Source organism: Sus scrofa, chromosome 9, assembly GCF_054392235.1.
Source record: "Sus scrofa isolate SSC_HxYL_T2T_F1_AM1 chromosome 9, Sscrofa_HxYL_maternal_Yorkshire_Landrace_v2.0, whole genome shotgun sequence".
NCBI lineage: Eukaryota > Metazoa > Chordata > Mammalia > Artiodactyla > Suidae > Sus > Sus scrofa.
Genome location: NC_139391.1, coordinates 104,436,732 through 104,680,550, shown reverse-complemented (window position 1 = coordinate 104,680,550; position 243,819 = coordinate 104,436,732). Strand labels below are relative to the sequence as shown.

Sequence of the window (243,819 nt, the reverse complement as noted above, 5' to 3'; positions counted from 1 at the left end):
GAATGTGGTCTACCTTGGTGAATGTTTTATGCAAATATGAGAAGGTTGTATATTCTGCTGTTGTTAGATGAAGTAGCCTACAGATGTTTATTATATCCAGTTGATTGGTGGTATTGTTGGTACAACTAGGTCCTTAATGATTTTCTGCCTGATGGATCTCTCCATTTATGATAGAAGAGTGTTAAAGTTTCCAACTATGATAGTGGATTCATCTATTTGTTCTTGCAGATTTATTAATTTGTTGCTAGGTAAATATACTTTAAGTTTTGTTATGTGTTTTGGATAGTAGCACCTTTTATAATTATGTAATATCCCTCATTATTATTTCTCCTTCAATATTTAAGAATAATTTTTCAGAGTACAAAATTTCAGATTGGTGTGTTTTATTCTCTCAGCAATTTAAATATCTCACTCTATTCTCTCTTTGTCTGCATAGTTTCTGAGGAGAGGTCAGAGGTAATTCTTACCTTTGCTCCTGTATAGGTAAGGTGGTTTATCCCTCCAACTTTTTTCAGGATCTGTCCTTTATCTCTGATTTTCTATAATTATAATATGGCTATGAATAATTTTGTTTTGTTTTTTGTTTTTGTTTTTTGTGTGTTTTTTTGTTTTTGTTTTTTGTTTTTTGCATTTATCCTGTCTGAGCTTTCTGGATCTGCGTTTGGTGTCAGACATTAATTTGGGGGAAATTCTCAGTCATTATTTTTTTCAAATATTTTTTCTGTTACTTTTTTCTCCTTCTGATATTTCCATTACACATATGCTATACTTTCTGTACTTGTTCCACTATTCTTGAATATTCTGTTATACTTTTATTCATTCTTTTTCCTCTTTTTTAAGTTTTTTAAGTTTCTGTTTAGATATCCTCAAGCTCAGAAATTCTTTGCCTCAGCTGTGTCTAGTCTCCTAAGTCTATCAAATAAATGCCTCATTTCTGTTAGTGTTTTTGAACTCTGGCACTTCTTTTTGGTTCTTATTAGATTGAATATATCTCTGTGTTGCCCATCTGCTCTTGCATACTTTCTACTTTATTCATCAGACCCTCTTAGCATCTGAATCATAATTTCTAATATTCCCAGTGTGATAATTCTAATAACCCTGCCTTATTTGAGTCTGGTTCTGATGCTTGCTCTATCTCTTAAAACAGTATTTCTTGGCTTTTAGTATACCTTGTAATTTTACTGAGTAAAAGAACTGCTGTATTTCAGTAATGTGGTGGGGAAGTGAAGCATTCTGCAGTTAAATCCCAGTTAAGTGAGTCTGTGCCTCTAGACTGTGAACTTCACAAGTGTTTCTCAGTTCTCCTTCACCCATTGGGATGAAACAGGATGTCTTAACTGGGTTGGAGTTGAGTATTTCCCTTCCCCCAGTTCAGTTAGGCTCTGATTTATTCCCAGCAGGATAGGCTCTGGTTAAATGGTTCTGCTGAACATAGACTTTGTTAAGTAGAGTGTTCTGGCATGTTTCAAAATGATTCCCTTTCTCCTCCCTCTGCTAGAAGTATGAGGGGATTTTTTTCTGATCTTCACTGTGAGAACCTGGTTGAGCTCCAGGAGTGAAATGTGTCAAAGTGTGGGAGCCCTCCTGTGACTGGGTCCCCTTGGAATTTTAAACTCTCAGCCTTAAGGAGGTGGAGCAAGATGGCAGAGAAGTAAGACGTCATGCACACATTCTCCCACAAATACATCAAGAAAACACATCTACATGTAAAACTACTCACACAGAACATCAACTGAATCCTAGCAGAAGAACTTAAACCTCCAAAAAGGGCCAGAAACTCTTGACGTAACTGGGTAGAACAAAATAAAAAGAGAGAAAAGGAATCAGGACAGGACTAGCATTCCTGAGAGGGAGCTGTGAAGGAGAAAAGGAACCCACCTCCTGGGAAGCCACTTAACTGACAAAAGATTGGCTGAGTTGGAGGAACCTCAAAGTCACTGAGAAAAGTGAAGCAGCTGGACTGAGAACAGAAAAGCAGAGTGAGAGCCACACAGACCATCTGAACCACTGTCCTGGACACTACAGACCGAGACCCTCAGGTGGGGACTGGGTGCTGAGACTCAAGCTCTGGAGGTCAGTCCCAGGGAGAGAACTGGGGATGGTATGAGGGGCTAAAGAGCAGTGTGCCATGGGTGAAGGAGGGGAACACCACAGCAGAAAGAACCTGGGAGAAGGTTTGGACCCAAGGGAGGGGCAAAGTGCCATTGTTGGAGAGGGGCAAGGAACAGGAGGGGTGGGGAAACTCCCTGCACTGGAGTGTGCGCATGCCTGCAGACTTAGAAGGCAGGGCAGCTCTGCAGAGGCTACAGGGTGGCAAAAACCCTCTTGCTTGTTTAGGGGAGATTAGGTGCTTCTTGTGAAGGCTACTGGTGGCCAGACACCTATTGTGTGGGCTAAGAGCATAAGGGGACTAAGTGCAACATGGTGCCTCTTGTACGATCTACAGGTGGCAGGGACAGACTGTGGCAGTTGTCTCAGAAGCCAGAGGGAGGCATGGCTTTCCACCACTGGGGGCCTGTGAGTGGGCTCCACCAGTGACCCCAGTCAATTCAGGGGCTGGCAAAAAAGAAAAAAAGAACATTGCAACCAAGCACCATACGCTATTGCTCTCCCTCCCCTGGGAACACACCCACCCTGCAGCTGCCACTGCCAAATGCTCTGGGTGACCCCCAGACACTTGGTCACTGTCCTTTCCCCAAACCCTACAACTGGGGGCAACTGCTGTTAACACCTCCTGCATGGGCTAAGTGGGACAGGGTGCTTCTTGTGTGGTCTGCTGGCAGCAGGAGCAAACCACCACAGTTATCCCTGATTCCAGAGGTGGGCGTGGCCCACTACCATTGGAGATATCTGAACAAAAATCATTTGCAGCCGCATTCACCTAAAGGGCACCACAGAGGAGGGCATTGTGACTGAACACTACTTGTTGGTGCTCTCGTACCCTTGGGAACACACCCGCCATGCTGTTGCCACTGCCAAATATTCTGGGCAGTACCCACATGCCTGATCTCTGTCACTTCCCAGGATCCTGCAACTAGGAGAACCCTTTACAAAGCCTCATATGTGGGCTAAGTGATACAGGTTGCTTCATGCATGGCCTACAGGTGGCAGGGGCAAACCACCGCAGTTACCACTGACCCTAGAGATGGTCATGGCCTGCTCCCAAAAGGGGTCCCTGAACAGGTACCACCTGCAGTTGCAATCACCTCGAAGAGGGCATTGCAATCAAACAAAAGCTGTTTTTGCTCTCACTCCCCTGGGAACTCACACACCCTTCTATTCCTACTGCCAAATGCTCTGATCACCTTGAAGATCTCCCTAGAGCTCACTATCACTTCCCAGGGCCCTGCAACTAGGGGTAGCCTGTGCCACCTTCCTGTATGTCCTTGCTGCTATTGAGAGCCCAATGACCAGGCACTGACTGCTGGCCCTACCCATTGCCTCCTTCTCCTTGAAAAAACACTGAGCATCCTGGGAACAACAGCTTGCTCACACCAAAGAAAAAGATAGAAAATAGTCAAACCCCTAAACCAAAAATAAATAGTAACCCCCCAAAAATTCAAAGGAGTATTCTTGCATAGAAGTAGCTTTACAAGACTACAGTTTGGCTTCCCCAGATTCAGAGAAAAAGAAAAACACAAGCAAGATGAAGAAGCAAAGAAACCATTCCCAGTTAAAGGAACAGGAAAATTCACCTAAAGCAGACAACAATGAAACAGACCTCTGTAGTCTGACAGACACTGAGTTCAAAAGGGAGGTACTGAAAATACTGAAGGAATTAATAGAAGATAGTAACGGTAATGCAGATTCCTTTAGAAAGGAACTAGAAAATATAAGGCAGAGCCAAGAAAACTAGAAAATTCATTTTCAGAGATAAAAACTGAGCTTAAGGCAATAAAGAGTAAAATGAATAATGTAGAGGAATGAATTAGTGACGTAGAAGATAAAAAAAAAATGGAAATCACCGAATCAAGACAGCAGACAGAAAAACAAATGAAACACCATGAAAGTAATATAAGAAAACTATGGGATAATATAAAGTGGGCCAATCTATGCAAAATAAGAATTCCAGAAGGAAAAGGAAAAGAAAAGGGGATTGAAAATATATTTGAAGAAATTATGGCTGAAAACTTACCAAATCTAAAGCATACTGATCTCAAGATACAGGAAGCACAGAGGGCCCCAGACAAACTGAACCCAAACAGGCCCACACCAAGACATATTATAATAAAAATGGCAAAAGTTAAACAGAGGATTCTAAAGTCAGCAAGAGAAAAGCAAAGCATTAGTTATAAGGGAACCCGCATAAGTCTATCAGCTGATTTATCTACAGAAACACTACAGGCCAAAAGGGAGTGGCAATATATATTTGAAGTGCTGAAAGGAAAAAACTTACAACCTAGAAACTATCCAGCAAGAATATTTAAATTAGAAGGGGAAATAAAGAATTTCTCCAACAAAAAAAAAAGCTAAAAGAGTACAGCAACACTAAACCCATTCTAAGAGAAATACTGAAAGGACTTCTTTAAAAAAAAAGAGAGAGAGAGAAAAAAGAGAAAAAGAAGAATTTAGGATGGAGGAAACCACAATTGGAAAGCAATCAAATAAGACAGCATAAAGATCTAAACATGAAGATGTCAAAAAAAAAAAAAAAAAAAAAAGACATCACAATCATACAATGTGGGGAAGGAAAGTAAGAAAATATAGATTTTTTTTTTATTTTAGCGATGTGTCTGAGCCTATAGGACTACTATCATGGAAAAGCAAGCAGATATAGGAAGGGCTTAATGTGCTTAAAAAACAGGACAAGCACAAATCAAAACCAAACATTACATTCATGAAAACTGAAAAGAAAAATACTCAAGCAGAAAATAAATGGAGACCATCCAACCAATAAAAGAAAAGAAGAATGGAGAATCATAGAATCAACTGGAAAAAAAGGTTTAAAATGGCAGTAAATACATACCTGTCAATAATCACCTAAAATGTCAATAGATTAAATGTTCCAATAGATTAAATGATTCTACAAGCTTTTTTTTAGATTTTTACTTGTTATGATCCAGTGGTGACTTCCAAGCTCCTTACATTTGAAGGAATTTGAGTCTGCATTTTTAACTCTGAAACGCTTTCAAATCTACAGCTCCTTTTCATTCATGTTTCCACTGCTTTTTTTCACTTATTTCTTCTGATTTGTTGTAGTAGCATACTAATTGGTGCCATGGTTTTCTCCTTGTTCCTCTTCAATATATTTTAAATATATTAGTATAGATTCATGTGTAGAATTTAAAAATTCAGGAATTTCCATGGGTTCCAAAAGATACACTTGTGATTTATAATAATTTTGAAGACAGAAGAGTCTTAGATTGTTTCCTCAAAAGATTATACTTCCTCCACAAAACGTAAAGTTACCCAGAAATATAAAACTTGTAAATAACTTTAGATAGATGTTTGAAGGGATATTATATTACCATAAACCAAAGTTATTTAAGTTGCTATTAGTCTTTCTGATTTTCTGTGAATGAGCTGAAGATTTCTTCCTTAACCCAGTTCTTGCTAGGAATCAGGGCAGAAGCCCATAAGGATTTAGAATCATGGAAATGGTGTGGAAAGGATAACGACAAATGGGAGAAATTGGACAGAATTAATAAACTGGAGGCCCAAATGACAAGAGTAAATTTCCAGCTTACTGAAGAGTGGACTTCCTATAGCTCATCTGTTCCTGAACATAATTGACCTTACTAATATTATCCCTCTTCTCATTGTCTTCCTTCACCTTTAACACTCTGAGTTTTCTTTGAGAACAATAAACACATGATTTTTCCTGGGATAACAATTATTCTAAGAAGATGATTGGTGGATAAATTAACTGTAACATGTTCAACATATATTACTTCTGGGGAAAAAGAAACTTACACACACACACATATATACATACACACATTTACAAACTCACTCATTCACTTGGGCTGCCAGATAGAGAGCTTGCTTGACTTGGCTACTCAGTTCAACAAGCAGCAGTCAGCCTTCTACAGTGTAAAGGGTCCTTCATGACCCAGGTTTTCCTTAACTCCCAGGCACTTTTCTTGTCACCACACCACACCACCGCCCTCGTCATATTAAGCCCCCACAGTCGTGACATTTTTTCTCTGGTCTCCAGAGATTTTGCACAAATTGCTTCCTCTTTCTTGAATTTCTTTACTACTTTAAACTCTTCCAATTTGGATAGCTCCTTCCTCTATTTTCACATTTTACTTCTCAGAGTTTTAAAGAGTAATCTTAAATTGGTCAGTTATTTTAGAAATGTAAATAAAAAGTAAAGGAAGAGAGAGAGGCTTCATCCACAGGCCAGAAGCTGTGAGTGTAACTTAATAATTTTCTTTCTTGTTCCATAAGAATTAGTCATCAAGGGACCATCTCTCTCTAATTAAGTTGAAAGGCAACCACCCAATTCCCTTATAATCCCATCCAATTTGTATTGGTAAGGATATATGCCTCCTGAATGGCCTTGAGGACTTCCTGGGTAGAGTGATACCATTTCTTTTCTTTTAATTTCAATAGTACCCAACACAGCCAGGCCTTCATTAATCCTATTAGAGTAATGAATGAATAAATGAATTGATGGATATACTTTAAAACATCATTCAATTATTAAAGAGATTTCTGGACTAAAAGTCTAGGAAAACTATTCTTTTGAGTAGTTTTAAAGCAGATTTAAAATTGATTTTCCAATAAGCAGATAGTTCAAAATACTCAGGTGAATTTACAACATTGGTGTGAGTAATAAATAATGTTGATTGATTATCCCTTTGTGAAAGACAAAATGTGCTCAGTAAATGAGTCACCTTTTTCTAAAAACGTGTTTCCCAATGTGCTTTTCTCAAGTAAAACATAATGTACCAACCATAACTGATATGTTAACCCGCTGACTAATTTCATCAAGCAAACTATATTCATATCAGTCCAAGTAGGCAATGATCGAGGTACCCAGTATCTCACTGGGGATATTAATTGCATTACTTATGGGAAGTTCTTGATATTAAAGTTAATTTGAGGCTTCTTTTATGAAGGAGATCATGGTAGCCTTGAAATCCCATAATCTCTCTAGTGAATGCACCTTCTGCTGTGTTATTTAATTTGCATCTATGCCCTTATTTCTTTTCTTTTCTTTTTAAAATGATTTTTTCCAGTATAGTTGGTTTATAGTGTTCTTTCAATTAATACTGTATACCAAAATGACCCAGTCACACGCACACACACATCTATATCTATATATAGATATATATATATAGATATATGCATTTTTTTCTAACATTATCCTCTATCATATTCCATCACAAGTGACTTGATATAGTTCCTGTGCTATATGGCAGGATCTCATTGCTTTTCCATTCCAAATGCAATAGTTTACATTTTAGTAATCCCAGACTCCCAGTCCCTCCCAGTCCCTCCCCCTCCCCCTTAACATAACTATACATAGTATTAGTTGTACTGGATTCCTCAACTTTGAGGGACTTAAACATGGCTGAAATTATCTTTGTAAACAAATGTACAGATATTTATGAAATATTTTTTAGCTTTTCTTCAAAAGAATTAAAAAATCCTTTCATGAAAACTAAAATTTCCTTCCTATACAGACAAGTCTCAGGCAGATGTAAGAAAAATGCAAAGGGATCACATGGTAGGGCACATTAAAAGTTCAGAATTCAGATTTAGGAAATTAGAGGAATCCAGTGCCTTACATTAATTCAACTTCAGTCATTCTCTCCTTATTATACATGTTGTCATAGACAGAAGAGAATTAAAATGTTTCCATTTTTTTCTATTATTTGTATGTTATGCTATTCCATAATAATATAAGTACTTTTGGAATTTTGGCAAAGAAATTCTAAGCTGTTCATTTATATCCTTTAGAATATTCTTATATCCTTTAGAATATTCCTTGAAATAAACTTTCTTGCATTTTACTCTCTTGGAGGGCATGTAAATGCTGAGGAGGATACTGTGAATGCCATTGGATTGATAAGAATCTCTAAAAGTTTCTTTTTCCTTGACTCCATGTGCAACTTGCCTATAGCCTGATTTTTAAGGCTTTCTATTTATTGACTCATCTTGACAACCAGCCAAAAGGGATTTCAAGGTAAACACAGAGTGAAAAGCCTAATTCAGCTTTTTCTGCACTCCTGGGAAAGCATTTCCATGCACAGTTGTTCTTGTTTTATTATAGTTAAAAGTCCCAACTAGAAAAATATGGAGTAGAAAATTGGGGAAATTGTAAGATTTTGGATTTTTGGAAACTCATTAAGTTGTGCTGAAGCTCTAATTCTTATTAGAAATGTCCCAGCTCCCCCCTTCCCCACAGAACCCAAAAGTTTACTGCTTCCTCCTCAGTTTTCTGGAAAATAAACTGTAGACATTGAAACTTAACTGGAAGATCTTTCTGAGACAGGTACATGTTTTATTTATATTTTTTATTTTTGTTTCCCCTGGAGTCCCTGAGGCATAGAAGACCCCTAAAATATACTTACTGGTTTCTCCAATTACTTTAGTGACAAAATGTCTATGTAAATGAAAGAATAACTGATGAATTATCACAGTTATTATTACAGATACTTTTCTACCTTGCCCATTATGTTATTCTTTTAAGTTATTTTAAGATGACAGTAGTTAACTTATTCTTTACTGTATTTTGAATTAAAAAAAATAATTCTTAACATTATTTTGGTTTATAGCTTACTATACTTGTTATTTTAAAAGCCTCAAATTTAAGTGTGTAGTGTGCTCTTATAAATATTTGAAAACATTGTTTTTCTCCTTTTGTTTGTATCTTAGCCCAAAGAAAGCACAATTTGTGCGGGTCAAGGGGTATTTCTCAGAGGGAATATAGTCTGATTTCTTGTTCTTCCTTATAATTTCCTGTAATGCTTTCAAGAAGTGATGTTATCTTTAAGGACAATTGGGCAAACGCTTTATTTTGCCTGCTCATACCTGTTCTATGACTCTGTGGATAATAAAATAGAAATTGAAGAAATGAAAATATAGCTATAAGTGGTAGGAGAAAAAGAAATGGAAAAGGAAGAAAGAGACAAAATGGAATTCTAACTATAAAGAGGGTAAGAAAAATGCAAATAAAACTATTATGAAGTAAGGTATTAATAAATTATTGACATAAAAATCTGAGAAAAGCATGGAGGTTTATAAAATCTAGCAGAAAACAGATGCTTGGAATTTTATGACCACATAATATATATAAAGTACCCAATTAAAAAGTTTCTGTGTTATGAATTAGGGACTTAGATATTTTTCTCAAAGTAATTCAGTCAGTTTAGGGGCCAAGACAAAATTAGAATTTAGGTTTTTCTATTTGAAGCCTTAAAAAAAATTGTTCATTTTATTAATAAATCTCTCTGAGAACAAATATTTTTGCCTTGTTCACTGTGTTGTCCCTAGGGGCAAAAACAGTATTAGCCATATTAGATACTCAACTAGTAATTGTGGAACACATGAATATACACTGAATACACTGATTCATTGAGACAGCTTTTGAAGGGTTTGTGACAAATCTTCTATGTTCAGAATAAGGTCGAAAATATAAAAGCCCTAAAGTATTTGATATTATTTTGTTGAAATACTCTGGAAATTTTTGTAAATCAGTTGAATTATATGAAACTCTTCACATTTGAATATTTTTCACCCATTAAGACGGCAATTTCTTGTTTTAATTGAAAAATCACTGACATGCATTCAGTAATGTATCATTCTAAGAATGTGAAAAAATAATATGTAATGTTTGAAAAGTAATTGATCAGCTATGGCAGTAATCTCTGATAATGACAAGAAGGTTATTTTATCTGATTAGGCTGGATGATTTCCAGGAAGCTTGTTAAAATAACATTTCTGAATCCATACCAGTCAAGTTTCTGGATTAGAAAATCAAATCTAAAGTCCTCAGCTTGGCATTTAAGGCCAGTTGTATCAGGTTGTAGCTTTGGTGTGGCTTCCACCACCATCTCTTCACCAGACCTTTTCTATCCCTGCACCCAACTCTCAGTCACACGTCTTTGCTGTCTATCTCTATCTAAATGCTGCTCTAGTTATTCAAATTAATACATTTCTTAGTCATTTCATTGTCTACTTATCATCTGCCTCCATCAGACGCTTATAAAATCCCCAGAAAAAGGACCATTCATCAGCATTTACTAAGACCCTGGAAAATTTTTCTTGTAAACAGAATGTGATCAATACATATTTGTAATATCCACAGTTGAATGGCACTTTCCTAGAGTATAAAGCATAATGACATAAACATGAAATACACACACATGTGTATTCCATACAGTAGGACTGCCATGGATAGGTTTATTCATTCTCCTAGGGTTGGTGGGTAGTTTTGGGAATGGCTTCAACAAATTAATGGCAAATCAGGGTTGAGTTTATGATTGAAGACTAGGATTTTTTTTTTTCACTGGCAAGGACTGACTGAGTCTTTGCTTTTGTTCTCTTTCTTTAGCTCTCACTCTTATTTTTGTTCTCCCCAAAAATGTCACATTTCATAAGTACTTTTTCATTAATTTCTCACCTGTTGTTTGTTATTATCTGCTTCTTATTATAGTTTGAGAGCTAAGTCTTATCTTAATTGTTATGCCTATTTAATATAACTAGTTTATTGTTATGAGTGTTTTCCTCTTTTATAGTGAATTCATATTAGTTCTCTATAATTCTCTTGGTATTTGTGCTCAGTGTAAAAGGGAGTTGGCTTTTGGAAGCATTCCAGAACTTTGACCTATGATTTACAACATTTACTTAATGACACAAAAGAAAACAAACAAAAGAACATTTTTGAACATCCCCAGAGACTTTCCTCATTAACATCTAATTTTAGATGGTCTCAGTTCCTGCTTTTTGTGGGTTTAGGAGCTGACCTTTCACACAGTGCTTTCAAATTTACATGAGAAGGCAATGAGAACATATGGGAACAAACTTCTGTTTTTCATATTCCCATATTAACCTTTCCCTTTAAAATTAAGTCAGCATAAAAGGAAATAAACACTTTTTGTCTCCATTGTACAATGGGAGTGATATCCTCTTTCATTTCCCCAATGATAGTCAGGTTCCAGATGGTTGCCTTAAATTTTGCAAATTTTAAGTCTGGTTGACTCCAAAGAGCAATTTGGCAAATGTTTTGACCAAGTGGAGGCCAAGTGTTTCTAAGATGGAATTCCAAGGGCCAAATACTAATCCAAAACTAGTCACAGGACTTACAACTCAAGTTTGGAATAATATAGCTAGTATTCAATAACAATTTGATATTTCACCTGAGATGTAACCCAGAAGGGAAAAACCATTATGATAAGATACAGAATCCATGGAGCATTATGGAACTGTCAAAAAAAGAAATGGGACTCGTACTATAAAATATTTCCTGAATAATTATCAAAATGTAAAATTTTAAGAGGAAATAAACAGAATTATTAAAACCCCAATTCTTGGAGTTCCTGTCATGGCACAACAGAAACGAATCTGACTAGGAATCATGAGGTTGCAGGTGTGATCCCTGGCCTCACTCAGTGGGTTAAGAATCTGGCATTGCCATGAGCTGTGGTGTAGATTGCAGATGTGGCTCAGATATGGCTGTGGTGTAGGCAGGCAGCTGTAGCTCTGATTAGACTCCTAGCCTGGGAACCTCCATATGCCACAGGTGTGGCCCTGAAAAAGCAAAAAGACAACAACAAAAAACAATTCTTTTTCAGAGCTACTTCTCCTGCCTCATGGGAAAAGAAAAGAAAGAAAGAAGTGCATGTGAAACTCCATAGATACTGAGAATTTTACTCATTGTTTTTATAAAAGGAAAATCAAAAAGCATTAAATATCAGTTCCTTCATCCTGGTAATATATGAAATGGAATTGTCTAGGTAGATATTTATTCCCTGTAGTGTTCACAATTAATGATTTTACATTTTATTGATATCAGAATTAAAAACCCAAATTCCCAATTTTAAATATTAGAAAATTAGATTTAGAAGGAAAAAATATTCTAAATCTAAAAGACAAAAGTTTTATCTTTAAACAATAATTACAGTATGTTGATGAATTTTTGAGTTTCTCTTTCTCTCTCTCTTAAAGCAAACTTGACAAATGTTTATCAGCTCCATCCTCAGGTAGAAATTGTTATCATTTTCTTTAATTATTTGTTGAGATATTTCCTTTCTATCCAGATATTTTCGTTACTAGCTACCTTCTCTTTCTAGATAATTACTGCAATTAGATAACTTCATCATTTAAGATTTTTCCCTCACATTATAAATCACACAAGTGATGTCTTTAAGTAGCAGTGATTTTTGTTTATTGCGCTCCATTGGTATACAGGGGATTGTGGCAAGAATTTTGTACATTCTATCTGTAATTTATTAGAGTTTTCTCAGGTATAAAGGGGGATTTTAGTTGTATATACCTCTTTGTGCTGTTGTGCTAAATAGAGAGTTGGTGAATGAAGCACTTAGGACCATCCTACCCACATGGTAATCCCTCTATACATTAAGAATTATTTAATATAATACTTAAATATAATGTTTATATATTACTTAAAAGAATTGTCCCTTAAAGTTAATATGTAAATATTGAGAAAACCGAAACTTAGGAAGTTAACTGGCTCAATTTTATGAAGTAGAGAAGCCATAATCTTGAACTCCAAAGTCCAAGTTTGTAAGCTGCCTCACCTGAAATTTCTCCAGTATTCCCCAGTGATATGGAGTATTCCAGTACAGAGAGTATAAATATGAGGAAGGATTGAGCCTCTAAACATGTGTGCAGCTGTAGATATGTTTATCATGCTTATGGAAGAAGCACTTGCCTGAGTTATGCTCTACACATGGACTCTTTCTTTCCATTTTGTATTTACTTGATACTACTCCTTTTTTCAAGTCCTATTTTTGTCTTATGTTCGCTGCCTTCTGGCTCTCTTAGCCATTCTGCCTTTGATTCCATTTTTCATCTCCATGCTAAGAGGGGGAAGGTCACTCTAAATCTATCCAACTTTACCTTATGAAAATCAGAAAGTTTTCCCTCTACATCTTCTCAGTAATCAGTAGGCATGGCTCTACACTAGCCTCAATGCGACCCAGAGACTTTATTAATTTTGGTTTACAGTTTTTAAAGGTGGTTAGGAATACTTCAAATTATTCTTAAAAGATTAAGGTAGGCTTTCTTAAGCAACACTGTGAATTTTATATTGAATAAATGAAAGATGAATGCATTTTTTGGTAAATATGATGCTCTTAATCAAACAAAATGATTGCTGTGAGGAAGGAAGGATGATCCCTCCATATAAAAAGGGGGTGACAGAAAAGAAATTCATTTCACTTCTTGATTTATTACGTAATCTTTATAAAAGTAAAGCTGTTTAAAAGAAGTGAATGTTTTAGGTAGGAATCAACAAATCAGGAAGACATTTGGGGAGAAAGTATTTGGAGATTTTATTTTCATCTTTGATAGCATAGAAACCTACTTATTCTTACCATTCTGCCTCTTTAATTAACTTATAAACATGTAATTAAAGAGATAAAAATCAAGAGGAAATGTCGTCCAGTTATTTCCTGCCTTTTAGTCAGGAATATAGGCAGAGCTTCCGTGATTGTTCCTGTCTCTCAGTGTTAGCCTTCGTCCTAATGACCTAGAGATAACTTTTCCTGACAGTAAGTTTTTCCAGCAAGAATAAATCAGTTGTAATTTCTCCTGCAAAATTGTTGTGGAAATTGGGGCTAATACTGATTTCTCAAAATACTATTCTAAAATTGTTACTTCTAATAGTTTCATGCATTAAATCTGCTATGTAATTTATCAAACATAGTAAAATTTATAAGGCATCCAGAAATTCAGACTCCTCCATAATATAGTAAAGTTTCTGTTTTTCTCATTCTTTCTCTGGGCTACACATCCTTGAATGAATGGACAAGGTAGCTGATGTAGAATGTCTACCTTGGAAATAAGTGATGGAGTCAAAATTATTTGTTGAGAATGACTAAACACTTAGTATAAAGTCAGGCATTTGAGAACCAACTTAGGAATACTTGTCATGCATACTGAAAATTTTTCTGGAAAGTTCTAACAACTTCCAGGTGCTTATCTCTCAATGATACAATATATTTATGACCAAATATATTCTAATAAGTTAATTTCTTATGAATCAATATCTCCGATGTTTAGCCAATTTCCATGCCCCTAATTAACATTTTTTTAAATTTTGCTCAATTTAACCAGTTTATGACCTTTAATTCTCCTTGTCTAAGTCAGAATCCAATGACATACACAAGTTTGAACATGTAATATACATGGCTATGGAGTTTGGGGATAATAAGTGGTGATTCACTTGGCTGAAACTCAAATTCAAATCTTAATAGCTACTTTTTGAATGTAAAAAATAATCTCTTTGGAATGACCCTGAACACCAGAATTTTTTCAATCATCTAGGAAATTGTCAGTAATTTATGGGAAATTTTAATTTTCTTTTCCAAATTTTTTACTAGCTTCTCATGTTGAAAATTTTATTTGTAGTATTTTATTGTTGCTTTTTCTATTGTCTCTTTGTTTTATTTTTCTTCACTATTTGTTTATAAAGCCATTTCTACTCACAAAATATATGTACTGGATAGGTATCTCTTTTTACAATTCAATTAAATATGTAAGATTAGGTGCTATGGACTGAATATGTCCTCCCCAAATTTCTATACTGAAGCATTAATACCTGATGTGATGTTATTTAGATATGAGACCTTGGGGAGGTAATTAGTTTTAGGTGAGGTCTTGAGGGCAGAGCCCCCATGATGGGATTAATATACTGATAAGAAGATGGAGGGACCAGAGCTTGCTTTCTCTGCAAGAAAGGAGCTGTCTATAAACCAGGAAGAGAGGCCTCAGCAAGAACCTGACCAAGCTGACCCCCTGATCTTGACTTCTAGCCTCCAAAACTGTGAGAAATAACAGTTGTTTAAACAACCTAGCCTATGATTTTTTTAAATAGTATTCTGAACTAAGATATTAGGGTTTATTGTCTGAGTGTTCTTTTTGTGAGTTATGTATGTTGTATGCATAGATGAGTGAGACATGCACTAAGCCCACACAGAGTTTACAATCTCGGGCAGAAATCAGAATATATATACCAAATGGCTAAAACACAAACTGTAAATTAAGAAGTGGTATGACAGTCACATCTTATCTGCCATGTAAAAAAGAAAAGGAAAGAAAAGAAAAAGAACATTTCTAGCTGGAGGATGTGCTTTACCCTTGAGGGATTTCTTTAAAAAATATTTTTAGTATTTATTATAATTTCAAAAATATGGAAATCATAAAGAGCAGTATAGTGAAACCCATATACCAGTCCCTTAGATTCAACTGTTATTAACATTTTGCCACATTTGCTTCAAAATTAGATTTTGATGGTTGAAAAGCCAGGGTATACATCTCAGTTAAAAGAAATTTTGTAAAGAAAAACCCTGGAGTAAACTCATCTAGGAATTGCTTAAAAATAAGACATTTATGAGGATAAGGGACAAAAGGGAAACCAAGGTTATCATATAAATGGCTATAATATGAACATCAAGCTCAAGAATATGTGTATGAAAAGGGATGGTGAGGATGGAAGGGATCAAACATCTTTTGTGTAAAGTTCTATGCTGCATATCCTCATCTGTATCATTTCATATAATATGTTCTGAATTTTTTTCTATAGATAACAGATTTTTTTTTCCCTTCAGAGTTGGTATTTGAAAATAATTTCTAGCATGTTGAGTTGAATGGCTCTCAGGGAAGAAAAAAATGAAAGCATGGGGGTCAGGTAAGGGGTTAGGTATGAGAGCTATCTGAGTGCTAGTAAAATAAAGCTGAGCACAAGGCATGGAAAGGGACAAGGACTACCTTTACTAGCACAAATTTAGGTTAACTTTCAAGGATGTGACAGCTGATTTGGTGTGGATCATGAAAGGAAGGAAGAGACAAAAGGAGGAAAGGAATGATAATAAGCTAACATTTGGAGTTCCCATCGTGGCACAGTGGAAACGAATCTGACTAGGAACCATGAGATTGGAGGTTCGACCCCTGGCCTCACTTGTGGGTTAAGGATCCAGTATTGCCATGAGCTGTGGTGTAGGTCACAGAGGTGGCTCAGATCTGGCATTGCTGTGGCTCTGGTATAGGCCAGCAGCTGTAGCTCCAATTGGATCCCTAGCCTTGGAACCTCCATATGCTGCAAGTGTGGCCCTAAAAGACAAAAAGACAAAAAAACAGCTAACACTCAAAGAAAACAGCCTCTGTGTCAAGCACAACTAAATATTTTGCTTAAATTATTTTATATGTTGGTTACTCTCCAAATCAAATGCCATTGGTTTTCCAATTTTTTAAAAAAAGAAATTGAGGGAGAAATTAGAACATTTTTATGGATAAAAAGAACTTGCAAGTAGAAGACTATCTTGCAAATCCGGTCTTGTAGTTTGATTCTACAATCCCCCATTTTTCTATATTACCTCTATAAAATGCACTTACAAGATTGTGAGTCTTAGTGAAGGAAAAAGGGATGCTGCTATTAGTAATGGCAAGATGAAAAACTAGCCATGGAGAAGGATGAGTTCTCTTTGGTTACTGAAGCAGAAACTCTAGCTGTCATGCCCATTTTCCTCCTCTTCCATGTTTCCTTCCAATTTTTAACTGTTACTTGGCTGTCTATAATGGAGAATACATTTTCCATATTCTCTTGCAAAGAGGTGTTGACGTGACAAAATTCTGGCAAGTTGGGAATAGGTGAAATGCTAAGTTCAGTGTCCAGGGATTTTCATTAAGGAACAAAGTAATGTTACTCTTCCACCTCTTCACCCTTGGAAGGCAAGGGCCATGGCTGAAGCTTCAGCAGGAATTCTGAAAGATTTGTTGTTCATATCATGAGACAGGGAGCAAGCCATAACAAAACAATAATAAGATAGAAGTAGCCTGGATCCCTGCCACTGTGGAATGAGAGGGAGAATAAACTTGTTTGAATTATGGTTGCTCTAGAATTTTTCCCATGTGAAAAAGCATATAATCTTGTCCTATGAGATACAAATATACTGATTTTTGATTTCTCTTACATTGCTTCCTCATTCATTTTTCTATTGTGTAAAGTACATTAATGTATAAATGCCTGTACTTTTATTTACATGTTATTCTTATTCACCATCTTGGGCACATGGAATTATGAGTTTTAGCAGTATATTTATGGTTGATATCCTTTTCTTTTTTAAAACATTTTGTGTGGCTGGAAAGAACATTGAAGTCAGATATGACTTAGGACTAAATCTCATCCATGCCATATATTAGCTATATATCCACAGAAATTTCCACAATCTCTCTAAAAATAACTTTTCTCATCTGTAAAAATATAAGAATATCTGCCTTAAAATTTGCTGGGTAGAATAAATGAGCTAATATATAGAAAATTATAAGTAAAACTTAAGTTGTCCTTTAGTTCATGAGTAGTGCCTGACACACAATGGGTAATATTTGTTGAGGAAACTCCAGTTTTAAAGATGGAAACCTCCAAATAAATGTGATTCAAGTAATGAACTCAAGACTATATTGTGACAACTCTGGTCAGGAAAGGCTGAGGTGATATTACCATATTTTTCCCTGAGTTGACAATTACTTAATGCTTTATGTATCTTTTGATTGAAATTTTTATAGAAGGGGAATTCCATTGCTGCTCAGCGGAATAAATCCAACTGGTATTCATGAGGTTGTAGGTTCCATCACTGGCCTTACTCAGTGGGTTAAGGATCCAGTGTTGCCATGAGCTGTGGTGTAGGTCACAAACTTGGCTCAGATCCTATATTGCTGTGGCTGTGGCATAGGCTGGCAGATGTACCTCCACTTCCACCCCTACCCTGGGAACTGCAATATGCCGTGGGTGTGGCCCTAAAGAGCACCCCCACACCAAAAAAAAATTATGAAAGAAAACGTATCACAGGAAAGTAAGCTCCTGAATGAAGAAGGACTTAAATTTGCATTTAAATTTTTCAAAATTTACAGAGTTCTTAGGTAATACAAAAATAATGTGAATATTTGATTTTCGTAACATACAGAATCATTTAATTCTGATTCTTGGTGGACTTTTGGGAGTTAGTCATACATATTTATCATAGTGTATCATGTAAAATGCAGTAGACATTTAGCTAAAGATGCTAGTATTAGAATTGTTTATATTAAGTATTATCAATTTAAACAATACTAATAAATGCATGAATATGATGATATTTGGAAAACGTTCAATGAAAAAGGACTGTTTCTGGAATCAGTAATGAGTTGGAATATCTTTGGTATCAAATGACAATGTTTGATTTCCAAGAAAATTGTGGGATTTTAAGGACATATGTATCTCTTTAGAATGAACTACTAAGCATCTCTCTAATCCTAATGGGGCTTTGGCTGTTCAAGTTTACTTCTCTAAATAATATATGTATAATACATAATAAATACTTGAAGAAGGGTATATGTAGTCCGGAATTTGAGGAGAATTTTACTGTGGGAAAGAAGAGTTGGAGTTCAAAAACAGGAAAGGGCGATTTATTAAGGAATGGTACTTCAATGCCAGGACTCATGGATTGAAGCTACTTTTGATGTTTTGGGAGATACATCAAAAATTAAAGATACACGTTGCTTTAAATTATTACTGGATGATTTTGCTTTGAATGTTGCACTTGGTGGACTTGGAGATAGTGCTTTGCCTGGGTTATTTATAGGTGTAATATGAAAAGTTTTCCAGTTTTTTTCCTCATAAGGATTTTAATCATATATTAAAGAGATAACAGAGATACAAAAACTTGTTGATTCTTTGGCTCAGATATGTATCTGAAAGTGTGGAGCAGTCATTCCAGGTGATACACATTTTTGGTATATTAGATGCAAGAACACTGGAGCTACTAAGCAGAAAATAATGATTGAATCTTTAGATACTAACCTCAAACTAGGGCTTCAACATTTTTTACGCATTCTTAGTATCCTTTGAAAGAGGAAAAGCCAAAGTACTTATAATAAAAGATGAAATCATGAGTATGCTTTTAGGTATAGGTATGATTTTTCCTTATTCCAAAATAAATGTAGGCTTAAGATGGAGACCAGGTCTGCTTTATTCCTAGCCTTAGGTCAGAACTTAATGTAGAATTCACTCAGCAATTATTTATTAAAGGAATAAAAGTACCAATGGCAAAGGTAAATGTCCATCCCACATTATACTAAAAGAATATCTCCTTTTGTGTGTGTATTTATATACAAATATAAGATCATATGTAAAATATATGTTAATGTGAATACATATGTGCAAGATAAAACAATAATAGTAATGTTAACTGTGGTTAATATATATTGAACTTTTATTATGTTCTAAACACTGTTAGTACAATTTTCTGTTTAATAATAACATAATTCCATAAACATAATTCTATAATTCCATAAATAATAGCATAATTCCATAAATTCCAAAATTTCTATAAACATTGTACTATTAGGAAAACGAATATGAATGCAATATCACATAGTTGGCAGGAGCACCAAATTTGAACCTGCACGTATTTGATTTGGAGGCAATGCTCTTAAGCAGTGTGCATACATTTATAAATATGCTTACAAGACTAGATGGACAACAACAATGTTTTTACTGACTCTTTTTTTGATCTAATAGATAGTTCACCTCTAATGAAATGTTTTAAAACGTTTTCACTGCTGTATGAAGTCCCATATACAAACACAGAATAAAGAAAATGCTAGGAGTTCCCATAGTGGCTCAGTGAGGATAAGACCCGACATTTCTATGAGGAGGCATCTTCAATCTCTTGCCTTGCTCATTGGGTTAAGGATACAGCATTGCCACAAACTGCAGCATAGGTCACAGATGCAGCTCAGATCTGGTGTTGCTGTGGATGTGACATAGGCTGTGGTTTTAGCTCCCTGTAAAAAGAAAAAAAAAAAGAAAATGCTATCCCAGTTATATCATTCTCTTATTTTTAATATAATAGTCTAAAGGTGATAAATGCATCAGGAAATAAGCTAACTATGAACATGTTCAGGGTAAGCTATATTAGTCCTTGGTCTTTTTGAATAAAGCAGGAATCTGATTTCTAGTGTATTTATTACCTCCATCTATACAAGCACAAAACAGAATACTGTAAAGAATGCAAAGGTACATTATACAAATTAGGAAATCAGAATTATCTTTAGATCTACTCTTTTTATTGGTTTGGTATCATAGATGTGACTTGTGCATAAGCCTTTGGACTGTGAACCTCCTAGCAGGTTTTCTTAGCCTGGACATCGACCAGGATTCTCTCATGTTGTGGACTCTACTCCACATTGGCAGCTTTCTGAGTCACTGGATAACTTAGATGGAGCAGTATTCTCGGATGTTACATATGATGCTTCCACAATTCAAATAGACTAAACAAACTGTGTACATCTTTCTTAGAGGTATCAAATACAAAGTATAATAAGGTGTCCTTTGACTTAAAGGGAATATCCTAAAAATAAGCATACTACCAGGGTCCTGATACCCTCTCTGATGAGCTGGCCCAGGAATCTTTGTAGGTTTAGCCCTAACTTTCTAGTTCAAAATTGTCTAACAAGGCCATCCAGAGTATAATTGGTTTTATACTCACCAATTCCAATTTGTATGTCATATTCTTTCCATATATAGAACCAGAATGACATTCTGCAGAATATGGAGGTGAACAAGCATCCTAAATACTATATTATGACAATTAATTTAACAAAGCCTCAAACCATGACTGTAAATGCTTATTGCTGCTGTTTTCATGTAATGGCAGACTGATTTTTTTTTAAATTTTCTCTATTGACAGGGGTGGAAAAAATATATTTGCCAGATCAATAGATACATACTAGTTGCCATATGTTGTGTTGATGTGTTTGAGTAAAATTATACAACCACAATTCAGCTGTAAATGGAACCCCTCAGTTAAGTCTATAGTATTCCATAGTCATCCACATTGTAAATGCAAGGACAATTCAAAATAATCACATGGGAATATCATGGAAACCAATATACCTACCTTCTTAAATCTTTAAGAATAGCATGCAACACTACAGTTCTACCCAGAATATGGTGTTACATCTGAAGATTCAGGAGAAAGAAATTCCAAGGGCTTTCACAGGGTTTTTATGTTCTTGCAATGGCTTTTAGTCCACAGGTCAAGGATCTAATAAAGGCACTTAAATGTATCCATCTCATTTAGGCACATGGGAATCAAGGAAACAATCACAGAGGGGGTCTTTGGATTTGGGCCCTGGATTCTTTTTATTACATGGTTCATTTTAACCCATAGTCTAACTGAGGAGCCATGTTTGCCTTTATGTTTCTGATATCAATTTTAGATTATGTCTTGAGGTACTGAAAAGGTCTCACTATTCTTCCTTCTCTTTGTACAATTATTTTAGAAAATGGCTTGATCTCATCTTGGGGAATGATTTGTGGGGTATTTTATTCTATATGTTTGCTGAAGTGATAAAACATCCTCCTTCACACACCATTCCCTCTAGAAACATGTCACCAAGTCCAGCTGCCACATTCAAAAGGAAGAAAAGCAAGGTCTACCTCTTGAAGGGAGGACTATCAAATATTTTGAGGGTAAATTTTAAAACATAATCTGAGATCATGTTAACCACATATTTACTTATTTTCATTTGTTTGAGAGAATATCCTAAAGACACTTTTTTATTATTTATTTTTTTAAAGCATAATGGATTTACAGTGTTGTGTCAATTTCTGCTGCACAGCATAGTGACCTAGTCATACATACATATACATTATATTTCTCATACCCTCTTCCATCATGTTCTATTGCAATAGACTGGATATAGTTTCTTGTTCTGCACTTATACATGTAATCTAAAATGTGGCACAAACAAACCTATCTACAAAATAGAAACAGACTCACAGACATAAAGAACAGACTTGTGGTTGCCAAGAGGAGGGGGGAAGAAGTGGGATGGATGGGGACTTGGGGTTGGTAGATGCAAACTATTTTGTTTGGAATGGATAGTCAGTGAGGTCCAAAGATAGTTTTTAATGTGTATTCCATTTGTCTTTGTTTCATTATTTCTCTTAGAATCAATGGGAACAACAAAAATAAAGTGAATTCCTGACCCCTTTATTTTTAACATTTATCTTTAACCTTTTTTGGGCTGGATAGTACATTTTTTTCTATGTTTATGATAGATTATTTCTTGGTGAATCACAGGATTATTTCAAATGGAAATATTCTATCCTAAACACAGATATTCTATTAACTAGCTCAGGGCTTTTAAAATCTGTCTGTGGAAATGCTTTTTTTTAAATTATTTTTTCCCAGTATCTCATTTGCACATTTACCCAAGTAAATAGAATTTCCAAGTATTGGTCCAGCCATCTGAATTTTTAACAAAGCCACAGCTGATTTTTATTTTATTGAGTTGAAAACTGCTAGAGACAATTAAGTTTTTCTTTGTCTTAAACTATCACTTTCAGAATTCTATTTTGATTATATCTTCCTGTTTCACTCATGCTCATAAGATATATAGTGAAATGATGGCCTAAGGCCTAAGAAAATAATATACATATCAAATAATTGTTCTTATAATTATGTAATTATAGTCTCTCTTTCTAGGACACTGTGGCATTCATTCAGTAAGATCATTAATTCCTGGCATTGATTGGTTATCTTAAAGGAATTATTTCTGAATTTCATACTTAGAATCTGATTTCATAGGGGAAAAGAGAAAAATTTTACTGAGGGTTTGGATTATATCAACTCTGTGATTTTTAAATTATGGCTATTTAGGCTTAGGCCTCTTCTTCTATGTATACTTTTAAATATTACAGGGGAGGTCACAGAAATTTTTTTTTTTCCTTTTTGCCTTTTCTAGGGCTGCTCCTGTGGCACATGGAGGTTCCCAGGCTAGGGGTCTAATCGGAGCTGTAGCTGCCAGCCTACACCACAGCATTGGCAGATCTGAGCCACATCTGTGACCCGCACCATAGCTCATGGCAATGCTGGATCCTTTACCCACTGAGTGAGGCCAGGGATTGAACCTGCAACCTCATGGTTCCTAGTCAGATTCGTTAACCACTGAGTCAGAACGGGAACTCCCACAGAACTATTTGAAGTTTGCAATTATAAGTCTCTTGATATGTGAAGTTTTTGTTGTTGTTGTTGTGTTTAATCTTTAAGATCCCAGCATGGAAACCAAAAAACAGAAAACTCTCTGTGTGCTCTGTGTGAGGCCAATCTGAATATATTCACATTACTGAATACCATTCAATGCTTTTAGGACTCTCAGTTTTACTGCTTTTTTAAAATTTTTGTTTGTTTAATTTTAAGTAACATTTGAAAATGCTTAAAAAATATAGAACATCTGGAAGTTCCCACCGTGGCTCAGTGGTTAACGAATCTGACTAGGAATCATGAGGTTGCAGCTTCTATCCCTGGCCTCGCTCAGTGGGTTAAGGATCTGGCATTGGCCTGAGCTGTGGTTTAGGTCACAGACATGGCTCAGATCTGGTATTGCTGTAGGCCGGCAGCTACAGCTCCAATTAGACCTCTAGCCTGGGAACCTCCATATGCCGCTAGCATGGCCTTAGAAAGACAAGATATATATAGATATATATCTGTATAGATATATACACATACAACATCTAAAAGGAAAAAGTGTAATCTCTGTCTCATTCTTGTCTATTCCTGGTCCCACTTCTCTGAAATAACCTCTCTTAATTATATCTTGTTTCAATTTTTTTTTTTTAAGGGCTGCACCTATGGCATTTGGAGGTCCCCAGGCTAGGGGTCAAAGCTTGCAACAATATCGTATCCCTAACCCACTGAGTGAGGCCAGGGATCAAACCCACATCCTCATGGATACTAGTCAGGTTCTTAACCTGCTGAGCTACAACAGGAACTGCTAGTTTCAATTCTTATTGTAGTTCCTTCACAGTTGTATGTACAGTTAATATAATGTGATGGCTAAATGTATGGGGTCTGGCTTCAAAGCCCGGCTTCACCACTTATTAGCTGAATGACCTTATGCTTACTCACATTCTATGCTTCTGTAAAATAGAGATGAAGTGTCAACTTTATAATTTGAAATATATTATTTTAGAATAGTGTTTGTCATGTAATATTAGCTATTCTTAATATCTCCAAATTTCTAAGTACTCTAGTTATTTCAAGTCATCAATTTTAAATATTATCTATTGATGAGATGAAGAGCTGACTCACATAAACCAGGTTATCTGGCTACTCCTCTGCAACCATTTCTGTAGGTATGTTAGACTATGACTTCCTTGCTTTAACTTCACCTTTCATTAATTTTTAAAATTCCTTTAGACCTTTCCAGAAATGTGGTCAATTTCTCCTGTACACTGAAGATTCTCCTCTGAATCATTTTATTAGGTTTATATATTTATTATGTGTATGCTATCATTTGAATGACGTTTTGGAGGAAAGGAGATAAACAATATGAGTTTGTCATGGTGTAAGATTAGACAGCTTCTTGAGTTCAGTAACTGTACATATTTTCTCAAAAAATCAGACGGGAGATAGAAGAAGGCCAAATGATATGTACTTTCATATAGGTAGGAAAGAGAAATTTGTGCAGAATTAATTTGAGTTACTTAATATTTCTGATACTTAATTTTCCATCTAGAGAAAAAAAAAGTTGAATAAGATAACTCCTGAGTTCCTTCCCACTTGAAAATTTTATCCCTATATTGGTTTTATTTTCCCTACAAATCTCTACCTCATTTTCACTGAACTGTGGTGGCCTAAAGTATTTCAATAGAACATAATCTAGGCATACTGCCTTTCTCTTTGTATCCCCAAAGAGGATATGTTTGTGACTGAATATGAAATATGAAAGATATCATAGAAACATTCTGCCACCCTTCCCTAATGATCATCTTCTTTTTATTTTTTTAAATTTTTTACAGAATAAAATACATACATTTAAACACAATTACATTCACACAGATTATTATATCATGGATCTGAAGAAACAGATTAAGTGACTCCCACTGGAGAAGTGGAATGGAAAATATGCTGAGACAAACAGGAAATTTATTCTATATTTTATCCCTTTTTCATGGCTTTCATCTTTACTACTTAGTTTTATCTATTACATTTCAATTTTTCTTTAAAAATTAGCATTATATTAAAATTGTGTCTATTATGCAACTAAAATTTATAAAGAAGAAAGCCTTATATACCATTAAATATTTTATATAGCATCATAAAAAGAATAACTTAACTGGTAAGAATAACAAAAATAATATACCCTCTGAAAATAAGTAAAATATAAAATGCATAAGTTGGTTAAAAAACAATGTAACTATATAAATATGTCCTCACAATTTGTTACATCTTACAGTAACAGATTCTTCAGTATAGGCATTACACATTCTAGGTAATGTGATAAACAAAACATTATAGACCTTACATTGTACCATGGAGAGAAATGGTTATTAATAATACAATTGTAGAACTGTATTATTTAATTGTACAGTGGCATTGTTTAATTATAATTATCATAAATTCTTTGATGGAGAGGAAATCAGAATCAGATGTAAGAAGACTTCAGGATTCCAAGAATGATGTCAAATGACCCCCTTCATTGTGGATTATGCACTTATTTACTATGAGATATATTTCTTCTCCAGAGATTCCTCGTTTGTGTATCAATTGTAGATTTTTGGTTTGCAGTTATTCTGAAGTTTTGATGTAAGAGTCGATAATTATATGAGATTGTTTTAAGTTGTTGTTCTCTTAATTGCAAGTTCATCTCCAGTGTCCTGCATTTGTACCCACCTCTTGTCATGATTTCTGATTTTGATGGTATAATTGTGCATGGATGATTTCGTATCTTTACTGTATATATATCTTTACTGGTGAGCCTTGTCATTTGTGGCATTTTTGTTTCCTGTTGCTGTCTTATCTTTCCTGCCTAGAGAAGTTCCTTTAGTATTTGTTGTAAGGCTGGTTTAGTGTTGCTGAATTCTCTCAACTTTTGCTTATCTGAGAAGGTTTTTATTTCTCCTTCAAATCTGAATGAGAGCCTTGCTGGGTAGAGTAATCTTGGTTGGAGGTTTTTTCCTTTCATCCCGTTAAGTATATCATGCCACTCCCTTCTGGCCTGCAGAGTTTCTGCTGAAAAATCTGCCAATAACCTTATTGGGGTTCCCTTGTATGTTACTTGTTTCTTTTCCCTAGCTGCTTTCAAGATTTTCTCTTTGTCTTTAATTTTGGTCAGTTTGATTAATATGTGTCGGTGTCTTCCTCCTTGGGTTTATTTTATATGGTACTCATTGTGCTTCCTGGATTTGAGTGATTCCTTTCCCATGTTAGGGAAATTTTTGGCTATTATCTCTTGGCATATTTTTTCTGTCCCCTTCTATCTCTCTTCTCCTTCTGGCACCCCTATAATACGGATGTTGGTGCCTTTCATGTTGTCCCAGAGTTCTCTGAGACTCTCTTCATTTGTTTTCAATCTTTTTTCTCTTTTCTGTTCTGCATCTGTAATTTCTTCTAATCTGTCCTCCACCTTGCTTATTTATTCTTCTGCCTCCTGTATTCTACTGTTAGCTGCCTCTAGTGTATTTTTTATTTCCGTTATTGTATTTTGCATCTCTTCTTGTTTAAGTTTTATATCTTGTATCTCTTTGGTCAGTGTTTCCTGTAAGTTATCCATCTATGCCTCCAGTTTATTTCCAATGTCTTGCATCATCTTCAGCATCAACAGTCTAAAGTCTTTTTCCTGGAGGCTGAGAATCTCCTCATTGCTTAGCTGATTTTCTGGGGTTTTTCCTTTCTCCCTCATCTGAGTTATAGTTCTCTGTCTTTTCATTTTTATAGGTTTTTGGTGTGGTGACCTTTTTACCGATAATAGAGTTGTAGCCTCTCTTACTTCTGGTGTCTGCCCCCCTTGTGGCTGAAGTCGGTATGGGGGCTTGCTGTAGGCTTCCTGATGGGAGGGGCTGATGCCTGCCCACTGGTAGGTGGAGCCGATTCTAATCCCTCTGGTGGGTGGGGCTTAGTCTCTGGATGGGATTAGGGGCAGCTGTGTGCCTGAGGCTCTTTAGGTAGCCTGTTTCCTGAGGGGTGGGGCTGTGATCCCACCTGGATTATTGTTTTCCCTGGGGCTTCTCAGCACTGACTGATGGGTGGGGCCAGATTTTCCCAAAATGGCCACCTCCAGAGAAAGGCAACTGCTGAATATTCCCAAGAGCTTTGCGTTCAATGTCCTTCCCTCACAACAAGCCACATTCACCCCTGTTTTCCCAGGATGTCCTCCAAGAACTGCAGTCACATTTGACCTAGGTTCCTGTGGAGACCTCGCTCTGCCCTGGGACCTAGTGCACGTGAAAGTCTGTGTGAGCCTTTTAAGAATGGGGTCTCCATTTCCCCCAGGCCTGTGGAGCTCCTGCACACAAGCCCCGCTGGCCTTCAATGTCAGATGCTCCAGGGGCTCTTTCTCCCAGTGCTAGATTGCAGCATGTGAGGGTTTGATGTGGGGCTCAGAACTCTCACTCCTGTAGTTGAGTCTCTATGAACCTGTTAGTTTTCAGTCTGTGGAGCTTCCCACCCGGGAGGTATGGGGTTGTTTATATCACAAAATCGCCCCACCTACCTCCTGATGTGGTCTCCTCTTTTTCTTCTGGAGTAGGGTATGGGTTTCTGGTCCATTTGGGTAGAGATTGCTCAGTCTTTAGTTGTGAATTTTGTTGTTTTTAGGAGAGAAGTGGACCTCCAGTCCATCATGATGTTGATGTCAGAGAGTATTTTGCCTATGTTCTCTTCTAGGAGTTTGATTGTGTCCTGTCGTATATTTAAGTCTTTCAGCCATTTTGAGTTTATTTTTGTGCATGGTGTGAGGGTGTGTTCTAGTTTCATTGCTTTGCATGCAGCTGTCCAGGTTTCCTAGCAATGCTTGCTGAATAGACTTTCTTTTCCCCATTTTATGTTCTTGCCTCCCTTGTCAAAGATTAATTGACCATAGGTGTCAGGGTTTATTTCCGGATTCTCTATTCTGTTCCATTGGTCTGTCTGTCTGTTTTGATACCAATACCACACTGTTTTGATGACTGTGGCTTTGTAGTATTTCTTGAAGTCTGGGAGAGTTATGCCTCCTGCTTGGTTTTTGTTTCTCAGGATTGCTTTGGCAATTCTGGGTCTTTTGTGGTTCCATATAAATGTTTGGATTGTTTGTTCTAGTTCTGTGAAAAATGTCATGGGTAATTTGACAGGGATTGCATTGAATCTGTAGATTGCTTTGGGTAGTATGGCCATTTTTACAATATTGATTTTCCCAATCCAGGAACATGGAATATCTTTCCATTTATTTACATCTTCTTTGATTTCTTTGATGAAAGTTTTATAGTTCTCGGCATATAAGTCCTTTACCTCCTTGGTCAGGTGTATTCCAAGGTATTTTATTTTTTGAGGTGCAATTTTAAAAGGTATTTTTGTATTCCTTTTCTAATGTTTCATTGCTGGTATACAGAAATGCAACTGACTTCTGAATGTTAATCTTATATCCTGCTACTTTGTTGAATTTATTAATCAGTTCAAGTAGTTTTTGGGTTGAGTCCTTAGGGTTTTCTAGGTATAGTATCATGTTGTCTGCCTACAGTGACAGTTTTATCTCTTCTCTTCCTATATGGATGTCTTTTATTTCTTTTGTTTGTCTAATTGCTGTGACTAGGACTTCCAAAACTATGTTGAAGAGCAGTGGTAAGAGTAGGCATCTCTGTCTTGTTCCAGATTTCAGTGAGCAGGCTTTCAGTTTTTCTCTTTTGAGTATTATATTTGCTGTGGATTTGTCATAAATGGCTTTGATTTTGTTCAGGAATGTTCCCTCTATATCCACTTTGGTGAGGGTCTTGATCATGAATGGATGTTGGACTTTGTCAATTGCTTTTTCTGCATCTATTGAGATGATCATATGGTTTTTGACTTTTCTTTTGTTAATGTGGTATATGACATTGATTGATTTGCATATGTTGAACCATCCTTGTGAACCTGGGATGAACCCTTCCTGGTCATGGTATATGATTTTTTTGATATGTTGTTGGATTCGGTTGGCTAAGATTTTGTTGAGAATTTTTGCATCTATATTCATCAATGACATTGGGCAATAGTTTTCTTTTTTGGTGGTATCTCTGTCTGGTTTTGGAATGAGGGTGATGGTGGCATCATAGAATGTCTTTGGGAGTATTCCTTCTTCTTCAACCTTTTGAAAAAGTTTAAGGAGGATGGGCACCAGATCCTCTTTATATGTTTGATAGAATTTGCCTGTGAAGCCATCTGGTCCTGGACTTTTACTTGTAGGGAGTGTTTTTATGACTTCTTCCATTTCATTTCTAGTGATGGGTCTGTTCAGTTTGTCTGTTTCTTCTTGATTCAGTTTTGGCAGGCTGTAAGATTCTAGAAAATTATCCACTTCTTCCAGATTGTCAAATTTATTGGCATATAGTTGTTCATAGTGTTCTCTTATGGTTTTTTGTATTTCTGCAGTATCCATTGTGATTTCTCCTTTTTCCTTTCTAATTTTGGTTATTTGGGTTCTTTCTCTCCTCTTTTTAATGAGTCTGGCCAGGGGTTTGTCAATTTGTTTACCTTTTCAAAGAACCAGCTCTTAGTTTTATTAATTTTCTCTATTGTTTTTTGAATCTCTATTTTATTGATTTCTTCTTTGATCTTTATAATTTCCTTCCTTCTGCTGACTTTAGGTCTTTTTTGTTCTTTTTCTAATTCGTTTAGGTGGAGGGTTAAGTGGTCAATTTGGGATCTTTCTTCTTTTTTGAGAAAGGCCTGTATTGCTATAAATTTCCCTCTGAGCACTGCTTTTGCAGCATCCCATAGATTTTGAGAGGTTCTGTCTTCATTATCATTTGTTTCAAGGTATTTTTTAATTTCCTTCTTGATTTACTCATTGACCCATTGGTTTTTTAGTAGCATGTTGTTTAGTGCCCGTGTAGTAGGTTTTTTCCTCGTTTCTTTTCCCATGGTTGATTTCTAGTTTCATGGCATTGTGGTCAGAGAAGATACATGAAATAATTTCTGTGTTCCTAAATTTGTTGAAGTTAGCTTTGTGTCCCAATATGTGGTTGATTCTTGAGAATGTTCCATGTGCACTCAAGAAGAATGTGTATTCTGCTTTTTTTGGATGTAGTGTCCTGAAGATATCAATTAAGTCTAACTTTTCTATTGTTTCCTTTAGGATCTCTGTTGCTTTATTGGTTTTCTGTCTAGAGGATCTGTCCATTGATGTGAGGGGGGTATTTAGGTCTCCTACTATGATTGTATTCTCATCAATATCTCCCTTTATGTCTGTTAATATTTGTTGTATGTATCTGGGTGCTCCTATATTTGGGGCATATATGTTGATGATAGTAACATCCTCTCCTTGGATGGATCCCTTAATGATTAAATAGTGTCCTTCTTTGTCTTTCTTTCTGTCTTTTGTTTTAAACTCTATTTTGTCTGATATGAGCATTGCGACTCCTGCTTTTCTGTCATGTCTATTGGCGTGAAATATTTTTCCCCACCCTTTCACTTTCAATCTATATGTATCTTTTGTCCTAAGGTGAGTTTCTTGTAGGCAGCATATTGAAGGTTTTTGCCTTTTTATCCACTCAGCCACTCTGTGTCTTTTGATTGGGGCATTCAGTCCATTGACATTTAAGGTGATAATTGATAGATGATTATTTATTGCCATTTGAACCTCGTGTTCCAGTTGATTCTATGGTTCTCCATTCTTCCTTTCTTTTTTTGGTTGGATGGTCTCTGGTTATTATCTGCTTGAGTGGTTTTTTTTTTTTTTATTTTTTGTGAAAGCAATGTTTGGTTTTGGCTAGTGGTTGCCCTGTTTTTTAAGTATGCTAACCTCTTCCTATAATTGTGTGTTTTAGCCTGATGGTCCTGTAGGTTCAAACACTTCATTACTATACTAAAATTAAGAAGAGAAACAAACAAACAAAAAAAAGGGTCTATTTATTTCCTAACACCCCTTGCCCACATTTTATGATTTTGATGACTCTTTTTTTCTTTTTAAGTTTATTTTGTTTGAAACATGTTCATGATTAAATCTGTATGCTGGCTTATTTGAGTGACTGCTCTCTGATTGTGGTTTCCTCAATCCTAGTTCTTCTTCTTCCTTTTTTTTTTTTTTTCCTTTTTCCTCCCTTTCTTTCCTTCCTTTCTTTTTGGTTTAGAGAAGCCCTTTCAGTATTTCTTTTAGCCTGGGCTTTGTGTTGCTGTATTCTTTTAGCTTTTATTTGTTGGAAAAAAAATTTATTTCTCCTTCTATTTTAAATGATATTCTTGCTGGATAGAGTATTCTAGGATGCATATTTTTTCCTTTTAGCACTTTAAATATCTCTTGCCATTCCCTCCTGGCCTGTAGTGTTTCTGTAGAGAAATCAGCTGATAACCTTATGGGGGTTCCCTTGTAGGTAACATTCTGCTTTTCTCTTGCTGCCTTTAGGATCCTCTCTTTATCACTAACTTTTGCCATTTTTATTATAATTTGTCTTGGTGTGGGCCTATTTGGGTTCAACTTGTTTGGGGCCCTCTGTGCTTCCTGTATCTTGAACTCAGTATCCTTTAGATTTAGGAAGTTTCCAGTGATAATTTCTTCAAATATATTTTCCATCCCCTTATCTTTTTCTACTCTTTCTGGAATTCCTATTATGTGTAGATTGGCCCACTTTATATTATCCCATAGGTCTCTTATATTGCTTTCATGTTTTTTTGTTTGGTTTTCTGTCTGCTGACCTGACTGGGTGATTTCCATTGTTCTATCTTCCAAATCACTAATTCATTCTTCTGCATTATTCATTCTGGTTTTACTGCCCTTAGTTCAGTTCGTATCTCTGCAAATGAATTTTCTAGTTTTTCTTGCTCCTCCTTATATTTTCTAGTTCCTTTCTGAGGGTGTCTGAATTACTGTTCATATCTTCTCTTAATTCCTTCAGTATTTTCACTATTTCTCTTTTGAACTCCAGGTCTGTCAGACTGCAGAGATCTGTTTAATTGTTGACTGTTTTAGGTGAGTTCTCCTGTTGGTTTAACTGCGGGTGGTTTCTCAGCTTCTTCATCTTGCTTGTTGTTTTCTTTTTCCTGGTGGAGTTGTACTCTCCGTGGCCAAGCAGTGTTTGCCTTGTCACTGCCGTGGAATGTTTCCTGAGGGCTGACATTGTTGGTCAGTCTTCTTTGAGGCAGTGTGGCTTTTCCGGAGGGTGGGCAGGGCTGACAGGGTCTCTCTGAAGCAAATGAGGACTTCCTGAGGGCAGATAGAACTGGGAGGTATGCACCACGATGGAAGCAGATTTCACTCAGCCGGGCAGAGGTTGCTCTGGTGTTTTTGGGCTGTGGGACTCTTGCAGGGGGCTGGTGGTGTTGGGCAGCTGTACCTTGGGAGTGTGGCACCCCCCCGAGGGCTGGAGTGGCTAGCTGGGCTGCTGCAAACCCAAGAGGCTCTTCCCCAGGGCAGCCTGACTTGGAAGGACGGCCTGAGAATGTAGGCAGATCTTTTCACGGCCTAGCTGATCTTGTTCTATCTTTTCTAGGCTGTAGACCTTTTCCTGGGGGCTTTCGGTGTTTGGTGCTGCTCCACAGGGGTATAGCCCCTCCAAAGGGCAAGCAGGCCAGGGCAGGGACAGCCCCTGCGGTGGTAGGCTTCTGGCAATTGTTGAGGCCAGCCCTCCTGGATGGCAGGCAGCCCCAGGTCTGGCGCGTGCTTAAGGGGTGGGGTGGGGGGGATGCACTGGGAAGCACAGCTTTCTGATAGCTAGCAGGCCAGTGAGCTCACTGTGCCATGGGGACCCACCCCTTCTTCTCTCCCCTCCCCAACACTGGCGCAGACCCAGCTCTTCTCCCAGGTTCCCTCTGATATGGCTTTCCATTTCTCCGCCCTTAGTGTATTGCTCCCTCCCCCTGTGACTCTCTGCTTTCTAGTCTCCCAGGCAGTCTCTGCCCTGTCAAACTTGACAGACTGGTTCCTCGACCCCCCCAAGCAGTCTCCGCTCCACCCACCCCAGCCCTTTCCTGGGTACTAACTTCTGGAGCTGAGGTCTCGGTGCCCAGCCCCCACCCAAGCATCTCAGTTTTTGGTGACTGTGCCAGTAGTTCAAATGATCTGTTCAGTCTTTGCTTTTCAGAACTCCAACTTACTGCTATACTCTTTGCATCTGGAGATTCCTCCAATTCGGTTGATCTTTCCATCTAGTAGGTGACTTTCCAGGGTGTGGAATCCCTTTCTCCTCCACAGTTCCCTTTTGGGAGAGCCCGGCCAGTTCAGATTCACCATCTGTCACTCTCCTCTTTTCTCTTGTTTTACCTGGTAATGTCACGAGATTTTGCCATTATTGGAGTTTAGGTTCTTCTGCCAGCGATTTGTTGCTGTTCTGTGTGAGTTGTTTAACCTGTATATGTGTTTTTTTTTGTGTGCTTGTGGGAGAGGGCGAGCGTGTCCCCCTACTCTTCCACCGTCTTGCCTCCTAAGCTTTTTATTTTAATTTTTGCTGAGGATTAGGCTCAGAAATGGCCATTTTAGCTAGTGTAGTTGTGGAATATTTAGTTATGTATTTGGGGAATATTTACACAATTTGACCTAATAAAACTGGCAGAATATTACTCTATTCAGGAATACTTACTTGTTCCCCAAGGCTGAGCTTGATAGTTCTTCAAAGGCAAGCATATAGGATTCATCATAATTTTTCCTCTTCCTCCATATTCTATATCCAGTCACTTCATCAGCAACTATACTTTACTTCTAATACAAATTCATCTAGACTTCTATTAATTACATCACTATCCATACCTCTTTAGCCTCCTGCCCTGGTCTCCTAACTGGTTCCCTTTCTTCTACTCTTTCCCTACAATCCTCTATTTTGAAATGGTTTCCCAAGACACATAGAATCAAATTAGAACTCCTACCATGACCTACAAACCTTAAACCTTTCCAAATCTGAGATGTCCTCCTTCCACCTCCTCTTCCATTCATCTCTCTCCCTCTTCTTTACTCTGTTTCATCAACACTGGATCTGGTGTTTCTCTAATGTGCCAAACCCTTTCTATTTTTTTGCCCTTTGAACTTGTGGTATCCTCAGCCTAGAATCCTCTCCCACATCTTTCTATGGCTGATCTGCTTGCCTTTACTTTCTTGCTCCAATGTATCACTTCAGAGAGGACTTCCAAAAGAGCCATGCTTGTTGTTCATCTCCAGACACTCTGATCCCTTTGCTCTAATTTATTTTCTTCATAGAACTTATTTTTTGGTGTCACATTTTATGAATATATATTTATATATTTTATTTTTCTTGTCTACATCCTTCTGTCTCTTCATCTCTCTCTCTCTCTTTTTCTTCTTCCCTTCCAAAGAAGTGTAAGAAAGAAATTTTGCCTGCCTCCTTTGCTGATGTACTGTTTTTATAGCACCTGAGATAGTGCCTGAAAAATAATAAGACCTTAAAAATTTTTTTATATTTATGAGGGCAAGGACATGATGGCAGACTAGGAAGACCCCCCCCCCAAAATGAATACATCAAGGCTATAACTACATATAGAACAATGCTCATTGAGAATGACCTGAACTAGCAGAATCACTCTTCTATAAACAAAGCTGCAAAGAAAGAATCAAAAGGAGTCTGGTAGGAGGTGAGAAAATATATAGTTTTATATGCATATATATGTGTATGTAGCAAATATATAGTAAATGCAGTGGATCATCCACTAAATAAGCTAGTATAAAGAATAAAAGGCAGAAATTATAAAAGCAACTGTAAGAACAATAAACAGTTAAGAGACAGAGATGAATATGTAAAATGACCTCAAAAACAAAAAACAGGAGTTCCCGTTGTGGCTCAGTGGTTGACAAACCCAACCAGGATCCATAAGGACCCAGGTTCAATCCCTGGCCTCACTCAGTGGGTTAAGAGTCACGGCGTTGCTGTGAACTGTAGGTCACAGATAAGGCTGGGATCCTGCGTTGCTGTGGCTGTGGCATAGGCCAGCAGCTACAGCTCCGATTGGCCCCCTAGCCTGGGAACCTCTGTATGCCTTGAGTGCAGCCCTAAAAAAAAAAAAAAAAAAAAAAAAAAAAAAGACAAAAGACAAAAAAAAAAAAAAAAAAAACATGGGAAAGAGGTTAATAAAAAATGTAGATCTTTTTTAGAATGTGTTTGAACTTATATGACTATCAATTTAAAACATGAAAATATAGTTATGGATAAACATATATGAACTTTATGGTAACCACAAATCCAAAATCTACAATAGATACATAAACATTAAAAAGAAAGGAGCCTAAACATCACATTAAAGAAAATCATTAAACCATAGTGGAAAAGACTGAAAGAAGAAAAGAACAGAGAAAACTACAAGAACACCCAGAAAACAAGTAACAAAATTGCAATAAGTATATAACTATTAATAATCACTTTAAATGTCAATGGAATAAATGCCTCAATCAAAAGAAAAAGAGTGGCTGATTGGGTAATAAAACCAGACACAGCTATATGCTGCTCACAAGAGACTCACTTCAGAGCTAAAGATACACACAGGCTTAAAGTGAGGAGATGGAAAAAGATGTCCTATGGAAGTGAAAACAAAAAGAAAAGTGCTATAGTAATACTAATATCAGACTAAGTAGAATTTAAAACATAGTCCATTATAAAAGACAAAGAAGGGCATTATTTAATGATAAAGGTGTCAATCCCAGAGAGAATATAACATTCATAAACATATAAGCACCAAATATAAGAATACCTGACTATATAGAGCAAATATTAACAGACATAAAGGGAGAAATTTACAGTAAAACAATAATAGCAAGGGGCTTCAACATTCTACTCACATCAATGGATAGTCCATTCAGAAAGAAAATTAATAATGAAAATGTGGCCTCAATAATGACACACTAACCAGATGGACTTAATAGATATCTATAAAACATTTCATTGAGCATTCAAGAGAGGCAGCCCAGCACAGTGGTTAAGAATTTGGAGTGACAGGGGAGTTCCCGTCATGGTGCAGTGGTTAACGAATCTGACTAGGAACCATGAGGTTGCGGGTTCAGTCCCTGCCCTTGCTCAGTGGGTTAACGATCCGGCATTGCCGTGAGCTGTGGTGTAGATTGCAGACGTGGCTCGGATCCCGCGTTGCTGTGGCTCTGGCGTAGGCCGGTGGCTACAGCTCCTATTCGACCCTTAGCCTGGGAACCCCCATATGCCGCAGGAGCGGCCCAAGAAATAGCAAAAAGACAAAAAAAAAAAAAAAAAAAAAAAAAGAATTTGGAGTGACAGAGCCTCCCAAAACAGCAGAATACACATTCTTTTCATGTGTATATGGAACGTTCTGCAGGATAGGTCTCATGCTAGGACACAAAAGAAGTTGCGGTAAATTTAAGAAGATTGAAATTATATCAGGCATATTTTCTGACCACCATAGTATGAAACTAGAAATCAATGACAGGAATAAAATTGGGGAAAAAAAAAAACATTGCGAATAAACATTTGTTACTAAAGTATCAATGGGCCAATGAAATGTCAAAGAACAAATGAAAAAAATACTTTGAAACAAATGAAAATAAAAAACAGTCTTCCAAAATCTATGTGATTCAGCAAAAGCAGTCCCAAGAGGGAAGATTATAATGATACAGTCCTACCTCAAAAAATAAGAAAAACCTTTAATAAAACACCCAATTTTCCATGTAACGTAATTGGAAAAGAAGAAAAAACAAACCCAAGTCAGCAAAAGGAAGGAATTAATGAATAATAGAGCATAAACAAATGAGACCAAAAAATAGAAAAAAATTAATGAAACAAAGAACTGATGCTTTGAAAAGATTAAAAAACCTGACACTTTTAGCAAAGCCCACTAAGATAGAAAAAGTTACAACCAATATCACAGAAATATAAACATCATAATATATTACTAATAGTTACATGGCAACAAACTGGACAATCTGAATGAAATGGATAAATTCCTAGAAACACACAATCTTGTACATTGTATTAGGAAGAAAAAGATAAACATAGCAGACAAGATACTAGTTTTGAAAGTGTATCAAATAATCAAAAGACTCCCAACAAACAAAAGTCCAGGGGTGGATGGCTTCACAGAGGAATTCTACCAAATATATAAAAGACAATGAATAGCTATCCTTCTCAAACTATTCCAAAAAACTGAGGAGTAGGGAACACTTCAAATTCATTTTATCAGGTCAGTATTACCATGATCCAAAACCAGACAAAGAGATTCCTTCCCCCAATAAAAGGAAATTACAGGCTGTTATCACTGATGAACATAGATACAAAAATCAACATAGTAGCAAACAAGTTCATCAGTCATAAAAAGAATTTAATATCATGAGATCAGGAATAGGGCAAGGATCCCCACTCTCATAATTTCTATTTAGCATAGTATTGGAAGTCATAGCCACAGCAATCAGAGAAGATAAAGAAAAGGCACCCAAACTGGAAAAGAAGAAATCAAAATGTCACCATTTGCAGGTGATGTGATACTGTTCATAGAAAACTCTGAAGACTTCCCTGGGCCAAAAAAACAAAAAAGTATTAGAACTAATAAATGAAGTCAGTAAAGTTGCAGAATATAAAATTAAAATACAGAAATCAGTTACATTTCTACTAAAAATAAATTTTTGGAAAGATAAAGAAAAAAAATCCTATTTATGATCACATCAAAAAGAATAAAATACCTAAGAGTAAATTTAACCAAGCAGGTAAAAAGCCTATACTTTGCAAGCTATAAGACACTGATAAAGGAAATTGAAGATGATTGAGGGAAATTGAACAAGTAAATGGAAAGATAGCCATGTTCATGGATTGGAAGAATTAATATCATTAAAATCCATACTACCACAAACAGATTTAATATAATTCCTATCAAAATACCCATAATACTTTTCACAAAACTAGAACAAATAATCCTAAAATCTGTGTGGTAACACAAAAGACCTTGAAAAGCCAAAACAATCCTGAGGGGGGAAAAAAGAACAAAGCTGGAGGTATCATATTCCTTGACTTCAGACTACATGACAAAGTTACAATATTCAAAACAGTATGGTGCTAGCACAAAAACAGACATATAGGCATATAGATCAATGGAACTGAATAGAAAACTCCCAAATAAACCCAAATATTTATGGTCAATCTACAACAAAGGATATAAGAATATTCGATTTGGAAAAGACAGTGTCTTCAATAACTGGGGTTGGGAAAACTGGACAGCTACATATGAAAAAATGAAGTTAGAATATTTTTCCAAAACAAATACAAAAATCAACTCAAGATGGTTAAAAGACCTAAATATAAGACTAGAAACCATAAACTTCCTGGAAGAAGACATAGGCAGTATGCTCTTTGAAAAAGTTCTCAGTTACATACACTTCTTTAGATTAGTCTCCTTAGGCAAAGGAAACAAACCAAAATATAAGTGAGATCTAAATAAATTTAAAAGCTTTGCACAGAAAAGGAAACCATGAAACAAATGAAAAGGTAGCCTACTGAATGGGATAAAATATTTGCAAATATGTCTAACAAGGGGTTAATATACAAAATACATTAACACACATAATTAACTACCAATAAAACCAAATAATTAAAAAATTACATTGTAAACCAACTATAATGGAAAAAAAAATCATTAAAAAAAAAATAGAGGGCCTGAATAGGCATTTTGCCAAAGACATACAGATGGCAAATAGGCACATGAAAAGATATTCAATTTCACTAATCAGGGAAATGCAAATCAAAACCAAAATGAAATATCGCCTTGTGCCTGTCAGAATGACTATTGTCAAAAAAACAAGAAATAACAAGTGTTGGCAAGGATACAGAGAAAAAGGAACCCTAGTACATGGTTGGTGGTAGTATAAATCGGTATGACCACTCTCAAAATCAGTATGGAGGTTCATCAAAGTGTAGTACACAAGAAAATCTTTCCCATAATTATCACCCTTAAAAATAATCTGTTCTTTCCACATTTTTTCCAGTTAATTATCATCTCTTCTTCAATGATCATTAGCTTTCATAGAAGTCAGCAAGAAGAGTTGGCTTCAAGCAGCTTTTATCTTATCCTTTAAAAATAAGTATTAGCAACAAAGAAATGCAAGGGCCTCAGTATCCATTTTGAAGACATATGGGAGGAGATACAGAAAGAATAAATACAAATTTTTATTTTGGCAAAATCATATGCCATAAAATTTAGAATAACTTATAGGCAAGGAAAGGAGAGAATGTCTTATTTTCTGGCCTGTGGGAAGGCTCATCAGACAAGAATCCAGCTTCTCAGGTCTGAAAGGACAGTTCAGAGTTATAAGAGTATCTTTTATATCACCATGCCTGGTGCCAGAGGGCAAATATCAGAAAATAAGCCAAGATATTATAGTGTGTCTGAGTCTAAATAGTAAGGTTAATTTTCTTTTCTTTTCTTTCTTTCTTTCTTTCTTTCTTTCTTTTTCTTTCTTTCTTTCTTTCTTTCTTTCTTTCTTTCTTTCTTTCTTTCTTTCTTTTTCTTTTCTTTTCTTTTCTTTTCTTTTCTTTTCTTTTCTTTTCTTTTCTTTTCTTCCTTCCTTCCTTTTCTTCCTTCCTTCCTTCCTTCCTTCCTTTCTTCCTGTCTTTCTTTCTGTCTTTCTTTCTGTCTTTCTTTCTGTCTTTCTTTCTGTCTTTCTTTCTGTCTTTCTTTCTGTCTTTCTTTGTCTTTTTCCTCTTCTAGGGACGCTCCCACAGCATATGGAGGTTCCCAGGCTAGGGGTTGAATCGGAGCTATAGCTGCCAGCCTACGCCAGAGCCACAGCAACGCGGGATCCGAGCCGTGTCTGCAACCTACACCACAGCCGGATCCTTAACCCACTGATTAAGGCCGGGGATCAAACCTACAACCTCATGGTTCCTAGTCAGATTCGTTAACCACTGCACCACAATGGGAACTCCCAAGGTTAATTTTCTTAAGAAAATTAAGAAAATCTTAATTATCTTAAGAAAATAATTTGAAATTGAGGAACTAGGTCCCAACCAGGTTAAAATATGGACAGTATGTTGTGCTTGGGAGCTGTGGTATAGGTCACAGACAAGGCTTGGATTTGGCATTGCTGTGGCTGTGGTATAGGCCAGAGGCTACAGCTCCGATTCAACCCCTAGCCTGTAAACACCCATATGTCACAGGTGCGGCCCTAAAAAGACAAGAAAAAAAAAAAGAATAAGAATGCTGTAGATATACTCAGTCCTCTTGACATAATTCAAGTTGAAATAATATAAACCATTAGATGCCAACGAAGCTATGAGTTCCTAGATGGGACATATCAAACATAAGGGAGGTGTGATTGGTAAGCTTTGGTCTATGCTTGCTGTCTCATGTGTGAGTCTAACACTGACCCTCCACCATCAAATGCCATGGAAAACACTCTTTTGAGCTTTGAATGGTATTAAGTGGATTATATCAAGTTTTCTAAATGAAGTGGCCTAGGTAAGCACCTTCATGTCTGGCACAGATAGATAATCAATATTCTTATATTAGGCACAAGAATGTATTAGAGGATATCCATAGCAGCTGCCTAAGGCCCAACTAGTAGCAAATAAGTAACTTATGTTTTAACAATTGGAATTTGGAACACTTAAAACATTATTTATTAGGCTTTAATACACATAATGACCACCAATGAATATTTGCTGCATGAAGAGACTTGAATTTAATAATGTCACAAAAAAGAATGTTATGTTGCTTGCTAGCTTGGTATTCTCTATAAATAATGTTTTAACATGAAAGGAATCTTCAGTTTCCTGGCTTTAATCCTATTTACGCTGTTAGACACAACTCATGTTACTTCCTAAAATTAGCCTTCCTGGGATCCTGAAAACAGGAATATTCCTATCCTTGGCATGCCCTATGCACATATCTGTTCCAGCACTTGCCATGCTTTCATCTATTAATGCTGCCCTATCTCTGTGCTTGTCTTCCTTATCAGACTATGAACTTCTTTAGGCCAAGAATAGATGTATTACATCTTCCATGCCTGGAATATAAAATGTCCTAAATAAGTTCTAGAATAATGTACCCATTTCTTTTTCATTTCACATATTGCAGTATTGTTCTCCATTCTCTTTTGTCTTTTCCTCTATTTCCTAAGCACCTTTTGCCCTTTGGTCTCATACCGAATATGTTTCATCATATCCTAAATAGCCTAGTCAGAGGTTCCCGTAATAATCTCTTCTGTAAGCATGTTGGCCAAGGTGCCAGGGTGGCAGGAGGCATTGCCAGCATGTTGCATAAGGGCCTGGATCATGTAATCAGACACTGTGACACAGGACAAAGTGAGCAGGCGGAGCCAAAGAAATGACATAGTAAAAGGGGAGAAGAGAAAACATGGAGTTGCTACCATAATGTAGTATAAGCCAAGGAGACTGTCAGGTTCTTCTGTATCATGCTGTCGGAGAGTTTAAAATGACAAGTTCCAAATTGTAATTGTTAAAACATAAGTTACTTCCTGGAAAACAAAGCCTCTAGGAGCTCAATTAAATAACTTAGTCATAATTACATAAATTGCACAATGGAGTTGTAGAATATTTGACATTTAAAGGGACATAGCAGAAGTAGCAGTAAAATGCACTCAAAGCAATTTAAATCCACCTTCTGGATTTTAAATTCTTTGTTTAATAAACCCTATCTCAGCTGTTTCTTTTGTATTATGCTGTTTTTTAACCTTTTATATGTAACTATATAGACCTCTTTTTGGCTTCAGGAGTAGTATTTTTTTCCCGGATTCTGAAAACAAACAAATCTCCTCTTCACTAGTTCGGTGTCTCAGTGTTCAAAATTCTCACCCTAATCGATATTTTGTAGGAAGTTATTTTGATATTATGGATCAATCCTCATTCTAACTCCTTACATTAGAAAGAAAGAGCAATAACAGGAAAACATAATCTTTCAAATTTTCCAAAAAAAAAATACATTCAAAAACAGTTGTACAAGCACCATAAATTTAGCAATAATAACAAATGTTATAAAAGATTTAACCTGAATGTAATGAAATGAATGAGACCGTCCCTCTGTTGGGATTATGATGAGCTTTTACTTGAAAATTGTAATTACCAATAGAAAGAGATTTAAATAAAACCCAGAATTTTATTGTAAGAAGAGTTGTTAGACCACTTGGTCAATGATCAAGGACAATAAATAGATGTTTCCTTTGTGGCACAGACCTTGTACCTGCCTAGTAAAGCTGGGACATGCAAAGCTGTGGTGGAAGCCCGGTTTGCTCACTGTATTTTACTCTGAAATTTGTTACAGATTTTACTCCAAAGGATTACAGAAGACTTAGGGAAAGTTTTATTATTTTTAATTTTTTTAATCTTTTTAGGGCCACACCCATGGCACATAGAAGTTCCCAGGCTTGGGTCAAATCAGAGCCGTAACTGCTAGCCTACCTACAGCCACAGCAATGCCAGATCCCAGCCACATCTGTCATCTATGCTGCAGCTTGTGGCAACAGCAGATCCTTAACCCACTTAATGAGTCCAGAGAATGAACCCATATCCTCATGAATACTAGTTGGGTTCTTAACCCACTGAGATGCAGCGGGATCCACTGGGAAAAAAAGTTTTAGAATGTACTTTTCTGCAATCTCTGAAATATGGTTTGTTTTAAAAAAAAAAAATTGAAATGAAGGAGTTTCTGTTGTGGCTCAGCAGGTTAAGGACCCAGCATTGTCTCTGTGAGGATGCAGGTTCTATGCCTTGGCTTGCTCAGTGGGGTAAGGATTTGGCTTTGCTTCAAGCTGCAGTGTAGGTCGCAGATGTGGTTTAGATCTGGCATTGCTGTGGTTGTGGTGAAGCCCTCAGCAGAAGCTCCAATTTAACCCCTAGCCTGGAAACTTCCATATGCTGTAGATGTAGACTTAAAAAAAAGAAAAAAAATTAAAAGGAAAGGGGTTTCACTTTATAGTGCATTTCCCCCATTTTAGGTACCATAATTTTCTGCTTACCCTCAAATGAATATCTTTTAGTATTTTTGTATATTTGACCAAAAAAAAAATGGGTAACAAGTACAGCAGGGGTTAAAAAATTATTGCAGTGATTCTTGGGGATAACACATCTCCGCCTGTTCCTATAAAAGAGATTTAAGAGGATATTTTTTCAAGCCATTTTGTTCAACTGAAAAGAAACATTCTTTCTGTAATAGAGATATATAAGAGATGTCTAGATGCCACATAATTTAGGATCTGAGCTCATTCTGTTTATTTACAGCTTGATTTCTCTAAGGAGGAAATGTATTCCTTTGTTGATTACAGAATCTCTCAGGTAGAAGACAATTGTTCTTAAGTCATTCTGCCTGCTCTTTCAGTCAAAGTTCTTAGATTTAAAACTGATTTTTTTTTCCCCAAGACTGTATAGATCTTGAAGGAGGTAGATGATTTCAGGGAAGATGCAAGATAGAAAAAAGGGTTCACAGGCTATGAAGGCAATGATTTGACAAGCTTTTTTTGTAAGTCTTTAGGGAATCTTCAACTGCATGATCAACTTCCCCAAACTGAGTGAATGCTAATTTTACACTGAATTAATACTCTTAAGTTTGTTGTTAAAAAGCATATAAAGAAAAAAATTATTTATGGGATAATGTTGGTTCTATTTCTTATTCTAATATAAGTAAATAAACTATATTTTTATAAGTCAGCTAAGTGTATTTTATCTCTTAAACTCTTACATAAAATAAGAATACAAGTGTAATTCTGGCAGATAGCATAAAGTGACATCTCCTTGGAAAAATGTTAAACCATAGCTTTCATGTTATCTCTTTCTTATTGCTTAAGATTAGCACTTACTGGAGTTCCCATCATGGCTTAACTGACATGAATCCGACTAGGAATCACAAGGTTGTGGGTTAGATCCCTGGTCTTGCTCAGCTGGTTAAGGATCTGGCGCTGCAGTGAGCTGTGGTATTTGGCTTTCCTCGTCTGCCATATGTATGGCCTCATGAGTGTACACAATTTGCATTCACCATTAATAAATCATTTTATGTATACATGTCAGCCAGGCTGGTTTTTACAGTCACAAGTCATCAGAAGAGTTTTTTTTCCTCTAAAATCAGCCTTACTCTAGAAAGTACAAACCTAAGAAGACACTAAGAATGGCTTGACCTGGAAGAGAAGTCTTTGAGATCCAAAGGGAAAGATAATTCCACTTGATTTTAAAGCTAAACTTTAAAATTTCTCGAAGGTGCAATAGAAAATTCTTATACATGCTGGAGACTGTTCATGATTCTGATAGTACAGAGGATCAGAATTCAATCAAACTTTTGATTGATACTTGATTATTCCCTTAAAATATAGATGACTCTATGCATTCAAAAAAAAAATATTGAGGAGTTGCCGTTCTGGCTCCGTGGAAACAAATCTGTCATCCAAAAGGATGTTGGTTTGATCCCTGTTCCCACTGTGAGCTGTAGTGTAGTTCACAGCACAACTTAGATCTGGTGTGGCTATGGCTCTGGTGTGGCTATGGCTCTGGTGTGGCTATGGCTCTGGTGTAGACCAGCAGCTGTAGCTCTGATTCAGCCCCTAGCCTGGGAACTTCCAGATGCCATAACTGCGGGCCTGAAAATGATGATGATGATGATATTGAGCACCCACTATGTTCTAGACAGTGATGGCTGTAAAGCCAGAGAGGCTTCTAATTGAGTGATTAATGATAAATTATTACACAAAGCAGCATTTATTATTTTTTCAAGTTAGTATCACTGACAGTAAATTCTCTGGGAATACATAAGGAAAAAAAAATCTCTTTGGATAGAGGAGCCCATAAAGTTTCTGTGCTTCCTGACAGTATTTTGTCCAGCTTCATGGGAAGAAATGTTAATTCTTCCCCAAGGAGAACCAGCTAGTGTTTATATAGAATTCCTTTTGGCTTTATTATCATCAAAATCAACTTATTCTTTATTCGTTTTGTAACATGGGAAGCAGCAACAAACAAATGAAGCCATCAGTAATATTTTATGAACACATTTTATTTATGCCTTTTAAAAAATTTTAAACTCATAATGCAAAATTATTAGAATTTTCTATAATATGATTGTAAATGTGAAATTTTTCCTTAAAAATGAAATTCCTACATATCATGAGAAATATAGAAAAACTTCAATCTTACTGAGCAGCTAAATCAAGTGAATGTTTATCTAGGACCTAGGTTCTTGGAAAAAAAAAATTTGCTTTAGTAATATATTGATCTTTCTCTTACATTACAGTTGTATGAACATATTAAAATTTTTTTCAAGCCACCAAAATAGTTAACCTAACTGCCCCTTCCTGAGGGAAACTGATAGAAAATCATATGCTGTCATGCTGTTTGTCAGTAATTATTCAAAGGACTGTAAAAGAAAGTTTGTGAAATCATAGCATGATCAATGGAAAGTTCTTAAGAGCTTCTCAGAACTCAGTGGAGTATGAGAAGATTTGCTAAGGTCATTGAGTGAGCGCAGCTAGTTTGCTCATAGGGCCAGTACTGACATGGCTCAAAAATGTAAAATTGATGTCTTTTCTGCAGAGTATGACCAGCCCTCCCTTCAATGGTTCTTGCTACCATGGCAGCATATTAATCTCTCAATTGCCTATTCTGGTATCTAGGAAGACATTTCTCATACAGCTCACTGAAATAATTAGTCTGTAAATTTCCATAGAAAGCTTTCACTGTGACAGGCACTGTGCTAAACAAGGGTAAATTCACTAATGCTGGCAAGAAATGGAGCCAAATGTACAAGGGAATTTATACTATGATGTGGCAAGCACTTGAGTGGCATTAAGGCAATGGAATAGAATTACCATTTGAGATATCAACGAGAAAAATAGAGTTGAAATTTTTACACTGGTGATTTGTATTGTCTCTTTGATCCTACACATTTCTTAACCCTATAGCTAGCCTACTATAGTGTACTAAATCCAATCAGTTTCTTCTGGCTTGGGAATTGACATGCCTGCAAAAAAAACATATAATTCATAACTGTTTTGTCCTGGTAATTTCAGACCTTGATCTTTGTGATTTTAATATAATTTCTGATTTAGCTTCCAACTCCCAATATTTACATACCCATTTATTTTGCACATTTCTTCCATTTTTCCCTTGCTATTCATCAAGGCCTTTTGGATAGAAAATCTAAAAGCTATTTGCTGTCCAAATGGCAAAATGTTGATAAACACTAAAGCTGGAGAATGATCCTTCGAGGTCATTATACCATTATTTCCACTTTTGAAAAATTCAAGAGGAAGTCAAAAGATGAATAAAACCATAGTAAAAGTGATTTTCAGATATTGTGCATGTGAACAAGATGAGTACGAAATTGGCATCTACATTATAGGAATAGAGAAGTTTAGACAAATGCTCCCTTGCCAAACTGGGCTACCTCTGTCCATCAAAAAAGCACAAGTATTTTTCTACTTTAAGAATTTGGTGCACAATTAAGTCTTTATATGAAAGACTATTAGTCTTCTATAGCTTCTAAATTTCCTTGATGGTGTGCCATCATGAAATTCTTAATCAACTGGCCTTGAAATTTGAACTAAATTCACCCAGTCCTATGTTGTGGTTATTGTTAACTTACATTTCAAGTTCCACAGTCTTGTGTTTCTTTTTTAACATGTCACTAACATTAGGGACCAGATGTTTCCTTTAGATCAGAGTAGGACTTCTTAGTCACTTCCCTTGTTTCTCTTATACATCTTCCATGTGGTAGTTGTTTGAGGGACACTGAAGTGTAAGTCCTTGAGCTGGAAGCTTGGAATAATGTCTCAGGGACAAAGAAGGAAGCTCTAAGTGAAAAATGTAGTGCAAAGGGGAAAAAAAAGGAAACAAGCACAATGTATGGATATACCAGATGAGGCTCTGAAAAAAGTAGACAGTAATCTCATACCTTGTTTAACTGTGATCTTAACATAGAAGGAACAAAAAAATCTTATGTGGAAGCATTCCAATTTGAATTCTTAGTTTAATAATCAGATAAACTTTAAATAATTTTAAGGATATGAAAAAGAATGTCCATGGCTCAAAATTTTTAGTGTATCATTAAATTTTCTATTATATATCATATAGTAGGAAAAGCAAAAATACTGACAATGTTATTCACTTTGCTTTTGATGTCACTTTTGTTCTCTATGATCTAATAGGATAGATGCACCATCGAAAGGCATTCAGGATTGTCCTGGCTACTATAAAAAACAAGTTTCTTTGCTCCTATAATTCATCATCTTTCTGCTGTATTTTGCAATTGATAAAATTAAAGTTTTGATAGGTTAAGTGGGAGAATTAGCACTCCCATCATAAGCACTACCAGATCTTCTGATTTAGAACTTTAATTTTTCAAGTGCTCTCATTACATGAAAACCACTTTGGTTTCCTTTGACAATAAAAGAAAAATAGTATTTAAAAATATATACTCTGGATTTTCTTTCCCCAGCTTTACAAAATCTTCTACAGAAGACATAAATGAATCTCAACCAGGTTGTCATTTAATTTTCAAATGTGTCTAATTGTTCAGTCCTGTGTCTTATCTAAATCTCATTGCAAATGAGTACATAATGTTTTTGCCTAAAGTATGACTAGGTCACTTTGCAGTATAGTAGAAATTGACAGAACACTGTAAATCAACTATAATGGAAAAAATAAAAATCATAAATAAAAAAAGAAAACTATATTATTTCTCAAGAACCCATTTTAGAACCAGGATATTTTCAAAAGAAAAAACAAGACAGTATTTTTTTAAAAAGCAGAATCTCTATTTTAAGGATGAAAGCCAACTTCTTTGAAGTCTCATTAAAATTATGCCGAGGAATTTTTCACCAGGATAAAAACGGTCATTAAATTTTGTTTTTCATACATGCCAATTCAAAATCCAGAGAACACTAATTTGATTTATTTTGCACTAAGTAACTTTATAAACATATACACAGCATATAAGTAAATTCCTAAAATACATTTAAATACTCAAATATCTCTTTATTTATTCATTCTTATTATAGTTGATTTACCATGCTGTGTCAGTTTCTGCTACACAGCATAGTGACCCAGTCATGCATATATATACATTCTTTTTCTCATACTATCTTCATCATGTTCTATCGCAAGACATTAGATATAGTTCCCTGTGCTCTACAGTAGGATCTTATTTTTGTTTTACTTATTTTTTTAGCTGTGCCCACAGCATGTGGAAATTCCCAGGCCAGGGATTGAATCTGCCCTACAGCATTGACCCTAGCCACAGCAATGACAATGCCAGATCCTTAACCCACTGAGCCACCAGGGAACTTTCAAATATCTCTTTTGAAATGTATTTTAATAAGTGAGAAATGAATTCAGAAGACATATATAGACTTTATTTTTAAACCCCAGAGTATACACAAGCTAGTCATTTGAAGCATCTGAGTGTTGAGGAAGTTTGATTTTTTCCAAGGTTTAAGACTTCACTGAAAATATACCACTCAAAAAATTAGGAAACTGTATTTGCTGATGGCGTGAGTCTAAGAAAAGGCCATAGATAAAGCTGAGATCAATATTCCAGGCAGAGCCACCTATGAACACCACATCCAGGGATGAAGCTTGAGGTTAAAATCAGAGACGTATTCAGAGCTGGGTGAGAGAGTCAGAAATGTCATAAACACAGATTGGAAATGAACAAGCAGGTCTGAGTGTCACAGGCTGTCTGAGCTGAGCGGCAGAGTTCACATGCCAGTGATACAGACTAATTTCTCATATATTCTGAATGGAAATCTGTGCTCATAATTAGATACAGTGATTTAGGAAAATTCTCCTTCATTCTGCTGGGCTTTTAAAAAAAAAGCAGGAATAATAATCTATATTCTCAATGAAAGCCTTTGACTCCCTAATTGTTCCTCCACTCCGCCACACATATCAGACTGTTGAAACTAGAAGTAAAAGGAAAGAAATTACATTATTGCACATTCAACAATTTCTTGGCATCTGCTTGCTGGCAGGTTTGTGGCACTTCTGTCTTCCATCACTGAAAAATGCATTGAGGGTTCCTACTGAGTGTATTGCTATTGCCTGTGGCAGCTGTTGAAGTATTGGGGAAAACATTAAAGAAAAAAATATCCTCAAGTTGAATAGTCACAATGTTCTCAGAACAAAAATCACCCAACGATAGGTTGCAGGGATGCAGGGTTAAAAACCATACTAGTGACTCACATCAAATGCACAGTTGAATGACTCATCATAGAAAGGCATCCATTAAAACACTTGTGGAATAAATAAAGTTTCCACAAGTTCATGGCTAGCATGGATCCATAACAGTTTTCAGAACTTTGTCATTTGCTCAAATAATGACCTAGTTTGTTTTCTGTGCTTTTGCCCTTTATATTTTACTTCTTTGGACTAACAGATATGTAGTAGTAAATCTACAACCATTCCTTAAAATTTTCCATTTCTATCTCTGCATTTTTTTTTTTTTTGTCTCTTTTAGGGCCACATTAGAGGCATATGGAAGTTCTCAGAATAGGGGTCGAATTTGAGCTGTTGCTGCCGGCCTACGCCAGAGCCACAGCAACGCGTGATCCAAGCTGTGTCTGTAACCTACACCACAGCTCAGGACAATGCCTTAACCCACTGAGTGAGGCCAAGGATAGAACTTGCAACCTCATGGTTTCTAGTCAGATTCGTTTCCACTGCACCACGTCAGGAACTCCCTGTCTCTGCACTTTTAAGAAGAATTTGATATGGCCTGCATTCAGGCAAAATGATCACTGCTTCATTATGCCATTTTAACCACATCATCAACTGTAGTCAGAAATTTCTTTGTAGTACTATGTGTGAATTAGTCAATCTACTTATTTCCACTTAAAAAGGAAAAATTTAAGACACAACAAACCATATCACTTACAGTAAAAAGCAAAATAAAAACTTCAACAAAGATAAAAATTCTGACGTAAAGTAAATAACTGAGAGCTATTACTGGTGTCATCTGCCCTGAAATGTAACTTATCTACAAATGAGAAGGGAAGAGTTTTAAAAATCACTGAACTTAGTCCACATTTTTCAGTAACCTATTACTGGCATGTTGAAATTCAATAATTAATTCAAATAAATATGAATAGCAAACATACAGGATTTTTTATCATCTAATAAAAGAAACTATTGTGATATGTAATTATTAAACAGTTATTTGAATTTCACCTCATACAAAAATATAAAAAACATCCTCTTATATATTATTATTAAGTCTTTAGGCTTTATTGCAAAATTGTTTTTCACGCTTGTACCCTCATATTTATGACTGATTTCTGGTTACATGTTGAGTCACCAGTAGGACCAGAGATTATGATCTGAACTCAGTAATAAAGTACATGAAACTGGCATGGCTGTCCCTTATCTCCCTCTAAGAGTAAGTTGTTATAAACTATTTACTAAAATAAAAATACCTCTCATATGTATCTAGATGATACTCAGAAAATGGTGTAGCATAGAATATTCAATTTGCATGCTTAGAATTCTAAGGAGCAAAATACAGAAATCTGGTAATTTATGCCAGTAAGCGATTAAGGAAATAGAAGATCATTGACGGTAATGGATTACAAAAGCTTAAGATAAAAACAATAGTATTAGGGCAAAAAGTAGTACAGGCATCTTGAATATCATTCTAATGTTCATTATTACAATCCTGAGATACTTATATATTTCAAGGAGAATAAGAGCAGTTAAAAATAGCAAAGCAAATGGAAAGTATAAGCCAAGATAATGCAGAGATTAAATTAAACCACCCTCTTTCATAGATCTTCAAAGTCTTCACAGTCCCTGCTGAATGGATACTTTGGCCAAACATTCACCTCCTTCCGTGATCAGCAAACATACATTTATTTTACCTTTTTCCCCATTTAAAAATTATTTCCTACTTCCTGAGTTGGCAGAACGTTAGGCAATTTGATTGCCCATCTGTTCTTACCCCACACTTTTAAGGGCCTCAGTTTTTAACATTGTTTGTTCTACCTAGAAGCCCTTCTACCCCCTTTTACACTTGTTCTAATCCTACTCATTTTAAAAGCTTAACATAATATCATGCTATCTCTGCATTTCCTCATCTCTCTCTGATGTCTCAAAGCAAATTATTTATGCATATCTTGAAGTTTTATAACTAGCTACCTATCTGTTATTGTAAAACAGTTTTCCCAACCACTGATTTAAAATATTCACAGATTAACAACAATAAAGATGGTAATTGTGTCCATTTCAATTTCAGTTTTAAAATCAATTTAAAGTATAATTGCTTAAAAGTGAAAAATCAGTTTAAGATCTTTAATAAGCCCAGCAAACTAATATAAATTCAATTTATCAAAATTGAACACTGCCAGTTAGAGAAAAGGCTTTAAACTCTATTCAGTTTTAAACTGTCATTATTCTTATTTTTAAAAGTATTTGTATAAATCACTAAGTAAAGATACTGTGAAGCCTAAGCATATTGAAAACCACAGGTGAAAGCAAAAGTAAAAACATTGCATATCTGCAAATTTGCACCAACATCTTCTTTATCAGATTTGAAAATTGCATTAGTTGAGTCACATGCCAATAAAGCAGAAAGAGTTCTGTCTAGCAACTCCAGATCAATAACCAAAGATGAAATATAGTGTCATATATATTAAATTTAATCTTTTATTTGTTAGATACAAAAACATTTCACATCTGAACGGTGTTGTTGATGGAGAAAGTGGTTTCATAAATCAACCTCTAACCTTCTTTCTTATCCTATAATTAAGAAATTAAACACTAGAAATATAAAAATTAATCCAAAATATTTCAAAAGTATGAAGGACAAAAGTTCAAATATCAATTAAAGAAAGTTTCTGCCATATCTAATGACAGAAAAATTACTTAAATTTCAGCTTACCCTTTACTATATATTTGCTACTCAAACACAATACATTTAAATTGTAATTTATGTGTTAAGAAAATAAGCTTTTTATTACTTGATTACCTGAATGTAAAATTTCCTTGTTAATAGGAAAAATTCAAAGTTCTTTTACTATTATGGCTATATTAAAAGTATACAAACCTTAATAATTTCATAATATAATTAAATTTCTGACTCTACCTCATATTATTAAAAATGAATAATATGGATTTCCTGTTATGGTTCAGTGGTTAACAAACCCGACTAGTATCCATGAGGACATGGGTTGGATCCCTGGCCTTACTCAATATGTTAAGGATCCAGAGTTGCCGTGAGTTGTGGTGTAGGTCGCAGAAATGGCTTGAATCCCCTCTTGCCGGCGGCTATAGCTCTGATTTGACTCATAGCCTGGGAGTCCCCATGTGCTACAGGTGCAACCCTAAAAAACCAAAAAGGCAAAAAATAGAGAAAAGAAAGAAAAAATGAATAATACTTTTAACATGAGAAGATGTAGGTATAACCAAAAAAATAGGCCACAGGTTTGAAAGGTTTGGAAGTGTTAATGTTGATGAATAAAAATTAAAAATGGAATATAATAATATTTTACCTTCACTCAGAAATTTGATATTTAAGAAAAATAATAGGTAAATACATTAATTAAAAGGAGGTGGGAAAGAGCAAGATTTGTTAGAGAAGAAACTGACTATAAAGCCAGACATGCATGGTTTGAATTTTTTTGGAGATTCTTATATATTTATTACTTTGATAAATACAGTTTTTTTAATTAAGGTACAGTTGAGTTACAGTGTTGTGTCAATTTCTGATGTACAACATAGTGACATATATATACACACACACACACACACATTATTTTTCTCATCCTATCTTCCATCATGTTCTATCCCAAAAGATTGGATATAGTTCCCTGTGTTGTTCAGTAGGACTTCATCTCTTATTCTTTCTAAATGTAATATTTTGCATCCACCAACACCAAATTCCACATCTATCCCACTTCCTCCCCCTCCTTCTTGGCAATCAAGTCTGTTCTCTATGACTGTAAGTTTGTTTCTGTTTTTCAGATAGGTTCATTTGTGCCATATTTTAGATTTCACATATAAATAATATCATATGGCATTTGTCTTTTCCTTTTAGAGTTACTTCACTAAGTATGAGAATCTCTAGTTGCATCCATATTGCTAAAAATGGCATTATTTTGTTCTTTTTATGGCTTAGTAGTATTCCATTGTATATATGTATCATATCTTAATCTATTCATCTGTAAATGGACATTTAGGTTGTTTACATGTCTTGGTTATCATGAATAGTGCTACAGCGAACATAGGGGTGCATATATCTTTTTGAATTACAGTTTTCTCCAGACGTATGCACAGGAATGGGATTGCTAGATCACATGATAGTTCTATATTTAGTTTTCTGAGCAATTTGCATACTGTTTTCCATAATTGGTTGTACCAATTTACATTCCCACCAACAGTGAAGAAGGGTTCACTTTTCTCCACACCCTGTCAAGCATTTGTTGTTTCGAGACTTGTTAATGATGGCCGTTCTGACCAGTGTGAGGTGGTACCTCTTTGTAGTTTTAATTTGCATTTATCTAATAATTAATGGTGTTGAACATCTTTTTATGTACGTATTGCCTATCTTTATGTCTTCTCTGAGAATTTTTAACACTGGCACTTATTAGCTATAAGTCCTTAGAAAAGATATCCCACCAAAATCTTTGAGCACAAGTTAATTATAAAATAATAGATATGTCAATGCCGCTAATATACCTAGCTATGTAATAGTCTCTATGCAAAGTTTTGTCCCATTTTATACTTGTTCTACTTTGAATGTAGCTACATCCTGCACATGGCATATATGTGGCTTAAACCTGTGTTGAAGTGTTTAGAAAGAAGACATAAATCCTAGAAGTTAGTATTTCTTCCCAGCTTTCCTCTGTGTAATTGTGATTTATCCAAATCCAACTGCACTTTTCTCCACTGTCCTTTGACATCATCTACTACCTTCCTAGATGAGATGGAAGACAAAGAGACTAAGACTAACCCTTTAGTCTTTCTATTTCACCTATCTTTTCTAATATGTTATACCAACTTTTTTAAAGAGAAAAAACATATCTTTTTAAAATTCAATCTAATAATTAATAATCATTATCTAATTAAGGGAGGGAATTATATATTATCACAGATATTTTTCACAAGCTCAGAAAATCCAATTTTCTCATGCCTAAACCCCAAATTCACCAGCACCATTCTAGTTTCTTCTATTACATTTGGCTAGATAGATCTATGGGTTGGCCAAGAGATAGTGGAGGTCTCAGTTCTCTCTGTGCTTCCATGTTATTTCCCACAAACAGGCCTGAGAATGCTGTTCTAAAATGAGGAAATGAGTTGGAATTACATTGAAATATTGACTATTACATAATAAAATATACCTATAATGGCACTGGAATTTGGGGATCAAAAGTTCATTAAGAACCTGTGAGATTTCCCTCTGTACTGCCAGAGAATCTGCTTCCTGGCAATGCAGAGACACTGCAGATTCTGTGAGTGTTGTGAGTGATAGCTAGGATATGAGGGGAGCAAGCCTCTAGGAGCTCAGGACAACCCCTAGCCAACAGCAAGCAAAAGTAGGAAACTCAGTCCTACAACCATAAAGAACTCATTTTATACAAAAACCCACGAGTGTTGCAGATGACTTCAATACTCAAATGAAAATGAAGCCCAGCAGAAACTGTGAGACCCAGAAAAGATAATTCATCCACTCTGTGCCTGATCTGTTGGCATACAGAACTGTGAGATAATAAATGGTATTGCTTTAAACCACTAAGATTGGGGTAATCTGTTATGAAGCAATAAAAAACTAATACAGTAGTTTTTGTTTTGTTCTTTTTTTGTTTGTTTTTTGCATTAATGCCCATTATATCCTATATCAACACAAGTAACCTGAATGCTATTTCTTGGACTATAGATTTTCATTCCCCACATAAAATCTTTCATGGAACTAAGGTTCAGAGTTAAATCTTAAACATTTCATCATAGGTTAATGCCATAAATAAATATATATAAATGGTTTAATCAACAAATATTTATGGTATGCTTTCTATAAGTCAGGTGCTCTTCTAAGAAATGTGGAATAAGGCACCGAATAAAACAGCAAAATTCCCTGGCCTCTAAGACTTTACATCTTCGCATGCTGTATATGAAATATTTAAAAAATACCAAACAGGAATTTCTGTTATGACTCAGAAGGTTAAGAACCTGGCTAGTATCCAAGAGGATGTGTGTTTGACCCCTGGACTTGCTCGGTGGATTAAGGATCAGGCATTGCCACAAGCTGTGGCACAGGTTGCAGATGCGGCCCAGATCTGATGTTGCTGTGGCTGTGGCATAGGCCATCAGTTGCAGCTCTGATTTGACCCCTAGCCTGGGAACTTCCATATGCTACAGGTGTGACCTTAAAAATGTATATTTATGTATGATATATTATATATTATATATTATATGATATATATATTATATATATGTAATAAAATCAGGTAGTATTAACAAATGCAATAAAGTAGAATTAGAAGACAGAGTATGATGAAAGATCGTTGTTTTAAGTATGTTGGCCCCTAGAGAGAACATATGAGCAGAGAAGCTGAATGAAGAGGAGGAATAGAAGTAGCACACAAATATCTGGGAGAAGAGAGATTTAGGTAAAAGAAACAGCCAGTGGAAGGTCCAGAGGTAGGATGTAATTTGGTATGTTCCAAGAAGGCCAGTTTTTATTTATTTATTTATTTATTTAGTCTCTTTAGGGCCACACCTGCAGCATATGGTGGTTCCCAAGCTAGGGGACTAATCAGAGCTACAGTTGCCTGCCTGCATCATAGCCACAGCAAGGGGAAGGCCAGTATGTTTTGAGCAGAATGCATGAAGTATAACAGCAAAAGCTGAAAATGGAGAAGAAGTCAATGGCCGACCAATGAGATCTTTTAGATTCTGAATATTTGAAGATAACTTCTACTTCTGAACATTTTGTTAGAACTCTTTGAAAACACTGTCCATTGTAATGCCTATCTCTTTTAAAGATGTAGTAATCAAGTTATCTTAAAGTTTGGTGTATGAAGAAATTTGATGCTTTTAGAAGGGCTGCTCAGTTTTCTTTTACGGTAAAAGCTTTGAAAATAAGGACAGTTGCTTTGTGGTTCTGGCTGTGAGGAGACACCAAGCTTGGGCTTGAGTTAACAAATATTCCTCAGCTAAAGTTTTAGGATAAGTCAATCTCTTCTCTTTTTTCCCTTTGTTTCACATCTTCTCTGATTTTCTGTTGTTTACTGTTGTTTGAAATACCTTTTAGAAATAGGTATAATTTTTTTAAAAAATCAATAAAACCACCACACTTGCCAGAGATCTTTCTTTCTATAACTATGATTCAGATGAAATCCATTTATTAAACAATTGGTTATTATCTAGATATTGCAGATTAAATTAAATGAATAAGCCCCAAATTCCATCATGAGATGAAATATGTATGCTCAGGGTGATTTAAAACAAGATTTAAATTTATAGAGAAGTAAAACCTCAAATATAATACTATGACAGGTCAATTCAGGATGAGTATTTGCTGAATAATGGGAATTGAAGAAGAAATCTCAGGTAGGAGATGCTTTCATTGAATCTTGAAGACTACTGCTAAATATGGTAATACTTATACACTGAACAATACTAAAGGTGCCACTCACATTATATATATGATTATATATATGATAATATAAAATATTATCTATATAATGACAGTTTTCTTGCAGAGCACAGCAACATATTTTGAAGATGTGGTTTCTTTCATTTGCACAAAGTAATCACATAGTCTAAATAGTAGCATTACCAGTAATTTTTAAACATGAAAGTACCCATTAATTCCATTCAATTTGTCTGGAATAAAGAATGAATATATTATGTTTTTAAAGCTTTTAGTGTTCACACCATGTTAAGGATCGTTCAATCTGAAGAGTAACATTTAAGTAGATAATTGAAAATTTTAGATAGAGGAAATATTAGAAGCAGTGGAAAATATAAGGTCAGAATGCAGAGATCATTTCATTGAAGAATAGACTTTATGTAGGAATACAAATAATTGTTGAGAACTTTCGATACTGGTCTAAAGAGTTTAAAGTCCATTATCTAGGCAAAGGGTACTATTAATATTTTATTTTAAATAAATGATAAAATCAAATTTATGTTTAGAAGGATTACTCTGAAAGCAGTGGGAAGGATAAATGAGAGGGGAGTAATTCTGCATCCTGGAAAATCAATTAGGAGACCATGGAAATAGTTAAAGGTAGGTGGTGACTGAAAAATGACTTAGGTAGAAGCAGTGAAAATGAAACACAGGAGATAAATGGAAAATATATAATGGAATTCCCTTGTGGAGCAGCATGTTAAGGATCCAGCATTAACACTGAAGCAGCTCAGGTTGCTGCTGTGGTGACAGTTTGATCACTGTGCCAGGAACGGTGCAGCAAAAAATAAATAAATAAATAAATAATAAATTAATACAGACATTTTACTAGTGTATAGAGAGTTCTCAAAAATTGCTAACTAGATTTCATATTATGATAGAATTTAAGTGTAAAAAATAGACTTGAAGATTAACTGTGCAGAGGTGGTAAATTGAGCTCATACAGTAGAATACACTGCTAAGGAAGAGAGGATATAGGAAGAAAAGAGAATGGATAGGACTAGAACATGGTAGATACCTATTTTTAGAATTCAGACAGAGCAAGGGAAACCCAGAGATGGACAAGGAAAGGACAATCGAGAATGTGGATATCTGATCTTTAATGAAAAAAATGCAGAAACAGAGGAATCATATTTGAAGCATGATCTAAGGGCTGAGAGTCTTGATTCCAGTGCTTTGTTAGAAATTTTTGATTGGCCTCAGGATTGTCCCACTTAAACTTCCCCCTGGCTCTCCTGAAGAAAACAGAGCTATAATGCACCAGACCCTGCTTTCTGCAATTGCTCACCGAGAAAGTGCATAAGAATTGTCTGATTATTAGCTGATTATCATATGATAATATCAAAGCAGAATTTTAAAAACAGAAAGTACTACAGCATGTAAGTAATAATTAAAACAAACCAAACTGTGTCTGATTTAAAAACCTGTGGGACATCTGCTTGGCTGCTACCATAATTGGCTACCAGCCTGTTGTTTTCTTGGGCTAAAAGGACTTTATGTCCTCTGGATATTATTTGCTCTTGGTCCAGAGGGACTCAAGTTTCCATTAGATTACAAACCCTGTACACATAGCCAGATGTGTGCAAGACTCTTACACAATTTGTCTAAGTCACTTTAACTTTTTTTTCCTTTTAGTATTGGGTTCATCTAGTTTCCTTTTGACCCTCACCTTGATGGTGAAAATCAACCATCTCCCTGGACTTCAGGTCTCTAAGCTATCACTTGGTGTGTTGTGACTCCCCCTGACACAGCCTTGTGCAAGCTTTGTATGATGACCGAAACAAACAAAAAAAATTTTGACTTTGCAATGTGTTTACTCCTGTTCACATGGTGCTCAACTCTACTCACTCACTTATTAATTTATCAAAGCTGTCTTTCAAGAAATGTTGTTTCAGTACCAGCTGAAATATCTAATCACTGAGCTAGATGCATTCTCATATGTTGTTTGAAGGATAAGTGTTCATGGTAGTATGTAATGTCTAGAATAGCTTCAATGTAAATATTTCCTCAATTATTCCTCTTTCCTTGTCCTTATATAGCACCACCTCCAAAAGCTGTTGATTTTATTTTCCAAGTATTTCTTAAATCCATGTTTTTTTTCTCCATTTTTTTCATCCATTTTAGGATGGTACCGTACCATTAAAGTTAGTTACAGTTGCCTAGCTCACTTCCCCATGTTCATCCTTACTTCTCTTCAATCCATTAACCATGAAGCTATCAGAGAGCTTGTTATTAAATTTGAGATCCAATCATGTATCTCTCGATTAAAAGTTTTAAAAGGCTTCCCATCATCCTTAGGAAAATTTCTACAAATCCCTCTGACATCTGGCTCTTCCCCAATCCTCTACCTCATCTCATATTACTCTTGCCTATACTCTGTCATCCATCTGCATTGGTCTAATGCTTTTGATTACTTGAATTCACCATGCTCCTCCTGTCCATGGCAGGCTCCTTACGGTAGTTGGACCCATACTTTTGAATGCTTTCCTAATTCTTTGCCACTTAAAAGCTACTCATGTTTCAATCTCTCTCTCTCTCTGTAGGATTATATATATAGTATATACCATATTTTTATTTGAACTAAATGATATGAAGCCAAAGTTAGTGCTTTGAAGTATCTTATTATTCAGTGAAGGAGATAAGCATTACTTAAGAAGGGTTGATGTAGTATCATAAACAGATAAATGAGGATAAATTTTGAAGGAATGTTACACTGTGATAAGCTAGAGGTTAAAGAGGCTTCCCTAATACATAAGCAAATGCATACAATATATATATGGTATGCAAACACATGTATTATATATACATATAACTGTATGTACATATTAGGGAAATCTCACTTACTTTTCAGCTTATTTTATGATAAAACTTTCATTCATTATTTATCCCATTTTATGAAAATACATTATGATTTGTTAAATAGGGCTTGTCTCCCATAGCTAAACAATAAGCTATTGGAGAGTGCAAGCTTTGGCTTTTTAGTCACCATTTTTTCCCAAGGGATTAGCAAAATACCATTCACATAATCGGAATCTCAATATGTTGTGCTGTTGGCTGAACAAATGATTAAATGGTCACCCATCCACCTTAAAGGAGGAGAATGCAGCTTTGGAGCTATAACATTTCATTGCAAATTATTTATAAGGCTTTTACAACTAATGAAGATGTAAACTGGAAGGGAAGAAAAATAAGGATACAAAATTTATCAATAATTTTTTATTTCAAAGATGTAAGAGTACTACTCCATCAGATCATTTCTAATAGTATAGACTTCCATCATTCCTTGTTACTTTTGAATAAAAAACACATAGGCGGAACGGCCCTCTGAAGTCAGCTTTTAGAGGAAATGGTGGTAAAAAGTTTACCTCAAACAGATATTTGGAATAAAGGTATCTCACAGATTACAGGAGATTAGAGAAGAGTAAATTAAGAGGAGAAAACTAATAATAAACCTTTGTCACAGCTTTCCTAGAGGAAAATGCTCCTTATGAAGCATACGTGAATGAAATTATTTATTCTATGCTAATATGGAAAGCAAATAGACAAACAGAAAAAGAAGGGTGGGAGGGAAAAGAAGCCTGGAAAGAAGGATGTGCTAATAGAATCAGTTACAAATCAGCCCTAAATGTCCTTCACATCCTGAATATACACTTAAACACACTGATAATAATCCAAGGGTGTTTTCCTAATGTGTTTTTCATAAAAACAAGTTAGCAAGGTTAACGTGTTAAAGTATCTTGGTGAATATTCTCATTGTTTTCAAGTGTGTACAGAGGTTTATGCCAAAGTTTCCTCACAAGGTCACAAACTATTCCTTCCCTGTTATGTTACAGAGCCAGGGATTCAAGGATAGCTTACTGTTAACACTTAGACAATGGACAGGAATATAAACAAAGGGGTGATTTTTTTATTTAAAATTTGATTTTTCTGAAATGAATTTTTAAAAAGTATATTATTCACTGAGGACTAAACACATTCAGCTTGACATAGTACTTAAGAATGAAGTCAGTGTTGTTAATTATACCTGACAAAGTACCCTTGATGGTGTTGGTGGGATGCAGAAGTGATATGCCCTGAGGGCATCAGGGAAACAGGATTTGGGAGGGGCTGCGAAGGACAAAGAATTAGAGTAGGACTGTCCCTGTATCCATGATGCTATGCATATGGACAGTTAATTGCTGTTCTGAGAAAAGATTTTCACATAGAAATGGGACATTTCACAATAATGCCTTGTGAAGAACATTCTATCAACAGCTGGCAACAGTTGCTGCTAGCAGCAGGATTGTTGGTTCAATTTGAGTGCCTTAAAGTTTGTGGCACTCATTGTGCAACAAAAACTGGGTGAGGTTTTGATTTTTCCCAGTTTACTACTTTAGGTTCATAAACACTTGAAAGACAGACAATGTTGGGTGAACATTTTTAATTAAGTTCCTGGGATGAAATGTCTAATTTTGAAGATAGTTGTTGAAGAAAATATCTGAGGATCCTTTGGTGGAAGGGGGTCAGAGGTTTTGTCCCGGTTAGTTACCCCAGAGCCCAGTTGTTTTTTAGCTTACCCACCACTATTCTTCCCCCTCTCTCACCATCCACTTTTCACAACTCTGTGTCCAGCAAGGAATGAAAAGTTTAATGATAATGAATATTTAACTCATAGAAAGGGCATTCCAGATTTATTCTTATTTATAGGACATAATCCATATTCAAAGATATGGGTGCATAGCGTGTGGGCATTCTATGACCCTCATTGTGATTCATAGAAAATATGTATGATCCTGAGTTCACTGAATTTGTAGTTTGTCTTCTTACTTCTTTGATAAAACACTTTAACAACTTCCTAGTTCAAGTAATAGAAAAACTTTGCATACACAGAGAATTTTTTTCCTATAATGAAAAGTGTCATATTCTATGAAAGTTGAGGATGTGGCTTTCCTTCCCATGCAAAAATTTCTCTGGAATTTACCACTTGACCTCACTAGCTGACTCCTTACCACTTGGATGTCACTCCCCTATGCCAGTTTTCCAACCTCTGACTGCCAAACATGATATTTATGGCTAAGTGGCAATCAGAACCGGTCCTCCAGGCTCTGGTAGGTCAAACTCTGCTCATGCAAAACAACAAGGAAAAGTTGAAAAAAGTAAATGAAAGAAATGAGAAATATCTCTGGCTAGAGCTGTGCCTTACACATCTTCTATCTTTTTCTTGTTTTAGGGACATAATGCTTCTGGGGATTTCCTGGTAACATAGCAATTCTCCGTAGGGACCATTTATGTACTGTCCCTAACTGAAAAAAATTTAAAGAAGCCTTGTAATCACTCACAGGATGGCTAATCTGACACAGATAAAGTATGGATTAAATTCATTTTTAACTATACTTTAGGATAGGAAAGCATGCTATCAGTCAAAATTTTGTGAGTTAGACTATATTACAAACCACTTATTCACCATGAGTCCATTGTCAATATTTATCCTTTTGAATTTCAGTTTTCTTTTTTGTAAACTTTGGGCCTAAAAATACTAACTTGATTTGAAAAGATATTTTGGGACTGGGAAAAGAACGAGACTATACAATACCTACTTAGCAAAGTGCCAACTCATAGATAGTACCCCTTACATGGGACCTTTATCAAGATACAAAAATGCTAGTTTTGGTAATTTTAAAAAAGAGTCATCCTCCTTCCTGGGATGATAATTATCCTGGGAAATAATTAAAACCTCAAAAATCTCAGAAAAGCAGCATGATTTCCTAGTTCCTTTGTTCACTTCTTAAAAATATAGTATTACAGATCCTATAATGTGATTTATTGTTAGAAATCTTGACTCTAGTTTCAGAGTAATAACTTTAATCATAGAGTCTGCTCAGACTGAGGGTAGAGCCTCATTCATATGCGCTTACCAACAGCACTAAGCAAAATTCAATTTAAATCAACTACATTATAAAACTATACCAAAAGATTAACTTCAACCCAAGCACCCTGGCAATGCACGACACTTTCTGCCTCATTAATTGTGGCAAACAAAAATGACCAAACAACTACTTAAACCAAATAGTAGAAAAAAATAAGTACTAAATAGGTATTCATATTTCAAGAACTCACTTGCAAATTATCCAAAAAAGTTTTTGAGTAAATATTTAACATTCACTATTATGTGTCTTTCATAATCAGGCAAGGAAAACTGAACCTATTTCTATATAATCAAAACAAATGCTAATCACAAAGGGAAGCAAATTGATTGCTTATGATTGATTATCTGAATTCCCATGTTTCATAAGCAAAACAGCTGTCTGTTAAGGGGCATAACAGGTTTTTAACAGGAAAAGGATTAAGGGTTTTATTTTCCTCAACTGAGGCATAAAATGAGCAAGATTTTTCAAGTTAACTTTCATTTCATCTGGCTCAGGTGTCAGGGATCTATATTTATCTCGGTTTTCGGCATGCCTCCCGTATGAAGCGCTGGAAGTCAAGGCATGTCAATGGCTTTCAGATGTCAGGATAACCTTAAAGACTGATGAGTGGTCAAGACCCCATGCCTCATTTCTGAGTTCTCAGCTGCTGTGCCTTGGAGATCATGTGTTTATTTTCTCAGTCTCTTCCTGCAACAGTCCCAGTTTTACGATCCTACATCTGGGCAAGCAAGCTCCTCTTGAAGTTGGTGAGCACAATTATTTTTTGTATAGGAGTGTGGCTATAAATGTCTTTGCAGTTAATGGATGATCATCTAGTAAAGGTTAATCATTATTATTTCTAACTCCTTAAAAAGATAAATACTAACTGGTTTGATAGTCTATGATGCTTCTGTTAACAGATTTATAAGCATTCATTAAAAGGATAAATCAACTTTTAACGCTTAAATTTTTCCTTCCACTAGTCTCTCATTTCATCCTATAAAATTTCCATGTGCACATTTTCATAACTTTTATTTTAAAAGTATCAGAAAACTTTCATTATTTCATAATTTTCACGGAAATTTTTTATTCCTTCAGATATTCTAGGTTGATCTGGCATGACCTAATCAAAATTGATTCCTTATTTAAATTTTGATGTACTTTCTGATCAATTTGATTTTTTGCTTCCAAATTGAAAAAAAATGCCTAAAATGAGACTAGAAGTTGAATGACCTTTGTTCATGGGACCTAAAAAAGATCTAGTCATTGATCACCAGCGATCATAGAAATTGCATTGACTGTGGGCACTACTGAGAGGAGGGGATTTTGTTACTGAGCCGAATTTTTCTTACGTGATATGTTTCATACTATGACTATATAAAACCAGGAAACACTTCAAAGAATCTAGAGTAATGACTTATCCAGACAGGAAATTTACGGATATACTTATTTAGAGTCAAACTAAGTGCTCCATACAAAACAAAAACCAAAAAGAAAAAAGAAAACAAAACAACAACAATGACAACAAACAGTTCCGTTTGACATTCCATGCTATGCTACAAAGTCTGGGAATGAACTGGGTAGTTTTCTTTACCTTTAAAGAAGATCATTTCCCTTTATTCTTTGGAGATTGGTTGCTTTAAGCTGTGCTGAATTCATGAAAAAACATTCTGATACTTATAAAAGTGTTAACTTTTTGTTCACTTCCTATGAGAGAACACAGACCTCAGGTAGGATCTGGATCAGATGAAGAGACTAGGCAATCTGTCTTTTTCTCAGGCATATGCCTCAGTAATACAAGCGGGATTTGTGGGGCAATATGTGAGACTCCTGCAATCCTGACAAGGGGAAGGGAGAAATATTTTCAAATGATGTACAACACAAACAGTAATTATTTGGAATTGGATCCTTTTGTAAAGGACAATGACGACTTTGCAATAAACTGTTCTGAGAGTTTCAGAAAGAAAGCAAACACCTGATGATAATAAAACAATTTTCACCTGGGAAAAAAGGTAAGCTCCCAAACTCAGAAGAATCACTGGTAAGCAGGAAAAAAAAAGAGAAGGCTTTGAAGTGCTAACAAATCAGTGGGAAAGACCATGTAAGACTGCAGAGTGAACCAATCGAATGGAAGAATATTTTTTTTAAAGCAAAGAAATAATAATAATTTTGCTTTTAGCAGAGGATGCTTATTAAGATAACTAATTAAGGAATTTAATATTCTTACAATCTATAAACTAAGGTTCACAGTTGAATTACTTGAAAAAACTCACAAAATTTTGGAACTGAAAATAAGTGCTTTGAAATGAATGGGAAAAAAGCGTTTTTTATTAGTCACTTGTTAAATGTCTTTGATCACTTTTTGGATGAAAATTGTAAAGAGTGTTCCCACTTTACTGCAATTTAAAAGCAGAGATCTGGAGTGAGGAGCAGGCAGTTGCTGATGGAGGAAAGATGCTCTTTCCATATCAGGTTACTGGAATCCGAAATAATACCTAATCCAAAATAATTCTCTCAATCACAAATAAGGAATTGTTTATCAGGGAAAGGAAGTAGTTGAAAATTAGCTTAAGTGCACAGAGAATATAAAAAGAAATATAATTTAGTAAATAGTTTTATTATTCTGTGTGTTTAATGTTGAAGTACAGACATTGGCTAAGTCACTGGAAAATTGTTTCTTTTACAAAGGGCAGTTAGTATGTCTGCCATTGGTTCCACAATAAGCCCTCTAGCCGTTTCCTTATGGAGAAGGGAGGTGAATTCTGTTTGTGTCTTCTGACAAATTTAGCGTGTGGAGAATAAAAAAATGCTTTTAAATAGGTGTTTGGTGGTATTCTGTTAGGTAGATTAGGATGTTTTAAAATATACCTTTGTCACACAAACACTATCAAGTGAAGGAGGAAATGACAGAAAATTGGCAAACATTCTGGAGGGGACATAGCAGACAGCTTGGCTACATTTACCAAGGACTCCAAAGTGTGCTCAAATAGAAAAACATTGTTCACCCTTCAGTGCTTGTGAAACTTAAAAGAAGAATAAGGACAGTTTAAAAAAATGAATAGTTTTATCTCTTAATGTTACCTCTTTTTCTTATTAGACCTTTTGAATTTAAAACTTCCTCTTATTTTAATTTTTAGGAAATTAAGAGGGATATTAGTAGTCATGATATGGTTTTAAAAACTGAGAACACAGTCTAATTGAAATTCATTTGGAGGCTCACTATGTTCTATGTAGAAATCCATTATTACTCTATTGGAAATGTAACAGATGTCATTGTAAGGAGTCTTTCTTATATCTTATTTAGGAACTTTTAGAAATAAAATAATAAAAGTTTATTCAGTAGTCCCATAGCATGGTTCCTAAACACAGTATCTCTCAGTGCAAGCGTACATTTTTTTTTTCTTCTTCTTTATTTGGCTGTGGCTTGAAGCAGTTTAATGTGTGATCTCAGTTCCCAGACCAGGGATTGCACCTGGGCCATAGCAATGAAAGCACTGAATCCTAACCACTAGACTACCAGGGAACATCCAGGCATACTTTTTAGCAAGAGGGATCCTGTCAACAAGCATTCTTACTTTTAAGACGGAACCCCCAGATACCAAAAACCTATTTTGGTTGAATATATAATGGAGTCACTGTGTTTCTGATATACTTATTCATTGATGCATTTGTTGATAAACATTTATGAGCACTTACTGTACTTACTCTGTGCCAGGAACTGTTGTAGGCTACAGAAAATTATTAGAAACCATATTGTGATGGACATTTATACAGATCCAGGATTTTTTTTTTTTTTTTTTTTTTTTTTGGTGGTAGTTCTAAGGTTTGTTTATATGGAATGAAATCATCTGATAAAAGTTAAAAAGGAAATACTTAAGTTAGTAAATGATGAGCCATAAGCTGAATTTTGTGGATATTTTCCCCACCACTGCACATAAACAGACCCCTTAATGAGGCATCAATCTCCTGAAGAAAATAGGCCAAACAATTGAATTAAAATAATGCTATATTTACAGGAGATGTAAAAAGACGACACTGGGCAGACTCAGCTTCTTGCTGTTGCCTTTCTGCAAAAGTTACTCTTAAAATTCTAAGTAACTAACATACAGCATGTGGAAATGCCTCCAGAATAAAATAACTTCACTGTACTCTTTAAGCCTTAGGTTTCATAGACTGTGATATTTGACCTTTCTTTTCTTTTCTTTTTTTTTTTTTTTTTTTTTCCTTTTTAGGGCTGCATTCAGGGAATATGGAGGTTCCCAGGTTAGCGGTCCAATCAGAGCTGTAGCCGCTGGCCTACACCACAGTCACAGCAACACAGGATCCTTAACCCACTGATCTAGGCCAGGGATCAAACCACAACCTCATGGTTACTAGTCGGATTTGTTTCCACTGAACCACAGTGGGAACTCCTGAGATTTATTCCTTATTGAAATATTTTTATCTGAAGTGGGGAATAAATATCTAAATTTTGGCTTGATCTCTTGAGTGGAAAACCTCTAGTTTGCATGGAAACTTCTAGTTTCTATGAGGCCCATTCTTTTCAGAGCTGCTCAGTCAAAAGTTACATTCAAGCAGACACATAGGCAGTTATAATGCAGAACATGAGCTGTGATAAGGGCCCTATTTATAGACCTTTGCTATTAAGTAGAGTCTACACCTCCAGCTGGGCTGTAAACCCCAACAAGGCAAGGATCATTGGTAGCTTAGTATCAGCACTACTGAGTGCCTGACACAAAGTAAGAATTTAGTAGATAGATTGTATCCATTTATTCAAAAATATGCTTAAGTCTTATCTACCCCCAAATGCTCACCTTCTAGTGAATTCTATGACAAAAATTTTAAGAAATTTTAGCCATTTAAAACAATTTAAAATCTCTTTTTTCCCATCTTTTAGGCTTAGCACTTTTAAAAATATCCAAATTGACATAAATCTCTACCATAAAATAATATATACATGTGTGCAGTTTTTTGAGTAGGAAATTCTCAGGTAGTTGCATGAAATATTACCATCATCAGCACTACCCCTGCCTTTTCCAGCGTATCTGTCTGTTTTTTTGTTTTGTTTAATTGAGGAGAGGAGGGGTATAAGGCAGATGAGCTATTAAAAATGAGAGGGAAGATCATCTATTAAAAGTTATAAAATTCAACAGAAAAATATTCTAGATTTCATATTACACTAAGTATGTAAATTCAGACACTGATGATTTGCCAGTTAATTAAGTCTATGAAGCTCATTCATCTCACCTAATGACAATGAAGTCAATCCCTTTCCGCAATCTACATACAAAACTTAGATGCACTTGCTTCTGTGTTCAGTCTCTTAGATGTCTGCTCTGCATGTACCAAGTTTTTGGATAAAGCTAGAGGAAAACTTTTGGTTCAGTCCTTGCACTCTGCGTCCAACGGTCGTCTGTCAGATTTGCTACCTGAGGCTAATAACAGAATTTGATTTCTCCACTTCTCATTTGATGGGGAAGAAGAGTAGGTATAGTAATTGTTCTTTGCTGGTCTAATCACGCATATCTGCAAAATCCTCCCTGGGGGTGGACATAAAGGCCAGCAGGTGGTAGAGGTGTGGTCATTATTATCTATTCTTTTCCTCAATTCATTGGTCAAATTTCCTTCATGATCTCAGGGAGAGCCTCATGAAAGTTTTTTTGCCTTCCTTTATCCAAACTTCTATGTTTTACATCCTTATACTGTAGACCTATTAATACAGTTCAACAAAATTCTCTTTTTTTTAACCAGATGAAGACAAAAACAAAAAACAGGATTAGGCAAGAAAAAAAGTTAATTTTAGCATCGATAGAAACAGAAAGGAAACTTACTCTAACAGTTCCCATTATCTTCTCCACTCCATTAATATTCCTCTTGAGTATAAAAGATACCATTTTGCTTTCTCTCTTGAGTATAAAAGATGCCATTTTGTTTTCTCTCTCAAATTTCCCATGCAGAACTCTGTACATAGTAACAGCAAGAGCATGTCTGAAACTGAAATCCTGTAGAATAAATAAAAGCAGTTGAAACAATCTGAATGGCCTTTTGTGAGAAGACAACTTAGGTAATAATTATTTACCATGGCAGAGCAGCAGCAATGAAGCTAGGCTTTTTTTCTGAGGTTTAAGCCTGGAAGTCAACTTTCAGCAGGTCTCTCAATATTCACATTTGTCCCTACCAAAAGCTGCAAACATTAGAAGTAAGAACAGTTCTTGGCACATTTTTTTAAAACAAGATCCACTAATTTTTACAAGTGAGGACTCCGAGGCCCCTAGAAGTTGAGATTTTATGCCCTGGTCTAGCCATTGGATTATCATTCTCCAGTTTCCCTTTCTGCCGTTTCTCTGTGATCCCCTATTCCATCAACACCAACATCAATTTTTATGTACTAGAAGTTGAAGAGACCCAAATCTACTTTTAATGAGCCCATGCCCTTCTCTAGGCTTTAGATTCATCTAACTGCCTGCTGGTCAAGTTCTAAATGATGTTCCACATCTTGAGTTGTAAGTATCCAACCTCTTTCAACACACAAACTTGTCATTGTGATCTGGTTCACGATGTGCCCTTTATGCTCAAACTTATATTGTAAACAACCCCAAGAGAGATGTGCCTCTTACTATGCTTGAAGCTATCCTAATAGTCAATAAAATGTGTACATATACATGTACTCTGCAAATACTTTGGAAATAGGATGGATTAAATTATAAGTTAATTATAACTTATTGGTGCCATCAAGGCCCTCTGATAATAATTATGCAAAATACCTAATATTTAATGAGAGGCACTGTAAATTATTGGTTGAGATGTACTCACTGAAGTTAGATTGAAAATGTTTGAAACTTGGGACCTGCCACTTTCAAGCCCTATAACCTTGAGCAAAATAGTAAACCTCTTTGTGCTTCTGTTTCCTTGTCTATTAAATAGGGGTAATAAAAGTAACTTCCTCATAATAAGAAATAATATTACAACAAGCAATGATAATACTACTTTCACCATTAATATTAATAATATATTATCAATTATTAGATTATAAAATTACATTATTATTAACCTATTAATATTAGCAGTATTACTCATAATAAGCAATGTTACAATATTATCAATAATATTAGTAATAATATTACAGTAAGCAATAATAATACAACAAGCAAGTGATTATTTGGAAAATACTCAAGTGCTTTCTACGTAAGTGCTATAGAAAGACTATTATTATTTAATTCTCACAGTAATTTTTTTTTTTTTTTCTTTTTAGGGCCGCACCCATGGCATGTGGAAGTTCCCAGGCTAGGGGTCAAATCAGAGCTACCGCTGTCAGCCTTTGCCCCAGCCACCCAGGATCTGAGCTGCATTTGCAACCTACACCACATTCACTGCAGCACCGGATCCCCATCCACTGAGCAAGGCCTCATCTTCACAGATGTTTGTCAGATTTGTTTCCTCTGAGCCACAAGGGGAACACCCTCTCACAGTAATTTTTAAATGGACCGTGTTACCCACATTCATATAAGAATACGTAAACAGACTTAAAGAGATTAAGAAACTGGCCTATGGTCTTGAAGCTAGTTAATGAAAATGCTATATATAATTATCCTCTCCCACCCCAAATCTAGTCCTATTATTTCCTCTCCATTCTTTCATCTTGCTCCTCTGAGCCTAAAACCTAGAACTCATTCTTGATTTGCACCCCCTCTATGAAGGTAATTACTCACCAAGGTGTAGCTTTTCATGCTACCTTCTAAACGTCTCCTCTTCTCAAAATATCTCTGAAATCTTTCCCAACTTCTTCTTCGACCACTGCATCAATTTAAAGACCATTAAAATTATACGGACTTCTGAATTAGACCATATAATATTCTGCCTCGATTATTTCAAAAAACTTTCTCTTGCCTTCCCTTTAATCTGCTCTCCATGTTATATCAGAGCCATCTTGCCAAATCCAAATTTTATCATGCACTCCTTCCCTAAAGCCCCTGAGTAGCTCTATATTGCTTTCAAGAGAAATTCCTAGGAATTGCTTTCAAGAGAAATTCCTGGGTATTCAGGCACAACCTTCAGTCTTGCATATTAGGAATTATATGAGGGCTTTGTGATATTATTTGTACCCACATACTGAGTGTCCCTTTTTGTCTTTCCAAACTCATATACTATACCAAAACCTTACCAAATTATTTTTCCCCAGTTGTCCATTTTCTTATGCATCTATATTTTGGGGGAATGCCTTCAATCCCTTTGTTCTAGTCCACCTTCTTCACCTGGTCCTGTGTTCTATATCAGTTAAGCCATCACTTCCTCTACCAGCTATCCTTTCATGTCTTTCCATGACCCACCATTCTTCTCCCCACCTGGGTATAAGTTTCATAATGTATTATAATTGTCCATTTACAAATCTGTCTTCCTAGCTCATACTGAAAACTGCTTGAGGCAAAATAGCAGGTTTTTGTTCTGTTGATTCTCTCATTTTATCCCAATTAAAATTTCACATTAGGAGTGCCTAAGGAATTTATTGTACTCCTCTTGCAAGTGCTACAGCTTAATGCAACATCTGCCAGTGTCATTGGAGGGATAAAAGCATAAGCAAATGAAAAACAAAATTAATGATTCAAACCATAACTGAAAACTATCTTCAAAAGTAATCTTGAATTTTCAAAAATGAGAAAGAGTTTGATGGGGTGATTGATCCAATATTAGAACCAGTAAAAATAATTACAAACAGACTGGTACGAGAATTTGCATATCTTTCTGGGTTGCGATCTAGTGGCGAAGGGAGCCAGATGAGGTATTGGTTCATGTTGCAGGCATGACTGCCCAGCAGGTGCTTGCTATATAGGCAAGAGGTAGAGGGCAAGATAAGATTAGGGAAGGACATGCACCATGATAGGAGAGTCTGATCTAGTTTTAAATTCTTCCTTCTTTTGGAAAACAAGGACTGGCGAGTAAGTGCTGGAAACTAGAGAGTAAGAAGTATCATAACACTCAGCTCAGTTTTAACAGCTGTTTAAATAAGATTGGATTTAATACAGTAGATCTCAAAAAATTGGTGTATATGAGAATAACCAGGAATGTTTGATAATCAGGACACTCAAGATGGCTGTTCTTCTGCTCTCAGTACATCCCCTGTTCAACCAGTCCCTGCCTTACCTACACCCTGACTAAACATCCCTCTTAATCATAGACCCTACCCAGTTAAATGCCTACATACTTGCTCCTGGCCCTAGTTAGTGATTATTCTAATCTTCAGATCAGAACCTACCAAAATAACTTATCAAAGGGCAGGGAGGAATGTGCTCCTCTGCTGTTTGCCTTGGTAACTGATGAATCATCCTGACATCATTTGGTAACCACTGTCTCCATCTGTCTGTCTCCACACTGTCCCATCCCCACTGCCAGCAAAGACTACTGACATGGCCTGCCCTATTTTCTGCCACACATGAGCCAGGTGTTACTCCAGGACTTTGCTTCAGACATGTAAAGTCCCCCATCATTAAACCATTGATGTCTCCATCACTGACTCTGGGCTTTTTTTTTTTTTTTTTGTCTTGAGGCTGGGCACAAATAGGGCTTGCAGGCCTATGGGGTGCGGAACAGCAGTGCTTAACTCAGTACTTATAATGCCTTAACTCAGTACTCTTTTAAGAAACTCATTGTTAATCATATTGTTGTTACAATTATCTTCATCATTATTGTCAACATAACTCTTATGGTTTTCCCAATTTACATTTGTACCTTTTTCTTCCCACCCCACTGATTACGTAAAATTTTAATCCTTTCTAAATACAGACTTTGTTTTAATCCCTTCTAAGAAGTTATTTAAAATTTATCTACTCTTATCCTGATGACTGGGAGGGTCACTAGTTCCCTAATGATATTATTCTGTTTTTATGTACTCTTTTAGATATATAAGAATAGTAGACTATCTTCAATGTAGTGGCTGACATTTTCTGATTCAGACTTAAAGTTCTCCTCTAGATACTTTTGAAATAGGGTTATAAAGCTCTTAAATGTTTCATGGTCCTTCAGCTGATCAATTTCCTCTCCCTGCCCTGCCTTGGATTCTAACTTCAAAATTGTTCAGTGTTTTTTTGTGAATCTTCTGTTTTGTAAAAAAAATTTAAATTTTTTTTTTTTTTTTTTTTTTTTGCTTTTTAGGGCCACACTTACAGCATATGGAAGTTTCCAGGCCAGGGGTTGAGTTGGAGTTACAGTTACTGGCCTATGGACAGCAACAGGGGATTCGAGCTGCATCTGTGACCTATACCATAGCTCACAGAAACACTGGATCCTTAATTCACTGAGTGAGGCCAGGGATCAAACCAGCATCCTCATGGTTACTAGTCTGATTCATTTCCAAAGAGCCATGACGGGAACTCCTGCACCTTCTAATAATGTCATCTATTCCTTGTCACTACATCATCTAATTTTTCTTCTTTGAAGTTTGAATTACTCTTCTTTAAAATTCTGGGGAATTATGCTATCAAATATGTCAGTTTCTCCGGACAACACTGGAATGAGGAGTCAAGCTTTTTAGTTGCCTTCTTACTGTCCATGTCCTTTAGCCAAAGACCACCAGGAAGTCATCTGTGGTTGAAAAGTTGAGTTCATTATTTATTACAACGAGGGAGGTATGTGGCATAGGGAACCAAGAGTGACTTGTTCAGTAAGTGTTAAAAAGAATCTCTTAGAGAATTTGAACTTTGGTTGAGTGATTTGAGGAGAAGGTTTAAGAAAGTAGAACTTGTCCTGAACTGAATGTTGTCAGGAAGTAGGATAATATTACAATTTAGTGCCTTAATAAACGATACCTAGAAAGAGGGGAGATGAAACTGGCTTGATAATGAAGCAGGAGTAGCCCATGTTAGCTGGAAAAGAGGGGCATGTGGTATCTGTGGCCTAGACAACACTCATAATTGGTCTGTTTTCAGACACAATTACAGAGACTCTTATTTTTATCTTGATTCCTTGTTATCATAGAGTGCCCTGGTCTAGAGCTGATGTTCTATGAAATTGTTTATGCTCAACAAGAGGATACCAAGGCCAGGCCGTGAGGGCCAGGCCGTGAGTGCCAGGCCAGTGTTCAGAGAAAACAAGGCCTAAACAGATAGCACTCAGCCAGGTCCTGGATATCAGGGGATGTTTCCTCTTTCTCATGATAAAATTCTTTGTTTCTTCAGTAATTAAACCTACTTCCATGAAATCCTCTTTGCATAATTTTGGTGATAAAATCCTAATAGAGTTTCTTTGTAATTTCCTCCCTAAGGCCTGTGCTATGTTCAACACATGGAGTATTTTAACACAAGATTTCACTCCTCTTACGTTAGCAATATGATGATCAATAAGAATCACACAAGGAAGAGATTAATCTATAGTAACTATAATGCGCATAAATTGTTTAGGAAATTTATTAGCTTCTTTTTACTTATGTGATTATGATAGACTATTATTAACATAAGTCTTGCTTAAAGAAAAGAACATCTAGTAAATGATTCAAGTTCATGATTGAATAACGTTCAACATTTAAGTAACATGTGGACTTAAAATGAGTAGAAATATTGACAAATGTCCTATGCTAATCATTTTCTTTGTAGGTTATTATAAGTCTGTAGAAATGTTCCAGGGTGGGGCTCTGGGAAAAGGCAGAGATGTAATAAGGCTGTATAAATTATGCTCAATTCTGAAAGTCACACATGATAAAAATTATCTTTCTATAATGTACTATTTAAGATATTTGAAATATTGTTAAATATACCACTTTCTTCAACTTACACATGTATGCCTTTTTTTTTTGGTCTTTCTCTCTTTTTAGGGCCACACCTGTGGCATACAGAGGTTCCCAAGCTAGGGGTCCAATCGGAGCTATAACTGCCAGCCTATACCAAGGCCATAGCAACGCGGGATCCGAGCCATGTCTGCGACCTACACCATGGCTCACAGCAATGCCGGATCCTTAACCCACTGAGCAAGGCCAGGGATCGAACCTGCGTCCTCATGGATGCCAGTCAGGTTCATTAACCACTGAGCCACGATGGGAACTCCATACATATGTGCTTTTTAAACAACAGCCATATAATAAAGTCAAGGTTTCTGTCCTACACATAAGATTAACCTTTTTCATCTTTTTTTGATTGGTTTTAAAATAGAATAATGGCAATACAAAAGAAAGAGTTATTTATTTTCCAACTCTGTTTTATTTATCCTATTGTCTTGTTAATAACAGAAGCTGTTTTGATTGAACTTCATAGAGTTTTCCTGTTAGTTACCTTTGAAGAAATGCTCTAAATAAAGACGCTAATTTTTAACTTTCTTCATAATGTTTACCCTTTTGCATGATCCTTATTTCATCTTTCCTATTTTCAAGCAAAATTTGTAGCTATATTTTATGTGAGACAGAAATAATAATTTACTGAACAGGAAAATGAAATTGAGAATGTGAAGTTCCAGTTAAACATTTTAACTTTTAATTAGACAAGGCTTAAATCTTTTCAAAGATTACAGATGCCCATCACAGGCCTAGATTTGGTTTAATTCAAGCCTCTTAGAACCACTTTGGATTCTTAAATATGAATGGTTCAATAATTAAATTATAGTAGAATCCTAGTAACAGGTTTAGTTCTTTGTTAACACTAATAAAAGGGGAATAATATCAATCAATATCCATTGGTTACTTGGAAAATTAATATTTTCGGGAGTTGGTTCTTCTGTTTTATGCAGGGCTTAAATTTGCATAATGTCCTTTTGGATTGTTTCTTCTTTAATATTATTGTCTGGAGGTTGGCTGCAGATGAACATTTATTACTGTTCTTTGTGTTGGTAAAAGGGAGTATTTTGTGTGCCTATTTGAATAGCTTGAATCTATTTGAAAATGAAAATAAAAGAGGGTTAGAGTCAATCAGTTTTCTTACCAAAATATTTCTGCAGTTGGTGTGTTTTTGCACTCTCGTTACACATTACAGATACCCTTAAAAGAGCTCTTGTGTGACTTAATACCCAAATAAAACGGCAGCTTTCTCTTTTTTTGCTTACATCTAATCCTTGTTTCTCCAGAGCATGTCAGCCTTGGGGGCAAACAATAGTAAAGGTTTTAAAGTACTCAGAACATTTGTTTCCCACTGGCTTTAGGCTTAGATTCTCTTCTCTCTTTATCCTATACTTCCTTAAACTGCCCCAATGCATTTATATTTAACGTACTTACTGGCCAAACAATTTAAATTATAAACATGTTCAACAGAAAGCAGCTTCATATAATCACTTTCTTCATTGCCTCTTCCTGACAAGGTCCAATTACTGACCAGACTAAGGAAATCAAATGATTGATGTATCCTGCTTATTGCTCCATGGCCATTTGTAGCAGAGCCCTCCATCTCTCGACCTTTGTTCCCCTCCTTTATCCCCGTTCATATTTCTCTCAACTCCCATGATGCTGAGTGCTGCCCTGATTCCACAAATCCCAGCCTGGAATGTGAAGTGGAGAAAATGAGAAATGAGAAGATTAAATACTTCCTAATATCAATGAAGTATGTGAGTGCCATTGTTATCTGCTCTGCTGTTTGCAAAGCAAATACTATGTTTGTCGCTTCACCCAGAGCCAATATAAAACAGGTGCTGTGTTCCTCAGTTCCTTTGGCCTTTAGCATTTTGACTCTCCTTTTCCTGGGACTGCTACTTCAGTTCTTAGCCAGTTTCTATTACTTCCCCTCTTTCTACCCTGTGTCATGCTCTAAAGCACCATCACAAACACACACAAAAACCCACAGAAACAAACAAACAAAAATAAGGCCTGGCAAGTGTATTTCTCTCACTCTTGATGATGGCTGTTAGGACTTTCTTTGCAGTTTTACAGACTTCTTTGCCATGGCTGCCACCTCGAACTCAACCCATGTATCAACTAATCCAAACTCTATTTAAAATGAGTCCACCTGCTCTTCGTTTGACTGCATACAAGTCTTAATTCAGATCCTATGTGTTTCCAGTGTTATTTTATTACTCTTGTATGTGGAATCTCATTCCAACTTACTGCTTTTAGTAATGAATGCTCTGGGAGTTCCCATTGTGGCTTAGTAGGTTACAAATCTGACTAGTATACATGAAGATGCAGGTGTGATCCCTGGCCCCTCTCAGTGGGTTAAGGATCCTGCATTGCAGCAAGCTGCAGTGTAGGTCACAGATAAGGCTTGGATTTTGTGTTGCTGTGGCTGTGGCACAGGCCAGCAGCTGCAGCTATTATTCAACCCCTGACTCATAACTTCCATATGCCACATGTGTAGCCCTAAAAAGGAAAAAATAAAATAAAAATTTAAAAAAATTATAAGTGAACACTCTGGAGTTCCCATTGTCTCTCCACAAGTTAAGAACCCAAGATAGTGTCTGTGAGGATGTGGGTTCAATCCTTGGCCTTGCTCAGTAGGTTAGGGATCAGGCATTGACATAAGTTGTGATGTAGGCTGGGAGCTGCAGATTTGACTCAAACCTTAGTCTGGAAATTTCAATGTGCCCAAACATGGCCCTAAAACAAAAGAAAGAAAGAAAAAAAAAACAAAACACTCTTAAGCTATCACTTCCCCTATTTATAATTACTTAAGGATTCTCTTTTCCTCGTGAAATAAAATTCCTTAGAATACTGTGCAAGGGACTCTACCATCTGGTCTCCATCCATTTTTCTCGCTTATTGCTACTGCGCTAAAGGCCAATCTTGTGGTATTCCAAATACATCATTCCCTCATGCCTCTGAACTTATGCATGCTGTTCTTTTTGCTCATACCAGCCTTTCTCCTAGCTGTGTGATTAGAAAAAAATTTTTATCCATTGAAGCCCTTCCATTATTTTATAGTTTATCTCCTCTCAATAAAACCATAATCTATTAAAGACCCTATGTTATTCATCTTAGTATCCCAGTACCAATTTCAAAGTCTTTAAGTGTTCAAATGAATAAATGACTTCTTGCACATCTTTCCCCTTTTAACCCAAAGCTTGGCATCGTCTCTACTTTTTATAATTTCTCCAAAAAATGCTGAGTGAGGATGCATCATGAAAGGTTCCTCTTTTTCTTTTTTTAATTACTCAATGAATTTATTACCTTTATAGTTGTATAATGATCATTACAATCCAATTTTATAGGATTTCCATCCCACAAACCCAGTACATCCCACCATCCCCGAACTGTCTCCTTTGGAAACCGTAAGTTTTTCAAAGTCTGTGAGTCAGTATCTGTTCTGCAAAGAAGTTCAGTCTGTCCTTTTTTCAGATTCCACATGTCAGTGAAAGCATTGATGTTGATGTCTCATTGTATTGCTGACTTCACTTAGCATGATAGTTTCTAGGTCCATCCATGTTGCTAAAAATGCCAGTATTTCGTTCCTTTTAATGGCTAAGTAATATTCCGTTGTGTATATGTACCACATCTTGATCCATTCCTCTGTTGATGGACATTTAGGTTGTTTCCATGTCTTGGCTATTATATATACTGCTGCAATGAACATCAGAGTATATGTGTCTTTGCAAGTCATGGTTTTCTCTGGATAGATGCCCAGGAGTGGGATTGCTGGATCAAATGGTAGTTCTATGTTTAGTTTTCTGAGGACTCTACATACGGCTTTCCACAGTGGTTGCACCAATTTACATTCCCATCAACAGTGTACTAGGGTTCCTTTTTCTCCACACCCTCTCCAGCACTTATTATTTGTAGACTTTTGGATGATGGCCATTCGGGTTAGTGTAAGGTGGTACCTCATAGAGGTTTTGATTTGCATTTCTCTAAAAATGAGTGATGTTGAACATCTTTTCATGTGTATTTTGGCTATCTGTGTGTCTTCTTTGGAGAATTGTCTGTTTAGATCTTCTGCCCATTTTTTTATGGAGTTGTTTGTTTTTTTTGGTATTGAGCAGTAGGAGGTGTTTATAAATTTTGGAGATTAATCCCTTGTCAGTTGATTCATTTGCAAAGATTTTCTCCCATTCTGTGGGTTGTCTTTTCATTTTGTTTAGGGTTTTCTTTACTTTGCAGAAACTTTTCAGTTTGATTAGGTCCCACTTGTTTATTTTTGTGCTTTTATTGTCATTACTCTAAGAGGTGGATCTGAGAAGATGTTGCCGTCATTTATGTCAGAGAGGGTTTGGCCTATATTTTCCTCTAAGAGTTTTATAGTGTCTGGTCTTATATCTAGGTCTTTAATCCATTTGGAGTTTATTTTTGTGTATGGTGTTAGGGAGTGTTCTAATTTAATTCTTTTCCATGAGGCTGTCCAGTTTTCCCAGCACCACTTATTGAACAGACTGTCCTTTCTCCATTGTATATTCTAGACTCCTTTGTCATAGACTTGTTGGCTATGGGTGTGTGGGTTTAATTCTGGGCTTTCTATCCTGTACCACTGATCTATATGTCTGTCTTTGTGCCAGTACCATACAGTTTTGATGACTGTTGCTTTGTAGTGTAGTCTGAAGCTCGGGAGCCTGATTCCTCCAGCTCTGTTTTTCCTTTTCAGGATGTCTTTGGCTTTCTGGGTCTTTTGTGCTTTCAAACAAACTTTAAAATATTTTGTTCAAGTTCTGTGGAAAATGTCCTTGGTAATTTGATAGGGATTGCATTGAATCTGTATATTGCTTTAGGTAGTATAGTCATTTTGATAATATTGACTCTTCCAATCCAAGGGCATGGTATGTCTTTCCATGTATTTGTGTCATCTTTGATTTCTTTCATCAGGGGCTTATAGTTTTCAGAGTACAGGTCTTTTGTCTCTTTAGGTAGGTTTATTCCTAGTTATTTTATTCTTTTGGATGTGATGGTAAATGGAATTGCTTCCCTAATTTCTCTTTCTGCTCTTTCATTGTTAGTGTATAGAAATGCCATCAATTTCTGTGTATTAATTTTGTATCCTGCTACTTTGCCAAATTTGTGGATGAGCTCTAACAGTTTTCTGGTAGAGTCTTTAATATTCTCTAGGTATAGTATCATGTCATCTGCAAAGAGTGATGGTTTTACTTCTTCCTTTCCAATTTGGATTCCTTTTATTTCTTTTACTTCTCTGATTGCTGTGGCTAGGGCTTCAAAAACTATGTTGAAGAGTAGTAGCAAGAGAGGACATCCTTGTCTTGTTCCTGATCTCAGTGGAAATTCTTTCAGCTTTTCACCGTTGAGAATGATGTAAGCTGGGTTTGTCATATATGGCCTTTATTATGTTGAGGTAGGTTCCTGCCATGCCCACTTTCTGAAGGGTTTTTATCTGAAATGTGTGTTGTATTTTGTCAAAGGCTTTTTCTGCATCTATTGAGAGGATGGTATGGTTTTTATCCTTCAGTTTGTTAATGTGGTGTATCATACTGATGGATTTGTGGATATTGAAGAACCCTTGCATCCCTGGGATAAATCCCACTTGATCATGATATACAATCCTTTTAATGTATTGTTGGATGCAGTTTGCTAGTATTTTGTGGAGGATTTTTATATCAATGTTCATCAGTGAAACTGGCCTGTAGTTTTCTTTTTTTTTGTGGTATCTTTGCCTGGTTTTGGTATCAGGGTGATGGTGGCCTCATAGAATGAGTTTGGGGATATCTCTTCCTCTGCAATTTTTTGGAATAGTTTCATAAGGAGAAGTGTTAGCTCTTCTCTAAATGTTTAGTAGAATTTGACTGTGAAGCCATCTGGTCCTGGACTTTGGTTTGTTGAAAGTTTTTTAATCACAGTTTCAATTTCAGTTCTTGTGAATGGTCCATTCATCTTTTCTATTTCATCTTGGTTTAGTCTTGGAAGATTGTACTTTTCTAAGAATTTGTCCATTTCTTCTAGGTTTTCCATTTTATTGGCCTATAGTTGCATATAGTAGTCTCTTATGGTCCTTTGTATTTCTGTGATGTCCCTTGTTATGTCTCCTTTTTCATTTCTAATTTTATTGATTTGAGTATTCTCTCTTTTTTTCTTGATACATCTGGCTATGGGTTTATCAATTTTGTTGATCTTTTCAAAGAACCAGCTTTTTGTTTCATTGATATTTTCTATGGTTTTCTTTGTTTCTATTTCATTGATTTCTGCTCTGATCTTTATGATTTCTTTCCTTCTACTAACTTTATGTCTTGTCTGTTCCTCTCTATCTAGCTGCTTTAGATGTAAAGTTAGCTTGTTGCTTTGAGCTTTTTCTTGTTTCCTGAGGTGGGCTTGTATTGCTATAAACTTTCCTTTTAGAATAGCTTTTGCTTCATCCCATAGGTTTTGGAGTGTTGTTTCTTTGTTGTCATTTGCTGCTGGGTATTTTTTAATTTCCTCTTTGATTTCTTCAGTGATCTATTGGTTTTTTAGTAGCATGTTGTTAAGTCTCCACGTGTTTCTGTTTTTTGCAGTTTTTTTTTTCTTCTTGTTGATTTCCAGCTGTATAGCATTGTGGTCAGAAAAGATGCTTGATATGTTTTCACTTTTCTTAAAGTTACTGAGGTTGGATTTGTAGCCCAGGATGTGATCAATCTTAGAGAATGTTCCATGTGCACTTGAGAAGAATGTGTATTCTGTTGCTTTTGGATGGAATGTCCTATAAATATCTATTAAGTCCATCTGTTTTAATGCTTCATTCAGGGCCTGTGTTTCCTTATTGATTTTTTGTCTGGTTGATCTGTCCATTGCTGTAAGTGGGGTGTTAAAATCCCCCAGTATTATTGTGTTATTGTTGATTTCTCCTTTTAAGGTTTTTAGCAGTTGCCTTATGTATTGTGGTGAACCTATGTTGGGTGCATAGATATTTAAAATTGTTATATTTTTTTCTTGGATTGATCCTTGGATCATTAAGTACTGACCTTCCTTGTCCCTTAAAATATTCTTCATTTTAAAGTCTATTTTGTCTGTTATGAGTATTACTACTCCAGCTTTCTTTTGATTCCCGTTCACATGGAATATTTTCTTCCATCCTCTCACCTTCAATTTGTATGTGTCCCTAGAAGTGAAGTAGGTGTATTGAAGACAGCATAGATATGGGTCTTATTTTTGGATCCATTCAGCCAGTTTATGTCTTTTGGTTGGGGCGTTTATTCCATTAACATTTAAGGTAATTATTTTTTTTTGTCTTTTTTGTCTTTGTTGTTGTTGTTGTTGTTGTTGTTGTTGTTGCTATTTCTTGGGCCGCTCCCATGGCATATGGAGGTTCCCAAGCTAGGGGTTGAATCGGAGCTGTAGCCACCAGCCTATGCCAGAGCCACATCAACGTGGGATCCGAGCCGCATCTGCAACTACACCACAGCTCACGGCAACGCCGGATCGTTAACCCACTGAGCAAGGGCAGGGACCGAACCCTCAACCTCATGGTTCCTAGTCGGATTCGTTAACTACTGCGCCACGACGGGAACTCCTAAGGTAATTATTGATGTGTTTTTTCTTATTGCCATTTTGTTAATTGTTTTGATTTGTTTTTGTTGCTCTTTTTTCTTCCCTTCTTCTCTCATTCTCTCCTCTTGTGGTTTGATGACTATCTTTAGTGTTGTATTTGAGTTTTATATATATGACATTGTTTTAAGTTGTTGGTCTCTTAATAGCAAGTGCATCTCCACTGTCCTGCATTTATACTCTCCTCTTCTCAAGGTTTCTGATTTTGGTGGCATAATTGTGCATGGATGATTTCGTGTCTTTACTGTATATATACCATTACTGGTGAGCCTTGTCATTTGTGGTATTTTCATTTCTGGTTGTGGCCTTTTCTTTTCTGTGTAGCGAATTTCCTTTAATATTTTTTGTAAAGCTGGTTAAGTGTTGCTGAATTCTCTTCTCTTTTGCTTATTTGTGAAGCTTTTGATTCTCCTTCAAATCTGAATGAGATCCTTGCTGGGTAAAGTAATCTTGGTTGGAGGTTTTTTCCTTTCATCATGTTAAGTATATCATGCCACTCCTTTCTGGCCTGCAGAGTTTCTGCTGAAAAATCTGCCGATAACTTTACTGGGGTTCCCTTATATGTTATTTGTTTCTTTTCCCTAGCTGCTTTCAAGATTTTCTCTTTGTATTTAATTTTGGTCAGTTTGATTAATATGTGTCGGTGTCTTCCTCCTTGGGTTTATTTTATATGGTACTCATTGTGCTTCCTGGATTTGAGTGAGTGTTTCCTTTCCCATATTAGAGAAGTTTTTGGCTATTATCTCTTCAAATATATTTTCTGTCCATTTCTCTCTCTCTTCTCCTTCGGGCATCCCTATAGTGCAGATGTTGACTCTCTTCATTTGTTTTCAATCTTTTTTCTCTTTTCTGCTCCACATCCATGATTTCCACTACTCTGTCCTCCACCTTGCTTATTCGTTCTTCTTCCTCCTGTATTCTGCTGTTGGTTGCTTCTAGTGAATTTTTTATTTCAGTTATTGTATTTTGCATCTCTTCTTGTTTAAGTTTTATATCTTGTATCCCTTTGCTGTGTTTCATGTAAATTATTCATCGTTGCCTCCAGTTTGTTTCCAATGTCTTGCATCATCTTCAGCATCAACAGCCCAAAGTCTTTTTCCTGGAGGCTGAGAATCTCCTGATCACTTAGCTACTTTTCTGGGGTTTTTTCTTTCTCCCTGTCTGAGTTACAGTTCTCTGTCTTTTCATTTTTATAGGTTTTTGATGTGGTGACCTTTTTATAGATAATAGAGCTATAGCCTCTCTTACTTCTGGTATCTGCCCCCCTTGTGGCTGAAGTTGGTACAGGGGCTTGCTGTAGGCTTCGTGATGGGAGGGAGTGATGCCTGCCCACTGGTAGGTGGAGCTGATTCCTATCCCTCTGGTGGGTGAGATTAGAGGAGGCCATGTGCCTGGGGGGTCTTTAGTCAGCCTCCAAAAGGCAGCTGATTCCTATCCCTCTGATGGGCGGGTTGTGATCCCACCTGGATTTTTGTTTGGCCTGGGGCTTCTCAGTGCTGATGGGTGGGGCCAGATTTTCCCAAAATGGCCACCTCCAGAGAAAGGCACACTGATGAATATTCCCAAGAGCTTTGCTTCCAGTGTCCATCCCCACAACAAGCCACATTCACCCCTGTTTTCCCAGGAGGTCCTCCAAGAATTACAGTCAGGTTTGCCCCAGATTCCTATGGAGAATTTGCTTTGCCCTGGGACCCAGTGCATGTGAATGTCTATGTCCACCTTTTAAGAATGGGATCTCTGTTTCCCCAAGTCCCATGGAGCTCCTGTGTGCAAGACCCACTGGCTTTCAATGCCAGATGCTCTGGGGGCTCTTTCTCCCAGTGCCAGATCCCCACACATGGGAGTTTGATGTGGGTCTCAGAACTCTCACTTCTGTAGGTGAGTCGCTGTGAAGCAGTTACATTCCAGTCTGTGGGGCTTCCCAGCCGGTAGGTATGGGGTTGCTTATATCTTGTAATCACTCCTCCTACCTCTTGATGTGGCCTTCTCTTTGTCTTATGGAGTAGGATATCTTTTTGAAAGTTTCCAGTCCATTTGGTTGAAGATTGCTTAGCATTTGGTTGTAAATTTTGTTGTTTTTAGGAGAGAAGTTGAGCTCCAGTCCTTCTATTCTGCCATCTTAATCCCATCTCATGAAAGGTTTTTCTTTTGTTTTCTTTTCTTTTTTTTATTACTCAAATGAATTTATTACATCTGTAGTTGTACAATGATCATAACAATCTAATTTCACAGGATTTCCATCCCACAGCCCAAGCACATCCCTCCACCCCCCAAACTGTCTCCTCCAGAGACCATAAGTTTTTCAAAGTCTGTGAGTCAGTATCTGTTCTGCAAAGAAGTTCAGTCTGTCCTTTTTTCAGATTCCACATGTCAGTGAAAGCATTGATGTTGATGTCTCATTGTATTGCTGACTTCACTTAGCATGATAGTTTCTAGGTCCATCCATGTTGCTAAAAATGCCAGTATTTCGTTCCTTTTAATGGCTAAGTAATATTCCGTTGTGTATATGTACCACATCTTCTTGATCCATTCCTCTGTTGATGGACATTTAGGTTGTTTCCATGTCTTGGCTATTATATATACTGCTGCAATGAACATCAGAGTATATGTGTCTTTGCAAGTCATGGTTTTCTCTGGATAGATGCCCAGGAGTGGGATTGCTGGATCAAATGGTAGTTCTATGTTTAGTTTTCTGAGGACTCTACATACGGCTTTCCACAGTGGTTGCACCAATTTACATTCCCATCAACAGTGTACTAGGGTTCCTTTTTCTCCACACCCTCTCCAGCACTTATTGTTTAGACTTAGAAATGCTGTCAATTTCTGTGTATTAATTTTGTATTCTACGACTTTGCCAAATTCATGGATGAGCTCTAACAGTTTTCTGGTAGAGTCTTTAGGATTCTCTAGGTATAGTATCATGTCATCTGCAAATAGCGATAGTTTTACTGAAAGGTTTTTCTTGATAGTAGTTCCCGCATGTAGAAACCAGAGGTTATATAGCATTGGATAGATTCAAGTACAAGTTTTAACTGCTACATATTAGTTTTGTGACCCTGAATAAATTACATAACTTCTCAGTGAATCAGATTCCCCAACTGTAAAATGGGTGCAAAATTATCTTATGGTTAAGATTTTAAAGTTAATCTATATTTGACCCATTTGGAACATTCTTACTTCTTCATAAGAAAAATCATTTAAATTATTCTTAATATCCCTTTTGGATTTCAAGCCTGAGAGAGATGAACTTGGTGTCTGTTTTCTTACTCTCTGTGATAGTGAAAAATTAATTTCAAACATCACATCTCTGCTCCTCAGTCAAAATGAGGAAGTTGTACCAGCTGATCTATAAAGAATTTTCCAGCACTAGGTTTATTTGATCACCTATTATCTGAATCTATGCTTTTTGTTTCCTGCATTTTGGGGTATATATTATTACACTAACATTTCCCAATTATTTTTTATATATTATTACACTAAAGTTTCCCAAGTATTTTTGTTTCCTGCTTTTTTGGGTATATATTATTACACTAAAGTTTCCCAAGTATATTTTTTTTATGATTGACAAATGAAGATAATTTCAATAGGAGAAAAATTTTCTAGATTTACAGGGTAGGTGACTAGGAGCTGGTAAGCTACTGGCTATGATACCTTGGTCAAATTTCAAACAAAGAATTACACTTTTTGTGTTGACTCTCTGATTATGGAATTATATAAAAACTAATTATAAAGACTTCAATAAATTCTTAGACTACACAGAAGTGATTTAAGAAAAATGAAAGTTATAGAAATTTCTACATCTATCCCTCTCCCAGAAACATGAATTTAAACAAATATCCACACCTGAAAAAACCTTTCACAAGAGCTAAGGATTCCAAGTAGGTTTTTATGTTTATTTATTTATTTATTTTTGTCTTTTCTAGGGCCACACCTGTGGCATATGGAGGTTCCCAGGCTAGGGGTCTAATCAGAGCTGTAGCCACTGGCCTATGCCACAGCCCCAGCAATGCAGGATCTGAGCCACATCTGCAACTTACACTACAGCTCACAGCAATGCTGGATCCTTAACCCACTGAGCAAGGCCAGGGATCAAACCTGCAACCTCATGTTTCCTAGTCAGATCTGTTAACCACTGAGCCATTATGGGAACTCCAAAGCAGGCTTTTATGGTACCTGGATGAAGTGCGAGCTGTATTTTGGAGAAATGTTAAGAGATATACAGTACACGGCCTCATTTTTTCAGTAAAGTATAAAATAAAGTTGGATCCTGAGAAATGTTTCCAGGGAAGTTCTTAGGGAAATGAAGAAAGTAAAACAAAACAAAAAGAGTAAAGGAGTCACAAGGTAGGAGAAAAAAGAGTAAAATGTTGGTAAGCAGTAATTGAGCACAGCTCAATTCAAGTCTAATCTTGTTTAAAAATATATTTAGTTATCCAAAAAATATTTGTTATTACGTAAAAAAGATAAATAGTGTTTTAAAGCTTAAAAATAAAGAACAGTTGCCCTATTTTTCCCACCTTCTCCCACTCCCCATGTTTCTTTGCAGGAGAAGACTGAACTATTTCTATATTACATACCTAAAGTGCTACTCCTTGATTTTTTTTTTTTTTAAAGTATTTCTTTTACATAATTTCCTCATGTGCAGGAGGAGGATCTTTTACAGTGTCACATACAATACCATTCTACCCACCATATTCACATACATACTTCAAACATTCCAACCCAATTGATGTGTTTTTTTTTTTCTTTTTTTCTTTTTACAGCTGCTGCACTTGTGGCATATGGAAGTTCCCAAGCTAAGGGTCAAATTGGAGCTGCAGCTGTCGGCCTGCAGTATAGCCATGGTAACATCAGATGGGAGCCACATCTGCAACCTATCTCAGCTTGCAGCAATTCCGAATCAGGCCAGGTATCAAACCCAAAACCATACAAAGACTATCTAAGGTTCTTAACATGCTGAGCCGCAATGGGTATTCCTTTTTTTCGCTGACAGTTTACATTATTATTATACATTTTTTGAGCAGCAGAGCCAAGAAATATACAGTGAGTGCTTGCTTTCTGTTATAATTTATGTTTTCCTGATGATAACTGCCTCCTTAAATTCTCTGTCCTACTGGTCTTATACTAACTATTGCGGGATTTTTTCCCCTTGACCTATGACATATTTCTTGCCTTTAAACTTCCTTCTGGCTCTTCCTAGAAATTCCCTGTGTCCCTCATTTGCCATATCAGTTATTTCCTTAATCCTCTATCTTCTGATTTCTTGGTTTACTTCCTTATTTTGGTGAACTTTATATTCTGGGGGTTCCTGGGCTCCTTAAGAAAGAGAGAAAGAGAAATACAATTTAGGTATATATATTAAAATGTCTTTATCCTCATTCTTGAAATTTTGTTTGCCCATAGATGAGTAGCTAGAAATCATTTTTGAAGACTTTTGAAGAGATTGCTCATTTGACTTCTGAATTCTCAGTGCTGCAATCAAAGTCTTGTCTTTCTAATTTGTGTGTGACAAGCCCACCAGAAGCTTTTATGATCTTCTGTTTATTCTTTTTTTTTTTTTTTTTGTCTTTTTGCCTTTTCCAGGGCTGCTCCCACGGCATATGGAGGTTCCCAGGCTAGGGGTTGAGTCAGAGCTGCAGCTGCCGGCCTATGCTAGAGCTTCAGCAACGTGGAATCCAAGCCGCATCTGCAACCTACACCACAGCTCACAGCAACGCCGGATCCTTAACCCTCTGAGCGAGGCCAGGGATCAAACCCGCAACCTCATGGTTCCTAGTTGGATTCGTTAACCACTGAGCCATGACAGGAACTCCTTCTGTTTATTCTTAATACCTGTAAAGACAGTCAGGTAGATCGTACCTGTGACCCTTTTTATCCAATGTGTTATAGTTGAGTGGCTTCCTGTCCTTTGGAAACTTATGTCTTTTGATTCTGGAAAATATTCATGCATTCTATCCTATTTCCCACTTTGTGTCTGATTTTATTTTGTTTTCTGTAGAAATCCCATCCTTTGAATGTTGAATCTGTTCAATGGCTACTCTAACACTGCTCTAATGGCTCCTCTGTACTCTGATGCTGTTCCTTTGATATTTCCAACCATTTGTGTTATTTTTATGATCATAGTTTAAATTTTCCAGATTGCTCTCTTTCACTTGTCTGCTTTTTATGATTTTCATGGTTTTCTGATTCACTAGTTTCATGATGCAATATTGTCTCTTGGTTGTCAGAGGATATTCATCACAAAATATTTAATGTTTTTCTTCAATTTTCTTATATTCACTCTTACTGTTTGCTTATATGTTTTTAAATGTCTTCATGCAAGTTGGAGGTATTCCTCAAATGTTGGTGATTTTCATGATTTTAAATCTTAAAATCATCTTGTCATTCCCTTCACCAATCTCTTCTGTCAGATTATGCTCAGGCATTTAAATCTCCTATAGCCTTTTTTAATATACTTCCCTCTACCTGTAGATATAAACCTTCACAACAAACCAGGCTTAGCTTCCGTGCATGTGCATTTTTTCAACCATAGCAATTACATTTCTAAATGCTTTATGTGATTATCTAATTTCATTTGCCGAGAATCCCACTTCCTTCTACTTATTTATATTTAACTAATATTCTAGGGAAGATTAAGGATCCAAGAGTTCCGTGAACATATTCTTAGGAATTCAGTCCTCAGCTAAAATTCTCTCCTATGTTTGTTCCCCATCCTTTATTGTTCTTATAATATGATAAAATGATATTGGAGGTATTAATCCACGTGGTTTCTTCTCTCCCATACCCTTCATCCTCTTTTCGGACTGCAAGATATGAAGCTGCAAATTGAAGCAGGACTTTTAGTGGAGATAAGGAACTGATGTTATATTACCATTCAGTTTTAATAGAGACTTGGAATAGTTATGATCGACTTGAAACAGTTATCCTAAATACCATCCAAAAAATGATAAAAGGGCTATAAGCTTGGATAGAAGTAGGCAAGCAGAAGCTTAGATGTGAATGAATCCCAGAGAGCTTCTGTGATTGGCCCTGATGCAGACTCTCTCCTGAATGTAAGTTCTTTCTCCCCTTCCACTTCACAGGCAAGTGTGCTGCTCTCAGAGTGGAGGTATCACTCAGGGAGAAATAGCCTCAGAAAACACTGTAATGATCATGGCACCAGAGCTGTGGAGTTTCATGGGCTGTGTGTTGTATGTAGGTAGCTATGTTTAGAAGCAGACTCTGGAGGGCCCCTTGGACCCTGCCCTGTGCTCAGGCCCTTGAAAGTTGTATAAGAAAGCTAAGAAAAAGAGAGCTATCACCTGCAAAGTGCTCAAGGACAAAGGAAAACCATAGCCCCAAGTTGAGAAGGGGGTATGTTCTGTGTTCTCATTTGCTCTGAAAATAACATCTATTGAGGAAAAGGTAACTGAATTTTAAACTTGAAATTACAGAAATACCAAAGGTGGAAAGTTTCTTAAAAGTGACTGTAGTAGGAGTTGCCGTCCTGGCTCTGAGGTTGATGAGTCCGACTGGGGTTGCGGGTTTGGTCCCTGGCCTTCCTCAGTTGGTTGGGGATCCGGCATTGCCATGGGCTGTGGTGTAGGTTGCAGATGAGGCTCGGATCCTGTGTTGCTGTGGTTCCGGCGTAGGCTGGTGTCTGCAGCTCCAATTGGACCCCTGGCCTGGGAACCTCCATGTGCCGTGGGAGCGGCCCTAGAAAAAAGACAAAAAGACAAAAGACCAAAAAAAAAAAAAAAAAAAAAAAAGTGACTGTAGTAAATATTGGTGGATCAGACAAAATGGAGTCTGGAGAAAAATTAAATTCAGTAAAAGATAATTTCATTTTTGCACACCTGAGCTTGTGACTATAAAGCTCATTTCTATTTCAGTAATATACAGACATTCCCAAAGTTTCCACCTATGATGGTTCTTTCTTGCCAAAAAAAATGGAAAGTCCTTTCCAAGTTACCATAGTAGCTTTTCTTTGTTTTAGATAGTTAACTTAATATTTCAAATTACCTTTGTCAGCATAGACAGTTCTGTTTCCCAGGATTAGAGAAACTTGGTCTTGATTTTTACTTTGAACTTTGATTTTGAAACTTTAACATGTAATATATTCTCCCTTTAAAGAAATGTACCCTTCTAGGTGACAGGAGATCTTGTGGTATTTCAGTGGTCTTTATTTTGAGCTGATTGAATACATACACACACATGCATATGCAATTTGAGCAAATAATTGTATTACCAAGATGACAAGTTAGCCAATATTTTAAAAAGGCTGCTTTGGAAAAAAGCTAGCATTTTGGAAGCTGATAATTATTTCCTAATGTGTACTGTTTGATCAGTACATAAATGTCCTCATATACATTGTCCTACGTTCCTTGGCTTATTCTGTTACTTGTAGACAAAAGCATCCCAACTGATAGAGCCATACCTCAGCACTCTTTGACCTTGAACAATTTAAACTCTCTGTCCTTTGCCTCTCAGTACTTCAGCCATTTGTAATATTAGGAAAAACAATAATTCTTACTTCGAAACATTGTTATGAAGATTAATTTAGATAATACATATACAGTTCTTGGAATGGTGTTCAGCTTACATTAAGCACTCAGTGTTAGCCTTTAGTATGTCATTAAGTACCAAGTGGTATTCTAAGGAATAAAAACGGTAATGCAATCATTTTAAAAGTCAGGCAGCTCACAACAAGACTATGTCACCTGCCCTCCAGATAGATTCTGGAGATAATTTCAATGACTTTTAAATGTACTCACCAGAAATAGCTTTGGTCATACTTAGCCTAAAGGAGGAAAGGGCACACACACCATTCAGGAGATATTTACAATAAGACAATTATTTGCTCAGTTATCTCATTCTAGAAAGTTGTCCCTGTACCTGAACATGTACTTGTGGGTTTCAACATTGAAGCTTAATGAATTTCAAGGCATGAAGTGTCCAGCCCCTGCCCCCAGGGACTTTGAGAATTACCTATTGGATAGAGGACAGAAGACTCGCCTTCTTATTACCTAATCCAGTTGAGCAATAGAGAAGCGAGAGACTCCAGAACAAACTGCCTGACAGAGGCCAGAGTGAGGGTTACATATTGGAAGGAGTGTGAGGTCCTCACGTTGCCTATGAATCTGATAAGGTTAGTAGAGCTTGGAAGTGAATATGATCAGAAAGCATTGTAATTGGGTGGCACCTGTAGAGTAGCTTTTAAAATGAGTATTCTGATCGCTTCTCGGCCTTTTGGCTAAGATCAAGTGTAGTATCTGTTTTACCAGTTTAATAAAATGAGTATTCTGAGATTGTGAAAAAAATTTTAAACAGAGGGGAATTAAGGAGATTAAAGGGAAATTGGTACTTCTAAAAAGCTAGCTTTGATGACATAAGTGCTACAATACAGGCTATCCATACTTTAAGAATATTTTATGGTAAGAAATAGAAGAACCAGGAAATTTTCATTTGAAAATATTTTTCCTCTGTGCTTTCAAATGGAACTAAATTTCCCCCATGTTTATTTATTTTTTTTAAATAAGAATGTGGTACTTAAGTTTCCATCTTATTGTGAATTAGTATTTATACATCCTCAGTTTTCTTGTTTCCTTCGGCCTGGATATGAATATTTGCTTTCTCTAAACCCTAACATTTACAGTAAAATGATATGCTTTATCCATGGTAAGAGGCATATAAATATACTAATATCTTTTGAAAATTTATATTATTTAATACAGAAAAGAAATATGAACTGTCTTAAACACTTACCTTTTGATATATTTAATCTGACTAGTTTTTGATTTTAAAAAATTATTGGAATGCTTCCAAAGTTATATATATACCTTTACTTTTAATCTTCATCATCTTCAATTTATAGTTTTATGTTTTTATAACATTCAGCATATTTGCCTTCATTTTCTAAATTTAAATGAGCTTTTCTTTATCTGTAACATAACAGAGATTTGTGAAATGCATCTAGTATGTTTTTCCTTTTTTTTTCACATTAAAATTTTTGTGCTTTGAAGAAGAATTTTTGGTTCCTACTTGTACTTTTTTATGTAAGAAAAGCTAGGACTTTCGTCAGTTTAATTGAAATTTCTTTTGAGTTCTAAGGTGAAATTACATTTTTCTTTCCCAAATAGTGCCCAAATATAGCAGATACATAATTAATTTGAAATGAATTTCTCTAATCTTAAATATTTTGATGTTTCCAGAACAACTTTTTATATTTTGTTACTTGAAGCCACTGGCTTCTGGTAGAAATTTCTATACATTCTAAAGACGAAGAAATATCCTTTGCCTTTATGTTAGCCAATATGCTTTTTTTGTGTTGGTCAATGCATGGTAATTGTTTGCTGACTCTAGCTTGAGGAAGAAGCTTGGAATATCTGTTCCTCTGTGACACTTGTCATCTCTCCTTCCAATTTACAGCCACCCCCACCCCTAGCCCAGTAGGTTCCACTGTACCAGAAGCCTTCCATTTATAATACCATCCTTTATATGAATTTTTACTTTTTCTATGTATCTGTCATTCTGTGAAGCTAGAGGGTTTTGTTTATTTGTTTGTTTTCATAATTTCTGAACCCAAAAATATCTGGTGCCAAGGAAGAATAGGTTATTAAATTAAGAAATTCTGTTAACTAGTTGTTTTACCTACAAGGTGTATATGAAAATTATGAAAATAATTCTGAAACATCAAAGTAGCAAAGCAAAATGAATCTACTGAGTGATTTATATTCACAAAAGTTAAGGATTTACATAGGAGCAAGAAAATGCTTTATATAATCATGCATTCTTACGTCTTCCTACTAATCTTTGATGTTGTCATCTGGATGCATAAACTCAAGGTGATATATTTCATACTAATATTGGAAATCTTAGCATTTATCTAATTTTCTCTGTCAGTTATCTCCTCTATAAAAATGTGGTTAACACTACCTTCTTATAGAATATTTTGTAGACTTGAATAATGACATGGACACATTTAGCATGGCACCTGATCCATGTAATATGTTAACAAATATTTATCCTTTCCCTTATGCTTTCCTACAACTTTTCAACTTGTCCTTAAAGGGGGAAGGAATAGACTAAATTAAATATAATATTCCATTTTTATATTTAATAATTTAATTAAGTATTTTTTAAAATATTTAAAATAATAAAATTTTTAAAAGTTGAAATAGGGAGTTCCTGTCGTGGCTCAGAGGTTAATGAATCCGACTAGGAACCATGAGGTTGCAGGTTCGATCCCTGGCCTTGCTCAGTGGGTTAAGGATCCTGTCGTTGCTGTGAGCTGTGGTGTAGGTTGCAGATGCGGCTCAGATTCCGCATTGCTGTGCCTCTGGCATAGGCTGGCGGCTACAGCTCCAATTCGACCCCTAGCCTGGGAACCTCTATATGCCACGGGAACGACCCAAGAAAATGGCAAAAAAGACAAAAAAAAAAAAAAGGTGAAATAGCACTGGAATCAGAGTAATTTTTGAAACCATATAACACTCTAGTAACAAGGTACAGCTTATGTGAATCAAAGAGGTGTAAATTGTTCCAATTATCCAGGAACTTAATAGTAAACTGACTTGCATTGCTGAAGAACAAAGTATAATGACATACACCAAAAAATTAAAGTAAACCTTTAGAAAATAACAGGCCAGAACCTGGGAAAATATATGTGAAAAGCGGAAAAATAAGAGAAAAAAAATCGGGAGAAAGATCAATAATCCAGTTGAGGGTTTTTTTTTTTACTACCATTAGGGCACTGTAAAACAATAATTTCTGGCTTCCCAAACCTTTGAAACTTCATCTGTCAAATGATCAAGACTAGATGACTCTTAATATTCCTTCAAATTTTGTAATATAAAGGTCATGAACAAGAGAGAAAAAAATGTGTCATGCATGGAAGTGGGCGAAAGGTCTTTGAAATAAGAGTCAAAGCTATTTATATCTGAAAACATGTGAATGTCCTGTGAGCCCAGAGACTTGTAGTTGTCTGCTCTAGAATCTTTATTCAGAAGTATTCTCTGTGTCTGAGCTACACCTCTAGAATATGAGCTCCTTGAAGGTAAGTGTTGATAAACTATCCAAGTCAATTTGGGTACACATGATTATTGGGTTATCTTGACAAATATTGGTAGGCTTCAGTAAATAGGAGTAGGAAGAGCTGCAGATCTCCTTCTCAAAGCAGGGAAAGTCCTCTCAGAATGGGCTTCTTCTGATGGAAACAGTTAAGTATCAAGAACCCAAACTGCTCCATGGGCTCTGTGGAGTCCCCATATTCAAGTCCTTTTAAGTGTCCCAAGTGTACCAGGATCTTTCATGGGAGATTCATCAGAGACAAAGACTTAACATGCTAACTGCAGAATTCAGCTAACCATCCTGTCCTAGCCAGGCAATCAGTAATACCCTGAACTCAAGAGATAGGCGATGGACCATTTCTGAACTGGACTTGATGGGTTTTAATAGCCTGTGTTATAAGGGTAGAGAGTTAGCTAGTAATATTTCTAGCCAATTTATATATCTTTGAAACTACTAATTTCACCAGTGAAAACCTCAATATTATATTTATTATGAATATTTTCAGATCTTAGGAAATAAAGATAACTAAGTTATAGCTAAATTACAGATATCAATTACATGCTAAGTAAACAGCTCTAGAATGAATGTTCACAGCTAGGGTAGTTGTCAACTTTGAAAAAGGTAAATTAAAATCTTCAATACTCCCATATTATGTCTTATTTGGAAGTATTTAAATTACATTACACTGTAGGGATCATGCTTTCTTTGTGACAGAATTCTAGGCACATAGTGGCCACATGACCCATCTTCATTGAGTATAGTGTATATGAGGATGCATGTTATCAACATTAATCCCTACAGAATTATTGCCTTAAATGATAAAGGAAAAACTCATATAGTTTTGTGTAATTTAGCATATACTGTAATGGCTTAATTTGTTTTTAGAATACCTTTATTTTTGTCTTCTTTTTTGTTCTTCCAAGTTGCCTATATAATAGTATACCCACCGAATTTTGCTAATCTTATGTTCTCTTAAATGGCAAAAGAATGTCATAACTGTTATAAATCTGAACTTGTTCATTTTGCAAGGCCCTGCCGCATCTGTTATTGACACTTTGTTTCTTATCCTAAAGACCAGTGTGCATGTTGTTATGTGGTTCCTAGGAAGACTGTAAAGTCCTAAACTGAGACGAGGATGTAAAGAGTCAAGGGAATTTCTCTGAGAAAATAAGTAGGGATATCCCTGGAGAAGGAGCTGCTTCTGTGTTCTTTTAAACGTCACACAGTAATTGTTTCTTTTTTTAAGGAAAGAACAGGGGGAAGAGCAGATCATTTTCTAGTTGGAGAGCTTGGTAAACACAGGCTGCGGGGTTTACTTTGGTTTAGGAATCCCACTGCCTCACTGGAGTGTTAATCAAAATTCCACAGCCATTTGTGGATACTTGGAGGTGGGGCGGACTGATGCACAGCAATATTTTGACCCAGCACTTGAAGCAAATACAACCAGAGTCATCAGTGTTAATTCCACTGTATTCCAACCAGCATTTTGAAAGTGTGTTGATATTGGTGACCTTGCTCTTTTTCATCGGACTCCTAACTGGTAATTGTGCCTATGTAATTGCTGTGAAGTTATCTAGCCTAACAATGTAGGACTCAATACTGGTGCCTGAAATACTTAAATCTCTGACTTTGATCTAATTTTTGCTTTGTTCTTGTCTAGTTTAAGCTATACTCGCATTTTTCTCTTCTCTTGAGAGGTAAAGTGTGCCTGTCCTAAGCTTTTAGTTAAGAACTTGTGTCTAAAAGAAAGTGGAAGGAGTCAGTCAGGTGTTGTAACTTTACTATGATCTTGTCAGGAATAATAACAGTACTAAGTGATAAGAGGACATTCAAAAAATACTTGAAATTGTTCAAGCCCTCCAACATACTTCTTTTTGTATACATGCAACAACGGAGGAATAACTTAATAGAGCAATGTCTTGAAAGGAAAAACTCATGTGCAGCTATTTTCTTTTATTCTTAAAAATGTATCTGCCCAGGAAGACTGTTAAATTATACACGGTTGCTTTTACCTGAAGAAGCAATTATAATGAATATCATTATAGACATTTTTAGACTCTCGCAGATTAAGATTGTAAACAGAGTGGTGGTCTTCCCAGTCTTGGTGAAAGAAGAATCTACCCTCCTCCACTTCTTATAATCAACAGTAACCAGGAGAGATCACAAGCAGTTTCTACCAGGGCATGCCTGGAATGGATCTAATCAACAAGGGGGTTACCATGACTTAATAGAGAGGTGACTTGGAGATTTTATTTTAGGTTAGGGAACCCAGGCATCATATTTTAAACTTGACTTGAGCTACTGAATCTTTGGTACAACAGCTAACAGGATATAGGAAGTAACGTTAAAAAAAAAAAAAAAGCTTTTAAATTAAAGCCAGTTTTCTATTCGCAGATCATCCCTATGAGGTTTTACATGGCAGGAGCTAGCTACATAGAATGATAATGGGAGACAGAAAAAAACAGGTATAAGAATTAGGTAACATTTTACAGATTCCAGACATAAAACCATTTCTATTAATGATACTTATTTCAACCTGTATTGTGATATAATTTTATGTAGAAACAAACACTGTTTGTACACTTTAACTCCATTTCATTGTGATTATCTTAAATAGCTGGAAACTTAAATAGATAGAAACTGAATTAAAAGAGCACACTGGAGGCAATAGTTTGCCACAGTGGCTGTCATGTGAATATAGACGACTAGAGAAAGTGTTTAACGTAGACAAGGGCAGGTAACGTTAATAAAAAGGAAAAATTCATAACCTAGCTTTTACCTCAGACTCACACAATTCAGTTTAATGTTTTGGTAGTTAATATTGTTATTTTTGCATTCCAGACAACCTATAATTAAATATTTTGATTCAACATCACAATTACTGATTTATAATTATGTACATTACCTAAATGTACATAATTAGAAAACAAAAAATTGAAATGACATGCTGAATAGGAATGCTACCATCAGATGTATTTTTATATGAAAAGGCAAGGATTTTAAGAATGTCAGCATTTGGAGGGTCGGATTAAGTGTTGAATCTTGTTTATTCATTCAACAAATATTTGTCTGCACATCCAATACTAGGCACTGACCATTTTCTGTACCTAAGTTAATCCACTTAGCACTCTGAGTAATCAGTTGTGTACTACAAATAAAATTATTTAATAAGTTAAATCCATCAATATAGAGGATGGTTTATATGGGTCAGTTCTTGACTGGGTAATTACAGAATTCTCCACTGAGTTTGGTACCACAAGTTCTCGTATTTTTCCTTTAGGAATGATGAAAGATCAGTGGACTCCTAAGTATCTGAAGTCTGTGGAGTCTTAGGTTGCTTAGAAACTCAGTGACTATGGGCTTGCTATGGCAACCCTATTTATCACTGAATGCAAAATTAACTTAGCTGGCATTTTGCCAAATCTCCATATTTTGCTGGTAAAAATATTCAGATCAGTTCTTCTATCACATCAGTACTTATTATTTACACAATAAAACTAAATAATGCTATAATTAACCACATTTTGAAAAGAATAATTTACAGTATATAATAGATATATAATTAAGCTTAAATTCATTATGTAATTTTACTTATATCAAATTTATTGTGTCAGCTGGTTATTATCCCATTGCCTAAATTTGCTTATGTACATACAAAATTTGCATTAAATTAGAATCACGAGAAAGTTAGACCAGTACAGTATGTAATCTATGTGATAATAAAAAGGCTCTGTAAATTTGACTTCTATTAATCTATACAAATCCATCTATAAATTTATCATTACATGTATATGTAGTATATTTTAATGATTTTTTTATTTTGCATTATTGACTCTTCATTCACATATAACAAATTTCTTTGAAAAATTTTTACCATATTTTTTCTCTTTAAACTCTTAAACACCATATAATTTGTACACACAAATGTGTTAAAAACTAATTTATTTGAAACACATATTTTTGTAGTAATGGAAAAGACATTAGGGGATGTATTCTCACCTTCAGTCTAGGTGTTTGTTCCTTGAAGTACATTTTCAACTGTTCTGCCTTTTTTGATTTAAGGCATTTTTTTTTTTAGATTTTAATAATACTTTATATTAGTTTTTTGCATATTCATGCTATATATTATCTGTAGTCTTCTTTGTACCTCTTCATACGTGGGCATTGTCTTTATCTTATCTCCCTACTGATTCCACCTTTCATGTTTATCATGGCAAATAGCAGCGGTAGAGCCTGAAGTCTCTCCTGAGATTAGACCGCTGCTACAAGGTTCTAGTTACTGTCCTTTTCTCCTGGGTTTTGGCATTTATGCATTCTGTTTTGACATTTAAGAGTTTGTCATATTAAAGGTTCTCTTGAGGATAATAGAATCAGTGCGACTCAGGTTTTTAAGGGACAAGGACATACTTGGTGATATTTTCAATTTTTTCTTTATACTTTATTCATTTCTATAGAATTCTGCAATTCATCAATTTTCTGAATCTTCTAGCATGTCAGTTCAACTGGGCAGTGCTCATGTTAATGACAGTTCAAAAGCTACCTCCATATTCAGACTGACAAAACATGCACTAAAGGATAATGACATGGTATTGCCTCTAAAAATATGAATGTTCTATTTAATATTTTCCTTTAATTAAACTATTTAATTGATATAAGTTAACGTATTATAAGAATTTTAGTTTTATAAGAACATTCATCTCCTCAGCTATGTGCTTTTGTTCAATATGGATGGGAATTCATCTTTCTACTATCATCTGTCCCCATCTGCAGTTAAGGGTTTGCAGTTAAGGTATTCTAGATATATATATATATAAGTAAAATAGAGTCACAGTATTTTGTATGTGCTAAATATTATATTAATATCTCTGTTTATTGCATATGGTAAAGAAAATCATGTGTCAGGAATTTTTTCCTCCTTTACTTTTTTTTAGGGGCCTACATATTAAATCATGTTTCTTGATCACACTTACTGAGCTAGAAGTTTGTTTAGATGTTTAGTTTTAAAATGTATGTTATCTAGAGTCCACATTTTACACAGAATCTCAGGGCATCAGTTTGAGTGCTTTCAACTCAAACAAGCTGAATCAATACATGGATTTGGGGGGCCCATTTAACTGCAAACCCCAGAGTTAGCACTCTACAGGAACAGTTGGATCCAGCTCTTGGCTCTTCTGAACTTAACCCTGGTTGACCTTCTTTGAAGTTCCTGGTAGCTAAACTATTGTTTCCTTACTCTTACACAAAGAGTATGCAGATGGGGACAGATGATAGTAGAAAGATGAATTCCCATCCATACTGAATAAAGCACATAGCTGAGGAGATGAATGTTCTTCTAAAACTAAAATTCTTATAATACGTTAACTTATGTCAATTAAATAGTTTAATTAAAAGAAAATATTAAATAGAACATTCATATTTTTAGAGGCAATACCATGTCAGTATCCTTTAGTGCATGTTTTATAAGTCTAAATATGGAGGTAGCTTTTGAATTGTCTCCTCTCTGATCAACACTGAGGGGCATCTCTGAAAGCAAAGTCAGCTGCTTGTGGCTTCTCACATCACAGGATGCACTAAGGGTTTGAAGGTAAGTTCTGGAGGAAATATTCCTGTCTTCCTTTCCTCTGGGAAGTTCTTAAGTATATGGAAATATCCCTTAAGAATTATGATTTAGTCAATCAAAATGACTGAATTTAGTTTTATTTACCCATCTTTAAAAATTGAAGCTAAGCCCCTAAAGCATGTCTCAAAATTCACATATTAGAATTTTTCAAAAATCAGATATGGTCTATTTTTAATTTTAATTTTATTCATCTAAGATTGGATGAAGGTTGTCAGAAAGGGTGACAGTCAGTGGTAGAATATTTTATCATAGAAAGATTTTCCATGTAGTCAATTTGCATTGAAGGACTAAAAAAGAAAATTGCCCCAGTACTTTTTTCCCTAACCTAAATAACATGGCAGATAAGCCAGAGAAAGTTTAGTAAATAGCAAAAATTTAATTTCATCTTCATTTTTAAAAAATTTCATAAGAATTTACATATTTTCTACATAGGATGGTAAATATGAGCTTAAAAGAGTAAGTGATAGAATAAGCTTCAGTTATGATGAAAATATTTTTGGTACAATTTGGAAACGTGTGATTGTGTATTGAACTGCCATTGGAAGCTAGGTGTCTTTCAAAATAGAAACACCTGTTATGTGGATAATGTGAGCATATCAAAAAAAGGAGTAGGGGAGTTCCCGTCGTGGCGCAGTGGTTAACGAATCCGACTAGGAACCATGAGGTTGAGGGTTCGGTCCCTGCCCTTGCTCAGTGGGTTAACGATCCGGCGTTGCCGTGAGCTGTGGTATAGGTTGCAGACGCGGCTGGGATCTCGCGTTGCTGTGGCTCTGGCACAGGCCAGTGGCTACAGCTCTGATTTGACCCCTAGCCTGGGAACCTCCATATGCCGCGGGAGCGGCCCAAAGAAATAGCAAAAAAAAAAAAAAAAAAAAAAAAAAAAAAAGGAGTAAAGGATCACATGAATTCACATGAATTCATGGTTTCTGCTAATTTAGGAAGAGCTGTGATTTTGTAAGTGCAGTTGCAATTAATTATTTTGGCTGCAATTCCAAATTTATATACCTAAAACCACATATCATTCTGAAAAAAATATTAGAAATAAGATACCAAATTAAAATCAGCTACAACAGATAAATGCAGGATAACTACGTAAGAAATGGAAAAATCAGAACAGAGAAACTTGTGAAGTTAAAACTGAAATTTGTTATAAAAATAATAGTTTGGGCCAGTCTTCTTTATAACATGGGAAATATTTAGCAGATTTTAAGTTTGTGTTGCAAGAAATGGTATGGTTTCTATGTTTTTATGGACTTATTTTATCTACAAATTATTCTTATTGTAGCCCTCTTTCCTCCAACCTATTGTGATTATCCTGTTTTCCCTGAGGAGTTGTAGAAAATGAGAGGAAAAACAGGCCTGCAACAGTCTTGGATTAGGTCCAGCAAATGTTTTTAGTCCTTGGAAAACAGGGAGGATGCTGCTCCAAGCCTTGTAAATGCATCTTGTAAAAACAATAATAATCTTAGCTTATTTACTCTGAATTGGGAAAGTACTGTGTTGTTAACCAAAGGATTATTACAGAGTACACCGAAACTCACTCACACCATGTAAATAGCTCAATTCACCTTTGCATATTTGCCCATGAACAAGAGGTGCTGTAGAGCAGGACATTTTGCTTACTAAATACCACAACCGAAAACCCTGGGCCCTGAAAGCCAAGAAACAGTTGTCCTAGCAGTCTCTGAAGATAGATATACTAATCAAACCATGTAAAACTAGCAGGACTAGTAAATCTTTAAGGGTAACATTGCACAGCCATTCAGATTACATAGACTGCTACTGTTTACTTAAATCACAAGCTCAGAACAAAAGAGAGGAATGACATAGGGGAATCTGAAAGGGGATGGTCAGAATTAATATGATTCGAGTCCTTGGTTGTTTATTGAAGAACGAGGATAACTGACACTTGCATACAGACAGAGCTGATGTTACCTAAAACTACATAAACCTACCTAGCACAGTTACAAGGATGGAAGATTTCTTTCTGCTTAACTACAAGGTTAATACGTCTATCAAATCCATTGTCACCACTGCCCCTTAATGCAAAGCAAATTTTAATGCTGTTACTGAAATGTCAGGGCTAAAATGAAATTTAATAGGTGAGCCGAACTTCTCTATTATTCAAAATTTAAATGTGAAGTTCGAAGGGGAAAGTTTTACTTTAACCCTGACTAATCATCATTGCTTTCATTCAAGCAGATAACCAGCTGTCACAGAGAAACATGCAGAACAGTTGCAGGATTCTGATATTTTAGAATTCTGAATTTTTATGATAACTGTCTTATCATGGAGTAGTAGTAGTAGTCTGATACTTTTTATTTTGTTTGGATTTTAATGTGTATGATTTATAGAATATACTCATGGAAATAAGGTATATAGAAAAGAACTTATGTGATTTATAACATTTCAATGAAAATACTTGCTTTCAGAAGTTTTATCAGTTTTGTGTGAGTGTGTGTGTGTATGTGTGTGTGTACAGTCTATTTGTGGGTATGTATGTGTGTTATACCTGCTTTTTGTTTGTTTTTTATAAACTATTGCATGAGCAAGATGTTCCCACTTTGAAACCTTATGCATTCTTGGAACTCTTAAGACTATATTTCCAGTTCTTCAAAGGAGTTCATCTGAGAAGTAGCACTCTAAACCAAACCGTTTGGTCTCTTTCAAGACAGAAAACCCACGTTTGCCACAAACAAATCTTCCCTTAAGCGCACTGAGTACCAATCTGGAAAATGATGAACTGATTTCACTACAAGGTTTGATAGACTATATTCCTTTAAAAAATTTCTAGTCACTTCTTGCACTCAAATGCAAGGTTTGTGTCAAATGTTTCTTCAAAGTGTCAGGGTAGAAGGATCAAACTTCTCCATTTCAATCAAACAAACAGAGGCATCAGAAACATTTTTTCCTGAGTGGTGATTTCTAAAATAAATTATTATATAATATGCTTCTTAGAAAGTTTTTTTTTTTTTTTCAGCTTTAAAAGGGAATTTAATGAGGTATGCTTCCATGTCCCTGGAAAAGTGTATGTAATGTGCCTGTTGCACGCATGTATCTTTCAGGAATCTGGCACCTAAGTGTTTTGTCTTTCTCTTAGTAGATTGTCAGATGGCATAGATGTCACTATACTTAAGAGTTTAAAGAAGGACTAGCCATTGTGGTTAGTACGTCTCTTTATTTACTAAGTGGAACAAAACCACTTGAAGTTTCATTATCCACCTTATTTCTTTGTATAAAGTTTTCTGTGTTTATACATTCATCATGCTCTCCAACTTTTTTTTTAAAGTAGTGTTTAAACAGAATAATTTTTTTTTCTCATTTTGATCAAGTCATCAGCCAATGTGAATGTAAATTGATTTCTCTAAACTTTCTTAAAGTCATTTTATTTATTCAATTTTTAAGACTCCACTTCAGGGACTATTTATAGTCTAGATGACATTTATCAGCACAAAATTTTGTTTTACCCTCAATTCAATGAATTTTATATTTCTGCCATGTAAAATTTCAAATGAACTGCTCACATAATGTTTTTTCTTGAACTTTTGGGGGGTCATTTGTTTAACTAAATGCTTATTTTTGTTGCTGATTATTTACTGATTTTTTTCCCATTATTTCACAACATCATGCTTTGAGGCCTAGTTATCTGTTTACCTGAAATTTTCTCTTTTTCCCCTAATAATTTCCCTTCTAATGTATGAATACAAATTGCTCTGACAATTACACTGATCTTAACATTTCCTTAAGTCTCTTAGTATTTAAATGTTGACTTTCTCCCCCTCTCCTTAGAGAGATAAGTCAATTGCAAACAGGTCAAGCTAAGATTAGGTCTGCCAATATTTTTCAGAGGTGTATGAGATTTACCTACTGATTTGGCCCTGCCCACATGAGAACAATCCATATTTACAGAGGTGCTCTCACTTTCATCTCTTTTACACACATCTCCTACCACCGCTTCTATGAAACATATAAATAAGTTTATCTTATGTCTTTAATACAGTAGATTTACTTTCATCGTGTGCTTGGATTCATTAGACTACATGGCTTAAGTCTAAACTTTAATGACTCTGATATTCTGCCTTTTATCTTCAATGATGTCCTTGAAATTTTCTTTTAAAGGTAATATTAGAAACCTTCATTTTAAACTCTCATGCTTTCCCTGGCATTACTGTATACTGTTCTGCCTTATGCATTTAATATTCTCTTTTAAAATTACATACATGTATATTTACTTTTATTCCTGCATTTGAAGTACTTCCTTGCCAAATAAAGCATGTAGAACCTGCCATTACTAATATAAGTGAAGAAACCAGCAAAAAAATAGTTCTTTATGTATATATACACACACACAATCATATGTGTTATGCATGTGCATAAATAATGTGTGTGTACATCTCCACACTCAGTTACCCCAAGGATTAAAGTGATAAAAAAAATTTTACCTTAGCGTTTAACAATGGTAAACAATGTTTTGAGAAACTTTACAGTGTAGGTGTGCAATGTATGTGCTATAGGTCTTTAGAATGAATTTTGTTTTATTTAATCTCAAAATAATTCTCTTACTTGCCACTTACAGAATGTATTCATTGTTCATCCCCTGTTTGTTGTATTTAGATATTTTCTTATCTAATATCAGGTTATTTAAAGTTGTTTATTCAATTTTCCCAAATGTCTTGAAAAGAATATGTAAAGTAAGTATTGATCAAGACCTCATATATGTGTACATATATATACTTTTTTCTTCTTCAGAAAAAAGTACAAGCTCTTCATTCAGTCTTTCTGGGTTTTAATCCTTGTTTTGGCACATATTAGCTGTGTGACCTCAACTAGTAGTCTAAAGAACATAGTAAGTTGGTATAATAGGTAAGCAAAATAATATGTGAAATATATTTCTACAACTGGCAGATAGTAAGCCCCAGATACATGTTAACTCTGTTATTATCCTCATAGTTTATAGGTCTTCGCTTATCCATACAACCTAGAGCTATAATGTATATGATACTAAAATTCTACTTTTCATTTGCTGTACTCTAAAAAAAAGAAATGAATCACTTAAAATATTTTATCTATTACATAGAATCTGCATACAGTTTACATTTAAAATTTAAATCTACCATATGATTTGATCTTCAGGTTGAGACTCTTATCTCTTTGACCAGAAAGGAAATCAGGAACATGGTGACTATCTGCTTGCTCCCAATTCACAAAACCTTCCATCACTAACAAAACTGTTAACTTGGGCCATGTGACTCCTCTTCTAGAAATTTTAGTATTGGCTTCTCAAATATGTTGCAATATTTATAATTACTCAACTTACTTTATTCTTCCTCTTTTACTCCACAAGTGTCACATTCCATGAATGAGCTTATCTAGAAATACTGTTCTAAGGATCTTTTTTTTGTTGTTGTTATCTTTGGACCGCATCCATGGCATATGGAAGTTTCCAGACTAGGGGTTGAATCAGAGCTATAGCCTCAGGTCTATGCCACAGCCACAGCAACCCCAGATCTGAGCTGCATCTGTGACATACAACAGCTCACAGCAATACTGGATCTTTTAGCCCACTGAGTGAGGCCAGTGATCAAACATGCGTTGTCATCATGGATACTAGTCAGGTTTGTACATCAGCATATAAACAAATCTATGAGTACATGAATTTTTAGCATTGTTTTTATAAGATCAGAGGATCAGAAAAAACAGAAGTTCTGTTAAATCTAAGACTGGTCATTTAAAAGACAATACTACATTTATTATGGAATTATTTTATTAAAGAAAAAAGAGAACATTAACACTTTCCATGACATGAGAATATCTTCAAGGCACCTAATATCGGAAGAGGCATGTTGAAGATTGATTCAATATATGCATTAGTCACTGTGCATATATATGTTATATGTGTGTGTGTGTCTATAACTTTAAATTTTATATGTATATATGGGTTTACTGGGGAATGGGCATATACTTAACATTAGTCATTTCTAAGGAATAGAATTGGTGGTCTTATTTTATGCCTTTCCGTAAATTTCTTTTTTTTAAATTTTTTTAACTCAGTGAATTTTATTACATTTATAGTTGTACAATGATCATCACAACCCAGTTTTATAACATTTCCATCCCAAACCCCCAGCCCATCCCTCCACACTGCAACCTGTCTCCTTTTGAAGCCATAAGTTTTTCAAAGTCTGCGAGTCAGTGTCTGCTCTGCAAAGTTCATTGTGTCCTTTTTGTTTTTTTAGTTTCCACATGCAAGTGATGTTGGTGTCTCACTGTTTAACTTCACTTTGCATGACAATTTCTAGGTCCATCCATCTTGCTCCAAATTCCATTATTTATTTGCTTTTAATGGTTGAGTAATATTCCATTGTGTATATGTATGCCTTTCTGTAATTTTCAATATTATCATCCATATTATTCTAATAAATTCCCTGAAATAAAAATTTGTTTAGGAGCCAATATCACCATAACACTTATTTATTATACAAACACTATATGTCAGTTTCTGTACTAAGTCCTTCATATTATCATTCTTGATCTTTGTAACAGTTCTGAGAAGGAGCTATTTCCACTAAGACTAAGAGAGGTAAGGTAGTCAATAATATGTCATACACTGAGGGAAGGGTTGGATTCCTAATTCCTATTTAGGCCCATTCCCTTCCACAGTGGATGCTCTTCATTTCAAAGCATTGTATATCTGTGGTATGAACAAACAGTATAATAACTTCTCCTTACTGGTCAATCTTGCACCTTTCAAAATATTATTGTGGTTACAATAGTCATGAGTGAGCACACTCATTCAGCTGATTACCAGCTATGTGTCTGCTCTGTGCTCTGGGGATTCAGCAATGAACTAAACAGATAAGGGTCTCCCTTCCTATTAAGTCAAAATTCTAGCAAATGCAGAGACAGGACAAAAAAAAAAAAAAAGTCAAATGCATTTCTGATGGTGCCATGTAATCTCAGTAACCAAAGCAGAAAAGGGGGAAAAGGGTAGGGGCCTCATGGGAAGAGACACACTTTGATGTCTTGTAATCAGATCTCTGCCACATGTGGCACACAGCTCACCACACTTAGCTATCAAGATTATCTTATTTAGGTTTCTCCATGTTTTTGATTAAGAAAATAAGTAGTTATTTAACTCCTAATCCCCACTCAATGTAGTTAGGTCCTGCTCACATCAAGATTCACTTGGATTCTGTTGGATTCCAAACCCTATATGGTCTTTTAGAAAAAAAAGAGCTGGGCCTAGTTGACGTTAGTATATTAACAGTTATATCTTTCATTCTACTAAAATCTGTTTAGTACTATAGCACATTTTCATAAGGCAAGATATACCCTCCTCTAAAACATATCCCTTCAAAATACTGCACATAACATAATCTTTTTAAAATGAAAACCCCAACATTCATTACTCAGAAATGGGTACAGCATTTTTCTGTCTTATTCTTCCAGGAGAATGTTTTGAGCAAAATATAAATATGTGGTTGCAGATTTTATTTAGCTGTGTGTTTTCTGGGTCTCGTGAGCTAAGCTACTCAGGAACTGTTGTCTATAGGAATGAATATTTAACAGCTACCTCTGGGAATGTTCATTTGATTCCTTGGGCTGCTCATGGGAGGGTGTGGCACTGTCCTCTCCAGACAGAGGATTTAGATGACATTAGGCCACTGATTAATAATGATCCAAGTAAGTTCAGTGTCAACTTAGGTATCTATTTTGCATGTATTTTTTTCTGAAACATCCTTCTTTAACAGTGTACATATTTTCATTATAACTTAAGTATCCTTTTAAAATATTTAAGATATGTGGTTTAAAATAGGTCCTATCTGAACTCCTGTGTTGGTGAGCTATTTCTGAATTGTCACATTGGAGGGTGTGTATTTTGGTGTACATATGTGAGAATTAAAGGCTGAGAAGAAAATATATCAAAGCATCTTAACTACAATACAAGAGATATCCTTAATCAAAATATTAATTGAATTAGCTTTTATACTACCTTACTAATGGAACAAAGATAAATGGTTTACAACTATAAGGAAATCATCCTTTAAAATTAACTGAAATCTTTGTAAATTCTTCTTAATTGAAAAGCGTAAATCAGGAGTTCCAGTCGTGGCTCAGCGGAAATAAATCTGACTGGCATTCATGAGGATGTAGGTTTGATCTCTGGCCTTGCTTAGTGGGTTGAGGATCTGGTGTTGCTGTGGTTGTGGTATAGGCTGGCAGCCGTAGCTCTGATTCAACCCCTAGCCTGGGATCCCCATATGCCGTGGGTATGGCCCTAAAAGGCAAAAAAAAAAAAAAAAAAAGTAATAAAAAAAACCCATAAATCATAATGACATTACTGGTCTATTTCTACTTTATCGTAATTCAGTGCTCTGACATTAGAAAAAAAATATATATACCCCAAAGCTTTATAACATTATTAATTTCTAAATAAATGTCTCAGTCAAAATATACTAGAAAAAGAGCAATACTGGGAAAAAAGTATTTGCCTTTCCTTCCTGTTGTGTAGAACAGCCTGCAAATAAAAAGATTCAATACATGCCCAGAAGGGACAGCACAAGCAATCCATGAGCACTGGTTTAAATACAATCTAATGAATGGAATGTATTTCTGCCTATTATTGTTAGGTTGTTGTCTTTCAAGTTTGACTTAGAGGCATTTATTCAGTTAGTCTGTCTGAGAGATAGTTTACTTTCTGAAATTTTTTATTTTGCCTATATGATTCTGAGAATTTCTTTATAAGAATGGATTTTTAATATTGAGGAAAATTTTTCCCCTCAAAATGCAAGGCATTTTATTTGGTTATATTGTGAAATAATGACTTTCTTTTAAAGTAACTGAAGTGGAGTTCCCGTCGTGGCACAGTGGTTAACGAATCCGACTAGGAACCATGCAGTTGAGGGTTTGATCCCTGGCCTTGCGCAGTGGGTTAAGGATCCTGGCGTTGCCGGGAGCTGTGGTGTTGCAGACGTGGCTCGGATCCCGTGTTGCTGCGGCTCTGGTGTAGGCCGGCAGCTACAGCTCTGATTCGACCCCTAGCCTGGGAACCTCCATATGCTGTGGGAGCTGCCCAAGAAATGGCAGAAAAGACAAAAAATAAATAAATAAAGTAACTGAAGTATGTACTTTTTAATAATAAAGTGTCATCTAAATAGCAATTTGGTTTAAATGTTACTTAATAGTTGTATTTTTATTTGAAAAAATTGAAGATAAATTTAACTTTTTGGTTTTCATAGAAAGATTTTTCTGTGCTTATGATACTTCTGCAAAACTAACAGAAGATGATAAATAGTGAAGAACTTCCAGTTAGAACAATAGGCTATTTCCCTTTTTAAAAGTCTGTTTGTCATCCTTGTTGATTGACAAAAACGCTAATTGTTTTTGCAGTTATTAATCTAAACATACCATAGATTAATGCTGTACAGAAAAGTTTATTTTATTTAAACTTCATGAAATGAGTTTTTCTAGTAGGAGAGTGAGACTCTGACAATTCTCCCCAGTCTACACTTCCTACACCTGCCCAGACCCAGGTTATCATCTGGAATAATAACTGCATAGTGAAACAGTATATTAGAAGCTGCTCTGAAAGTTAGATCCTTTAGTCTCTCTGGCCTCTGACTTACTTGCACGGGAAAATGGCCAAAAAAGAAAAAAAAAAAAAGGAGAAAAGCCTGCCGAGGATCTCAGATGTAGGCAATGGGTCCTCACCAGAACATAAAAATAGACCCTTAAGAGCCATATCAGTAGTGGGATGTGTGTGGGTTTCTTCTTATTTTTTTTTTTTAATTCCTTTTGCAACAAACCACGTACTAGGATCTGACGTTGTCTCTCTCTCTCTCTGTCTCTCTCCCTTTTTAAAAAAGCATATTTAAACTCACACACTTTACATAATGAGGATTTCAGTGTAGGGTTTTTCTTCAGGATGTCATTTGTTCCTACTAAGAATTGTCTGTTCCAATGTTGGAGCATTTGATTGAAAAATCCTTCTTAGCCTTGTTAAAGGTAAGTCATAATAATTTTTTTAAATAAAAAGATTTGTCTCCCAAATGATAGGAGATGATACTACTATATACTCTTAAGAATTTATAGAACAGTAACAACTAGCAAGAACTATTTTCTTGAAGTCATTATGCTTTATTTAAAAAACAGTTTTGTGTGGTTTTCAAAGTTACCAATATCTCTACCTTTTCTGATTAAAAAAAAAAAAAAAAAAAAAACCTTGTCCAGTATTCAATGGCATTTTGCTGCTTCTTTAAAATTTTATGCTTATCTGTAAACATTTATTTGCTCATATTTAAAATGATTTATAATCCAATTTGATTACTGCAGAATTTTAATGGTGCAGTAGGCTATTTATACATGATTTTCAATGTAAATTATGAATGAAAATCAATATAAATTAGTATAGTGGGACTAGTTCTTATAAATGACTTGCTGTTCTATGCCAACATGTTTTCTAATATACAGTTGTTAATTACTTACTAATTTAGAGAGTCATTAGTTGGTTTAATCTTCCATCTTAGTTGAGTGATTTCTGGGGAAACTGACTTTGTCTATATGGTTAAATGTAATGTATACTTTGGATATGTTTTTATTAAGCAGTTTTTTTTCAATGAACAAAGATAATGTAATTACTACTGGGATTGGTAAATTATATGACTTCCAAATAATGACTCTGATTATATAAATTTGTATAAATTATATAAAATTTGGTAGCAGAAAAAAATTAAACAAAATTAATGGTTTTGGCTATTCAGGAAGCTTATTACAAAGATCAGCTAATTATTTTCTGGAATTATAATACCAAACTTAAATAAGAATAAATCATCCTGGAAAAAGTAAGAGTTTTAATTACAGTAATTAACTAATACATAACTGTGAATGGCATAAATTCTCTAGAGTAAATATCAAATAATTTCTGGAATTATTAAATAACATATTGAAAGATGTTTTAAAATCTTTGCATGCACTTTTCAGTCATTTACTATGCAGTTTTAAATTAGTAAAAGAAACATTGCTTTTAATATTTGTTTAAATAAAATTAAAATTAGTTAAAAATTCTGTTACAGTATATAACTAGTCCAGTGATCCAATATTTCATGAGAAAAAAAAAAACATAAAATTTTTTTTCATTTACCAGAATCATTGTTTGATTGAATAACAAATAAAATACACAATCATCAGATAGCAGGTTAACCTGGGATAAATATTATAATTATAATTGGAGAGGTATTTAACAGAGTATATTAAACTGTAGCTATTTTATGATTTAATCACATAGTGTTAATTCACTGGTCCAAATCATAGCTGGATGTTTTAAGGAACATTGTTCTAAGCTAGAAGCTGTCTTTTCATTTTCATGATACTCTAAATTCCTGTATACATAAAAATTGTTTTCATCAAATTTTATTATAATCAAAGTTTTGCAAATAATCATTCTTATTTGTATAAACTATATACATTTATTAGATTTTTAATTTTTTAAAAATTATTTCTTGCTTTTTTTTTTTAGGGCTGCACCTGCAGCATATGGAAGTTCCCAGGCCAGGGGTCCAAATAGATGTTTAGCTGCCAGCCTATGCCACAGCAATGCAGGATCCAAGCCACATCTGTGACTCACACCACAGCTCACAGCAACACCCCATATCCTTAACCCACTGAGCGAGGCCTTGGATCAAACCCGCATCCCCATGGTTTAATAGTCAAATTCGTTACCACTGAGCCACAATAGGAACTCCCTATTAGATTTTTTTTAAAGTAATACTTGGAATATTTGGAATAATATTTAACTGTTATCTTTGGTTGTTCAAAATAATACTTCATAATTACATATCAAATAATATGTGCATTAATAGTAATTTTTATTTACTATATCACTTAATTTTGACATTTGTAACTGGACATGGTGTATTTATGCCCATTTTAGAGAAAACTAAGCTACAGAGAAGCTTTATAAGACCCAGAATTGAACCTAGACCATTTGAATTCAAAGCCCAGAATCATAACTATTGGAAATCCTAGAGTATTTTATTATTAATAGTAAAACTTGGGTTGGGAAAAAAGATAGTAGCATTTCTTTCTAGGACTCAAAATTCAAGAATGGCTCTAGAAATCCTCTTTAAACCAATAAGACTCCTAGAGAATCATTTCAAATGTATAATAATTTTGATAACCAAGTACTCTAAAAACTAAATGATACATTTATTTCTAGAAGAATATTTGGTGTAATGTAAAAAGTCAATGTCATTATTTTTAAGAGTAGCACCAGAACAAGTTTTAAGTTGTTATACTTGAAAAGCATAATTTAGTGGTGTATTATTTCTTCGTATTAAAGACATCTATATTTTTTCTATTACATATAGTTTACTTCTGTATATTCTGATATAATTGAAATACCCATATAAATTTAGAGGAGTATGGTGATTTCCGTAAGAAAAAATGTTGGAGATTTCCTCATCTAGTTATTTAAGCATTTTCCACAGAGCTCTTATGTTCTATGGGGATGATTCAGAGCCTAAATAAGATGGACAAGAAGGGGAAAGGGCAACAGTTCCTGCCCTGGTTCACTATAATAGCTATTCTTTTAACCATCATTATAGATTGTGTAAAATAAAACCTAGTCTAATGACCTTCTGTTTCTACGTAGTGAAACATAAATAGATTTAAATGATTGATTTAACTAGCTTGGATTGGAATCTTCATCTTACTCATGTCTAGGGAATCATGGCTTTGTAAACACATTGAGATATCATGCAAAATAAGTGTGTGAAAAAGAACTCAATTTGGAAAGCTAATTTTCATAATTCATATTCAACCTTTTATTGCATTAGTCATGCCCAAAACTCCAAAACTGGGTTTTGTGGGCAAATGCTGTATTTATTAGATGAGGAAGATTGTGTATCAAAAGAACAGTATGTGTCTAGTGGAAAACAGAGTTGTATGGTGTGGTTTCCTACTCTAAGGATATGTGGAAGGAAGGCTTAAGGATAGCACAGGAAATGTGTGATATTCATGAGTTAGAAAATGTCATCTAGCTCCACAGCATTCATTTATAATAGAAAACTGTACTCTTATGATCTGAAAGTGTTTTAAAGTTTTGTAGTTCACATCCCAGAAAATTTTACCTCTGGACCAAGCCTTTTCCAGGTGAAGTTTCCTAGGGATCACAGCTTCAACCACATGTGGGGAATTACAGATTCTCTGGGTATTGTCTCTGATTTTCTGTGCTGCTTAACGGAGACACTTCTTAGGGCTCAGTCTCAGTTCTTGCCACAAGGTTTCCAACATAGTGGAAAGGCATAATGCTCATAAGTTCATCTACGAACTCCATTCATTCGATAGCACCCCCCCCAGAAAAAGAGAGAGAGAAAGAAACAGATGCCCCACATGTAGATATACTCATGAATTCTACAAAAGGATTAAGATTTATGGTCTATGAATTGATAGAATACCGCTGATCTCCATATAGACTTAAGCAATTTAAGGATCAGTGATATCTTAAAATATTCCTTTTGCTTTTCTCTTCCTTCTTTTCATTAGTCTCAAAAATAAGTTTTTTTTCCTGTTCCTGTGATTATTTTTGTTTTCTAAATATAGTTTAACCAAGCAATATTTTATTATTTAATATCAATGTCACATCTTCTTGTGAAGAAGAAATAATAAAATTTACCCTAAAATGAGCAAGTAAAATAAATTTTATTAAGAAGCTACATTATTGAGCTTTAAACCAAATGTGCAAGACACAAAGATTATATGCTCTAAAGAGCTGCATTTGAGAGAAAAGTGGGGACAAATAACACTTGTTTCTGAAGATAAACATAAGTGGAAAAGCTGATGAGTAGGTGCTGAGTGACCGTAACTTTGATGTATTCAGTGCATCTTACATAATGTGTTTTCCCCTCCTTTGCTTCAGGTGAATAAAACTCCAGGTTTGAATTTCGTGGGTTGACCTTTATTCAGGATACTACAGTACTGTGAACTATACAATGTGTAGTTGGTTGAATCCATGGATGCAAACCACAGATTAGGAGGGCTGACTGAATGGTTATACATGGATTTTCCACTCAGTGCAGGGTACATGCCTATAATTCCTCTGTGTTGTTCAAGGGTCAACTGCACTTGTAATTTTGTAGTATGAAGCATAAGGTTAAAGTATGATTATAATAGCAATTATTTACTCTTGGCGACAAGGCACTGAAGCATAATAAAGGATCCCAAATATAGCAGTCCCCCCTATACCCACAGATGTGGGGGATACCTTCCAGGACCTCAGTGTATCCCTGAAACCACATATGGCACCAAACCCTAAGTAGTATCCCTTTATCTGCAATTTTGCTTTCTACAGTTTCAGTTACATTCAGTTGACCACTTTTTGGATAAGTGAATCTACGGAAAGCAAAGCAAAGCCATTGATAAAGGAGGACTACACTCGTATGAAATATCTTACCTATTCTTGGAAAAAAAATGGGAAAAATGTAAAAGTAATCCAAGTGAAATCAGTTGTTTGAAAATTTGAAAAATTAGATAAACTCAATATCTTTCTGTTGAAAATATCACTATATGTATGAAAGAATGTTAGAATGACACTTGTATTTCTGTTTATTATCATCCAGACCAGTGTTAGACTAATAACTGTCTAACCATGCAATTCCATGGAATAAATGACACTTCTGTTTTCTGATGAGCTTAACTCAGCAGCAGTGGACTCTATGCACCATCTCACTTCATTTTAAGTTCAAAGCAGACAGAGCCTAGGAAGTACCCAGGTCCACCCCTGAGTTAACAGCTCTAGGTTCAAGGTTAATGAAAAGTCATAATAATGAGTTTTCAGATTTAGAGAAGGAGGCATTGGAGACCCGTTTTTGATCCTCTGGGACTTCCAGTAGATTTTTTTTGAGACACATTGTCCCTTGCATGAACTCCTCTGTAGTCCATGGGGCTGCTTGAATAAAGGAGAATGATTCTGGCAAAAGTCAGATAGATTCCCAACTAGGTGATGGCATAGAATTTGGAAAGGGGCAAATAGACACAAATATATCCATTTTAACAACAAAAGTTTTGTAATTTTTAGAAAAAATTATATTCCACTTGTCAGAATTGCAAGGGATATTAATATTGAATAAATTTTAGTGGTGTTTACATAGAACAAAATATCTTACTGAAAGAGATGATTTTATTATTGACTGTATTTTTTTAAATGGATTAATGAAGTTATATAAACAAAACCAGAAACTGACACTGGGGTTTGCTGTCCTGATTTTTCAATGAGTTTGTAAACCATAGGTTTCTATAGAGATTCTCCTCGAGTTTTCTAAATATGGTACCAGACAGCGTTAGGTGGCAGAGGGAAGATCAAGTTTGGAATTGGCGTCTCGGGGTTCTCAGCACTGGAGTAATCACGATCACTCTCCCTGGTCTTCCATGTGAGAATGTGAGTAAAGAACAAGTTCTTTACTTAAACTAAAAACTTCAGACTTCATCTTAGCATCATATTTTACACATGAGGATATTGAGGTATAGAGTGATTAAGTGGCTTACCTATGGTCACCTTGCAAGAGAGTGGCCAATCAGAATTTCATTTAATCTCCAGTCTATCAGTCTCCATTACATCAGCTGGAATCCTTGTATTTTTATAACCACCTCAGGTACAACTTGCAGATGAGAACTGAGGAATGGTCTATGAAATGGGTATTCATATGACTTAAAAATCTCCCCTGAATATGGTCACTTTTAGACAGTACAGAACACCTGGATGATGTTTTCTACTTAGCAGTTACAATGATTGTTTAAAAGATTACATTTTGTGAAAATTTAAGGTGCTCTACAATGGCACTTTGCCAAAGAGAGTCTACTTGATAATATCTAGTCCTTATTATCAGTTTAAATAACTTCTATTGTGTTATGACAACCCTGGCCAAAGGCAGAGGGAGGGAGCAGGATATTCTTCACCCTCCACCCTCAAGCAATTAATAGAAAGCCATCCCTACTTGTGCAGTGACACGTAAAATTTTACAGGAAAAATAAATCACTTGTTTTGGCTTTTGTATTTTTGTTTACATTGGAAAAAAACATGTGACATAAATGACTATTCAAGCTTCTTAGCTACCAGGACATCAGAGTGAATCAGTTTGCTCATCCTGATTTACAGTGGAAGAATCCTAGGTATAAGACATAGGTAAAGGGAAACCCTAAAACATGGAAAAGAGGAAAAATATAAAAATTGTCATGAGAAAGTTTTATAACATTTGCGTTTCTCCATATTGGAAAAAGTCTGATTTCCCTTATTTTCTTATCATTATTTACTTATCTATGCAGGTAATACTTTTAAAAAAACCAAATGGTTCCTCAAGTGGAAAGAAATACCCATAAAATCACAAAGCTAAGGAAAGAAAATCTGAGACCATAAAAAATACAATGTTTATTAGTCTACTTACAATGTTGAGAAAATATTGTGTGTGTCTCTATTTTGTCTGTAGCCTCCATTATGTTGGCATTTACATTTTCCTTGGCAGGGGACAATTTGAAGTAGGGAATATTTGTTTATAAACTACAAAGGACATTCTGTTTAACAATGTCAGGTGACTCACATTTATAAAAATGCTGTTGCAAACAAAATAGTTCAAATTAGCATGTTTTCAATATCAGAATAATAAATTCTTAGCAACTTTGTTATTATAGGCTCTACTCATTCCACTAAGAACTTTCTTCTAATCTTTATGAAATAACCATGTATTATATAAAGATAACACATATTGACTAGGTGAAATATATGCTGTGTATACTGAAACAGTCTAGTTGATTTTTACAGAATTCCCATGAATCAGTTGCCCATGGCAAAGTGAACAATACTTCTATTGAACATATTGAAACATGTATGTGTATACACACACACACAGAAGGAGAGAGACTAGTAAGGAAGCAATGCCTATCACAGAAACTAGGTACTTTTTACCTTACATATCCTCTTTTCAATGTTAGACTATCTAAATGTTATTAAAATTAAATTGAAAATATAGTACTCTTTTTAAAAATATTTCAGTGTTTTCAACACTGTTTATAAGAAAGAATTCAGACACGAATTAAATATTCATGAAAATGGAATTTTCTTTAAATAGTGATTATAATTTTTATATTAGAGAGTAGTATTGCTTTTCTGAGACTGTATTTTCCCAATTTATTCATGTTTTTCTGTTTTCATAGATATCTTACAAATGATTAGAAGAATCGATTCCTTCTGAGACTCATCAGATCATTTCCTGCAAAATCCTCATCTTGCTGTCTACTTGTGGAAAAGGTATAGTAAAGAAAACATCTGTCACCTTCTTAGAGCTTCACATTTAGAAGGAAAAAACATCCATCAACATTCAGTTTGTAGAAGAATTCCAGACAGGGTGCATATGGTTGTGTTTGGATGGAGAAGCCAGAGAGAGGGTGAAGATGCCTGTAAGTGTCCCAGGCTGAGGGAAGGTAGACAGTGAGAGTACAGTTAGCATGTTCTTCTTCAATAAGGTTTCAATTTGTTAGCGATCACTAGGAAGAAAATTTTATAAAGATGGATTTTGAAGAAATGAAAAATGAACATGACAATATTTAATATTTCTACCACTGCTAGGTAGTTCAAAGCCCGAAAGGGGAAAACCTAGAAAGTTTTGTAAAGCAGAAAGAAAAGCATCTGTTTATTTATAACTGGCAAACTGATATGCTTCAGTTGCGTGTTTTCCTTGTACTTTGATCTTTTCGTACTGATATTTAAGCTTCTGTTTTATGATCTCCTTCTAATAACAGAAGCATACCTCTTGGAAACTACCTTCCTTAGACCTCAGAGTTTGAAAGAAGCAGGTGCTGAATCTTAGTTTTTCGTGAACAAGAAAAATGGGCTGCAATAGAGACTGTGGACTCATTGCTGGTGCTGTCATTGGAGCAGTCCTGGCCGTGTTTGGAGGTATTCTAATGCCAGTTGGAGACATGATTATTCAGAAGACAATTAAAAAGGTACAAGTAGTATCAAGAAAATTTCTGGTCATTCTGACTCATTCTTTTTTTTTTTTTTTTTTTTTTTTTTTTTTTTTTTTTTTTTTTTTTTTTTTTATTAAATTTTATTTTATTTTCCCACTGTACAGCAAGGGGGTCAGGTTATCCTTACATGTATACATTACAATTACAGTTTTTCCCCCCACCATTTCTTCTGTTGCAACATGAGTATCTAGACATAGTTCTCAATGCTATTCAGCGGGATCTCCTTGTAAATCTATTCTACGTTGTGACTGATAAGCCCAAGCTCCCGATCCCTCCCACTCCCTCCCCCTCCCATCAGGCAACCACAAGTCTCTTCTCCAAGTCCATGATTGATTTTCTTTTCTGAGGAGATGTTCATTTGTGCTGGATATTAGATTCCAGTTATAAGTGATGTCATATGGTATTTGTCTTTGTCTTTCTGGCTCATTTCACTCAGGATGAGATTCTCTAGTTCCATCCATGTTGCTGCAAATGGCATGATGTCATCCTTTTTAATGGCTGAGTAGTATTCCATCGTGTATATATACCACATCTTCCGAATCCAATCCTCTGTCGATGGACATTTGGATTGTTTCCATGTCCTGGCTATTGTGAATAGTGCTGCAATGAACATGCGGGTGCATGTGTCTCTTTTAAGTAGAGCTTTGTCCGGATAGATGCCCAAGAGTGGGATTGCAGGGTCATATGGAAGTTCTATGTATAGATTTCTAAGGTATCTCCAAACTGTTCTCCATAGTGGCTGTACCAGTTTACATTCCCACCAACAGTGCAGGAGGGTTCCCTTTTCTCCACAGCCCCTCCAGCACTTGTTATTTGTGGATTTATTAATGATGGCCATTCTGACTGGTGTGAGGTGGTATCTCATGGTAGTTTTGATTTGCATTTCTCTTATAATCAGCGATGTTGAGCATTTTTTCATGTGTTTGTTGGCCATCTGTATATCTTCTTTGGAGAAATGTCTATTCAGGTCTTTTGCCCATTTTTCCATTGATTGATTGGTTTTTTTGCTGTTGAGTTGTATAAGTTGCTTGTATATTCTAGAGATTAAGCCCTTGTCAGTTGCATCATTTGAAACTATTTTCTCCCATTCTGTAAGTTGTCTTTTTGTTTTCTTTTGGGTTTCCTTTGCTGTGCAAAAGCTTTTCAGTTTGATGAGGTCCCATGGGTTTATTTTTGCTCTAGTTTCTATTGCTTTGGGAGACTGACCTGAGAAAATATTCATGATGTTGATGTCAGAGAGTGTTTTGCCTATGTTTTCTTCTAGGAGTTTGATGGTGTCCTGTCGTATATTTAAGTCTTTCAGCCATTTGGAGTTTATTTTTGTGCATGGTGTGAGGGTGTGTTCTAGTTTCATTGCTTTGCATACAGCTGTCCAGGTTTCCCAGCAATGCTTGCTGAATAGACTTTCCTTTTCCCATTTGATGTTCTTGCCTCCCTTGTCAAAGATTAATTGACCATAGGTGTCAGGGTTAATTTCCAGATTCTCTATTCTGTTCCATTGGTCTGTCTGTCTGTTTTGATACCAGTACCACACTGTTTTGATGACTGTGGCTTTGTAGTATTTCTTGAAGTCTGGGAGAGTTATGCCTCCTGCTTGGTTTTTGTTTCTCAGGATTGCTTTGGCGATTCTGGGTCTTTTGTTGTTCCATATAAATGTTTGGATTGTTTGTTCTAGTTCTGTGAAAAATGTCATGGGTAATTTGATAGGGATTGCATTGAATCTGTAGATTGCTTTGGGTAGGATGGCCATTTTCACAATATTGATTTTTCCAATCCAGGAACATGGAATATCTTTCCATTTTTTTACATCTTCTTTGATTTCTTTGATTAAGGTTTTATAGTTCTCGGCATATAGGTCCTTTACCTCTTTGGTTAGGTGTATTCCGAGGTATTTGATTTTGTGAGGTACAATTTTAAAAGGTATCGTATTTTTGTATTCCTTTTCTAATGCTTCATTGCTGGTATACAGAAATGCAATTGACTTCTGAATGTTAATCTTATATCCTGCCACTTTGCTGAATTTATTAATCAGTTCAAGGAGTTTTGGGTTTGAGTCCTTAGGGTTTTCTAGGTATAGAATCATGTCATCTGCATACAGTGACAGTTTGATCTCTTCTCTTCCTATATGGATGCCTTTGATTTCTTTTGTTTGTCTAATTGCTGTGGCTAAGACTTCCAAAACTATGTTGAAGAGCAGTGGTGAGAGTGGGCATCCCTGTCTTGTTCCAGATTTGAGTGAGAAGGCTTTCAGTTTTTCCCCATTGAGGATTATATTTGCTGTGGGTTTATCATAAATGGCTTTGATTATATTCAGGAATGTTCCCTCTATACCCACTTTGGCGAGGGTCTTGATCATGAATGGATGTTGAACTTTGTCAAATGCTTTTTCTGCATCTATTGAGATGATCATATGATTTTTGACTTTTTTTTTGTTAATGTGGTGTATGATGTTGATTGATTTGCGTATGTTGAACCATCCTTGTGAACCTGGGATGAACCCAACCTGGTCATGGTGTATGATCTTTTTGGTATGTTGTTGGATTCGGTTGGCTAAGATTTTGTTGAGAATTTTTGCATCTATATTCATCAATGATATTGGGCGATAGTTTTCTTTTTTGGTGGTATCTCTGCCTGGTTTTGGAATGAGGGTGATGGTGGCCTCATAGAATGTCTTTGGGAGTATTCCTTCTTCTTCAACCTTTTGAAAGAGTTTAAGGAGGATGGGCACCAATTCCTCTTTATATGTTTGATAAAATTCACCTGTGAAGCCATCTGGTCCTGGGCTTTTATTTGTAGGGAGTGATTTTATGACCTCTTCAATTTCATTTCTAGTGATTGGTCTGTTCAGTTGGTCTGTTTCTGCTTGATTCAGTTTTGGCAGGCTGTAAGATTCTAGAAAATTGTCCATTTCTTCCAGATTGTCAAACTTATTGCCATATAGTTGTTCATAGTATTCTCTTATGGTTTTTTGTATTTCTGCTGTATCCGTTGTGATTTCTCCTTTTTCATTTATAATTTTGGTGATTTGGGTTCTTTCTCTCCTCTTTTTAGTGAGTCTGGCCAGGGGTTTATCAATTTTGTTCACCTTTTCAAAGAACCAGCTCTTGGTTTTATTAATTTTCTCTATTGTTTTTTGAGTCTCTATTTTATTGATTTCTTCTTTGATCTTTACAATTTCCTTCCTTCTGCTGACTTTAGGACTTCTTTGTTCTTCTTTTTCTAATTCATTTAGGTGGAGGGTTAAGTTGTCAATTTGGGATCTTTCTTCTTTTTTGAGAAAGGCCTGGATTGCTATAAATTTCCCTCTGAGCACTGCTTTCGCAGCATCCCATAGATTTTGAGAGGTTATGTCTTCATTATCATTTGTTTCAAGATAGTTTTTAATTTCCTTCTTGATTTCCTCATTGACCCATTGGTTTTTTAGTAGCATGTTGTTTAGTCTCCATGGAGTAGGTTTTTTCTCTTTCCTTTTCCCATGGTTGATTTCTAATTTCATGGCATTGTGGTCAGAGAAGATACTTGAGATAATTTCTATGCTCCTAAATTTATTGAGATTCGCTTTATGTCCCAATATGTGGTCGATTCTTGAGAATGTTCCATGAGCATTTGAGAAGAATGTGTATTCTGATTTTTTTGGATGTAGTGTCCTGAAGATATCAATTAAGTCTAACTTTTCTATTGTTTCCTTTAGGATCTCTGTTGCTTTATTGGTTTTCTGTCTAGAGGATCTGTCCATTGATGTGAGGGGGGTATTTAGGTCTCCTACTATGATTGTATTCTCATCAATATCTCCCTTTATGTCTGTTAATATTTGTTGTATGTATCTGGGTGCTCCTATGTTTGGGGCATATATGTTGATGATAGTAACATCCTCTCCTTGGATGGATCCCTTAATCATTAAATAGTGTCCTTCTTTGTCTTTCTTTATGTCTTTTGTTTTAAAGTCTATTTTGTCTGATATGAGCGTTGCAACTCCTGCTTTTCTGTCATGTCTATTGGCATGAAATACTTTTCCCCAGCCTTTCACTTTCAATCTATATGTATCTTTTGTCCTAAGGTGAGTTTCTTGTAGGCAGCATATTGAAGGTTTTTGCCGTTTTATCCACTCAGCCATTCTGTGTCTTTTGATTGGGGCATTCAGTCCATTGACATTTAAGGTGATAATTGATAGATGATTATTTATTGCCATTTGATCCTCGTGTTCCAGTTGATTCTATGGTTCTCCATTCTTCTTTTTTTTTTTTTTTTTGGTTGGATGGTCTCCTGTTATTATCTGCTTGAGTGTATTTTTTTTTTTTCATTTTTTGCAAATGCAATATTTGGTTTTGGCTTGTGGTTGCCCTGTTTTTTAAGTATGCTAACCCCTTCCCATAATTGTGTGTTTTAGCCTGATGGTCCTGTAAGTTCAAACACTTCATTATTATATTAAAATTAAGAAGAGAGACATACATACAAACAAAAAGGATTATTTACCTCCTAACATCCCTTGCCCACATTTTATGGTTTTGATGACTCTTTTATTTTTTTCTTTTTAATTTTATTTTGTTTGAAGCATGTTCATGATTAAATCTGTATGCTGGCTTATTTGAGTGACTGCTCTCTGATTGTATCTTCCTCAGTCCTAGTTCTTCCTCTTCTTCTTCTTCTTCTTTTTTTTTTTTTTTTCTTTTCTTTTTTCTTCCCTTTCCTTCCTTTCTTTTTGGTTTAGAGAAGCCCTTTCAATATTTCCTTTAACCTGGGTTTTGTGTTGCTGTATTCTTTAAGTTTTTGTTTGTTGGGAAAAATTTTTATTTCCCCTTCTATTTTAAATGATATTCTTGCTGGATAAAGTATTCTAGGTTGCATATTTTTTCCTTTGAGCACTTTAAATATCTCTTGCCATTCCCTCCTGGCCTGTAGTGTTTCTGTAGAGAAATCAGCTGATATTCTTATGGGGGTTCCCTTGTAGGTAACATTCTGTTTTTCTCTTGCTGCCTTTAGGATCCTCTCTTTATCACTAACTTTTGCCATTTTTATTATGATGTGTCTTGGTGTGGGTCTGTTTGGGTTCAGTTTGTTTGGGGCCCTCTGTGCTTCTTGTATCTTGAATCCAGTATCCTTTAGATTTGGGAAGTTTCCAGCGATAATTTCTTCAAATATATTTTCCATTCCTTTATCTTTTTCTACTCCTTCTGGAATTCCTATTATGCGTAGATTGGCCCGTTTTATATTATCCCATAGGTCTCTTATATTGCTTTCCAGTTTTTTGATTCGGTTTTCTGTCTGTTGACCAGATTGAGTGATTTCCATTATTCTATCTTCCATATCACTGATTCGTTCTTCTGCATTATTCATTCTGGTTTTTACTGCCCCTAGTTCAGTTTGCATCTCTGCAAATGAATGTTCTAGTTTTTCTTGGCTCCTCCTTATATTTTCTAGCTCCTTTCTGAGGGTATCTGCATTGCTGTTCATATCTTCTCTTAATTCCTTCAGTATTTTCACTATTTCTCTTTTGAACTCCAGGTCTGTCAGACTGCAGAGATCAGTTTCATTGTTGACTGTTTTAGGTGAGTTCTCCTGTTGGTTTGACTGGGGGTGGTTTCTCAGCTTCTTCATCTTGCTTGTTGTCTTCTTTCTCCTGAGGGAGTTGTACTCTCTGTTATCGGGTAGTGTTTGCCTTGTCACTGCCCTGGAATATTTCCTGAGGGCTGTCGTTGTTGGTCAATCTTTTTTTGAGGCAGTGTGGCTTTTCTGGAGTGTTGATGGGACTAACAGTGTTTCTTTGAAGCAAAGGAGGGCTTCCTGAGGGCAGACAGGACTGGGAGGTCCACCCCACGATGGTAGCAGATTTCACTTGGTTCTCAGCACCCCCTGGGGTCTTGGGTGGGTAGCAGGGCCCTTGGAGACTCAAGAGGTTCCTCCCCAGGGCAGCCCGACTCAGAAAGACCGTCTGAGATCTTTTCCCGATTCCGCCAGGCTTGTTGCAGCTTTTCTGGGCTGCAGGGGGTCCTGCCTGGAGCTGGCAGTCCTATGCAGCTGGTCCACTAGGTCTCAGCACCCCTTGGGGTCTTGGGCGGGTAGCAGAGCCTTTGGAGACTCAAGAGGCTCCTCCCCAGAACAGCCCGACTCAGAAAGACCGTCTGAGATCTTTTCCCAAGTCGGCCAGGCTTGTTGCAGCTTTTCTGGGCTGCAGGGGGTCCTGCCTGGAGCTGGCAGTCCTATGCAGCTGGTCCACTAGGTCTCAGCACCCCCTGGGGTCTTGGGCGGGTAGCAGGGCCCTTGGAGGCTCAAGAGGCTCCTCCCCAGGACAGCCCGACTCAGAAAGACCGTCTGGGATCTTTTCCCAAGTCGGCCAGGCTTGTTGCAGCTTTTCTGGGCTGCAGGGGGTCCTGCCTGGAGCTGGCAGTCCTATGCAGCTGGTCCACTAGGTCTCAGCACCCCCTGGGGTCTTGGGCGGGTAGCAGGGCCCTTGGAGGCTCAAGAGGCTCCTCCCCAGGACAGCCCGACTCAGAAAGACCGTCTGAGATCTTTTCCCGATTCGGCCAGGCTTGTTGCAGCTTTTCTGGGCTGCAGGGGGTCCTGCCTGGAGCTGGCAGTCCTATGCAGCTGGTCCACTAGGTCTCAGCACCCCCTGGGGTCTTGGGCGGGTAGCAGGGCCCTTGGAGGCTCAAGAGGCTCCTCCCCAGGACAGCCCGACTCAGAAAGACCGTCTGAGATCTTTTCCCGATTCGGCCAGGCTTGTTGCAGCTTTTCTGGGCTGCAGGGGGTCCTGCCTGGAGCTGGCAGTCCTATGCAGCTGGTCCACTAGGTCTCAGCACCCCCTGGGGTCTTGGGCGGGTAGCAGGGCCCTTGGAGGCTCAAGAGGCTCCTCCCCAGGACAGCCCGACTCAGAAAGACCGTCTGAGATCTTTTCCCGATTCGGCCAGGCTTGTTGCAGCTTTTCTGGGCTGCAGGGGGTCCTGCCTGGAGCTGGCAGTCCTATGCAGCTGGTCCACTAGGTCTCAGCACCCCCTGGGGTCTTGGGCGGGTAGCAGGGCCCTTGGAGACTCAAGAGGCTCCTCCCCAGGACAGCCCGACTCCGAAAGACCGTCTGAGATCTTTTCCCGATTCGGCCAGGCTTGTTGCAGCTTTTCTGGGCTGCAGGGGGTCCTGCCTGGAGCTGGCAGTCCTATGCAGCTGGTCCACTAGGTCTTAGCACCCCCTAGGGTTTTGGGCGTGTAGCAAGGCCCTTGGAGACTCAAGAGGCTCCTCCCCGGGGGAGCCCGTCTCAGAAAAACCGTCAGAGAATTAGGTCGATCTATTCACGGCCTGGCTAGGCTTGTTCTAGCTTTTCTGGGCTGCAGGCCTTTTTTAGGGGGCTGGTGGTGTTTGGTGCTGCTCTGTGGAAGTGTAGCCCCTCCAAAGGGCAAGCAGGCCTGTGCAGGGAGAGCCCCTGCGGTGGTAGGCTTCAGGCAATTGTTGAGGCCAGCCCTCCTGGATGGCAGGCAGCCCCAGGTTCGGCGAGAGCGTAGGGGGTGGTGGGGGTGGGGGGAGGGAATGCACTGGGAAGCACAGCTTTCTGCTAGCTAGCGGGCCTGTAAGCTTGTTGTGGCGTGGGGGGTATTCTATGGGGACCCACCCCTTCTTCTCTCCCCTCCCCAGCACTGGCGCAGACCAGGCTCTTCTCCCAGGTTCCCTCTGAGGCGGCTTTCCACTTCCCCGCCCCTAGAGTATTGCTCCCTTCCTCTGCGACAGCTTTGTTTTCTAGTCTCCCAGGCAGTCTCTGCCCCGTCAAATGGTTTAGAGACCTCCCAAGCAGTTTCCGCTCTTCCCCGCCCCCCTAGCCCGGGGACTAATCTCTGGAGCCGAGGTCTCGGTGCCCAGCCCCCCCCCCAGGCGTCCCCCGGCCCTTTCTTGGGGACTAACCTTCGGAGGCGAGGTCTCGGTGCCCAGCCCCAACCCAGGCGTCCCCGGCCCCCTCTCGGGGACCAACCTTCAGAGCTGAGGTCTCGGTGCCCAGCCCCCACCCAGGCGTCCCCCGGCCCTTTCCCGGGGACTAACCTCTGGAGCCGAGGATTCGGTGCCCAGCCCCCACCCAGGCGTCTCAATTTTTGGTGACTGTGCCCGTAGTTCAGATGGTCCGTTGGGTTCTTGATCGTTTTTCCGTACTCCAACTTACTGCTACACTCTTCTCTGCATCTGGAGATTCCTCCGGTTCGTTTGATCTTTCGCCCGGTAGGTGACTTTCCAGGGTGCGGGATCCCTTTCCCCTCCGCAGTTCCCTTTCGGGAGCGCCCGTCCCGCTCGGATTCACCTTCTCTCACTCTCCTCTTTTCTCCCGTTCTGCCCAATAATGTCACGAATTTCTTGCCGTTATTGGAGATTAGGTTCCTCTGCCAGCGATTGGTTGTTGTTCTGTGCGAGTCATTTCTTCTGTAGATGTGCTTTTTTTGTTGTGTTTGTGGGAGAGGGCGAGCGTGTCCCCCTACTCCTCCGCCATCTTGTCCTCTCTCCCTGACTCATTCTATTTTCTGTCCTTTTTTGGCTTGGTGTGCCTCTTTCATATTTCATGGTAATTCACATTTTTGTGTCTCAAACATAAGGGTTGTTATGAATCACTGAAACTTCATAATAGAGAAATGTTCAAAGTATGATGTATATTCTGTATGAATGCACTGTCATCTTAAATTTAATATCCAAGTTCTTATTAAAAAAACTATTGTAGGTATGCAAATTAGTAGAAATAATTGCTTTTAATTGTATTCAAAGTGTATATTGATATGCTATTGGATGAGAAAAAAGTAAGTGTATCAGGGTACCGCTTTCAAAGAAGTTGCACTTTGGTTAATACTGATAAAAGTAAAATCACATTTCATATATATATATAAAACTTAAATATAATTGTGTTTAATATTCATGCAGATACATGGGCAAACTATTTTTTTGTCTGGTAAAATGCTTTTTATAATATGCACAATAGTATGATTGCCTTATAAATATTTCCCATTGATGAAGTTTTATATTTGAATCTTAGAAACTACTTTGAGAAATGTTAGGTATATATGTTACAAGTTGACTCTAGTTTTACCTTTAAAAAAGTGACAATATATAGACTTTGCACAACAAACTAGAATATAGTTTTCACCCCAGTTCCTTCCAGTTCAGCTTCACATTCACCAAACTTAATTGATAGAACACTAGAATAAGGAGAAGCAGATTTGCTCAAGGCCTAAACCAGGGATGGCAAGTTCAAATGCCTTCAGAGGTTTTAAGTTCTTAAAAAACAGTAAGTGTTGCTATGAAGAATAAGATGAAGTGAAGTCTGGGACTACTGTGAACTTAAAAGTGTATATCCTGCCCAAAGACATATATGTTCATTTTTTAAAACATAATGCTGGCCAATTAATAACATAGCTGAGTGCTGGCCTCAGCTCTTGGCCTGGTTCACATGCCAATGGTCTAGATGTTAGTAAGCACAGCACACAATGGAGAACAACAAGAACTAAGTCATAAGGTGGGCTAGACCACCAATTCATTCCACAATTTCTGTTTTTGCCAAAACTGTTATCTGTCTCATCCATCTGATCATGTTTGACATCTTTTCTTACTAGGAATATAAACTAATACTATACATTATGCCCTAAATATTATCTCCTTCCTTGGAATTCCCAGCTAGCTTATTATTTTTAATATAGTTCAATAGAGACAGATGGGTGATTGTAAGGTGGGGGTTGTCTAACAGTGTGAAGAGGAATCAGCATTGTTCAACACCCTTTCTTCTCTATAAACTGTGTTTCTGTTCTGTATCTTCTGTGAAGATAAAACAGGGTCTAACAGACAGACTATAACTTATCTTTTGGAAAAATCTTCAGAATAGGGATGTACAATAATCTTCCAGTGCACAGGATTTTAGACAAAGATATTTTTTCTGATGCATAATTTATGATAAGTAGCTGTACATTGATCATCATTATGCAACAATATTAGTGCATATAGACTCTCTTTTAGGTTGCACAGGAGAGTTAGCATCTATTTTAACTGTTGAATATTTATCTCCAAGTTCATTATGATTAATATTAAGGAAATAAGAGTTTTGAGGCATCACCAGCTTGCTTTTGTGTAGAGGCTAAGAGAGAATAAAATAAAATTTTTCATCAACAAACACAAGGTTTAACTAGGGAAAAAGCATATTGAAAAACACACAAACTTGTGAAACTCTAGAATTGAATTCTAAAATGTAGAATATGAAACATAAATGTCATTTAGAAAGAGAATTTCTCAGAGTATTCAATAACATCACGAAGAAGGTGAGACAAGTTGAATTTTGAAAGTCTAAAGAGGGCTACAATAAAAGTGCCAAAGGACTCTTAAATACTACAGAAATGGGGTGGAAATGCAACTAAATGTTGTGAAGAGGGAAGGAAAAATATAGAAAATGTGAGAAAAAAATAATATTAACAAGAGAGATGATTAGTAAAACAAAAATGTGTTTAGATTTAGGAAATTTTGGGCATCAGGCAGAATAATATTTAATTAAATATTATTTAATTGGTATAATAGGCAAGAGTAGATGGTGTAAGTTCTCAGGTAGGTGTCAGATATAACAAAATCTACTTTTAAAGACTAATACCAGTAAGGATAACCTGACCCCCTTGCTGTACAGTGGGAAAATAAAATTTAAAAAAAAAAATAAAAAAAAATAAAGACTAATACCAAATATACTATGTACTAATATACTACATAACAATATCCTAATATACCATATCTTACATTAACATGCTAAATAATAAAGCATCTATTTAGTGTTGCTAAGAGATTCATATATACTAATCATTTAATCTTTACAAACATCTATGAGAAAATTCTATTATTTTGCCCATTTTACAGTCACAAGACTGTCAATCAAATTGCCAATTCACCTGGCCAAAAGGAAGAAGAGTCAGTTTCCAAACCTAGGCAACCTGAAAGCAGAGAGTGAATGAGGTGCACAGTCTTGTACTCTGTAATTCTACAACACAAAGTATTGGAAAGTAAGGAGACCAAACCAGGAAACCCAGGAAAAAGCTCTGTAGGACATAACCACTTTCAAGGAGAATTTAAAATCCTGTTGTAGTTTGCACATAACAAAAGGCACTCTGGCCTGGTGTGGTGGAGCACACAGAATTGAAGGGTGATGGGGTGCAGAATTGAAGGGACTGAATATAGAGAGAGGAATAAAAATAACAAACTGCAAGATGTGTACCTGAGTTATTGATAGGAATCTGTATCTTAGGAGAAAAGGAGAGAGGTTTCATAAGTGTGTATTTCAAAGGTCAGAGCTCAGAGAAATTTGATGATTACTATGGAGATTACAGATAAAAGCAAATAGACTTGCTTTCTAGCGAGTCTGAAGGTAGGAATAAAAGAGCAGAGAAAATACTAAAGGATTTGTGCATTCAGAGGTAGGTAGGAAGACAAAAACAGGAAAAGGAGAGCAATGATTTTATATAATGAAATGAAAACAAGGGTAATTTTTTGGAAGTTAGTGAGAGGCAGAACTCAAGGAAAAAGAGAATAAGATGATTTCAGGCAGATGAAAATTAAGGAAATAATGGTTAGGACATAGCCACTAATGATTTTGAAAATATAATTTCAGTAGGGTAATAAGCAGGAATGAAGTAGAATGCTTTCTCTTCTTGTTTTTGAAATGAGGGTTATCTGCAGTCTTTGCACTGCATTGTAATCCAGCTGAATATCCACAGACTAAGACATTATTAGAATTCCTTCAATGGTCAGTGGCTGTGGGTACATTTAATACTAAGCCTGATTTTGCTTTCAGATTTCCATATAGACATTGTTGACTTTGGCCATTTCAATCATGTAAAGATGCTGGGATTTTTTTTTATTAAATCAATGTGTTTCTTTTTCATTTAGTTAACAAAATTATTTTTTAAATGATACTGGCATAGATGTGTGTGTGTGTGTGTGTGTGTGTGTGTGTACATATATATATTGCATACAGTAGAAGTGAAATCTCTGAATTATGTATAAACACAGAGAGCCAAGTCAAATCTCTGCTTCAGGAGCATTTAGGTTATGCTAAAATAAATTTTGTTAATTTACAAGTGTATACAAGTTCTACCATGGGTCAGTATTTGTTTACTATTGAAACTCATTGTAGATTGCTCACTTTATTTAATGGATTAATAGCAAATTAGAAAGTTATTACATGTATTCAAACACCATAAAAAATTAAAGTGCTTAATTTTAAAAGATCAGAAAATCATCTCGTGTTGTTATCTAATTTTTATTTTATTTTATTTTATTTTTTTGTCTTTTTGCCTTTTCTAGGGCTGCTCCCATGGCATATGGAGGTTCCCATGCTAGGGGTTGAATCAGAGCTGTAGCCGCCAGCCTATGCCAGAGCCACAGGAACGCCGGATCCGAGCCATATCTGGGACCTACACCGTAGCTCATAGCAACGCCGGATCCTTAACCCACTGAGCAAGGCCAGGGATCAAACCTGCAACTTCATGGTTCTTAGTCAGATTCGCTAACCACTGAGAGATGACGAGAACTCCCTGTTATATAATTTTTAAAGAATAGAATCGAGACTCTATGATACCTCCTGGTTCTAAAAGATGGTGCCCTGATACCAGCATTTGAAATGGACTAAAATACCATACATTTTACTTCATATACATTTGTATGGATACATATATATACATGTATATATATGTATGTGTATGTATGTATTTTTTCCTCATCATTTTCAAAGGGTGTTTTCTAGGGATTTTATGCCTTTTAAATATTATAGCTGAAAACATTCTTTCCAGTACTTTAGACTATGATTCGTAGTAGATTTGTTAGAGCTAGCAGGCTTATATAATCTCGCTAGACAGACTAAAAGTCAATGGCATGAACTGCTACAAATGTGCAATGGAGAATTATCAAAGGACTTCAGAAACAGGTCAAAGTTCAGCCACCATTTACAAAGGATAATTTACTTCTTAACACTGTTAATATCACTTGATAAATATTTCATGAATATGGTATAATGCAGGCCATTTTAAATAGATATTTAATTTCCCTGTGATATTAGATGTAGAATGCCAAGAAGGGATTTGAAGATTTTTTTTTCCAATTAAAAGACTAATGTTCAAACATGCCAACACTTCCTTTCCCCATTCTTGAAAAAGTGACCCTTTAATAGCAAAATAAAAGCTTTCTGATTAAATTAAATGTATTTTATTAAAATTACTAGAATTTCAAATTAACAGTCTATATTTGATAATAAAATTAATTTATATTCGTGTAAATTTTAAAATATATGCTTAGAATTTTACAGAATGATAAAATAATTTATATATTCTTACAGTATCTAAAAAGCTCTAAAAGAAACACTTGAAGTGTAGGCTGTTAAAAAATTGTAGTATTCTAAATTTAATGGCAATCTATGAGAACATGACACTATCTAAATCAAATTATAAATTTAAATAGCAGTATAACATGAATTAAACACTCATATACTTGTGTATTAATTCCCGTAATAAAATTATTCAAAACGTCTTAAGAACCGGCAGGTCAGCATATGTAATTTTCTTCCTCCAGTCCAACTTAATATTAACATAATTTACTTTTCATGCCAAATAAAAGATCTGCCACTTTAGGTTCTTAAACTCTTGGAAGCTGATTTCCTGAGTTTCAGAAACAAATCTAATCTATTTCACCAAATTTTATTCTGGGGTAATTGATGACTTGATAACCTGAAACTAAAACCACTTTTTGACTGTCAGGGCAACTGGCACTGATACTCGAATTCATCCTCTTTCTATTATGCACACATATATATGTGCATAATGCTCATATATAGGAGAAAATTTTTTGAACATGGGAAAACTGCTTGTAACTGATCCTAAGCATAACAAATTGTGGTAGTGAGTGGAGAGGACTATTTTCAGTATGTTTCTGATTTTTAGGGGACTTTTGATTTCACTGGATGGAGAATAAATATAAAAATGATGAAATAGCAGAAAAAAGTGTCAGGATTTTACATGAGTTATTGCCACATGACTGGTTTAGACAATTATCCTAGGAGAGAAGTAGTTAAAGAAATCTGGGAAATAAATGAGATTAGAGTCTTTCTCTAAAGGGTGGATAGAATTTGTATTTTAATAATAACCAACATTTATTGAACGCTTCCTATGTGCTAACACTGTTCTAAGTGCTTACATTTAGTAATTCCTATAACACCCCTAAGAGATAAATATGTAACTAAATGATGTTCCACTTTGATTTTCAAAAATACTAATGTCATATATTTCAACCTAATAATATTATTCTTATTATCCCCATATTATAGATACGGAAACTGAGGTACAAAGAAATTACATAACCTGCCCAAGTTTAAATGGTTAAAACATGACCAGACCCAGACTGGAGATCAAACTCACAGCCTCTAGTTTCATTGTTAACCACTGCATTCTAGGTTCTGAGTGAAGAAGACAATGTACTTGGTCAGGCTGGGAGTAGGTTGAGGAAATCTACTCAGAGATTAAGATATGCTATACATGATCCTGTCCCTTGGGCCTCTGCAAGATTCTTGAGACATGGGACAATGTATTTTCTATATACGTACCCTTCATAGTCCACACATAGGAGGATATCAAGGACATTTTAATAGTTAAAGTGAAGTTGCCCATCATGTTGATGAAGTACTACCATTCTGTAGCAGCAGTAATCAAGTGATCATGTGACTACATAGAAGATATTACTGCCCCAAACATGTGCTTTCAAATGAATGTAGCAAAGTTTCCATGCTTTTAGCACAGCTGGAGACCATGTCCTGTGAGAGTCATCAGGCTGGAATCCAATCATTACCAGGGGTAGATAGTCTGAATAATTAAAGGCAGGGATAAACACTGCTGTTTGTATCAGCCAAGTGAGAGAATCTTAAATTATATTACCTTTTCTGAACACATAATTATCAAATATGTACTTCACATTTAGTGAAAGTTTTGTAAAATAGGCCAGACAGTCCAAAGTCAATTTAAAATCAAAGCCTCCTAAATTCACAGTGGCATAAATACTTTGGTTTTAAAATTAGAGGAACTTATGATATTCTTTTTTTTTTTTTTTTTTTTTTTTGGTCTTTTTGCCATTTCTTGGGCCGCTCCCACGGCATATGGAGGTTGCCAGGCTAGAGGTCTAATCGGAGTTGTATCCACTGGCCTATGCCAGAGCCACAGCAATGCGGGATCCAAGCCACGTATGTGACTTACACCACAGCTCATGGCACCACCGGATCGTTAACCCACTGAGCAAGGGCAGGGATCGAACCCGCAACCTCATGTTTCCTAGTCGGATTTGTTAACCACTGTGCCACGACGGGAACTCCTGATATACTTATTCCTGGTACTCAAAAAGGCCTGTACAATTTTTTAGTGCACGTGGAAGTGTTATCGTCTGAGGAAATGCTTCAATCTTTTTCTGTTTGTCTATGAACAATTCATGGTGTTATGGAAACTACACAAGATTTTGCTACTACAAGAGAAAAGGCCTGATTATCCATTATCTATCTACTGCTAAATTGCCATACAACATAAAATCAGACATCTGATTCTCTAGGACCTTAAAAAATGGATGGGATTAGATGGCCTTAACTCTACCAGCTGAGAGTTTAGTGCCTTCATTGCAAAAGTGTTTCTTTTCTTTTCTTTTTCTTTTTTTGTCTTTTTAGGGCCGTACCCTCGGCATATGAGGGTTCCCAGGCTAGGGGTCTAATCCGAGCTACAGCTCCTGGCCTATGCCACAGCCATAGCCATACCAGATCTGAGCCGTGTCTGCTGTCTACACCACAGCTCACAGCAACACCAGATCCTTAACCCACTGAGCAAGGCCAGGTATCAAACCCGCAACCTCATGGTTCCTAGTTGGATTCATTTCCGCTGCACCACAATGGGAACTCCTCAAAAGTTTTTCAACTTTCCCATTTAAAATAAAAAAAAAAAAAAGATTGGACTTCCTGTCGTGGATCAGCAGTGACAAAACTGACCAATATCCATGAGGACATGTGTTGGATCCCTAGCCTTGCTATGGCGGTGGTGTAGACCAAAAACTACATCTCTGATTCAACCCCAGCCTGGGAACTTCCATATGCCATTCTGTTGTAGCCCTAAAAATGACAAAATATCCTGCTGAGGAGCATCGAGAACTATGTCTAGATACTTATAATGCAACAGAACAAAGGGTGGGAAAAAAAAATGTATACATGTAAGAGTAACTTTGTCCCCACACTGTACAGTGGGAAAAAAATTAAAATTAAAAAAATACAAAATAAATATAAATGAATAAAAGTAAAAAAAAAATCTCAGAATCGACAAATAAGACAAAGTGATTCATGGCCTTTATAAGAAACACGTGATAGGCTTACAAGGTCTGTTTATATGAGATGCACAAGCATTAGAGTTAGGGAGTTTTCTGTTCTGTCACATATATTCTATCACCGTCCCTTTTCAATTCCATAAACATTTGAGTTCTACTCATTAAGAACTGAAAATATATGCCTTGAGAGTCACATGATAAATAATTGATATTGTATTTGTCCTTAAGATTCTTATAGTATGAGAGTAACCATGTATATGTGTGTATATTCCTGTGAGTTTTCTCCTCAAGTCTCTTGTAATGGGTAAACTAACATAGTTTTCAGCTTCTATATATATTTCAACTATAATATCCTTATCATTTTAGGGTAAAAATTTTTACAAGAATAGCCATATTACTTTACATGCAATTTTGTCTTAATTTTGACCTTGCTACATAAATAAGACTTTTGAAGAGCAAATAAAAGTTTTTCAAGGCCAGTTATTTGCAAAACGTTAAGAAGTTCTCACATCACATTAGCTGCTTCCTTGTATCAGTGTAAAAGGATTGCAACAGCACAGGATTTTGTAAAGGCATTTTAGTTGATGCCTTGTTCTTCTCTAAAGAATTCCCTTATTCTCTGCATTAAGCAATAAAGTATCCTGAAGAGATGAAACTTAATTTGACTTCTACCAAGTAAGTGCAGAGGTGACAGAAAATAAATAAATAAATAAATAAAATAAAATAAAATAAAATAAAATAAAATAAAAGCCCAGTGTATAAGAGGAGTAGCCTAAGGGTGGAAGACTAGGATTCTTGTCTTGATTTTACTTGTCTAACTTACCCCTGAGCCAGCCACCTGGTTTCTCAGACCTCAGCATGCTTTCCTAGAAAGTGTGCTTAACACTCAGTGTCCTTTCCTGATTCTACGAATTGCTGCTCCCAGTTGAAGGAAACAAGCAGGTCAGTTTGTTCCTGAATTCATGGGTCTTGTTAGGCCCACTTTCTGTGAAATGCTTTCCTTTTTCTTCCTCTGTCACTATCATATGTTGGATCTTTACACCTGGGCATTCCTCAAGGTACTTAATCGGAAACACCTGCTTCAAAATCACATTTGTCTCCATTAGCTACTATGGTTTCATAGACTTACAGCTCAGAGGGTGAAAGCCTTCAAAGGAAACTAGGAGATCAGCTATGATAACTCCCTCACTTTACGGAAACAAAATTGACCCCAAGGAGTTTGGTGACTTTCTGTGCAGTCCCATAGCCCGGAAGCACAAGAGTCAATTTCTCATGTAGGGTTTCCTGATTCTGTCATTGGTATTTTTTTATTTCCCTATATTCATCACAAGAGGCATCAAGGACTTTTAATGGATTTTGCAGAAGAATAATAGTACAACTTACTTATTTTATCCTTTTATCTAAAAAATAGTAACCTAATATTAATGTCTTAGACTATTCTCATTTTTGGAAACATACTGTTAGGCTGCTGCAAATGTATTAAGAGTTGGGAAAGCCACATTGAGCAGGGTTTGCAAGGGGAGACATCAAATGTGTGTTTTTCTTAAGGTAACAAGTGCTAGTGATCTTCTTCCCTTAAAGTGACTAACTGCTAAAGAAATAGAAGAGGCATTGAAAACCACTAGGTTTTTATCTCATTTTTTTTCTTTTCTGCCTCCTTAGTCCAACTCACTGAGGGCAGAAGAAGAGTTAATGGTTGACCTGATAAGAATTTTTGGGGAAACTTTTAATAAAAGTTGCTTAATAAATCATGTTAGAAACTGTCACAATATTGCCTTAGAGTCACTCTAAAGTTTGCCAATGGTTGGCCTTAAAATCAGCAGACATGTGTGCAGCATTACACACTGATTCTTTCTGTAAGAGGTTAACTGAAAGAGATTGCTATGATTTGTTGAAAACATTTTTGTTGTGAGTATGTGGCAGTTTGCAAAGGTGTTTATTTAAAAGGTCCTTTAGCTTGGTCCTTTCATTGATTAACTAAAGGTTTTATCTCCCGCAAGTGCCCATATTTATTACAAAAAAAAAAATTGTTTTCTTTTTCATAGGAAGCTGTCCTTGAAGAAGGTACAATTGCTTTTAAAAATTGGGTTAAAACAGGCACGGAAGTTTACAGACAGTTTTGGATCTTTGATGTGCAGAATCCAGAGGAAGTAGCAATTAATAGCAGCGTAATTAAAGTTAAGCAAAGAGGTCCTTACACGTACAGGTAAGCAAGTCGCCATGGATGGGTGGCACTCTTTCTTTGACCATAAATATTTCTGAAAAGTTTTCATTTAACAAATGCCATTGTACTGAAATGTACTTACTAATTTCTTGCCACTAATATACATTGAAATTTTTTCTGCCTACCTAAAATCCTAACCTAAGGATTTAATGATGATAAGAAATGCAGATTTTTATTATGAATTTGCCAGCATTAATTAACTTCCTTAGATTTAAGAATTTACAGGTGCCGTACACTTACAGCATATATTGTCAACAACTCAAAAATATGCATTCAAAATGGAAAAAAACTATCAAAATTTAAAAACCAGAGAGTATTTTAAAAAGACTAAAATTGAATGTGTTGGTTATATGAGTGGTTTTCAAAGTACAGCTCCTGGAACAGTACTATCAGCATCACCTGAGAAATGCAAATTCTCAGGCCCCATCTTAGACCTAATGATTCAAGACAACCTGGGATTAGACCCTGGTGATAAGTTTTACAAATATAATGGTTGATTTCAATACATAATTTTGAGAATCCCAGGAAGAAACTGATTTTAATAGCTATAATACCTGCTAAGGGTTTCTCTTCAAACTAATTTGTATTAGTTTGGAGAGAAGCCCAGGTTGTATGGGTGTTTTTATTTATTCAGTAGTTTTATTCTTATCTTTTCCTCATTACTGGGACTAAATAAGCTACATCTTTATCTCATATGCCTTAATAGTTTAACGTACTTTTTAAATAGAATTTTAGGTTATTAGAACTAGAAGGAAATAATTAACCAGAACATTCATTTTGTAAATTAAAAAATATAAAAACTGATACCAGAGCATATGAAATGATTAGTATATGTTCACACAAACCTAGAAACTGATAACTCTAGATTTTATAATAGACTTTCTCCTATCTAAAATACAGAGTATGTGTCTTTTCTAACTAGCAAGCAGGAAAAGAGAAACTTGAGATGCTAAAAACCCTAACTTTATCCAAGTTTAGAACTATATTTATATTATCTATGTGAGAATAAAGTCCTATTGTATCATTTGTTATACAAATGCTGATTTTTCCTCAATAATAATTCTAACTAGGTAAACACCGATCAATCATATCACAAAATTTCCTATTTGTATTGATTTCTTACAATTCATATTTTTACTTTCCCATTTGTTTTAATTTTCAATTATGTATTTTATTTCCTCTCCATGCATTAATGTGTTCCTAGATTGACAACTTAAAATCAAATGTAATGAAATAACAGTACTTATGAGGGTAATGCCTGCTGCCTAGTAACATGATCAATCAGTTGCAGAGGCCTTGGTACATATTCTGTCCTCGTAACTATCAAGGCACATGTCTGTGCCTATTCACAACTCTGTCAAATAAAAGTTGATTGTCCTTGTTACAGAAAAAAGTCTTACCTTTGAAAATACTTTTATTTTTTCATGGGCTTATAGTTCTTATGTTATTATCAAAAGCATATATGAATATCTAAACTCCAAAAATATGTAGCTATGATACGTACCTAGGAAAATCTAGAATTCACACATGACCTAATAAGAATCAAAGCATAATTGTTTTAGAAATCATGACTAATTGAGCTAATAGATGTAAGAAGAGAGAACAGTTGTTAGAATTTGAGAATTCATCACAGATTGGGGGTATTATGATTGTTTGTCTAGACAGGGTTATGTTTTTACTTTTAAGTGTGTTAATTGGGGTGTGAGAAAACATACACATGATATTGAGTCCTATCCTAGTCCTGCTCGGAGAGGTGACAGCTAATATAAATTTTATTCTTAGAGGCTTTAACCCATGTCTCTAAGGGATTCAAAGGGTGTGGGATAGATATAACTGATTTATTTGGAAAAGCAAAGAGGGGAGGGTCGGAGAAGAGAAGTTGGATTTGCAGCTAAAGTATATCAACAATAAACTCTTTATCTAACAGAGTTAAAGGATTTTATGATCAACCACGAGTCATCTTGTCTCATGATACCTCCAAAAGGAGTCCTAGTGTCTGCTCAGATGCCTTAAATAATGGGAAAACGAATTTTCAGAAAAAGTTAATAGTTTGAGTCTTCCATGTGTTGAGGTGAACCAGCCTCCCCATGAATTGTACTCTGAAATCAGTTGAAACTGGAAGTGGAGGAGGATGTCCTTCCTCAAAGAGAACCACTGGCTTGTTTGGCTTTTGACTGTTAAAGTGACCTTGATGGAACTTTGATTGATAGGGCATGACAGGGGTCAAAGCATGAAATTGCCTGGATTGAGGTCCTAATTATACATATTCCAACCCACACCATCTCTCTGGAGACCGAGTAAGTCTCTGGTGCATTCTCAGATTTACCATAAATCGTTTTTTTTTTTTTTTTTTTTTTTAAGTTACTTTATTTTGGCAGGATTACTTAGAAAGCAGTCCTGGCCTAAATCTGAGGTAAATTCCTCTCTTTGACCTTATTAGTTTACATTTTCTAAAACCCATACATATTCTAATTTTCTTGAGTGATTACATTCTTTTTAAAAGTGTATTCTAAACAGGCCATAGTTTGAAGGATTTCTCTCTTCATGAGTGCCATCTACTGGTAAAATGTTTTAAGTACAACAAAGATATGTGGGTCAGAATTATTTTGCTATTATTTCAATGATTATATATAAATGTTTCTGAAGACTAAACTATTTTCATTTTAAATGTTAATAATATGTGGTACAATTTAAAAATACAATCATCTAAGAGAAAATAGTAATTGACTAGTAATAGACTGTGCAGGGTGCTGTTTCAGATTTTTATATTCTTTGTTATGTTTATAGTACTCCAATAAAAACAAATAAGAAACTTTTGAAGAAACTATATTAGAAATAAAATATATTTCTATTTGTGAACTTTCTTTTTAAACAATTTATTCATTAGAAAATATTTATTGAGAACTTACCATATATCAGACACTGTGCATGGGGATGAAAAACACTCATATTTATCCTACAGGAATTTATATTTTTATTATATCTAACTGAAATCAAGTGTGGTATTTTTTTGTTTTGTTTTTACATTTCAGTCCCATTTTTTTTTAGTTTTTATACTAGGTAACAACAGGCCACTACTATAACCTTTCATAATAGATGTTGAGATATAGGATAGAGCAATGAATAATGTATAATTTATATCATTTCAGTAAATATCTTGTGCTTAGAAAAATATTTTTTCCATAATAATCACCTTTTCCTACATTCCTAAAAAATAGTTGGTACTTTGCCTAGAAATTTTAGAGGTAGAAGCTTAGAACTAATAAATATTCAATACATGTGGGGAACAATGGAGGGGAATTGATTTGCAAAGTGAAAATTATAATCTGTTAGTTATCTTTAATCTCATTAAAATACTGGAAATTATTGAAAAGTTAGTGCAGGAAACGCTGTGCACTTTGAACAGTTGTTCTAATACTAAAAAAAATGCCTTACACTTCCTTCTCTACCCTCTCCTCCTGACACTCAGGATAAAACTTAACATTTGAGTATAGGATGCAAACTCTTTTATGTTTGAGATCTTGCTTATGTCAGTGGTTTTTATTCCTGCAACTCTACTTCCTCTGACTCCTTAAAGCAACGCTTAAACCTCCTTCTCTAATTAGCTAGAGTCACAGCATTGGCTTATTTATCATTTTAACCTACTTGTTGAACATAATTTCTAACATACGAAACATACTCAACAAATTATTTGATGCATGAATGGATGGTATTTGAGACTTCATGTTCACTTGAAACAATTATTTTGAGTTTTATATATTTCTGTTTTTCAGAGTTCGTTATCTAGCCAAGGAAAATATAACCCAGGACCCTGAGACCCACACAGTCTCTTTCCTACAGCCCAATGGTGCCATCTTTGAACCCTCACTATCAGTTGGAACAGAGAACGACACCTTCACTGTTCTCAATCTGGCTGTGGCAGTAAGTAGACAAACAGCAATATTATTTGTTTTTTAAATACTCTAGAATCCACTGCAAGTAATCCAATAATTAGAACTATCATTAGATATTCTTTATTTTGTCATTTTTATAAAAATGTGTTCTTATGGCATTACTTTGAATGACAGTCACTTAGAAAGACAAGATCATATCATTACCAACTGCATTAGAAGACCACTTACACTACTGTCATGAAGAAGTCGGATGTAACTTTGAAAGACTCCTCCCTATGGCTCACACTGAGGCAGAGTAATGTAATCTGTCACAGATTAAGAAACATCACATTTTTAGTCCTGACAAGAGTTGGCAGTAATTTTCAAGTTGTAGTTAAAACTTGTTTTATTAAACTTAATTCTAATATTTATCCATTTATTTGTTTAAAAATCTGATATTGCAATTGGTGTCTTAAACAATGATTGTTTTTTATAGGCTGTACCCCATCTCTATTCAAATACATTTATTCAAGGAGTACTCAATACACTTATCAAAAAGTCAAAATCTTCTATGTTTCAAAAGAGAACTTTGAAAGAACTATTGTGGGGCTATCCGGATCCATTCTTGAACCTGGTTCCATACCCTATTCCTACCACAGTTGGTGTGTTTTATCCTGTGAGTAACTTACATGAATGTCAATATAGTTAGACTTTAATTGGGTAAACAGAATGGCATTGGAAATTCATAATCCTATAATTTAGTGTGTTAGCCTCATTTCTGATCTGGGACTACATATTCTAATTTTGTTAAAAGTCTCTATCTCACATGGATTTAGCTTTTCTACCTGGGAAAATTTACATTTTTGAATTTAACAATTAAATTTTAAGCTTAGCTGACATTTAACCAAGCTTCCACTCTTTAATAAATATACAGTTGTCTAAAAGTAGGTTGTAAGCTGGTAAGGCTTTGAACACTGATTTCAGTTTTGATTTCCTATCTATAAACAGTCAGATAAACGCCATATTTTTATTTCTGTTAATTCTATTCATATCAAGCTTCCTTCTCTAGATCTCTTACAAATTTGTTTTAATGTAAAATTGAGAATTAGCCTGAACTGCACACCAGATTGATACATCAGCAATGTCATATTTTCATAGACTTATTTGATAAGAACTTCAGGTAATCTACAAATGTCACGGAATGGAAGTTCAGACATTAAGGAAAATGTGAACTTGGAGATGTACTTAGTTATAACTTACTGTTTTGAATTATAAATAGGACAAGCTGACATTTGCATTGAAATTTTGGCTATGATTTCACTTGCCACTATATATTGGTTAGATTCTCCAGTTCATTGTTGTTATTTTAATTTTTGATGGTTGTTAGGATTGCCTGGTTATTATCAATTAAATATGAATGCAGAATACCTTAAGGGATCAGAGATTCAGTTACTATATTTTAATGAAATATTCATAACTCTTTCCTTGGGCTGAGTCTGTTTTTAATTTTGTACCCCGAACCTTTAGTATCCACTTATTGAAGATCACACTATGGGGAATACCTCTAGAAATATATCCTTGTTCTCTTAGATTTTGGTCACTATTTCCTCACCTCAGTAAAATAGGAGTAGTGATCAAAATGGCCTTTCTGGCTTAGTGATGACAAAAGCGTTGGAGTTAGAGCATGTCAGCTTCTGATACTAGTTTTCTTTCTCTGTCTCAGCATTTACCACTTATTTCTTTGTGCCTTTTATATTCCATCTTTTTAAAATGTTAAAGACCAATAATTTTAAAACATTATGTATATTTCAAATCCTATAAAATAATTATGAACAGTGATTGAGAAATGAGAAACTGATATATACTGTATAACTCAGAAAATATGAATTGTTCTAGAAGTAATTTTTTCTTGCATGTACCTTTTCAGTACAACAATACTTCAGATGGAGTGTATAAAGTTTTCAATGGGAAGGATGACATAAGTAAAGTTGCCATAATTGACACATATAAAGGCAAAAAGTAAGTTTCCAAACCAAGGGGGTGTGTGGGTGTGTGTTTGTGTGCGCACATGCACACGGGGGCCTCACTAGGGTGTTCTAAGGTAGGCAAGAAACTTATTTAACAACCGGTAAAGCACAGGCACCAACCTATGGAAAGACCTACCTATATCTTACCCTTAGAAGCTCCTGTTCTCAACCTTTGTTTGTGACAACTGGTTGCACTAGCATACAGCTACCAAGAATCAGCCCCACTTGAAGGTATACCGTTATGTACAGATTCTCTTACATAGATAAATCTAAAGGGACTATTTCCATCTCTGCTATATCACCAGCATTATCATGCACCCACACAATGACCTAACCACAGAAGAAAAAGATAACAACACATCACCTCATAGTCCAGCAAGAAGAAAAGTACATCTTACTGTGTTTTTCTTTTCTTTTAACTGAGACTGAGCATAGCAAATAAAAATTACTCATTCTAGTAATATGACTAAAGGTTTCTCTAAAGATGGGAAGCTCAATGAATCATGAGCGTTCATGGCTTTCTCGTTTCAAATTTTCTTGAAATAACTTTCTACACTGGAAACTCAACTTGCTTAAACTTTCACCAATACAATTAGCATTTCAAGTTCTAAAATGTATATATAAAGCCTGAAAATAAAGAGTATGCCTCTTGTGAAGTGAAAATAACATATGTTCATACACCCATGATTTCCTTTTTCTCCCCTAGCTCCTGCCAGATAAAGTAAATATCTGGAATATATTTATCATAAGTCTAAAATAGGAAGAATGCCAATAAAAATCAAATGAGAAAGTCTTTTCTCCTTAAAGTTAAGATATTTTAGATCAGTCGCTTCCTGATAAAGAATAAAGTAATCAAAATCAAATGAGATGAAATATTTTTATTAATTAACCATGGCCTCACACTCAGTTCCTTATTTTAAAATTGCATAAAGCGGTTAAATACTCACATAGTATTTTTTCTTCCACAGAATTCAGTCATATATTTTTTTTAATTGAAAAGTACAATGGGAGTTCCCGTCGTGGCTCAGTGGTTAATGAATCCGACTAGGAACCATGAGGTTGCGGGTTCGGTCCCTGCCCTTGCTCAGTGGGTTCACGATCCGGCGTTGCCGTGAGCTGTGGTGTAGGTTGCAGACGCGGCTCGGATCCCGCGTTGCTGTGGCTCTGGTGTAGGCCGGTGGCTACAGCTCTGATTCAACCCGTAGCCTGGGAACCTCCATATGCGGCGGGAGCGGCCCAAGAAATAGCAACAACAACAACAAAAGACAAAAAAAAAAAAAAAGAAAAAAAGAAAAGTACAATGGAGGAAAACAAACACTTCTAACTTCTCTTTTTAGAGGAAATCATATCACTGTTTCTTGAGGAAAGTGAACATTTCTTCCACTTCAATATTACAGAGAGGTTTTCATGAGTTACTAAGTGTCCCTAATTGGAGTCAGAATTTCACATCAGATTAAGATTATGATGAGGTTATTCTTACTGGTCATGGCAAGACTAAGCCTGATTAACACCTTATTATTCTGCTTAAAAAAGGATCAACACCTTGCCCCTTGCCTTGACATCTTACTGGATGGTGCATTAAGAGTATTAAAAAAAAAAAATTTCCATCACCAAGGAGTGGTTTAGTATGCAGAGGAACTATTACTGCTGCTGTTTGTATTGTTTCCAGACATGTACATATATACAAACACATATATCCTATTTAGATACCAAAGCAGAAATTAATAAACTCTGCCCTACTTTAATGCCACTTCATGCAAGAGTTAAAAAGGGGAAAGTATAAATTGATTACCTCTGTTTCCAATCTCTATTGATCCAGCATGTTTTTCTTGCTCTACTCTTCACACGCCCCTCTTCTCCCTTACACAGTGTTTATATCAGTTTTCCATTTTACAGTTTCCTCCTATTCAGCTGAATGCTCAACATAGTGTAAAATAATCCACTTCTTCCATTGGAATAAATTACTTTCCCCTAGGTAGAGATCTAAATTGTTCTCCATTTTCTTTTTGCAGAACTCTGTTCTAAATTTTTTCTAACAACATGTGGCAGTTTTTATTGTACAATCCGGCCATTTAATGGTATCAAGCACTTCATTTCTCTCAACAAGATGAAAACTTCAAACAAAATATAGACCAAGTGACTGAACATTTCTTAAATTTATCATTTGTTATGTCTAAACAATATTGATTATTTTAGCACAAGTATTGAATCATAAGAGACAAAGTAATGTGAAAAGGTACACTTGGAATGAGAATGTTCACTTCCCTTTTTTTTTTTTTTTTTTTTTTTATTCCTAAGGAATCTCTCCTACTGGCTGAGTTATTGTGACATGATTAATGGTACAGGTAAGGATGTTTGTTTTGTTTGGTAATAATCACAATGAAACCATTCCTTTCTCCTACAATTCCACCATCATCATTACAATATTCTGAAGTTTGAGGGTATGTGTTTACCTATCTTTATATCCCTACAACACAATTCAGAATCTCTATTCTTACATTGGCTTAGGAAATGTCTTCCTAAGATGTTGGGAGTCTTGAAGATTAACCACTGAGGATTAGTCTTACTGCATTCCTGAGGAAATATTGCTTTGCAGAGCTTTACTTAATTGAACTGCCTTCATGACCGTAGAAGTGAGGGGTCAGAAAAACTGATAGTAACAGCTACTGTTCCCATCTTTTGTAAATACCATGTAGGTAATAATTTAAACCTGAAAGAATTTTTAAATATCATAATAATTAATGATGGCCATTCTGAATGGTGTGAGGTGGTATCTCATGGTAGTTTTGACTTGCATTTCTCTAATAATCAGTGATGTTGAGCATTTTTTCATGTGTTGGCCATCTGTGTATCTTCTTTGGAGAAATGTCCATAATGTGAGAAAAAAGAATCTATACATATATGTGTAACTGGATCACCATTCTCTATAGCAGAAAACTGACAGAACACTGTAAACCAGCTATAATGCAAAAAAGTAAAAAATCAAAATCAAAAAAATGATAATAATGATACTTATAAAAGGTAAAACATACATGCAAGTGGAGGTTCAATATGGTTGAATGAGTGAAGGTGTAAGACAGAGCCATTTATTTTGAATAAGATCAGCATGAGAGAAAAGAACAGCAACAGCAACACTAGGTTACATGTGTACCAATCATGAAAAATGTACACAAAAATGAACATTCTGGGGAAATGTTGGGAAGAGTGAAAGTACTCTGAACTTAGATTTAGAGTGTGGTTATATCCAGCTTATTATTCTCCTCAAAGAAAAGCAAAGGACGCATATGCCTATTAGTTTAAGAATTAAGAATGTAAAAAGGCATGAGAATGGAATACCATGAGGTAATTAAATTTAGAAGTCCACTTTTAGCTAATAAGCAGAGGCAGAGCATAATGTTTACAAAGCCGGTGGGACTCTACCTCACCAAGTATATATGTATGTGTGTGTGTATATATATACATATATATATGTATATATATATATATTCTTTTTCTCACATAATCCTCTGTCATGTTCCATCGCAAGTGACTAGATATAGCTCCCTGGGCTATATAACAGGGTCTCATTGCTTATGCATTTCAAATGCAATAGTTTGCATCTACTAACACCAAGTAACTCTAATGAAGGGAAAGTAATAGAATGAAGATGAAAAAAGTTAAATACAAAGTTATATACAAAGTAGAAAATGAAAAGGAAACGTGGCGAACACTTACTTTTCCAAAGGTATTGTGGAGTTTTGCATGTTTACTAATTTTAACATACTCTTGTAGAAAAAAAACAGGAAAAACACTTTTCTTTTTAGCACTTTGAGTCATAGGAGTGGTTGAAGAAATTCCTTTCTAAGTAGTGCATTATGCAGATAAATGGTCAAGTGTCCAAATACCATAATTCTAGTAATTTTCGGTCCATAGATTGAGAGATAAATATACTGTGCTTCATTTTTTTTTTTGCTTTTTCTAGGGCCACACCCATGGCAAATGGAAGTTCCCAGGCTAGGTGTCTAAGCTGTAGCCACTGGCCTTTGGCCTTCACCAGAGCCACAGCAACTCAGGATCTGAGCCACATCTGCGTCCTACACCAGAACTCATGGCAACACCAGATCCTTAACCCACTGAGTGAGGCCAGAGATTGAACCCACAACCTCATGTTTCCTAGTCGGATTTGTTAACTACTGAACCGCGACGGGAACTCCCTACTGTCTTCTCTTAAATATTAAAATATTCTTTATGGGTTTAAAACATATATTTTGGGGAGTTCCCATTGCAGCACAGCAGGAGCGAAGCCTACTAGCGTCCATGAGGATTGGATTCTCTCCCTGGCCTCACTTATTGGGGTGGGGATTCAGCATTGCTATGAGCTGTGGCGTAGGCAGACAGCTGTAGCTCCAATTTGACCCCTGGTACGTCTATATGCCATAGGTGGGACCCTAAAAAGCAAAAACAAAACGAAAACAAAATTAAAAAACTATATACATATATATGCATATATGTATGTGTGTGTGTGTGTGTGTGTGTGTATATATATATAATACATATATATATAATACATATATATAATACATATATATACATATATATAATACATATATATATAATACATATATATATGTATATATAATACTTGTCTACAACTAAGCAGAGAAGTTTGAAAGAGGAGGTAGAAGATTCATTAATAACAATAATATATATACATGCACATCAGGCATGAAGTCAAAAGTACTTCAGAGGAAAACAGAAGTAAAACAAGCTAGGAGCAGAGGACAGGCCAGGAAGTCTGATGGAATCTCTATGAGAAAGTTTTTTGGTTATGGCCCTAGGGAAAGAGACTAATGAAATGGAAAATGTTCAAATGTGTTTTCATCATGACTTAGAAGTATTTCCACTACCTTCTTCAAGTTTAAAGAGACATAAAATGAAAATAGTGATATCACTTATAACTGGAATCTAATATCCAGCACAAATGAACATCTCCTCAGAAAAGAAAATCATGGACTTGGAGAAAAGACTTGTGGCTGCCTGATGGGAGGGGGAGGGAGTGGGAGGGATTGGGAGCTTGGGCTTATCAGACACAACCTAGAATAGATTTACAAGGAGATCCTGCTGAATAGCATTGAGAACTATGTCTAGATACTCATGTTGCAACAGGAGAAATGGTGGGGGAAAAAAATGTAATTGTAATGTATACATGTAAGGATAACTTGATCCCCTTACTGTACAGTGGGAAAATAAAAAATAAATAAATAAATAAATAAATAAATTTGAATGTATCAAAAAAAAAAAGAGCCCTGCTTAGATCAGCTCTCATATGGCATGACTCATGCTAATTGCTGCTGTCATTATGATATAATCTTCCATGATATTTCAGGTAATGATTTTTAAAGCTTTTCAGTGTATTCTTTTCCTTTCATCCCTAAGGTGTTGGGAAGGCAGTTGTAGGCATTGTCCATTCAGGGACCCCTCTGGGGACTTTAAACTAATATTCAATATCCAGTTCTTTCAACTGTGATCTGTTATATGTCCCTTATCACAGAAGTATAGTAAAATAAGATTCTAGGGTTGGTGCACTTACCCACAAAGAACATGGTATTCATAACTGAAGGATGAGTCTTAGTGTGTTGAACAAAAACTTTCAGTGGTGGCTCATTTTGTTGGTATTCATTTGTGTAGCAAAGGGAGAAATTAGTTATTTCTTCTTATATTTAGTGTGTGACATGGACCATAAATCATGGTAGAGATTTAGTAAGCTCAAAAAATGCCCATTTTAGTTTGATGTATTTTCAAACCATTTTTGTGAAATTCTGTTTGGTGAGAATATTTCAGGATATGATTTTAAAAATATTTATCAGTGTTTAATGACTGAATTGCTATCAAAAGTAAGAGTAACATGTACTAAACAAAAGTTCGTAATGAACCTCAAGCTAAGAAAAGTGCAAATCTACTGATAGGGTGGGGGACTTTCAAAAATAAACACAAGTATAGTTTTAACAACATGTGATTTTGCAACTGTTTTATTTTTAATTTTCATATTTGTTTAAGGGGTAACTTTAATACGAAATTGATACCAGTGAATACGTATGGTATACAGAGTTATTGACTATTGCAGCTGCCAGCCATGTGTCAATATAAGCACATAAAATGCATTTAGTGCAGATTGAAATGCACTGTAAATATAAAATACACACTGGCTATCAGAGTTTGTTAATTTTTATATTGATTATATATTAAAAATGTATTTTGGATATATTAAATAAAACAACACTGATACTTTTATTATTTTTAAATGTGTCTACTGGAAGATTTTAAAATTATATATACAGTTGCATTATATTTCTTTTTTCTTTTTTTTTTTTTAAGGGCTGCACCCTTGGCATATGGAAGTTCCCAGGCTAAGGATCAGGTCCGAACTGCACTTGCTGACCTACACCAGAGCCACAGCAACACCAGATCCAAGCTGTGTCTGCAACCTACAGTGCAGCTCATGGCAAGGCTGGATCCTTAACTTACTGTGCAGGGCCAGGGATCAAAACTACATCCTCCTGGATACTAGTCAGATTAGTTACCACTGAGCCACAATGGGAACTCCCCAATTTGTCTTCTATTGATATTATCCATGCTGGAATTAAGATTTCCAGATTTGTCTAAAACACACATTATGCCTAATCCTTTACAACTGGCTTGGTTTTTAAACAGATGCAGCCTCATTTCCACCTTTCATTGAGAAGACCCGGGTATTGCAATTCTTTTCCTCTGACATTTGCAGGTAAGACAAAGACATTGATGTATTTTTGAAAGTCAGAATTCTTTCCCCAACTGATAAAACACAGACCAAGAAGATCATACACAATAATCAAATTACTTGAGAAAAATAAAATATATTTAGGAAAGTTTTTCTTGATGAATTAAGAATAAATACAACATGGAACTCACGTTTATTACATCTTTTAAAAATTGTAGTATATACAAGGGTATTTTGCATGATTCAAATCATTTTCTTCTTTGTCATTTCTGAGCAAGATGTATTTTTCCCTCTCTGCTAAACTAGTATGTTTAAGAATAGTCATGTCTAGAAGAGCATGCCTGAACATTCTTAAAATGTCCAAAGATACCACAGTCACCAGGTTACATTAATGTGCATGCACTACTGCCACTGCTGCATCTGCTCAAATCATTGAGGCCCAGTAGCCGTCACACAAGCTTTGGCACCCACGCCAATATGCTTGAATCCTAGCCCTGTTTCTAAAGTCTGTGATGTGGCAAGCATTTAGTATCTTTGAAATTTTTCCTTATCCTTAAAACTGAAAAGAGCAGTATATCTACAAATAGGGTTACCTTGGACTAAAGAAATTATGTCTTGAGTCCCAGTATGTTGCTGAGGTTATGATGGACACTTGGTAAAAGATGGAGGCATAGGAGATGTATATCAAACACGCACGTGCACACACCCAGCAAGTGAGTGGCCTTTCTCTCCAGGATGAAGTTTTGGAAAATCAAAATTTTATTTTTTTCTTGTTAGGGCTGCACCCAGGGCATATGGTAGTTCCGCTGCTAGGGGTGGAATCATAGCTTCAGCTGCAGGCCTACACCACAGCCATAGCAACTCAGGATCTGAGCCGCATCTGTGACCGACACCACAGCTTATAGCAATGCCAGACCCTAAACCCACGGAGCAAGGTCATGGATCAAACCTGCATTCTCATGGGTTCTTGACCCATTGAGCCACAACAGGAACTCTGAAATTTCATTTTTATTTAATTCAAATTGGGCACAAATAGGAGTTCCCCTTGTGGCTCAGCAGTAACAAACCTGGCTAGCATCCGCAAGGACAAGGGTTTGATCACTGGCCTCACACAGTGGGTTAGAAATCTGGCATTGCTGTGAGCTGAGCTATAGGTCACAGATGCAGTTCAGATCTGGCATTGCTGTGGCTGTGGTGCAGGCTGACCACTGCAGCTCAAATTCAACCTCTAGCCTGGGAATTTCCATATGCTGTTGGCATGCCCCCCCCCCCGAAAAAAAAATTAAAACTGGGCAAAATAAAGGATCTGAGTGAGTTACATAAGAATTTAATCTATAGAGGAAAGTAACCATGAGAAATATCTTCTGTGTAAATACTCCATGGTAGTTTACAAGCAAAAATTATGCTCTGAAGCCTTTTGTAAACAAAGATAAGAAGAGCTCCTACTCAGGTATTGAGTTCTAGTATGCCTTAAACTTTCACTATAATTTTGTCCTAAGCATTATGTAAGAATTCTATCAAAATAATCTCCAATTTGTCTAAGTTAAGGTAAAGATATAAAATTAAAAATAGGAAAAGGAATTTCCAGAATATAGTTCAGTTTCTCAGAATGAAGCTCTTTCTTCTCTCTGTTTAGGTCAATCTATGCTGTGTTTGGAGCTGAAATTAATCTGAAAGGAATCCCTGTGTATAGATTTATTCTTCCATCCACAGCTTTTGCATCTCCACGTGAAAATCCAGACAATCATTGTTTCTGCACAGAAAAAGTTGTCTCCAAAAATTGTACAGTATTTGGTGTGCTAGACATTAGCAAATGCAAAGAAGGTGAGTAAAAGCTCTTAATATCAATCCATTGCATAATTTGCAATATTTTTTAAAATGTAAGTTTCACCCAGAGTTTTTTTCCACTAGAAATTTTAAACTGAGACAGCAATAAGAGCATAAAGTAAGGGTAGTGGTAGGTATTTTTTGTTTTGATTTTGTATACATTGGAGGTGCCAGTTTTGTTTCAGTGTTGCAAAACTTAGTTATTATTTGGTAAACCCATACTGATACCCCCCCCATGCTACTTTGGAATGATACCCCCCCCATGCTACTTTGGAAAACGTCTCTTTAGGTCCTTTGCCCATTTTTAAAATTGGGTTATTATCTTTTGAGTTATATGAATTCCTTATATATTTTGATGTTAATCATTTATAAGTATTTTGCAAATATTTCCTCCCATTCCATGGCTACCCTTTTCATTTTTTGATGATATCCTTTGCTGTGCAGGATTTCTGTGTTCCTTTTAGATTTAGGGTAAAATGAAAATAGTTCCTAGAATACTATCCAAATTTATCCACCTGACATTTTTCTAACATTTTCTACTCTAGAAATTGGCAAATAAAAATAAACATATTTCAGGATGTCTCTGAAACAAGAATTGACTCTGACATGAAATTTGGAAACTATCTTATTTTGCTCACCTTCTTCATACTGGAGTGAGTTTTGAATTATGCAAGAAAAACTTCTTAAATCTCCGTCTCTAGACATATTACTACCTGAAACCTGAAGGTATAGGGTTGTAACCTTGTATTCAGCAGCTAAGCCTCACATGTTGAAAATGAACACATAAGGAATGAACAAGAGACATCAACGGACTGGTTAGCAGGATGGTGCAGAAATTTGTTTCATTTTTATCCCAAAGCAATCAGATGTTATCATTTCCCCTCACCTACATTCCCTACTTAGTATTCAAAGCCAACTGTGCATTTTTTTTTAATTTTAAAAGTTTTATTTTCAAGGAAATCTTTTCTGAAGAGTATGTGAAATGAGGAAAATGATTTATGCCACCTGTCTCTTAAAACTTGTTTTCAGGAAAACCTGTGTACATTTCACTTCCTCATTTTCTACATGGAAGTCCTGAACTTTCAGAACTTATTGAAGGCTTAAGTCCAAATGAAGAAGAGCATAGCACTTACTTGGATGTTGAACCTGTAAGTAAATATGTTATTAATCTGTTTAATATTGTTTCATAAAATGAAAGAAATATTAAATTCTCTCCCGTTTGTCAGTTCCATTTAATAATCATATTGATTGCATCACAATCTTGATGAATTAGCTACTTTAATTTCACTGAAAATTACATTGATTTCTTCTTACTATCTCATATGAAATGTCCAGGCAATTCAATTTTAGATTTTCAGGAAAGGTCAGGAAAAGCAATGATGATTCTAATTAGCTTAAAATGATTTTATGCTTCTTTTTATACTTAATTGCAAGTATTACTTAAACAAATGGAAATTGTATGTTATAAGGGATTAAAAGATTTTATGGACATATAGGCACATGAGGCAAGATAAACTTAGCATCAAGAAAAATTTATTACATTTCCTGTGGTGTAACAGTTTCAACTTTCTGTCTTAATCTCCTTTTCAAAAGTTGTGAAATAAAATGCCAGAATTTTAATAGTCGTGTTTCAATTTAAATAATGATAGAAGTATTATTATAATCATACTGATATAGGGATTCTGATTGTACATATAGATTAGATCAGCCATACTTCAGGATTTAAATTTGCTATATGAGTTCCAGGTTTCATGACTATAATAGCTGTTCTTGATTTCCCAAAACTAGTTCAGACACATCGTAGATCTAACTAAAATCTTGGCATCAAGTTGGGCAAAGGATTATATGTGTGTGCATGTATATGCACGTGTGTGTACAAGTGTAAAATGTAATTCAGGAGATTATGTATGTAATATTTAATATGTCCAATTATTTAATACATTCTATAAGTTTCAAGTAGTACAGTTTCACCTTAGGTTCCCTATCGCAGTGAAACTAGTTTCAGCTATCATTAAATAATGTTTTTAAAAGAAGTTGGTCATTGTTTTAGTTTGTTCTCTTTTTAGATAACTGGATTCACGTTACGATTTGCAAAACGGTTGCAGGTCAACCTATTGGTCAAACCAGCAAAAAAAATTGAGTGAGTTCACTGAATAAGTTTCATTATGATTTTTAGTATTTTCTTGGAAGAATGTGAATATATGTATGAAAGCAATTGGAAAGAAAATAAAATCTCCATTTCTCTTTGCTTTAATGTCCTTAACTAATTTTTAAATGCTGATAACGTTCATTTGTAACTTATAAGTAACGTGTGTTGAAATGGTATTTACACATATTCTGGAATGAGTATTGAGTGGCATTTCTCATTTTGCTAGCTATGCAAATCATGTCCATGACAATAGTTGCTAGGATTCATACTTTAGTTTCCTGAGTAGAATTGTCAAAAAGGAAAATATTTGCTTAGAAAAAGCCAATCTAATTAGAAATCTATATTAGAAAGATTTATGAGTGCAAGATGTCTGAGAAACAGCCATATTAAACTTTAAGGTATTCAAAACAGGGAACAGAAATCAAGGAACTTTATCGAGTTGTAAGAGCAACTAATTTGTGAATATATATTTACCGTAATAATTACTAAAATTTCTGCTGTATATATGTGTGTGTAATATATTAGTATATATTTTTATAATTATTTTCAATGTATATTATAGAGCATTAAAAAATCTGAAGCAGAACTATATCGTGCCTATCCTCTGGCTTAATGAGGTTAGTATTTTTAATCTATTACTCACTAAAAACTGTAAACTTCTTTGTATATAGCAAAAGCTTTAGATGGTTTGAAAATGGAATATGGACATTCCCATTGTGGATCACCAGGTTAAGAACCTGACTAGTATCCATGATGATACAGGTTTGATCCCCTCCCTTGCTTAGTGGTTTAAGAATCCAGCATTGTCACAAGATGCAGTGTAAGTCGTAGATGTAGCTCAGATCCAGCGTTGATGTGGTATAGACCAGCAGCTGCAGCTCTGATTCTACCCCTAGCCCAGGAACGTTCATATGACACAGGTGCAGCCTTAAAAAAAAAAAAAAAAAGAAAGAAAATTGAATATGTATATATATGGTATTTGAAGTGGTATGTTTTTCTATTGCATATCTGGGTGAATTTATATATTATCAATTTTAGTTAATTATTTTGAAGAACCAAATCATACAGAAATAACAGGATTGTGTTAGATTTAAATGTTTTTATTTTAGAAAAATAAAGTACTTCCTCTCATTTAAGATTTATAGTCACTACACATTGATTCAGGCAATGCATTGCATAATCCTTTAGAGAGATGAAACTTCACCTTGCTATTCTCCTCTGTCACTAGAAAACAACCTTTGGAAAAATGGAAAATATTTCAGTAACACTGCTGTACAGATCAATGAAGCTAGTATATTGAAGAATGCTAGATAACATGTTTAAAGGGAAGAAGATATATTTTTCTCTGTAGATATTCTAACGACATTTGTTGCCTTCTTTGACATGTAATGGGAATTCCATTGGTTTGTCTTAGAGATAAAGATGACTAACACCTATACAGTGTTTTGAAAAAAAGAGTAATGCTTAAGAGGGAGGTTCTCAGTATTTTGCCCCACTGAAATACCCAAATAATGCTCATTATTAACTTGATTACAGACTGGTACAATTGGTGATGAGAAGGCAGAAATGTTCAGAAACCAAGTGACTGGAAAAATTAACCTCCTTGGCCTGGTAGAAATCATCTTACTGAGTGTTGGTGTGGGGATGTTTATTGTTTTTATGATTTCATACTGTGCATGCAGATCAAAGAGAGTAAATTAAGTAAGTATATAACAAAAATCATATACAACTTGAGTAACATGTTTATATATTACTTGTTTTCATTTTATCCAAAAGAGGTTATAAATTAAGCTGCAAATATTTCTAAACATGTTTAGTCAACTATCATTTTTAATACATCCTTGAAGTTTTGAGATACTTAATGTAAATTAAAACATAAATGAAGGCTGAATGAGCAATAAAGCTTATTAACAGTAAGAAGATCATTATTACATTATATCTTTATACTGGGAGGAATGGTCTAAATATGAATTATTTCCTTTGAAAATTTGATATGTTGCACAAAAGTTACACATGTACTAACTTTTCACTTCCTAATTACTTCTAGCTAGTTAATTATTTTAAAAATCACAAATAATTTATTACTGACTAGGAAAGGTCATGTTAAAACTGAATATGGGAGATATTTGGGGAGAATGAAATTTATCAGGGAAAAGCAAGAGAAAAATAAATTAATGAGAATTAAAAACCTCAATAAATGATAGGGATAAAATAAGATAAAAATGTTATTTTATAATGAATATATTAATATATAAACTGGGTTGTTACATAGAGACATTCAGTCCAAAATGAGGTTGTGCTCCCTAGCTGTGTAATGTGGAAGTCTTGATAAATGCTTACAGTTCATGAGCCAAAAATAGATTGCAACAGTACGGGGAAATAGAAAATACCATTCAACACAGTAAATCCAAATTACTCAGAATTTAGAGGAAAAAATTAGGTAGTGTGAACAAAATTTGAGTTTTGGCAAGACTAGTGGTGATTTAGGCTGCCCATGCCTTTTATTTTAAATTATCATGAATTTTATTACATTTATAGTTGTAAATAGACAAATTAATGCCTGACCTTATCTTTAGCAAATGGAAGCCTTTTAAAAATAATCATACATAGCATTGGATTGGCCTGTGGGGGAGAATTTTCCACTTACCCATAATTTCTATCAGCCCTCCCTTCCCAGGAACCTTGAAAAATATCTACAATCTAAACAAAAGTAATATGCTTACTTTTAAAAAATTACAACTTCAATACAAGTCTTCCTACTCTACTTTCAATCAGATTTTGACTCTAAGCTATTTTATATAGAAATCCTGGAACTATAGCTAATAATTATTGAGTTTTTATGGGCCAAAAGCATTCTAAATATTTCACATGAATTATCAGAACTAGTATGATTTATGAGTTTCCAAAAGTCAGGGGTTCATGAACATCCATTCTGACTCTTGGAGACAGTCCAGAAAATTATAAATTTTTACAGTGCAAAATTGTCCATTTTCAAAGTGTGAATCAGTCAAATAGAAGTTTAAAAACAATAAAGTGGAATTTTTTGACCAATATTTTCTGTATGAGAGAGTGAAAGCTTGGGCCAAGGAAGAAATCTCAATCTTTTGTTCTGATGATTTCTGCCTATATTTATTACCTGAAATGATGACTGAACATTCTATCGATAATCAATTTGGACAGAATGTATTTAAAATGTTAACCTAATACATTAGCATTAAACAAAGTAACTTGTGTGACCATTTATCGAGTAGATAGAAAAGATCATCCACTGAAAAGCCAAATTACAACAAAAACTTGTTCTAGTGGTAAAATATGCTTTTCAAAAAGCAATATAGTGGTTATAAAAATGTTTCCAATTATTCTCTATTAAAATTACATGATCAACTTCATCAATTCTTAATGAGCCCTGAATGTCCAATATCTTGGTATCTATGTGATTAAATTAAGGTGAAAGATTGAAAACTTTCTACAGTGCTTTGTCCCCAAGTGTATTGGTTTGGCTTAAATATTTGACTGTTACAAGGAAAAGGTATGGCTCTTTACAAAACAATGTGGGGTTTTTTTGTTTTTTTTTTTTTTTATTCTTTACAGATAGAGAAAAACATTTTTCTTTGTAAATCACCTGATTTACTAGATTTGGAAGAATTACCGACACATTTCTTTTAATAGACCTCAGTTTTGAATACTATAGTAACTATGCCCTTGGGCAGATTGATAAACAATTGAAAAATAAGGAGACAGATGTACAAGAGAGAATAAAGCAAAGATGGTGGAGCTAAGGTGTGGTTTTACTCAATGGGTAACAAAGAGAATAAGCCAATAGTCCTTTTGAAAGTAGTAGTTTATATACCTCTAAATGGAAGATGGCCTGAAGGGACAGCAAAGAGTGCAATGCTCATCCAGAGCAGATTTAATTAAATGCCCCTCCTTATGTGGCTCTATGCAGCTCTTGAGGGCCGGGAAGCAGCCTTCCATGTATCCTTGAATCAGAAAACAATTGCCTTATCCATGAAGTTCATCTGAGACTTTCTCTCTGCAGCTTGAAAAACTGGGCTAGCTAATAGAAAACATGATAGCTTCATTGTGTAGAATCTGAGTATTACCTGTTTCATTTTTCCACAGATTTCTGATAAGTACTTACCTTTTTTCTACTTTCCAGGAAGCAAATGAGTCTTTGCATTTATGCACCAGCTACGTCAGGACCTTTCTTAATATCTATTTACAAAATGAATATGCAATATGCTTTATTTTTGCAAAACATCTTATAGTTGAAGAACTGGTGGCACATTTTTTTTTTTTTTCGCACTGAGTAGGAGCACATTTCTTAAGGGGTGTTATGATAACATTGAAAAAATGACATAAAATCCCTATTTGGAACAGAAACCCAGCACCTTTTAAAATTCAACATTATACAATCAAATGGATTTCAGTTTCTACAGACCTCACTTGCGCATGATCCAATTACATTTACTTGGCATTGCTTTATGAAATGCTTCTCTGGTGTCAAAACCGGCAGAGGGATGAATGTTCTAAATGCTCATGCCTTGTCTTCTTCAGCAAGGAGAAAAGATCACTACCATCATGAGTGTCCCTGCAACTCACAGACCCCAGGACTGTCAGTACATTGCACTTCAGGAGCATCAACTATTTTGAAAAGACATTCAAGAATGGAAACTAAATGATTGGCCTATGAACCGTTTACTATGCATTATTTGAGTTTCTTTCTCTATGGAAACCATAGTACAGCATCAGCAGACATTGTAACCATGCTCTTTATAAAAATATGGGCTTATATTTTTACCAATACTTACACAAATGGCCATGTTTGAGACTTTGTCTTTTTCCATGTTCTGTAGTTCTTCTGGAAATCTGAGTAGATTTTGATCTTTCTACTCAGTTGGATACAACTTATGCTTGGCAACTTCAGAACGCTGTACTAGTATTAAGAGATGTAAATGATAATAAAAATTATTGTATGGGTGATTACAAAGAGTAGAATATGCATTGATAGTTATTTGCTGTAATATTTCTTTCTGTCATAGTCACCTCAGAAAGACCGATTCCAAACATTAAAAATGTCATTCCTAAGTTGCTCTATTTTGCCTAGTTTCTGTTGTGTCAGAACATTTACTCTAGTTTCCTGTCTCAAGTAGTTGGTCTGACTTTAATTTTTTTATGAATATATATTTCCTTTTGAACCATTCTTTTCTAAATTTAATCTCAGCCATTTTTTCCATAGATATTTTTTGAGCAGTTGGGGGAAAGGGAAAAAAAAAAAAAAAAAAAAAAAAAAAAAAGGGTACTTAGTTTCATGCTTTACAGCTGCAAGACTTAATTTCTCCAAGATAAAGGATATGTTTTTATAAGAAGACATAATATTAGGTAATCCAGCTTTTTTTTTTCTTTTGCTTCTTAGAGCTGCACACGCAGCACATGGAGGTGCCCAGGCTAAGGGTCCAATCAGAGCTACAGCTGCCTGCCTACGCCATGGCCACAGCAACGCAGGATTTGAGCTGCATCACAGCCTACACCACAGCTCACGGCAATGCCAGATCCTTAACCCACTGAGAAAGTCCAGGGATCTAACCTGCAACCTCATGGTTCCTAGTCAGATTCATTTCCTGTGCACCACGACGGGAACTCCAAACCAGCTTTTTAAATAGGGGTTCATTTACGGTTGAGAGAACCAGTCCTCATAAAACTGCTCCCTGTAGAAAGACAAGATGACTTTCTGGTTGTGGCTCAGTCAATTAAGAACCCAGCATAGTGTCCATGAGGATGTGGGTTCAATCTCTGGCTCGCTCCATGGCTTAATTAAGGATCTGACATTGCCAAAACTGCATCATAATTCGAAGACGTGGCTCAGATCTGGTATTGCCTTAGCTGTGGCATAGGCCTCAGCTTCAGCTCCAATCCTACCCCTAGCCTGAGAACTTCCATATGCCATGAGTGGGACCGTTAAAAAAAAAAAAGAAAAAGAAAAGGAAGATGGACTATGTTCTGTTCCTGTTTTACACATGGAGGTTTATAGAACAAGTATTAATGACTGGTTTAGATACTAAAATCAAGAATAAAGAATAAAATCCAGAATCAAGAATCTCCTCATACCACCAATTTAGAAAAATCTTTGGAAAATCTGAAGATACTCAAAACCTATTGACATAATGTCCTTTCATTTAAGTGAAAGGGGAAAAAAGTATCCTCATTAGCTATGGAATTGTGGAATCCCAGATGTCTTCTGATACTTAAATGGCTACTCTTTTTGCATGAGGATATTTGTAGACATGTTGAGCTAAGAGAAATATAAGGAAACTTCTTTAATACTTAAACTAAGTAGGGCTTAATAAAAATGCACAAAAGAAATGGATGAGAATTGCATGCCCATCTCATGGTAGAACTGGATAACCAATCCATGACTCATTTTAAAACCCTCATACAGAAATGCATCTCCTCATATTTAGGTATCAGGAAAAAGATATTAACTTGTGTATCTTTAGTACTATTTAACTAAATACATGGATACTCTAACCTTTACCATTCCTCACCATGTATTCTCTAAATTCTATAAATTGTGTACACAAGGAAAGACAATCCATACTCAAAGACAAGTGAAATACATTAAAGATACCTGTAGAAAATACGATTCTTTAAAAAATGGGAGACATGTTTTTCTATATGAAAAATGGATTTGTGTGTTTGTGTGTGTACTGAGATAGGAATGGGGCACTTCTGGGAATGTATTAATTATATGACTTGTTTGCTATAGAGAAAGTATAAATGTACACGGGAGAATTTGTATGCTTCATTCTGTAGAAAAACTGCATCATTTTGTAAAGCGGCCTATTTTCATTCCAACATTAAATTACCATAAAACCACAATTGTTCAAAACTTCAGTTTGAAAATGTATAGCATCTGCAAAAGGGTTAATGTAAGAGAACCCACAGCATGTTAAAATGATTTAGGGCTTAGTCTTTCTGACAAGAGCATGAAGAAACAAAACAATCTACACAGTTTTCAGTTCTCAGAGGGAAAAAAAGAGAGGTAAAAAAAGAAAGAGGACATCATTTCAGGAAAAAAAAAAAATTGTAGCTATAGAGTACTAGGTTATCCCTGAAATTTACTCGTGTGAAAGTGCTAGGTATTTGTATTTGGATTCTACATGTGCAGGAATCTGTCAATCTTACACCATTATCATTGCCTCTGCTACATAGTAATTATCATTCGAATTGCAGTTTATTTCAGGTGTGTTCCAGCTGTGAGTTAAGTGTTTCTGGATGAGGTTCAATGTATTAGTGACCCTGTGGCTGCTCTCGCTTTGCTTCTTCTAGCCCATCTACATCTCTAAATAAATAACCTCTTCACTTAAATTATCACTGTCCATTATATTTTTCTCTATATACTACCAGAAGTACAAACGATTGTTTCTTCTGAGTTATTTGCAGCAAACCAAGCTAATGAACTAAAAATGATTGAATGCCTAATATCTGTATCAAATACATTCAGGCATACGCTTTTTCCTTTTGTGGCTCCAAGGTAGCTGCATATTGAAATATTTGAGAAAATAAAAACTATTAAAAATGACTTTGCTTTTATTTTTAACTTTGAATATGTTTGACTTCAATGATTTTTCATATTGCTACTATAATTATATATTAGCTGTTTTTGTCTGAGTTGCCTGTTAACTCATACTTTCTTTTCCCAACTATTCTGACACCAAGCCATGTGCACATATCAGAAATGCACCATTCTGTACATTCATGAAAGGGAACTGTGATTTAGCTAGGAAAATATAAATGTTTTAATGTCTGTTTCTTTGTGTGAAATCTGAGTCAGTAGTCTCAGCATCAACTGTCAACTTGTTAAAAATGCAGAATCTCAGATTCTAACCCAGACCTACTGAATCACAATCTGTCTGGAGTGGGATATGGAGCAGGGCAAGGGAGGAGAATAGAAAGATGAGAGGTTATTTCTAGAGGAGAATGAGTGTCAGTACAGTGATAGAAGAGTGAATAAAGCCAGTGTGGAATAACTGAGCTTGGAACTATCTTGGTTCAAAGAGCCAAGATGACACCTACTGCTTTGCTCTAATCCTGCCTTCAGTGTATACAGTTGAGGACTATGTGTACTTTATGGAAAGATGGACCTATATGAATGAGAATAAGTAATTTATGGTGGGTACTTTTATAAACTCTACCTCCTAGGTATTAAGAGAATTCGGTTTTTAGAGACTTCTGATACACTATCTTGAAATGGAAATAAAGATTGTGAGAAAGTATTAAATATCTTTGGCTTTTGATATAGACCAGGGAGCAGGATTCTAAAAATGTTCTCTTTTCTGAAACTTGTTTGAAATGTCAACATGTGTTAATGTTCCATATTTCCCCATAGATAACTGAAAAAATATTTAAAATTAAAAGTCCTATAAGATTATGAACACTATCTGTATTGACTGTTATATTATCTATGTCCCTTTATCCATCCCCCATTCCCTATCCATCCCAGCCCTGCCACCAGCATACATGTAGCATGTTTATAAAAGTATAAGTAGGGGTATTAATGCAACATCCTACTAAATGGACAGCTGAGTCACTAGGATTCAGAAATTTCTCCTACAAATAATGTCTTACTGAAATGTGATATTTTGTGATATTGTTTATATGTTCTTTGTTATTCATGAATATTTAGCTATGGTTCCTGTTGAAAATGCCAACATAGGAAGATCTTGAACTCACCTTCTCCCATGGACATGCCAAATCAAATCTACAATTACATATAGAATAACTTTTTCTGAAAAAGAATTAAAACTAGCTTAGCAATTCCTACACATGGAACAAATGAGAAAAAACACCATATAAAAGCACATAGAAGAGGCTGAAAGATGATCTTAACATATACCCACCCCAGCATGGTAACCAATGTTCAGGAGGAAATTTAAAACCCAGATCTTTTCTGTGAGCAGTGAGGAGTTTGAATGCCATATTGGGCCAACTTTTAAGATCTGAACCTGAAAGATTAGCCCCCACAACTTTTAGCTTTAAAAGCCAATGTGGTCTTGAATCCATAAGACTCATAAGGTTATAACAAACTGAGAAATGACACTTAAAGAGCTCACACACTCAGACTCACCTGGCCCAGGGCCAGATATAGAAGCAGCAGAACAAGAGGCACTCAGACTCCAAATGAAAGAAGCTCATTTGCTAAGCTTAAAATGTGAGGCTGAGGAGTTAGACACACTTAACACATATAATGTGGCCTCCTGCGATACTTTTTGGACACACACATTGGTGGGCTCATCTGCACACTCTTCCTTTGCATTGCTCAAGCAGGTAGATGCAAGGGCCCCTCCATAGATATCGTACTTAAGGCCCGTTCTGCCTCATTCCATCCAGCAGACGCCAATTTCTTCCTCTGAAGTGCGAAAGAGAACCAGTATCTCCCAAAGGTGAGTTTTTGCATGAAATGTTAACTCACTTGTTACATCTAGTGTCCTGGGTTTCAAGTCTGCTTTCCATGGAATACTCCTTGATCACCTGGCTCCAGAGGCCAGGATCACTTGTGTTCTTGATTCTCATGGGACTGTAACATTTAGACAGTTCTTAGCAGATTACCATTTACAGGGCATTGTGTGGATAAAAGACTGAAATACCTCCTGTCTTTCTGTGAAAGAGGCCTATTTGCTTCTCCTAGAGCTTTGGCCCAAGGGACAGACTTCAGAATTGGAACACATCTAGAGACCTATGGAAATACATTCAGAACACAGGCTAGTGAATGCTATTTCTGCTCTCTCTACCTTATAGCTCACTGGTATCTCCAGAAAAGCACGCCATTCACCGGTCTGAATATAACTGTCTGGTTTTTATAGCTGCAATCCAGGATACAGCTCCAGAACACCTGGTTTAGGTGTTGAAATTATGATCCCACAAGGCAGTATATATTTGAGTACTTGAAAAGCTATAGCCTCAAGTCTGGCTTCCAATCAGCCTCAGTCTAAGTGCTCACTGAGTTTCCCTATTTGGTAAACTGACAGGTCTTCCAACCCCACAACTACTTTGAACTATTACAAAAAAAAGAGAAAAAAAAAAAAAGCCTTCTTGGACAACTACAAAGGTGTGAGAGAAAACACAGAGCTAGGGCACAGATTTATATGGTTCATCTTCCACATGGGAGACCACTCATTTGAGACTAGAGAGGTGGCTATTATACCTAATGCCTAGAAATCAATAGAGGGAAAAAAAAAAAAGAAATAATGGACATATTCCAAACAAAAAGGGCAAAATAAAACCTCAAGTTTTCATCAAAAAACTTAATGAAGTAGATATAAGTAAATTACTTGATAAATATTTAAAGTAATGGTCATAAAGTTTCACACCAAACTCTGAAGAATGGGTAAATACAATGTTAACTTCAACACAGTGATAGAAAATATTAGAAAATTTTAAATAACAGTCACAGAACTGAAGAATAAAATAGATGAATTGAAAAATATCCTGCACAGATTCAACATCAGAGTAGATGAAGCAGATGAAAGGATCAATGAATTCAGAGATAGGGGAGTGGACCTCACCCAATCAGAACACCAAAAAGAATAAAGAATGGAATAAAGTGAAGATGATTTAAGGGACATATGGGACAATATCAAGTAGAGTAACATTCATATTACAGTGTTTCCAGGAGAAGAAAAGAGCAAGAAAGGAGAAGAGACCTTATTTGAAGTAATAATGGCTGAAAATTTCCCTAACTAGGGGAAGAAAACAGACATCAAATCCAGGAGCATAGAGAGTTCCCATTAAGATGAACACAAAGAGATCCACACCAAGACACACTATAAATAAAATATTAAATGTAAAATACAAGGAGAGAATTTCAAAAGCAGCAAGAGAGAAATGTAATGAGAACCCTCAAAAGACCACCAGCAGAATTTTAAGAAGAAATGTATTAGGCCTGAATGGAGAGCCATGATATATTCAACCTGCTGAAAGAAAAAAATATTCCAACCAGGAATACTCTACCTGGGAAAGCTATCATTCAGAATTGAAAGTAAGTTTTTTTTTTTAATTTCCAGAAAATTATCAGCAAAATGAATAAATTACCACTAAACTAGCCTTATAAGAAATGTAAAAGGACTTTTTAAGATGAAAATAATGTCCTAATTAGTAACAAGTAAACATGAAAATATAAACCTCATTGCCAAAGGTAAGTTTATAGTAAAGTTATTATGAAAGTTAAAGGTCAAAATAACTCTAATTACTTAAGGGGTATATACAAGATAAAAATATGTATATTTGATATCAAAAATATAAAACCCGAGGAAGAGAGTAAAAATATTAATCATTAGAATGTGTTCAAACTTAAGTAGTTATCAACTTAAAGTACAGTGTTATAATCATAAGTTCTTATATGTAAGCCTAATAGGAACCACAAACCATAAACCTGCAATAGATTCAGTAAAACTAGAGAGAAAGGAATGTGGGCATACCACAAAAAAATTATGAAGCCAAAAAGAAAGAGAAGAAAGGAGCAGAGAGAAACTACAGAACAGCCAAATGACAATTTACAAAATGGCAATAAGTACACATCTATCAATAATTACTTTAAATGTAAATGGAGTAAATACTCCAGTAAAAAGTCAAAGATTTGCTGAATGGATTTATTTTTTTTGAAAGATGCATCTATATGCTGCCAACAAAAGACTCACATAAGATGTAAGAATCCAGGCTGATAGTTGGATTAAAAAATACATTTCATACAAATGGAAATCGAAAGAAAGCTTGATTGTGATATTAAGAAAAGAAAGCTGGGGTTGTGATATTGATATCAGACAAAAGAAACTTTAAACAAAGTCTTTAATAGATAAACAAGAGCAGTACATAATATAGATAAAGGATCTGATCTTATAAAAGGATGTAATATTTGTATATATTCATGCATCCCACATAGGAGCATCTATATATAAAGCAAATACCAACAGACCTAAAGGGAGAAATTCTCAGAAATACAATACCAGTAGGAAACTTTGATATCACATTTATATCAATAAATACATCATCCAGAATGAAAATTAATAAGGAAACTCTTGCCTTAAATAACAAGGTCAAATGAATTTAATTAGGCCAGATGGACTTAAGAGATATAGCTTTCAACATGTAACTTTGGAATATTCTATCCCAAAGCAACAGAATACACATTCTTCCCAAGTGCACAGGTATCTCCAGGATAGATCATATATATTAAACCACAAAACACTTTTAATAATTTTATGAAGGCTAAAATCATACGAAGCACCTTTTTTGACCACAATGGTATGAAACTAGAAATCACTTTTGAGAAAAAACTGGAAAATTCACAAATATGTGCAGATTCAGCAACATGATACTCTACTACTGAACAACCAATAGATCAGAAAGGAAATCAAAGATAAATTTTAAAAATCTTTAGACAAACGAGAAAGGAAATAAAAAATACCAAAACTTACTGCATACTGCAGAAGCAGTTTTAAGAGGGCACTCACAGTAATGAACATTTACCTCAGGATACAAGGAAAACCTCCACCTACTGTCACACCTCAAAGAACTAGAAAAAGAAAACAAATGATGTTCAAAGTTAGCAGAAGGAAGGAAATAAAATCAGAGTGGAGATAAATGGAGACTAAAAGACAGTAGAAAGATAAATGAAACTAAGAGCTAATTCTTTAGAAAGATAAATAAAGTTGATAAAGCTTTAGCTACACGCACCTAGGAACAAAAGAGAACTCAAATAAATAACATATGAAGGCAAGAAATTACAACTGATACCAAAGAAACACAAAGATCATAACTATTATGAAAAATTATATGTGAACAAATTTGACAAGCTAAAAGAACTGGATAATCTAGCAACAAACAAGCTATCAAGACTGAATCATGGCTGAATCATGGCTGAAAAGCTGAACAGACCAATTACTAGTAAAGAGATGGATCAGTAACCACAAATCTCTCACCAACAAAAGAACCTGACCACTTCACTGGTGATTTTTCCCAAATATTCAAAGAAGAATTGAAGCCAAACTTTCTCAAATTCTTTCAAAAATAGAAAAGGACAGGATACACGAAACTCATTTTACAAGGTGAGAAAAACCATGATGCCAACACTAGATAATGAAACCACAAAAAGAAAAAAAAAAAAAAAGAAGAAGAAGAAAGAAAAGTTACAGGTCAATATTCCTGGTGAACATAGATGCAAAAATCCTTAACAAAATATTAACAAACCAAATTAAAAACACGTTAAACAGATCATACACTATCCTCAAGCAGAACTAATTCCAAGGACACAAATATGGTTCAACATGTACAAATCAACTAATGTTACTTATAATATTAACAAGATGAAAGATAAAAATCATATTGGAGTTTCATTTCCTTTTTGGCTATGCCCATGGCACAGAAGGTTAAGGATCCAACACTGCTACTGCAGCAGCTCAGGCTGCTGCTGGGTGCCAGTTTGATCCTTGGCCCAGGACCTTCTGTATGCCATGGGCATAGCCAAAAAGGAAAAAAATATTATATCATCATCTCATTAGTACAGAAAGCATTTGACAAAATTCAATACCTTTTATAATAAAAACTCTCAACAAAGTTAGAGGGAATGTACCTCAAAAAAAAAAATGACATTTTTGACAAACCCATGGCTAACGTAATACTCAAGATCATGAACTGCCGGAGGCCTGCTCTGGCGGCCAGGGAGCCTACGCTTTTTCCCAATAGGAGAGGGATGCGGCGTCAGCGAATGTACAATTACAGAGACAGCCTCTTTGTCCCTTCTTTCAGGGCGCTGGACTGCTCAAACTTTATTGGCATAAGTGGTTGAATATATAGACAGTTTTTCACTACAGATTACATCATAGTGTTAAAAGTACATTGGTTAACTGTTAGGCTTTGTTTTTTGATCACATGGTACAGTAGCAATACATTACATTCTAAAATCTCCAACTTTACTAAATTTAATGAGTACAGTTCAAGGACAAACAGGTGTAGCATATCATGTGGGAAAGAGGAGACCCAGCACAAACCATCTCATGGCCAGCCAATTCCCACAAGCTGAAGAAGGCACAAACACAAAAAATCCTGTCTTTAGACTAGTGTCTATCTTTAAAGCATCCTTGGCAGGGAGACAGTATGAGAAAATACAAATCAACTTAGCAGCTACCACTAAAAGTTTCTAAAATCAAGGACAAGACTCACAGCTTGGTTTCTTTTGATCAAGAATAATATATGTCTAACTTCTATAGACCTCAGTAAAATCCTAACTCTAAAGTTTACTGTATAGCTAGTTCGTAGATAAACACTCTGTTTTAATTAAGTTGGATATGAATAGGGGAAAGTCCTTCAGGATGAAATTCTTATTATATGATTGTTGTGATTTTGTGAAATCACAAATCACCACAGGAAAATAAGAATGGGAAATAAGAATAATAAGCAAATAATCAGGAAAGACTGAGGAAAACTGAATAGCAAGTGAAAAACAGAAAAGACTAAGTTATCCATGGAACAACCCCCACTCAGCAACACAAAATGGAAATTATTTTCTGGGAAGTTTAGTTTTCCCCCTATGTTAGCAGGTGAGCCTTATTGTCTTCTGGGGCCTGTCCTCGGAATTATGCCGTGAGACAGGCATTCCCTTGTTTAGGAACCTGCCCTCGGAATTGTACCATTCAGACAGGCCCCTTTTCCTGATGAACTTGCCCTCGGAATTGCACCGTTCAGGTAAGCTCCTTTCCTCGGCTTCTTGTATTCTCTCAGCTCCCCACATCGAACAAGATGAGGGTGCCCATAGAAACCACATTTTTTTCACATAGTATTGGAAGTCCTAGCCACAGCAATCAGAGAGCTATCTACACTGGAAAGGAAAAAGTAAAAGTGTCATTGTTTGTAGATGACATGATATTACATATTTTAAAAATCCTAAAGAATCTTAAAAAAACCGTTACAATAAACAATTCCAATAAGTTTGTATAATATGAAAACACTACACAAAATGCTTCCTTTGTATATACTAATAACAAACTCTCATGAAGAGAAATTAAGAAAAAAATCCCATTTACAATTGCATCAATGAACCAAATATCTAGGAATAAATTTAACTGAGGAGGTAAAGGACCTATAAATTTAAAAATATGAAATAAACTGAAGAAGACACAAAGAAAGATATTCCATGCTCATGAAATGGACAAATTAATGTTGTTAAAATGATCATACTAGCCAAAGCAAACTACAGGTTCAATGCAATCCCTATCAAAATCCCAATGGTATTTTTCAAAGAAATAGGGGAAACAATCTTAAAATTTACAGGGAACCATAAAAGACCCTGAAGAGCCACAGTAATTTTGAGAAAGAACAAAGCTTGATGCACCCTGATTTCAGCCTATATTACAAAGCAGTAGTAAGAAAAAACAGGATGATGTTGGTATAAAAACAGACATATATATCAATGAAACAGAATAGAGTATAGCTATATATATATATATATATATATATATATATATATATATATATATATGAGCAATTAATTTACAACAAAGTAGCCCAGAATATACAATTGGGAAACAATAATCCCTGCAACAAATGCTGCTACAAAAACTGTGTCTCCTGCACATCAATAAAAAAAGGTGTATTCAGCTTCTCTAATAAGAGAAACAAATAAGTATAGACAAAACTAAGTGAGTATAACTCATTAGATATAAAGCATTTGTTGAAAATAGGAAGGGATGGAAATACTAAGTATACATAAGTAATGTGTAAGGAATTACATTTATAGGAGGCATAGAGTTCTCCAATTGTCCTGTCAGTAACATGAAGAAAAAACAAAACAAAACAAAACATGGCTACACATCAGGTCCCTTGTTGTCTACAGCTGTGGCTATACTTGTCCCCCAAGTCTCTCTAATACAGCAAGGGTAGATTTTGACACCAAACACCTGTTTGGGACTCCCTTGCTCCTGAATCATATATCTTAGGATTTGGGTGTAGTGAGCCTTCCATCCTGTTTGAACCCCGACCTAAGTTTGTAAACCCAATCCATTTATCTGTCTCCTAACTTCTCACTGTGATATTAAATTGATTTTAAAATCATAGGATTTGGAGTTCCCGTCGTGGCGCAGTGGTTAATGAACCCGACTAGGAACCATGAGCTTGCGGGTTCAATCCCTGGCGTTGCTCAGTGGGTTAAGGTTCCAGCGTTGCCATGAGCTGTGATGTAGGTCGCAGACGCAGCTCAGATCCGGCGTTGCTGTGGTTCTGGTGTAGGCTGGGGGCTACAGCTCCGATTCGACCCCAAGCCTGGGAACCTCCATATGCCACAGGAGCGGCCTAAGAAAATGGCAAAAAGACAAAAAATAAAATAAAATAAAATCATAGGATTTGATTACCTAAAGTTCTCTATGATTTTTTGTCCTCCCTAGTTCTTAAACTGGGATTAAAAACAAGTTTCTGTTTATTTAGAAGAATTCAGCATGTAAAATATGAATAACATTCAACAGGCTGGCTAAATTAATAATATGCCATAAATAATGTATAAATGAATAATTCATAAATAATATATGCAATACAAGGCCCAGATGGCATATAAGTTTCTTCCAACAAGAGTTTGATATTAGTTGCCTGAAACGATTTGGTTGAGAATGGCTTAAACTGGTTGAGAAAGATTCACAGACAGTCTATGATTTGTGTAGACCAAAGGCCATTAACAGTTAGCAAGGTCTATCATGAGAAATGTTAAGGGAGAAAATTCCTGGAAGGAAAAGTCCCTAAAGGTAACTATGAAATGGGTAAGTTAATGATTGGGTTTAATCATTGACATCATTAAATGGAATAAATATTCATGGTCAATGAATTTAATTCACTGTCATATTGGAGAAATATTTACAAACAAAAACTCTCAAAAACTTTCAAAGTTCAGTGATAGTAGGGTTTACTTCTAAACATTGAGGCTCCATGTTTGACTCACTCTATAGACAGACACTACCCTGTGTGCACCAGCCTGAGATGTGATACTGCTGATATAGATGGGGCTGGGTGTTAGAACCTGAGGTTTAGAACAAAGAGAGATCAGCAATTGGCTGTGCAGAGGTGGCCTTGAGGAGCTGTTGGGCAGAAAACAGCAACCAGGAAATTTTGGGGAGGAGTCCTAGCAAAGCACCATTGTTAAGTGACATAAAAGGGGCAGGACCATCATTGAATCCTCTTTTCCCAAACAGCCCTTTGCCTCAGCAGGGCTCTGGAAAAGGCTCCTTCATGAGCAGGCCTGTTTGCTCTGTACTCTAGCTCACCTCTCCCACCAGAGTGAGCTCAAGTGCCTGATCACTGCTGCACTGCCTCCCATCTAGGTAGGCTCCTGCACTCCAATGCCACACCACCTTTCTTTTGTGGGATCTGGCAATGAACCCCAATTGCTGCCCCACCATCCTCCTACCTAGATAGACTCCTGTATTTATGCTGCAGTATCTAGTGGGTTGCAAACTCAGAGGTGTGACTGAAATTACAGAGGAGTTCCAGGGGCCATGTGAATAAGGAATAAGAGCTGAAATCTCTCCTCTTGCCTGCAAGAACCACATACTTACCCCTCAGCCACTGGCTTTGTAAATTTAGTGCTTGCAGAACATATAAATGGACAACAAGTGCTCCCAAAGCTGAAATGGGTCAAGTTTTAGCAGCTGTGGGCTCTGAGGGCACATTCACATCGGGGTTTGACTGGGCCAGAGAATGAGCTGCCTCCAAAGCACCTACAGCAGGACCAAGGGAATAACTACTATTGTCCTGGAATCTGATTTCAGTGGCTCTGACCTGGTGGTCTGCTGAAAACAATGCCTGAGAAACACCACAGCCAAGTGCCAGCATTCCCACAGTTAAGATGGTGCTGAGGGCAGTGTACTTTGTGAACCTACATGGTGGGTGAAAGGTACCATAAAAGAGCTCACTCACTGGTGAACAGATCCAGCAGAGGAATATTCAGGAGCTCTCCAATCTCACCTACCTCACAACACATATCAGAAACACAGCTCAGAAAAATGTCCAGGGACTCCTATTCCAACAATTTTTAAATATTTAACAATATTTAATGAATACCGAACATTGTAACTGTTTCTATACAGACATGGTTCTAATATTGATTTGCTGTTACCCTATTTTTTTAAGGGAATGGGGGTAGGGGAAAACAGAGGCTAGGTTAACATGGCCTCACTGCACAGGATCATAACCTAAAAATTTAATAATTCAGATGTTCTCTAGTGTACAAAGAAATAATTGAAGTCAATAAGCCTTGTTTCCACCAACATATCAAACTTCTTTTGAAACTATAATATGAACATTGTCTGAGGCATTAGCTTCAAGCCAATGGTTTTTAAGAGCTATTTAAGAAACAGAATTAAGGATACATTCTCCAGATTAAGGATACATTTTACAGTTCAAAATATTTTCTTCCTTCTAAAAATGTGAGACAAAGAATAATTTACACTAACTGATTTTTGTTATTGAGCTTCAGAAACTTTCCACAAGACGAAAAAAAAAAAAAAAAAGAAAAAAGGGATAAAGAAAAAAGGAAAAATTAAACAAAATCTCTACAACCACAGCTCAGCTAATGCTATTTTTTCCATTGTTACCAGTCAGCTTCAAACCCACTGTGTGGAAAGCCCATTTTTCCATGCACCTAAATGATAGATACAGGCTATGAAATTATTTAGTCTATTTGTAGCAGCTTAGGCAGGTACAGCCAAACAGAAAGCTTCAAGAAACTATACAGAAATCTTACAATGTGGTATTTGAATTTAAAATATGAAACATAAAATCTATACAAAAAAATATAAAATCAAAAAAGGGGAAAATACAGGCATAAAATAAAAAGAAATAATCAAACTGAATAAAGAAAAAGAAAGGAGCAAAGAAGAAACACAATCAACTGAAAAACAAAGTTTAAAATGGCAATAAATACATAAGTATCAATAATTACCTTAAATATAAATACACTGAATATGCCAATCAGATGACATACAATGGCAGACTATAAAAAAAAAATAGCCTACAATATGCTATATACAAGAGACCCACTGTAGGGCAAATGACACACATAGATTGAAAGTGATGGGATGGAAAAAATTATTTCATGCCAAAGAAAAAGACTAGAAAGCAGGAGTCACAACCCTCATATCAGACAAAATAGACTTAAAAACAAAGACTATAAAGATAAATGAGAGTATATAATGATAAAATAATGAATACAATCTAATATAGGAGTACCCAAATACATCAAACAGATACTAACAGAGAAAAAGGGAGAAATTGATGGGAATACAATAATAATAGGAGCCTTTGACACCCTACTCATGTCAATAGACAAATCTAGAAAGAAAACCAATAAAGCAAAAGATATTCCAAACGATACAATAGAATAGGTAGACTTAATTGATATTTTCAATACATTACATCAAAACATAACAGAATATGCATTCTTTTCCAGGGTACATGGAACATTCTCTAGGATTGATCACATACTAGAGCACAAAATTAGCATCAACAAATTTAAGAGTATAGAAATCAAACACAGGAAAAGAAATGAGAAAAAAAATGACTTCTTGAAGACTATATAGCATGCTACTGAAAAACTAATGGATCAAAAAAGAAATCAAAAAGATAATTTAAAAATACCTCGAGAATGAAGGTCCTAAGAAAACTAAAGAAATAATTAGTAGATGATCCAGCAATTCCACTCCTGGGCATATATACCTGGAAAAACTATGATTGAAAGGGATACATGCACCCCAATATTCATTGTGGCACTGCTCACAATATTCAGGACTTGGAAACCACCTAAATGTCCACTGACAGAGGAATGGATTAAGAAGATGCAGAACACATATACAATGGAATACTACTCAGCCATAAAAAGTAATGAAGTAATGCCATTATAGCAACATGGATACAACTGGAGAGTCTCATACTAAATGAAGTAAATCAGAAAGACAAAGACAAACATAATATATACTGTATCACTTATCTGTGGAATCTAAAATATGGTGCAATAGAACATATATTCAAAATAGAAACAGAACCATGGAGAAGGAAAACAAACTTGTGGTTCCCTAGAGGGGAGTGGGGAGGGAGAGGAGTGGACTGGGAGTTTAGAGTTAGTAGATGCAAATTATTAAATTTAGAATGGATAGACAACAAGATCCTACAGTATAACACAGAGAATTCTATCCAATCACCTGGGGTAAACCACAATGGAAAGGAATATAAAAGAAAGAATGTATTTATGTGTATAACTAAGTCACTTTATTGTACAATAGAAATTAGTATAAGATTGTAAATTAGCTAAACTTTAATTTTAAAAGAATCAAGGAGTGTTGTTAACTGTGGCAAAGACAATGGTAGCCACAAATATTTTGTCCACTTTCCTGCATCTCTCAAACCCCAGCCATTAGGAATTATGCAATAAATTAGTGCCCATTGTCCATGGATGGAAGTGCCATGCAATACTTCCTCAGAAGCCCTGAAGAGCATCAGGTTCTTATCACCTGTTGCTACACCTGACTTCATGCGTAGGAGATGGTCAGCTCCTATCAGCTTGCCTTTCTGGGTGACCCTCTGGAACAGAGCCCCACCAATTCTCATGTTAGAGCATATGGTATAAGAATGAAAGAAACTGTTGTTTAGTTATGCCACAGAAATTTTTTGAAGTTCCATTATCGTAAAAACTAAAACCAATTTTGAATAATAAAGGATGCCCCAAAGCTGGAAGTTTTTAAAGTTGTCTTTGAGGCCAACAATTGTACCTGTTTTACTAAATTTAGAAGCCTTGAAAATCTTTATATGTGAAAATTGAGAAATCCTGCACTAACATTTACTAAATGGTGCCCCTCAGAACCCTAATCCTGGGATATAATAGATACCATATGGGAAAAATTGGTCCTCTGTGGAAATATTTGAGAAATACTGCAAACTAAACAGCCATCTTGGAGAGTCACTATACATATAAGCATGACAAATGACATCTTCATTCCAATTTTCTAAACATAAGCACAGAACACGGTTCCTTCCATTAAATATTTGGGGTAGTAACTCACAGAGTTACAATTTCAGAAAGCCAAAATGAAGAAATGTTTAGTACTTCTTTTCTACAGGGCTGTTAAGAGATGGAGGGATTATGCATCTTTCCTATGGTTCAAAAGCTCCAGATAAATCTGTCCTGAGACATGTTTCTGCAATATTTTCTTAGCCTCTTTGCTGAAAACTCCATCTTGTCCTGGTTTACTTTATCCCATCTTCTTGCTTTACTTTATCCCATCTTCCTAGTTTACTTTATCCCATCTTCTTGCTTTACTTTATCCCATCTTCCTGCTTTACTTTATCCCATCTTCCTGGTTTACTTTATCCCATCTTCCTGCTAGAAAAGCTGTCCCAGTGCTGGTAAATGACTTAAGCTTAAGAACAAAGACCTAAAGGCACAAGCATGGTATGTCCTCTAAGGAACAAGAGAAAGAGGAACCTCATGGCCAAGTGGTTTATGAGCAGTCATTAGCAGAATATGCATTAGCAAAGAGAACCAAGGTGCAAACCTAGGCATGTTGCAAATAGGCATGTTTGCAGAAGCACAGTGAACATTCTCTCGAATGCTATGCATAGATAACTCAAACGCTAATGATTGTTATGTGCCTAAAGGTCAGAGTAAAAGCTTAACCTTCTACCAGCTAAGTGGCTTTTAAAATAATAAAAGAACTTATAAAATAGTAAACAAACCCTATATCCTACACCCATAGCCCCTCCTCATTTGACATCATCCTAAAGAGCACAATAAAAGCAGTGTGGTTTCTTGAGGCGGTGCTCTTGGTCCCTGAGACCTTGAGTCCCCTTACTTAAGATAAATGTCTCTGTGTCTTATTTCATGTTAACTTTTTTCCTTAAGTTTCACAGCACCCTTCTTCAGCCCCATCCTGCTGAGCTGGTCTCAGCAAAATCAACACAATATAGGGAAGATAAAGAAAATACATGTTGGTCACAAAAGAATCCTCTTATTCTTAAGAAAAGTGCTCCAAATGTGCCTAAAATATCTGAACTTTAACTTTTTGGTCATGACAAAATTTCCTGTTACATATAAATTTTGCAGCAGATAAAGGGAAGTACAAGGTGCACATGCACATACATGTGTGTGCTTACATGTCCATATATATATGTATATATGTGTGTATATATACATGTGTATATAGATAAGAACATAAAAAGGACTTATTCCCCCTCCCCTTAAAGAGTTAAGTCAGATTTGCAAACAGTTCAAGTTAAGATTTGGTCTGCCAACATTTTTAGAAGGCCTTTGAAATTTACATATTGATCTGCTCTGTCCACATGAGAACTATCCATATATACAGAGGCACTCTCCTTTTAATCTCTTTTATACACAGCTCCTACCACCACGTCTGTGAAACATATGGGTAAGTTTATTTTATATCTTTAATGCAGTAAGTTTACTTTCATCCTGTCTTTTGATTAGACTACAGGGCTTAAGTCAAAACTTTAATGACCCTGATATTCTGCATTTTATCTTAAGTTATGTCCTTGAAATTCTCTTTTAAAGGTGATATTAGAAACCTCAATTTTAACCTCTCAAGTTTTCATTGGCATTACTGTACTACTGTTATGTCTTAGGCACTTGATATTATCATTTTATATTATGTATATATTTATTTTTCTTCCTGAATGTAAAACCCCTTCTCACAAAATACTCTTATAGAACTATTAAAGCAATAAAGCTATTGCTTTAATAGTTCTATAAATGAAGAAGGGATCAATTGAAAAATAGATGTTTATGTATAAACACACACACCATCATGTGCATATGTATATGCATAAATATGTGTATGTATATCTCCATGCTTAGTTACCCCAAGGATTAAAGTGATGAAACAAATTGTACTTTATTGTCTTACACTGATGACCAATGTTTTGAGATACTTTACTGTGTATGTATATGTTATAGGCTTTTACATGAATTGTGTTATTTAATCTCAAAATAATTCCATTAGTTGCCACTTACAGAATATGTTCATTGTTCATTCCTTCTTTGTTGTATTTAGATATTATTTTCTTTTCTAATATTAGGTTATTTAAAGTTGTTATACAACTTACATAAATGTCTTGAAAAGAATAAAATTAGGTACTAATCAAGAACTCATGTGTGCATAAATTTTCTTTCAGAAAATGGTACAGGCTCTTCAATCAGTCTATCTGGGTTTTAATTCTTGTTTTGACACATAGTAGTTGTGCGACCTCAAGTAGTTTTCTAAAGAACAAAGTAAGGTGTTAGGATAAGTCAACCAGATACCATAATGAGAAGCTTTTATTTAGACAACTGGCATGTAGCAAGCCCCCTGCTACATGTTAACTCTGTTACTTTATCATCATCAAAATTTATAGGTCTTTGTTTATTCATACAATCTAGAACTGCAATGCACATAATGTTAAAATTCTTCAAGTTTGCTGAAGTGTAAACCAAAGGAATGAATCACTTAAAATTTTTATCTATTGTAGGATCTGTATAAGGCTTTATATTTTAAAATTTAAATCTATCATATGATTTGATCTTCACCTTGAGGCTGTAGGTAGAATCAGTATTACTCTCTTTGACGAGAGGAAATCAGAATTATGAAGACTGTGTGCTCCCAGTTCACAAAAACATGAACAAAGCTGTGAACTTGGGCCATGTGATTTCTTGTCTAGAATGCTTATCATGCATCTTTCATCTGCTTCTCAAATATGTTGCAATATTTATAATTACTCAACATACTTTACTGTTCCTCTTTTACTTCACAAATGTTAAAGTCCATGAATCAATTTATCTGGAAATACTGTTCTAAAGGATTTTTTGAAACCATAAAAATGCTAGAAGAATGTTTATTATTTTCATATTCTTGGAGAGAGCCTTTCAAATCATGGTATAACACCCAAAAAGATTTACCACGAATGTTAATGGCATAAAAATTGAAAATTTAAGTTATTTAAAAATAAAGTAAAAATAAAGTTTAAAATAGTAATTTAAAAAAATTTCAAATCTCATGAGTGAATAACTCCCTACTATTCAATAAAAAAAACACAAAAACAAAAGATGAACAAGTGTATTACCAAACATATTTTAAAATATAAATGCTGATATACTTAAGAAAATACAGTAAAACTTCACTCAAATACTTATCAATAAAATAAGTATGTGTTAAAAACTTAAAGTTCAGTATAAACAAGTGTGAGTGATAGATGGAGACAGGCTTTTTCACACATTGTACACATATGAACACATATGAACAGAAACTTGGTAAAATTCACTTTCCCTCAAAAAAGTATATACTTTTAACCCAGAAATTTCACTTTCTGCTGTTTACTACTGCCCAAGTATATAGGTAAAACTATACTAACAGGAATATTCAGCATTGTTTTTGCAAGATCAGAGAACTAGAAGAAAACAAAGTTCCATTAAATTTAAAAGACAATATTACCAATTATTCAAAAGACAATACTACATTTGTTATGGAATATATTTCAATAATTGAAAAAAGAGAGTTTATACTATCCAAGATATGAGAATATCTCCAAGGCACCTGAAACTAACAGATGCAAGTTGCAGAAAGTGGGTTTTGGTATAAGTATAAGTCCATATTCATATGTATATAAGTATAAAATTACTTGGAAAGGGAAGGTAATGGGCACATACCTAACACTGGTCACTCCCGAGGAACAGAACTGGTAGTTGAACAAGACCTCATTTGTACCTTTCTATAATTTTCAATAATTTTGCTAGTCCATATGACTTTATTCTCCAAAAGTTTGTCAATAATCATCAGAGCAATTATTTATTAAAAGATACTATATCACTGGCTCTTTACTAAGTCCTTCATATTACCACACTTGATCTTTATAACATACTGAGAAGGAGCTATTCCCACTAAGAGAGGTAAGACAGCAACATGTCTTACACTATGGTAAACTATGGATTCCAAATTCCTACTTAAGCACATTCACTTCCATGGCGGATGCTCTTCATCTCAATGCATTGCGTATCTGTGGTATGAATAAGAAGTATAATAACCTCTCAATTCTGGTCATTCTCACTCCTTCCAAAATATTATTCTGGCTATGATCATCAGGTGTCTATTCTTTGATTCAGTTGATTATACCAGCTATGAGCCTGCTCTGTGCTCTGAGGATTCAGCAATGAACTAAAGAGATAAAGGTTTACCCTCCTACTGAATCAAAGTTCTAGCAAATGCAGAGGCAGGAAAAAAAAAAAAGTCAAATCCATGTCTGATGGTGCTGTGTAATCTCAGTAACCTGAGCATAGAAAGGGGAAAGGGTCAGGGGCCTGATGGGAAGGGACACATTTTGATGTCTCATAATCAGATCTCTGCTACATGTGACACGCAGCTCACCTCACTTAGTTATTAAGATTCTCTTATTTAGGCTTCTCCATGTTTTAAGAAAATAAGAATAAGTAGTTATTTAACTCCTAATCCCCAGTCAATACAGTTAGCTCCTTCTCACATCAGAATCCTTTTATGACTGTTTGATTCCAAACCCTATATGGTCTTTCAGAAAAAAGAAAAAAAAAAAAAAAAGAAGAAGAGTTCTCAAAGAACTAACTATAAGCTGACCTCAGAGTATTAACAGTTTTATCTTTTCATTCTACTAAAATCTGTCTAGTGCTATAGCACAGTTATATAAGGCAAGATATACCCTCCTGTAAAACATATCCCTTCAAAATACTGCACATACATAATCTTTTGAAAATGAAAACTCCAACATTCATTACTCAGTAATGTCTGCCTTACTATTCCAGGAGAATATTTTGCTCAAAATATAAATATATGGTTGCAGATTTTATTTAGCTATGCACTTTCTATGTCTTGTGTGCTAAGCTACTCAGGAACTGCTGTCTATAGGAATGAATATTTAACAGCTTCCTCTGGGAATGCGCATTTGATTCCTTGGGATGCTCACGGGAGGGTGTGGTACTGTCCTCTCCAGATAGAGGATTCAGATGACATTAGGCCACTGATTAATAATGATCCAAGTAAGTTCAGTGTCAACTTAGCTATCTGTTTTGCATATACTTTTTCTGAAATATCTTTAAGTGTTCATGCTTATAATTATACTTTCAATACATATAAGATATGTGGTTTAAAATAGGTCCTATCTGAACTCCTGTATTGGTGAGCTATTTCTGAATTGTCCAACTGGAAGGTGTGTGTATTCCTGTACATATGTGAGAATTAAGGCTGATAAGAGAATATATCAATGCAGATTAACTACAAAAAAAAGAGAGAGATTCTTAGACAAAATATTTATTGACTTAGACTTTATACTACCTGTTTACTAATAGAACAAAGATAAAAGGTCACAGTTATAAGGGAATCATTTTTTAAATTTACCTGAAATCTATATATGTCACTCTATTGAAAAAAGTTTTTCTGGCATTTAGTTGACTTACAGTGTTGTATTGGTTTCAGGGGTACAGTATAGTGAATTGGTTATACATATAAACATAGCCATTATTTTTCCCATATAGGTTATTATAAACTATTGAGTAGATTTTCCTGAGCTATTCAGTAGGTTTTTATTAATCATTTATTTTAGACAGCAGTGCGTGTATGTTTTTCACACCTTCCCAATTCCTCCCTCCCCACAATGGTTTCACGTATAGTAACCATAAGATTGGTTTTGAAATCTCTGAGTTTGTTTCTGCTCTATAAAGAAGTTCATTTATCACATATAAGAGATATCATATGATATTTGTCTTTGGCTTAGTTTACTCAGTATGATAATCTCTAGGTCCATCCATTTTGCTGCAAATGGCATTATTCCATTTTTATGACTTAATAATATTCCATTGTATATATGTTCCACTCCTTCTTTATCTGTTCCTCTACCAGTGCTCATTAAGGTTGTTTCTGTGTCTTGGCTATTGTGAGTGGCACTACAATGAGTATTAGGGTGCATGTATCTTTTCAATTTATGGTTATCTCTGGCTAGATGCCCAGGAGTGGGATTGTTGGATCATATGGTAATTTAATACTTAGTTTTTTAAGGAACCTCCATACCATCCTTCACACTGGTTATACCAATTTACATTCCCACCAATAGTATAAGAGGGTTTCCTTTTCTCCATACCCTCTCCACCATTTACTATTTGTAGATTTTTTTAAAGATGAACATTATGATTGGTGTGAGGTAATACCTCATTGTAGTTTTGACTTGTGTTTCTCTAATGATTGATGATGCTGAGCATCTTCTCATGTGTTTTTTTTCTCTCCTTCCTCTTTGGAGAAATGTCTGTTTAGGTCTTCTGCCAATTTTTGATTGGGTTTTTTTTTTAATATATAAAGTTGCATGTGATGTTTGTATATTTGGAGATTAATCCCTTGTCAGTGCTTCAGTTGCCAAGATTTCCTCCAATTCTATGGATTTTTTTGTTGTTGTTTTTGCTTTTGTTTTTAATGGTTTCCTTTGATATGAAAAGATTTTAAATTTAACTAGGTCCCATTGGTTTATTTTTGTTCTTATTTTCATTATTATAGGATATGGATCAATAAGATATGGTTGCAATTTATTTCAAAGTGTGCTATGTCTGTTTTCCTCTAGGAGTTTTACAGTGTCTAGCCTAAACATTTAGGTCCTTAACCCATTTTGAGGGGTGTGTGTGTGTGTGTGTGTGTGTGTGTGTGTGTGTGAGAGAGAGAGAGAGAGAGAGAGAGAGAGAGAGATACTGTTTTGATTACTGTAGCTTTGTAGTATAGTTTGAAGCCAGGGAACCTGATTTCTACAGTTCCATTTCTCTTTGCCAATGTTGCTTTGTTTATTTGGGGTCTTTTGTGTTTCCATACAAATTTTAAAATGTTTTGTTGTAGTTCTGTGAAGAATGTCCTTGGTAATTTGATAGGGATTGCATTGAATTTGTAGATTGCCCTGTATAGTATAGTCATTTTGACAATATTGATGCTTCCAATCCAGAGCATGATATATCTTTCCATCTGTGTCATCTATTTCTTTCATCAGCATCTTATAGTTTTCAGAGTATATGTCTTTGTCTCTAAATAGATTTATTAAAAGTTTAAATCTTAATAATACAAGGCCATTTCTCCTCTATTATAATTATGTGGCCAGGCATTTGAAAAAATCCCAATATGCGTAAAGAATTTTATAACTTATTAATTTTTAAGTAAATGTGTCACTCAAAATACCCTGGAAAGAGAAAGCAATGATTGAGGAGAAAAAGTGTTTGGATTCCTTTCCAATTGTATTGCACAGCTAGCAAATTCAAGGATTTGACACAGGCCCAGAAGGGACAGCACAAACGATCCAATGAGGATTGGTTTAAATACAGTATAATGAATGAAACATATTTCTGCTTGTTATTGTTAGGTTGATGTCTTTTATGGTTGATTTAGAGGCATTTCTTAGAGGTCTATACAATAGATAACTTTCCAAAGATTTTGATTTTGCCTGTGTGATTCTGAGCATTTCTTTATAAGAATGGATTTTTAATATTGAGGGTCTATTTTACTCCCAAATCCAAAGGGTTTTATTTGGTTAGATTTTTAAAAAATTATTTTCCTTTAAAATAACTGAGGTATATGCTTTTATATTAAAAGGTCATTCTAAATAGTCATTCTATTTATTTTTAAACATAACTTTTTTATTTTATTTATTTTATTGTCCACAATTGTGGCATGTGGAATTTCCTCAGCCAGGGATTGAACCTGAGCCAATGCAATGATACTGCTGGATCTCTTAACACACTTCACTACCACGGAATTCCAGTAATTCTATTTAAATGTTATTTAATACTTGTCTTTTTATCTGAAGAAATCAAAAAGAAATTTTTTTTTCTTTTTAGGGCTGCACCTGTGGCATATGGAGTTTCCCAGGCTAGGGGTCAGATCAGAGCTATAGCCATCAGACTACGCCTGAGCCACAGCAATGCAGGATGCAAGCCACGTCTACAACCTGCACCACAGCTCAGAGCAATGCCCAATCTTTAGCCCACTGAATGAGGCCAGGGATTGAACCTACAACCTCATGATTACTAGTCAGATTCGTTTCCACTGTGCCATAACAGGAACTTCTGTTTTTTGTTTTTGATACAAGGATTTTGCTGTGGTCATGAAACTTCTGTAAAACTAACAGGAAAGAATAAATAGAGAAGACCTTCCAGTTACAGCAATAAGCTGCTTCCTTTATAAAAGTCTCTTTGTCATTTTTGTTGATTGAGAGTCCCATGTTATTTTCACAATGTCTCAACACCCTTTAGATTAAGGCTTTATAGAAAATTGTATTTTATTTAAACTACATGAAATGAGTTTGGCAAAGTAAGTCATGCAGGAAAGTGAGACTCTGATAATTCTCCCTAATCTACATTTTTCACCCCTGGACTCAGTTCCTCATCTGGAATAATGATGTAGTAAAGCAGAATATATTAGAGGTTACTCAGCCAGTACATTCCTTTTGCTTCACTGGCTTCTGACTTACTTGGATGGACAAACGCACCCCAAAATGAAAGTGCTGCTGAGGATCTTAAATGGAGGTAATGAGTCCTCACCAGAACATAAAAATAGACCTATTAAGAGTTATATCAATAGTGGGATGGTGGGGGGAGGGTATTTTTTCCTTAATTCCTCTTGCAACACACCACTCTATAATCTGACATTGGCTTTTTTTTTTTTTTTGAGACATATTCAAAATTACAAACTTCTTGTAATGAGGTTTTCAGTGGGTTTTTTTCTGCAAAATATCTTTTTTTTAGTAGTGTTTTTTTTCCCCAGTAGGTCTTTCAGTAGGATTTTTGTTCAAAATACTGTTTGGCCGTCCTAAGAATTATCTGTTCCAATGTTGTCCAATGTTGTAGTATTTGACAGAAAAAAAAATTTTGCCTTTTTAAAGGTAAGTAATAATTTTTTTAATAAAAAGTTTTCTAACTCCCAAATGGAGAAATCATACTCCTATATAAACACCCTTAAGAAGTTATGGAAAAACAACAACAAGAAGTAGGAACTGTTTTCTTGAAGTCTTTAGGCTTTTTATTTTAATTTAGGTTTGTGTTGTTTTTCAAGTTATCAATCTCCCTACATTTTATTTTTAAAAAATATTAAATCCTTGTCCAATAGGCTATGGCATTTTGATTCTGTTTAAAACTTTATGTGTATCTGCAACATGTTTGTTAATATTTACTGCACATCACATATATTTAAAATTATATACTATGTAAATTGATTATTGTAGAACTTTGTTTACTTAGACAATACATGATTTTTAATTTAAATTATAAGTCAAAATAAACATTAATAAAAATCAGTATAGAGGGATTAGTGCACATAAGTGACTTATCACTTTTATGCCAACATGCTTTCTAATATGCAATTGTTCACTACTTATTACTTTAGTCATTAGTTTGTTTTGCTACTGGAAATGACAAATTAGAATTCATATATAATTCTAAATGGCATAATTCTCTAGAATATATCTCAGTTATTTTATGGAGTTATTTCATTACATATTAAGAGGTGTTATGCAGTTCCCATTGTGGTTCAGTAGTAACGAACTAGTCTAGTATCCACGAGAATGTGGGTTTGATCCCTGGCCTCACTTAGTGGGTTAAGGATCTGGTGTTGCCGCAAGCTGTGGCATAGGTAGGTTTTCTTTTTTTTTTGATGGTATCCTTTGCTGTGCACAAGCTTGTAGGTTTGATTAAGTCCATTAGTTTATTTTTGTTTTTATTTCTGTTGCCTTGGGAGAATGACCTAAGAAAACATTTGTACAGTTGATGTTAGAGAATGTTTTGCCTGTGTTCCCTTCTAGGAGTTTTATAGCATCTTGGCTTATCTTTAAGTCTTTAAGTCATTTTGAGATGATTTTTGTGCATGGTGTGAGGGTGTGTTCTAGTTTCATTGATTTACATCCAGCTATCCAATTTTCAAAACACCGCTTGCTGAAGAGACGGTATTTTATCCATTTTACATTCTTGCCTCCTTTGTCAAAGATTAATTGACCACAGGTATCTGGGTTTACTTCTGGGTTCTCTATTCTGTTCCATTGGTCTGTATGTGTGTTTTGGTACCAGTACCACACTGTCTTGATTACTGTAGCTTTGTAATAGTGTATGAAGTCTGGGAGAGTTATGCCTTGTGCTTGGTATTTGGTCCTCAGGATTGCTTTGGTAATACTGGGTCTTTTACAGTTCCATATAAATTTTTGGATTGTTTGTTGTAGTTCTGTGAAAAATGTCATGGCTAATTTGATAGATAGGGATTGCATTGACTCTGTAGATTGCTTTGGGTAGTATGGCCGTTTTTATGCTATTAATTTCCAGTATGGGGCATGGAATATCTCCACTTCTTTGAATCCTCTTTAATTTCCTTGATTAATGTTCTATAGTTCTCAGCATATAAGTCTTTCACATCCTTAGTCAGGTTTATTCCTAGGTATTTAATTTTTAAAGTGTGATTTTAAAAGGCTTTTTTTATATTCCTTTTCTATTATTTCATTGTTTGTATAGAGAAATGCAAACAATTTCTGAATGCTAATCTTGTATCCTGCTACATTACTGAATTTGTTAATAAGTTTGAGTAGTTTTTGTGTGGAGTCTTTAGGGTTTTCTATATATAGTATTGTATCATCTGCATAGAGTGACAGTTTTACCACTTCTCTTCCAATTTGGATTATAGGATTATTCCAATTATTTCTTTTGTTCATCTGATTGCTGGGGCTAGGATTTCCAATACAATGCTGAATAAAAGTTGTGAGAGTGACAAGGCCATCCTTGTCTTGTTCCAGAAGATATACAGATGGCCAACATGAAAAAATGTTCAACACCATTAATTGTCAGAGAATTGCAAATCAAAACTAAAATGAGGTACCACCTCACACCAGTCAGAATGGTCATCATTAACAAGTCAACAAATAACAAATGCTAAAGAGGGTGGGGAAAAGGGCACCTTCCATCACTGTTGGCGGGAATGTAAATTGGTACAACCACTATGGAAAACAGTATGGAGGTACCTTAGAGAACTAAACATAGAACTACCATATGACCCAGCAATAACAATCCTGGGCATATCTAGACAAAAGTTTAATTGAAAAATATGCATGTACCCTAATGCTCATTGCAGCACTATTCATAATAGCCAAGACATTTAAACAACCTAAAAGTCCATCGACAGATGAATGGATTAAGAAGATGTGGTATATATACCCAATGGAATACTACTAAGCCATAAAAAAGAACAAAATTATGCCATTTGCAGCAACATGGATGTAACTCTAGACTCTCATACTAAGTGAAGTTAAGTCAGAAAGAGAAAGACAAATTCCATATAATATCACTTATATCTGGAATCCGATATATGGCACAAATTAACCTATCTACAGAAAAGAAACAAACTTATGGACATGGAGAACAGACTTGTGGTTGCCAAGATGTAGGGGGAGGGGTGGGAGGCACTGGAAGTTGGGGGTTATTAGTTGCAAACTATTGTCTTTGGAGTGGATAAGCAATGAGATCCTGCTGTACAGCACATGGAATTATATCTAGTCACTTGTGACGGAACATGACGGAAGATAATGTTAGAAAAAAATGTATATATAGATATATATGACTGGGTCAATTTGCTGTACAGTAGAAGTTGACAGAACATTGTAAATCAACTATAATAACAAATTTATCAAATAAAAATAATATAAAATTGTGGAAAAAAATTTACAAAAAAATTAATCTACATTAAAAAGTAAAATAAATTTTAACATGTGAGAAGCTACATTATCAAGCAAACCAGATGTGAAGGAAAAAGCTTGATATGCTCTGAACAGCTGTATTTGAGAAAAGAGTGGGAACAAACTACACTTGTTTTTGAAGATAAACTTAAGTGGAAAAGCTGTTGAGGGGAATGTGTTGAGTAAGCTGAACTTTTCTCTTATTTACTCAGTGCGTGTTTTTCATAAATTATTTGTCCCTCTTTTCTTGAGGTGAATAAAACAACAGTTTACCTTTGAACAAAACAGGTTTGAACTTCTTCAGTCCAGTTTAATACAGATTTTTTTCAATAAATACTGAAGTACTATCTGATCCACAATGTGTATTTGGTTGAATCCACACATGCAGAACCACAGACAAAGAGCATATAACAGTTACTCCTCTTGTGCTGTTCAAGAGTCAACTGTATTTGTATTTCTGTTTTATGAAGCATAAGGTTAAACTATGATTAAAATAGCAATACTTATTCATGGTGACAAGGCATTGAAGCATAATTAATGAACCCAAATACAGCAGTCCCCCCATATCCATGAGTGTGGTGGGATACCTTCCAAGTCCCTCAGCAGATACCTGAAACCATGGATAGTACCAAACCCTAAGTAGTTCCCCCTAATCAGTGATTCTGCTATCCATGTTTTTAGTTATCCTCGGTTGATCACATTTAACACTGAGTAAGTGAAATCATAGAATGTAAAGCCACTGATAAAAGAGGACTATAATGTGAAATAGCTTTCCTATTCTTAGAAAAAAAAAATGGAAACTTATATCAAGGCAATAAGAGTGAGTCAGCCAGTTGAAAATATGAAAAAATTAGACAAGTTGAATCTTACTCTCTCAAAAATATCAGTATATGTATGAAGGAATGTTAGAGAAACACTTGTATCTTTTCTTTTGTATCATCCAGACCAGTATTAGACTAGTAACTGTCTAATCATGCAACTCAACAGAATAAATTATTGATGCTTCTGTTTTGTGGTGAACTTAATTCAACAGCAGTGAGCTGGGTGTACTATTTCACTTCAGTTTTAAATTCAAAACAAACAGAGCCTGGGAAGTATCCAGGTCTTCCCATGACTTGACTCCTCTGGGCTCAGGGTCCATAAAAGTCATAACAATGAGTTTTCAGGTTTAAGAAGGAGGCATTGGAGAACCTTTTTTGCCCCCACCCCCACCAGTCTTCCAACAGACTTCTTTGAGACACTTTGTCCCTTGCATGAACTCCTCTGTAGTCCATGGGGCTGCATGAATAAAGGATAATGATTCTGGTAAAAGTCAGATAGATTCACAACTAGGTGATGACATAGAATATGGAAAGGGGCAAATAAATGCACATATATCAATTTGGGAATAACTGAATTGCAATTTTTAAATCATTTTATATTCCATCTGTCAGAACTGCAAAGGACATTTCTATTGAATAACTTTTAGTTATAAAATATCTTTCTGAAAGAGATGACTTTATCTTTTAGCTCTTTTTAATAGATTCTTGATGTTTTATAAACAAAAATGGAATTTGACCATCGGGATTTACTGTCCCAATTTTTTAATGAGTTGCCAACTTAAAGTTTCTATAGGGATTCTTCTCAAGTTTCTTAAATATAAAACTGGAGAGTGTCAGGTGGGAGTGGGGAGATTGAGTTAGGAATTGGGGTCACAAGCTTCCCACCACTGCTGTAATCACAGTTGATTCTACCTAACGGTGTTGTGTGTAAGAATTTGAGAGAAATACCTTTTCAGCTGCTTTAATTAAAAACTTGGGATCTCTGTACAGTAGAAATTGACAGAACATTGTAAATTAGCTATAAGAAATAAAATAATAAATTTTCCTAAAGCCTAAAAAAAAATGTGGATCTCATCTTAGCATCTTATTTTACACATAAAGAAATTGAGGTTAGAATGATTAAATGGCTTGCGCATGATCACCTGGCAAAAGAGTAGCCAATAAGGCTTTGGTTTTATCACCAGGCTAACAGTCTCTGTTCTGCCTGATTGAGTCCCTATATTTTGATGACTACCTTAGATATAACTTGCAGATGAGAACTGAGAAAAGTCTATGAAATGAGCATTTAGTAAAATATGACTTAATCAACTCCCCTGAATATGATCACTTGTATATAGGACAGATTACCTCAGTGATATTCTCTACTTTGCAATTACAATGATTATTTAGAAGATTGATTCACAAGGATAGGCATTAACCTATTCTTTAAATGTTGGGTAGAATTAACCTTTGAATTTATTTTGTCGTGGAATTTTGATTGTGGGAAGTTTTAAGTCAGATTCAATTTTAATTCTTACAATTGGGCCTTCATATTTTCTATTTCTTCCTTGTTCAGTCTTGGGAGATTGTACCTTTCTAAGAATTAGTCCTTTTTCTAATGTGCCCATTTAAAAGGCATACAAGTGTTTGTAGTAGTCTCTTAAGGCTCGTTGTATTTCTGTTGCGACAGCTGTAACTTCTTTTTCATTTTTAATTTTCTTAATTTGGGACCTCTCCCTTTTTTCTTGATGAGTCTGGCTAAAAGTTAATCAATTTTGTTGATCTTTTCAGAGAGCCAGTTTAATTTCCTTGATCTTTTCCATTTTTTGTTTAGTCCACATTTCCTTTATTTCTGCTCTGATTTTATTATTTCTCTCCTTCTACTAACTGGATTTTGTTTGTTCTTCTTTTTTAGGTGATTTAACTGTAAGGCTAGGTTGTTTATCTGAGATCTTTCTTGCCCTGATATTGGCTTGTATTGCAGCAATATTCCCTCTTAGAACTGCTTTTGCTGTGTCTCATAGGTTTCATTTATCATTCATTATAATGCTGATTTCATGATGATGCGTTCTTTAACTTGTGCTTGTCTGTGAAGCTTTTGATTTCTCAGTCTCATCTGAATGAAATCATTGCTGGGTATTCTTGGTTGCGTTTTTTTTTTCCCTTTCAACACCTTAAATATATTTATATTTAAGTGCAAATGTAAAATCTTACAGAGGAAGGAACAGTTCCAAACTCATTCTATGAGGTTACCATCACCCTATACCAAAACCACATTGATACCACAAAAAAGAAAATACAGGCCAGTTAACACTAACAAATAGAGATTCAAAAATCCTCAAAAAATTCTAGCAAACTGAATCCAAAAATACATTGAAAAGTTCACAAACCATACTCAAATGGGATTCATCCCAGGAAGCAAAGGATTTTTCAACATTCACAAGTCAATCAGCATGATATTTCACAATAAAAATTGAAGATTAAAACATATGATCATTTCAATATACGCAGAAAAATGTTTTGATAAAATTCAACATATATATAGTAAAAACTATTCAAAAGGTTGAAAAGAGAGAAAATATTTCAGTAAAATAAAGGCCATACACAACAAGCCCAAGTTTACATCATGCTCAAGAGTGAAAATTTGATACTTTTTTTTTTTTTTTTTTTTTTTTTTTTTTGTCTTTTTAGGGCCGTGCCCTCGGCATATGGAGGTTCCCAGGCTAGGGATAGAATCAGAGCTGTAGCTGCCAGCCTACACCACAGCCACAGCAACACCAGATCCAAGCTGCATCTTTGACCTACACCACAGCTCGTGGCAATGCCAGATCCTTAACCCACCAAGCGAGGCCAGGGATCGAACCTGCATGTTTATGGATGCCAGTCAGATTCGTTTCTGCTGAGCCATAAGAGTGAAAATTTGAAAGCACTTCCTCTACCATCAGGAAAAAGGCAAGCATTACACTTCTCAATACTTTTATTCAATGTAATTTTAGAAGTATGAATAAAGAGAAATAGATCAACTGAACAGACCAATCACTAGGAATGAAATCAAATATGTAATAAAAACAATCCTGGGTCTTTTGTGGCTCCAAATAAATTTTGGGAGTGTTTCCTCTAATTCTGTGAAAAATGTCATGGGTAATTTGATAGGGATTGCATTGAATCTGTAGATTTCTTTGGGTAGTATGGCCATTTTTACAATATTGATTTTTCCAATCCAGGAACATGGAATATCTTTCCATTTCTTTACATCTTCTTTAATTTCCTTGATTAATGTTTTATAGTTCTTGGCATATAAATCCTTTACCTCCTTGGTCAGGTGTATTCCCAGGTATTTGATTTTTGGGGGTGCAATTTTAAAAAGTATTGTGTTATTATATTCCCTTTCTAAAATTTCACTGTTAGTATATAAACATGAGACTGATATCTGAATGTTAATCTTATATCCTGCTATTTTGCTGAATTTGCAGATCAATTCAAGTAGTTTTGGGTTTGAGTCCTTAGGGCTTTCTATATATAGTATCATGTCATCTGCATACAGTGACAATTTTACCTCTTCTCTTCCTATTTGGATGCCTTGTATTTCTTTTGTTTGTGTGATTGCTGTGGCTAGGACTTCCCATACTATGTTGAATAGTAGTGGTGAGAGTGGGCATCCCTGTCTTGTTCCAGATTTTAGTGGGAAGGTTTTCAGCTTTACTCCATTGAGTTTTATACTTGCTTTGGGTTTGTCATAAATGGCCTTGATATGTTAAGGAATGTTCCCTCTATATCCACTTTGGTGAGGGTCTTGATCATGAAGGGATGTTGGACTTTGTCAAATGCTCTTTCTGCATGTATTAAGATGATCATGTGGTTTTTGACTTTTCTTTTGTTAATGTGGTGTATGACATTGATTGATTTCCATATGTTGAACCATCCTTGTGAACCTAGGATGAATCCCACCTGGTCATGGTGTATGATCTTTTTGATATGTTATTGGATTCAGTTGGCTAAAATTTTGTTGAGAATTTTTGCATCTATATTCATCAAAGATATTGGCTGATAGTTTTCTTTTTCGGTGATATCTTTGTCTGGTTTTGGAATTAGGGTGATGGTGGCTTCATAAAATGTCTTTGGGAGTGTTCCTTCTTCTTCAACCTTTTGAGAAAGTTTAAGGAGGATAGGCATAAGTTCCTCTTTGTATGTTTGGTAGAATTCACCTGTGAAGCCATCTGTTTCTGGACTTTGAATTGAAGGGAGTGTTTTTATGTCATATTCAATTTCATATCTAGTGATCAGTCTGTTCAGTTGATCTATTTCTTTTGTTTCAGTTTCGTTAGGTTGTAAGACTCTAGAAAGTTTTCCATTTTTTCTAGATTGTCAAATTTGTTGGCATATAATTGCCAAAGCAATCCTGAGAAACAAAAACCAAGCAGGAGGCTCTCACAGACCTCAAGCAGTATTACAAAGCCACATTCATCAAGACAGTGTGGTAGTGGTACCAAAGCAGACATACAGACCAATGGAACAGAATAGAGAACCCAGAAATAAACCCAGACACCTATGGTCAATTAGTCCTTGACAAAGGAGGCAAGAACATAAAATGGGAAAAAGACAGTCTTTTCAGCAAGAATTGCTGGGAAACCTGGATAGCTACATGCAAAGCAATGAAACTGGAATACGCCCTCACACCATGCACAAAAATAAACTCAAAATGGCTGAAAGACCTAAATATAAGACAAGACACCATCAATCTTCTGGAAGAGAATATAGGGAAAACATTATCTGACATCAACCTCACAAATGTTTTCTCAAGTCAGTCTCCCACAGCAATAGAAATTAGAGCAAAAATAAACCCATGGGACCTAATCAAACTGACAAGCTTATGCACAGCAAAGGAAACCAAAAAGAAAACAAGAAGATAACTTACGGAATGGGAGAAAATAGTTTCAAATGATGAAACTGACAAGGGCTTAATCTCTCAAATGTACAAACTACTTATACAACTCAACAGTAAAAAAACCAACAACACAATGGGGAAATGGGCAAAAGACCTGGACAGACATTTCTGCAAGGAAAATATACAGATGGCCAACAAGCACATGAAAAAATGCTCAACACCACTGATCATTAGAGAAATGCAAATCAAAACTAGCATGAGCTACCACCTCACACCAGTCAGAATGGTCATCATTCATAAGTCCACAAATAACAAGTGCTGGAGAGGGTGTGGAGAAAAGGGAACCCTCCTGCACTGCTGGGAATGTAAGCTGGTACAACCACTATGGAGAACAGTATGGAGGTACCTTAGAAAACTGTACATAGAACTACCATATGACCCAGCAATGCCACTCTTGGGCATATATCCAGACAAAACTTCCCTTGAAAAAGACACATGCACCCACATGTTCACTGCAGCACTAATCACAATAGCCCAGACATGGAAACAACCTAAATGTCCTATTGACAGATGATTGGATGAGGAAGATATGGTACATATACACAATGGAATACTACTAAGCCATAAAAAAGAACAATTTTGTGCCATTTGCAGCAACATGGATGGAAATAGAGACTCTCATCCTGAGTGAAGTAAGTCAGAAAGAGAAAGACAAATACCATATGACATCACTTATATCTGGAATCTAATCTACAGTACAAATGAACTTTCCACAGAAGAGAAAATCATGGATTTGGAGAATAGACTTGTGGTTGCCAAGAGGGAGGGGGAGGGAAGAAAAGGGACTGGGGGTCTGGGGTTAATAGATGCAAACTATTGCCTTTGGGGTGGATAAGCAATGAGATCCTTCTGTATAGCACAGGGAACTATATCTAGTCACTTGTGATGGAACATGATGGAGGTTAATGTGAGAAAAAGAATGTATATATACACATGTGTGTATATATAAATATGTGTGTGTGTGTTTATATGTATGTATGTGTGTGTGTGTGACTGGGTCACTTTGCTGTACAGTAGAAACTGACAGTACACTGTACAATGAAAAAAATAAAAATTATTAGTAAAAAAAAAAAAATAGAAGGCCTAGCCACAGAAATCAGACAAGAAAAGAAATGAAAGGAATCCAAACTGAAAATGAAGAAGTTAAACTATCATTGTTTGTAGATGACCTGATACCATGTATAGAAAATCCTAAAGACACTACCAGAAACTACAAAAGCTCATCAATAAATTTAGTATAGTTGCAAGGAACAAAATTAATATACATAATAAATCTGCTGCCTTTCTATACATGAACAGTGAACTATCAGAAAGAGAAATTAAGGAAACAATCTCATTTACCATCACATCAAAAAGAAAAAAATACTCAGGAACAAACCTACCTAAGGAGGAAAAAGATCTATTCTCCTAAAACTATAGGATACTGATGAGGAAACTGAAGATGACACAAGCAGATAAAAAGATATACCATGTTCTTGGACTGGAAGAATCAATGTTGTTAAAATAACTATTTTACCCAAAGCAATCTACAGATTTAATGTGATCCCTATCAAATTACCAATAGCATTTTTCACAGAACTAGAACAAAAAAATTAAATTTATACAGAAACACAAAAGACTCTGAATAGTCAATCATAAAAAATAAAAACAAAGGTGGAGGACTCAGGCTCCCTGACTTCAGACTACATTACCAAATTATAGTAATCAAAATAGCATGGTATGGGCACAAAAACAGACATATAGATCAATGGAACAGGATAGAAGGTTCAGAAATAAACCTATGTACCTATGGTCAATTAATCTACAACAAAGGAGGCAAGAATATACAATGGAGAAAAGATAGTCTCTTCAATAAATGGTGCTGGGAAAACTGGATAGATGCATGTAAAAAATGAAGTTAGAGCATTTGCTAACACCATTTACAAAAATAAATTCAAAATGGATTAAAGACCTGGTAAGACCGTATACTTTAGAACTACTAGATACAAACAAAGGTACTACATACTTTGACATAAATTTCAGTAATATCTTTCTGGACCCACCTCCTAGAGTAATAGAAATAAAAACAAAAAATGAGACTTAAATAAACTTAAAAGCTTTTGCAGAGCAAAAATCCCATAAATAAAAAGAAAAGAAAATCTACAGAATGGGAGTAATATTTGCAAATGATGCAAAGGAAAAGGGATTAAACTTCATAATATAAAAAAAACTCATAGTGCTCAGTATCAAAACAAACAAACAACCTAATTAAAAATGGACAGAAAACTAGACAGACATTTCTCCAAAAAGACACAGGAGGCCAACAGGCTCTTAAAAAAATGTTCAACATTACTAATTATTAAAGAAGTGCATATCAAGACTACAATGAAGCATCACCAATTAGAATAGTCATCAACAAAATGTCTACAAATAATTAATGCTGTGGTATGGAGAAAAAGGTACCCTTCTACCCTGTTTGTGGGAATGTAAATTGATAAAATCATTAAGGAGAACAATTGGAGTTTTTTTCAAAAAAATTAGAGTTACCATATGAACTAGTGATCCAACTCCTGGGCATATATCCAAAGAAAAGTATAATTTGAAAAGATAAATTCATCCCAATGTTCACTGCAACCTTATTTACAATAGTCAAAACAGGAGAGCAAACTAATTGTCCATGGACAGACAGATGAATGGATAAAGAGATGTGATTTTAAATAATAATGAAATAATGCCACTGCAGCAACAAAGATAGGCCTAGAGATTGTCATACTAAATAAAGTAAGTCAGAAAGAGAAAGACAAATATCACATGATATCACTTATATGTGGAATCTGAAAAAGAATGATACTAATGTACTAAATGAAACATAAACAGACTCAGAGACAAGAAAGATAAATTTAGTTACCAAAGCAAAGAGGGGAGAGGGATAATTTAGGCATTTGAGATTAACATATATACAGTTTTATATTTAAAATACATAGCCAGCAAGGATCCACTTCATAGCACAGAGCACTATACTCAATGTTTTATAATAACCTAAAAGAGAAAAGCATCTGAAAAGAACATATATATAAAGAATAAATATTCATAAATATATAAAAAATACATGTGTATACATATATGTTTATGTATATAACTAAAAAAATATTGTTTCACAAAAATTTTAAGGTGCTGTATGCTTTGCAAAGGAGTGTTACTTGAGATTACCTAGTCTTTACTGTCATGTTTAAATAATTTTTTTGGAGTTCTTGTGTCTCAGTGGAAACAAATCTGACTAGTATACATGAGGACATAGGTCTAATCCCTGGCTTCGCTCAGTGGGTTAAGGATCCAGTGTTGCTGTGAGCTGTGGTGTAGGTCACAGACATGGCTCAGATCTGGAATTGCTGTGGCTGTGACATAGGTCAGCGGCTACAGCTCCAGTTGGACCCCTAGTCTGGGAACCTCCATATACCACGGGTGCTGCCCTAAAAAAATAACAAATAATAATAATAATAATTTTTCTTTGTTTTTGACAACCCTGGTCAAAACCATAGGAGACAGCATGTTACATTATTTCAGAGGTCAGGGAAAACTATCCTTCACACTCCACCACCAAGCAATTAATAAAAAGTCAGCTCTACTTGCTCAGTGAGGTAGAGAATTTCACAGGAAAAATGAATCACTTGTTTAGACTGGTGTGTTTCATTAACATCGAAAAAAATGACTATTCAATGGCAAATAATGACTATTCTTTGCCACCAATAACTCAAGAGGAATCAGTGTATTCATCCTTACTTACAGTGGAAACATTCTAGGTATAAGTATAAGGCATAGGTAAAGGGAAATCTTAAAGATAAAAAGATAAAAAATAATTTTCTGTGAAATTTTTTTGTACTATTTGTACATTTTGGGGAAAATCTAATTTCCCTTATTTTCTTACCATTATTTTCTTAGATATATAATTAATATTAAAATAAGTAAATGGTGGAAATAAATAGCAATAAAATCATAAGAAGGGTAATTTGACCAAAACAAAGCTATGGAGCAAAAAATCTGAGACCATGAAAAACAAAGTTTTTATTATCATACAAGGTTTCCAAAAATATTGTGTGTTCCTCTTTTTTTTATCAGTAGCCTCCATTCTGATGAAATTTTTGTTTTTCTTGGCCAGGGACATTTTGAAGTAGGAAATATTTGTTTATAACTACAAAGCACATTCTGTTAATCATTGTCAGGACAACCTCATTAATAAAAACACAGTTGCAGCCAAAGTAGCTCAAATGAAAATGTTTTCAAATTAATTTTTATATTTGTGCACATATTCATTTGAGCTATTTTGGTTGCAACAGCATTTTTGGGATTGCCAAGGTGGCAAGGGGAGGAAGTGGGATGGATGGGGAATTTGAGGTTGGTAGATGTAAATTATCACATTTAGAATGGATAGCAATGAGGTCCTACTGTACAGCACAGAAAACTATATACATTCTCTCAGGACAGAACATGATGGAAAATAGTATGAGAAAAAGAATGTATACATATGTATGACTATGCTGTACAGCAGAAATTGACACAACACTGTAAATCAACTATACACTAATAAAAATAAAATTAAATTAAAAATAAAATTCAAAAAAATCTGTTATAATAGAATCTATTCATTCCATTAAGAGTTTTTTTCCAAACTTGATGAAATAAGTACACATTATAGAAAGATAACCAATAAGATTGACCAGGTGAAATACATACTGACACAAATCCAGTTTATTTCAAAAGAATTGGCATGAATCAATTGCCCATAATAGAACAATATTGCACTTGAGTATATTGAAATATATATATATTTGAGACCAGTTAGGAAGCAATGCCTACCTTAGAAACTAGGCATCCTCTACATTATATATTTACTTCAAAATTTCATCTTTAGAATAACTAAAAGTCAATTATTAATAATGAAAATAAAAATACTCATAAAATATTTCAAATTTTCAACTTGGTTGATATGAAAGAATTCAAGCATAAATTAAATATCCATTAAAAAGGAATTTATTATAATTTTGATGATATTAAAGTAGTCTTGTATTAATCTTCTGAGGTATATTTTCATAATTGACTCATGCTTTTCTGTTTTGACAGCTTACAAATGATTAGAATTGATTCCTTCTGAGACTCATCAGATCATTTCCTATAAAATCCATACCTGTCTGTCTATTTGTGAAAAAGGTACAATAAAGAAAACATCTGTCACAACAGTTGCTTAACATTTAGAGACATCAGTCCACCCACATTCACTCTGCAGAAGTCCACACAGAGTGCAGATGGTTGTGTTTGGGTAGAGAAGCCAAATAGAGGGTGAAGATGCCCATGTGTCACCTGTGCTGACAGAAAGAAAACAAAGGATGAAAATACAGTAAGCATGTTCTCCCTAGGTAAGATCTCAGTATGTTAATCACCCCTCAGAAGAAAATTAAAAAGAGGAGAATTTTGAAGAAATGCTCTGTGTGATATTTTTTTTAAATTTCTACCACTGATAGTTCAAATCAAGAAAGAACTAGAAAGATTTGTTTTTAAAAATGCATTTAGAATTGGAAAACTGAGCTGTTTCAGTTGAATGATTTCCTTGCACATTGAACTTTTTATATTGACATTTAAGCTTCTGTTTTATGATTTCCTCCCACTTATAGAACAAGACCTCTTGAAACCCACTCCTCGGATCTCAGAGATTGAAAGAAGCAGGTGCTGAACCTTAGTTTTTCCCCTGAACAAGAAAAATGGTCTGTGATAGAAACTGTGGGCTCATCACTGGTGCTGTCATTGGTGCAGTCTTGGCTGTGCTTGGAGGTATTCTGATACCAGTTGGAGACATGCTTATTGAGAAGAAAGTTAAAAAGGTACAAATAGTATTGAGAATATTTCTTGTCATTCTATTCATTCTATCTTCTGTCGCTATTGGCTTAGAGTGCCTCTTTCATATTTCATTGTAACTAGCAATTTTGTGTCTCCAACACAAAGGCTGGAGAAGGAAATGCTCAGAATATGATGTATCATCTGTATGAATGCACTGCCATGTTAAGTTTAAACATCCAAGTTCTCATTTAAAAAAAAAACTATCATAGCTATAAGTAGAAATAATTGCTTTTAATTATGTCCAAAGATTATGTTGATATGCTTGTTTTGGTATACATATATACCATTTTCATTGAAAGATTCCTTAAATTATACAGCAGTTTATAATTTTCTATCATTTCACATATATAATTTAAAGTCCCATAATGACTTTTTTTTCTTTCTACATCTATATTGCCATTTCCTTTCCATGCCAGTAACCACTAGTTTTTCTATATCTGTGAGTCTGCTTATATTTTGTTGCATTCACTTGTTTGTTGTCCTTCTTAAATTCTGCATGTATTTGCTCTCATACACTATTTGTCTTCCCATATCTGACTTATTTCCCTTATCACAGTGCCCTCCAAGTCCATCCATGTACTACAAATGGCAAATTTTGATTGTTTTTTTACACCTTGGTAGTATTCCATTATATATATATACCACACCTTCTTTATGCATTTAAATGTTGATGTTCATTTATGTTGCTTCCTTACCTTAGTAATTGTAAATAATACACCTAAGGATATCGAGGTGCATATAACTTTTTAATTTAGTGCTTTTGTTTACTTTGGTATATACTTAGAAGTGAAATTGCTGGGTCATAGAGTAGCTCTATTTTTAGTTAGTTGAGTAACCTCCACACTGTTTTCCACAGTGGTTTCACCAAACCATATTCAAACTATAACAGTGTTCAAGGGTTCCTTCTTATCCACATTCTTGCCAACACTTGTTATTTGTGTTCATATTGATGATAGCCCCTTATGACAGTTGTGAGGTGACAGCTCATTGTGTTTTTGATTTGCATTTTTCTGATGATTGGCAATGTTGAACATCTTCTCATGTGGCTGTTGGCCATCTGCATTACCTCTTTGAAAAAAAAATCTATTCATTTCTTCTGATTATTTTTAATCAGGTTGTTTGATGTGGAGATGTATGAGATATTTATATATTTTTTACTAACCCCTTATTGATGATCATATCATTTACAAATATTTTCTCCCATGTGCATTGGAAAAGCATGTATTTTCTCCTGCTTTTAGATGGACTGACCTATAAGTATCAATCAAGTCCATCTGATGTGTCATTTAAGGCCTGTGTTTCCTTATTAATTCTCTGTCTGGATTATCTGTCCATTGATCTAAGTGGGGTGTTAAAATCCCCAACTATTATTATTTTACTGTCAATTTCTCCTTTTGTGTATGTTGATATTTGCCTTATATATTGAGGTCCTCCTATGCTGAGTGCATATATATATTAACAAGTATTATATTATCTTCTTGGATTGATCCCTTAATCATTATGGAATATTCTTGTCTCTCATAATAGTACTGATGTTTTAAATTTTTTTTATTAAAGTATAGTTGATTTACAATGTGCCAATTTCTGCTGTACAGCAAAGTCATATATATGTGGGGGAGTATACACACATATATATGTATAATATATTTACCCCCACACACACATACATTCCTTTCCTTATATTATCTTTCATTATGGTCTATCCCAAGAGACTGGATATAGTTCCCTGTGCTATACAGTAGGACCTCACTGCTTGTCCATTCTAAATGAAATAGCTTGTATCTACTAAGCCCAAACTCTCAGTCCATCCTACTCCCTCCCAACTCCCCCTTGGCAACCACATGACTGTTCTCTGTGTCTATAAGGAACAGTTTTGGTTTTAAAGTATATTTTATGTGATATTGTGTTGCTACTCCAGCTTTCTTATGATTTTCATTTGCATAGAATACCTTTTTCCATCCCCTCACTTTCATGATATGTGTGTCTAGGTCTATAGTGAATCTCTTGTAGGCAGCATACATATGGAACTAGTTTTTTGTTTGTTTGTTTCTTTTCTTTTTTCAGCCACATCTGTGGAATATGGATGTTCCCCAGGCCAAGGATCAAATCCTAGCTGCACCTGTGACCTATACCACAGCTGTCATAACACTGGATCCTTAACCCACTGTGCCAGGCTAGGGTTTGAACCCGCACCTCAGCAGCAACCTGAGCCACAAGAGAGACAACCTCAGATCCTTAACCCACTGTGTCATCATGAGAATTCCATACAGAACTGCTTTTGTATTCATTCAGCTACTATATGTCTTTTGGTTGGAGAATTAGTCCATTTTTCTTTAAGGTAAACATGTTCTTATTGTCATTTAGCTAACTGTTTTGGATTTGTTTTTGTAAGACTTCTCCACCCCCTTCTTCTTCTTTTGTTGTCTGATTTTTTGATTTGATGACTATCTGTAGTGGGTTTGTTTGGGGTTTTTTTTGTCTTTTTGCCTTTTCTAGGACTGCTCCCACGGCATATGGAGATTTGCAGGCTAGTGGTCAAATCAGAGCCATAGCCACCAGCCTACACCAGAGCCACAGCAACGTGGGATCCAAGACACATCTGCGACCTACACCACAGCCCATGGCAACGCCGGATTCTCAACCCACTGAGCAGGACCAAGGATTGAACCCACAACCTCATGGTTCCTAGTCGGATTCTTTTAACCACTGTGCCACGACGGGAATTCCAAGTGTTTTATTTTTGATGTATATCTATTACAGATTTTTGGTTTGTGGTTACCATGAGGTTTGAGTATAGTAGTGTGTGTATATATATACACACACACACACACAATGTATATATACATATACATATATATATATATATATGGTTGTCTTAAGCTGTTGATCTCAATTTCAAATGCATTTTTTAAAAAACTTGCATTTGTAATCTCCTCCTCAATGATGACTTTTTTGGTATCATATTTTATATCTAATTGTATTCTCGATCTCTTAAATGCCTATTTTTAATTGCATTGAATTATGTCCAAAAGTTGTGTTGATAGCTGCACACTGAGAAAAGTAAAATAATATTTCATATACATAACTTGAAATATGATTGTATTTAATCTGACACAGGAAAATGTGTCACAGGATTTTACAGCTTGCCCACGGTCAGCCTTAAAATCAACCTACAGACAGACATGTATGCAATACCACACACTTATTCTCTTCACACACTTATTCTCTTTGTAAAAAGTTAACTGAAAGCGATTGCTATGTAATTTGTTCAAAACATTTTTCTTGCAAGTATGCAACAAAGTTTCAAAGGTTCTCATGAACAAGGTTCCTAGCTTAGACCTTTTGTTGACTAACTGAAACTTTTAATTCCCACAAGTGCCTACATTTACTACAAAGAAATAACACAAACTTGTTCTCTTTTTCATAGGAAGTTGTCCTTGAAGAAGGTACAATTGCTTTTAAAAATTGGGTTGAAACAGGCACAGAAGTTTACAGACAGTTTTGGATCTTTGATGTGCAGAATCCAGAGGAAGTAGCAGTTAATAGCAGCAAAATTAAAGTTAAGCAAAGAGGTCCTTATACATACAGGTGAGAAAGTCCCCACAAATAAGTGTATCTTTCTTGATCATATGCATTTCTGATAAAGCTTCCTGTTGACAAATGCCATTGTATTGAAATGTACATATTATTTTCTTGTCACTATTATAGATTGAAATATTTTTTGTGCCTATCTAAAATCCTAATCTGGTTTTAATAATTATATGAAAGGCAGATTTTACTATAAATTTACCAGCATTGGTTAAAGGTGCTCTCGGACCAGCAACATCGACATTATCTAAGAACTAGGTAACAATGCAAATTCTCAGGCCCCGTCTTAGACCAAATAAATCTGAAACTCTATTTAGAACCCAGCAATGAGTTTTACAAATATCCTGGGGAATTTCAGTATTTACTAAATTTTAAGAATCACATAATTAGATATATTTTATGTAATTGCAATACCTGCTAAAGATCTCTTCCAGCTGTTTGCAGCTTTTGTGTGTAATTATGTTTACTCAGTAGTTTCATTCTTATATTTTCTGCAGAACTGAGACCTAAGTTATATTTTTATTTTACATGTCTTAATAGTTTAATAGATTTTTGAACACAATCTTAAGCAATAGAAATAGAAGAAAGTAATCACCCAGAAGTTTTCATTTCGTAAATTTAAAACAAAACAAAACAAAAAAACTGATACCAGAGGATGGGAAGGGTTTTACCATGTTCACATAGACCCAGGAACTGGAAACTCTTAGGACTGTTGATTTTCTCCTACCTAAATTATAGACCATGTGCCTTTTCTAACAATGTAAGAAAAGGGGAGATTGAGATACTAAAAATACTAAACTTAATTGTTAGGAATATATTAATGGTGTCCACATGACAAAAGAGTTAAGTCCTGCTATATTATTTTTTATAGAAACGTGGCTTTCTCTCAAGAATAATTCTAACTAGTTATATACCAGGATCAAGTATTATCATGCAATATCATATTTGCAGTGATCTCTTAAAATTCATAATTTTACAGTCTCATATGTTTTCTAATTTATAATTACATAATTTCTTTCCTCTCCATGCATTATGTTTGTAGATTGACAACTCACACTCAAATACAATGAAGTATCAGTAGCTGTGAAGGTAATGCCTGCTGCCAGAGCACATGATGTACAAGCTGCAGAGGCCTTGGTGCCTATTATGTCCTCGTAATTATCCCCAAGTTCCCTGTCTCCAGGCACATATCTGTGACGATTCACAATTCTGTTAAATAAGACTTGGTTTTCATTGTTACCAAAAAAAAACGCTACCATGGAAAATATTTTTATTTTTTTTCATGGTCTTAAGGTTCTTATGTTATTAACAAAAGCCTATATGAATATCTTGTTCCAAAAAATGTAGCTATAATGTATACTTATAAATATATAGAATTTTCATGTGACCTAATAAGAATCAAAGTAAAATAGACTCCAGACAAGATGGCGGAGGAGTAGGGGGACACGCTCACCCTCTCCCACAAACACAACAAAAAAAGCACATCTACAGAATAAATGACTCGCACAGAACAGCAACCAATCGCTGGCAGAAGAACCTAAACTCCAATAACGGCAAGAAGTTCGTGACATTACTGGGCAGAACAGGAGAAAAGAAGAGAGTGAGAGAAGGTGAATCTGAGCGGGACGGGCACTCCCAAAAGGGAGAGGAGAAAAGGATCCCGCAGAGGAGAAAAGGATCCCGCACCCTGGAAAGTCACCTACACGGGGGAAAGATCAAACGAACCGGAGCAATCTCAAGATGCAGAGAAGAGTGTAGCAGTAAGTTGGAGTATGGAAAAGCCGATCAAGAACCGAACGGACCATCTGAACTACAGGCACAGTCACCAAAAATTGAGACGCCTGGGTGGGGGCTGGGCACTGAGACCTTGCCTCCAAAGGTTAGTCCCCGAGAAAGGGCCGGGGGACGCCTGGGTGGGGGCTGGGCACCGAGACCTCGGCTCCAGAGATTAGTCCCCGGGCTGGGGGGGCGGGGCGGAGCGGAAACTGCTTGGGAGGTCTAGAAACCATTTGACGGGGCAGAGACTGCCTGGGAGACTAGAAAACAAAGCTGTCGCAGAGGAAGGGAACAATACTCTAGGGGCAGGGAAGTGGAAAGCTGCCTCAGAGGGAACCTGGGAGAAGAGCCTGGTCTGCGCCCGTGCTGGGGAGGGGAGAGAAGAAGGGGTGGGTCCCCATAGAATACCCCCCATGCCACAGCAAGCTTACCGGCCCACTAGCTAGCTGAAAGCTGTGCTTCCCAGTGCATCACCTCTCCCCACACCCGCCACCCCCTATGCTCTCACTGGACCTGGGGCTGCCTGCCATCCAGGAGGGCTGGCCTCAACAATTGCCTGAAGGCTACCACCGCAGGGGCTGTCCCTGCACAGGCCTGCTTGCCCTTTGGAGGGGCTACACCTCCGCAGATCAGCACCAAACACCGCCAGCCCCCGAGAAAAGGCCTGTAGCCCAGAAAAGCTAGAACAAGCCTAGCCAGGCCGTGAATAGATCTGCCTAATTCTCAGACGGTTTTTCTGAGTCAGGCTGCCCTGGGGAGGAGCCCCTTGGATCTCCAACAGCCCTGCTACCCGCCCAATCCCCCAGGGGGTGCCCTAGTGGATCAGCTGCATAGCACTGCCAGCTCCAGGCAGGACCCCCTACAGCCCAGAAAAGCTGCAACAAGCTCGGCCGAGTCGGGAAAAGATCTCAGATGGTCTTTCTGAGTCGGGCTGCCCCGGGGAGGAGCCTCTTGGGTTTCCAGTGGCCCTGCTACCCGCCCAAGTCCACAGGGGGTGCCCCACTCCCGCGGAATAGCTGCTCACCACCACCAGCCCCCTGGAAGAGGCCCTGCAGCCCAGAAAAGCTGCAACAAGCTTGGCCTGACTGTGAAAAGATCCGCCTACATTCTCAGGCTGTCCTTCTGAGTTGGGCTGCCCTAGGGAAGAGCCTCTTAGGTTCTCAGTGACCCAGATAGCTGCTCAAGCCCCCAGGGGGTGATGCACTCCTGAGGAACAGCTGCCCAACACCGCCAATCCCCTGCAAGAACCCCACAGCCTAAAAACACCAGAGCAAGCTCTGCATGACCAAGTGAAATCTGCTACCATCGTGGTGTGGAACTCCCAGTCCTGTCTGCCCTCAGGAAGTCCTCCTTTGCTTCAGAGAGACCCTGTTAGCCCCATCAACACTCCAGAAAAGCCACACTGCCTCAAAAAACATTGACCAACAACGCCAGCCCTCAGGAAATATTCCACAGCAGTGACAAGGCAAACACTGCCCGATAACGACTCCCTCAGGAGAAAGAAAACAACAAGCAAGATGAAGAAGCTGAGAAACCACCCCCAGTCAAACCAACAGGAGAACTCACCTAAAACAGTCAACAATGAAACTGATCTCTGCAGTCTGACAGACCTGGAGTTCAAAAGAGAAATAGTGAAAATACTGAAGGAATTCAGAGAAGATATGAACAGTAATGCAGATACCCTCAGAAAGGAACTAGAAAATATAAGGAGGAGCCAAGAAAAACTAGAACATTCATTTGCAGAGATGCAAACCGAACTAAGGGCAGTAAAAACCAGAATGAATAATGCAGAAGAATGAATCAGTGATATGGAAGATAGAATAATGGAAATCACTCAATCTGGTCAACAGACAGAAAGCCAAATCAAAAAACTGGAAAGCAATATAAGAGACCTATGGGATAATATAAAGTGGGCCAATCTACGCATAATAGGAATTCCAGAAGGAGTAGAAAAAGATAAGGAGATGGAAAATATATTTGAAGAAATTATCGATAGAAATTTCCCAAATCTAAAGGATACTGGGTTCAAGATACAAGAAGCACAGAGGGCCCCAAACAAACTGAACCCAAACAGACCCACACCAAGACACATCATAATAAAAATGGCAAAAGTTAGTGATACAGAGAGGATCCTAAAGGCAGCAAGAGAAAAACAGAATGTTACCTACAAGGGAACCCCCATAAGAATATCAGCTGATTTCTCTACAGAAACACTACAGGCCAGGAGGGAATGGCAAGAGATATTTAAAGTGCTAAAAGGAAAAAATATGCAACCTAGAATACTCTATCCAGCAAGAATATCATTTAAAATAGAAGGGGAAATAAAAATTTTTTCCAACAAACAAAAAAAGAATACAGCAACACAAAACCCAGGTTAAAGGAAATATTGAAAGGGCTTCTCTAAACCAAAAAGAAAGGAAGGAAAGGGAAGAAAAAAGAAAAGAAACAAAAAAAAGAAGAAGAGGAAGAACTAGGACTGAGGAAACCGCAGTAAGAGAGCAGTCACTCAAATAAGCCAGCATACAGATTTAATCATGAACATGTTTCAAACAAAATAAACTTAAAAAGAAAAAAATAAAAAAGAGTCATCAAAACCATAAAATGTGGGCAAGGGATGTCAGGAGGTAAATAACCCTTTTTGTTTGTTGGGATGTTTCTCTTCTTAATTTTAATATAGTAATGAAGTGTTTGAACTTACAGGACCATCAGGCTAAAACACACAATTATGGGAAGGGGTTAGCATACTTAAAAAACAGGGCAACCACAAGCCAAAACCAAATATTGCATTTGCAAAAAATGGAAAAAAAAAAAAAACACTCAAGCAGATAATAACAGGAGACCATCCAACAAAAAAAAAGAAAGGAAGAATGGAGAACCATAGAATCAACTGGAACACGAGGTTCAAATGGCAATAAATAATCATCTATCAATTATCACCTTAAATGTCAATGGACTGAATGCCCCAATCAAAAGACACAGAGTGGCTGAGTGGATAAAAAGGCAAAAACCTTCAATATGCTGCCTACAAGAAACTCACCTTAGGACAAAAGATACATATAGATTGAAAGTGAAAGGGTGGGGAAAAATATTTCACGCCAATAGACATGACAGAAAAGCAGGAGTCGCAATGCTCATATCAGACAAAATAGAGTTTAAAACAAAAGACAGAAAGAAAGACAAAGAAGGACACTATTTAATCATTAAGGGATCCATCCAAGGAGAGGATGTTACTATCATCAACATATATGCCCCAAATATAGGAGCACCCAGATACATACAACAAATATTAACAGACATAAAGGGAGATATTGATGAGAATACAATCATAGTAGGAGACCTAAATACCCCCCTCACATCAATGGACAGATCCTCTAGACAGAAAACCAATAAAGCAACAGAGATCCTAAAGGAAACAATAGAAAAGTTAGACTTAATTGATATCTTCAGGACACTACATCCAAAAAAAGCAGAATACACATTCTTCTCAAATGCTCATGGAACATTCTCAAGAATCGACCACATATTGGGACACAAAGCGAATCTCAATAAATTTAGGAGCATAGAAATTATCTCAAGTATCTTCTCTGACCACAATGCCATGAAATTAGAAACCAACCATGGGAAAAGGAAAGAGAAAAAACCTACTACATGGAGACTGAACAACATGCTACTAAAAAACCAATGGGTCAATGAGGAAATCAAGAAGGAAATTAAAAACTACCTTGAAACAAATAATAATGAAGACACAACCTCTCAAAATCTATGGGATGCTGTAAAAGCAGTGCTCAGAGGGAAATTTATAGCAATCCAGGCCTTTCTCAAAAAAGAAGAAAGATCCCAAATTGACAACTTAACCTTCCACCTAAATGAACTAGGAAAAGAAGAACAAAAAAGTCCTAAAGTCAGCAGAAGGAAGGAAATTATAAAGACCAAAGAAGAAATCAATAAAATAGAGACTCAAAAAACAATAGAGAAAATTAATAAAACCAAGAGCTGGTTCTTTGAAAAGGTGAACAAAATTGACAAACCCCTGGCCAGACGCACTAAAAAGAGGAGAGAAAGAACCCAAATAACCAAAATTATAAATGAAAAAGGAGAAATCACAACGGATACAGCAGAAATACAAAAAACCATAAGAGAATACTATGAACAACTATATGGCAACAAGTTGGACAATCTGGAAGAAATGGACAATTTTCTAGAATCTTACAGCCTGCCAAAACTGAATCAAGCAGAAACAGACCAACTGAACAGACCGATCACTAGAAATGAAATTGAAGAGGTCATAAAATCACTCCCTACAAATAAAAGTCCAGGACCAGATGGCTTCACAGGTGAATTTTATCAAACATATAAAGAGGAATTGGTGCCCATCCTCCTTAAACTCTTTCAAAAGGTTGAAGAGGAAGGAATACTCCCATAGACATTCTATGAGGCCACCATCACCCTCATTCCAAAACCAGACAGAGATACCACCAAAAAAGAAAACTATCACCCAATATCATTGATGAATATAGATGCAAAAATTCTCAACAAAATCTTAGCCAACCGAATCCAACAACATATCAAAAAAATTATACACCAAGACCAGGTTGGGTTCATCCCAGGTTCACAAGGATGGTTCAACATACGCAAATCAATCAGCATCATACACCACATTAACAAAAAAAAAGTCAAAAATCATATGATCATCTCAATAGACGCAGAAAAAGCATTTGACAAAGTCCAACATCCATTCATGATCAAGACCCTCGCCAAAGTGGGTATAGAGGGAACATTCCTGAATATAATCAAAGCCATTTATGATAAACCCACAGCAAATATAATCCTCAATGGGGAAAAACTGAAAGCCTTCTCACTCAAATCTGGAACAAGACAGGGATGCCCACTCTCACCACTGCTCTTCAACATAGTTTTGGAAGTCTTAGCCACAGCAATTAGACAAACAAAAGAAATAAAAGGCATCCATATAGGAAGAGAAGAGATCAAACTGTCACTGTATGCAGATGACATGATACTATACATAGAAAACCCTAAGGACTCAACCCTAAAACTACTTGAACTGTTTAATAAATTCAGCAAAGTAGCAGGATATAAGATTAACATTCAGAAAGCAGTCACATTTCTGTATACCAGCAATGAAACATTAGAAAAGGAATACAAAAATATAATACCTTTTAAAATTGTACCTCACAAAATCAAATACCTCGGAATACACCTGACCAAAGAGGTAAAGGACCTATATGCCGAGAACTATAAAACTTTAATCAAAGAAATCAAAGAAGATGTAAAGAAATGGAAAGATATTCCATGTTCCTGGATTGGGAAAATCAATATTGTAAAAATGGCCATACTACCCAAAGCAATCTACAGATTCAATGCAATCCCTAGCAAATTACCCATGACATTGTTCACAGAACTAGAACAAACAATCCAAACATTTATATGGAACAACAAAAGACCCAGAATCGCCAAAGCAATCCTGAGAAACAAAAACCAAGCAGGAGGCATAACTCTCCCAGACATCAAGAAATACTACAAAGCCGCAGTCATCAAAACAGTGTGGTACTGGTATCAAAACAGACAGACAGACCAATGGAAGAGAATAGAGAATCCGGAAATAAACCCTGACACCTATGGTCAATTAATCTTTGACAAGGGAGGCAAGAACATAAAATGGGAAAAAGAAAGTCTATTCAGCAAGCATTGCTGGGAAACCTGGACAGCTGCATGCAAAGCAATGAAACTAGAACACACCCTCACACTATGCACAAAAATAAACTCAAAATGGCTGAAAGACTTAAATATACGACAGGACACCATCAAACTCCTAGAAGAAAACACAGGCAAAACACTCTCTGACATCAACATCATGAATATTTTCTCAGGTCAGTCTCCCAAAGCAACAGAAATAAAAGCAAAAATAAACCCATGGGACCTAATCAAACTGACAAGCTTATGCACAGCAAAGGAAACCAAAAAGAAAACAAAAAGACAACTTACAGAATGGGAGAAAATAGTTTCAAATGATGCAACCGACAAGGGCTTAATCTCTAGAATATATAAACAACTTATACAACCCAACAGCAAAAAAAGCCAATCACCCAATGGAAAAATGGGCAAAAGACCTGAATAGACATTTCTCCAAAGAAGATATACAGATGGCCAACAAACACATGAAAAAATGCTCAACATCGCTGATTATAAGAGAAATGCAAATCAAAACTACCATGAGATACCACCTCACACCAGTCAGAATGGCCATCATTAATAAATCCACAAATAACAAGTGCTGGAGGGGCTGTGGAGAAAAGGGAACCCTCCTGCACTGCTGGTGGGAATGGAAACTGGTACAGCCACTATGGAGAACAGTTTGGAGATACCTTAGAAATCTATACATAGAACTTCCATATGACCCCACAATCCCACTCTTGGGCATCTATCCGGACAAAACTCTACTTAAAAGAGACACGTGCACCCGCATGTTCATTGCAGCACTATTCACAATAGCCAAGACATGGAAACAACCCAAATGTCCATCGACAGAGGATTGGATTCGGAAGAGGTGGTATATATACACAATGGAATACTACTCAGCCATAAAAAAGAATGACATAATGCCATTTGTAGCAACATGGATGGAGCTAGAGAATCTCACACTGAGTGAAATGAGCCAGAAAGACAAAGACAAATACCATATGATATCACTTATAACTGGAATCTAATATCCAGCACAAATGAACATCTCCTTAGAAAAGAAAATCATGGACTTGGAGAAGAGACTTGTGGCTGCCTGATGGGAGGGGAGGGAGTGGGAGGGATCGGGAGCTTGGGCTTATCAGACACAATTTAGAATAGATTTACAAGGAGATCCTGCTGAATAGCATTGAGAAATTTGTCTAGATACTCATATTGCAACAGAAGAAAGGGTACGGGGAAAAATGTAATTGTAATGTATACATGTAAGGATAACCTGACCCCCTTGCTGCACAGTGGGAAAATAAAAAAAAAAAAAAGTTAAATAATTTAAATATCATACCCTATAATAAGTGAATACATATGAGAAAAAAGAATAGTTATTAGAATTTGAGAACATCATGGTTTTGGGTTTTTTGTTTGTGAAGGGTTGTTTTTACTTTTAAGTGTATTAATTGGGGTATGAGAAAACATCAGCATAATATTGAATCCTATCTTAGTCCTGCTCTGATAGGTGACAACTATTACAAATTTTATCCTTAGGGAGTTCCTGTCAGGGCTTAGTGGTAATGAACCTGACTCGTATCCATGAGGATGCAGGTTTGATCTCTGGGCTCGCTCAGTGGGTTACGGATCCAGCATTGCAGTGAGCTGCAGTGTAGATCACAGACGTGCCTCAGATCTGGCATTCCCCTGGCTGTTGTGTAGGCTGGCAGCTGCACTTCTATTTGACCCCTAGCCTGGGAATTTCCATATGCCAAAGATGCTGTCCTAAAAAGACAAAAGGCAAAATTATTCTCAGATGGTTTAACCTATAGCTCTAAGGGATGAAAGTGGATGCAGTAGATATAATTAATTTATTTGAAAAAGCAAAGAGGGGACCATTGAAGAAGAGAAGTTGGATCTGCAGCTAAACAATAAACTACATAACAGTGTTAAAGGGAAATTTAATCAACTACTAGTCATCTTGTCTCATGATGTCACCAAAACAGAGAGTATCTAATCAGATAGATGCCTTAAATAATGGGAAAACAACTTTTCAGAAAAAGTTACTAGTTTGAGAGTTTTCACATGTTGAAGGGAACCTACCTCCCCATGAATTATACCCCGAATTCAGTTGAAATTAGAAGTGGAGGAGGATGTCCCTCCTCAAACAGAACAACAGGCTTGTTTGGCTTTTGACTGTTAAATTGACCTTGATGGAACTTTGATTGAAAGGGTATGACATAGGTCAAAGCATAAAAATGCCTGGATTGAGATCTTAATAGTATATATTCCAGCCTGCACCATCCCTATGAAGACTTAGTAATTCCTTCAGAATATCCTCAGATCCAGTATAATTTTTTTTTTTTTTTGGTTATTGTGCTTTGCAGGAGTACACAGAAAGCCATCTGAGGTGAAATCTGAGGCAAATTGCTCACTTTGACCTTATTAAGTAACATTTTCTAAAACCCATATAGGAGTTCCCGTCGTGGCGCAGTGGTTAACGAATCTGACTAGGAACCATGAGGTTGCGGGTTCGGTCCCTGCCCTTGCTCAGTGGGTTAACGATCTGGCGTTGCCGTGAGCTGTGGTGTAGGCTGCAGACGCAGCTCGGATCCCGCGTTGCTGTGGCTCTGGCATAGGCCAGTGGCTACAGCTCCAATTGGACCCGTAGCCTGGGAACCTCCACATGCCGTGGGAGCAGCCCAAGAAATAGCAAAAAAAGACCAAAAAAAATAAATAAATAAATAACAAATAAAACCCATATATATATTCTAATTTTTAAATAAAAAAATTATATGATTATGTTCTCTTTATAAGTATATTCTAAACTCAGGCCTCAATTTAAAGGATTTCTCTCCTAGTAAGTGCCATCTACTGGTATAGTTTTGTAAGTACAATGTAAGTAAATTAGAATTGGGTCACAATTATTTTGCCATTATCTCAATTATTATATATTCATAAATGTTCCTGAAAATAAAAGCATTTTAATTTTAAATTTTAATAATATGTAATCTAATTTTAACATACAATTATCTAAGAGAAAATAGTAATTGACTAGTAATAAACTGTACAGTGTGCTGTTTCAGATTTTTATATTCTTTGAATGCCTACCATACTCAGTGATAAAGCTTTGAAGAAATTATACTGAAAGTAAAATATATTTCTATATATGTGTGAATCGTCTTTTGAGATTATGTGAGCCATTAATTAATTTATTCATTTTAAAAAACTGTGTTGAGAACTTACCAAGTAATGGTTGCTGTGGCTGGGGAAAACAAAATACTCATAATCTACTCTACAGGAATTTATATTTTTATTATACCTGATTGAAATATGTCACCTTTTTGGTTTGTTTTGTTTTTTACATTTCAATCCCATGCATTTTTTGGTCTTTAATTAAATAATTGCAACTATCTATTAAAACCTGAAATGCAAATATATGACAGAGCAATGTCTACCTTATTTCATCTCAGTAAATATCTCATACTTGGAAGAGTTTTTTTTTTTCCATAATAATCACCCATCACCACATTCCTAATAGTAGGTGGTACTTTGGCTAAGCAGTTAGAGCCAGGAGCTTAGAATTAATAAGTATATAAAATATGGGAGCGGGATGGAGGGAAATTTATCTGTAAAGCAGAAATTATATTCTAGTAGTTATCTTAATTCTTATTAAAATACTGGAAATTATGGAAAAGCTAGTGTTGGAAAGGCTGTGTACTTTGAACAGTCTTTCTAATATAAGAAAACATGCTCTTACTATTCCCTCTCTACCCTCTCCACCTGACAATCAGGATAAAAGTTAAACATTTGCATATGGGATGCAACACTTTTATCTTTGCGATCTTGCCTATTTTAGTTGTCTTATTTCCAACACTCTCCTTACTCAGAGTCTTTTAACCAACCATACTGAAACATTTGCATTTCTAAAATTACACCATGTTTTTACTTCTTACTTCATTGCTAATTTCTACCCTATTTTGTCTAACTAAACTCCTGTTTGTCATCACACCACTTATATGGAATTGTATTTTGTCCATTATCCCCATCATAACCATCTCAAGCCTGGGTTTGTACCTGTTTTTGTGTTTTCCCACAGACTCTGTGAAAACTCCAATAATAGCACTTATTCCTTCTCCCCTGCTACATAAATTTAAGACCCCTCCCTTTTCTAGTTAGCTAGAGACCCAGCATTGGCTTATTTATCTTTTTAATCTACTTAACATAATTTCTGATATACTAAACATATTCAAAAATTATTAGTTGTAGGAATAAACAACATTTGAGACTTAATATTCACTTGAAACAATTATTTTGAATTTTATTTACTTCTGTTTTTCAGAGTTCGTTATCTAGCCAAGAAAAATATAGTCCAGGACCCTAAGACCCACACAGTCTCTTTCCTACAGCCCAAAGGTGCCATCTTTGAACCTTCACTGTCAGTTGGAACAGAAAATGATACTTTCACTGTTCTCAATCTGGCTGTAGCAGTGAGTATACAAACAGCAAAATCATTTGTTTTGATATACTCTAGAATCCATTGTAAGTAATCTCATGATTATAATATCAATAGATATCCTTTGTCATTTTTGAAAAATGTGTTCTTCTCTCATTATTATGATTTATGGTCATTTGAAAAGATGACAAAATCATACAACAATCAACTGAATTAGAACATCACTTAAAGTGTATTATTAAAATGTCGGATTTAACTTAAATTCTTCTTCATATGGCTCACACTGAGGCAGAGAAATGTATTTATTCAGAGATGAAAAAACATTGCACCCTTACTCCTGGCAAGATTTGGCAGTATTTTAAAGATACAATAAAAAGTTGTTTTAAATAAACTTAATTCTCGTATTTAGTTATTTGTTAAAAATCTGATACTGCAATTGTTGTCTTAAACAGAAATTTTTTTGTAGGCCGCACCCCATCTCTATCCAAGTGCATTTATTCAGCTGATACTCAATGTATTTATAAAAAGGTCAAAGTCGTCTATGTTTCAAAAGAGAACTTTGAAAGAGCTACTGTGGGGCTATACAGATCCATTCTTGAATTTGATTCCATACTCCACTCCTACCACAGTTGGTATGTTTTATCCTGTGAGTACCAAATATGAATGTTGATATTGTTACACTTAAATTGGGTAAATAAAATGGCATTGGCAATTCATAAATTTATAATTTAGTGTGTTAAACCTCTTTCTGATCTAGGACTACATCCTCTAATTTTTTAAAACTCTCTACTTCACATGGATTTAACTTTTCTAGTTCAGAAAATTTGCTTACCTGAAATTAACAATTAAATTTAAAATTAAGAAATTGAAATTTAATCAAGTATCCATTCTCATAAATAAATATGCAGTTGTCTAAAATAAGTTGTAAGCTGGTAAAGCTTTGAACACTGTTTTTGGTTTTCATTTCCCATCTTAAAAAAGTCAAGTTTAATGTAATATTTTTATATATTTATATTAAATATATTCATCATATATTCATCATGTCATTACTCCTTCTCTAGACCTCTTAATTTGTTTTAATGCAAATGTGTTTTAATGTAAATTTAAAAGTTAGCCAAAATTGCACACAACGATATTGATACAACAGCAATGGCATATTTTCATAGAATTATTTAATATGAACTTTGAGTAAACAACAAATGTCATGAAGTGATGGCTTGGAGATGAAGGAAATGAGAACTTGGTGATGTATTTAGTTATAACAATGTTTTGAATTATAAATAGGACAAGGTGACTACTGAACTGAAAATCTGACTATTATTTCACTTTGTATTTTATGAGATATTAGTTATATTCTCAAATTCACAGTTGCTATTTTACCCTAGATGGTTTTTAGGATTGCAAGGTTATTCACCAATTAAATACAAACAGAGAAAGCCTTAAGGGATAATAAATTAAGTTACTATACTTATCTCAAATACTCTTAATTCCTTGCTTGGGTAATACTGGTTTTAATTTTGTATCCCAAATCTTTAGTAACCACTTATTATGCATCATAATATAGAGGATTCTTCTAGAAATCTGTCATTGTTCTCTTAGGTTTTTTTCACTATTTCTTCACCTCAGTTATATAGGAAGAGTAATCAAAATGGCCTTTCTGGCTTAGTCATGACAAGGAGTTAGACCATGCCAGCTTCTGATATTAGTTTTATTCCTTTGTCTCAGCATTTAGCCTTATTTCTAAGTGCTCTGTCTTTTCTAAAGGTTAAAGACCAATGATTTTAAAACTTTATTGTAGATACATTTCAAATCATACAAATTAACTATGAACTACTAGTAATCTAGAAATTCAGAAATGAATTAATTACATATTTTATAACTTGGAAAATATGGCTCATACTAGAAGTAATTTTTTCTTGTACATATCTTTTCAGCACCACAATACTTCAGATGGAGTTTATAAAGTTTTCAGTGGAAAGAATGATGCAAGCAAAGTTGCCATAATTGACTCATATAAAGGCAAAAAGTAAGTTTCCAAAGCAAGTGTGTCTATCTCTTACTAGGGTACTCTAAGGCAGGCAAGAAACTTATTGAACAAGTGGTAAAGCGCAGGCACCAACCTATGGAACAGACCTGCCTATATCCATGACAGTGCTTTCATGACTTTCCCCTTCCAAATTTTCTTGAAATAATTTTCTGCATTGATAAGTCAGCTTGTATAAACATTAATAATACAAAAATGCAATTTGCATTTTAAGTGCTAAAACTACCTATTTTAGAATCTGAAAATAAAGAGCATGCATCCTGTGAGGTAGTAATAGAATGAGATATGTTCATATAAACATTATTTCCTTTTATTCCTTATCTCCTGCATGTTCATCTGGAGTGTATCTAATTTACCATATGCTTAAAATAGGAAGAACTCCAATAAATATCAAGGGAGAAAGCTTTTCCTCCTCAAGTAAAATGTATTTTAGATCAGGTATTTCCTGACAAAGAAAAAGGTAATCAAAATGCAAAAAGATGAAATGTTTTAAGTAACCACTGCTTCAACCTGCATCCCTACCTAAAATTTTGCATAAAACAGTCAAATGCTCACTGTGTAGTCCTTTTCCTCTAGAGTCCATAGTCGCATACTTTCTAAATAAGAGTCTAATAGAGGAAAACCAGCACTTCTAAATGCTCATTTCAGGGTTACTAGGAGTTTCTAAGTGCAGTAAGAATTTCACATTGGTTTAAGATTATAACGAAATTAATTGAACTGATCATAGCAAGACTGATCATGATTAACAGCTTATTCTGTTTAAAAAGAAGTAACACCTTGGAGTTCCCGTCGTGGTGCAGTGGTTAATGAATCCGACTAGGAACCATGAGGTTGCGGGTTCAATCCCTGGCCTTGCTCAGTGGGTTGAGAATCCGGCGTTGCCATGGGCTGTGGTGTAGGTCGCAGACGCGACTCGGATCCCGCGTTGCTGTGGCTCTGGCATAGGCTGGCAGCTACAGCTCCGACTCGACCCCTAGCCTGAGAATCTCCATGTGCTGCGGGAGCGGCCCAAGAAGTGGCAAAAAGACAAAAAAAAAAAAAAGCAACACCATGCCTTGACATATTATTGGATGGCACGTTAGGACAAACCCATTTTTCCACACCAAATAATAGATCAGAGTGCAGAGAAAATATTACAACTGTTTTTGTTGCTTACAGATATATAAATATATCCTATTAAGATACCAGTGTGTAAGTTTATGAACTGTGTCCTGCTTTAACGTCAGTTCATGCAAGAGTTAAAAGAGGGGGAGTATAAATTGATTGTCCGTATGTTTACATTCTCTATTTTTTTTGTAGTTGTTTGTGTGTGTGTGTGTGTCTTTTTAGGGCCGCACCCGTGGCATGTGGAGGTTCCCAGGATAGAGGTCTAATTGTAGCCGCTGGCCTATGCCAGAGCCACAGCAATGTGGGATCGAGCCTCATCTGTGACCTATACCAGCAGTTCATGAAGTGACAGATCCTTAACCCACCGAGCAAGGCTAGGGATCCAACCCTCAACCTTATGGTTTCTAGTCAGATTTGTTAACCACTGAGCCATGATGGGAGCTCCTCCATTCTCTATTGATTAAGCATCTGCTTCTCTTTGTTTCTTCTTCTATAGACCCCCTTTCTCCCTCGTACTGAGTATACATCACTTTTCCATTTAATATTTTCCTTCCATTCAGTTTGAACATTAAGTATACTACTAAATAATCCATTATTCCCATTGGGAAAACTATTTTCCCCAAAAAAATATAAATTTCTGTGGGGGAGGGGGATTGGTTTTATGGTTTTGTTTTGTTTTTTTATCTTTTTAGGGCTGCACCCATGGCACATGGAGGTCCCCATGCTAGGGGTTGAATCAGAGCCACAGCTGCTGGCCTATGCCACAGCCACTGCAACACAGGATCCGAGCTGATTCTGTAACCTACACACAGCTCATGGCAATGCCAGATCCTTAACCCCTGAGCAAGGCCAGAGATCAAACCTGTGTCCTCATAGATGCTAGTCAGATGTTTCCACTGAGCCATGTTGGGAACTCCCTAAATTTCTGGTAAATACTTCTCAATCTTCTTTTTGCAAAACTCTGTTCTACATTATTCCTAACTAATAACATTTGGCAGTTTTTATTTTTTAATCTGGCCACTTCATAGTATCAGGCATTTCATTTATCTCAACAAAATGAAAACTTCAACTAAACACGGATCAAATGCTTGAGAACATATCTTAAACTTAGCATTTGTCACATCTAGTCTAATCAATATTGTTTTAGAAGAAGTACTGAATCATAACAAAGTAACATAAGAATGTGTTCTTGGATTGAGAATGTTCATTTTCTTTCTTTTTTTTTCTTTTTCTTTTTTTTTTTTTTTTTTAATTCTTAAGGAATCTCCCTTATTGGCCAAGCTATTGTGGCATGATTAATGGTACAGGTAAGGGCATTTGTTTTGTGGTAATAATCATAGTGAAACCACCTCCTTTCTTCCACAAATATACCGCCATACTTACAATATTCTGAGGGTTGAGAGTATGTTTACTAATCTTTATATCCCTACAACATAATTCAAAGTCTCTACCTGGGGTGTAAATGTCTACCTGATGTGATGGGATTTCTGAAGATTAACTATTAAGGATTAGCCTTACTGCATTCCTGGGGAAACATTTGCCTGGAAAATCTTAATGAACTCCTTCTTGGCTACAGAAAGGGATAGAAAATCTTAAAGTAGAAGTTACTGTTCACATGTTTTGTAAATACAGCACAGATAATAAGCTGTAACTAAAAGAATCAAAAATCAAGATAATTATAAAGGGTAAAGACATACCTCCAAGTGAGATTTTAAGCTGAAGTAGAATCAGAGAACTTGCAAGAAGAGCCTTCTATTTTAAATATGATGGTCAGAAGGAGAGAGAAAAGTACAGCACAGTAACAAAAACAGGGTTACAGATGTACTAACTATGAAAAATGTACACAAAAGTGAACATTCTGAGTTAGAGCTGAGAAGAAAGTACTATGAATTTAGATTTACAGTGTGGTTAGATCTGGCTTATTATTCTTCTTGATTAAAAGCAAAGCACACATATGCCTATCAGTTTAAGAATTAAGACTATAAAATGCAATGAGAATGGAATTCCATGAGGTAATTAAAATTAGAAGTCTGCTTTTAGTTACTAAAAAGCAGAAGCAGAGCATAATGTTTACAAAGCTGGTGAGGCAGTACCTCACCAAGTAATTATAATGAAGGGAAAGTGATAAAATCAAGATGAAGAAGTGTTAAATACAAAGTTACATAAATTGTAGGAAATAAAAAGGAAACATAGGGAAACTTTACTTCTCCAAAGGTATTGCTGAGCTTTGCATGTTTAAATTTTGTTAACATACTCTTATAGAAAAAAATAGAAAAACCACTATTGACTTTGGTTTCTAACACTTTTGAGTCAGAGGAGTGGGTGAAGAAATTCGTATCTAAGAAGTACATTATGCAAATAAACAGTCAGGTGTTCAAATACCATAACTCTAGCAATTTTATAAACATAAACTTCAGTGCTTAGATACAGAGAAAAATATACTGTTTCTCCGGAATGGTATTCTTTATGGGTTTAAAAAATATATGTAACAACTTTGTCCAAAACTAAGAAGTTGGAAAAAGGGAGGTAGAAGATTCATTAGCAACAATAATGTAAATATATGCATGTCAGACATGAAGGTAAAAATATCTAAGTGGAAAACAGAAAGTAAAACAAACTAGGAGCTGAGGACAGGCCAGGAAATCTAATGGAATCTCTGTGAGAGAGATTCTTGATTATGGCACTAAAAAAAGAAACTAATGAAATGTATAATGTCCATATGTGTTTTCATCATGTCTTGGATGTAACTTCTCTAACTTCCTCAATAAGTTTAAAGAGACATAAAATGAAAATATTGATTTAAGTTTGAATGTATTGAAAAGAAAAATAGTCCTGCTTGGATCGGCTCTGATACAGTCATGACTCATGGTAATTGCTGCTGGCATCATATAATCTTCAAGGTATTTCAGATAATGATTTTTAAAGCTTTTCAATGTATTCTTTTCCTTTAATGCCTAAGGTGTTGGGAAGGCTATTGTAGGCAATGTGCGTTCAAGGACCTCTCTGGGGACTTTAAGCTAATTTCCAATATCCCATTCTCTCAACATCAGGATTAACTGTGATCTTCTCTTACATATCCCTTATCACAAGAGTATAGTAAAATATAATAAGATTTGAGGGTTGGTGCACTTACCCAAGAAGAACATGTTATTCATAACAGAAGCATGGGTCTTACAGTTTTGAACAAATGCATTTAGTGATGGCTCATTTTGTTGGTATTAATGTGTAGAACAAAGGGAGGAATTATAAACTTATTTCTTCTTATGTCTAGTGTGTGGCAAGGATGAAAGCCATACTAGAGATTCAATAGACTTTTAGTTTGATTTCTTGAACCATGAGTTTAAATTCTGTTTAGTGAAAGTACTTCAGTATATGATTTAAAAAATATGAATCAGTCATTAGGGCAGATGGACACATCACTATTAAAAGTAAGGACAACACTTACAAAACAAGAGCTCTAAGTTATCCTCAAGGTAAGAAAAGTGTTATTCTACTAATGGGGTGGGAGATTTAAAACATCATGATCACAGTTTTAAGAAGTAATTCAGCCATTTCTTAAACTTTATTTTTAAGGAGTGGGAAAATTTAATATAAAACTGAGTATCAGTGAATGTGTATAGTATACAAACTTGAATGTGGTAGCTGCTAACCACATGTCACTATTAAGCACTTGGAACTGGGTTAGTACAAACTGAAATGTGTATGAGTATAGACACTGCATTTTGAGATTTTGTTTGTATATTGATTATGTCAAAATGATGATATTCTAGATATAATGGGTTAAATAAAATATACCTTATACTGGTTTCATTTTTAAAATGTGGCTAAAAAAAAAAAAAAAAGAGTTCCCATCGTGGTGTAGCGGAAAAGAATCTGACTAGGAATCATGAGGTTGCTGTCCTCACTAAGTTGGTGAAGTATCCAGCGTTGCTGTGAGCTGTGGTTGTAGGTTGCAGACGTGGCTTGGATCTAGTGTTGCTGTGGCTGTGGTGTAGGCCGGCAGCTACAGCTCTGATTGGACCCCTAGCCTAGGGACCTCCATATGCTATGGGTGCAGCCTTAAAAAAGGACAAAAAGACAAAAATAAATAAATAAATAAATAAATAAAATGTGGCTATGGGAGAATTTTGATATACATATATTTTACATATACTGTTTGCATTATATTTCTATTAACAATCCTAGAATTGAGATTTCTAGATTTGTCTAATTATACCTAAACCTAATCCCTTGCTACTGACTTTTAAACAGATGGAGCTTCATTTCCACCTTTCATTGAGAAGACCCGGGTATTGCGGTTCTTTGCATCTGAAATTTGCAGGTAATACAAACAGACAGATTTATTTCTGCAAGTCACAATTCTTTCTCCAAGTGACAAAACACAGACCTCAAAGCTCATTCTTACTAATCTTGTTATTTGATAAAAGTAAAGTATATTTAGGGACATTTTTCCTGATATATAAAGAATGACTACAATATGAAATTCCCTTGTTTATAAAGTTTTTTAAAAATTTGAAGGTTATGGAAAGATATTTTGCATAGTGAAAATCATTACCATCCTTGTCATTTTTTAAATGATTTTTATTTTTTACATTACATCTGGTTTACAGTGTTCTGTCCATTTTATGCTATACAGCAAGATGACCCAGTCACACATACATATATACATTTTTTTCTCACATTATCATGCTCCATCTATATATAGAGAGAGACTAGATATAGTTCCCAGTGCTATACAGCAGGATAATTGCTTATCCATTCCAAAGGCAATAGTTTCCATCTGTTACCCCAAGTTCCCAGTCCATCCACTCCCTCCCCCTCCCCTTGGCAACCACAAATCTGTTCTCCGTATCCATGATTTTCATTTTTGTAGAAAGGTTCCAGATATGTATATTAGATTTTAGATTCCAGATATAAGTGATATTTGATATTTGGCTTTCTCTTTCTGACTTACTTTGCTCAGTATGAGAGTCTCTAGTTCCATCCATGTTGCTGCAAATGGCATTATTTCCTTTTTTTTTTTTGGCCAAATAGTATTCCATTGTGTATATATATACCATATCTTCTTAATCCATTCATCTGTTGATGGACATTTAGGTTCTTTAAATGTCTTGGCTATTATGAATAGTGCTGCAATGAATATATGGGTGCATGTATCCTTTTCAAGGAAAGTTTTGTCTGGATATATGCCCAAGAGTGGGATTGCTGGGTCATATGCTAGTTCTATATTTAGTTTTCTAAGTTACCTCCATACTGTTTTCTATAGTGGCTGTACCCATTTATATTCCCACCAACAGTGTAGGAGGGTTCCCTTTTCTACACACCCTCTCCAGCATTTGTTATTTGTGGACTTATTAATGATGATCATTCTGACTGGTGTGAGGTGGTACCTCATTTTAGGTTTGATTTGCATTTCTCTAATAATCAGTGAGGCTGAGCATATTTTCATGAGATTCTTGGCCATCTGTATGTCTTCTTTGGAGAAATGTCCATTTGGATCTTTTGCCCATTTTTCCATTGTGTTGTTGGCTTTTTTGCTGTTGAGTTGGATGAGTTGTTTGTGTATTTTAGAGATTAAGCCCTTGTCAGTTGCATAGTTTGAAACTATTTTCTCCCATTCCTTAGGTTGTCCTTATTTTTTGGTTTCCTTTGCTGTCAAGCTTTTCAGTTTGATTAGGTCCCATTGGTTTATTTTTGCTTTAATTTAACTTGCCTTGGGAGACTGAGCTGAGAAAACATTTGTGCAGTTGATGTCAGAGAATGTTTTGCCTATGTTCTCTTCTAGGAGTTTGATGGTAACTTGTCTTACATTTAAGTCTTTAGGACATTCTGAGTTTATTTTTGTGCATGGTGTAAGGGTATGTTTCAGTTTCACTGATTTACATGCAGCTGTCCAGTTTTCCCAGCACCGCTTGAAGAGACTGTCTTTTCCCCATTTTATATTCTTGCCTCCTCTGTTGAAGATTAATTGACCATTGGTGTCTGGGTTTATTTCTAGTTTTTCTCTTCTGCTCCACTGGTCTGCTGGTCTGCTCTGATACTAATACCAAACTGTCTTGATTACTGTGGCTTTTTAATATTGCCTGAAGTCTGGGAGAGTTATGCCTTGTGCTTGGTTTTTGTTTCTCAGGATTGCTTTGGCAATTCTGGGTCTTTTCTGATTCCATATAAATTTTTGGATTCTTTGTTCTAATACTGTGGAAAATATCATGGTTAAATTGGTAGAGATTGCACTGAATTTTAGATTGCTTTAGGAATTATGGCCATTTTTACAATATGAATTTTTCCAACCCTGGAGCATGGAATATCTCCATTTCTTTTAATCCTCTTTAATTTCCTTGATTAATGTTTTCTTTTTATCAGCATATGTCTTTCACCTCCTTGGTCAGGTTTATTGCCAGGTATTTAATGTTTTGGGGTCCAATTTTAAAAGGTATGGTGTTTTTGTATTCCTTTTCTAATATTTCATCATTAGTATACAAAATGCAATTGATTTCTGAATGTTAATCTTATATCCTGCTACTTTGCTGAATTTGCTGATCAGTTCAAGCAGTCTCGTGTGGCGTCCTAAGGGTTTTCTATATATAGTATCATGTCATCTGCATACAGTGACAGTTTTACCTCTTCTCTTCCAATTTGGATGCCTTGTATTTCTTTTGTTTGTGTGATTTCTGTGGTCAGAACTTCCAATTCTATATTGATTAACAGTGGTGATAATGGGCATCCCTGTCTTGTTTCAGATTTTAATGGGAAGGCTTTCAGCTTTTCTCAATGAGTATTATATTTGCTGTGGGCTTGTCATGAATGGCTTTGATTATGTTATATTCCTTCTATACCCACTTTGGTGAGAGTTTTAATCATAAATGGATGTTGAACTTTGTCAAATGCTATTTCTGCATCTACTGAGATGATCGTGTGGTTTTTTACTTTTCTTTCGCTAATGCCGTGTATGATTTTGATTGATTTGCATATTTTTAACCATTCTTGTGAACCTAGGATGTATCCCACTTGGTCGTGGTGTATGATGTTTTTTAATATGTGTTGGATTCAGTTGGCTAAAATTTTGTTGAGAATTTTTGCATTTGTATTCTTCAAAGATATTGGCCTATAATTTTCTTGTTGGTAGTATCTTTGTCTGGTGTTGGAATTAGGATGATGTTGGCATCACAGAATGTCTTTGGGAGTGTTCCTTCTTTTTCAACCTTTTGGAAAAGTTTAAGGTGGGTGGGTATAAGTTGCTCCTTGTATGTTTGGTAGAATTCACCTGTGAAGCCATCTGGTCCTGGACTTTTAGTTGTAGAGAGTGTTTTTATTACATATTCAATTTCATTTTGAGGGATTGGTCGGTTCATTTGATCTATTTCTTCTGGATACAGTTTTGGCTGGCTATAAGTCTCCAGAAAGTAGTCCATTTCTTCTAAGTTGCCAAATTTGTTGGAATAAAATGCTTCATAGTATTCTCATATGATTTTTTGTATTTCTGCAGTATCCTTTGTGATTTCTCCTTTTTCATTTCTTATTTTAATTATTTAGGATTTTTCTCTCCTCTTCTTTGTGAGTCTGGCCAAAGGTTTGTCAGTTTTGTTTACCTTTGAAAAGAGCCAGCTCTTGGTTTTATTGATTTTTTCTATTGTTTTTTGAATGTCTATTTTATTGATTTCTTCTTTGATTTTATGATTTCATTCTTTCTGCTGACTTTAAGGTTTTTTTGGTTGTTGTTGTTTTTCTAATTCATTTAGGTGGTGAGTTAAGTTGTTGATATGAGATTTTTCTTCTTTTTGGAGGAAGGCCTGCATTACTATGAATTTCCCTCTGAGCACTGCTTTTGCAGCATTCTACAGATTTTGAGTGGTTGTGTCTTTATTATCTTTTGTATCAAGGTATTTTTTTAATTTCCTTCTTGATTTCCTCATTGACCCATTGGTTTTTTAGTAGTATATTGTCTAGTCTCCATGTAGTCAGTTTTTTCTCATTCTTTTCCTGTGGTTAATTTCTAGTTTCACGACATTGTGGTCGGAGAAGATACTTGAAATAACTTCTATACTCTTAAATTTGTTGAGGTTAGCTTTGGGCCCCAGTATGTGATCAATCCTTGTGACTGTTCCATGTGCACTCGAGAATAATATATTTTCTTATTTTTTTGGATGTAATGTCCTGAAAATGTTGATTAAGTCTAAATTTTCTAACATGTCCTTTAGGATCTCTGTTGCCTTATTAATTTTCTGTCTAGAGGATCTGTCCATTGATGTGACTGGGGTGTTAACGTCTCCTATTATGATTGTAGTCCCATCAGTTTCTCCTTTTATATCCATTAGCATTTGTTGTAGGTATATGGGTGCTCCTATATTAGGGGCATGTATATTGACGATTGTAATATCCTCTTCTTGAATGGATCCTTTTACCATCAAATAGTGTCCTTCTTTGTCTTTCTTTACGGCCTTCATGTTAAGTCCATTTTGTCTATTATGAGTATTGCAACTCTTGCTTTCCTGTCTTTTCCATTGGCATGAAATATCTTTTCCCATCCCTGCACGTTCATGCTATATGTGTCTTTTGGCCTAAGGTGAGTCTCTTGTAGACCGCAGATTTTAAGTTTTTGCTTTTTTATCCAATCTGCTGCTCTGTGTCTTTTGATTAGAGCATTCAGTCTATTGACATTTAAGGTAATTTTTGATAAATGTGTATTTGTTGCCATTTTAAACCTTGTTTTCCTGTTCATTCTATGTTTCTCCTTTGTTCCTTTATTTATTTTATTTGTTTTTTGTTGGATGATTTCCACTTATTTTATGCTTGTGTCCTCTTCTTTTTAGTTTTTATAAATGTAATGTTTGGCTTTGATTTGTCATTGCCGTGTTTTTTAAGTATATTAACCTCTTCCTATATCTTCTTGCTTTAACCTGACAGTCATATAGGCTCAGACACATTATTTAAAAATACATATATGTTCTAGATTTTCTTACTTTCCTTCCACACATTCTATGAGTTTGTGGTCCTTTTTTATATCTTCATATTTGTCCTCTTGCTGTTCCTTGTTTTTATCATCAATTTTACAGTAGTTTTTTTTTTTTCTTCCCCTTTTAGATCTGCATGCTAGCTTATTTAAGGGAATGCTTTCCAGTTGTGATTTACTCCATCCTATTTCTTCTTCTTTCTGTATTTAGAGAAGCCCTTTCAGTATTTCTCTTAGAATGGGTTTAATATTGCTGTACTCTTTTAGCTTTTTTTTGTTGGAGAGATTCATTATTTCACCTTCTATTTTAAATTATTTTCTTGCTGTATAGTGTATTCTAGGCTGCACATTTTTTCCTTTCAGAACTTTAAATATATCTTGCCACTCTGTTCTGGCCTGTAGTGTTTCTCTAGAGAATTCAGCTGATAGCTCTATGGGGGTTACCTTATAATTAACACTTTGTTTTTCTCTTGCTGCCTTTAGAATTCTCTCTTTATCATTAACTTTTGCCATTTTTATTATAATATGTCTTGGTGTGGGCCTATTTGGGTTCAGCTTGTTTGGGGCCCTCTGTGCTTCCTGTAACTTAATATCAGTTTGCTTTAGATTTGGAAAGTTTTCAGATATAATTTCTTCAAATATATTTTCAAACCCCTTTTCTTTTTCTTCTCCTCCTGGAATTCCTATTATGAATATATTGGCCTGCTTTACATTATCCCATATATCTTTTATGTTGCTTTCATATTTTTTCACTTGATTTTCTGTCTGCAGTCCTGATTGGGGGATTTCCACTATTCTATATTCCAAGTCGCCAGTTCATTCCTCTGCATCATTCATTCTGCTCTTTAGTGCCTTTAGCTTAGTTTGTGCCTCTACAAATGAATTTTCTAATTTTTCTATGTTTCTCCTTACATTTTTAGTTCCTTTCTAAAGTAATCTGCATTACTGTTTATATCCAATCTTAATTCCTTGATATTCAGCCTAATTCCTTCAATATTTTCACCATCTCCCTTTTGAAATCAGAGTCTGTCAGACTGCCAAGGTCTGTTTCATTGTTTGCTGCTCTAGGTGAATTCTTTTGTTATTTTAACTGGAAATGGTTCCTGAGCTTCTTCATCTTGCTTTTGTTTTTCTTTTTCTGTGAGTTTAGTGAAGGCAAACTGTAGTCTTGGAGGGCTATTTCTATGCAAGAGCACCCATTTGTATTTTGTGGGGGTTACTATTTATTTTTCTCATGGGAGTTGGGATATTTGCTCTTTCTTTGGTGTGAGCAGGCTGTTATCCTCAAGGTTTTGACTGTGTTTCCAAGGAGAAGGAGGCAATGGGTAGGGCTGGTAGTCAGTGCCTGGTTGCTGGGCTCTTAACAGAAGCAAGGACCTACAGGAAGGTAGTGCAGGCTGCTCCTTGTTGCAGGGCCCTGGAAAGTGGTAATGAGTCTTAGGCAGATTTATAAGATGTCCAGATCATTTGGAAGTGACATCAACGGGGCATGTGAGTTCCCAGGGGAGTAAGAGCAACAATAGGTAGTGTTTAGTAGCAATGCCTTCCTCTGTGGTTTCCTCTGAGGTGGCTGGGGGCCCAAGTGTTGCCTGTTAAGGGAACCCTAGTGATAGCGGTCCCCACTCACCTCTGGAGTCAGTGAGAACTGTGGTGATTTGCCCCTGCCAAGTGTAGACCACACAAAAAGCACCCTATCCCACTTAGGCCACACAGGAGGAGCTGCCACACTGCTCCTAGTTGTAGGGTCCTGGGAAGGGGCAGTGATCCAGCATGTGGACACTGCCCAGAGCATTTGGCAGTGGTAGCAGCAAGGTGGGTATGTTTTTAGGATACTGAGAGCAACAACTGGTGGTAATCAGTCATAATGCCCTCCTCTGTGGTACCCTCTGAGGTGATTGGGGCCACAGTGTTGCCTGTTCAAGGATCCTAGTGTCAGTGGGCCACACCCACCTGTGGAGCCAGTGATAACTATGGTGGTTTGTCCCCACCAGTTATCAGCCATACAAGAAGCACCCTGTCCTGCTTATCCCATAGATGCTGTCCTGTACCAGCTGCTTCTAGTTGTGGGGTCTTGGAAAGGGACAGCAATCAACCATTTGGGCACTGCCCAGAGTGTTTGGCAGTGGCAGCAGCAGGGCAGGTATGTTCTCAGGGGAGTGAGAGCAACAATGGGTGGTGCTGGGTTGCAGTGCCCTCTTTTTTGGCCAACTTGTGAGATGACTGGAGCCACAGGTGAAGCCTGCTCTCAGGCCTCTAGTGGTCTCAGTCCATGCCTCCCTCTAGTTTCTAAGATGACTGCTGTGGTTTGTCCTTGCTGCCTGTAGATCATGCAAGGGGCACACTGGTCCTTAGCCCCTCATGCTGTCTCCACACAGCCAACCCTAGTCCTCTCACCACAGCCTGAATCTCAGTGCCCAGCCCCCACCTCCACGTCTCAGGCTGTGGTTTCCTGGACAGTGGTGCAGATGATCTGTGTGGTTCTCACTCTACTTTGCCCTCCTCTGTCTAATTGCTGTGCCTTTTTGGCAACTTTGTGGTCCCTCCATCTCGGCTGATCTCCCCATTGGTTAGGTAGCTTCCCAGTGTGTAGGTTCCTTTTCTATTTCACAGCTCCCTCTCAGGAATGTTAGTCCCATCCTGATTCCCTTTCTTTCTCTCTTACTTTCTTTGTTTCTAACCAGTTATGTCAAGAGTTTACTGCCCTTTTTGGAGGTTTAAGTTCTTCTGCCACCATTCAGTAGATGTTCTGTGCAAATCGTTTTACATGTAGATGTGTTTTTTTGATGTGTTTATGGGAGAAGGTGAGTGTGGCATCTTACTCCTCTGCCATCTTGATCCTTCTCTCTTCTTTGTCATTTCAAAGCAAGAACTATTTTTCTTTTCTTTTACTAAACTAGAAGTATGTTTAGTAATAGTCAAGTCTAGAAGGGCATGCTCAATTTTTCTAAAGATGTCCAAAGAGGAAGACAGAGATGAATATTGCAGAGGAGAACATGGAAATCACCTCCATCCACAAATACATCAAAAACACACCTACATATGGAATAGTTCTCACAGAATACCTACTGAAAGTGACAGAAGATCTAATACAACAAAAGCTGAAAGAAATATCATTATGTAATTGGGTAGGACTAAAGGAAAAAAAGGAATTGAGATGGGACCAGTACCCCTGGGAGGGATTTGTGAAAGGTTCCCTTATCCTGGGAACCCCCTTCACATACTGGGAGATCTGGGCTAGTGAGGGTGTTTCAGAGGCTCATAGAAGAGTGTAACAGCTGACTTGTGGTAAAGACAAGTCAGCTGTTACACTCCTCAGGACAGAGAGAGACCAGCACATACTCTCCTGCCACCTTGAACTTTCCAGCCAGAGATACTCATCTGCTAGCATGTAAGGAAGCTTAGTGCTGAAAGTTGGGCTTCATCAGACAAACCCAGGGATAGAACAAGATTTGTCTGTGCAGAGACAGCCCAAAGTGTTAATGTGTGGTCTGGGCCACAGGAGGATGCTTAAGTCCACCATCAGAGGCCCGCTGTCATTGTTCACAAAGGGAGAGGCTCTGCCATAGCTGCCTCATTCTCAATAAGCTAACAGCTCACTCACAGACTTTAATACCCCACTAACATCAATGGACAGATATTCCAAATAGAAAATCAATAAGGCAACACTGATCCTAAGTGATAAAATAGAAAAGTTAGACTTGATATTTTCAGATCATTACATCCAAAAAATCAGAATACACATTATTTTCAAGCTCTCATGGAACTTTCTCTGGAATAGACCACACACTAGGTCAAAAACAAGCCTCAACAAATTTAGGAGTTAGAAAACATTTGAAACATCTTTTCTGATCACAATGGCATAAAATTTAAAATCAACCACTGAAAGAAAAAGGAGAAAGAAATGATCACATGGAGACACACAAAAAGTCACTAAAACAAAATAGGTCAATGATGAAATCAAAAAGGAAATTTAAAAATATTCAAGACAACTGATTATGAAAACAGAACCAGGAGTTCCCAGTATGGTGTAGTGGGTTAAGATTCTGACTACAATGGCTCAGTTTGCTGAAGAGTTTCCGGTTCAATCCCTGGCTCAGCAATTAAAGGAACTGGCATTACTTCAGCTGTAGTGTAGGTTGCAGTTGTGGCTTATATTCAGTCCCTGGCTGAGAAACTTCCATATGTTATGGATACAGCCATAAAAGAAAAAGAAAGAAAATAGAACACAATCATACAAAACGTAAGGGATGCAACACAGTCCTAAGAGAGAAGTTCATAGAAATATAGGTCTTCTTCAAAAAACAAGAAAAATCTCAAATAAACAATCTAACTTACCACATAAAAGAATTGGAATAAAAGGAACAAAACCTAAAATCTGCAGAAGGAAGGAAATAATAAATATCAGATAGGAAAAAAGTAAAATACAGAAGAAAAGTAATAAAAAAATAATAAAACCAAGAACTGTTTTTGGATGAGTAAATAAATCAATAAATCCCTTCCCAAGCTCACCAAGAAGAGAGGATCCCATTAACCAAAATAAGGAAGATCTGAGGAAGAATAACAACTGACACAGAAGAAATATAAAAAAAATCATAAAAAATACCATGAATTATTAAATGCCAACAAACTGGACAACCTAGAAAAAATGAACATGCTTCTAGAAACATACAGCCCACTAAAACTGAATCCTGATAGATTCTGATAGATACATATTAGAAATAGATAATTTGAACAGCCTCATCACTAGATGTGAAATAGAATATATAAAAACAAACAAACAAAAAACAAACAAATAAACAAACAAACAAAAACCTTTAAAACAAAAGTACAGGACTGGATGGCTTCACTGGGAAATTCTAACAAGCATACAAAGAAGAATTTCTACTTATCCTTCTCAAGGTCTTCCAAACATTAAAGAGGAAGTAACACTCCCAAAGTCATTCTACAAAGTCACCATCACCCTGATACCAAAACCAGAGTAAGACACTGCAAAAAGGAAATTACAGGCCAGTATCTTTGATGAATATAGATGCAAAAATCCTCAGCAAAATATTAGCAAACCAAATACAACAACACACAAAAATGATCCTATACCATCATCAAATAGGATCCATTCCAGGATCACAGCATATGCAAATAATCAATGAAATAGACCATATCAAAAGAAGAAAGACAAAATCCAAATGATAATCTTAATAGATACAGGAAAGGCTTTTGATTAAATTCAACATCCATTCATGAAAAAAACTCTCACCAAAGTGGGTACAGATGGAGCCTATCTCAGCATAATAACAGATATTTATGACAAACTCAAAACCAACGTAATAATAGTCAGTGATAAAAATCAGAAAGTGTTCCCACTAAGTTCTGGAACAGGACAAGCATGCCCATTCTCATTATTTCTATTCAGCATAGTATTAATAGAAGTTCCTGCCACAGAAATCAGATAAGAAAAGGAAGAAAAGGTATTCAGTATAGATGACATGGCACTCTATATAGAGAACCTAAAGATAACACACGAAAACTAGTAAGACTAAAAAATGATTACAGCAATGTAGCAGAATACAAAATATACATAGGAAGTCTGTTGCATTTCACTATGCTAACAATGAAATATGAGGAAAAAAGTGAAATAAAATATTGCTTTTAAAATTGCATCCAAAAAATACTTAGGAGTAAACCTTACATAGGAGGTGAAAGACCTACACTGAAAACTATAAAACGTTGATAAAGGAAACTGAAGATGCATCAAAGAAATAGAAAGGCAGTCCATGCTCGTAGACTGGAAAAATTAATATTATTAAATACCACACTGCCCAAAGCAATTTACAGATTTAATGGGATTGATATCAAATTGCCCATGATGTTTTTTCACAGAACTAGAACAAATTATACTAAACTTTATATGGAACCACATAAGACTCAGAGTTGTAATACGGAAGAAAAAGAACAAATTGGAGGCACACCCCCCCCCCAGACCTCAGATAATACTACAAAGCTACAGTAATTTAAACAGTATGATATCAGCACAAAAGCAGATATACTTATCAATGGATCAGAAATAAACCAATATACCTATGGTCAATTACATCCTACAAAGAAAAGAGTTTCTTCAGCAAGTGGTACTGGGAAGCTGGACAGCCACATGTAAATCAATGAAGTCAGAACACTCCCTCATAAAATACACAAAAATAAACTCAAAGTGGCTTAAAGATCTAAATATAATTTATGACAACAGAAAACTAGGAGAGAATATAGGCAAAATATTCTCTCACAAATTGAAGCAATGTTTTCTTGGGTCAGTTTTCTAAGGCAAAAGAAACAAAAACAAAAATAAACAAATGGGACCTAATCAAACATAAGCTTTTGCACAAGGGAAACCAAAAACAAGACATAAAGAGAACCTACAGATTGAGAAAAACTATTCACGAATGCTGTAACCCACAAGGGCTTAATTTCCAAAATATGCAAACACTCATACAGCTCAATATCAAAAACACAAATAACCCAGTCACAAAACGGTCAGCAACTTCCCAGGGCCCTGCAACTAGGAGCAGCCTTAGCCACCATCCCACAGGTCCTTGCCCCTGTCAGGGGCCCAGAACCAGGCTCTGGCTACTAGCTCTTCCCATTGCCTCCATCTCACTGGAAGCATGCACAGCACCCCATTAAGGGGATAACAGCCTGCACATATGAGAAAAGAGACAGCAAGTATCCCCCCCCACCAAAAAAAGCAGCCCTCATGCCAAAAATAAATAATAAGCCCTCACAAAAATAAACAGGGGTACTCTTGCATATAAATAACCCTCCAAGAGAACAGGGTGTTTTTTTTTTTCCCCTAAACTCACAAAATAAGAAAAATATAAGCAAAATGAAGAAGCTTAGGAAAAATTTCCAGTTAAAAAAACAGGAGAATTTCCCTGAAAGAGCAAACAATGAAACAGACCTCTGCAGTCTAACAGACACTGAGTTCAAAAAGAAGATAAAGAAAATACTGAAGGAATTAAGAGCAGATATGAACAATAATACAGATTACTTTAGAAAGGAACTATAAAATATAAGAAGGGGCCAAGGAAAATTAGAAAAATAATTTGTGGAGATGCAAGCTGACTTAAAGGCACTGAAGAGCAAAATGAATAATACAGAGGAATGAATTAGTGTCTTGGAAGAGATAATAATAGAATAGAATCATCCAATCAGAACAGAACGTATACCTATCCTTCTTAAAGTCTTCCAAAGGTTGAAGAAAAAGGAATATTCCCAAAGACATTCTATGAAACCACTATCATGCTAATACAAAAACCAGGCAAAGATAGTACCAACAAAGAAAATTACAGGCTAGTGTGATCATCTATGTTTGATGAACATAGATGCAAATTTCTCAATAAAAAATTTAGCCAACCAAATCCAACAACATATTAAAAAAAACCATGTACCATGACCAAGCAGGATACATCCTAGGTTCACAAAGATGGTTCAACATAAGCAAATCAATCAGTGTCATACACTGCATTAGCAAAAGAAATGTCAAAAAACGTATGATCATCTTAATAGATGCGGATAAAGCATTTGACAGAAATCAACATCCGTTCATGATAAAAACTTTTACCAAAGGGGATACTGAGGGGACATAACATAAGATAATCAAAGTCATTTATAACAAACCTACAAACAATATAATACTCAAAGGAGAAAAGTTGAAAGCCTTCCCACTAAAAAGTGGAACAAGACACAGATGCCCATTCCCACTACTTTTATTACACAGAGTACTAAAAGTCCTAGCCATAGCAATCAAAGGAAATAAAAGGTGTCCAAATTGGAAGAGAAGAGGTAAAATGTCACTCCATGCAGATGACATGACGCTATATAGAGAAAACCTTAAGGACTCCACACAAAAACTGTTCATACTGATCAATGAATTCAGCAAAGTAGCAGGATACGAAATTAACATTCAGAAGTCAGTTGCATTTCTGTGCACTACCAATGAAATATTAGAAAAGAAATGCAAAAATACAATACCTCTTAAAATTGCACCCAAAAACATTACATACCTGGCAATAAACCTGAACAAGGAGGTGAAAGACTTATATGCTGAGAATGTTAATCAAGGAAATTAAAGATTCAAAGAAATGGAAAAATATTCTACACTCATGGGTTGGAAAAATTAATCTCATAAAAATGGCCGTACTACCCAAAGCAATCTACAGACTCAATGCAATCCCTATCAATTTACCTATGACATTTTTCACAGAACTAGAACAAACAATCCAAAAATTTATATGGAACCATAAAAGACTCAGAATTACCAAAGCGATCCTGAGGAACAAAAACCAAGCACAAGGCAGAACTCTCCCAGACCTCACACAATCTTACAAAGCTACAGTAATCAATCAAGTGTGATACAGTACCAAAACAGACATATAGACTAATGGAACAAAATAGAGAACCTAGAAATAAATCCAGACATATACAGTTAATTAATCTTCAACAAAAGAAGCAAGACTATAAAATGGGAAAAAGAATCTTTTCAGCAGGTGATGCAGGAAAAACTGGACAGGTGCCTGTAAATCAATGAAACTAGAATGCCCCATCACACCATGCCCAAAAATAAACTCAAAATGGCTTAAAGACTTAAAGATAAGCCGACACCATAAAACTCCTAGAAGAGAATATAGGCAAAACATTCTCTGACATCAACTGCACAAATGTTTTCTTAGGTCACTTTCCCAAAGCAATAGAAATAAAAACCAAAATATACCAAATGGATCTAATCAAACACACAAGCTTTTGCACAGAAAAGTAAACCATAAAAAAGACAACCTATGGAATGGGAGAAAATAGCTGCAGATGATGCAACTGATAAGGGCTTAATCTCTAAAATAAACAACTCATCCAATTCAACAGCAAAAACAAAACAAAACAAAAAACCAAACACCCAGTTGAAAAATAGGCAGAAGACCTGAATAGACATTTCTCCAAAGACATACAGATAGCCAATAGGCACATGAAAAAATTCTCAACCTCACGAATGATTAGAAAAATGCAAATCAAAACTGTAATCAGGTACCACCTCACACGAGTCAGAATGGTCATTAGCAAGTCTACAAATAACAAATGCTGAGAAGGTGTGGAAAAGAGGGAACTTTCCTACAGAGTTGGTGGGAATGTAAACTGGTACAACTACTTTGGAAAACAGTACAGAGATACCTTAGAAAACTAAATATAGAACTACCATAGGACCCAGAAATCCAATTCTGGGCATATATCCAGACAAAACCTTCATTCAAAAAGATACATGCACTCCTGTGTTCATTGCAGCACTATTCACAATAGCCAAGACCTGGAAACAACCTTAATGTCCATTGACAAATGAATGGATAAAGAAGACGTATATGTACACAATGGAGTACTACTCAGACCCAAAAAAAGAACAAACTAATGCCATTTGCAGAAACATGGATGGAACTAGATACTCTCATACTAAGTGAAGTAAGAAAGAGAAAGACAAATACCATATATCACTTATATCTGGAATCGAATATATGGCATAAATGAACCTATCTACAGAAAAGAAACATACTCATAGATATGGAGAACAGACTTGTGGTTGCCAAGAGGAAGGGGGAGGGAGTGGGATGGACTGGGAATTTGTGGCTAGTAGATGCAAACTATTGAATTTGGAATAGATAGGCAGTGAGATTCTGCTGAATAGCACAGGGAACCATATCCAAGTGGCAATTTGTTAAATGATGGAGGCTTAGGATCTGCACATCATAAACATTCTCATGCATCAGGCGAGTAGCCAGGATTGCCTCTCCAGGATTAAGTACTGGAGGACTGAATATTATTTTTATTTCATTTAACTGGACACAAATAAAGAATTTGAAGGCATCCTGAGATCCTGCTATATAGCACTGGGAACTATGTCTAGTCACTTATGGTGTAGCATGGTGGAGGATAATGTGAGAAAAAGAATGTATATATGTATGTCTGACTATCTCTTTGCTATACTGCAGAAAATTGACAGAACACTGTAAACTAGCTATAATGGAAAAAAATCACTTTAAAAAAAGAATTTGAAGGAGTCCTATAAAATATTTATATTTTCCTCTATATATTTATAGAGAAAACTAACTATGAGAAATGTCTTCAGTATAAATGTTCTATGGTGATTCAGAAGTACAAATTATTCTAGAAATTTTGAAAACCAAGATAAGAAGAGCTTCAACTCCAGTATTAGGTTCTGGTATGCCTTAAAATTTCACAAGATTTTTTTTTCTATAAATCAAGCAAGAATTCTATCAATATTATAACCAATGTTTCTATTTTAAGGCAATAATATACATTTAAAAATAAGAAGAATCTTCACAATGCAGTTTAGATTTCCAGAATGAAGCTCTATTTCATCTGTGTTTAGATCCTTCTATGCTGTATTTGGAGCTGAAGTTAACCTGAAAGGAATTCCTGTGTATAGATTTATTCTTCCATCCATGACTTTTGCATCTCCACTTCAAAATCCAGAAAATCGCTGTTTCTGCACAGAAAAAATTATCTCCAAAAATTGTACATTATATGGTGTGTTAGACATTAGCAAATGCAAAGAAGGTAAGTAAAAGTTTTTGATGACACAATCCATTACAGAATTTGCAATATTCTTTAAAATGTAAATTTCACCCAAGATTCATTTCCACCAGAAATTTTAAAGTGAGAAAGTAATAATGGCAGAAAATAAGGCTGGTATTAGATTTTTTTTGTCTTGACTTTTTAGGCTTTTGAGGTCCTAGTTATTTCAGTGTTATAAAACTTAGTTATTATTTGGTAAAACCATACTGATATCTCCCTATGCTACTTTGGAAAATGTCTCTTTAGGTCATTTGCCCATTTTTAAATTGGGTTATTTAAGTTTTTTTGAGTTGTATGAATTCCTTTCATATCTGGATGTTAATCAGCTTATGGGATAAGTGTTTTGTGAATATTTTCTCCTATTCCGTAAGTAGAATTTTCATTTTTTGATAGTTTCCTTTGCTGTGCAAAATCCGTGCACTCCTTTTATTTATTTATTTATTTATCTTTTTAGGGCCACACCTGTGATACATGTAAGTTCCCAGGCTGGAATCAGAGCTGCAGCTGCAGGCCTATACCACAGCCAGAGTAATGCCAGATCCAAGCCTCCTCTGTGAGCTGCACTACAGCTCACAGCAATGCTGGATCCTTAAGCCACTGTGCAAGGCCAGGGATCAAACCCACATCCTCAGAGATACCAGTCACATTTGTTTCCACTGAGCCAAAATGGGAATTCCCCCTGTGCTCCATTACGATTTAAGCTAAAATGAAATTAGTTTCCAGAAGACTTTGAGCATCCCAACTTATCCCTCTGACATTTTTCTTTTTATACCCTAGAAAGTGGTAAATAAAAATAAGTGTATTTCAGCATGTCTCTGAGATAAGAATTGACTCAATCATGAAATTTGTAGTCTATTTTATTTTGTTCATCTTCATATGGCAGTCGGTGTGAATAAAATAAGAACCTCTTAAATAAATTTAAGTCTCTAGACAATTACTGCCTGAAATGTGAATGTAAATTGTTATAATTTTGAGTTCAACAGATAAGCTTCATGTATTGAAAATGAACATGTGAAGATGTTCTCTTGTGGTTCAGCAGGTTAAGGATCCAGCATTAGCACTGCAGTGGCTTGGGTCACTGCTGTGATATGGGTTTGATCCCTGGCGCAGGGAACTCCCACATGCCATGGGTTTGGCCAAAGAAAAGAAAATGAACATGTAAGGAATGAAAAAGACATCAACTGACTAGTTCGCAGGATGATGCAGAAGTTTCTATTTTATTTTCATTCAGTAGCAGTCAGATGTTATAATTTTTCCTCACCATTATCCCCCAATTAATATTCAAAGCCAACTACACATTTATCTTGTTAATTTAAAAAGCTTTGTTTTCAAGGAACTTTTTCTAAGCAGTATGTGAAATGAGGAAAATGATTTATCTCACTTGTCTCTCAAAATTTGTTTTCAGGAAAACCCGTGTACATTTCACTCCCTCACTTTCTACATGCAAGTCCTGAAATTGCAAAAACAATTGAAGGCTTAAATCCAAATCAAGAAGAACATAGCACTTACTTAGATGTTGAACCTGTAAGTAAATACATTATTGATCTGACTGATTTAATATTGCTTTCTAAAATGAAGGAAAAATTAAGTTCTCCCCTTTTTGACAATCGTATTTACTGATCATATTTACTGCATCACAAATTTTTTGTTTTGCTTTGTTTTGTTTTGTTTGTCTTTTATAGCCGAACCTGTGGTATATGGAAGTTCCCAGGCTAGGGGTTGAATCAGAGATACAGCTGCCAGCCTACACCACAGCCACAGCAACACAGGATCCGAGCCACATGTAAGATCCACACCACAGCTCATGGCAACACCAGATCCTTAACCCACTGAGCAAGGCCAGCAATCAACAAACCTGCATCTTCATGGATCCTAGTTGACCCATGATGGGAATTCCCAATTGCATCACAATCTTGATAAATTACTCACTTTTATTTCAATAAAAATGACATTGCTTTTTTTCCCTATTGTTTCTTATGAAATGTCAAGGTAATTGTATTTTTGTTTTTCAGCATATGTAATTTTAAAAGGCATTTAAAAATTATTCATAGGTTAGGAAAAGCAATGATGGAAATGATTCTACTTGGCTTAAGATGATTTGGTATAAATTACAAGTTTATGCTTATTTTATACTTAACTGCAAGTATTACTTATTATAGGGAAACCTGTAGATGACAAGGGATTAAAAGAGATTTTCCGGGTATTTGTACGTTTGAGGAAAGACCTATTAGACTTAGTGTCAGGAAAAATCTATTAAATTTCCAATAGACCAACAGTTTCAACTTTTATATTATTGTTCTCCTTTTCTGAAGTTAAACAAAATGCCAGAATTTTAGCAGTTGTATTTCAGTTTAAATAATGATAGAAGTAGTATTATAATTATACTGAGGACACATGGGTTATGACTATATATATATATATATATATATATATATATATATATATCCATGTATATATATATATACATATATCCACTATATATCCACTATATATATATATATATATATATATATCCATATATATCCATGTATAGTTCCAGATTTGAATTACTATATGAGCTCTAGGTTTCACTACTACTGTTAATTCCCAAAACCAGTTCATATAAATGTCGCAGCGCTAACTAACACCTTGGCATTAGGTGGGGCAAGGAATTGTGTGTGTGTGAATTTACATATGTGTATACAAGTGTAAAATGTAATTGTGGACCATTATGTATGTAATATGTCCAATTAAGTGTTTAATAAATTTAAAAAGTTTCAAGTAATACAGTTTCACCTTAAGTTCTGCATAATAGTAAAAATAAGATTTGCATATCATAAAAGAATGTTTAAGGAAGTTGCTAATTTTTTTAGTTTGTTCTCTTTTTAGATAACTGGATTCACTTTACGATTTGCACAACGGCTACAGATCAACTTACTGGTCAAGCCAGCAAGAATAATTGAGTGAGTCCCATAATCAGGTTCATTATGATTTTTAGTATTTGCTTGTCAGAAAGTGAGTATATGTATGAAATTAAGTGGAAAGAATATAAAATTTCAACTTCTCTTTGGCTAGATGTGATTAACTATTAAATCCTTGTAACTTTTATTTGTAATTTAGAATTATATCTATAGAAATGGATAAATGTGTAATGAAATGGTATTTACATATACTCTGGCATGAGTATTTGGTAGCATTTCTCATTTTACTATCCATGCAAATATTTCCATGACAACATTTTATAGAAATCATAATTTAGATTCCTAGGTATAATTTGTCAAAAGGGAAATATATCCTTAATAAAAGTCAATCTAATTAGAAATCTGTATCAGAAATATTTCTGAGTTGGAGTTCCCGTCATTACTCAGTGGTTAACGAAACCCACTAGTATCCATAAGGATGTGGGTTTGATCCCTGGCCTTGTTTAGTGGGTTAAGAATCTGGCATTGCCATGAGCTGTGGTGTAGGTGCAGATGCAGCTCAGATCTCACGTTGCTATGGCTGTGGTGTAGCCTGGCAGCTACAGCTCTGATTTGACCCCTCACCTGGGAACCTCCATATGCCGTGGGAGCGGCTCTAGAAAGACAAAAGAGAAAAAAAAAAAAAAAAAGAGAGAGAGAGAGATTTATAAGAGCAAAAGATATCTGAGAAATAGCCAGATTAAACTTTAATTACAGGCAACAAAAATCAAAAAACTTAACCAAATTGTAAGAGCAACTAATTTCTGAACATTTATTTACAGTAGTAATTAACATTTATGTTATATATGTAACAAGTTAGTATATATTTTATAACTATTTTCAATATCTATTACAGGGCATTAAAAAATCTGAAGCAGAACTATATAGTACCTGTTCTTTGGCTTAATGAGGTTGGTATTTTTGTCTACTAATCACCAAAACCAATAAACTTCTTTGTATATAGAGAAGGCTTTTGATGTTTGAAAATTTAATATGCATGTATAGTATTGGAAGTTGTTTATGTTCCCATTACCTGAATTTATATATTATTAATTATATAATTATTTTGAGACAACAAAACTACACAGAAATATCAGGTTTGTATTAGTTTTCAATGTTTTTATTTCAGAAAAAGGGAGTATTATTTTCATAATATAACTATTATACACTCTTTCTTGTCATAGTACTTGTGTTAGGAAAGAGTCATGCATACATATAATTCCAAGTACCTCAGTGCGAATATTGTACTGCTAATAAAAGTAAATCAATCTTATAAAGACCAGGCAAGAGTAGTTGTAGGCAGTCTACCTCAGTGCCTGACAAGATATTTTGGGATAAATCATGAAATTGATTAGTCATGGAATTAGGGAATACACTGCATAAGTCTTTAGAGGAAGGAAACTGTTGATCCTTGCCATTTCCCTTTGTCACCAGGAAACATATGTGGGGAAAGAGGAAAATATTTCAGTGCAATGATCATATAGATCAATAAAACCAGTGTATTGGAGAATGTTATATAACGTGACTAAAAGAAGGGCAATTATACTTTACTCACTAAATCTTCCACCTTAACCTTTATTATGTACTTTGACATGCAAAGGGAATTCCATTGGCTTGTCTTATAGATAAAGATGACTGACACCTGTAAGATGTTTCAAAATAAGAGTGATACTTAAGCGGAAGTTATGAGTATTTTATTACACTGAACTACCCAAATAATGCTATTTATTAAATTTTTTGTAGACTGGTACAATTAGTGATGAGAAGGCAGAAATGTTCAGAAAACAAGTGACTGAAAAAATAAACCTCCTTGGCCTAGTAGAAATGATTTTACTGAGTGTTGGTGTGGTGATGTTTATTGCTTTTATGATTTCATACTGCACATGCAGATCAAAGAAAGTAAATTAGGTAAGTATGGCAAAAATCATATACAACTTTAACATTAGTTTATATATTACTTGTTTTCATCTTATAAAAGGGTTATAAATTAGGATTCAAGTATGTTGGGGCATATCTAGGCAATACATACTCAAATTTTTGAGATAAATAATGTAATTAAACATAAATGAAGGCTGAATGAGTAATATGGCCTATCAATATCAAGCAGCTCACTACTTTACATCTTTATTCTGAGAGGAATGGGCTAAAAGATGAACTTGTCATCTTCGAAATTTAGAATGTTGCACAAAAGCTAACATGTACTAACTTTTGATTTCATGATTATTTCTAGCTTGTTAATTATTTTAAAAATCACAAATAACTAATTTAATATATCACTGCCTAGAAAAATTGATGTAAAATTGATATTGGTAGTTATTTGGGGAGACTGAAATTTATAAGGGAAAAGAAAATTAAAAGGGAAATTAAACTATAAATTAATGAGAACTAAAATATTCATAAATAATAGAGATAAAATAAGATAAAAATATGCTATTTGAAAATGAAGGCAACATATTAGTATAAAAATAGAGTTGCTTCATACAGACATGCTGCACAAAATCAGGGTGTGTACCCTTGATGTTTAATGTGAAGCTCTGTTGAATGATTATAATTCATAAGTTAAAATTGAATACAACAGTATAAGAAAATAGAAGAAAAGCAATGTCCAACACAGTAAAACCAAATTACTCAAAGTTTAGAGGAAAAATCAAGTAAAAGTAGACAGATCTGAATTTTGGCAAAACTATAGAGGTGGTTCAGGCCTCTGTGTTTTAAATATTAGCTCCTGTGCCCCCTTATACACAGAAGAATGAATGCCTGACTCTATCTTCCCTAAGTGGAAGCCTTTTTTTTTTTTTTTTAATAATCACAGGCATTAATATGGCCTGTGGTGAAGAATCTTCCACTTACCTATAGTTTCCATCAGTCCTCCCTTCCCAGGAACATCATAAATATATATATACAATCTAAATAAAAGCAATTTGCCTTCTATGAAAACAATCACAACTTCAAAACACATCCACGTGCTACACTTCCAGTCAGACTGTTGCCTGTAAGCTGGCATATGTAGAAATTCTGGAGGTGGCCATGATAATCGTTGAGCTTTCATTATGCATCAAAATCATGCTAAGTATTTTACATGAATTATTACAGGTAATTCCTAATATAATACAATTTTATGAGTTTCCAATAGGGATTCATCAGCATCCATTCCATCTTTTGGAGACATTTCAAAAAATTATAAATTTAAACAAAGCAAATTTGTCCATTTTTAAAGTGTGAAAGAGTTACATTGTAACCTGAGAAAATAAAGCAGAATTTTTGGAACTATGTATTTTTTTTGGAACTATGTATTTTTTTTGGATATGAGATTACAAGCTTATGTCTATGAAGGCAACTTGATCTTTTGTTCTGATCATTTCTGCCACTATTTATTCATAAAAGAAGACAGAACAAATCTGCCTACAATGTACTTGAACAGAATGTATTCAAAATGCTAACTAAATATATTCGTATTATAATAAAGGAAATATTATATCACCTTTAAGAACTGCCTACGCCCACTAACAAACAAGTTATGATTAAACAAAGTAATTCATATTCATTTGTATAACAGAAAAGATCAGCCACTGAAAAGTCAAATCAGAAGAGAAACCTTTCCTAGTGGGAAAATATGCCTTTCAAAATGATTTACAGTAGCAGTAAAAAAAAATTTCTGCTATTATTTTCAATTAAAATTACATAATTAGTTTAATCAGTGCTTCCTGAATCCTGAATATCAATTATCATGTGTCTATATGGGCCTAAATTAAATTTAAAATTTTCTACAATGTCTTTGTCAACAAGTATATTAGTTTGGCTTAACAGTTTAAGGAAAAGTTACTGCTCTTTACAAAATGATGTGTCTTTCTTTTCTTTACAAAATAGAGACCATTTTTCCTAAGTAGATTACTTGATTTACTAGATTTAGTAGAATCAAAAATAAGATTTCCTTAAAGAAGCCTCAGTTTTGAATACTGTAATAATTATGCCTTTGGGCAGATTTTTAAACAATTGAAAAATAAGGAGATGGATGTACAAAAAGGAATAAAGGAAAGATGGTGGAGCCAAGGTGTTGCTTTACTCAACAGATCACAAAGAGAATAAGCCAATAGTCCTTTTGAAAATAGTAGTTTATATACCTAAATGGAAGATAATCTAAAGGACAGCAAAGAATGCAAATGCTCATTCAGAGCAGATTTAATTAAATACCCCTCCTTGTGTGGCTCTAGGCAGCTCCTGAGGGCTGGGAAGCAGCCTTCCACGTATCCTTGAATGGGATAATTATTGCCTTAGCCATGAAGTTCATGAGAAAATTTCTCTGCAGCTTGAAAGATTTGGCAAGCTAATAGAAAACATGATATCCTCAATATATAGAATTTGAGTATTACCTGTTTTATTTTTCCACAGCTTTCTGATAAGTACTTACCTTTCTTCTATTTTCCAGGAAGCAAATGAGTCTTTACGTTTATGCACCAGCTACATCAGGACCTTTCTTAATATCCACCTACAAAATGAAGATGCAATATGCTTTATTTTTGCAAAATATACCTTATCATATAGTTGAAGAACAGGTGTCACTTTTTTTCTCTCACTGAGCAGTGGTACATTTTTAAAGGATTATTAAGATTAAAACTAAAATTCATAATTTGAAAAAGGGCACCTTTTAAAATTCAATTATGTACACAGTCAAATTGATTTCAGTTTCCACAGACCTCACTTGAGCATTATTATATTTATTTGGTACTACTTCACAAAATGGTTCTCTGGTGGAAAATCTGGCAGAAGGGTGGAGGTTCTAAACAAATCCTGAAACCTGAACTCTTTCCTTCCCCATCAATGGGAAAAAATCACTACCCTTATGAGTGTTCCTGAAACTCACAGACCCCAGGACTTCCAGTACATTGCATTTCATGAGCATCAATTATTTTGAAAGACATTTAAGAATGGAAAATAAATGATTGACCTATATACCATTTCTTGTGCATTATTGTTTCTTCCTCTATGGAATCCTTTGTACAACAACAGCAGCAATTGTAATCATGCACTTTTTACCAATATGGGTTTATTTTTCTGTCATTGATTATGCAAATGGGCATGTTTACGGGAGTATTTTCCAAGTTTTGCTGCTTTTCTGGAAGTGTGAGTAGATTTTGATCAGTTGCATACAATTTATGCTTAGCAATTTTAGAATGCTTTACTAGTAGTAAGAGATGTAAATGATAATAAAGAAACTATTGTGTGGAAGATTGCAATGAGTAGGATATTCATTAGTAGTTATTTGTTGTAATATTTCTTGCTTTCATAGTCACCTCAGAAAGACAAATTTCAATTAAAAGATGTCCTTTAAATTCCTGTGCTTTTCCTAGTTCCTGTTGTGTCACAAACCATTTACTTTAATTTTCTGTTTCAAGTAATCTATCTGAAGTTTCTTTACTTATGAATCTATATTTCATTTCTGAAATATTTCTTCCTGAAACATTCTTAAATTCAATTTTGACCACTTTTTCCTAAGCTAATATT

General features: G+C 35.5%; 2 protein-coding genes, 1 long non-coding RNA gene and 1 other non-coding gene across 34 annotated transcripts; 3 read left to right on the top strand and 1 right to left on the bottom strand.

Annotated features, from left to right (window-relative positions):
- Window positions 1–1,831: 1,831 nt before the first annotated feature.
- On the top strand, window positions 1,832–157,858 carry CD36 (CD36 molecule). Of its 26 annotated transcripts, none has more exons than XM_084974680.1 (16): window positions 90,954–91,056; window positions 114,883–115,030; window positions 116,800–116,893; window positions 117,385–117,591; window positions 135,981–136,141; window positions 139,933–140,080; window positions 140,528–140,707; window positions 141,959–142,050; window positions 144,357–144,403; window positions 148,749–148,818; window positions 150,431–150,618; window positions 151,651–151,769; window positions 152,688–152,761; window positions 153,333–153,387; window positions 154,307–154,471; window positions 156,930–157,858. In XM_084974680.1, exons 4-15 carry the CDS (start codon window positions 117,472–117,474, stop codon window positions 154,469–154,471), a joined length of 1,419 nt encoding a protein of 472 aa, XP_084830806.1. In that variant the 5' UTR covers window positions 90,954–91,056; window positions 114,883–115,030; window positions 116,800–116,893; window positions 117,385–117,471; the 3' UTR covers window positions 156,930–157,858. The 26 variants fall into 26 exon arrangements, with proteins under 26 accessions (XP_084830807.1, XP_084830810.1, XP_084830818.1 ...); XM_021102277.2 differs by lacking the exon at window positions 90,954–91,056 and adding an exon at window positions 109,495–109,602 and having other exon boundaries at window positions 157,328–157,858; XM_021102273.2 differs by lacking the exon at window positions 90,954–91,056 and adding an exon at window positions 109,495–109,602.
- LOC146400057 (U2 spliceosomal RNA) lies at window positions 91,142–91,324 on the top strand. Its single transcript, XR_014816936.1, has one exon. It is a non-coding gene; the product is annotated as a U2 spliceosomal RNA (small nuclear RNA).
- Window positions 109,497–128,278, bottom strand: LOC146400056 (uncharacterized). The gene is made up of 2 exons (XR_014816022.1): window positions 126,093–128,278; window positions 109,497–117,628 (listed from the first exon to the last, which is right to left on the bottom strand). It is a non-coding gene; the product is annotated as an uncharacterized LOC146400056 (long non-coding RNA).
- A 17,320-nt stretch (window positions 157,859–175,178) lies between the features above and the next one.
- On the top strand, window positions 175,179–243,543 carry LOC100511343 (platelet glycoprotein 4). 6 transcript variants are annotated; one of them, XM_005667698.4, is made up of 15 exons: window positions 175,179–175,221; window positions 196,382–196,468; window positions 196,930–197,136; window positions 200,580–200,740; window positions 212,541–212,688; window positions 213,121–213,300; window positions 214,589–214,680; window positions 217,066–217,112; window positions 220,057–220,126; window positions 235,173–235,360; window positions 236,784–236,902; window positions 238,247–238,320; window positions 239,174–239,228; window positions 240,061–240,225; window positions 242,744–243,543. In XM_005667698.4, the coding sequence occupies exons 3-14, from the start codon at window positions 197,017–197,019 to the stop codon at window positions 240,223–240,225; spliced, it is 1,419 nt and encodes a 472-aa protein (XP_005667755.1). In that variant the 5' UTR covers window positions 175,179–175,221; window positions 196,382–196,468; window positions 196,930–197,016; the 3' UTR covers window positions 242,744–243,543. The 6 variants fall into 6 exon arrangements, with proteins under 6 accessions (XP_005667755.1, XP_084833448.1, XP_005667754.1 ...); XM_084977322.1 differs by having other exon boundaries at window positions 196,382–196,655; XM_084977323.1 differs by lacking the exons at window positions 175,179–175,221; window positions 196,382–196,468 and adding exons at window positions 182,281–182,357; window positions 182,599–182,713.
- Window positions 243,544–243,819: the final 276 nt, after the last annotated feature.

What these genes read in the sequence shown, in the direction of transcription:
- LOC100511343 (XM_005667697.4), top strand. Translation starts at nt 197,017, where the DNA reads ATGGTCTGTGATAGAAACTGTGGGCTCATCACTGGTGCTGTCATTGGT. An exon ending in CAGTTGGTATGTTTTATCCT is followed by an intron (nt 213,301 to 214,588) that starts GTGAGTACCAAA and finishes ATATCTTTTCAG; the next exon opens with CACCACAATACTTCAGATGG. An exon ending in CTTACTTAGATGTTGAACCT is followed by an intron (nt 236,903 to 238,246) that starts GTAAGTAAATAC and finishes TTCTCTTTTTAG; the next exon opens with ATAACTGGATTCACTTTACG.
- CD36 (XM_084974681.1), top strand. Translation starts at nt 117,472, where the DNA reads ATGGGCTGCAATAGAGACTGTGGACTCATTGCTGGTGCTGTCATTGGA. An exon ending in AGAGGTCCTTACACGTACAG is followed by an intron (nt 136,142 to 139,932) that starts GTAAGCAAGTCG and finishes TCTGTTTTTCAG; the next exon opens with AGTTCGTTATCTAGCCAAGG. An exon ending in CTATCCTCTGGCTTAATGAG is followed by an intron (nt 153,388 to 154,306) that starts GTTAGTATTTTT and finishes ACTTGATTACAG; the next exon opens with ACTGGTACAATTGGTGATGA.